The following is a 288,358-nucleotide window of genomic DNA, read 5'->3' as shown; positions in this document are numbered from 1 at the left end:
TAACATCTTGCTGCCCCCCACCCCCACCCAAGTAACGGGAAGAGTGTCCTCTCCCGGGTGATTGCCGTTTCTCCACTGTTCATTCAAAGCCCCACTGACTCTGCGGGGCTTTGAATGTTTGTTTACTCACATCGAACCAATCAGAGCCGTCCTATGATGTGTAGCTTTGAATAAGCCTTTTCAAGACCGTGAGCGAAGGATGTGGCATGAATGGATGTCATCTAGTCAAGCCCAACTAACAAAAGGAGGAAATCTCAAACCTGACATAGAGTTAATAGCAAAGTGGGTTCGAGATGCATGGGAAGACATTCCAGAAGACATGGTGTGACGTGCCTTCCAGAAATGTAGTATTAGTAATGCTATGGATGGCAGTGAAGACTGCGCTTTGTATGAAAATGACAGCAGCGATCTCAGTGAGGACAGCGTCTGTGATGACTTCACACCAGCTGAAGCTCTGCATTGGGATACGGATGATGAGAAGGAATCCAGTTTTGAAGGATTTTAACTCTTTACATTTTCGCTTGGTTGCTGATTGAGCTCAGGGAATAGTACTCTTAAGATATCATTGTTGATACCTTATTGTTTTTGTTGAACCTATTTTACACTTACTGTGCTGGTTTACTAATGTTAAATGATTTGTTGTCCTTTATTTATGGTTTTATTTAAAATAAATATTTAAATACATTACCCCACTGATGTCTCAATTTTTAGCAATTTTATTTTCATTTGTTTTGATTATTGAAACTCACCAATAGCTTCTGCATTTTCCACCCTAGGCTTATACTTGAGTCAATCAGTTTTTCTGGTTTCCCAGGTAATAATTAGGTACCTCGGCTTATACACGGGTCGGCTTATATTCGAGTGTATACGGTACTTCCTCATAAGAAATAATTGAAGACTTAATCATTGGTTCTGAGTCCCCAAAGTTACACTTGAAAGTTAACTGATCAGGCTTTTTGCCTCGACTATCACTGTCTTACATATGCTATCGCCATCCAGTTGTTTCTGATTGATTAAAATTAACCAACCTCTCCGATGGTGTGGGTTATTTATTTTGTGGTTAACAATGTCACACCATTTGCTTTAATCATATTTTTTTAATTGATAATATTAGCTATGTTGTAGTCAGCTACCAAGTCAATTGGTTATGTGATTCAAATTTCAAAGTGATTTTGTTTACTTTTGCTTTCTTTCTTTTTTAAAAAAATCATCCTATTGGGAGCACTTATCAATATCATAACATTCCATAGTTTAATCACATCAAGCAGTATTGTACAAATGCTACTATAATCAGTTTCCAAACATTTTCTTTTTCTTGAATTCCTTGATATCAGCTCTAGTTATCTATAAATTTGGACCATCAATTTTACATCTGTGAACTTATTCTGAAGATACAGGCATAGGTTTTAGCAAAGGTTAATTGTCAACCTACTCATAGCGCTGTGAATTATAACAAGGAACGTTTGAAGAAAACCATAAATGTCCTAGGACAGGACACTGATGAAATTTATTTTAGTACATTTTTACAATAGAATGAGTCATGACAGTGTTGCAGAAAAAGCCTTAATTATATGAGGATAGTCTTATAATATGTGGCTAAAGATAAGGTTATATATCCACAAGTCCAATATAATACCAATTTTGTAAAATCAAAAAGGTTTGTACATGTGCCTCTGGGAGGATATATGGTAGCACATTAGCAGTGGTCATTGCCAGTTGGAACTGTGGAGATGATGGATGGTTTTTATCTTCCTTTTATGCTTATCCATTTTTCTAAAAGTTTTAAAATAAATATACATATGTCCATAACGAGATAAAAAGTATGGGTTTTATTTTTAGTATAATGCATGACTTTCCTTATGACTTTTCCAATAATTGATAAAGCCTGTTTGTCTTGTCCCGAACTAAGCATCTGTTTGATTCTGTTCATCAGAACAGAGAAAAAAATAATAGAACCAAAGCAGCTTATTAAGGAAGCAAGCAAGTTTAGTGGAGAAGGCAGGCAGAAGAAACCTAGCAAGAGGAGAACCAAACACTAGAGCTATCAACCATGTCCATTTCCTGTGTATATATTGGAATCATCTCATGTATAAGTCATTATTGTTAAATTAATTGAATATATTAAATGACATTTGTACTGAATGAAATTGAGCTACATCTTGGAAATACAGTTTATCCAAAATGATTAAGAGGTGGGTCATGTAACTTGTGGTGTGATCAGAGTTTCGTGCCCTATTATACATCACTGTTATGTTTTGAGGAACCAAGCAGGTCCAGACACTTGATTAATGTCGCCTGATCCACACACCTCCATGTCTGAGTCCAGGGCTAGTAGTTATCAGAGCTGATAGTAATTATCAGAGCTTTTTGCAGTCTATGATAGTTTCAATATTTTTGTCTCGCGCAGTTCTGGAGATTCAGAATCTGAATCCAAGGGCTAGATTGTGTTGCTTCATTCTGAGGGCTCTATGCCTTAGAGTCTTCCTTGGCTTGTAGCATTATCACTCCAATCCACCTCTATCTTCACATGGCTGTCTTCACATGGCTCTCTTCTCTTTTATAAGGGCATCACTCATTGGGTTACAAAACCAAAAATATAACCTCACTGCCATTGAGTCAAGGGCAACTCATAGAAACTCTATAGGGCAGGGTAGAACTGCCTCTGTGAATTTCCAACACTAACTTTTTTTTTTACAGGAGGAAAAAGCTTAGTCTTTCTCCCACACAGCATCTGAGGGTTTCACACTGTTGACCTTGCAGTTATCAGCCCAATAATTAACAACCATCCTAATCCGCTGTGACCTCTTGTGAATTGATAATTTTATAATGAACCAAATTTCTGAACAGGGTCACATTCATATTTATCAAGCATTTGGACTTCAACATTTCTTTCTTTCTTTTCTTTAAATCCATTTTATTGGAGCTAATACGGATAACATACATTCCATAGTTCAATTACATCAAGCAGTATTGTACAATTGATATCACAATCAGTTTCAAAACATTTCTTTCTTCTTGAACGCCTTGATCAACATATCTTTTTGAGGATACAATCTATAACAGAATTTTCAAGAGATAGTATATCTCTTCCTTCTCCAAAAAAAAGTGCAGGCAATTCCTGAGGACTACTGAGGAATATTCCAGAGCCTCGAATGGGCTCAGTCTGGCAGTTGCGGTAGAATTCCTCATAACGAATTGAGGCTCTGCTTTTGCTTGAACATGCTGACAGAATCTTTGCCATTTATCCATACACTCTCATTCCCAACTTCAATTTTACCATCACTTTTCATCTTTTGTATAATTGGCATAAAAGAGGCAAAAGACTTGAATTAGTTAGTTTATTGTGCCAACCTAGCCGATAAGCACATGTGGGGCTAATTAAAGGGTGGAGGGATAAATGGCTCTGTGAGCCTCACCTTTCTAGTTCTCGGGTCTCTTGCTGTCTGATAGTCGGACCAGGGTGCAGCTGCCTTAGCCAGGTCCCTGCTTCAGCTGGAAAGGCTCACTTCCTGCAAGACATCTCTTAGGAGAAGCCACATGGGCCTACCCCGATGCAGCCCTGGGTGCTGGAGTAGCCGTGTGGAGATCCCTGCCAGCGCTGAGATGCTTACATGTTCACTTTTTCAGCTTTCTTCCTGCAGTCGGTGTCATAGTGTGTGTTTTGCGAGATGGAGGAGGACTTTGTGGATTGGTGTAGGACATATGGGTTAATGGTGGACTTGTGGGTTTGGGCAGCACTGGGTTGGGATGTTTTCTTGATGTGCACTTACCCTTTATATAAAACTCTCTCTTATACATGAGTTTCTGTGGATTTGTTTCTCTAACACAGACTGGACTTCCTCGTATTTTTAGTGCACAGAATTAACATCTTAACATGCTAAACAAAAGTGTCTATAGATCCCGAACCACTAAGGCCATTGTGAACTCCATCTAATGCTTTTAAATTTGTTTGCTGTGCTAAGTGGTTTACCAGTCTGTTAAAACAATTACAACTGCGCCCACTTATCTGCTACACAGACTAAGCGATCAGTGTCGAGCTGTCTGTATAGTCTATATGCCCCAGAATAACACTGAATGGTGGTCACTCCCTAGAGAGGTATACAGCAGACACCTAGAGGTTATCCCAAATGTTTTGCTAAATAACTAAAATCTCTGTAGAGAGACTGTATGATTCCGAGGAAAAGGCAGAGAACAAAAGGAGACCAAATACCTTCCAAATGGGACCTTGAGACACTTCGCTTCTAGATTCAGCAAAAGAAGACATCACAGTAAAGAGAGAAAAGACTGAAGTTGTCAAGGCTCTTGTTTTACTTGGATCCACTACCCATGCCATACAAGCAGCAGTCAAGGACTCGACCACATATTGCATTGGGGAAATCTGCTACAAAAAGGCCTCTTTAAAGTGTTCAAAAGCAAAGATGTCACCTTGAGGATTCAGGCACACCTGGCCCAGACTATGGCAAATTCAGTCATCTCGCATGCCTTTGAAAGCTGGGCGATGAATAAGGAAGACTGCATAAGACTTGATGACGTTGGATTGTGGGGTTAGTGCACAAACCCAATGGTAGAGAGAATGGCCAGGGAGGGAAGGGAGGAACCATGCTGGACATGTGCTACATTTGGTGATGAATGTAGACATAAGTAAAAAATGCATCAAGCACTCTATAAATCACCTCATTAAAATTTGTTTGAGTTCTGCCTGGGAACAGCTAAAAACCCATTGTCAATTCCCATTCATGGTGATCCCGTGAATGACAGAGTAGAACTGCTCCCTATAGTTGTCTTTTTTCCCCATAGTTTTCTTGGATAAGAAAGAAAGAAAGAAAGAACCTCACCCACCAGGTCGTTCTTTTGTGCCTCAGCACAAAGGGTTTGGACCACTAACCTTTACGTTCAGAGACCAGTTCTGACTGTTGTGCCCAGGGATCTGTTATATGTAGTCATCTCCTGCAGAAAATTGGGTGAAGCAATGAAATATTCTCAAGCAATAGTGTATAGACTAATAAATTAATAAAGAATTAATAAAATGAATGCTGTTTTGAGCTCATTCGATCCCTTGAAGCATGTATATAATTGCTAAATCTACACCACATAGATCATCCATGAAACCATGCCTAAGGATTCATTGGCAGTAGTTAAAGCTGAAGGGCCAAGAGAGTGTAACACCTTATATGCTAAATCATTTCAAACACCTGGGCACTGGGCGGGCACTGGGCGAGCACTGTCTCCCTGTCGAATACCAGGGACGTGAAACTTGAACAAAGAGAGTACTTGTGATTCCCTTGTGAACCTGGAGCCGCGGCTGCTCACATCAAAAGGAGAGAAAATCGCCATCAGCATCAGCTCCAGGCTGATGCCTATGAGGGGGAGGTCAGGCATACCTCCACCTTCTAAACTTTTTACCAATTCTGACACCAACCCTTCGTCCCACCACATTCTCTACTTTTCCGCTGGGATTGATAATTTGTTGCGATGGCGACACAGAATTCACAGAACCCACAGGTATCCCCAATCTAAATGCTGCTTCAAAGTTAGTATGTTCTCTCAATTCAAGGATCTCCTCTTTTAGGGAATCTACCAGAGAATTCAATCTTTTTACTTGGAACGAGCTGATTATTTCCTCACTAGTGTGACTTCTAAGATACCTGGTGGTGATTCAGATTAAATGCTGGGCTTCTAACTGCAAATTCAGGTGGTTCAACCCCACAGAAAGATGAGGTTGTCCCTTTAGGGAGAACCCCGGGCTCGGTGGGTGAGCACTGAAAAGGAACCCAGCATCACCAGACATGTAGGACCTTGAGGCCCACCTTGCAGTGGCACGACAGGTTCTGATCCGTTGAGCAGGAATCGCACTTGGAAGACTTGATCCAGGAACGTCTCCCTGACGTCAATCCCCATACTTCAGATCAATAATCCCAATCGAATGGGAGATGGAACTGTGGAGGGCAAGAACTCCTGGGCTCTGACTCAAGGTGGAACTGGACTCACATAGACTCCGCCTACCGACAATGGCTGGAGAGCTGGGTCATCGGGAAAATCGGTGATGGTCATAGTGCAATGGGCTTCTACCCCACGGCGTGCTGGACGACGCAGTACTTCTGTGCTGCTGTGCGGTTTTTGCCTTCCTGCTTGTGGCTTCCCCTTTTTTTTTCGTTGTGTGTGGGGTGGGGGGGGTTCTGTTTATTTGGCTGCTGGTTGGTTTGTGGCTGCTATTGATGCAGTTGTTCTCATAGGGCTTTCATGACTCATGACTAATAAAATAGTAAGAATGACCTGAGTCTGCGCAGACTCATAGTGACCCGGATGTGTCAGAGAAGCACTGTATTCCGTAGGGTGGTCAGTGACTGACTTCTCGGACTACCCACTGGGTCTTTTTTCCAAGAATAGACTCAAATATCGCATCTTTCAGTTAGCAACCGAGTGTGTGAACAGTTTCTACCGCTCAAGGACGCCGTGGTTGGAAAACTGTGTATGCCGGAGCCCTGGCTATCCACAGTTACTCACCCCAGGAGTCCCTCGGTGGTGTAAACAGGTAACACTCTCAGCTGCTAACCCAAAGATGGGACATTCGAGTCTACCCAGTGGCGCCTTGGAAGCAAGACCTGCTGATGATCTTCTTCCAAAAAATCAGTCACTGAAAACCATACTGAGCCCAGTTCTATTCTGAGGTCAGAACTCTTCTCAAAACCAAACTCACTGCCATCAGTTGATGGCAAGTCATACCGACCCTATAGGACAGGGTAAAATGGTCCCTGAGTTTCTGAGACTGTATCTTGTTCCAGGAGTAGAAAGCCTGGTCTTTCTCCCACATCAGTCGTAAGACATGAAAAAAATAATAATTTATAAATTATCAAGGGTTCATGAGGGACGGAGGGGGAAATGAGAAGCTGATACCAAGGGCTCAAGTAAAAAGAAAATGTTTTTTAAATGATGATGGCAACAAATGTACAAATGTGTTTGACACATGGATGGATGGATGGATGGATGGATGGATGGATGGATGGATGGATGGATGGATGGATGGACGGATGGACAGACTGTGATGAGAGTTGTACGAGCCCCTCAATAAAATTATTATTTTTTCAAAAAGAAGAAGAAGCCTGGGGAAGAATACTGAAAGTGCCACGGACTCTCAAAGGGACAAACACATCTATCTTGGAAGAAGTACAACCAGACCGGTCCTTAGAGGAAAGGATGGACAGATTTTGCCTGACATACTTTGGACATGTTGTCAGGAGAGACCAGTCCCTGGCTCATACAACTCTTATCACAATCCATTGTATCAAACATATTTGTACATTTGTTGCCATCATCATCATTCAACATTTGAATGATATCATGTTATATAGGGTAGAGGGACAGCGGAAAAAAGGGAGGGGCTTCAAGGAGACGGATTGACATAGTGGCTAATAAAGGGCCAAGCACAGGAACAATTATGAAGATGGCACAGGACCAGGCAGTGTTTCCTTCTGTGCATAAGGTCCCTATGGATCAGAACTGGCCCGATGGCAACTAACAATAACATGAATTACAAAGCTATGTGGATTACAAATGATGAATCCCAAACAGATCGTGGGGATGTACAGAATTTCATTCCATTGTGCATGAAGTCACCATGAGCTGGAAGCCTACTAATCAGCAGCTAACAATAACATCGGGGTGCTATAGGTTGGAACCAAGCCAATGTCAACTATCAACAACAAGGAGCCTCGGTGATGCAGCGGGCTGCTAGTCCATAGGTCAGCGGTTTGAACCGGCCAGCCGCTCTGTGATAGAAAGAAGCTGTCTTGTCTACTCCTGCAAAGATTTACAAGCTCAGAAACCCTATGAAACCTTCCGACTCGGCCCTAGAGAGGGTCGCCACGAGTCAGAATTGACTCCATGACGGTGGACTTTTTAAAATAACCTAGCCAAGTTGGCACACAAAATTAGCCATCGCAATAGCAATGTCTGTTTTCCTTATAATTAGTAACTGCCTTCATTATTTGGGTCATTTAATCACAATCAGACATCGCCAGTTTTGTCTAAGCTGTAGTCTTTGTTCCCAGCCCTCCTAAAATCATAAAGAAACTATCATTTAAGTTTAATTTACCTTGATAGTATTTATTCATGGTTAAACACTACTTATAGAGTAAATAATTTAATATGTAACAGCTCTCCCACTAGGAAAAACCCTTAGTGGTTTGTGGATAGTGTTTTAAAAACATTTATTTATAGTCAAGGGTTGCCCGAAATAACAGCAAAATTAATAATTCAATAGAAAGCTCTTATTGCAAAAAGAGCAAGGCTAAAATAAATAAGAACGCTCTGAAAATTTTCAATATACAAATTCATAGAGCTTTTATTTAACTGAACAGTTATTACAATCATAACTAACAAACTGACACCTTTCAAGTCTCCCGGAGTGCTTGGCCTCTGAAAACGTAAAGCTGAAAGCCCTAACTTAGCCCTTCCGCCTGTGTGGGAGGAAGGGAAAGGAGGAAGTTGTCAACGGAGATACACAGGAGCAGATGAGAAATGCTCTATTCTTTTGCATTTTTACATCATGGAGAATGGATTCTCTCAGTCATCAACTCAACTGTGCAAACATGAGCTTTATTTTTTTGTAACTGGTGGTCCAACAGTTAGGCTTTGGGCCACTAAATGAAAATAAATGGTTTGAAACCACCTAGAAGCTCCACAGGAGAAAAGCCTGCCAATCTCTTTCCATGAAGATTTGGAAAGTCACTGCCATTGAGTCATTTTTGACTGAGAATGTAGGGTTTCTGAGGCTGTCAACCTCTGTGGGAGTAGACAACTTCATCTAGACTGATGTGTGAGTTTGATCCGCTGACCTTGTGGTTAGCAGTCCAAGGAGTGCTGCCTCGGAAACTATGTCGGGTAGTTCTACTTTGTCACATGAGAGAACTATGAGTTGGAATTGATGCATTGTAACTGAATTAATTTCTGTCCCAAATTTCCATTTCTGCTAGTGTAACCTAATAAATTCAGCTCAATCAGGGATTTCTCAATCATTCCATGTGTGAATTCCATCGATACAAGACTGTTTGCCCAGTAAGGTCCTGGGAATCCTTCTTCCGCTTGTATGTGGAACCATCGGCGACTCCATTTCAGTGGGTTAGGTTGCTGGTTGCTTTTCACCGTCCTCCACAGAGACAGAACACACCTGGCTGGGTCTCCAGGAGAAGCAGCTCTTCCAGCTGTGGGTTCCCGTTCAAAAGTTCATGAAGCGCATGCACACTGCTCTTCGGAACCTTAATTAAAACGCTTTTTCTGGTGCATGAGCCTTCTCCAGGCCGATCCTGTGCCTTCGTCGAAGACATGGGAAACTCTTATGTTCTCCTACACTCCCCAAGGGACACAGATGACTTGGGGGCAGCCTCAGGAACTCTCCGCCCATTCATCTTCCCTGGGCACTTGCCCCTGCTGCCCCATACCTAAACGAAATGAGACTTCTCTGTAAAACTTGGATCTCCCCCTAGATCCTGGTTGAGAATTAAGGTTCTCACACACACAATGTACCTGGAATATAATATCATGGCACACATATGAATGGGCAGACACACAGAGCCCAGAATTGGGGAGCTTGGCAGAACACAGGGACCCTTTTCTGCAGGGGCTAAGTCTACTCTCTGCTTTCACTAAAAACATTTTTTTTTCTTTCCTACTAACTCATCCTTTTGAATGGAAGAGTATTACATGCTCAGATATTTGTCTCTTGGTATCTCAAGCTTTCTTTTTTAATCTTTCTGAAAACTCTAAAATTAAATTTTTGTTACTTTTATAATTTTTTCCATCGCAACACTTCTTCTCCCAAAGAATGACTGCTGGTTTCAAACAGCTGACTGTGGGGTTAGCAGCCCAGTGTGTAACCACTAGGCCACCAGGGCTCCCTACCCCACTTCTAAAAAGTAACAAAATCTCACTACCACAGTGAGTGAAGAATCTGTGGGGAAAATATGGAATATTTGAGATAAGGTTGATTCAGCCTTGCATACCGATGTAGTTATAATATGGTAACAGAGAAACTGTTGTGTTGGCAGTGGTCCAAGGACGTCTCGTGTGTAAGTTCCTGACAGGTTTAGATGAAGATGGGAGCCCCATTCCATTGTGCTCTCCCTACTTGCTTTGGGATGAGCTACTTGTCCCTCATGGTTGTTTCATGGGATTCTGGTAAGAGTCACATGGAATTATCCCTGTGATCCCCAGGAAGGCTGGTTTTCTAATCCAAGTAGGCCAAATGTAAAGGTCTTAGTTGGCACAATTCTAATCCAAGTAGGCCAAATTTAAATGTCTTAGTTGGCACAATCTAAACCTAAACTACTACATAAAAACCAAGTCTCTTTGTAAAATCAATAGTGGTAAAACAATAAACTCTCAAATATCTTTCCAACAATGTTTTAATATTCAGCTTTCCATGCCTGAATGACTCCTTTGCCAGTAAACTTCACGGAAGGTGGCTGACCATTTCTGACCTCCTCTGGCTCTCCTGGTGCCACAGGCGGGCCTCAGGCACACCTTAGCCCTCCATCCTTCTTCACCCTAGTCTGACACCAGCCATTCTTCCCACACCACTCGACATCTATGTTTGTTCAGTAATATGTGACAATGGTCCTACAGAAATCAGACAATACTCACAGTTAAGGGGGTTACTAGGGAAGTTACCACAAATCAGAGCCAGCAAACAGTAAGGATACAGCCACATCTCTCTCGGGTTCTGCTCTCACCCCGGTGGCCCCTTCACCTCCATGGGCTGGGAAGCTAGCCTGCCGATTGCTCCAGCTCCACAGTTCCATAGTCTCGGGGGCTGCTCCTCTGAGCCTCCAGGCCACCGTCTCTGAGGCGTCTGGTCTCAGCAGCCCTCTCCCATCTTGTATATGTTCTTCCAATGGTCATCTGGTCTTTATGTCCCAGACAGCTTTAAGGCATGGGGGAATGGCTTGGAGGGAGGGGTGGTTATCTTTTAAATAATGAAGGAGGATATGCTAAATCATACCCTCTAGTAATCTTAAAAATCACACACACACCCACTGGGGAACCGTCCAATAGTGATCAGGATGCAGAAATTATTAAACAATGCCATTAATATCACACGGAAGTAACATTTTGCTAAAGATAATTCGGCAATAGTTTCAGTAACGCATCAACAGGCACCTGCCAGGAATTCAAGCCAGACTCAGATGAGGACACAGAGCAAGGGACCTCACTGCTGATGTCGGGAGGATCCTGGCTGAAAACAGAGGAATCAGATAGATGCTTACTTGTGTTTTATTAACTCTGCAAAGGCATTGGACTGTGTGGACCACATAAAAACTATGGATCACACTGAGAAGAATGGGAATTCCAGAACACTAAACTCTGCAGAGGGGTATGCTGCACCTTGACCGAGAACTCACCCTATGAACTGAACAGAGGGATAGATACCCCACAGTTTAAAATCCGAAAAAGTGTGCGCCGGGCTTGTATCCTTTCACTATGCTTACCCAATCTACATGCTGGCAAATAATTCCAGGAGCCGGGCTAGATGAAGAGAACAGCTTCGGGGTGGAGGAAGGTTCGTGGATAATTTCTGATGACACCACCCTGCTGCTTGGAAATAAAAAGGCCTGGAGAGACTTTCTGGTGAAAAGAGCAGGTTACAGATCACACCGCAACATAAAGAAAACAAAGCTCCTCACAATGGAATCCAGAGACATAATGATAAATGGAGAGAATACTGAAATTGCCAAGGATTTCGTGTTAGTTGGCTCCACTAGCAATGGCCATAGAAGCAACAGCTAAGGAATTGAATGGCATGTTGCATTGGGCAGATCTACTGTGAAAGACCTCTTTAAAGTGTTAAACGCAAGAATGTCACTTTGTGAACTAAGGTGCATCTAACCCAAACCGTGGGAGCCCTGTGGCATAGTGAATTATGCTGTGGGCTGCTAACCATAAGGTCAACAGTTCAAAACCACCAGTCACTCCAAGGGAGAAAGATGAATCTTTCTTAGTGATGAGTTCCAGTCTTAAGGCAGTTTGACCCTATCCTACAGGGTTACTATGAGTCAGAATTGCCACATTGGGAGTGAGTGGGTGAGAACCGAAACCATGGAATTTTCATATGCATGGAAAAGTTGGAAAATAAACAAGGAAGACCAAAAAGAGAATTGATGCCTTTGATTTATGGCCTTGGTGGAAGACAATAACATTCCATGGACTGGCAGAAACAAACGTGTCTTGGAGCAAGGACCATCAGACTGCTCCTTAGAAGCAAGGACAGTGAAACTTCATCTCATGCATTTCGGGCTTGTTATGAAGACCACTCCCTAAAGAAAGACATCAGACTTAGTTAGATGACAAAAAAAGAGGACAATGCTCGTCAAGATCAATTGGCACAGTTGATACAACAATGCGCCCCAACATTGTTTGGTTTGGTTTGGTTGTATCCCCAACACTGTCTGGACACAGATTGGATCTCAAAAGGTATTTTTGAATGAGTGACTAAGTGACGAAGCAACAAAATCTAGATTGATGTCCATTACATCCATAGCCTTTGTCTTCATCCAAGATTAGGGCTTTGTCTATAGCATAGTGTTATTGGGAGGGGTAAAATCAAATTAGATGTGTGTGTTAGTCCAGGTTGACGAGAGAAACAAATTCATAGACACTCATATGTGTATAAGAAAGAGCTTTATATAAAGAGTAATTGTATATTAAGAAAACATCCTAGCCCAGTCCAGATCAAGTCTGTAAGTCAGACATTAGTCCATATGTCCAATACCAGTCTGTAAATTCCTCTTCAGACTCACCTAGCATATGCAGTGATGCTGAGTGAGGGAAGGTCACAAGTCAGTGGGTGGGAAGTCTTGTGGATCCGGTAGTGGTGGAGTCATTGTAGCGCTGGTGTGGGTCTCCACATGGCTCCTCCAGCTCCAAGACTCTCACTGCCGTGGCTTGTCTACAGAAAGGTCTCGCAGAGAGCTCATGCAGAGAGAGAGTGTATCTGACCTCCAGTGAGCTTTTTATCTCCTTCCCACCTCCAGATGAGGTCATCAAACTGCGACCTGATTGACAGGCTAGACTCCGCCTCTTCGCAAGTTGACAGGAGATATGTAACTGCTGCAATGTGTTCCGTGACTATTGCAGTAAATACTTTATAACTTCAAACTTCCTCGTACTTCCTCTTACTCTCTGAGTTCTGCTTAGAACCCTTCAACTCACTAGATAATGCAACTGAGCTAGTACCATAATTTTCCATCTATAAAATATGTATGAATGATCCTTGAAGGCCTATTCAACTTGATCAGTCTCTGATTCAATATAAAAACACTATAATTTATCCCTGGGGGGATCATAATACATTCTGGTTGCTGGAATCAGATGTGCCACTTAGAAGGAAAACATTGGAAGTAACACAGAAACATTAATAAAAGAGAATATCATTTTCAACATTCCTTTTGGGGGCATAGAGGGAAATCAGCTGTCAGAATGTATGCATTTCACATAAGGGATCATCATTAAGCTCAGATAACTCATCAACAGTAAGTAGGAGTTTATATTTTAATTGCATGAAAGCTGTCCTTGTAAATACACTTGACCTCCTTCATTCTCCTTGGAGTGTGGCTTGTGTCATGCCGTGCACTGTGGCATTTGTTCCCGGAACCTGTGTCCTTCCCAAGAGATGTTTTTTCCACCCCAACAAAAATAACAATATGAATCACTGATTCTATGAATATTTCTCTCTTGTTTTGTTCCCAAAATGAATGACGGATTTCGGTGTGTTTCTTTCTTTCATACGCAAAAATTGCCTTTAATCCGAAATGGTCAAAAATGCAAATATAACTGCTGGTTTTTAAATTCCATCCGAGGCAATGATGCAGTTCTAATTAAAGGCCCATGATTCTCCGAAGGAAAGATAATCCTCCATGAGTAACGATGAAAAATTGTAAATGTTTCACACACAAAAATGGAAAGTCTACTGATGTTTAAACATTTTTTAGAGATACACTTGTTATGTGTCTGGAAAAATAAAATAAAACTATTTCTCTAGCATTTATTTCCTTTGTGTCTATGAGCAAAGAGCTCAAAGAATTTCATGAACCTCTCCAGATGACTTAACACAGACACACAATGCTGCTTTCCCCGTATTTTCTCTGTTAAAGGATTGTTTTCCTATAAACATTTATGTGCAATGTACTGTAACATGCAAGTGTTCATTGTGAAGCTGCTATGGATTTGTGTGTGTGTGCGTGTGCCTGTGTGATATTTATCTCTATTGCTACAGCCTCTTACAGAATGTGACATTTCTCCAATTAGATCACTGACCACATGTTCTGGTTTGTCTTGGCTTTCTTTTCTTTTCTTTTTTGGCCTAAAAGCATAGAAATTTATTTTCTCACAGCTCCAGAGGCTAAAAGTCAAGATCAGAATCTGGGCGGTGTTGCCAGCCCCAGACATTCCCTGGTTTTTTGGCATTTCTCTACTAGAAGAGCCTCACGTGGCCCCTGGGTGGTCCAGTTCATCCACTCACCAGAAAGATGCCTTTGCCTCATAAAGGTAGAGCTCATGACTGACCTCAATGAATAAGTCAATTACTGAAGAGAAAGAATAAGCAATCAGCTAGTCCTAAGTGAACATATACAATTGACCTCACTAGCAAAACATATCATGTCCCCAGGAAGAAAAATGTATCTAATTCCTTAGTCTGGGATTGATGACCCAAGTTTTTGAAAGTGCTTTTAAATGTAGGAAATTAAAAGGTCAGTGGCTTCTAAAGCCTATCAAAGATAAAATACTAAGATAATATCATAATAGGCACTGCCATTATTGCTTTAAAACAGCGGTTCTCAACCTGTGGGTCTCGACCCCCTTTGGGGTCAAACAACCCTTTCACGGGGTTCGCCTAATTCATAACAGTAGCAAAATGACTGTGATGAAGTAACAACGAAAATAATTTTGTGGTTGGGGGTCACCACAACATGAGGGACTGTATTCAAGGGTCCCAGCATCAGGAAGGTTGAGAACCACTGAGCTAAAGCATCCAAGGTCCCTTCTGTGCTGGAATTCCAGCAGCGAGATCACTTCAAGACATCTTCCATTCGGTACTGACACAAAATCAAGTGGCCTTTATGGTCTCCTGCCCGTTTTTTGTTCATTTTGCAACCGCTGACAATGTTATAATTACAGATTGCTGCCTCGGAAGGGAGATCCGGAAGTCTCCGGTCCATACTTCTTACAGAGTGCACGGAACAAGAACCCACCAAGGAGGTGCCTCGCCTGGGATCCGCAGGCACTCCGGAGGCACGCGGGTGGTGGTGGGATGTCAACGTCTCCACTTCTTTAGTCAACGCTCAAGAGATCTGTTTTCGGTAAATCTCAATCACTGAGTGAAAAACTCACGTGGAAATCCCTTTTACTTCTATCACAATAAATTCTGGTGTTTATCTTTACAATAGTTGGTTAATGTAACGATTCAGCAAACGCTTCACAGAAAATTCGGTTCCCAGAGACATCTCTTACAAGGACCACTACTGCTTGGATCAATCTCCTTGTTCCTGAGAGCGACCTCAGCGCTAAGAGTTCTTTGCAGAATCTTTCTGAGCCCTGGACCCGCGGCGGGTGGCCGGCGTTGTAGGCATTGGCGGTGCAGCATCGCCACCTAGTGACCATAATGAAGGACTCCTTTGTCATTTTTTTTCTCTGCCCACACTGTCCGCTTGGGTCTCACCACTCACTGCCATGAAGTCAATGCTGACTCACAGCGACCCCCATGGGTTTCCCAGGCCGGAACTGTTTACGGGAGCAGAAAGTGCAGTCTGTCTCCCGATCCACTGGGGTAGGGTCCTAGTGATTCTGAAGGATATATGATATGTATTCTAATAGAGAGACATGGATATTCTATAGATTTAGTTACATAGATATCCATATAGAGAGAGATTATAAAAGACATATAATAGATGTCTTTCAGAATCTACTAGATATCATTGGGGCTATAGTTATGATTAGCATGGTTGGCCGCTAAGAGACAGATTGGAGGTTTGAAGCCACCTGAGACCTGCAGGTACAAAACCCTGAGGAGGTAGCTCCCCCCGGACACACAAGGCGTCACCAGGAAGTAGACAGATTCGGCTCATCGACAGCCACTGGTGTGGTTTGGTTTGATGGATTTTGTACCAACTTTGGTATCTTGAGCCGAAGAAGCACTTGATGATTTCCGGATCTATCTGGTTGGAGAGCAGCCCCGGTGGGGCAGCGGGGTAAGTGCTGGCCGGCTAACTGAGCCGCCAATTAGCAGCACCAGAAGCAAGATGTGGCCATTTGCAACTGTAAACCCACAGCCCTGGGAGCCCTAATGGTCACCGTCAGTTAGAATCCACTCAAAAGCAGTGCATTTGGGGCACGTGTGGTGTGTGTGTTTTAATGCAGTTAGAAGACGAAGAAAAAATCAAGTATTATTTCCGTACGTGCCTATTGATGGAAAGCTAACCTTGAATCTTGACAGCATTTGTTCTTGAGCTGCGTGTTTAGTTGGCTCGGGCTCTGGTCTTTTAAGCAAAATGAAATTCTATGCATAGGAATTCCCTCCGCCTCAAGGATGAGTTGTTGAGGGCGCAAACCTGAAGGAGTCTTCCTTGGGTGGTAAAGGTCAAGCCTAGAGTCCAATCTCTTTGCCTGACAAGCTTTGCCTTCTCCACAGCTGTGCTACCTCACACGGACAAGTTGTTCATTCTATTAAGACAGTGGTTCTCAACCGTCCTCAACCGTCCTCTCAACCGCGATCATTGAATCCAGTCGCTCATGTTGTGGTGAGCCCCAACCAGAACATTATTTTCATTGCTACTTCATCACTGTCGTTTTGCTACTGTTATGAATCAATGTAAATATCTGACAGGCAGGATGTATTGTCATTGTTACAATTTGAACATAATTAAAGTATAGTGAGTAATCACAAAAATAATATTTAGTTATATATTGTGAAACATATTCCTAATTACAAATAAATGATATTTTGTCGTGAAGCATGGTGTAGCATGGGTAACAGTCCTCACGCTGGGTACTGGTAGGTGCAAGACCATCAGAAATATGTGCCTCAGAAGATCTTAGGCGACCTCTGTGAAAGGGTCGTTCGACACCCCCACCCCCACCCCAAGGGGTCACGACCCACAAGTTGAGAACCACTGCGCTAAGAGGTAGTTTTCTACTGAGAAAAACCATAAACGTGACTCGTAACATTGGGGGTTTGAGTTTACATGGGTGAATTTGGTCACTTCAGAATAAAACACAACAGAAGCTTCTTGAGTTAATCCTTTTGGGGCAACCAGGAGCCGATTACACGATAAACGAGGTAAGCATAGGTTGACTAGTGCTGATTTACTGATCTGAGGCAAGCATTTCTGCATGGGTTTCACTACTCTTTGTTACAGATTAGTAAACACAAGTACACGGGTGCTTACCTTGCTTACTGAGTGTGCCACCCTTGTCAGGGATTACAAGTTTGAAAGGAGGCTTTAATCCTGTCTAGGGGGCAGTGGAGGTGGGAGAGGCAGTTGCCATTCATACCTAGAAGGAAAATCTTTGATGTGGTGGCAAAAATGTGAGACTGTTCACTACAGATTCGTAGTTAAGCACCCCCAAAAAGCCAGGGTCCCTTTCCTTGCTGGGTAATCTGTGGAGAATTCATGAATAAGAAAGAAGGCCAACTGGGGTTGTGTGTGGGTTTAAAAGGCAAGAGGTCCTGGGTTCAAGGACAACTGAGGCGATCTTTGAGGTTTGCTACCTTCCACTTGAACGTGATACCATTGCAAGCCTTGATTTGAGTAGGTCAGGATGCCTCCTGTGGAATGTCACCGTAAGTTTTCAGAACACTGTCAGATCATGAAAATGGGTCTGAGGTCTAGGAGAGGACGGGGCCTGAGAAACCCCCTTGTGCAACTGGAGCGAATGTTTTCTTTCTTCGCTTCCAAAAAGAGTGGATTGCTTATGTCTTTCTTTCAGAATACAAAGCATGCCTGAATTGTGAAGTTCTGTTTAGGGTCAGCCAAGAAAAGGAAGGGATCTATAACTTAGTAAAAGGTTTCTGACAAAAGTGTAAACCAGATTCCGGAACAATTTCTGTTGTTACAAAGGAGCTTTTAAAAGAAGAAAGAATGGGGAAACGACTATCCAAAACATAGGTAGAACAGCTTTTTTTTTTTTCTTGGTCATTAATTCAAGTGAGTAGGCAGCTCCTCCTTGGTGAGAATTAATTCGTGTTCTATCTGCACAGGAGAGGAAGACCATGCTTTGCTCTCCACTTTCAATTGAGATGTTTGTTAGTTTCCTGCAGGAGAAAAGGCCAAGGGCATTTCGTACCTAAATGGAATTTAGAACACAATCCTCTCTTGAAAATTCCCCCAAGCCAGTTTCTGGAGGGGGAAAAAGAAGAAGAAACAGAAGCACTTTCTCGTATGGAAGAAAACGCTAAATTTAGAAAAATTAGAAAGTGGCCTCTGTGAGTTCTCAAATGTGCCCATTTTAGGGACAGGACGGTCCATTTTCACCCGATCCTTCTTTTTTCAGCACCAACAATTTGTCAAGATGCGCACTTGCTTTCGACGGGGGTGCCATGTGACTACTTTCATCCTGAATTTTAAAGGGGCTCCATGAGCATTTTCATTTGCCCTTAATTTCCCCGGCTGCCACAATGAAATGGCAGATTTCCCTTCACCGGGCAGCCCTGCTACGGGAATCTGGTGCAAGATAAGCCAGAAGCAAGCAAGCACCATGCACGGAGCTGAAAGCGCTTTCCTGTTTGCGTTCAAAAGCAGGAGCCTGTGTGTGTTGGCTGTCAGTCTCGCCATCTGTGTGCTTATTATCGCTGGGAAGGAAAATCCAACCCAGTGTCAAGCAGCTGACTCTTCAGATGCTGGAAGAATGGGGCGGAGATGCTGGAAGAATGGGGGGGGGGGGGTGTCTTCTTTTATAGAGCAAGCCTTGGTCTTGGTTGCTAAGGATACCTTTTGAAAACAAGTATGAAAAGCAGGGAGAACCTGACAGAAGGTCAAAAGGTTAGGGGCTCTGAATAGAATTTCACAGTGAGGCTGCTGATGCTTCTTTTTCTTACACCTGGGTGGTGTTTTGGGGTTTTTTTTTGTTTTGTTTTGTTGTTTTTTTTTTGGTTGTTTGGCTGGTTGGTTAATAGTGTAGCACTCTTAAATGGTGCAAGGAGCTCCGATTGTTAAATTATTCCAGAAAGCGCTATAAAAAGCAAACTCTACAGCCTCACCTGAAACGCTGGAATGCAAAGAGTTGGTGATAGAATTTGTACACAGTTAGAAGTGAAGCAGACATCGGGACTAAATTAACCAGACTGAAATAGCTCAAGTTCACTAAATGTCAGCGAACTTTCCATTTTATGCCGCATAATCATTGCCCAGGAGATGATAATTCCACATTAAATGAAAGAAAAGAGAGACAGGGATGGGGAGATCATGTCAGATCTCTTTATATCTATTATACAGACTCTATTTCTTGGGCCAGAATTTTAAAAATTAATCTCTGGAACATCTAAATGCCAAAACAAAAGAACACTAAGCTCCAACGAGTCCCAAATAGGCAGGCGATTGACTGCTCTGACGTCGCCTCCGTGCGGGATGATGGCGATGGGAGAGTTTCATGAGAAATGAAGTCGCCCGTCTATTTTATGCTCTAAGTAAAAGATGGATCAAGAAACACACTGAGCACCATGTCGTTGGTACAAAATAGAACACAAAAAGAATAATGATTTCAAGTGCAAGGATTGGGAGGGAGGGGCTCTAAAGAAATGATATCTCTTCCTCTCCCATATAAACGGGAGCTGGGGCTCCACATTGAAGAGACCTGCCCAAGACGGCAAAGCAGGTCAGAAACAGAACACAGCCCGGCTTTCTTTGAACATGAATATTCAGTCACTGGTGGGTTGAAAGAAGCGTCCTTTGAGCCAAACCACACTTCGTGTAAAAATCGAGTCAGCAATGAAAATCAGCTGCATGGATAACATAATCCCGGCTTCCTGTTTTTATTAGCAGTGAGAGGCCCTGCCCACAGAAAGCAGCAGTCTCACAGAGCGCTGGCTACTGAGAACGAGAAAAACAAAGTTTCCAAACATTTTCAGACAAGTGACGTCTCGTGTTCCTTCGGAAAGCATCCACATACAATTAACTGATATGTTGAGGTAAGACCTACTCAAATTATGTTTAATCTTCCCAGAAATGAATCCTCTATGATGTGTTTTTAAGGTGAAATGTCAGTAGACAACTGCTTTTTCAACGAGCGCAGTTAGGCAAGATGGTTCTATCATAGTGCCCAACATTGAGCACATGTTCCTTTCTTTTAAAGTTTATTGACGAATTTGATATTTCCTAAAAGCCAGCAGTTCAGGACTTTACTTCGAGCTTGATATATTATTTACAGTTAGTTTCGTATGTCTTGATATTTATAAGACTAGAATATGAAACAATTTGATTTTTGTAGGTATTTCTGGACTGATTTAACATTGGAGCTCATTGCACCATTCATAAGTGCTATACCATCATTTAATTCCATTATGACTTCAGGTTTCCCACAAAAACCATCTAGATGTTTCCAGTTTCTAAGTTCTTCGTGACACTAGCTCATTTGCTTTTTTATTGAGAAACCGTCTTTATGACCATGGTTCTCACTTACAGTTAATTCATGGCACCAGTTCATTTCCTCAGTCGGCAAACGCTTCCCGAGATTTCTTTTAAACTGCTCTTTCAACCAAATACAAAGTGTTTCCTTCTGAACCAACCATCCTGATGAGCACTCTGGGGAGACATAAGAAGCAGGCACTGGGCTCAAGCTCTCTCTAAAAGGGATGATGCTCTAAGTTATGAAAATGAAGGTGTTCTCGCTTAGCACAGGATGAATAGGCCTGCCTCACCCTTACCACCACTGTCTTAACAATGTTAAACCGCACCTGGAAAAATAATATCCATTAAGTTAATAAATGAGAAAAATGAATCACAAAAAACATGGACCCAATGCATAATTTATGGTAGTACAAATAAATTAAACAGAACCACACCTCGAATACCCCAAATATTCAACAAATCAATCAATGAATCCTATTATGTTCAACCCAGGTTCATTTTTGAAGTAAAATCATGGAGCCACCATCGATGGATTTTGCCTGAAGGAAAACTGAAATTACTTTTCCCATGAACTATTCTGTGCATGGTGATGGGACTTCTCGCTTCTAGTTATCATTAAAATTCATTTATTTGCTTTTTTATAAGGTAACTCGGACATCTAATTGAAAGGTGGGGAAAAACCTTAAAGAGATGAAGACATACTCCGTTGAAAAGTTATTCTTTGGTTTATTTAGCAAAACCAGTTGCCATTGAGTCAATCCGGGATGGTGGGGTTTTTCAGTGGCTGATCTGCGGGGAGTAGATTGCCAGGCCTTCCTTACAAGGTGCCTCTGGATGGATACGAACTTCAAGTTTTTCAGTGAGTGACCAAGTGCATCAACTGTGTGTACCACCCAGGGATTCTGTGTAATTCACAGGACAGTCAAATGTCTGACACCGGCTGTGTCAGATGCTGCCACCAGCAGTTACTGACCTAAAAAGAAATCTGCTTTCTTGGATTTATACATCAAACCAGCAAGTGAGTCGTCCTCGGGGGACTCATATGGTGACCAGTTAAAATAGTCTTGGGGTTTTAGGACACAAAGGAGTCAGAAGGGACAAAGCCCAGGGCTGGAGGATGGATGGGGAAGCTTTTCCAGGGAAATTTCCATCGTGGAGCGCCTGCTATCCTCAAAGGATACACAGGTGCATTATTGTAATGGCAAAAAAAATTCCTCAAGGCAACCTTCCTGGTTTTTCTTCCAGATTCCGTTTTAAATTTTCCTAAACCTCCATGATCATCCTGTGTCCTTTAAGAAAAACTATGATGAAAAACTATCCCTTGGGAGTTCCCCCAAAACATAGTCACCATAATCTATTTGAGCCCATTGTTGCAGCCACTGTGTCAGTTCATCCTGTCAAGGTCTTCCTCTCTTGCTGGCCCGATTACTTTACCAAGCATGATGTCCTTCTCCAGAGACTGGTCTCTCCTGACAACATGTCCAAAGCATGTGAGATGAAATCTCGCCAGCCTTACCTCCAAGGAGCACGCGGACTGTATTTCTTCCAGAGCGATTTGTTTGTCCTTTTGGCAATCCGTGGTACGGTCATTACTCATTGCTAGTATCACAAAGCAAATCCATAGTTTCTTCTTTGGTCTTTCTTATTTGCTGTCCAATTTTCAAATGCATATGAGGCCACTGAAGATGCCATGGCTAGGGTCAGGTTCACCTTAGTCCTCAAAGTAACATTCTTAATTTCAACACTCTGAAGAGGTCTTTACCTAATTTTTTTTTTCGCCAGATTTACCTAATGCAACTCATTTTTGGTCTCTTGGCTGGTGCTTCCATGAGCATTGTTGTGGATCCAAGCAAGACAAAGTCTTTGACAACTTCAACCTTTCTCCATTTCGCATGATGTTACTTATTGGTCCAGTGGTGAGCATTTCAGTCTTCTTTACCTTGAACTGTACTTGATGCTGAAGGCTGCAGCAATGCTTTAAATCCTCCTCACTTCCAGCAAGCAAGTTTGTGTCATCTACATACTACAGGTTGTCAAAAAGCCTCCCTCTAATCCTGATGCCACATCCTTCTTCATATAATTTATTCAATTATTTGTTTAGCATGCAGATTGAATAAGTATGGTGAGAGGATACAACCCTGATACATCCTTTTTCTGATTTGGAGCCATACAATATTGACTTGTTCTCTTTCCACAGCTGCCTCTTGATCCATGTACAAGTTTCTCGTTGGCGCAATGGAGTGATGTGGAATTCCCATTCTTCTTAAGGCTGTTCATAGATTGTTATGATTCACACAGTCAAATGCCTTGGCATAGTCAATCAAATGCAAGCAGACATCTTTCTGGGCTTCTCTGCCTTCAGCCAGGATCCGTCTGACATCAGCACTGACATCCCTTGTTCCATGTGTCCTCTTCAGAATCCAGCCGGAAGCTCTCAAAGTTCCCTGCCAATGTACGGCTGCAACTGTTGTAAAATCTTCAGCAAAATGTTGCTTGCATGTGAGGTCAGTGATATTGTTCTGTAATTTGAGCATTCTGTTGGGCCTCTTTCCTGTGCGTTGAGTACAAATATGGTTCTCTTCCAGTCAATTGTCCAATTAGTTGTCTTCCAAATTTCCTAGTTTAAGTAAATGCTTCCACTACTTCATCAGCTTGTTGAAATGTTCCCATCGATATTTCATCAATTCCTGGAGCCTGGTTTTTGGCTAATGCTTTCATGCAGCTTGAGCTTATTCTTTCGGCACCATCAGTTCTTGTTCATATGCTGGTTCTTTTTTGTGTAGTGACTTTGTGTGGTGGATTCTTCCCATCTTCCTTTGATGTTTCCTGCATCATTCAATATTTTATCCATTGACTCTTTCAGTATTGCAGCTTGAGGCTTGGATTGTTCTTGAGTTCTTTCAGATTAAGATGTGCTGAACGTGTTTTATCCTTTTGATTTGCTAATTCTAGATCTTAGCACATTTCGTATGTGGCTTTGTCTCCTTGAGCTGCCCTTGGAAATTTCCAATTCAGCTCTTTGACTTTTTCATTTCTTCCGTTTGCTTTAGCTGGTCTATAATTAAAAGCAAGTTTCAGAGTTTCTTCTGACATCCACTTTGTTCTTTTCTTTCTTCCCTGTCTTTTTTTTAAGATCATTTTATTGGGGACTCTTACAGCTCTTATAACAATCCATACATCAATCGTATGAAGCATATTTGTACATGCGTTGCCAGCATTATTTTCTAAACATTTACATTCTATTTGAGCCCTTGGTCTCGCTCCTCTTTTCACCTTCCCACCACTTCCCTGTCTTTGTAACGACCTTTTGCTTTCTCCGTGAAGGATGTTCTTGATATCCTCCCACGGCTCATCAGAAGTGTCCCCAGTGTTCAGTGAGTCAAACCTGTTCTTGAGATGTTCTCATCATCCAGGTGGAATAGACTCAAGTTCCTGGTGGACTTGTTTTCATTTTCTTCAGCGTTATCCTAAACATACATATGAGCAATTGAGGATCTATAAACATACAGTTTACATATTGAAAAAATTGCTTGCTTTAAGTGTACATACAATTCCGTGACTTTTTTGTAAACTTGCTGGTATCCAGCCATCAGTTTCAGAACATTTTCCTTCTCCCAAAAAAGACTCCTCCTACGCCCCAGTCATCATGCTTGGTAGAGTGGCGTCAAACAAAGAGGAAGGAGATGGATTCACGGAGTGAGTACAACAGTGAGTCCAAATGCCACAGTTGTGGGATGGATGGTGCAGGGCCATGTTTGGTTCTGTTATCTGCGGGGCAACTATGAGCTGGAACCAATTCAGCAGCAGCAGCAGCAGCAACTTCCGACCCCAGGCAAGGACTGATGTACTTTCTGTCTCTACAGATTTGCTTTTAAGAACATTTCATCTATTTGGAATCATACATTATGTGGTATCTGGCTTCTTTTTTTTCTTAATCGTTTTATAGGGGCTCATACAACTCTTATCACAATCCATACATACATCCATTGTGTAAAGCACATTTGTACATTTATTGCCATCATCATTCTCAAAACATTTGCTCTCCACTTAAGCCCTTGGCATCAGCCCCTCTTTTTACCCCCTCCCTCCTCGCTCCCCCCTCCCTCAGAACCCTTGATAATTTATAAATTATTATTTTGTTATATCTTGCCCTGTCTCATGTCTCCCTTCACCCACTTTTCTGTCACATGTAGATCCATGTAATTGGTTCCCCCTTTCCAACCCACCCTCCCTCTACATTCCCAGTATCGTCACTCACACCACTGGTCCTGAAGGGATCATCCACCCTGGATTCCCTGTGTTTCTGGTTTCTATATGTACCAGTGTACATCCTCTGGTCTAGCCAGACTTGCGAGGTAGAATTGGGATCATGATAGTGGGTGGGGGGAGGGAGGGGAGGAAGCATTTAGAAACTAGAGGAAAGTTGTCTCCTCGAGACCCCTGGTCTACAAATGGGCTTTGGGTTCCCATTCCTAACTCCCCGCCTCATTCACTATGGTAAGATTTTTTGTTCTGATGATGCCCAATACCTGATCCCTTCAACACCTCGTGATCGCACAGGCTGGTGTGCTTCTTCCATGTGGGCTTTGTTGCTTCTGAGCTAGATGGCCGTTTGTTTACCTTCAAGCCCCTAAGATCCCAGATGCTATATCTTTTGATAGTCGGGCACCATCAGCTTTCTTCAGCACATTTGTTTATGCACCCGTTTGTCTTCAGCGATCATATCATGGAGGTGAGCACACATGATATGATTTTTTGTTCTTTGATGCCTGGAAATGGATCCCTCAGCACCTCGTGATCACACAGGCTGGTGTGCTTCTTCCATGTGGACTTATCTGGTTTCTTTCATGTAGCATGATGAGTTTTTTTTATGTTTACCCACATACAACATGTAACAGTCGTTGGATCCTTCTCCTGTCTAATCATGATAGCCACGTTTTGCTTACCTCTTCACTAGTTCATGAACATTCGGCACAGTCTCCAGTTTGAGGCCGTTGTAAATGATGTTACTCTAAACATTCATATTCAAGTCCTCGTGTGGGTATATGTTTTCTGCTCGATAGACACGGAGAAAAGTTCATGGCTGCTAAGCAAAATGTTAGAGGTTCAAATCCATCCAGAAGCAACTCATCATGATCTGTTTTCCAAAAGTCAGACATGAAAAAACTCTGCCCTGGCACATATGAGGTCTCCATGATGTGGAGTTGACTCTACACAACGGGTTCGGTACAAAGGAGTAGAGTTGCTGGATCACATGTCAATATGTTAAGGCACTCCCAGCTGTTTTGCGGCATGGCTGTACCAGTTTGCACGAGTGTCAGCAATGAATATCCTTAAGGTTTCTGTACATGGTTCCCTAACACGTGTTATCGTCCATCTTTTGATTAGAGACATCCAGTGAGTGTGAAGTAGTATCTCACTGTGATTTTAATTGCATTTCCCTAAATGACTAAAGATGGTGATCATATTTTTCTGTAATTAACCATTTTTGTGTAGTCTTTTTTTATCATTTTATTGGGGGCTCATAAAACTCTTATCTTTATGCATGTTTATCCTAATCTTTTGCCCATTTTTAAATTAGGTTGTCTTCATATTTTTGAGTTGTAAATGTTCTTCATATACTCTAATTCCAAGTCTTTTCTCTAATATGAAGGGGTTCCCCTTAAAATGGGATTTTTTTCAAAGCTATGTATTAATTTTTTTTCAAAACAACCTTATCACCTTCAAAGAACACTGCATTATACATGATACGTTTGTCAAATCTGAAATTCCATCCTTGGAAACATTTTCAAACTCGTCTCTTTTTATTCTTCACCTCTTCTATGTCATCCAATCACTGTCCTTTCACGTCCCTCTTCATTTCTGGAAACAAAAAGTGGTCACACGGAGTGAGGTCAGGTGAGTAAGGTACATGGGGCAAGAGAGGCATGCTGACCTTTGCCAAAAAGAGTTGCACTGAGATGGATGCATGAGCAGATGCCTTGCCATGGTGGCAAAACCAGTCCCCGTCTGCCACAAATCAGACCTTCTTTGTCACACACTGTTACACAGTCTTTTCAGAACCTCTAAATAGAAAGATTGTTTGACAGTCTGACCTGGTGAAACAAACTCCAAATGCACTACATTGATGACATTTTCCTCCATTCTGGAAGTTGGCAGATGTCCAGAATAAGGTTTGTCATCTATCAACATTTCACCTTTTTATGAAACAAGAAAACCACTGGTACACTTGACTTTTTCCTATAACACTCTCCTTATCAGTTGTGCTCAACATCACAAAGTTTCTGCCACGTTTTTCCTGAGCAGGAAACAAAATTTCACAGCCACATGCTGTTCTCTTAAATCAGCCATCACCAAAAAAATGAAGTTCAAGTGAAACTGCTTTTACAAAAAAAATTCACTGTGACCAGAGAGAACCTAGTGCCACTGGGTGCACTAATTCAGAGCGGGTTGCTGGATGCTCACCTAGCGAGGAAAGCACCACTCTTCCCAGCGCAATTTCAGATTTTGGGGGGAGTTCAAAATAAATAAAATATTATTTGAAATTATTTCCTCCCAGTATGTGTGTTATTTTCAGTATGAGGTTTTGAATTACAAAAACTTATTAAAGTTTTTCTATTACACATCAAGCTGTTGGTGTCAAATCTAAACACTATTTGACAATCAAGGTCATGAAAATTTGCTTCTATATTTTCTTCTAAAAATTTAATCATTTTATCTCTCACTTTTCAGTTCTCTAATCCCTTTTAAATTAGTTTTTTGTGTGTGGTAGAAGGTACAGGTCTGAAGTTATCTGTCTGCATGTGAACAGCCTATGGTCTCATCCCAGCATCATCACTAAAAATGATGATAATTTTCCCCATTGAATTACTTTGGCCTACATCTGTATTTTAATGAGCCATTTTAAAATAGTTTCTAGACATTATAACATTTTCCCCCTAAAGACTTCAGTAGCTATCTTACAAAATAAATAAATCTGGGTGTGGTCTTATAAAACCAAAATGCCATTATCATGAGCTAACAAGATTAACAATAACTCTCGTATATCAGTATCTAGTCTGCATTCAGATTTCACCAATCATCCCACAAAGAAATCATGAGAGCAATCATTGTTGTGTTCTTAAATGTCTTTTCACATTAGTAGATCCCACAAGCAGCCTTTTTTCAATGAAACTGAGCCCCTCCAGCTTCCAAGGTTGACTGCCACAAGACAGAGGTAAGTCCTGCATCCACGTACCCTCCATCCCATTTTAATCATCTGCTCTGACACCAACTATCCCTCCCATGACACTTTCCTTTTGTTGCTGGTTGTGATAATTCATTTCAATGGCCAGACACGATTCACAGATGATGCTCAAGCTTGTAGGGGTTATTAGGGAAGTGAACAGGTTGAAATTCAGGTATGAAATGCTCAGGATACAGTTTTTCAGTCAGAAATAGTTCTCTCTGGTCCTCAGGCACTTGGCCAGACCGCTCCCCTGCTTCCGTAATATCACAAAGCTCATATTTAGGGCTACCAATAAATGTCATTCCTCTATAAGCCTCACCTGAAGGCACTCTGCTCCAGCCCCAAGGGTCAGCAAAACTAGCTCCCCCAATTAAGTAACCAGAGACGCCCCACTCCATAAGCCAGCCTTATCCCCAAAGGCAGTCAGCTTTCATTGTTCCAAGGGCTGGACAGTCCATCACTGTGTCTTACGCTCTGGCTCCTAGTTTTACTGTTGCTGCTCCTCTGCTGGTCATCTGGTGTCACAGCTGTCTCCTGGATCAAGGACAGTCAATAAACAGGGATCTCAGGCTCCAAAACATGCATTCCACTCCTGGTTGCTCTCCCTTGCTATTCGCAAAATCCACCTGCCTGCTTCTCAGATGACTGCTTTTATACCCAGCAAGATGGCACACACAATTTCGCCTATTTACAGCTGCCCACAGCTGAATTTTGTAATCCAATCATCCTCACCCCCTTTTTAGGTAGACCCATCAGGAAAAATGTTGTTTGGTGGAAGTAACAAAAGCTATGTGGTTTGTTTGTTTTTTAATCCATATCAGGGAAGCAAGTCCAACGAGAAAGCAATGGGACTGAAGGTTCTGGAGGGATTTAGGGGAGGAGGAAGTGGGGTAAGGGATTGGTGAGCAAATAATGCTATAGACAGGAGAACAACTAGGGAAATAAAATCAACAACAAGGAGGGCATAGAGATCCTGTGGGTTCCACTTAATCTAACTGAGAGGAATAACAAAGAGGCAGAAGAAGGGGTGTGTGATGGTGAGACAGGAGGAAGGCACAAGGAAACAGAGGAAAGATCTAGGAAGCAGAGCTATGAATAGAGGTATAAACATAGGTGTGTACATATATAAATATATTAATTCATATAAATAGAGGTACTGGCATAGGTACATATATTTATATGGTAATACTTGGAGGAATTGGATGGACTTTGGGCCTCTGCTCAAGCCCTCTCTCAATGCAAGAACACTTTGTTCTAACAATCTGGCATTCAGTGATGCTCACCCTCCCAGGATGATCACTGAAGACAAAATGGGTGCACAAGCAAATGTGCTGAAGAAAGCTGATGGTGCCTAGCTATCAAAAGATGTAGCAGCTGGGGTCTTAAAAGCTTGAAGTTAAACAAGCGGCTATCTAGCAGAGAAGCAACAAGTCCACATGGAAGAAGCACACTGGCCTATGCAATTATGAGGTGTCGACAGGATCAGGTAACAGGCGTCAGAAGACCCAAAACAAATGAACAAACAGAAGAACATATTGTTGAGATGAGGGGGGTCATAGCAGAGACCCAAAACCCATCTGTAAACAATGGGACATCCCCTCACAGAAGGGTAACAAGGAAGGAATGAGTCAACCAACATGAAGTATAGCACTGATGAAACACACAATATTCCTCTGGTTCCTTGAGGCTGCCTCACCCCACCCCACCCCCACTCCCATGACCTCAATCCTGCCTTTCACTGTGGCCTAGACCAGACCATGTACAGAGGTACAGATAAGAGATTGCTCAGGATACATGGAATCCACATCAGATAAGCCCCTCAAGATCAAAAATGGGAGTAGTGATACCAGGAGGATAGAGGGAAGGTGAGAGAGGAGGAGGGAAGAAACCGGTGGAATGGAGACAGCAGTTGGAGTAAGATATGAAATTAATAATAATTTATCAAGGGGTTATAGGGTGTGAGGGTAAAACGAGGAGCTGATACCAAGGGCTCAAATAGAATGTAAATGTTTAGAAAATAATGATGGCAATATATGTACAAAAATGCCTAATACAATTGATGTATGGATTATTATAAGAGCTGTAAGAGCCCCCAATAAAATGATCTCTTTTTTTAATCCATATTAGTTAATCACCGCACTGCAGAAACTTAATTTTGTTAAAATTATACATGGCCAAATGTATACCATTTCAAAATTTTCCACATGTACATTGCTTATATTCTTTAATCCTTATTACCAGTTTTACAGTCGTTTTCCAAATTATTCCATCACACTATCTTAAACTCACTGCACCCTTCAGCTTCCCATCCAATCATTCAACTTGCATTGTTAATTTGATCTCACATAAATACCTCTTTTAAAAGGCACAGTGCTTCAAGCCAACATGCTGTACTAAGTAAGATAAGAATTGGGAGGATAATTTTGGTTTAAGGTTTAAAGATTACCTCAGGGGAAAAAATAGTTTTATCCCAGGAAAAATAGTTTTAGTGTTTCATCCCTCATCAATAGCTCCATATATCTGGATTCCATTGAAAATTGTTTCACATTTTCCCCCTTTTGATCACAATTCTTTTATAGATTTTTTTATTTTAAAAAATTTTAATTTAATGTAGTAATGGTAGCCAGGCACTGTCTAGTGCCTCTGGTCTCATGGCAAAGGAAGCAGTTATTCATAAAGGAATTGTGACAGGAAGCCGATTTCCTCCTTTTATTATGGACTCCTTCTCATGCTGTTGCTTTAGGTGAACAAAGAGCAATTATTGTACCTTGACTGTACCTTTTAAGATCCCGGTCACTAGGCAATAAAGTAGGAGGTTGAACAGAAGTACTGAGAAAAAATATCAGACCTACTGATTAAGATGTCTCTCAAACCATAACCCCAAGCCTCCAAGTCAAGAATGCAAATCTGTGAGGAGTTTGCTTGTACATCAATAGCCTCAATAGCTGTGTGTGTATCCACAAATACACACATGTCCATCTGTGATAGGTAGGTTTATTGTGCCAAGCTGGCCAATAGGAACATGTGGGATGAATCAGGTCGCAGTCTGATTGGAGGGCAAAGAGATAAATGGCTCTGCAAGGCCCACCCCCATCTCTCTTGCTCTGTGGTGATTGGACCAGCATGCTACTGCTTTAGCTCCTTCTCTGCCTCAAGCTGTGTGCTACACCACCTGTGGGACAGTCAACCCTTGGATCATGGATCATGTTCCTAGAGCTTTGAGGCTCCTTCAAGACCTGCTTTGACCCACCCTGCTGTTTGCTGCCTTCAGACAGATTCTCCCAGCCTTGCCCAAGGGAGGACACTGCTGTCTGCTTCCTTGACCTTGGACCAGCAGCCCTTGTGAGTCAAAGGACTTCCAGTATATTAACTTCCACAAAAGGGAGTTGAACTGAGCCCTCTGTACTGCTGTGTGGACTAATTAGCTGTTATATTTCTTCTTGCTGTATAAACCTATCCATCTATATAGATATTGTACTGAGTGTCCTAGTTTTGTTTCTCTAGAGAACTCTGCCTAACACAACATCACAAAAGAGCCTGGTGGTGTGGTGGATTATGCATTGGGTTGCTAACCTCAAGGTCAGCCCTTCAAAACCACCAGCCACTCCACTGGAGGAAGATAAGACTTTCTGCTCCGGTCAAGATTTCCTGCCTCCAAAGCCCACAGAAGCAGTTCTGCTCTGCCCTACAGAGTCACTATGAGTCAGAAAGGACTCAATGCCCATGGGTTTGATTGCTTGGAAAAAAATGACCCAACACCTGCCAACTCGACATTTTCAAGTGTACCACTTAGTGATATCAATTACATGACTCAGTTGTGCAACATCATCCGTAATTGATGCCAAATTTACCATCATCATAAACAAAACCCACTGCTTCCCACACAGCAGCTCCCCTTCTGCCTTACCCCACCCGCACCCCCACTCCTGGCAACGCCTAATAAAGTTTGGTCTCTAGAGATTTGCTTAGAATTTTTTTAAAGAGTTGGCCAAATTCACAATCTCCCAAGTTCTAGAGCTGATGATTTCTCGGTGTTGTAACATTCTGGGGGAAGCGATCATGCTGTATACATCCTACTGGATGCTCAGGAGGCACCGAGTGCTTGGTTGTCCTACAGTCGGTAATTGTAAAATCCGATCCCTGTGTGAGAGCCGTAAAAGCTTCTTCTCTCGCTTTAAGGAGAGTTTCCCTCCCTCACAGCAAACGCTCCACCGAGCGGTGCGTGCACAGACACGGACACACGCGCACCGTGCTAGAGCTTAGAAAATCTTAAAGTGATGATCGAAAACTTGCCAAGATCAAACCGCAACATGGCAGTTCAAGTTCCAGATGTAACGCCGTGAAGAAGAGTGTGTTTCATTGGCATCTGGAACCAATTAAGCAGCGCAATGGAGTACTCCGTTGGGCTTAACCACTCTAATAACCAAGAGAATTCTTTTTTAAAGAATGCTTAGTCTTTACTTCCACATGAAATGAGGCGCACTAATTCTTCCACGAAAGTGACCTGGACTCCGGCAGAAATTTCTCACACGGGTGATCATACAAATACGTGGAATATTCTCAGGGGCATGAGAGCACAGCTATCTAGGTCGTCTTAACCAGGAACCAGATTCCCATCTCCGAAAGAGGTCCTCTGCCTTCACCAAACACCCAGTGTTGCAGTGAGTACAGGACACGCTCACGCCTGCAAGATCAGTTAGTTACAGCAGCCTGAGAAAACCACGAAATGACAGAATCCACAGGCAGGCGAGGCTTCTGACTGCTCTGCAGTGACAGCTTTTGCAGAACAAGCTTCACCAAGAGTTCTTTCAATGGATTCTTCTTATGGCTCATTTATAAACATCAAGAACACACCATTTTATAATAATAATTTATAAATTATCAAGGGTTCATGAGTGAGGGGGGAGCGGGGAGGGAGGGGGGAAATGAGGAGCTGATGCCAAGGGCTCAAGTAGAAAGCAAATGTTTTGAGAATGATGAGGGCAACAAATGTACAAATTGACACAATGGATGGATGGATGGATTGTGATAAGAGTTGTATGAGCCCCCAATAAAATGGTTTTTTTTAAAAAAGAACACACCATCTTGTTATAGAGAATATTGAGGAAATGAGAATTGTAGTCACCCACTCTTATCTACAAGGGAAATAGAGGAAAGAGCTAGGAGGCAAAGGGCATTTATAGAGGTCTAGACAAAGACATGTACATGCAAATATATATATGAGGATGGGGAAATAGATCTATGTGTCTATATTTATAGGTTTAGTATTAAGGTGGCGGAAGGACCTTGGGCCTCTACTCAAGCACTCCCTCAATGCACGAATACATTCTTCTATTAAATTGGCATTCTATGATGCTCACCCTCCCAACACAACTGCTGAAGCCAAAGCGGGTGAACAAGTAAATGTGGTGAAGAAAACTGATGGTGCCTGGCTATCAAAAGAGATAGTGTCTAGGGTCTTAAAGGCTTGAAGATAAACAAGCGGCTATCTAACTCAGAAGCAACAAAGCCCACATGGAAGAACACACCAGCCTGTGTGATCACGTGGTCCCAAAGGGATCGGTTATCAGGCATCAAAGAACAAAAAATCATATCATTGGCTGCACACCTCCATGATACAATCGCCAAGGACAAACAGGTACATAAGCAAATGTGGCGAAGAAAGCTGATGGTGCCTGGCAATCAAAAGAGATAGTGTCTGGGGTCTTAAAGGTTTAGAGGTGAACAAGTGGCCATCTAGCTCAGAAGCAACAAAGCCCACATGGAAGAAACACACCAGCCTGTGCGATCACGAGGTACCAAAGGGATCAGGGATAAGGCATCATAAAAAAAAAAATCTTACCATAGTGAATGAGGGGGGAAGTGCAGAGTGGAGACCCAAAGGCCATTTGTCGACCACTGGAGATTCCCTCACAGAGGGGTTTAGGGGAGGAGATGAGTCATTCAGGGTGCAATGTAGCACCGATGAAGAATACAGCTTTCCCCCAGATCCTGGATGTTTCCTCCCCTCCAACTACCATGATCCGAATTCTACCTTACAAATCTGGATAGAGCAGAGGTTGTACACTGGTGCATATAGGAGCTGGAGGCACAGGGAATCCAGGGTGCATGATACCTTCAGAACCAGGGGGTGAGGTGCGATACTGGGAGAGTAGAGGGTGTGTGGGTTGGAAAGGGGGAACCGATTACAAGTATCTACATGTGACCTCCTCCCTGGGGGATGGACAACAGAGAAGGGGGTGCAGGGAGACGCCGGATAGGGCAAGATATGACCAAATAATTATCTATAAATTATCAAGGGCTCAGGAGGGAGGGGGTGTGGGGAGGGAGGGGGAAAAAGGAGGACCTGATGCAAAGGGCTTAAGTGGAGAGCAAATGCTTTGACAATGATTGGGGCAGGGAATGTGCAGATGTGCTTTATACAATTGATGTATGTATATGTATGGATTGTGATAAGAGTTGTATGAGCCCCTAATAAAATGTTTTGTTTTTTTTTTAAAAAGAGGACCTGATGCAAAGGGCTTAAGTGGAGAGCAAATGCTTTGAAAATGATTAGGGCATAGAATGTACAGATGTGCTTTATACAATTGAGGTATGTATATGTATGGATTGTGATAAGAGTTGTATGAGCCCCTAATAAAATGTTTTTTTTTTTTAAAAAGAGGACCTGATGCAAAGGGCTTAAGTGGAGAGCAAATGCTTTGAAAATGATTAGGGCATAGAATGTACAGATGTGCTTTATACAATTGATGTATGTATATGTATGGATTGTGATAAGAGTTGTATGAGCCCCTAATAAAATGTTTTAAAAAAAGAACACACCATTTTGTTATAGAGAATATTGAGGAAATGAGAATTGCAGTCATCCCCTCTTATCTACAGGGGATTCATACCAAGACCCCCAGTGGATACCTGAAACAAAGATTAGTATGTATCATATATTCCCTATACATGCATACAATAGGTACCCAAGGTGCTCCAGGTGGAAAACATTAACCCATTGGATGCTGGGTACGCCGGGTGGGATGCATTAACCCATTGGATGCTGGCAGGGCACAATGCAGAACAGGCTACTCCCCAAGCAGAGGAGACGGATGGAGTGGGCAGACCAAGATTTCAACACACTACTCATTGACTACACATGCTCAGGTCAGTGAAGCATCAGAAAGCAGCACCCTTAGATAAGGGAGCTTGCAATACACACACAACTTACAGTACAATAGATACATGTGTGTGATTCATACATGCATGGATTTATTCACAACAAAATATGTTTACACGTGTCTTTGATCTGCGGGTGGCTAAAGACAAATTCTCAAATAATAATAATGTTTTTTAGGACAAGTTCTCTCAGTAATACACTTGTCTTCGTATCACTAGGATGACTTTTTTTAAGGACATTTTCGTGCTATAGAAAAACACAATTTCATGTTTTTTAACAAAACTCAAGTGAATCACTTGACAAATCATTGCGTCTTTGCAACAAACTTGCAGAAATGCTGCCTGACACAGAGCACCAGTTTTCAGATGGATCAAGTGGGAAGCCATTGAACATGAACTAAGAGAAAGGAGACTATCAACCTTGAAGGAGTAAGAGCTGTGGCAGCAGTCCAGAAGTTGGTGGAAGAGGATCAGAGAACTACCATTGATGTGGTAGCTACGAAAGTTGGACTCTCGCATGGTTAGGCATTTTCTGTGTTAAGCAAACAGCTTGTCCTCAGCAAGCCTTGGGTTCGATGGGTATCAAAAGCATTGTGTGAGATCAGCTAGTATTTTAATCAAAAAAAGAGAAGCTAAGGGAGATGCTTTTATGAAGCAAACTGTAGCCAGGGACATGTCTTGGATTTGCCAGTACAGTCCAGAGAGCAAGGGCCCGATCCAAACAGCAGCTTCCACAAAGACCTACAGAGCCAGTGGCAGTCAAGGCAGAGAAGGTGATGGTGCCTGTATTCCAGGACCCCACAGGAGTCATCTGGATAGATCTTCTCAAACACAGGATAATCACAAGAGCTTAGTATAAGAAGCCTTAAGAAAATTGAAAAATGCATTGGTGATTTAAAAAAATGGTTAGGAAATTTGTGTTAAGCTTTTGAATCATCACAATGCACCTGCTCATTCTTCAAGGGTAACAAAGGCCAGCCTAGGTGAACTTCTCTGGGAAACTTTCCCCATTTACCCGACAGTCCTCATCTAGCCCCAATTTACAAATTGTATATTAAATAAACTTCAATCAATTACTATTATTGGCTTTCTTGTTTACACCCGATAACAGTGTCCTGGATAGTGGAAACACACACTCTGGAAAAGTAAAATCAAAGCAGTGTATTGAAAATCCAGATAAAGATCCAGACCAAGACATGCCCAGAATCACAGAGGGGGGATAATGCCCCAGAACTAGAAACAAATAACAATTCTTATATGAAAGGACTTTAAAAAGTTTGTGGAAAATTCAAATGTAAAGGTAATGGAATTTTGCCACGAACTTTTCACAAAGCGGCTCTCTGAGAGAAGATATGAGGCGTGAGCTGAAGGGAGAGTCGCGGATAACATACACCTGGGACTAAGCGCACATACTAGCCAGCAATCATGCTTTTCAGAATGGTGCCTGGCCGGGAGCAATTGAACTTTCTTTCTCGGGGATGCCTTTTCTTGGGTGTCTGTTGTAAAGATCTGTCTATCATGGTGGACCCCAAGACCCTCCGGCCATAGGCCATCGCATCTTGCACCTGCCTGACCACAAAGAAAGACTATTTTCTTTAGGATCTATGGTTAAACCCACACAGAAGGTAAAGGGTTAAGGAGGGGTTAGATTCTGTGACAAAGGCAACTTTAAAATTCATTTTGGTCTTAGGAGGGGTCCAGGCTCCACCTCCAGGCCTCTGGTTTTAGCCTCTGGGGGACATGAAAGTGTCCCAGGCTTCTGCCACTGCGTGTTTGGACAGCTCCTTGATACACACACGTGGAAATTTTTTTTAAATGAGCTTTTCAGGGTTTTAGCTTTTGTGACGTGGGTCAGGACCCCGCCGATGTATCCTATCACTCAGGGGGGCGAGTGGTGTGAGATGAGACAGCAGTATACCCTGGCGGCAGGTCGTGAGCACCCAAGGAGCCGTGTAAAGAAGGATGATTTTACTCCACTTGCCATAGATACCATTGGAAGACTTTTACATGTTAAGGATCGTGATTATTTTCCAGTATGAGCCCCTCGTGCAGCTACCTTGATGCCTTTCCATCATCGGTCAGTATTTTGGAAGTTTACTGTGCACCAGTCACCTTTGGGGACTTGGAAATAGACTGGTGAGTTGAACAGACAAGGTCATGTCCACGTGAATAAAACCTCGTGGTTCTGCTGGAGAAAGGGATAGCTCCCCTCTCTCCGGGGCACGACCCGTATGAACATTCATGATGACCCGGACATTCATGATGACCCGGACGCACGGCCTGACTTCCAGGGGCTTATGGTTTCGTGGGAGAAGAGCAATGAAATCCAAGGAGCAAAGAAGACGCTGAAAGAGGCTTCTGTGGTCAAGGAAAACTGAATAGAGATCACAGTCTACAGATGGAATGCCCATGAAAGTTCTCTGAGGATGACAACGAAGCAAAGCACAAGAAGGATACGTCATGGTAAGAACCTTCGGGAAAACAAAAGCGCACACATGGAAAAGGGGAGGGTGTGGCCGAAGCGCATGAGGGAGCCCATGCGCAGTAAGGGTAGACCTGGAGCTTGGGAAGGTCCTCACCCCCATGGGAGGTGACTTCTTTCTGTTCCCCAAACTCAAGGAACATGATGGGAGCCCCTCAAGAACACCACGCCGGCCGGGTCGAGGGGGTGTAAACCCTGGGGCGCGGGCTGCTTCCAGGAGTGGGGGGGGCGGGAACCAGCCAGCTTCCCAGGTGGACAGACCTTGAGAGAGGGCATGTTGATAAACAATAGCTACACACTCTGATTCTTAAGCTCGTTTTATTGGCATATCCTTCACGTATCATATAATTCCATCGTTCCATCGGCCTAAGGAGATTTGTGCAATCAGCACCAATCCATTGCAGAGTATGTCTTCCCGTTGTTGGCCACTGTGATGTTCTGGGTTAGTGCAGGTTTCTGTCATTTTACAGCGGTGCCTTTTTCCTTATTCTCACCTGTCTGCTCTTTTGTCGTCGTTGTACTTGACAGTGGCCTTCGCTGACAACACCCTCTGGAATGCATAACCCACTGCCAGGAAACTCATAACCCATGGCAGCATTTGTTCCAAGGTCCTCTGTGAATCATCTACCTGACTCCCCATCTTACCAATCAGCTATTTTATGAATCCTTTAGAGGCCACGATGGCTCATGGTTGAGTGACTGACTCCATCTCTGCTGTCCTGTGGGGCTGCTCCACAGGTCAGTTTTCAAACTCCGGGGCAAGCAAGTGAGATGGGCCCCAGTCTGGAGACGGAGTGATTTTCAAGGTGACAGTTTCAGTGAGGACAATCGAATTGAAGTAAACTGACTCTGAGTAGGGTCGGGCTGTGTCCTTGGCATCCTCTCCTGGAGGCTGAGCAGCCCATAAATTATTGACGTGTGTTGATGAGTTACTCCGGTTGTCATGATGAGATGCTGGCAGCTGTGCCATGACCAGCTCGCCCCAATTTATTCCAACATGAGGACACCCTCACCCTGGGTAGGCAGGAGGTGGGAGTGACGTCTGACTTCACAAGGAGGAAGGAGGATCCAATTCATCAGCCCAAGGTTGATTCCTAGGAGGCAGAGGTCAGACACGCCTCCTCCAGCAACCTCCTTGCCAATTCTGGGGTCTGCCAGCCCCCCCACGTCACTCTCAGCTTCTCCGACCGGTTCACTAGCTTGTTGCAATGGCCACATGCGACTCACAGACAGCACTCACAATGACGGGATTTAGCAGAGAACTGAACAGCTTCTAACTGAGGATCAGAAACATGCGAGATACCATTTTGTTTTGATTTTCATTGGGCCCACCTCTTCTCTACTGTCACCACAGTTAGACTTCTCTCTGGCCCTTGAGCCCTTGACCTAGCCTCCGACTTTTGCAGGCAGTGTTACAAAGCTCTTTCAGCGCTGCTGATAAATGCCCAAAGAGCAGGCCACTCCACCATATGACTCAGCCCAGAGCTTCTTGGTTCTAGTTCTATGGGTCAGCAAACCTACGAAGCACCTAGCACCACCACCCGTCCCTCCCTCCCAGCCAGCCAGCAATGAGCCCCCTGCCCACAGCCACGCCCTTTACCATGCGGTGGGCCAGGACACCCAGCACACTGGGCCCTGCTCTTGGCTCTGTGCTGCCTCGGCCACTTTACTGTTGTCCCTGGGTCTAGGGGCGGTCATGTGCAGGGATCACAGGTCCAATCACACGCCCTGCCCCTGGCTCTTCCTTCTGAATGGTAGTAAAAGCCTGCTTCTGAGATGGCTCATTTTATACTCACCACGATTACAAAAAATGATCAAACCCCATGATGGAGTGCAGGGTTTTCACAATCACAATAAAGCCTGCTAAGAAAAATACCCAAAGGACTGGGAGCATCCTGTTAGCATCTTCCCCAGGCCCAGGAGGAAAAAAGCCCTTGGCGGAAAATTACAAAGGTTGGGCTGCGATCTACAGGGACTGCAGTTGGAAGCCACCAGTTACCGTCTCAGAAACTCAGGAGGACACAGTCCTACACTGCCCTATGCCATGGCAGTGAGTTTGGGTTTGTTTGTTTGTCTGTTTGTTTGTTTTCAGGCAAAAAATAAACATTTTATGAGATCAGCTCAAAAACCAGACTTATACAAAAACAGCAACAAAAAGCAAGTAGAAAACTTAGTCTGTTAACAAAACTCCAGCAATTCTTTGGTTAAGATAAAATCAATTAAATGGAAAAACATGCTCTAGATAAAATTAATTAATTTATCAAAGCCTCAGATTGCAGGATCATCGACCTTTTGATAAGCCCAAATATCAATGGAAAATTCCTCAAGGAGGGAGAAAAATAGGAATTTACTGTCTCAAAGTAGAAGGGGAAAAAATAACATATGGAAATTGATGTTTCCTAAAGTGACTGATATTTCAAATTACTCATAGTATATTCAGCTTACAGTGTTTTTAAACACAAACTATATATATATATATATATATATATATATATATATATGCCAGACTCTCTTCTCAGATTTTTACTTGATGCTGGGAAACGAAAATTTTAACTATTGTTACTATTCTTTTTATTATTATTATTATTGTTACTATTCTTAATAAATGAGCCTAAATTTATCTTTTCCTCTATTGGGATTATGGTTAAGAGTTTGTGTTGGTTTGTTTTTGCATGGCTAGAAGAGCCACATCAAATAATTCAAAGCACCGTGGCCTAGACCGGCCCTTCCTGCGTCTCCCTCCGCGTCAGTGTTGCGGATCCCACCGGCTGCACTATCCTCTTCGACCACAAGGTGGCCCCTCAACCCTCCAAAAGCACTTCACCGCTCACCTGCGAGCCGAGCGAGGGATGGTCCAGCCCACTCACCTTACAAAGGAGAGCAGGGAGACCCACGGCAGGTAGTCAGCCCCTTGGCTCAGACCACACATGTTAGACAAAGGCCTAAGTGCATGCCTCTTCAATGTCCAACCCAGTTTCATGCCACTAAACTGCAACGGCTTTCTAACTAAAAAGAAAACAAAGTAACAAACACCTTTTTTCTAACAATCTTTTTCAAGGAAACTATATTTCCACCTCCCTCTTCCCTTCCTCGCCCCCCGCCCTCTCCTCCCCCCTCCCCCCACCCCCACCCCCTATCCCCCGGCGCCGCCACCTTGCCCAGGTCTCAGAACTCCCTGTTTGAGTTCATGCTGACTCACAGCGACTCACTGTGGAGCTCTGAGCCTGTCTGCGGGAGTAGACAGCCCAGTCTTCCTCCCGAGCACCTCCTCGTGGTTTCAAACTGCCGGCCATGCGGACCGCAGCCCAACGCATGGCCACCAGGCTCCCACACCCCATGCCCAGGCAAATGAAAATTCATTTCTCTGAATGAGGCATTTCGGAAGAACCACCAAATTTCTCTGTAGACGAGTTGTAAAACTATTGGTGTCGGGGAATAAGATGAATTCAGAGCTCTAAGCATATTGTTTTCATTTTCCCTTTGTGGTCATCCCTGTCCCCTCTGCTGCACTCCCCCCCCACCCCCCGCCCCTCGCAGCCTCCTCCCCTCCTGGGGACGGACACTCAGCCTGACACTCTCCCAAGCCTCCCAGCCGTTGGTGTGGATTATGACTCACTGCGAAGAGAGCAACTCCTCCCTGGGAGCAAGAGGAAGCAGCATTTTAAACAAAGAGGAGGTTGGAGTTGTCCAGGATTTCTCTTGCTTGATCTGCCACCGACGCTCCTGGAAGTGACCGTGAGGAGATCAAATGGCACGCAGCCTTAGGTCACTCTGCTGCCCAAGACTTCTTTAGAATATTGAAAAGCAAGCCTGTTCCTGTAAGGTCTCTCTCTACGGGCTAGATTCCAACCTCGGTCCTTGGCTCCACACGAGAAAGAATTCACGCCGATCCAAGTGAATTTAATGAGAGTTAAAAGAAGCTTCAGGTTTTACGCGGCACCCATAGGATTCCTTTGACCATGCGGCCTGGCAGAGACTGCTCAGGGTCACACAAAGATCTCTCTCCCAAGTTTCCCTCCAAAACCAGAAAACCAGACAAGACAAGACAAGTCCCTCTCCCTCTGGTTCCTCCCTCTCAAGGATTCCCAGGGGGAGGTGTGGTGAAAGACCCCAGGTCACTCCCATTGGCTGAATTGCAATCACCTGGCCCAGGTGGGCTGCTCCAGGTGTAACGCCCATCCATACCCACCGGCGGGAAAATCCAGCTTTGTCCTATGCTGACTCCCCTGGGCATGCGTCAATGGACTTCCCAATCCCTAGGCTAAACGACCTAACATTCCTTTGAGGACTAAGTTGCCCCTGACCCAAGCCATGGTATTTTCAACGGCTTCTACACATTGGAGAGCTGATCATTGACTATGGAAGACTGAAGAAGAATCTAGGCATTTAAATTAGGATGCTGGCGAAGTATATTGAAAGTCCGATGCACAGCTAAAAGGACAAACAGATCTGTGCAGGAAGAAGGACAGCCAGAGTGCTCCCTAGAGACGAGGGTGGTGAGGCTTCTTCAGACATAGTTGGGACATGTATGGAGAAGGATGTCATGCTTGGTAACACAGAAGGCCAGCAAAAAGAGGCAGGCCCTCATCAAGATGAAGTGACACGGTGTCTGCAATGGTGGGCCCAAGCAGAGGCCTCCTTGTGAGAATGGTGCAGGACCAAGCAGCATTTTGGTCTGTGGCCAAAGCACTGAGAAGTCTCCCAGTTGCTGTCAGGTTGATTCTGATTCACGGAGATGCACTCGCGCGTGCGTGCGTGCATGCATGTGTGCATGCGTGCATGTGTATGTGTGTCCCGGAGCCGAGTTGTGCTCCATACAGGGGTCTGTGGCTGGTTTGCTAGACATGATTCACAAGGCCTTTCTTCTAAAGAACCTCTGACTGAACTCCAGCCTCCAGCCTTCCTGCTGGCAACTGTCTGTTAGCTGTGCCCCGGGGCTGCTAAAACCCAGCCCAGCCATAGGGCTCAGCCGCTAACCAAAAGGTGGGAAGTCTGAGTCCACTCACTGGCCTCTTTGAAGAAGGACCTGATGCTCTACTCTGGACAAAATAGCCCTTGGGGCTCTGTAGGGAAAGACCAGCCCCCCACAATTAATCTCGGGTTCAGTAACACAATTGTACAGTTATGATATATAAAGATTATAATAAAACCATAGAGAATATGAGAGAGATGAGAGAATAAAATAAAGAAGTCAGACACATTTTGTGGTAGCACGCTCACCTCCTGGATGGTCATGATCTCCACAGCCAGGTCTGCGCACAGTACAGGCCAAGCGGGCAGGAAAGGGACAATGAGAGAGATTTGTGGCTAACCAAGGCTTATATATCTTTTGGGGATGTACAAGCCCCCTAATTACAGGTAAAGACATACGTCACAAGAAAGAGTTGTATTATAGGTAATACAGTAATGAGAGGGGAACAATCTAGGGGTACACACACTATAAGAAGAGGAAGGACCAGGGATGTACATGTGACAAGATGGACAGATTCTAGATTCATGATGGCAACCTAACCTTGATTGCCCTTGAGCTAGAGACTTGATTTCGCCTATACTTTCAGGGGAAGTAACTCATTGTCCTTAACAGCAGGGAGTGAACCCCCACCTGCGGTGGGACCAGACAGTAGTCTGATGGCTGAATGCCTTCAGGGAGGATGTCTCTAAGCATCCGACCTCCTGCCATGTGCTGCAAACAGCCTCTAATGTTTGGCCCATCTTTGGGGAAGACAAAGCTGGGGGAAAGTCTTTTTACATCCCACAGGAGTCCTGGGGAAAAACAGTTCTGTTCAGAAGCCTAGGGTGTCACCAAGAGTCAAAATGGAATCACTGACAACTGATGTGCTGTGGTAATCTCCCAGTGTACGGGATCCAACCTGGGCCAACGTTAGATGCCTAAACGGCAGTCACAGATCACTGGAACTCACTCAGACCCCTGCCCGTCTATCCCAGGCCTGGCCTCTGCTTCTTCCTGTAAATGAATTCTGCAAGGAAAATGCCACCGGAACTAACTAGTCGGTTTGCTACAGATGAACGGCTCCTGGAGTAGCCAGTGATGGACGCTACTCAACAGCCAGCTCGAAATCATTCTTTTGTCCTGTCCCCAGAAGTGGCCCCCGGCTCTCAAGCCACTCCTTGGTTCTGTCAGTTAATACACAGCTGAGAGCACGCTGTCTGTCAGGTTCTGCTCTAAGAACATTATCTGTGCTCATTCACTTTCAACTGTGCAACAGCACAGAGCCCCGTGGAGCTGTTAGGTTAGCATCAGACTGTGAAGCACAGAGTTCAAAACCACCAGTCGCTCCAAATGAGAAACATGAGGCTCTCTGTTCCTCCTAAAGATCTAGAAACCGGGAAACCCTGTATAGGATCGCGAGGCATCTGAATTGATGGGGCGTGTTTAGGGTTGGGTTTATAGGATAGAAAACAGCACCAAAAGAAAGAAAAGGTTTTGAAAATGATGACGGCAACCAGTGTACAAATGTGCTTAACACAATGGATGGATGGATGGATGGATGGATGGATGGATGGATGGATGGATGGATGGACGGATGGACGGACTGTGGTAAGAGTTGTATGAGCCCCCAATAAAATGATTTTTTTTAAAGAAAAGAAAACAGTGCAAAAGATCCTCAACTTATAGACAGGAACTAAGAGAGAGCTCTGAGCTAGGTAACAGAGCACTGCAATGTGAACCTGGGAAATGCTTGGCTCCAAAGGAAGACCACCCTGCCCAAACCACTCCTGGGTTTACGTCGAAGGCAGCCCTGTGTGCTGTATGGAGATATGTGTTCTCCCGGCAAACCTGTCACGGCCATTCTGTTTTGTTTGTTCGCATTAGGGTGTATCTCAGAGGTGTTATTGGGGGTCACCCTCTTGAAATCGTGTTACATGCTTTTCTGCTTTTAGGGAAATGAAACTCAGGAATGATGAACCTATAGGGACAGCAAGTAGAATAAGGGTTTGGGAGGAGGGGGATGTACAGTGGTGATGGGTGTAAAAAGGAGACTGTCAAGGAGTGCAAGAAGAGAAGGATGATTGGAAACTGTGGTAGCAATTGTATAATTCTGCTGGACGTGATTCAACTATAGTATGTTATGGTGTGTGTGTATCATAATATATAATTATGTTATATATTTATTAATTAATTTTTAAGGAAGAGAGAAAAACCAAACAAAATAACTGAAAGCAGAGGCTCAAAGAGATATGTGTGCACTGACATCCACTGCAACAGCAATCGTAATACAATGGAAACAATCAAACTGTCCACCAACAAATGAATCATCAAAATATGATATGTAAATGTTATTCACCCCAAAATTATTATTCACCCTGAAAGAGGAGTAAAGTTCTGATATATGTCGTTGAAAACAGTATGCTACGTGAATAATCCAGACAAAATAATTCAAATTTTGTATGATTCCACTTATATGAAATATTTAGAAAAAAGAAATATTTAGATTATGCAAATGAATAGATGGAAAGTAGAAACTCAATCAGAACAGAAACTGTAATATAACTGCATTTCAGCATTTCTTGCTGAAAACTTTGGATTAAAAGTTCTATCACTCTCCCAAAGGGATCAGTTATCAGGCATCAAAGAACAAAAAATCATATCATTGGCTGCACACCTCCATGATAGGATCGCTGAAGACAAATGGGTGCATAAGCAAATGTGGCGAAGAAAGCTGATGGTGCCCGGCTATCAAAAGAGATAGTGTCTGAGGTCTTAAAGGCTTGAAGATAAACAAGCGGCCATCTAGCTCAGAAGCAAAAAAGCCCACATGGAAGAAGCACACCAGCATGTGCGATCACGAGGTGCCAAAGGGACCAGGCATAAGGCGCCATGCAAAAAAAAAAAAAAGAATATGTGTGTGTGTGTGTATATATATATATATATATATATATATATATATATATATATATATATATATATATATATACCATATTGAATGAAGGGGGAAGTGCAGAGTGGAGACCCAAGGCCCAAGTGTCGACCACTGGAGATCCCCTCATAGAGGGGTTTAGGAGAGGAGATGGGTCAGTCAGGGTGCGAGGTAGTACCTATGAAGAGCACAGCTTTCCCCCAGATCCTGGATGCTTCCTCCCCTCAACTACCATGATCCGAATTCTACCTTGCAGGGCTGGATAGGGCAGAGGTTGTACACTGGTACATATGAGGGCTGGAGGCACAGGGAATCCAGGGTGGATGATACCTTTAGGACCAAGGGTGTGAGGGGCGATGCTGGGAGGGTGGAGGGTGAGTGGGTTGGAAAGGGGGAACTGATTACAGGGATCCACATGTGACCTCCTCCCTGGGAGAGAGACGGCAGAGAAGGGGGGGGAGGGAGACTCCGGATAGAGCAAGATATGACAAAATAACGATGTATAAATTACAAAGGGCACATGAGGGAGGGGGGAGCGGGGAGGAAGGGGAAAAAAAAGAGGACCTGATGCAAAGGGCTTAAGTGGAGAGCAAATGCTTTGAGAATGATTGGGGCAGGGAATGTATGGATGTGCTTTATACAATTGATGTATGTATATGTATGGATTGTGATAAGAGTTGTATGAGTCCCTAATAAAATGTGAAAAAAGAAAAGGGAAAAAAAGAAAGAAAGAAAAGAAAATGATTAGGGCAAAGAATGTACAGATGTGCTTTATACAATTGATGTATGTATATGTATGGACTGTGATAAGAGTTGTATGAGCCCCTAATAAAACGTTTAAAATAAAATAAATAAATAAAAGTTTTATCACTCACACACTGCCACCAAGTCGATCCTGACTCACAGCAACCCTGCAGGACAAGGAAGAACTGCCCCTGGGGGTTCTCACACTGTAACTCTTTACAGGAGTGGGAAGGAAGAACTGCCCCTGGGGGTTTTCCCACTGTAACTCTTTACAGGAGTGGGAAGGAACTACTGCCCCTGGGGGTTCTCCCACTGTAACTCTTTACAGGAGTGGGAAGCCTCACTTTTGTCCCATGGAGGGGCCGGGGGCTTCAGAGTGCTGGCGTTGCGGGTAGTCGCCCAAAGCATAACCCACTGTGGCACCGGGACTCCTCTGCAGCGATGCTTTATTCTGCGTGGAATGCCACCTTCTTGTCCAGAAACTGCCACGTGCAACATAGTTCCCACAATGATGGAAGTGGAATGTCCAGTTTCTTCATCCCTGCGTAGAAGCAGAAGCAACGCGTGCCCCAAACGCCCACGGTCTTCTCTCCGTGTCCTCCAGGCTCCTTGAAGACAGCCAGCTAGCTGGCGACTCGTTCTCAGCAGTAAAAAGTAGCAAATTGAACTATGGAATGTTATATCTGGAAGAGCTAGCTAGCTATATATATATAATTAGTGTGCTTACTAAAGGTCTCTCTGTCCCTGCCTTGTGACCTAGGGGAAGTTGCACCTGTGACAAACAGTGGAATTGCACCCTAGGGAGGTCACCCAGCGGCTCTCGGGAACAATCTCCAAATTCACTCACTCCCACCGTCACTTTCAAGATAACTACTGTGAGTCAGCAGTGAAGCCGCCCCAACCTCCATTCCCACCTCCAACCCTCCCGACTTGGACTTGCACCCAGGGATAGGTGTCCCCTTCCGCTAACACACACACACACACACACACACACACCCCACTTCATATACTGGGCGTAAGGAATGTTGAGCTGCATTGAATTAATAGAAACTGTTCAGTGGTGCATTCCTTCAAGCCCTGGGCTTGGCTTGAGACTTGGGTGAGAAGGTTATGCAGGTGTATGCCTCGGGAGATAGGTGAGACAGACGGAGAGAAGCTGAGTCTTGACAGCACTGCTCATAGACAAACAAGAATAACGTACTGACTTTCCGTGAGTGAGAAATAAACGTGTTTTGTTTTGTTTTGTTTTGTTTTGTTAAGTCAGCGTAGTTTGGGGTTTTATTACCACAGCATACTAAAACAAACAAACTCACTGCCAACGAGGCGATTCGGACTCACAGGGACCCTATAAGACAGGGTAGAACTGTCCCTGTAGGTTTCTGAGACAACCTCTCCACAGGAGTACAAAACCTTGTCTTTCTCCCGAGGGCCAGTTGGTGGTTTCGAACTGCTGACCTTGAGGTTAGCAGGCCAATGTGTAACCACTTCCCGACCAGGGCTCCGTTACCATAACTAAGCCTACAAAAGATCATGTGGGAATCAACATTTGCTTCCCTACTCCTCGGAAGATTCCAGTTATACCGGTAACTAAAATATGACGGAGCACAAGAGGGCGCCATTGAGTTGTGCAAATCAGCCTGCGTTGAAGGCGCCAGGTGCGGATCTTGAGACGGCACGCAACGATGAAGCAGGAAAAGTAGCGAAAATCATTAGCCTGCTTCAGCAATCTACTAGCTGCATCTTGCCGTTCTCAACACTGGTTTAAGTACAAAACTAATTAAAGAACACACGTCCACACAAAGCATATTCTTTACAAATATGGAGAGTGACAACAGAATATAAAAGAAACCTGTTGTTAGGATATATTCGCTTCTCTTTCGCTATTCTTGTGTACAAGCAACGGCTGCTAAGCCAGGGACGCCATATGTATTTTAGCCTGGTCGCTTGGGAAAGCTGAAGTTGGGAAGGTCTCACTCGCTATTCTAGGAGGTGACCAGATGTTCCAACCATCAAGCTGTGACAGGAAGCTCCCCACCCACTCCAAATGTCATGCTGAGTTCTGAACAGACTTCCCCTTCCCGTTTCCTTTTCCCCTCTAATTTGTTTTCTTCAAAGTCTATTCAAAGACTGCTGCCAAAATGCTCTTCCTCTATTGTTGTCTGATGACATCATCCCCCTCATGCACGCCCCCCTTGTTGGTCTCCTGGTCAAAGCTGCCCTTCGTGTCCTTGGGCTGCCTACCCGCCTGCCTCTGTCTCAGTTCCCACTTGCTCTCACCAATGACAACACAGGATAGCCATGTTTTGTGCGCAGTGTTGAGCTATCGATCCCTCTTGATTTCCAACAAGAAGGCCTTCTCCCTCTCTCCCGGACTGTTTGGATCTCTTCCTAATTCATTTCACATGTACATTCATTGCTCGATACTGTAGGGTGGGGTGTAGAAGACTTAATCCTTAAACTCAAAATGTCTAGGAAGCCACTCAAATGGGACCTTTTGGAAATCAGCTAGAATATACAGGAGGATGAACTAACAGGAGAAATTTATGCAATGATACAAAATAACCACCTAAGAAAGGCAGATGGATGGACATCGAGCCTCTAGTTAAGTCCTCCCTCGGCGCAGGAACATTTTATTCTAACAACCTGGCATTCTGTGATCCTCACCTTTCTGACATGATGGCTGAAGACTAAATAGGTGCATAGGCAAATGTGGTGAAGAAAGTTGATGGTGCCCAGCTATTACAAGATATAGCATCAGGGGGTTTAAAGGGTTTGAAGTTAAAGGGTTTGAAGTTAAATAAGCGGCCATCTAGCAGGGAAGCAACAAAGCCCACATGGAAGAAGAACAGCAACCTGTGTGGTCAAGGGGTGTCTTCGGGATCAGGTATCCGGCATGAGAAGACCCAAAACAAACAGTAATATCAATGCAAACGAGGGGTGCAGAGTGGATACCCAAAGCCCATGTGTAGACAATTGGACATCCCCTCACAGAAGTGTCACAAGGAAGGGTGCCCACCTAAGAAACACACAAAATTCCTCTAGTTGAGGGGTGTCAAAATGTAATGAAGGAATTGTGTGTACGGTATTGCCTTGATTTCCCCTAAGCGCTATTTTCTTCATAACAATTTTTCTCTATTTTCATTTTATTTCACAGCATCGTGGGCCACAAAAATTATCTCGGGGCTGCATGTGACCCATGGGCTGCCAGTTTGACACCCCTGCGCTAGTTCTTTAATGCTTCCTCCCTCCCACTATCATGACCCCAATTCTATCTTACAAATCTCGCTAGACCAGAGCATGTACCCTGGTATAGAAAAGAGCTCTAGACACTCAGAATCCAGGATAGATACACCCCTCAGGACCAATAATGAGAGTAGCAATACCATGAGGGTAGAGGGAAGGTGGGGAGAAGGGGGAGAAAGAGGGAACCCATCTCAATGATCGACGTACAACACCCGTCCCAAGAGGGACAGACAACACAAATGTGAAGGAAGGGAGACAGCGGATGTTGTAAAATATGAAAATTAAATAATTTATAAATTATCAAGGGTTAATGAGGGTGGGAGTGTGGGGGGAAAAAGGGGGGAAAGAGGAGCTGATACCAAAGGCTCAGTAGAAATAAAATGTTTGGGAAATGATGATGGCAACATATGTACAAATGTGCTTGATACAATTTATGTATGGATTGTTATAAGAAATGTAAGAGCCCCTAATAAAATGACTTATTTAAAAAATTTTTAAAGGCAGATGTGGGGCAATTACTTGATCATCTTGTTAAGATTTTAGTTCATTTTTTTACAAGACGTGAAGGTTACGTTGATGTGTTCACTGAATCATGAAAATTGTTCTCATTTCCACTACGTGCCATGTGCCAATGTTTTATGAGCTTAAGATAATAGGGTAAAAACTTTCCTCTCCAGAGGAAAATGTTACACAGAAAAGGCAATGTGCCAAACTCAAAATATTAGAAAGCCTGTCACCTGAAAGCTATAGCACAACTTAAAACTCAGGGTGGTCATGTTGCTTCTCCCACGTAGAGACCCTCCCTACAGGGCAGAACAGAACCGTCCCTGTGGGTCTCCCAGGCTGCACATCTTCAGGTTTCCCCCACAGAGAGGGGGGTGGGTTTAGACCCCCACACTGGAGTTAGCAGTCCACGTTTACCCAACACTGCCACCAGACCTCCTTAGATGTGGTCCATTTTGTATTCCTATTGATAGGAAATTTGGAGATTTTTACATGTAATAAATACTGCTTAATAGTCATGTGTATCAAAGAGAAACTACTAGTTTATTTCTTTTAATTAAAAGATCATTTTATTGGAGGCTCTTACACCTCCTATAACAACCCATACATCTATTGTATCAAGCATATTTGTACATATGTTGCCATCATTAATTTCTAAATATGTACTTTCTATTGGGCCCTTGGTATCAGCTCTTCTCTCCCATGCCCCGCCACCTCATGACCCCTCGATAAATTATAAATTATTATTTTCATATCTTACACCTACCGCTCTCTTCCTTTCCCCATGGTTTTTGTTGTTCTCCCCCCTGGTGGGGGTGGGGATGAGGGTGGGGGTGTATGTGGTATGTGTCCATCATTGTGATCGTTCCCCCCACTTCCTCCCCTCCTGTCCCCACTTTTCTCCTACCCTCCTGGTATCGCTACTCCCATTCCTGTTCCTGGATTTTGTGTGTTGTGAGCTTTTATTTCTTTTTGTCAATCATTTTATTAGGGGCTCATACAGCTCTTCTCATAATCCATACATATATCAATTATGTAAAGCACGTTTGTACTTTAATTGCCCTCAACATTGGCTCTCCACTTAAGCCTCTGGCATCAGCTCCTCATTTTCTCCTCCCTCTCCGATCCCCCCTCCCTCATGTGAACCCTAGATAATTTATAAATTATTATTTTGTTATATCTTGCACTGTCCAATGTCTCCCTTCATCCACTTTTCTGTTGTCTGTAGCCCAGGGAGGAGGTTATATGTATATCCTTGTAATTGGTTCCCCCTTTCCACCCCACCCTCCCTCTACCCTCCTGGTATTGCCGCTCTCACCACTGGTCCTGAAGGGATCATCTGCCCTGGATTCCCTGTGTTTCCAGTTCTTATCTGTACCAGTGTACATCCTCTGGTCTAGCCAAATTTGTAAGGTAGAATTGGGATTATGATAGTTGGGTGGGAGGGAAGCATTTAGGAGCTAGAGGAAAGTTGTATTTTTCATCATTGCTACACTGCACCCTGACTGGCTTGTCTCCTCCCTGTTACCCTTCCTTAAGGGGATGTCCAGTTGCCCACAGATGGGCTTTGAGTCCCCACTTTGCACTCCCCCTCATTCACTATGATATGATTTTTTTTTTGTTCTGATGATGCCAGATACCTGATCCCTTTGACACCTCATGATCGCACAGGATGGTGTGCTTCATCCATGTGAGCTTGTTTACCTTCAAGCCTAGATGGCCACTTATTTACCTTCAAGCCTTTAAGACCCCAGACGCTGGATCAATTTTGATAGCTGGACACCATCAACTTTCTTTGCCACTTGTGCTTGTGCACCGCTGGAAAAGTACTTCTTTTTTTAAAAAAATTTTTAAATCTTTTTATTGGGGCTCATACAACTCTTATCACAATCCATACATACATCAATTGAGTAAAGCACCCTTATACATTCGTTGCCCTCATCATTCTCAAAATTCACCTTCCACTTGGGTTCCTGTAATCAGCTCATTTTCCTTTTTTTTCCCTCCCCTTCCCTCCCTGCTCCCCCCTCCCCCCTCCCCCCTGCACCCTTAATGGTTTATAAATAATTATTTTATCTTATCTTACTCTGCCCGGCGTCTCCCCTCACCCACTTTCCCATTGCCCATCTCCCAGAGAGGAGGTTATATAGAGCCCCAAGATCGGTTCTCCCTTTCTATACCCCCTTCCCTCCCGGTGTCACCACTCCCACAGCTGGTCCTGAGAGATTCATCCGTCCTAGATTCCCTGTGTTTCCAGATCCCTGCTGCACCGCTGTGCATCCTCTGGTCTAACCAGGTCCACGAGGTAGAATTGAGATCATGATAATTAGGAGGGAAGGAAGCATTCAAGAACTAGAGGAAGGTTTTGAGTTTCATTGTTGCTACACTGAACGCTGAGTAACTCATCTCCCCACTACCCCTCTGCAAGGGATGTCTAGCTGTCTACAGATGGGCATTGGGTCCCCATCATGCACTCCCCCTCATTCACGATGATGTGATTTCCCCCCATTCCCTGCCTTTGTTGTTTGAGACCTGGTCCCCTCTGCCCTTCACAATCACACATGTTGGTGTGCTGCTTCCATGTGGGCTTTGTTGCTTCTGGGCTAGATGGCCGCTTGTTTACGGAAAGTACTTCTTAACTGGACACCCTTTTGTTTTTCTTTTCCATGAGGACTTTGGAATGTGTTCATGGACTTTGGTGTAGGAGAAAGCAAACTAAGAACTAACTAAGAGAAAGAAAGAAAGAAAGAAAGAAAGAAAGAAAGAAAGAAAGAAAGAAAGAAAGAAAGAAAGAAAGAAAGAAAACTAGAGAGTTTCTAGCTCACTCAAGAAATTGATACATGGTGGTTTACGTACGCGTTTACATTGCCCAGATAGTGAAATCTATCTGCCCACCCTTCAAGCTTGTAAGAATCAAGCACAAAGGACATATGAAAATAATTTCAAAACTATGAAGTATTATTTCATGTAAGACATAGGGCTTACTCATTGGCCTGCGATTGGCAAGTTCAGCAGTTCGAAACCACTAGCTCCCGGGGAGAAAGATGAGACTTTCTAATCCCCTAAAGAGTTACAGTCTCGCCCTGGGCAGTGAAGGATTCCAAGATGGCGGGGCAGGAACTGTCTCAAAGCCATCGACTGGATATCCTTGTGGGAGCAAGGCTTTGCCAACTCACTGAAGTCCTGGAACGAGGCCCTCACCTTCAGATGGACTGTTCTCCCCGAGACACCTCCCGGTACCGACTGGGCTTACTACAAAGCCCAGTTGGCCAAGGCCGGCTAAGTAGACAACTTCAAGATGAAGTTTCAGGGCCTGAACATCCCTGTGCATTGCCCTCGTGGAGGCTGAAGAAAAAGAAGACGTCGAGACTTGGGCCGAGTTTGCGTCTCTTTCAAAGACCAGGATTGGAGAGCTGGAGGAGCAGCTGGAGAAGATGAGGAACATCATTGCACTTGACCGGACGACCCTGGACGACTGGAATGAGGTCTTCCCTGAAGCCAAGTTAGACATGACCGAGCGTCCCTAATGGCCTCATCACTCAACTGAAAACTTACAAAGCTGAGTCTGCGAGTACGCGCTGGCCATCCCATGGAGACTCTGAACAGTAAAAAGAAGAATGGTTAAGAAAGAGTTACACTCTCGAAAGCCCACAGGGGCAGTTCTACCCTGTCCTATAGGGTTGGTTGCCAGGTGTCAGAATCAACTCGATAGCAGCGAGCTCGGCTTTGGGTATTTACTATTATCTTTATGCCACTGGGACTTAAAGATGTGTGATGCAAATGGACTTTGTTCTTGATTGGGTCATCATCGACTGGGTCACCTAACCATTCATGGCAACTATTTTAGCCGTAAGAGCTTATAAGGTCGCATAAGTAATAAATGTTAAGGAAATGAAAGAATTTGATTCCTGTTCTATAACTTTACCAAATGTCTCATTTCAAATTAAATTAACATGTGTACATTATTAAAATTGGCTATCAAAATAAAATCGACCGTCTTTAAAAGCTGTGTATTTTTAGAGTTATGGGATTCAAACATCTTAAATTATGTATTTATTTAACACAACAATGTAGATGGGTAGGTGGACAGATAGAAGCTAGAAATGTAAATAATGCACTCTGCTTTGGCTTCCAGTATTTCACTTGAGTTTGAAAATTAAAAAAGCATTTTAAAGAATAAATAATACAAAAGAACACTTAAGCAAAATGTATATAAATTGTTGAATGTAAAACTTGTGACCTTCTTTGTAAATCTTCACCCAATGTACACTACTTATATCACTCTACAATGCTAACATGATCCCCAATATTCACAATAACTGAAGGGTGGAAGAAACCTAAAAGACCCATCAGCGGATGAGTAGATAAGCAAAATGTGGTAATACATAAAGTGTAATACTACTCAGTAAACCAAGGAGCCAAGCTCCCTGCCATCGAGTTGATGCCAACTCACAGGGACTCTATGGAGCAGGGTAGAACTGCTGCTGTGGGATTGGGAGACTGAAGCTCTTGTCGCCCTGAGAAAGCCTTCTCTCGCTCGGGCTGAGCAGCGGGTGGATTGAATCTGCTGGCTTGGAAGTGAGCAGCCCAATGGGTAACCACTCTTTCACCAGCTCCTAAGGCTACTCAGTAGTAAAAACAACAGAAGGTCTTGCACCAACATACACGAACCTTGAAAACGTGCATTCTAATGAGGGAACGAGGTGAGTGACCAAAGGACAAATATTGCATGTTTCCCAGTTACAGGAAACAGGCAAATACGAGGGGGTTCTCCAAACCCTGAATTTTTTTCAAGCCTACATATTTAAATGTTTTTACAAAACAACCTGATCACCTTCAAAGTACTCTCCATTATACTTAATACATCTGTCAAATCTGCGATTCCATTCTTGGAAACATTTTTCAAACTCATCTGTTTGGATGGCGGACAGCACCTCCCTCGTTTTTTTTTATCTTCACCTCTTCTGTCATCAAATCGCAGTATTTTCATGTCCCTCTTCATTCACGGAAAGAAAAAGAAGTTGCACAGAGTGAGGTCAGGTGAGTAAGGTGTGTGGGGCAAGAGAGGCATGTTGTTTTATGCCAAAACCTGGCACACAGAGATGGTTGCATGAGCAGGTGCGTTGTCATGGTGGCAAAGCCTGTACCTAGTCTGCCACAAATCAGACCTTTTTTGTCACACACTGTTACACAATCTTTTCAGAACCTCTAAGTAGAAATTCTGATTAATATTATGACTTGGTGGAACAAACTCCAAATACACTACAAGTTGACATTTTCTTCCATTAAGGAAGTTGACTGATGTCCAGAAGGAGGTTTGTCATCAATCAACATTTCACTTTTTTTTGAAAGGAGAAAACCACTCACACACTTTAGTTTTTCCCATAGATCTGTCCTTGTAAGCGGTGTTCAGCATCACAACAGTTTCTGTCGCATGTTTCTCAAGCAAGAACCAAAATTTACAGCGGCACGCTGTTCCCTTAAATCAGCCATCACAAAAAAATGAAGTTCAAGCAAAAGTGCTTTCATGAAAAATTCACTGTGAGCAGAGATAACCTTCCCGGGTGACACCACCATTGGGTGCACTAACTCAGAGCGAGTTGCTAAATGCTCACTTAGTGGGGAAAATGTGTAGGAAAGCTCTGCTCTGCCCAGCATGATTCCAGGTTTTGGGGGTACTCCCTAGTATACCCCAAACCAGACTCATAGAGACACTGCAGGCAGAGTAACACTGCCCCATAGTTTCCACAGCTGTAAACCTTTACAGAAGCCAATTTCCTCATCTCTCTTCCTATGGTACAGGTAGTGGGTTAGAATTTCTAACATTTAGGTTTGCAGCAGAGCGCTTTAACCACTGCACCACCAGAACTCCCAGGCAAATGGAAGGAGACCGAAGTTTATCAGTGGTGACCAGGGTGAGAGGGAGGGAAGAAACGGGAGTCATTGCTGGGAGGGCAATGAGTTTCTCCTAACAGCGGTGAAATCGTTTGAGAAAGGATCATGATGGCGATTGGGCCACGTCAAGGTACTGAATTGCACATGCAAAAATTATCGAATGGACAAATGTTCCGACATACACACAAGCACACGGCGTCCTGGTAGCACAATGGTAAATACTCGGCTGCTATCCCAAAGATAGCAATTTGAACCCTCCTTGGCCTTTCCAGGGCAACATGGCAGTGTGTTTCCCTAAAGATAATGGATGGAGAACCGCAGGGGGGCAGTTGTACTCCGGCAGGTCACTATGAGCCCCAAACTGGCTCAACATTGCACACACACACACACACACACGAATACTATGTGACAGAATCAGAAACGTCATGGTGGTGTGCCACACCCATGATATTTACTAGGGCACGCCTCAAGGAAGCATTGCTGCTAGGGGCCCAGTCCATCATGCATGAACTTATTCCCAATGAAATGTGCTTGAACGCGTCTCTGCCACCGTAAGTGGCTGCAGACCCGCTCTCTCAGTAACACACTTGCCTGCGTTCTTGGACGGGTGCCTTCAAAGGAAGGTCCAAGCAAAACGGTGGCTTCAGAAAAGGCCAGTTAAACTCAAGAAACCGGAGTGACCCCAAAAGACTGTAGTGACTGTCTTGTGTGTGGGGTGGGGGAGGAGATAGTTCTGCTTCTGTGTAGGAACGCAGGTTAGGATGTGTGTCCCTAAGACGGGACACGCTAGAGAAGTGAGCTATCTCCCAAGCCCTGCTGTTAAACTCCCCTGTATAGACGGGAAAGACTCCAGTGGAAATACTCTCCATTTGTCCCCCAGGTAGGGCAAAGTGGCGATGGGAAGTAAAACAATGGGACAGTTTAGGAAGGGTGTTTGGGACTGAGCTGAGGTGAGAGTCCGGTGCTCTCGGGGAAGGCGTTAGGATGAGCAGGAGTTTGGCTGTCTTCCCAAGGACAAGAAAGCTCTCCAACTTTCCTGATTTGAGACATGGGAAGGTGAGAGGAGAGAGTTTCTTAGAGTAAAGTGGCGGGTACACAGCAGATGTGGGAGTAAGACAGACCTGCATTTGAACCCTGGATCTGCTTAACCCACTTTGTGAACCTGGGCAAAGGATGCAATCATCCTGAACCTCGGTTCCTCACTCTCTCCCCTCCCTCCTTTCCCCTTCCCCCCCCCTTCCTTTCTCTGATCCCTCCCTTTCTTCCTCCCTTCCCCCCAGCCTCCCTGTAACCCTCACAGTCTGCTTCTCTAAGTGTGAACACTATCTTCCATTGAAAAGACCCACTAGGGCTATCATACAGTGTTTGTCTTGTGGAGAGTGACTAACTTTGCCTAGAGAATGTCTTCCAAATCCGTCCGTGAGATGGGGAGTGTGATGGCTTCCTCTTGGGTTTTCAATGCACAGTAGATGCGCCAGAATTTACTCATCCATTCCTCTACCCATGGGCTTGCTGGTTGAGTCTGTCTTCTTGCTGCTATGGCGAGCACTGTGATAGACATAGGTGTGCCTCTGTCTGTTCGTGTCTTGTTCTTCTTTTCATGTGTGTGTGTTCGCATGTGTGTTTAGCTTAGTTTTTTCCAAACCATTTTATTAGGAGTTAATCCAGCCATCCTATGAGTCTATCGTTCAATCACATCAAGCAAAATTGTACAATTGCTACTAAAATCAGTTTCAAAACATTTTCTTCCTTCTTGAACTCCTGGATATCAGCTCCCCACCCCCACTCCCTTTGTTTTTTATTTCTTTGGGGTATAGGCCAAGTAGAGAGATTGCTACATCATATGGTATTTCTTGTCCCATTTGTTTAAACAGTCACCATACAGCTTTCTGTAGAAGCTGCCCACTTCTGCAGTCCCACCAGCAGGGCACGAGGGGTCCAGTGACTCCACGTCCTCTCCAGCATCACAACCTTCTGTTGACAATGTCACTGTAACAATAAGGAGGCTACTCAACATCACTGAGATTCAACATCCAACTTTCAGGATACATAACTAAAAGCACCTTCTTAGTTAAGGGCTCGAACCTATAATCAATAATTACATTCTAACTCTTGGGAAATGTGGAAGCCGTATGCCACTTGCAGCTGAAATGCATTGCTGTGTGGCTTCGATGAGCAAGACCAGGAGGCAGCTCTCCCGTTGGTGGTAGCAGGTGCTTGAAATAGTGCTGACCCCATATGTAACCACACAAGCACTTGGTGTTCTGAGTCTCAGTTGGCTCCTCTTAAAAACCAGTATGCCAAATGTGTTAGTCTGGGTACTTTAGAGAAACAAATCCCCAGAAACTTATGTATAAGAGAGAGTTTTATATTAAAGTTAAGTGCTTATCAAGAAAACATCCCAACCCAGTGCTGCCCAAGTCCAAAAGTCCAACATTAACCCATATGTCCAACACCAATCCACAAAGTCTTCCTCCCTCTCACAAAACAACACAATGATGCCAACTGCAGGAGGAAAGCCAAGTCAGTGAACATGTAAGCACCTCAGCGCTGGCAGGGGTCTCCACACGGCTGGTCCCGTACCCAGGGCTACATCGGGGTAGGTCCATGTGGTTTCTCCTCAGGGATGTCTTGCAGGAATGAGCCTTGCCAGCTGAAGCAGGGAACTGGCTACGGCAGCTGCACCCTGGTCCGACTATCAGAAAGCAAGAGACGCAAGAACTTGAAAGGCGAGGCTCACGGAGTCATTTATCTCTCTGCCCTTCAATTAACCCCACATGTGTTTATTGGCCAGGTTGGCACCATAAACTACCTCACCAAAATTCTATTCTGTCTCTTTTTGGTTGGTATAAATTAAGAAGGCAGAGCTACCTGGATAGTTATCACAAACCAGTTATGTCTCACTCCTAGGAGATTTTGATTGAATTGAATTTTTAATTTTATTCATGCCTACTCTTATATAAGTGTTGTAAAGGATTAAATTCATTAAATGCATTATGCCAAGTTGGACATTGACGAAGGAAGACTGGAGAAGAATCGATGCATTTGTATTGTGGTGCTGGAGACAGCTAGTGCAAGTACCATGGACAGCCGAAAGGACAACCCATCTGTACTGGCAAAAGTACGGCAGAGTGCTCCTCAGCTTAGAAGCGAGGATAGAGACACTTTGTCTTACATCCTTTGGACACATTGTCAGGAGAGACCCGTCCCTGGAGAAGGACATTGTGCTTGGTAACGTGGAGGGGCAGCCAAAAAGAAGGCCCTCCAGGAGATGATTGACACCGTGGCTGCAACATACAAGCCTGGCTGCAACAACAGGCCCGGGATTGAGTGTCAGGGCGGTCCTGGACCGTACGGTATTCAATCTGCCATGCGTAGGGTCGCTATGGGTCGGAACCAACTTGATGGCCCCTAACCAACTAGTAATTTGCTCGAGACTTAAGCGCCCCCAAACAATGCCAGGTCTTGTCTCCTACAGAACAATTAGCGGGTTGTATCCATCAACCTTTGGTGGTTTAAGTTGATTTCGCCACACTGTGATTCCATAAGACAAAGTAAAACTGTCCCCTCGGTCTTCGGAACCTGCAGATCTTGGCAGGAGCAAACAACTCCATCTTTCTCCCAAGGAGCAATTGATGGTTGAAACGGCTGGCCTTGTGGTGAGCAACCCACTGCTCTACTCCATAACCCACCAGGAGTGTCTGCTGGCACTGAGAAATCCTGGCATCCAGGGTAGCTGCCTTGGAGAATAAATGCCCCAAAGCTTGGACCAGTTTGTGGCTTGTTGTTTTGTACTGTGGAGCCCATTCTAAATCCTAGAAACCTGTGAGAGGGAATACAACTGCCTCGGAGGGTTTCCTAGGTTGTCCTCTTTACAAGCAAAGTTTACCAAGTCTTTGACCAAAAAGGGACTGGTGGTGGTGGCGTTCGGTGCCCTCCAGTTGGTTTTACAACATAGCAACCCTATGCACAACAGAAAGAAACACTAGCCAGCTGGGCACCACCTTACATTTGTGGCGATGTTGGCGCTCATTGTTGCAGCCACTATGTCAATCCGACTCTTCACAGGTCTGCCTCTTGTGCACAGCCCTGACCCATTACCAACCACGCTCTCGTTCTCTGCGCACGGGTCTCTCCTGATAACAAAAGTGTCACCAGCCTCAGCTCGAAGGAGCATTCTAGCTGTACTTCGTCCAAGACAGATGATTACTTATTTATGTCCGCAGCCCACGGGACGTTCACTACTCCTGGGCAGCACCATAATTCAAAAGCATCAACTATTCAATTTTCCTTACTCAAGGTCCAACTTCTCCACGCACATGGGACGATTGAAAAGACCATGGCTGGGGTCGGATGCACCTAGGTCAAGCCATTAGGTAGCCTTGAACCACCAAATGGTTGGTTAGCAGCTGAGTGCTTAACTCATGGGGCCACCAGGACTCTTTTTCATAAGGATCAAGTGCTTGGCAGTGAGCCCAAAGTTCAGAGGTTCGAACCCACTAGCTGCTCTGCAGGAAAAAACACCTGGTCAGGTGTCCATGTAAATATTTCAAGCTAGGAACCCCAACAGGGTAGTCCTACTCTGTCCTACGGGGTCACTGTGAGTAGAAATCAATGTAAAAGCACAGAAAAGAGTCACACTAAATGATTTGCCCTGGTTGTGCATGATTCCTCCTTGGCAAAAATCTGTTAAATGTGGAGACATTTACCAATCGTTTTCTATCAAGTAGGGTTCATACCGCATCCAAGAGCCTTTCTTTCCATCACACTCTGTAAGCATTATCGTCTCAACACTGCTTCCAGGGTAAAACAATCATTTAAAAAAAGAAACACGCCAACTCATCCAGGGATCTGCTTTTCTTTTTTAAGTTCCTTGACTATGCAAAATTCTATCCAAATAGCTACATTGTTCCTGGAATATTAGGCATTAGTCAAAAAAGAAAACCCACGGCCGTGAGTTGATTCTGACTCTTAGTGACCCTACATAGGGTTGGGGGGAGGGGGCTGTGCATCTTTACAAGAGCAAATAGCCTCAACTTTCCTCCATGGATTGGCTGGTGGGTTAGAACTACCAACCTTGTGATTAGGTGTCTGGTGCTTATCTGCCAGCACCACCAGGGTTCCTTTCAGTATTGGGTCCAAAGAAAAACCCCAGACTCATTGCCATCAAATCATTCCTGCTCACAGTCCTCTGGCAGGGCAGGGTAGAGCTGCCCATGTGCGTTTTCAAGACTATAACTCCATGGGAAGTAGAAAGTCTCATCTTTCTCCTGTGGATCGGCTGGTGGTTTCAAACTACTGACCTTGCAGTTCACAACCCAGCACATAGCCAATCACTCTGCCACCAGGGCGCCGCTTGGCATTAGCAGCAATATTTAAATATAACAATGTGTGGTGTAAGATTAAAAAGGAAATGTGTGCAACGTTTGCATGGGATTGTTCATTTTCTTAAAAATTAAGATTTGAGTTGACACAAAGTTCTCTGTGAACAAAAAAAGTTAAACAGAATCATCTAATTGTTCAATTATTCATCTAGTTGCTCAGTCTAATTGTTCCCTAATACAGGCAGTATCCAAGTTCTAATGAATGTGTCCCTAAATGTGCTTGAACTTGTCGGGGAATCAGAAAAGTTCTTATTCAGCCATACAAGGAAGGCGCCATTCAAGGTGACCAGTGAAAGCCTCACTAACCCATGGGGGGCAGCTCTGCTCTGATGGAATTGACTACAAGGCAGTGAGCTTGCTTGCTTGCTTGGCTTGGTTTAGAAATCAGTAATAATTCAATGTCAGTGAGTTTGGTTTGGGGTCTTGTAGCACAGAGGCGCCTTGATGGTGTAGTTGGGCTGCTAAACACAAGGCCAGCAGTTCAAGTCCACCAGCTGCTCCCCAGGAGATTTCTTCCCCCATGGGGAAATCTTTTCCCCTAAAGATCTACAGTTGCAGAAATCCACAGAGGCAGTTCTGCTCTGATCACAGGGTCACTGAAGTTGAAATGGACTGATGGCAGTGCAAGGAGAAGGAGAAAGGTGAGGCTGTTTTGACCATACAGTGACAACCTTGGAAACCTATCTGGAGTTGCTATGAAGCATAATCAACTCCTCAAGAGCACTTGGTTTGGTTTGGTTTGGTTTGGTTTGGTTTGGTTTGGATTGGTTTGGTTTGGATTGGTTTGGTTTGGTTTGGATTGGTTTGGTTTGGATTGGTTTGGTTTGGGTAGTGCCAAAAAAAAAAAAAAAAACCCTCTCAATGAGTTCAAAGATGTGAGGAGGGTTGGTTGTGATAAGAAGCCCTGCTGGCCTAGTTGATTCCACATCGGATTGCTACCACAGTGTCAACAGTTCAAACCCACCAGCTGCTCAGAAAGATGAGGCTTTCTGTTCCCATTAAGAACAAAGTTCACTGCCATCCGTGGATTTCCATTCACTGTGACTCTAGACGGACTGGAGCCCTGGTGGCAGAGTGGTTATGCACTGGGCTGTGATCCAGATGGATGGCAAGGTCCAAACTGATATAACCTACCCTCCTGGTTTTATGGATGTCATCAGCATGCTCAAGCCTGGAGAGAATTCCCGTCTGCTCTGTGACACCAAGGGTTGCTTTGTTGTTTGTACCTGAGGAGGCAAGTACAAGTTGTGCAGAGTAAGATCTCAGTGGGCTCAAAAGGCCTCCCTCACCAGGGGACTCGGCCGCTCTCCTGATCCCCTCATCACGGTGAATGACACCGGTTAGATTGATTTGGACACTGCCCAGGTTATTGATTGCATCAGATTCAACGGTGGGAGCGTGCATGGTGACTGGAGCTGCAGACCAGGAAAGAATCAGTGTTATCAATTAAGAGAGAGAAAGAGACATCCTGCTCTTTTGATGTGGTGCACGGGAAATGCCCATGGCAACAGCTTTGTCACCCCACTTTCCAACGTTTCCCTAATTGCCAAAGCCAACAGACCATAGCGTTCACCCCCCAAGGGGAAGGCACCCGCCTTCCCGATGCTGAAGAGAAGAGCTAAGTGCGGTTGCCAAATAGAGCAGTGATTAGAAGGACAGATCTTTCAGATCATAAGTACAGCACAATTAATGGCCAAGAAGAAAACAAACTGGTTTCCTGCAAGGCATCTTTAAGTCAAGTGACAGTTAAGCTTAATTAATAGAGAATGTTGTCCTGGAGTGTTCGTTGCGTGCTTTTAAAGAATTATCTGAGTGCAGGTTTGAAAACAGAACCTGCAAAGGTCAGACCGGAAGCTCTGTGTTCGAGTACATGAGGAATTGAATGGCTCTTCCAGAAAATGCTGCACGTCCACAAGTTGCTCTGTGGGCACTGCGCTGATCCTGTTTCCCTGGCAGTGGTTAAATGCCAATGATTGGTGGTGTTCCTGGCCACCGGGTCAGTCCGGCTCTTAGCGACTCAGCCCTGTACCACCCTCACAATTGAATCCATCCTTGCAGTCTCTGTGTCAATCCATCTCCTTGAGCATCTTCCTCTTTTTCACCGACTCTCCACTTTGCCGCATGTCATGTCCTTTTCCAGGGCCTGGTCTCTCCTGCGGAGCCCCAGTGGCCGGGTGGATTTAGCCTCTGGCTGCTCGCCGCCAGGGCAGCAGTGAGCAAGCCCCAGTGGCTCCGTAGGAGAGAGTTTAAGCTTTCTACTCCCATTAAGAGTGACAGACTCAGAAACCCACAGGGGCAGTTCTACACTGGCCGTTAGGGTCACTATGAGTCAGAATCAACTCATTGGCAGTGAGTTTGGTTTTATGGTTTTTAGTTGGTGTTTTGGTCTCTCCTAAGAACATGCTCAAAGAATGTGAGGCAAGGCAATTCTAAGAAGCCTTCTGGCCGCACGTCTTCCAAGACAGATTTGTTTGTTCCTTTGGCAGTCCGTAGTAGTATCAATCATCTTTGTCAACACTGTTCTGATGAGTAGGTGGAATAGAAAACTCTGTATGTCATCTTTCTTCTTAGGCCTCTACTGAGAAATGTCCCAATTTGGAAATCAAGTATCAAATAAACTTCAGTCGGTTTCCAGTACAGGCTTAATGTTATTTTTTCCTTTAACGGTACTAAATGCAGGGGGTGGACGAGTGTTTGGGCATTTGGGTGAAGGGGAAGGCAATCTACAATAAAAATATGGAGGCAGGGGAAGACAAGGGGAGGGTTGCCGGAGGTAAAGGCAACAAAGACAAATACTGTTACATATGCACACCTACGACAGTGATGACAGGAGCGAATGCTTGGCTACACATGCAGGCTGAACAAGCATGGGAGAGGGGGTGGGGAGTATGCCTATGAATATAGATAGGATTGACAGAGGAGATTATATATAATATATATATGTATCTCGACTTTTGTTGCAAAGATATCCATGATTGCGGAGCGCATCCAGAGGGTGAAGCTCCGAACATTTCTTGGACATACCAGACACCTTGAGAGAATGAGTCACTGGACCAGTGGATCCGATCCATAGCCTCAAGGGATAGCAAGGTCAACTGACATTGACAAACACAATGGTTGACGCTTTACTTTGGTGAGAAACAAGTGTGGTCTGAAAAGCTTGTGGGTGAGGGGGACAGACAACAGAAGGGTGGGTGAAGAGAGACAATGGACCAGGTAAGATGAAATTACAATAACGAGATATAATTGATCAAGGATTCACATGGGGGGGGGTAGGAGAGGGAGGAGAGGACAAAAGGAGCTGATTCCAAGGGCTCAAGAAGAAATAAATTGTTGCGTAAATATTGATGGCAACATATGTACATGTATGTACATATTGTTATAAGATTTGTAAGACACCCCCCCCAATAAACTGATTAATTAAAAAAAAGAATTTCAGTCTCAGAAACTCACAGGGGCATTTCTTTTCTGTCCTACAGAGTTGTCATTAGTTAGAATCTACTCTAAGGCATTAAGGTTTGGGAGGATTTTTTCTGTGTTATGATGTAATATATATAATAATGTATATATATTATTGTTTCAAGGCATAGATGAAGGAAAGATTGGATTGCAGGAAGTCAGAATGGATAGAAGTCAAACCATTAGAACAGAAATGATGAGAATGATGAAACAACGTGAAGAATGAAATCAATGTCACCCATCTTTTTGTCTAAAAACAGAATGAGAGTGGAATTTCCTATATATTCCACCAAAATAAGTGAACTATTAAAAGAAAAGCTAGTGTGTGGATGATGACTGCACAACTCTTTTTAATCTATGTAAACCACTGAATTGTATGATACATGAATCATATGACAATAAAACCTTTTATAAGCTTGTGTTTGGCCATCGAAGGTGGCACTGCTGGTCTCTCTTTGTCTGATGGAAGAAGATGAAACTCAGAAGACAGATGGAAACAAGCCAATAGACTAATGGAGCATGGAAGCGCTAGTCTCTACCATCTGAGGCCAGAAGAACTAGATCATTCACTCACTGATATAGAGTCGATTCAGGCTCAGAGACCTTATAGGATGGGGTAGAACCGGCACTTGAAATCTTCAAGGGAGTCGACAGCCTCACCTTTCTCCCTCAGAGAGGCTAGTGGATTCGAACCACTGACCTCGTGGTTAGCTGTTCATTGTGTAACCCACTATGCCATCAAGGTCCAGAGAACTAGATGGTGCCTTGACTGTCACTGGCAACTGCCCTGAAAGGGATCATATTAGAGGGTCCTGGCTGGAGTAGGAGGAAAATGTGGAATGAAGCTCAACTACTTATTGATTTTACTACAGACTGTGGGGCCCCAAGCCTATGGCCCTTAGTCACCCTTTAGGTTTGGGACAGAACTATTTTGGATATGATGCTAATTATAATTATACAATTAATTATATAATCAGTATAACCACCACTATCATTTAATTTCTGAATATTTCCTTGACCCTCAAAAGAAACCCCATACCCATTAGCAGTGGGTAAAATGAAAATTTTTATCTTATTTTAACACTAAAGATTTTTTTCACTTTCATAGCCTTATATGGATATTTAAACTGATTATTTTTAGGAAGCAGGGCTTAATAAGTGATTATTTGATCTAAATGGTTGGATTCAACAAATAATTGTTAAGAGTTTACACAATTCTTGTGCTGACAAGCACCTCAAGGTTTTTTATACCTTTTCATATTCTTAGTTTCTTGTTTTTCAAATATCTCCTAGATTCTTGAAGGTCTATGACAAATGCTTAGCAATGAATGCTGTGAACTTTAAGAACTTTAAACAGACAGGAAGTGTGCTGTTCATAGCACATCATTGCTTTGTTCCTAGCACATCAATGCAAAGGAAATGAAACTAGAAGTTTTTACAGAAAATATGTGAGAAACTAGAGAAAATCTTTAAAAGTTGCTTATTCTGGAAACTTTCATAAAAGAGGAATTTAAAAATATATATTTCAAGATTTTCAAATAAAACACACAAATAGTAACAGGTCTTTACAAATTTTCAGAAAACCAATTATTTTTCTGAACAGGGGTTCAAATAAATTTTGAACGTCTCTCACAATAACATAAGCCAAACTTTCCAATCTGTGGTCTGCCAAACGTCTTTTATTTGGTCTCTATTTTTGCTTGCATTTTAATTTACTATAATTAGTTTCACATAAAAGTTTCATAAGTGCAGAGTTTTTATACTATGCCAAAGGGATCATCTTTTAAAAAAAATAATTTTATTGGAGGCTTGTACAGCTCTTATCACAATCCATCCATCCATCCATCCAGCCATCCAGCCAGCCATCCATTGTGTCAAGCACATTTTTACATACGTTGCCATCATCATTTTCAAACATTTTCTTTCTACTTGAGCCCTTGGCATCAGCTTATTTCCCCCTCCCCCTATCCCTCTCTCATGAACCCTTGATAATTTATAAATTATTTTTTCATGTCTTACACCATCCACTGTCTCCCTTCACCCATTTTTCTGTCATCCACCCCCCTAGGAGGGAGTTATATGTGAATCACTGTGATTGGTTCTCCCTTTCTCCCCCCACCTTCCCCTTCCCCTCCTGGTATTGCTAATCTCATTATTGGTCCTGAGGGGGGGCTTATATTTTCTGGATTCCCTGTGTTTCCAGCTCTTATCTGTACCTGTGTACATGCTCTGGCCTAGTCGGATTTGTAAGGTAGAATTAGGTTCGAGATAGTGTGTGTGGTGGGGGAGGAAGCATTAAAGAACTAGAAGAAAGCTGTATGTTTTGTCAGTGCTGTGCTTCACCCTGACTGGCTCATCTCTTCCTTGTGATCCTTCTGTGAGGGAATGTCCAATTGTCCACAGATGGGCTTTGGGTCTCCACTCCACACTTCCCCTCATTCACAATATGATTTTTTGTTCGTTGAGGCCTGATACCTGATCCTATCAACACCTCATGATCACACAGGCTGGTGTGCTTCTTCCATGTGGGCTTTGTTGCTTCTCATCTAGATGACCGCTTGTTTATCTTCAAGCCTTTATGACCCCAGGTGTTAAGTCTTTTGATAGCCGGGCACCATTAGCTTTCTTCATCACATTTGCTTATGCACCCATTTTGTCTTCAGCGATGGTGTCAGGGAAGGTGAGCATTATGGAATGCCAGGTTATTAGAACAAAGTTCTCTTGTGTTGAGGGAGTACTTGAGTAGAAGCCCAATGTCTATCCACTACCTTGATACTTAACATATAAAAATATGTGCATAGATCTATTTCCCTATCATTATATATAAATATGTTTACATACCTGTATTTAGACCTCTATCAATATCCTTTGCCTCCTACTTCTTTCCTTTATTTCCTTTACTTTCTTCTTGTCCCACTATCATGTTCGGCCTTCATTCAGGTTTCAGTAATTATTCTCGGCTACATCATTGCCCTTGATCAAGCCCCATCAGACATCCTATGCCCTCCTCACCATTGATTTTAGATCACTTGTTGTTCCTTTGTCCCTGGTTGGTTGACACATTCCTTCCTTTCCTCCTGCCTCCCCCTCTCCCGTGTCTCCCCGGAACTGTCAATCATGTTTTTACTTCTGGATTGTTTATTCTCCCCATCTTATCTATATAGACCTGCAGAGACAATAATAAGTACAAAAACAAGACAGAAAAACAAAGCAAACAACAACAGAAACCAACGACTAAAAAAGAAACGCATATAGTTTGTTGATCTTTAGGAGTGTTTTCCACTCCAGTCTGATGAGGTGCCATGCCCTGGCCCCAAAGTCTATTTTAGGTATTCCCTGGGGACTTCATTGCTTGGATCCTCTTGGTGCTCGATTGTATACCCTTCGTGTTTCACCCTGCTGTGGTGGGATCAGATCGGGCACAATGCCTGCACTGTTTCCAGTGTTGTCCCACGTAGCACTATGGGTCAGTGAGGGACGTCATGTCTAGTGGTGGGGCTGGCCCTGTGGTCCTCTCTGTGCATTGGCTGCTCTGAACAGGAATATCATCTTCCAGGCTTGGTGGGCCAAGAAGTGCTACACTCTATCTCTTCCAATGATCAAGTCTTTAAAAGACAAACTCTACTTTAAAATTATTCACAGTTGGAATATTTAAAAGGTACCCTCAAAGTTTGAAAGTCATTGTATATTCCTTGATTTTTCAGTGCAAAGTTGTTGATTCTTTAGTAAACATGGTTTCAGCTATCTATTCGATATATGTCCATGCCAATTAGTGATCAAGAACTCAGTGCTCAAATAATGTGTAAGGGTTGTAGATTAGTCAACTACAAGGGAAAAAATGGTGATAATTATATATAAACTGTAAAAAGTAATTTTATTAGTCTAAAGAAAATTCAAGCCCTAGTGGCAATGTGGGCTAGACATCTGACTGGTAACATCAAGATTGACAGTTGAAATTCACCAGTCATTCAGTAGGAGAAAGATCAGGTTGCCCGCTCCCTTAAAGATTTACACTCTCCATCCCCCCTCACCCCAGCCCCAGGGGAATGAATAACAGAAACCATGGGGGAAGGGAGACAGCAGTCGGTGTAAGATATGAAATAATAATAATATATCACTTATCAAGGGGTCATGAATATGGGAGGGGGGAAGGAGGAGAAAAAGAGGTGCTGCTACCAGGGATTCAAATAGAAAGTAAATGTTTAGAAAATAATGATGGCGTAGAGGGAGGGTGGGGTGGAAAGGGGGAACCAGTTACAAGGATCTACATATAACCTTCTACCAGGGGGATGGACAACAGAAAAGTGGGTGAAGGGAGACATCAGCCAGTGTAAGATATGACAAAATAATAATAATTTATAAATTATCAAGGGTTCATGAGAGAGGGAGGAAGGGAGCGAGGCAGAGAGAGGGAGGGGAAAAATGAGGAGCTGATACCAACAGCTCAAGTAGAAAGCAAATGCTTTGAGAATGGTGATGGCAACAATGTACAAATGTGCTTGACACAATGGATGGATGGATGGATGGGTTGTAATAAAAGTTGTACAAGCCCCCAATAAAATGATTAATTTTTTTTAAAAAGAAAGAAAATGATGATGGTAACATATATACAAATGTCCTTGACACAATGGATGTATGTATGGATTTTGATAAAAGCTGTAAGTGCCCCCAATAAAAGTATTAAATAAAAAGAAAAGAATGATGGCAACATGTGTACAAATATGTTTGATACAATTGATGTATGGAGTGTTATAAGACCTGTAAGAACCCCAGTAAAACAATCTTAAAAAAAAAAAAAGATTTACAGACTCAGAATTCCTATGGCACAGTCACTACGAGTCAGCATCGACTCCATGGCAGTGGGTTTGGTCTGTTGGTTTTGTATGAAAATCTAGAAAACAAAAACACACTAGTTGATTACAACTTTATAAGATAACCATGCCTTTTATTCCAAGAAAGAAATCCCAGTAAAATTTTTGAAAATTTATTAATATGTATGCCCCCTTTAATTTCATACACAGCATCCTGCCATTTCGCTCCAGTTTCTCCAAGTTAATAAAGGCATAAGATTCCATTTAATATAAGCTAAAATATACAGATTTATTAGGAGCAATCCTATATAAAGGCTTTCTAAATGATATCAATAGACTAATTAGCTAATGTTAAAGCTGTTAAACAATCTTACCTGGTGTGGGGCTGCTATTGTCTTTCTCTGTGGCCATGAAACACATAACTAGACTTATCTACCTTTGACAGATTTTAATGTAAACCTTAACACTTTAACCTAGATATTTTACATTTGTGAAAGCAAGTATTTAAGCTGGACATACAAAATTGTTTCTTGGCTATTTAGTTCTACATTTAAAGACAATGGTTCTGGAGGGGTACTGATGGAAGTTTACATCATAGGTGCAAAGCACCAATCTCTAGAAAGTTACTCTTATTATGTGTACATGCTGTTATCCTGAATTGAATTCATTCCTCTTAGACTAGTCTCACGTGTCATAGTGTTTGATGTGTCTCAAATGTTACCATGTGTAATCATCTTATATGATTTCAATATAAAGAAAGAACTTCCTCTGAATTTGTAGAACTTCACATTTCTCAGTAATACACCCCTAATTATAAAGGCAAAGCCCTAGTGACACCATCAGGTAAGCATTGGACTACTAGCTACAAGGTGGCTAGTTCAAACCTTCCAGCTGCTCCTCAGGAGACAAAGGAGGCTATCAGTTCCCACAAAAGTTTACAGTCTCAGAAACCCTGTACGAGGTCAAGCTGAGTTGAAAATAACTCGATGACTATGATTTTGGTTAATTATAAAGAAAATGTATCGATTTTCATTTGTAAGTAGAAATCAATATATATTTTTTTCAATATTGTTTCACGGTCAGTGAAATAACATTAAAAACATTTCCCTCCCTAGCAGTCATGATGACTTCTAGTAGACTAGGTTCTGGACTGCCTCTTATTAGTTGTGTGTTACTAAACCTGAGGGATCCAGTCTGTAAATCGGCAGAGTATTACCCACCTCAAGGGTTACTAGGAGGGCACAATGAAAGATCACTGTAGCTATTAGCGGGAGCCCTGGTGTCACAGAGGTTAATGAGTTGGCTGCTAACCTCATGGTCTTGACACCAGTGTGGACGAATGACAAGACTTACTCCCATGAGGAGTTAGTCTCCCAAACTTTGGTGGACTGCACCATGATGATGGTGGAAACTGACCTGGCAGGCAGCGGGGTACATCGCAGGGGCTACACCAGAAGGAGTTAACATAGAGGCCCCGCTGAATGAACTGAACCCTACCTCGAAACGAAGTTGCCTGCACCCTTGGACTGAGGGTTGGGGTCCTTGGATAGGAGAGAAAGCAGAGAGTGTGAAGAAGTGGTGGTTGGCCCTTCGGGGAAACCCCGGCTTGGGGGTGTCTGGTGGAAGGGGACCCAGGGTCACCATACATGTAGTGCCTCAGTGCCCACCCTGCAGTGACATGACAGGTTGGGATCCATTGAACAGGGACCCACACTTGGGAAAGTTGGCCCAGGAAGGCCCCCACTGGTATCAACCCCCATGCTTAGGCTCAACAGAGCCCAAACCAACAGAGATCAAACTGTGTGAGACAAACATCCATGCGTTGTCACTCAAAGTGAAACTTCTCACACAAACTCCTCATACCGATGAGTTTGGAATGCTGGGTCATTGCGAAAACTGTTGGTGATCATTGTGCAATCGACATATAATACCCCGGGGGGAGGGATAGGGGGTGGGAAGGGGCGGGTGATTGACAATGCTGTACTTCTTTGTTTATATGGAGTTTTTCTTTCCTGCTTGTAGCTGTGCGTGTGTGTGTGATTTTGGTTTTGTATTTGCTTTCTTTCTTTCTTTTTGGGTGAGTGTATGTGTTCTGTTTGTTAGCCGATTGGCTTATGACTGCTATTGAGTCAGTTGATATTATATAATAGGGTTGTGATTTTGTCATGTTATGACCACCAAAGTAAACCTGAGATATGCAAACCCCATGGACAAGCAGATGGAGTCTGGGCTCCTACTTAACTGTAGCCCCAATTCAAGGACAGTTAGGTCTGATAACAAGTCCCTGCTCAATACACACCTGTATGAAAGGATCACTGAAGCTAAGGCTGCTACAGCAAAGTGTGGTGAAGAAAGCAGATGGTGCCTGGCTATCAATCAGAATAGTGTCTGGGGTCTTAAAGGCTTGTATTCAAACAAGCAGCCATCTAAGCGAGGAGTCAATTAAGTCCACACAGAAGAAGCACACCAGCTCGTGTGATTCAAAGATGACAATTTAAAAATTCAAATATGGAGAAGGGAAAAGTATTAGAGCTAAAACTGCACTCAATTTGTAGAAGACTATTGAAGACAGTGGGAGCCCAAAACCCATCTGCAGAGTATCTGGTCAGACGGAACCACTGGCAGATCCCCTTTAGCCACAGGCAAGAGTCTCCAACAGCCTTACCATCAGGTAGAAACCCTTGTAATCTTGATTATGCCAGATCAAACTGATACTTGGCCAATTGACTTCCCTATAGATGGGACCTGAATTTGTTCTGGGTTCAAGAATTTCTTACTGGTTCCACAACAGAAATTTCTTCCCTGGCTCTTTGGATGTTGTTGGGGGTCTTTTCTTACCCATTATTTGATTTTGGTGTTTATATTATCATTTTATCCTTACCACCTTATTTCAATTTTAGTTTTTATTGTTTCTGTTGAGTTTCCTAGTTTGTGGCTCACAGGAGAGGATGCATAGCGACAATAACTGATAGAGGGGTTGATAGGGAACTCAGGAGTGGGGAATGGGTGATAGAGAGAGAAGGGGGATTTCAGGAGTGGGAAATGAAGGCGGGAGGGAGCACTAGATCTGACTGTAATTGCATAACTCATTTTTTAAAAGTAACTGACCTTTTAAAAATTATTCTATTTTTATTGGAGACTCTTACAGCTCTTATCACAATCCATGCATATATATCCATTTTGTCAAACACATCTTTACATATGTTATCATCTTTTTCAAAACATTTTTGACTTGAGCCTCTGGCATCAACTCCATATTTTCCCTGCCCCCACACCATCCCTCCCTCCCCCATGTCCCCTTTACAATTTATTTTTTTTGCCCTATTCATTTTCTTTTATCTTTTTCTCCTCTTTTTTTTTACATTTTATTAGAGACTCATACAACTCTTATCACAATCCACACATATACATACATCAATTGTATAAAGCACAACCATACATTCCCTGCCCCAATCATTCTCAAAGCATTTGCTCTCCACTTAAGCCCTTTGCATCAGGTCCTCTTTTTTTCCCCCTCCCTCCCCGCTCCCCCCTCCCTCATGTGCCCTTGGTAATTTATACATGGTTATTTTGTTATATCTTGCCCTATCCGGAGTCTCCCTTCCCCCTCTTCTCTGCCGTCCCTCTCCCAGGGAGGAGGTCACATGTGGATCCTTGTAATCAGTTCCCCCTTTCCAACCTACTCACCCTCCACTCTCCCAGCATCGTCCCTCACACCCTTGGTCCTGAAGGTATCATCCACCCTGGATTCCCTGTGCCTCCAGCCCCCATATGCACCAGTGTACAACCTCTGCCCTATCCAGCCCTGAAAGGTAGAATTCGGATCATGGTAGTTGGGGAGAGGAAGCATCCAGGATCTGGGGGAAAGCTGTGTTCTTCATCGGTACTACCTCGCACCCTGATTGACCCATCCCCTTTATAATTTTACACATTCTTTTTTTTCATGTTTTATATTGACTGCTATCTCATTTCACCCACTTTTCTACTGTTCGTCCCCCTGGGATAGGGGCCATACATTGATCATTGTGTTTGTTTTTTTTAAACATTTTATTAGGGGCTCATACAACTCTTATCACAATCCATACATATACATACATCAATTGTATAAAGCACATCTGTACATTTTTTGCCCTAATCATTTTCAAAGCATTTGCTCTCCACTTAAGCCCTTTGCATCAGGTCCTCTTTTTTTCCCCCTCCCTCCCCGCTCCCCCGTCTCTCATGAGCCCTTGATAATTTATAGATTATTATTTTTTCATGTTTTGTCCTATCTGGCGTCTCCCTTCACCCCCCCCCTTCTCTGTTGTCCATCCCCCAGGGAGGAGGTCACATGTAGATCCTTGTAATCGGTCCCTCCTTTCCAACCCACTCACCCTCTACTCTCCCAGTATCGCCCCTCACACCCCTGGTCCTGAAGGTATCATCCACCCTGGATTCCCTGTGCCTCCAGCTCCTATATGCACCAGTGTACAACCTCTGCTCTATCCAGTCTTGCAACGTAGAATTCGGATCATGGTAATTGGTGGGGAGGAAGCATCCAAAATCTGGGGGAAAGCTGTATTCTTCATCGGTGCTACATTGCACCCTGAATGACTCATCTCCTCCCCTAGACCCCTCTGTGAGGGGATCTCCAGTGGTCGACAAATGGCCTTTGGGTCTCCACTCTGCACTTCTTCCCCTTCAATCACTATGGTAAGATTTTTTTTTTTTATGATGCCTTATACCTGATCCCTTTGGCACCTTGTGATCACACAGGCTGGTGTGCTTCTTCCATGTGGGCATTGTTGCTTCTGAGCTAGATGGCCGGTTGTTCACCTTCAAGCCTTTAAGACCCCAGACACTATCTTTTTTGATAGCCGGGCACCATCAGCTTTCTTCGCCACATTTGCTTATGCACCTGTTTGTCCTCGGTGATCGTATCATGGAGGTGTGCATCCAATGATATGATTTTTTGTTCTTTGATGCCTGATAACTGATCTCTTCGGGACCACGTGATGACACAGGCTGGTGTGTTCTTCCATGTGGGCTTTGTTGCTTCTGAGCTAGATGGCTGCTTGTTCACCTTCAAGCCTTAAAGATCCCAGACACTATCTCTTTTGATAGCTGGGCCCCATCAGCTTTCTTCACCACATTTACTTGTTCACCCGCTTTGACTTCAGCAGTTGTGTCGGGAGGGTGAGCATCATAGAATGCCAATTTAATAGAAGAAAGTATTCATGCATTGAGGGAGTGCTTGAGTAGAGGCTCAAGGTCCTTCCGCCACCTTAATACTAAACCTATAAAAATAGACACATAGTTTTATTTCCACATCCTCATATATATATTTGCATGTACATGTCTTTGTCTAGACGTCTATAAATGCCCTTTGCCTCCTAGCTCTTTCCTCTATTTCCCTTGACTTTCCTCCTGCCCCACTATCATGCTCCGTCCCCACCTGGGTTACAGCTATACCTCTTCTTTACATAACCTTACCCTTGATCATTCCCTATCAGGCCTGCCACTCCCCCCTCACCACCAATTTGGGTCCCATGTTGTTCCCTTGTCCCTGGGTTTGTTAACACCACTTCCTTACCCACCCCACCTCCCCCTATCCCAAGTCCCCCTGGAACTGTCGGTCCCGCTGTTTTTCTTCCAGATAGTTCATACAGCCTGTCTTATTTAGACAGACCTGTGGAGATAATAACATGCACAAAAACAAGACAGAGGAAAACAAAGCAACAGTATGCAACCAGACAACAAAACAACAACAACAATCCACTGACAAAGAACAAAACAAAACACATCAAGAAAGAAAAGCTTTTAGTTAGTTCAAGGATCATTTGTTGGCCTTTAGGAGTGCAACATTGATCATTGTTATCGGTTCCCCCCTTACTCCCTACCCTGCTAGTACCCTTACCCTCCTAGTATTGCTGCTCCCCTTCTTGATCCTTGGTCCTGAGGGGTTTGTCTATTCTGGATTCGCTGTGTTGTGAACTCTTAGGTTGCACAACTCATTTTAAAGAAGATTTAATCACAAATGGGGGATGTTCAAAAGTTGATATGGTAATGATTATACAATAATTAAAAAAATTGTTTTAAGAGTGCAGTCCCAGAAACTGAAGAGCAGTTCTACCTTGTCCTATGGGGGTCACTATGAGTAAGAATCGACTTGATGGCAGAGGGTTTGACTGGTGTAACAGTTTTATCAAATAGTGTCTACTGTCAATCTGGTAAATTCATTCACTCATATGACCCAAAACATTTTGTCAAAGCATGAATCTTATTATATTATGTCCTATCTATGTTATTCCTTTAGAAAGAGGAAAAAGTATGCTTTAAGTAATGGAAAACTTTATTCACATACAAGTCAGAAAACTAAACATACTTTACTAAAACTTCAATGTCTCATGGCTCATATCATAATAAAGTCTGATAAATCAGATATTATTCAGATAAAAATATGAGAAATAATTATCTAACAGGCTACAATACAAAAAATAACAGAAAAGGTTTAGTTTTAAAAAGGGAGATTGAAATAGGATTTTTTTCAAAAGCGTGGGCTTATTCTCAACACATTTTAATGTGTAATGTCAACTTTCAAAATAGTGAATAATAAAAGTTCCTTAATATCCACCCTTTATGTTTCATGCTGTCAGCTAACTTTAAAGATAAGAATATGTTTGATCAATAGTTCTTTTCTAAACCTTTGATGTAGGTAAACATTAACTTTTATAACCTATTCATAAAGGTTTCCAGGAAGTAGCAATCTGGTAGCAGTTTTAGTTGTATCTAAATTCAATGTCAGAGACACTGACATAGTATGACTACTTTACCAGCTTAATGTATCAGACAAGTAAAGGCCAAACTTTAAGTGTTGGCTACAGGAATTGTGAATATAGATTTGGGGCAGAAATTACAAGGCAGGGGAAGTATATAGTCCTAAATACCTTTCTAGTTCCTAATATCCATTGTATTAGCTACATAGAAACTCAGACAAAATCCATGATTATTATTAAGGAAGTTGACACATTGTAATTCCAGTGAGAAATGCTTAGGGTAGCTGTTTACCAGGAAATATTACAAAGTTGCAAGACTGCTAATAAATGCCCAAAGAGGCACCCCACTCTGCCACAAGCCTTAACCCAGAAACAGTCAGCTCAAGCTCCACCAGCCAGCAAGTCCAGCTTCACCAATTAAGTGCCCAGAGGCGCCCCACTCCAAAAGCCAGCCTTCTGCACAAAAGTACTCAGCTTAGCTTGTTCTGTGGTTTGGGAAGTGCATTACTCTGTTCCATGCTCCGGCTCCAGTTTCTGCTGCTGCTCCCCTGATGGTATAGCTATCATTGGTATCCAGCAGGTTGACTATGCAGGGCTCTGGGGTCCGGAGGACATGCTCCACTCCTGTCTCTTGCTGGTAATAGAGCTCTTTCGTCCTGCTTCTCCGAGGATTCATTTTATACGCAGCAGAACACACTCCAAGGAAGCCGGTTCACAATTACTCACAGGTGAATCCTATCACTATCATTGCCCCATCTTCTTACTTAGGCAGGGGAAGGTCCTTTGGTGGGAATTAGAGACTTTGGTGAGAAGAGCCACTTTTAATAATTCACTGCCTTTAAAGTTAGCAAATGGGTTTCAACACATTCTAATGCTGTTTGGGGTTGTTGTGTTTTTGGGGTTTGTTTTTGCCCGATTCATTGTGCGGAGAAGGATTTTTGAGGCTAAAGTTAGTGTCCTGGGAAAGCGTCCAACATGCCAGGATCTAAAAGCAATGACTACCACAGGTAGGCAGGAGGGACGGACTTGCCAGCTGTTCTGTTTGGGGTTTTCCACGCGGGTTAAGGTAACTGGTACTGGGGTCCCTACTGCTTGCTGTGCATCTGTTCCATCCTTCTGTCTCTTAAAACTGTGTATGTGGCAGAAGACGTTGCCCTCATAGCACCATAGCTTACTGCCAGATGTTTAAGAGGCTAAGCAGAGGCGGGTTATTTGCAAGGAACAGAAGCTGTCTGTCTGTACGTCATGTAAACACAGAGAATGTATTGGAGGAAATCCACAGAGTCAACAGGAAGATTACTGGACTCAACTCAGGCAGGGACCAAGGGAGGCAAAGGATGAAAGACAAGGACGGTCTGTTCAGGATGCAGGTATCATCAGCAATGGACACTTGTGGTCTGCAGTTACTGGACTCTCCCACCCCTGGACACTCACCACCTGCTACTCTCAATCTCATCACAACTGCCACAAATAATTTGAGTCAATTTTGTGTTCCTCTCTCAAAATTCCAAATTCCAGACTGGAGCCTTACTTAGATAGTCCATCTACACTCTATTTCGAGAGGGTCTCTTCTTGGAGAAGAGAAATGTGAGCTGAGAGGATGCCTTCTAAAAGTGTCCACAGCACATGGTATTCGACTAGGGGAAGCCATGGGGGGAGATGCTACATGTCCATCCAGCTGAGAAACCTCTGTCACAGGAAAAAAAGAAATGAGACATGCTAAGAGCTTGAAAGTTTAAAGTTGTGGGCAAGGTTATTTAGGAATAGGCAGAGCGGGTATGAGGAGGAGCTAGAGTCCCATGTAGGGACTTTCCATCCTTAGGCCAAACTGTGAAAGAGAACTAGAAAGAACAAACTGAAGCCAGAGAACTAAACTGAACTGAACTCAAAGTATAGTCTCACTGCAAAGACGAATCTGCCAGATAATAGGTCTGGCGCTGAGAGATATGCCAAGCCCCAGTGAAATTCTAAAATTGCAGCTGAGAGCTTCCCCCACTTCTACCCCCCAACAAAAATTAAGGGAGCAAAAAGGGTAAGCAAGGAGATGGGTAGGTTTGCTGAATCTCAGGCAAGATTGCCACTTGTGACATCTATTCTTCGATGGCCACGTCAGGTCAGCACTGGCCTCCTAAGCATGAGGTTGGCGATCTGAAACCATCAGCCACCCTGTGGGAGAAAACTGAGGCTAGCTATTCCTGTAAACATGTACAACCTCAGAATCCCTATCGCTATGAGTCGGAATCTAACTTGATGGGCATGTTCAATGAATTGGTTCTCCTAGGCAGACATTCCCAGCTGAGGGGAGGCAAACATGTTTTCCAATCCTAAGGCAATGAAGACATGAAGGAGCATTGAGAAATGGATGGGCTACTATCCCGCTCCACTGATGTTGGCACCCTGAACCCACAGGAAAGGAGAAATACATTCATTTTGCAGGATCCTTGAATTCTTTGCTAGCCTTAAAGGATCCTCACCGTCTTCCAAATTGGGCTCTCAAGAGCAGTTTTGGTCAGATGGAGGAGGCAACACACTCAGGGGGGACAGATCGCTTCAGGCACACAGTGGGCCTGAGGAGACCAGGTTTCCCAGTGGTTAGCACAAATCCAGTAGAAGGTGTTTGTAGATAGTATTGGGGGATGGTAGTGGAGAAGGAGCCTTGGTGGTGCAGTGGTAGGGAGTTGGTCTGCCATCCAAAGGGTAGACAGTTGAAAACCACCAGCAGCTCCACGAGAGAAAAACCGGGCTCTCTACTCCTGTAAATAGTTAGAGTCTCAGTGCTATAGTTAATTGTGCCAGCCTGGCCGATAAAAATAAGTAGGATTAACTGAAGGGCAGAGGGATAAATGGCTGGGTGAGCCTCACCTTACTTGTTCTGTGCCTCAATTTAAAGGGGTACACTACCTGTGGAATGCCTAGCCTGTGAACTGTGTCACTGTAAGTTGAGGTCCCTTTAAACCCACATGATTGGAATGTTCATCTCTGGAGCTGGGGACCGACAGTTGATGACAGTTGGGGAACTGCCTTGCTGTTTGCTGCCTGGACATATATAGCCCAGCTCTCTCTATAGAGGGGGACTGGCAACTGGCAGCTCTCAAGCCTTAAAGGACTGCTAGTGTCTCACTGCTTTATAATTTAACTGTTAATTTCTTGTATTATCTATCTGTATATAATTTAACGGTTCATTTCTTGTATTGTATATCTATCTTGATAAATATATTTATATATAATTACTAGCAGTCTGGTTTGTCTCTCTAGAGAACCCTGTCCAACACACTCGGTAACCCACAGGGGGTCACTATGAGTCAACATTGACTCGATGGCAGTGAGTTTGGAGTTTTGGAGTAGTGGGCATGACAGAAAGCAGAGTCCAATGTAAGCAGTCTGTGTATGGCTGAAGGTTTTCTATCCGTAATAAACAAACAGCTCATTCACTGCCATCAAGTCAATTCCTATTCACAGGGATCCTATAGGACAGGGTAGAATTGCCCCTGTGAGTTTCTGAGACTGTGAACTCCGTACAGGAGTAGAAAATCCAGTCTTTCTCCAGCAAAGATGCTGGTGGTTTTAAACCACTCCCTTTATGGTTAATATCTCAACTCATAACCACTAAGCCTACAGGGCTCCTCTTCTACCCTTAATAGGAAGAGAAAACTCATCCGCAGTGTCAGTGACTAGAGAAGCCACCTTCCACTGTAGCAGGTCGGTCTACCCCAATGGAAGATACTTCCCGGCAGAATAACATGTTCCAGAGTACCGGTGAGCAGGACCAAGTAAACACCAGATCTTTGCGACTACCATTGTGTCCAACAACTTAATGAAAACCTTTCATCCTAGAAATTTTGCCCAAGAGTTTCAAGACTGAGGTCCTATAGCACACTTTACCACATACGTATACAGGGGGCTTCAATCATAAGATGTAGTCAATTAATATAGTCCTTCTAGCCAGAATTCCTTGTGTGATGTATTATGCTAAACTCTGTGGCCACAGCTATATTCCCATTTTGGAGGGTATGTATTCTTGGCTATACTGATGGACAGGGTTCTGAACTCAAAACCAAACGCACTGCCATCTGGTTCATGCTGATTCATGGTGATGGACAGGCCAAGGTAGAAGTGCCTCTGTAGGTTTCTGAGACTTTTACTCTTTAAATTTTGACTGTGGTAGAGGAGGTGATCAAGTTTTCACCTCATTAACAACCCTATAGAATTACCCCTGTGGGTTTCTGAGACTGTAAACCATCTTTTTCCCATGGAGCCACTGGCAGTTTTGAACTGCTGGCCTTGTGATTAGTAACCCGACATCTAACCACTATGCCACCAGGGCTCCTTCACTCCTCTAATAATCCCCTAGTTGTGAGTATTGTGAGTTCCCAGTGGCCATGACAATGAATTATTGAAGCCGGCAAGGATGTTGAGTGGCGTGGGCGGTGCAGTTGGTGTAGGATAAATATTGGAAGCATGTCTGACGCCTGCTTTATGGCAAGCAGGCCCTGCAACAGGGAAGCCGGAGGTATTCAAGCCATTTTACACAAAAAATTCATAGAAAATATCTTATCCTTCAATTCCAGGTTGACAGAAACATTTGAACTCCTGTGGGAGTTTTTATCTTGTGCAGGAGAGAAACATAGGGGCGAGTTTCTTACTATGTGCATTTTACCAGTCAAAGGTTTCCAGTTGAAGTCAATTTCTATTACATCAAACTCAGTGAGTGCTCAGATTCTCTCTCCCAATGCTTTAAATAGGTATTACTGGAAATACATGGGCACTGACAGTAAGATAGACAATCCACTGGGTTATTTACAGACTGGAGGTTTGAACTACATGATGAATATTCCAAAAAAAGAAAATGGAGAATGAGGCACTAAAAAAAGGAATCAAAGTAAATTACACAATGTATAAACTCAAGGATAAATCAATCCTTAAGACCTAGTAAGAGATTTTGACATTTTCTCCCCACCTTCAAAATCCCATAGAGAACCTGAGAGACCTACCCCTTAAACTGTGTAAACTAGTTATTTGAGATGAGTTTTGTTTTCTGAGGTTAAGAGTTTAGGAATAGTGAAGAAAGCTGATGGTGCCCGGCTATCAAAAGAGATAGTGACTGGGGTCTTAAAGGCTTGAAGATAAACAAGCGGCCATCTAGCTCAGAAGCAACAAAGTCCACATGGAAGAACACACCAACCTGTGTGATCGAGTGGTCCCAAAGGGATCAGTTACCAGGCATCAAAGAACAAAAAATCATATCATTGACTGCACACCTCCATGATAGGATCGCTGAAGACAAATGGGTGCATAAGCAAATGTGGTGAAGAAAGCTGATGGTGCCTGGCTATCAAAAGAGATAGTGTCTGGGGTCTTAAAGGCTTGAAGGTGAACAAGCGGCCATCTAGCTCAGAAGCAAATAAGCCCACATGGAAGAAGCACACCGGCCAGTGCGATCACGAGATGCCCAAGGGACCAGGTATAAGACAACATGCAAAAAAAAAAAAGATATGTGTGTGTATGTATATCTATGTGTATATGTATATATGTATGTGTATATATGTATATATATATCATATTAAATGAAGGGGGAAGTGCAGAGTGGAGACCCAAGGCCCAAGTGTCGACCAATGGAGATCCCCTCATAGAGGGGTTTAGGAGAGGAGATGGGTTAATTAGGGTGTGAGGTAGTATCGATGAAGAACACAGCTTTCCCCCAGATCCTGGATGCTTCCTCCCCCCAACTACCATGATCCGAATTCTACCTTGCAGGGCTGGATAGGACAGAGGCTGTACACTGGTGCATATGGGGGCTGGAGGCACAGGGAATCCAGGGTGGATGATACCTTCAGGACCAAGGGTGTGAGGGACGATGCTGGGAGAGTGGAGGGTGAGTGGGTTGGAAAGGGGGAACTGATTACAAGGATCCACATGTGACTTCTTCCCTGGGAGAGGGGCAGCAGAGAAGGGGGGAAGGGAGACTCCGGATAGGGCAAGATATGACAAAACAACGATGTATAAATTACCAAGGGCATATGAGGGAGGGGGGAATGGGGAGGGAGGGGGAAAAAAAAAAGAGGACCTGATGCAAGGGGCTTAAGTGGAGAGCAAATGCCTTGAGAACGATTTGGGCAGGGAATGTATGGATGTGCTTTATACAATTGATGTATGTGTATGGATTGTGGTAAGAGTTGTATGAGTCCCTAATAAAATGTAAAAGAAGAAAAGAGAAAAAAAATGATTAGGGCAAAGAATGTACAGATGTGCTTTATACAATTGATGTATGTATATGTATGAACTGTGAAAAGAATTGTATGAGCCCCAATAAATTGTTAAAATAAAAAATTAAAAAAAGAGTTTAGGAATACAAACACAAGAAAGAGTATGTATTGTTTGTCATAGAGTACCTTGATTTAATTTAGAAGTTTAGAGAAGCAACAGCTCAAAGCTTATTTCCTAGTTTAGGGAAAAAACTAAATATAAATTTACACGAAAGAAAAAAAAATTCATACCGAAAAAATGCTCAAGATAGTTAATGACAATTGAATTTTTAGCAGCTAAATAAAGCACCATTCCAAGTCACTGTGCCTTTTTGGTAATGTGAATGTCTATGCCTCCCTTTGGCTTATTTGATGAGCTGGGGGGGGGGGGGAAGTTAAGCCCTTATATACCTTTCCTAAATTCCTAGAATACCAGAATTATGGAAAGTATGAGCGTGTTGTTTCGTGGGCATTTGCGGAAGACGATTTTTAATTTAAACACACACAAAGGAAACCGACAATCCCACATTAACCATCAGGAAATACAAAGAGGAAGTCAATCAAAGAGTCTGTTCGGGCAGTAAGAGCCCGTCCCGACCCTGACTCACCCTCATCTTTATCCCAGTTCCTTTTGGATACGGCACCCCACCCCCCACCCTTCTACGTGTCCTTCAGTGACTGACTACAGGCGAATATACCAAAGGTGATTAGACTCCATGAATCCCATTCTAGTGGCGGCTGTTCTACTTTCGAGGTCGCAGTCTGTCCCCACAGCTGTCAAACAGGGTAATCAGACCTGCGCCCTGCTCTCTCACTGGGTGGTGGCTGGGATCAAATGGGGAAAGCCACCATTACTAGGTGGGGGTCGCCCACAGAACTCAGCTTCAGCCCCCTCTCCAGGCACGCCTGGTCGACCTAATCAACAGGAAGCTCTCCGGCAGGGACAGTCTCCCAGCCTTGGCTGGAGGCCTGGCGCGAACGTTTTTGGAAGGCGAACAGGATGGAGAGGACGGTGTGAGTAACGCCCTCCTGGCTCCCGCATTAGCGCTGGGATTTCTCAGTCCACGACAAAGGGGGCGGAAGCATGGCAATGAGAAACAAACAACCGATCCCCGACCCTCAACCCTGCCTCCCGCACGCAACCCAGCAACACGCCGAAGCCCTCCAAACTAGGGATCGGGGCAACCTAAGCACTAGAGAAGGGCAGACGGGGCTGAGTTGGCGCCCATTCCATCTCCCGAGGTAGCCGCGGCAGCCGGCCCGAGGGTCCGTGGGCGTGCGCGTAGGGAGGGGGCGCTGGGGCCTGCTCTTCGGGGTACAGAAGCACCTCCTCCTCACGCCCCCTCAGCCTGCTCCGCCTCGGGAATCAGCCCCGGACCCCGCCGCCATGTTGGGTCGGGATAAGTGACTGGGATTCGCCGTCGACGGGAGCCCCGGAGGGCGCGGGGCGCGCGCCGGCGCCGGAAGGAGGGGCGCCCAGCCCGGCCGCGGGCGCGAGTTCCGGTGAGCCGGCCGGGCCGCGCCGCGCGCAGGTAGCCGCAGGCTCCGCCCCGCCCCGCCAAGGAGAGTGGGGCGGAGCTTGGAGCAAGGGGGCGGGCCCGGGACCGAGGGGCGGAGCCTAGACCGAGGGGGCGGAGCCGGGAGCAAGCGAGGGAGGGCGGGCCGGCGGAGAGCCGAGAGGAGGTGGAGGGCGAGGCCGAGGGGTGGGGAGCCGGGGAATCCCCTCCTCCAGAAGTAACGAGTCCGGCTCCGGCTCCGGCTCGGCCGTCGTCGCTGCCGCCTGGCGCCCCGGGACCTGGAGGTGGAGGGAGAGGGCCCGCGGGCCTGGTTGCCTGCAGCCCGCTGCCCGCTCCCCTCCGCCGGAGCCGCAGCTGCAGCAGCGGCGCCTGCGAGCGCGGCTCCAGAGCAGGTAAGGACCCGGCGGCTCCCGCGGCTCCGCGAGCGGGGCTGGCCGACCCCGGCCCGGACAGCGCTAGGCCCCGGCGTCCACTCGCGGCCGCCGCCGCCGCCGCCGCTCCCCGCCCCGCGGACTTCGAGTCGGGAAGTTGGGGAAAAACTTCTCCCCTCCCCCGGCCCGGCTCAGCCCGGCGCTCCGCCCGCCTCCCCGGCGGGCGTGTCTCCTTCCCGGCGCTACCTGCTGGCCCCCGGCGCCGTCTCCACCCTGGTCAGCCCTTCCCGGTGCCGCCCGGGTCCCCTGTACAAGTCCGCCCAGCTTTGGGACACCTCCTGCCGCCCCCACTTTCAGGTCGGGTCGCCCAGCCAGGTAGGGCAGATCGGAGCTCTTTTTTGCTCCCCCGACCCAGGTGGAGAAACGAGGTAAGCGGCGACCCCTTTCCGTTCCCAAGGTCGGGGACCTGGGTGCTGGCTGGCACCGGGGGCGACTGCTGGGAGGGGAGACGAGGGTGTGCAGGGCGATTGGGTGAGCCTCCGCTTCTCTTAGTTTGATTGAAAGCCGCAACATGTTAAAGTTTTCCTTTGTTTTGGGCTTGGGGTGGGGGAGGAAATACACCATTCAGGATTCACTTTTACCGTATTGTGCCCCTCGGCCTCCCTTTTGGTTCGCGTCTCTGAGCACACATCTTCCCGAAAATGTGTTGTAAAGTGTGCTTTTCATTTTTACTTGCTCCCAGCTTTTGCTTCATTGGGCACGAGGCAGAGTCGTTTAAAGACGCTCTTCGAAAATCTAGTCTGATATAGAGGATTGCTTTCTAGCTGGATTTTGTAGTGAATGGGACATAGCGTAGTGCGGATTTGATTTCTTGCATGCATAATTAATTGATTCTGGCACGGAGTAACCTACCCACTCACTGACATCCAGTCAATTGCCACTCAAAGCGACCCATGGAATAATTTACGGCCCAGTAATTTACAAATTATGAAAGTAAATGAGAAGTTAAGCCTCCGGTAGAACCACCACGTCATTTCATGTACATGCCATTTATTTTGTCTGTGGATTCTAGTGGTGTGCGCGTTCCCATCTATAATTACAGCACATCTGTGCATTGTAACTTCAGGATCGCAGTGCCAAAGATACTTTGATAATTCTGAGTGTTTTATTCGCCCTATTAAATGCCAATAGTTAAATTATGCATTAGGAACAAATATTACTAAATGTGCACGTGTGATCATAGAGATTGAAGGTGAAGTAAACGATGAATCTAATGTCTAAAGTCGCACGATATTTGGCACACAGGGCAGTAGGTATTTTGAATGGACAGGTAATGGAGAAGTGTCTTTGCATTAAAAGCCAAAGATCTTATACTTATCACTTGATTGTCATATACTGTACTGTAAGGAAGTTGTACTCATTTCACCAAACTGCGCATGTGTAACACATTTGTGAGACTCCTGCCATAGTTGACGTTTAAGAAAATCAATTTTTATTGTATTTTAATTTGGGAATATCAACCATACATTAATGGAGATTTTAAAATGCTGGCTGACAATTCAAAAGGTCCTACATTTTGAAGAAGGAAAAACTTGCCTTTAATCTGAATCTAAATACAAGACATTTCATATCTTTTTTTCCAAGATAAAAGAAAAATGAGATCTTAAAATATGTACTCCACGGTTACCGCCATACTGTCGTTATAGCTTTAATTTTGCAGTATGTTTTTGCTGACTTCATAAACCACAAAATTGACTCCAAAAGTGTAATTATAGCTCTGACTGTCTTACTGGGATAGGTGGAATTTGTCTTAACGGCTGAAGCATATTAACAGCAGGGTTGAAGGTTTTTGGTTTTTTTAATTCAGGAAACTCACCAGCTGAAATATCAGTGCCCGTGCTAATAGCGTTCATGATATGTTGTGTTAAAAGAATAAGTATGCTAAAAGAGTAACAATCGCCATTACACCTGAATTACTAGCAATCCGTGATGTCAGACCTATTTGGACAGAATTCCAATTTGAATCTTTTTAGGAAGTAGAGAATTCATTAAGATAGTTAATTTTTCTTTTCAAATATATTTAATTTTCAGTCTCAAGTCTGTTCAGTGTGGACATCATTCATTAGTTCCGTTAGTGTTATATTAACAAAGAAGCCTAATATCACATTTTTACAGCGCAATACTAATCCGTGCTGCTTAGAAATGCAAACTTGATAAAACTTAAAAAAAAACTTGCAAGGAAGTGATGTCTGTAAAGTAAAGGAAAATATGGGAGGCGGAAGGAGGTGGTGATTGGGACAAACATATGTAACCGTTTTCTGAAACGGGGGCAAAGTTCTCTTAACCTGGTGGCAGTTGAAAGGGTGTTGGCCTCAGTGTTAATTCAGTGGTTCTCAATCTTCCTAATCTGAGACCCTTTAATACAGTTCCTCATGTTGTGCTGCCCCCCCAACCATAACATTATTTTCATTGCTACTTCATAACTGTAATTTTGCTACTGTTATGAATTGGGGGACCCCTGTGAAATGGTCGTTTGATCCCCAATCCCATTGCAACCCACAGGTTGAGAACCGCTGGTGTAATTCATTAAGGCACATGTTTATTTGCTTCTCTGTATCTGTTTTACTTTTCATACCTTTTTTTTTAAGAACCCTATATGCAATATGCTATTTAAAGTGGTTGGTTTAAGGATTTACTGTTTGGTGAGTGCCTGAGCTGCCCTTTCCAAACAAGATTAGATTTATCAAAGCATATAAGCCTGTACCTACAACCACCCTGCAAATGTTCCGGGAGTCACTTCCCAGCATACAACTGAAGGGTTTTGGGGGATATATGGAATCATCATTACATTCACATTTTGTGGGAAGATCCCAGAGGTGACATTCAAATACTAAATCCCCTTCAGCTTTTGCTGTGATACCTGACAATTAGTAAGTGACGGAATGTTTTTTGAACTAATGGATACTGTTCTGTTATCAAGTATAAACTATATCCTACTTTTCAGAAGATTGTGTAACATGATGCTTGAAACAGAAGACTGATGTCAAGGTAGTCAGTCCACTAATCCACTTCCCATTTTGTACAACAGCAGTGTTATTTTGTACATCAGTCATTTCAGCCTTTGTTTTGATGTTCTTAAGGATGGTATGAAATTCCCAGCATAGAAGTTTTCATTGCTGTAAACTTGCGGGAGACGTGTTGTTGGGTGCCTGGCGAAAGGACACAGTGTTTCAAACAGAAAGCAAATGACAATCTGGGGTTGCAGTTTCGAAAAATGCTGAGCATCATTTGTTGTGCTGCTTCTCTGGCTTTGTATGAAAGGATTGCCGGTTTCACGGTTGATTTTGATGTTGTTTTGTTTTGCATGGTTGCAATGCAGTCTTGAAAAAGGTCTCATCCGTGCCAAACCCTTCTGTCACAGGAACTTTCAGTCATGTTATAAAGTGCTGTTTCCGACACTGGCTTTTTTCTGTGGCTGTTTCCAGGAAGTTTTTGTAAGATCTTGCATTGTTCGGATTTAGGTCATCTTCTGTCCACACTTAGGCAGGTTTATGATATAGATGCAAGTTCCTCTGATGAGTACAACTGCTTTCTGTCAAGAAAGGAATAGGTTCCTGTTACAGTCTTGCAGTATTGTATTGGTGGTTGTGGAGCAGCTTGTGTATGGTTGTGGTAGGGTACGTATTATCTCCTTTTCTCCTCTCAGCTGCTCCCGTGCCACAATTAGGCTGGGTATTGCTCAGCTGCAGCTGCTGGGTGATTATGAGCCACCAGCTCCTGTCTCAGCTCAGAGGCAGATTTAGCAAAAGGCGCTACAGTTAACAGCAGAGGGTGAAAGAAAATAGCTGGTGCTGCTGCCAGCATCATTTGAACATGTCTCTCCGCCATGCAGCAGCCCTCCCCTTGTGTTGGAGCCGGTGAACTGGACGGCGGCAGATCCTGGGCTGGATTGGGATTTACCTGGTGCTCTTAACATCTTCAAGCCCACTCCAAGAAAGAGAGAGTTTATGTTGCAGGGTAAGGATCATCGACTGATGACTTAGTTACTGTTCAACTGGATCCTGAGACTCCACTCCTGTTATTTCCTCACCGGATCCAGCAGTTTCCCTGGTTCCCAGTGTACGATAAAACTACAAGCCCACAGTTTCCCAGAAGCCTATCATTGTGCTGCTTCAGGATTTCTCAGAAATGCCACTGCTGGGTGCTGCTGCTTGAGGGGTGTGGAGAGCTGGTGTGCCCGCTCTTTGAACTCCCTACCTTTCTCCCATGAAGTGGAAGGCCGGCCTCCAAGAGGGACCATTTTAGAACCAGCTGCACATTGCGTACCCCATCGTGGGATCCCTAGGCTGTTTTCATCTTGTTCTCGCTTTGTTCCTGGGATATGAGATTAACAGACAATATCAGCTATATGTGGCAAGCTCCAGAATAGAAGATGCCATCGGCACACCTTGCTGCCTGTGAAGTGCCGCTCAGGGCATGCACTTGCCAAGCAAAGAGCAGCAGCGCTGCCCCCGTCATTTACCACTACGTCTGGGAAAATTCCTTTTGCTCGCCCTGGCTGGGTGGTCCAGAGTATGACTGATTTGGGATGGGGACTCAATAGTTGGGAAGTGCAGCGTTCAAATTCCCCTAACCAGAAGGAAGGGAAAGAGGTACAGGACGCTTGTGCGTCTGCATAGTAACAAGTACCCATTGCCAGTTGGCCCAAGCGTAGTGAGAGTCTGCGTGCTTCAGCAAAACCTGTACTCAATGTATCACGCTTGCATTGTAACTTTCTTTCCTTGACTGCCTGCTCTACTTGACCTAGTGCCTGCTGTGACAAAGAGCTGCTTTGGATTCATCCTTGAGAACAGCTCCCAGCATGATAAATGCTTAATACATTGTGAGTTATATGCAGGAGGGTGGTTTTGTGTATATCTAGATAACTTTCTAACTACAGATTTATTTTTTGCGCCTTCCCACCCCCCAGCCCTACCTCCTGGCCCCTCAGGTCAGCCACCTCCATACTTTTTTTTTTTGCATACACACAGTTTTTGATACTATCAAATTTTCGCAAGACTCGTAAAGTGTTAATAGATTACAGTTAAAATACATGCTTTAGATTTTTATCCTTAAGTTTTCTAGAAAATAGTTTTATAAAACAATCACTTCTATTAAAAATGTGTATTTAAAGTTCATTTTTTAGCATTAACTGAAAACTGTAGTTGAAGTTAAACTCATTGTTAGTAAGATTTATCATAAAATATTTTCTGCTATTTTATTGGCTATAGAAAACCTAAATTATGACACCCCTGCCCCTCCCGGAGGGACCAAGATTTTTTGAAAAAAGCACAAGTGACAGTATTAGAATATGACTGTGTTCATATCCTCTTAGGATGAAAGAGAAAATCCTGATTGCTTCGGTATAATGTGTGTAAAGTGATGTGTAGTAGTAGGCTGCGTCTGCTGAGTTACTGTTAGTGGGTGGCCGGGCATTGTCAGGAGCTTCAAGAAGACAAAAACTGACCACTGAAACTTAGAGATTGTCTGGTTTTCAGCCTTCCAAGCAACATATGGACTCTAGGAGCCCTGGTGGCTTAGTGGTTACATGTTGGCTGCTAACTGCGAGGTCAGCAGTTTGAAACCACCAAGCACTCGGAGAAGAAAAATGAGCTTTTCTATTCCCATGAAGAGTTACCATCTTGGAAATCCAAAAGGAGAATGACCCTGTCCTATGGAGTCACTACGAATCATGGTTGACTCGCTAACAGTAAGTTTGGTTTTCTGGTTGGAGGTTTTGTTCAGAGTGATTAATGAAGCCAGGCACGTCTCTAGTTTTGTAGTGTAGCTTCCCACTTCTTAGCATTAAGTCGCAACTGAGGGGGGGATGAAGTGCTGATGGTTTTTCCTCCTAATACTTATTGTTCCATAGCAAGTTAATTGATTTCTAGCATTTGTTCTGCCCGATACTGTGCTAGTTTTGATGTTACAAAGGAAGGGCAGCATGATTGCTGCCATCTAGGAATTCACAGTTGGGTAGAATTGGCTGTGTTTCTAACTAGCCCAAACCCCACACCCACAGCCACAAAAACACCCCAAGCCCAATGCAGTTGAGTTGATGGTGGCTCAACTCCAAAACAGTAAATCTTTCTGAGGGCACACTGCCTTATCCTTCTCCAGAGAAGCAGCGGGTAGCTTTGAACTGCTTGCCTTGTTGTTAGTAGCCCAAGGCCTAACCTAAATTTTGTAGATTGCTACGCCTTTTAGTTAATGACCCATTATAATACTTACCTGGGTTTTGAAGGCATTAAGTATATGATGCCGTTAAAGCTTTAGTAAATCCTTTAGCGCTATATAGATTTAGCCTCGAGTAAATCAATTCACATTTTTAGGCAAGTCCGTCTGCTTCCTTAGGCAAGAAGGCTTGATTTAATGTTTTTCAAGACATTAGTTCATTTCTAATGTTTGTGACTTAAATACCCAGCCCCACAATGTTTATCTAGAAATTGGTGGGGATAATAACTGGTTAAATTTTTGGTGAAGCCCCTGGACCCAAATCCCACACCTAACCCCTCTCCTTCATCCCCACATCCTGTTGGCCACTCTTAACTGGAGCTCAGTGGGTGTTTTTTGTTGTTTTTGTTATGTTTTGTTTTAGTGAGTAGAACTTCAGTCAGAAAAGCAGGAATTCACAGTAAATGTCAAGTAGAAGAGGGTCATGAGCCTCTTAGGATTTTCAGAATGACTGTCACTGCGAAGAAATACTGGATGACAGCATAGATGATTCTCAGAGATAAATCCACAGTCGTGGAATCTGAAACTTGAGGACGAGACGAAGTCACAGTTAGGAATCCGCCACCCCGGCAAGCTGCAGTAGTAGGTGACAGAACACGTAGCAGGCTTTCTTCTCCCTCCCTAATTTCTCTCACAAGCCGATGCTCCTTAGGTTAGAAAAGGCAGAACGGAAGAAAGCAAGAGTGCCCCGGCTTACATGATTTCAGGCCTCTAGGTCCAGAATAATTCTGTCTCAAGGTTCTGGCAGATATTTCTGCTATCCCCAGGGTTCTGTTAGTTTTTGAGAAATTATAGAAACAGATAACTCAGAAGAAGGAAGCATTATTAAATAAATGATGCCTTAAAGCAGCAGTTCTCAACCTGTGGGTCACGACCTCTTTGGGGATGAACGACCCTTTCACAGGGGTCGCCCGATTCATAGAGGTAGCAAAATTACAGTTAGGAAGTAGCAACGACACTAATTTTATGGGTGGAGGGGGTCACCACAACATGAGGAACTGTATTAAAGGTTTGTCTGTGGCATTAGGAAGGTTGAGAACCACTGCCTTAAAGGGAGAATTTAAGTAAACGCAAACACTAAAAGTGGTCTTTGATTCCTGAAAAAATTCTAGGATACTTTGTAAAGCAGCTATTTCGCTACCATTTAGAAGCAGTTGGACGATGTAAAGAGGTGATGTTAGCAGCTGGGCACACTTGACTGACCATCATTGAAGCACTGTCTTCTGGCTTTGAGTCGGTGCTGAATCCAGATCCTCTGTCTATCGGGGACACTGCTTCCTGTGTTGAGAGTGCTCGGACCTGATAAGCTTAGTTTATTTTTTCGCTTGTTTTATTTTCCCCTTTCCACAATTCTTCCGATGTCCTGATGACATAAGGAACCTTGGCGGCGGCCCTGTAGGTTAGGCGTTGAGCAGTTCAAACCCAGCAGCAGCTCTGCAGGAGAAAGATGAGGCTGGCTGCTCCCATAGAGATTTACAGTGTTGAAAACCTGGTAGAAAGTTGCAATGAGTGAGTTGGAATTGACTTGATGGCAGTAGATTTGGTGTTTTGGTGTTTAATGACATGATACCCACTGCCAGTGAGTCGATTCCGACTCCTAGTGACTCTATAGGACAGAGCAGAACTCTAGCTCAGTTTCTTTCAGAGACTATAAATCTTCACGGGAGCAAACCGCTTCATCTTTCTCCCATGGGTTTGAACTGCCAACATAATGTTATCCAAAAACCCACTGTCATGGAGTTGATTCCAACTCATAGTGACCCTGGATAGGGTGTCCAAGCTTGTAAATTTTTATGGACAAAGAGCCTCATCTTTATCTCTTGGAGTGACTGATGGGTTTGAACTGTGGACCTTATGTTTAGCTGTCCAACACTAACCCTACAAGAACCCCCAGGGATCCTTCACATTCAATAGTCAACCTACTATATTACCAGGGCTCCAGTAGCACAATCTTCCAAAACTTACTGCCATTGAGACAATTATGACTCACTGAAACTCTATGTAGTGTTTTTAAGACTGTAAAATATCATGGGAATAAAAAAATCTCATCTTTCTCCCAGAGAGCAGCTGGTGGGTTTGAACTACTAACCTTGTGGTTCATAGCCCACCGCTCACCCCACAGTGTTGCCAGGGCTCCTTAATGATATGATAGGCATTGCTTTATCTTTTTGGTGGTATTCAGAGCCAGGGATCTTAATAGGTTTAAAGCTGTTTTGTATAATTTTAGGTTTTCATCATTCTTTTTTGCTCCACACAGCCTAATAGTTGCACCAGTTTGGCTGTTCTTATGCATTTGCTTTTCCATATGAACTGAATTGTGATTTTTTAAGTTGGTAATAGTATTTAGATTTAGGAAGAATAGACTCTTTATAATAATGAACCTTACCATCCACAAATTCTTTATTCTATTATTTATACATTGGAGTGCTAACTACAGGGTCAGCAGATGAAACTCATCAGCTACTCCCAGGGAGTCTGCCCCGGCAGGATCATAGAGCCTCAGAAAACCCTGTCGCAGAATTCTACTCTGCCCGATGGAGTCACTATGAGTAAGAATTGACTTGGTGGTAGTGGGTTTGGGTTTGAATCCTATATCTCCCACAGTGTTCCTTTTTCTTTTCAGTTCACTGAATAGTGTGTGTGTGTGTGTGTGTGTGTGTGTGTGTGTGTGTGTTGATTTGGGTGAAAGCAAATTGGTTTTCCCTGCAACAGTTAGTGCACATTTTGTATTGCGGCCCTTGATTAGAATCCCACAGTATCTACCACTGCTTTTCCTGCTGTTTTCTGTGTTTACAGCTTTCGTTGGTCCTCCTCTCCTGTCACTTCCTGCCTTCTGTGCTTTATTGCTGGCCCCATGCTGTCCTTTTGATCTCATAGGTTGATTGTTTTAAGGAGTACATTCTTCTCTGGTTTGTTGGTTCCCTTTGTAGGCCTGTTTTCATGAGTTAGTTTAGTTCCAGGCTTGAAGAGTGTCTAAGGGCCCTTGTCTCAGGGATTCTACCAGTCTCTCTCAGACCATTAAGCCTGGCCTTTTAAAAATATTTTGAGTTTGTTTCTTCCTTTTCTCTTCCGTTCTACCTAGAATTTCCTATCGTAATCCCTTTCAGAATGGTCCATAGGAGTAGCTGGGCACCATCTAGTTCTTCTGATCATAGGGTTGTGGAGGCTGGGTTCATGTGGTCCATCTATTAGCCCTTTGCACTAATTATTTCCATACGTCTTTGATTTTTTTTTTTTAAAGGATCCCTGGTAGTGCTGTGGAATAATTCATTGGGCTGCTGGCAGCAAGGCTGGTGGTTCAAATGCACCGGCTCCTCTGCAATAGGAAGATGAGTGTCTCTGCTCCCATAAAGATTTATAGTCTCCATGAGTAGGAATGGGTTCCCTGGCAATGGTGGAAGAGCCAAAGTTGACTAAAGGCAGTGGGTATTCGTGGGTTGATTTTCTTCCCTCTTTGCTCTGGACAGAGGACACTACTGTGAATGGCTGTTCAGTCCCAAGAGTTTAAGACCCGGTCACTACTCCCTAAAGTAGGACGTAGACCATAGTCTTGGTGGGCTCTGTTAGGTCAGTTGAACTTTCTGTCCCTGAGAGTAGGGTCCTGAGTCCCCCGGCCCAGCAATGTTTTTCTTAATATGGACTCTGAGCACTTTTTGCTTAAGCTTATTCATAGGTATCGCTTTGTGTGTGGTTAAAAAAACCAAAAAACGACTTGTTACTTAAAAACAATTAGAGTTTCCAGACTAGAAAAAGAACTCTTAGAGAAAGATTTACCAATGGACATATCTGATCAGAGCACACGGGAGCAGATGAAGGGGCAGGAGGAGAGAGTGGAACACAGCCTGGCCCACCAGGCCATGATGATGATGTTCCTGAGTAGAGCAGCCAGTCCACAGAGAGAACAACATGGCTGGCCCTACTATGAGACATGATGCCCCTCAGTGACTAAGGGCGATACAGGGGACTGCACCGGAGACACAGTGTGGGAATTGCACCTGACCTGATCCCACCACACCGAGGCAAATCACTGGGGGAGTGCAGTGGAACAGCAAGGGAATGGAGTGGCAAGGTCCCCAGGGAATGCTGAAAGTGGACTTTGGGGCCAGGGTGTGGTGCCCCAACAGACTGGACTGGAAAACGCTCCTAAGGGCCAGCAAATGATCCTTGAATGAACTACAAAAAAAAAAAAAAAAAAGATTTACCAACTTTCCCTCCTCCCCCCCCCCCACTGTGCAGCCCACTTCAGTGCCTGAAGCCCGTGGGGTAAAGCCAGGCAATGGTTCGGGGTTACAATTTGCATTGGCATGGGACACTATGAGCGGCCCAGGGGATTGAACCTGCCATAAATCCAAACCCATGCAGAGATTTACCAACTTTTAAACACTGTGTCACACTTGTGTTATCATTTCTGTTTGTGAATAAGACATTGTGTTATACACAAAACACTTGTTTTGAATTCAGGGGTCTGGCAGAAGACACGGTTACTTGTTGGGCTCCTAACCTCAAGTCAGGTGCTGGAACCCCCTCCCCCACCCCCCAGCTGCTCCAGGAGAGAAAGAGGAGGCTGTTTAAGCTTCCATAACAATTTACACCCTTGGGAATATGTACTTTGATTTCTTGTTTGCTTCCTCCATGAGCATTGATTTAGATCCAAGCAAGACAAAATCCTTGACAATTTCAACCTTTTCTCCATTTATTTTGATCAAGTTGTAAGGATTTTTATCTTCTTTACATTGAGTTGTAATCCATATTGAAGGCTGTAATTCTCCCCCCCCCAATCTTTTTCTTTTTTAAAATCACTTTTTTGGGAGCTCTTAAAGATATTATAATAGTCCAAAATTCAATTAAATCAAGCATAATTGCTACGACTATCAGTCTCAAAACATTTTGTTTCTTCTTGATCTCTTCGATATTAGCTCCCCTTTATCCTTTCCCATCTCTACCCTACCCCCTAGGAACCCGTATATATTATTATTGTTTATATATATTATTTATTTATTTGCCATATCTTACACCAGTCAATGTAATAGTTCACCTGCAATTCTGTTATTCGTCCCCCTCGAGTGGGGTTATTCAGTCATTGTTGCTATCAGCTCTGCCCCTTTCCCCCACTTCCCTTCGGAATCATTACTCCTGTTACTGTTTCTGAAGGGTTATCTATCTTGGCTTTCATGCATCGAACGATCTTAAATATACAAATGAACATATGCAGGTCTAACAAATTTTTATGAGGTAAAACAAAAGCCATAAAAGTAAAGGGAGGAAATATTAAAGAACTAGAGGATATTTATGTGTTTCATCAGTGCTATACTGTACCCTGGATATGTAATCCCTTCCATGTGGCCCTTCTGCGATGGACTGTCCAATTATTTTACAGGTGGGTTTGGGGTCTCCACTTTGTCCACACTTCTTCACATCAATTTGATTGCTTGTGTTTGAACTTTGATACCAATTCCCATTGACACATCATGATCCTACAGGCTAGTGTGCTTCTTTCATGTGGGCTTTTACTATATCTTTTAATAGCCGAGCACCATCAGCTTTCTTCACCACATTGACTTATGCACCCATTTTGGCTTCAGCGATCATGCTGGGGAGGTGAATATCATACAGTGCAAAATTATTAGAACAAACCGTTCTTGTACTGAGGTAAGATTTAAGTAGAGGCCCAAAGTCCATCTGCTTTTTTGTTGTATTTACATGTATATACATACACAGACAATTGCATCTGTCTTTATATATTTATATCTTCAACAAGTGGTTCAAATCCTCCTCACTTTCACCAAGCAAGTTTTGTCATCTGTGTATCACAGCTTGTTTAAGTCTTCCTTAATCATGATACCACAATCTTCTTCACATAAGTCACCTTCTACGATGATTTTCTCAGCATACAGATTGAGTTAAGTGGGGTGGGAGGCTGCAACCCTGAGGCACACCTTTCCCCATGAGCACAGTGAAGTGTACTGGATTTCCCATTCTTCTCAAGGTTATGCAGAGTTTATTTTGATCCACACAGTCAAATGCCTTCACATAGTCAATAAATCACAAGCAGACATCTTTCTGGTGTTCTCTGCTTTGAGTCCAGAGCTACCTGACATCAGCGGTGATCACCCTTGTTCTACACCCTCTTCTGAATCTGGCCGGGACCTCTGGTAGTTCCCGGTTGATGTGCTGCTGCAACTGCTGTTGGATGCTCTTCAGCAGAGCTTCACCTGCATGTGCTACCAGTGATACTGTTCTACAGTGAGAGCATTCTGGCAGGTCCCCTTTCTTTGGAGCGAATCCAAACCTGGCTCTCTTCCAGTCAGTCGGTCGAGTAGCTGTATTAGGGATCTTTAGTGCAGTGGCTTCCTCCAGAAAAGCTCTCTGGTTAGTGACGGATCAGTGCAGGGATATGCTGTTTGTGGTTGTCCCGGGAGAGAATTCCTGAGGGTCGGAAGAGAGATCTACATGACACAGAACCTCTGCACTAATTATTTCAGCTTTTTTCTCTCGTTTTCTTGTCTCCTTAGGGACTCCAAACTATCTTTGTCAGGACTTAACTGACTTATTTTAACATACTTTTTGTTAGCAAAAAATAAGAAAGAAACCTTTTCTTGGAATGAATTAAAGAGCAGTCAAAAGAAAAAAAGCATCAACAAGAATGTTAGGGTGGGCTTTCCCAGGCGACTGCCGAAGATGGCGGAGGGGCAGGTCCTGGTGCTGCCATCTCCTGGGCCGGCTGGCGGCCATTGTGGCCAAGCAAGTGCTGCTGGGCCGCAAGGTGGTGGTGGTGCGCTGTGAGGGCATCAACATTTCAGGAAACTTCTACAGAAACAAGTTGAAGTACCTGGCTTTCCTCAGGAAGCGCATGAACACCAACCCCTCCCACGGCCCCTACCACTTCCGGGCCCCAAGCCGCATCTTCTGGAGAACCGTGCGAGGCATGCTGCCCCTCAAGACCAAGCGGGGCCAGGCTGCCCTAGACTGGCTCAAAGTGTTTGATGGGATCCCACCCCCCTATGACAAGAAAAAGCGGATGGTGGTCCCTGCTGCCCTCAAGGTGGTGCGACTGAAGCCCACACGCAAGTTTGCTTACCTGGGCAGACTAGCCCATGAGGTGGGCTGGAAGTACCAGGCGGTGACAGCAACCCTGGAGGAGAAGAGGAAGGAGAAGGCCAAGATCCATGACAGGAAGAAGAAGCAGCTCATGAGGCTGCAGAAACAGGCCGAGAAGAACTTGGAGACAAAGATCAACAAGTACACAGAGGTTCTAAAGACCCATGGACTCCTGGTCTGAGCCCAATAAAGACTTAGTCCTTCACTGGCCTACCGTGCCCTTCCTCCATGGCCATCCTGGGACATGGGGACCCCCTCAGTCACAGCGGGCTCAGGTGGCACAGAAAGTGCCTAGATGAAGCTCAGGCCCACAGCACCCATCTGTGAGGTCTTTCCGTGAAGTCTGCAGCTATTGGCTGGTTAGCTTTGGCAGCCAGCATCTGCCGGGAACTGAGCTAGAAGACAGGGAGAGAACAAACACGCGTGTTGGGCATTGGCTGTAAAGACTGGTTCAGCACTGCACTCTGCAGCCAGTGAAACAGGCCTGGAGCTTGTGCTGTGCCAGGTGCTCCTGGGGTAGAGAGGCGTGGGATTTGCATGTGCAGGGCTGCAGCACCGCCCTCACTGCTTTCCTGGTCTGTAACTTAAAACTAATAAATGCCTGTGAACCACAGGAAAAAAAAAAGAATGTTAGGGTGGATTGATTCTGACGCGTGGCGATCCATGTGGGTCGAAGAGAACTGTGATCCACGGAGTTGTCCGTGGTTTCAAACTGCTGGCCACGCGGATCGCAGCCCAATACGTAACCCCTACATTACAGGCTGACTCATTCTTGAAAGTTTTAGATAATTTGCTATGGAAATACATACTTGTACTTTTTGGGTGGAGTTTTGGACAAAGTTTAAATGATCTTATTGATTTTAAAAAAAACAACAAAGTTAATCTTAGCAGTTTGTATCTGCCTGGAAAGTCCATCCCATTTCATTGTTAAACCTTTATTAGCAGAGATAAACGTAGTCCCCAGATTATTTTAAAATCTTGTATGGTTGTAGTACATTTTTCCAGTATACTTATTTATGAGAAAAATACTTAAGGATTTACTTGAGAAAAATTACAAACAAGAGAAAAAGAAAATCTAGTATAATTTTCAAGCACTAGTAAAATTCTTGGGTGTTTTGCCCCCCTATGTTCTTAATACATCTTTTTTTTTTTCTTTTCTAGTATGAGGTGTGTAAGCACGTGACTTTTGGTGTGAATACATCCTTTTCTGTAGCTCACTGGTTTGCTAGAAAGTTACTACTCTTGCTATTTGATAATTGAATTTTTAATTACTCTGACATAATGGCATTGAGTCACGGAACACTGTCATCTCATTTCTTTGTAGTTTATAGCATCAGCTCTGTTGTTAATACTAAACAGACGTAAATAATATGAATAGAGGAAGTGCGAGGGCTGCTGCTGCACAGCTAGCAGAGCCGCGGTCCGGACAGCAGCGCGTGCCCCGAGCTCTCCGCCTTCCCCCCGCCCGCCCGAGGCAGCCAAGCTCAGCCCGCGGCCCCAGCAGAAGCTCCGAGAAGCTGCCCCAGTAGCAACGCCATGGCCGGGTGGAGCGCCTACATCGACAACCTCATGGCGGACCGGACCTGTCAGGACGCGGCCATCGTGGGCTGTAAGGACTCGCCCTCTGTCTGGGCCGCTGTCCCCGGGAAAACCTTCGTCAACATCACGCCAGCCGAGGTTGGAGCTCTTGTTGGCAAAGACCGGTCAAGTTTTTTCGTGAATGGGCTGACACTTGGGGGCCAGAAATGTTCTGTGATCCGGTAGTCACTGCTGACAGACGGGGAATACACCATGGATCTTCGCACCAAGAGGACTGGCGGAGCCCCCACCTTCAACCTCACTGTCACCATGACTGCCAAGACGCTAGTCCTGCTGATGGGCAAAGAAGGGGTCCACGGTGGTTTGATCAACAAGAAATGTTATGAAATGGCTTCTCACCTGCGGCGTTCCCAGTACTGACCTCGTCTGCCCCTTCCCCCCCCACCACTTCCCACTGCTTTTGCAACCCCCCCATACACACACACCATTTTTATTTTTTGGGGCCATTACCCCATACCCCTTATTGCTGCCAAAACCATATGGGGTGGGGGGTGGGGGCTGGATGGACAGGCACCTCCTCCTACCCATCCCTCCTGTGTGTGGTTGGAAAACTTTGATTTTGTTTTTTTTCTGAATAAAAAAAGATTCTGCTAAAAAAATATGAATAAAAAAGTTTTCCAGCCAGAAGTAGTTTATGAATATATGAGTATGTGGCTTGGTTTATGGTGTTTTAAATATTCATTCTTAACACAAGTGATGTAATAACCCATGAGCCAAAATAACATGACAAATTTTTATCTGATTTGTCCAACAAACTTTATGTGCTTGAGCTTTATATACTTTGAGCAAGCCAACACTGTTAAAACAGGTGTTACAATGGCGGATAAGAGCACAAGCTAGAGTCAGGATTATAAAAATGCTTAATTTATGGAGCCTGAATATAATTTTACACTGAGTACTTATGACTTTCTGGATGGAACCCTTTACTCCTTTATGTAGTGCACTTTGAAACAAAATATGTTTAAAATGTGTTCTTGTCTGTCTTAAATGTTGGCTTATACTTATCATTATTTTGTACTCATTTAAAAATTTTATTACAGGGTTGAAATAGTATAGAAATAAAGAGCCTTCCACGTATTGTACAAAAGCTCTGGCTCTAATTCTTAGGCCGTTCCAAGGAACTGGAGAGAGGATGTAAATTGTCATTTGTGGCCCATGGTCAAGGCTTTTCCTGTGTCATGAAAGGTAGAAAGGCAGAAAACATCGAGCCTTCTTTGATACCAAGTTCATGGCTCCTTTTAATGTGACAATCTCATCTAACTGAAATAAAATCATTCATATAGGTTTTAAGTAAGAATTAATGACTTAATATTGTGTTGTTTTAATAAAAATAAATATAACTAATATTGTGATTTATAAATAAAAATAATAATTGACAATATTGTGACTTCAGTGAAGATGTACCTAACAGTTTAGGTGCCCCTTGATCTGTTTAATCATATCCACATTAAATTTTTACTCTAATATTTAGCGAAAACCAAAGCAGGCAAAATCATATTTAGCGATTTAAAATGTAGAAGAAATGAACTCTTTTAAAACATATGAAGGGACTTCACAAAGGTCAAGGGAAATTCTGTTTTCCTGTTCCGTTTTCCTTGACTTTTTGAAGCATCCATGTATCAGACTCAGAAACACACAAGGGCAGTTGTACCCTGGCCTCCTAAATAATAAATGATGGAAACAGTTGTTACTGTCAGTTGTTCTTGACGCCCTGAACTGATAGAGCAATGTCAAGAGTGGATGGAGATGCTCAGTGCATTTTGCTTTCCGCATACAGCTGCCGTTGTCTTGTTGCCCACTTTGTATTGACTGGCGCTTTGTTGTGAAAGCAATGAAGCCATACGACATGATAAGATGTTCACACCCTAAAAGGAGATGCAGATCTCTGGTAAATTAACCTGAATCTGCCATATTTCAATCTACTATGGAATGAGTTTGTCTTTACCTATAGTAAAATTTCCAGGGTGTTGCCGTCTTTTAATCCCCTCGCCTGTCAATTAAAGATCCCACCTTTAAATATTAAGCTGTTGAGCTGTGTTTCTCTCTTGGGTCTAGGTCTGAATGTTGACGGTTAAAAGAATCTGCAGTTCGATTCTGCAAATTAAAAAAAAATTATGTCTATACTATGCAGAGTGCTAGAAAAGAACTTTGTCCTCTCCCAATTACCAATGTAGTATAGTACTTCTTCCTTCTTCAGATAACCTGAAAGAAATGGTAAAAAGGGCATGGAAGGCAGGCATCTGAACTCCTCATCTGACGTGAAGGGGAGCAGCTTCAGCACCAGGCCAAGACTGGTTCCTGTTTGGCTGATGCTAGATGGGCCTCTGCCCTCTCTCACTCATTACCTGTTCTTATTCTGACCAGGCTGGCTGTGGTAACTCATTGCAGTGGCCACAGAGAACCCACATATTCACAGTGGTGTGGGCTTTCTTAGGGAAGTTAACAATTAAAAATGCTCAACACACACAGGTCTTTAGTCAGGACTACTCTCCCACACCATGTTCCCAGGCAGGCAGGCCAGGCTGCTGGCGTCTTTCTTCTTTGGAATCTCAGCTACTAGATACCTTGGCTTTTGCCTTGCTCCTGCAAGGTTGCAAAACTCTTTTAGTGCCCCCATAAATTGTGAAACGGTAAGCCACCCCAGTACCTTTTGGGCATGTATTGGTAGACTTAGCCCCAATGCACTCAGCTCTTGTTCCTGGACCAGTAAACTTAGCCCAATTGCCTAGACACATCTTACTCAATAAAGACATCTCCTGCCCAAAGGCACATAGCTTTCCTGTGATGACTCATTTTATACCCAGCTCATTTACTATCTTCAAATGGATTCTAATTCCATATAGATCAGGATCGAATTACCCCTGTGGGTTCCTGAGACTTTAACTCTTTAAGGGCGAAGAAAGATTTGTCATTCTTCCACAGAGTGGCTGGTGGTTTTGAACTAGGGAGCTAGCAAATAGCAGCTCAAGTAACCACTACTTCACCAGGGCAGGGCATATTTTATACCCAGTGTGTTAGTCTGGGTAGACTAGAGAGAAAAATTCATGGACACTCATGTGTATAAGAAAGAGTTTTATATCTAAGAGTAATTGAATATTGAGAAAACATCCTAGCCCAGTCCAGATCAAATTCCTAAGTCAGATATTAGCCCATATGTTTGATACCAGTCTATAAATTCCTCTTCAGACTCCTGCAACATATGCAATGACACCAAATGCAGGAAGATCACAGGCCAGTGGGTGGAAAGTCTTGTGGATCCAGTGGCAGAAGAAGCATCTCAGTGCTGGCAGGGGCTTCTTCAACTCTAGGGCTCTAGCGTAGCTCCATGTGTCTTCTCAACAGGAATGTCTCGCAGGGAGTGAGTATGTGCCCCACCTCCAGTGAGCTATTTATCTCCTTAGTGCCTCCAAATGAGGTCATCAAACTGACCTGATTGACAGGCTAAACTCCACCCCATTCACTCTTAAGTCTCAAATTGACAACAGATTATGTAACTATCACACCCAGTAAGATGGCAAAACTGACCAGTCCCCATGTTAGAGTCCTAAGTTTTTAAAATCACGTTTAACCGTGTTAACAATCACTCACAACAGAATCATAATTTCCTATCAACATTTTCTCTTGCTCTATCTCACCCAGACCCATCCGGATAAGAGGAAACATACTTCATCTGCAAGGTCCTACCCAGTTGTTAGTTGGGAGTCATAAAAACTATGGCTCTTGTTATTGTTGTTCAGTGTTGTCAAGGGCAACTCGGAGCAACCTTTGTACAACAACCCTGCAGGGTCTTGAGCCATGCTGGTGGTAGTTGTGTTGGAGTCCATTGTTGAAACCAGTGTCAAGCCCTCTCGTCAACAGTCTTCTACTTGTCGCCGCCCTTTTACTTTACCAAGCATGATGTCCTTTACCAGGTCCTAGTCTCTCTTGATTACATGTCCTAGTTAAGTGAGATAAAGTCTCAGCATCTTCACTTCAAAGGGATATTTTGGCTGTATTTCTTTCAGCACAAAATGATTTGTTCATCTGGCAGTCCGTGGCACTTCAGTACTCTTCACCAGCACTGTAGTTCAAATGCATCCATTCTTCTTCAGTCTTTCACATGCACCTAAAGTGATGAAAACATCACGGCTTGTGTCAGGCACACTTTAGTCCTCAAAGAGACATCCTTGCTCTTCAGCATAAGGTCTTTTACGGTAGATTTGCCCCGTGCAACATGTCCTTTCAGTTCGTGACTGCTGCTTCCATGAGCATTGCTTGTGTGTCCTAGCAAGATGAAATGCTTACCAGCTTCAATCTTTTTTCCATTGATCATGATGTTACTTGTTGGTCCAGTTTATAAAGATTTTCGTGTTCTTTACTTCAAGTTATAATCCAGACTGAAAACTGCAGTCCTTGATGTTCATCAGCAAGTACTTCAGCTTCCTTGCTTTCAAGAAGGAAAGCTGTGTCATCTGGATATCGAAGATTGTTAAGGCACCTTCTTCCAATTCTTACACCATCTTCTTCTTCATATAGTCTGACTTTTTGTTGTTGTTATTGTTTTTAATCGTTTTATTAGGGGCTCAAACAACTCTTATCACAATCCATACATATATCAATTGTGTACAGCACATCCGTACATTCATTGCCCTCATCATTCTCAAAACATATGCTCCCCACTTAAGCCCCTGGCAACAGCTCCTCATTTTTTACCCTCCCTCTCTGCTCCCCAGTCCCTCATGAGCCCTTGATAATTTATAAATTATTATTTTGTCATATCTTGCCCTGTCTGACAGCTCCCTTCACCCACTTTTCTGCTGTCCATCCCCCAGGGAGGAGGTCACATGTAGATCCTTGAAATCAGTTCCCCCTTTCCAACCCACTCTCCCTCTACCCTCCCAGTATTGCCACGCACACCCCTGGTCCTGAAGGGATCATCCGCCCTGGATTCCCTGTGCCTCCAGCTCCTATCTGCACCAGTGTACATCCTCTGGTCTAGCCAGATAGTCTGACTTCTAGGATTATTTGCCCAGTTTACAGATAGAGGAAGTATAGTTAGTGAAAGGATATAGCCCTAATACATACCTTCCCTGATTTTTAAGAAATCATTTTATTGGGGGCTCGTACAGTTCTTATCACAATCCATCCATCCATCCATACATACATACATACATACATTATGTTAAAAAGTATGTACATTTGTTGCCATTATCATTCTCAAAACATTTGCCTTCTACTTGAGCCCTTAATATCTGTTGCTCATTTTCCACCTCCCTCCCCACTCCCCCCCACCTCGTGAACCCTTCATCATTCATATATTATTATTATTTTGTCATATCTTACACTGTATGACGTCTCCCCCTGCCCTCTTCTCTGCTGTCCCTCCCCCAGGGATGAGGCTATGTGTAGATTCCTGTAATCAGTTCCCCCCTTTCTACCCCACATTCTCTCCACCCTCCATGCATCGCCGCTCTCATCACTGGTTCTGGAGGAGTCATCTGTCCTGGATTCCCTGTGTTTCCAGTTGCTATCTGTGCCAATGTACATCCTCTGGTCTAGCCAGATTTGCAAGGTAGTATTGGGATCATGATAGTGGGGGAGGAAGTATTTAAGAACTAGAGGAAAGTTCTATGTTTCATCGTTGCTACCCTGCACCCTGCCTGGTTCATCTCCTCCCCACAGCCCCTCAGTAAGGGGTGTCCGGTTGGCTACCTTTGGGCTTTGAGTCTCCACTCTGTACTCACCCACCTTTTCAATGATGTGATTTTATATTCCTTGATGCTTAATACCTGATCCCTTCAATAGCTCGTGGTCACACAAGTTGGTGTTTCTTCCATGTGGGCTTTGTTGCTTCTGAGCTATATGGCCACTTGTTTATCTTTGAGCCTTTAAGACTCCAGACGCTATATCTTTTGATAGCACCATCTGCTTTCTTCACCACTTTTGCTTATGCACACGTTTGGCTTCATTGAGCATATAAGGCCTTCCCTGATTTTAAGCCAGACCTTATTCTCCTGTTCTATTTGAACAATGCCCTCCTGTACATGTTCGGCATGAGCACAATGAAGTACTCTGGAATGTCCATTCAGAAAAAGAAGTTCATCTCAAGATCTATCTTGAAATACGGTGCTGCTTGCGATAGGACAATGTCTATATGCATACAAGGAAATATGGTTTATTATGCTGGATGCGTAAATGGCACAGGGGCCCTCTCTGACCTCCTCTGGCTTCCGTGTAGGGTCGCTGTGAGCTGGGATCAACTTGATGACAGTGGGTGAGTTTCTGTTTTTCTTATTGCCACAAGGCAGACATCAGACATAACTCCACCCTCCATCTTTCTTTTATCCATTTTGACACCGACTGTTCTGCTCACAGCGCTCTCCTTCTGTGCTGAGTTTGATCGTGTACTGCAGTGGTCAAACAGAACTCACAGACTGTACTCAGATTAAGGGGGGTTTATTAGGAAAGTTAACAAGTTACCACAATCCAGGATCAGAAAACTTCAAGACTACAGTGTGTGGTCCACAGCAACATCTCTCCTCAGTCTGCAGCCCACTGGCTCTGTAGCCCTTAGCCACTTGCTTGGTCCATTGGCCTTTGTTTCCCTGGGCCAGGAAGCCAGCCCACTACCTTGCCTCCCAGTCACCCAGTCTCAGCTTTGCCCTGTAGTCTCAGAGCCACAGCCTCTGGTTCCTTGAGCTTCCACCCCTTCAGGCAGATTTCTTCCAGTGGTCCTGGGACTTCTATTTCTGAGAAGACTTTTATACAGGGGAATGGCCTTGATAGAGGTGTGGTTTTTGTCTTTGGGCATACAATATCCCCCAAGAAACAAAGGGTGGTGGGTTTGTTTATGCCCTCTTGTGAAGTAGAGACTTATAATGCATTCCATCTTAATCTTGTAACAGAAAACTGCCTCCCAAATGGGATTATACAATAAACCAAACAAAAAAGATTCTGGCTAAAAGGGTCACATTAAATAATTGACAACATCTCACCAGTAATGACAGATTCCAGAGGAAATCATTCATCGTAAGTGATACATGTTTATAAAAATGAATGCCACCAGCTACTCTACTGAAATTGTTCACAGTATTAATTTTTGTTTTAATAATATCTAAGCACATTGGGGGGGTGTTTCAAAACTGAGATTTTTCCATGAACTTTTTGAAGTGCTCTTGTATTTGGATCAAAATAATACAGTGTAACAATTCAGTTTAATTCAGAATGCATCTTAATTCACTTAAAAATGAAAAAAATTGGTATAAAAATTGTCGGTGTTTTAGCTAACTTAAAAAGATAGAATGTTTAAATAGAGCAAAATTTACTTTAAAAATATTTTAAAACAGCTGCATAGACATTTTTCTTCACAAAATCCATTATTAGAACTTTAATGGTGCCATAATTTTTTTAAAGCGTTAACTCTTGGCCCAGGTGTAAGAGTCTTTTATATAAAAATATTTTTGTATATGGATTTATTAATTACTATTTTTTCAATAGTAATAAATGTTGCAGAACAGGAGCCTGTGGTGTGGTGGTTACTTGTTGGGTTACTTGCTAACTGTAAGATCAGCAGTTCAGAACCCCCCAGCAGCTCCAAGGGCTTTTTACTCCCACCGAGAGTTACAGCCTTGGAAACTCACAAGGGCAGTTCGACCATGCCCTCTGGGGCCCCTGTACATCTGTATGGAGTCGATGGCAATTAGTTAGATTTTGGAACTGTTGCTGAAGGTTAACCATAGTTTCGAGCCAGTTCATTCTAGTCCAACCCCTTGCTACAAATGTGCATTTCCACTCCAGATAGAGTTCCCAGCCCTCTGACTAACTGTAACAATAGACAGTTTTACCCCAGGTTTCCTTATTCTTCATGCATTACTTAAATTAAGCACTTATCAAATACTCCTTCCCTTCCCTCCAGTGGGAAAAAGGGGACATGCTTCCATGGGTGGTGGTGTGACAAAGAAAGAAAGAAATCACCCACTCACTCCCCATCTCCTGCCATTGAGTCCTGCTGTTCGTGGTTGTGCGCAGCCCGGCCCAGCTTCTGCCGAATTCTCATTCATATTCAGGGACATTTGAAGAGTTTGGTTTCCGAGTGTCCTCTGACTAGGCTGGACCCAATACAGTGCCAGCCACAGCCCGCTACCAGGACTCAGCCCTTTGACCGCATTTCTCTCCCCTTGTAGCCAGGTGAAAGTCCGTGCTCTCTGAAGATGAGCACTTCAGAAGGTTGGTCAGGAAGGAGAAGCCAGTAACTCCTAGTAGTTTATGTCTTTATCTGAGACCTAGTTAGAATGAGTATTGTTCAACCCATTGATTCAATTACTTGGAGAGAAATTAGAACATTCTCTTAGCTCAGCAGTGTTACAGTATAGAATTAGCTTTAAATTGTGATAAATTTTGAACCAATTCACTGAACCCTAACAGATCAGTATAACTTTCATTAGCGTATTTTGGTTGCAAGGAAGAGCACAGTGGTAGTGTTGGCCATCAGTTGATTTAAAATTATCGTGTACAATCCTGGAAGGCACCAGTGTAGTCACTGAGCGTCTTAAAAAGTGGACATGAGAGGCAGAAACGTTAGAATCGAAGCAAGATCAGAGAGTTGCTGGCTTTAAAGATGGAATAATGTTACAAGCCCACAGATGCTCTCTTAGAAAAGGCAGCATTAGAAAAATGAATATACAAGGGGTTACTCCCCCCCCCCCCCAAATGAGGAAAAAAAACTGCTGGGTGGAGCTTTTGTAGTACACATTCTTCCCCCTAGGTGAGCAAGCATGGAGCAACTCCCTCTGAGTTAGTGCACCCAGTGGTATCACCTGGGAAGGTTCCTTCTGGTCACAGTGAACTTTGTTGTCAAAGCAGTTTCCCTCAAACCTTTTTTTTTGTGATGGCCAATTTAAGAGAACAGTGTGTGGCTGTGAAATTTTGTTTCCTGCTCAGAAAAATGTTGTGACGTTGAACACAGCTTCCAAGGACAGCGCTATGGGGAAAATCTCAGGTACATGCGTGGTTTTATCGTTTCAAAAAAGGTGAAATGTCGATTTGTAGACAAACCTTGTTCTGGACATCCATCAACTTCCTGAATGGAAGAAATTGTCCATTCTTAGTGGATTTTGAGTTTGTTCCACCAGGTCAGACTGTTAATCAAGCTTTCTATTTAGAGGTTCTGAAAAGATTGGGTAACAGTGTGTGCCAAAAAAGGTCCAATTTGTGACAGACAGGGGACTGGTTTTGCTACCACAACAATGCACCTGTTCATGCAGCCATCTCAGTGTGCCTGTGTTTGGCAAAAATCAGCATACCTCTCTTGCCCCACGCACTTTACTCACCTGACCTCGCTCCTTGGGACTTCTTTTTGTTTCCTCGAGTGAAGAGGGATACAGAAGGACAGTGAATTGACGACGAGAAGAGGTAAAGGAAAAAAACAGGGAGGTGCTGTCAGCCACCCAGATGAGTTTGAAAGATGTTTCCAAGAATGGAATAGCAGATTTGACAAATGTACTAAGTGTGATGGGGAGAGTACTTTGAAGGTGATTAGGTTGTTTTATAAAAATATTTAAATACATAGCTTGGAGAGGGCGATTCCGGTTCTTTTTGAGGGGTGCCCCCTCATAGCTTTTCCCATAGGGATGTTCTTTAGGGTCTCAATGAGTCAGAATCAACTGGATGGCAGTGAACTTTTTAGTTTGGTAGCAGCCCGAGGTGATCTACAAAAATGATTTACTGCTCCCTTGACCCAGAAAGCCCACAAAATCCTACACATCAATAGGTGCAAATCTTCTAGTCCACTTTAAGGCCATCTGTGAAACTGCCCAGGCCATCAAGTGTATGCATGTCCAGAAAGCCACCAAGTATCTGTAAGATGTCGCTCGCTTTATAGAAGTAGTAATGTATGCCCTTTTGATGTTACAGTGGTCAAGTTGGTGGTGTACCTAGGCCACACAGTGGGGCTGTACCCAGGGTTTGTGGCACAACTAGAGTGCGGAATTTTGGTTGCACATGCTTAAAAATGCAGAAGGTAACACAGAACCTTACGGGTTTAGATGTGGATTCTCTGGTCCTTGAGCACATCCAGGGGAGCTGATCCCCCCCACACTGAGATGATGCTTGCTGAAAAGGAACAGATTGTTCCTAAACCAGACGAGGAACTTGTGTAGAGGAAAAAGACCAGGGGTGCGGGGTGGGAGATGGGAGGGTGAGGGGATTTGGGGACCAAACAATGAATGTGGGAGGGGGAGGGAGCCCTAGAACAGATAGTGATTACACAACTCATTTTAAAAGCGATTTAACCATGGACATATAGGGTAAATGAATACTATATCAAGACACCCCCTCCCCCAAAAAAAACAAACTTGACCAATGATTACCATAGGTGAAGGGGAAAGGGCTGTCTCCTCGGGGCCATTGAGTTTATGTCGATGGTGGTGGAGTAATCTGGAAGACACTATCAGTAGTGCTGAGCAGCACAGACAGTATAATCAGCGGCACTGGATTATACACCTCAGAGCATGGCAGGCGAGGTCTGGGGGAACTAGAGCACTAACAACGAGTAAGAAGAAACGTTCTGAAATTGATTGTGGTGAGGATTGCACAACTCTTCTGAATATGACTGAACTTTTACTCTTGATAAGATTAATTTTTAATCTTAATAAGCATAAATTGTATTATATGCAAAGTATATCCCAATAGAACTATTTTTAAAACAGAAAGGGAGAGAAAATGCAAAATATCTCATCTCGTTTATTTTGATTACGTGTAAAAGTGAGAATATTTTGACTATGTTATGTTAAATGAATCATATTATGAAAATATTTTTTACCTGTTTAAAAAAGAGAAGACCAGATGAAACTGAAGAATCAAAAGCTTATATCTCAGGAGTAGTGTAAGCTTTAAATCAAAGCTATTACGAGTTTAAAACAAAAACCACATCGGTATTGAGACCGCATCTCAGCGCCTGACTCTGTCACTTAGTTTTGCAACCACAGGCAAGTGATACAGTGTCTTAGCCCCCAAGTCTCATACTATTACATATCTTCAATGATTAGTCAATAAATTTGTATGGCCCAAGCATTTTTACTTTATATATATATTTTCTATCTTTATTGCTTCAATATTAGTATGATAACACATGAAACCTATAATTAAAAATGAAAATGGGTCATTTTATAAAGAGCAATAACTTTTACAATTAGTTGCATATTATGGAAAATTAATATATGGTAAAAAAAATCAACCAGCTCACTAATTTCTCATTGTTTTACCTTGGTTTCCCCATTTCATGCAGTTGGATTTCTGGACTCAATTTTAATATATGGGGAAAAGTCAAAAAGCATTGCTTCTAGGATTTCAGTTCATACTTGCATAAGCTTTGTGGGAACAAAATGAAATGCATGACATGGGTTGGCATCTGACCACCTTTGACTTCACAAAACCAAGCCAAAACAAACTCCTGTGGTCAAGTCCATGCCTCGTAGTGAGCCTACAGTACAGGGTAGAACTGCCCCTTTGAGTTGCTGAGACTGTAACTTTTGTAGTAGAAAGCCTTGTCTTTCTTCAGAGGAAAGGCTGGTGGTTTCAAACTTTTGACCTTGAGGTTAGCGACCCTATGTGTAAACACCATACCCCACTAGGGCTCCTCTTGGCTTCACAAAGCTGACGGGTTATCAATGTCAGCATCAATTATCAGGTTACAGATGTCCAGGATGCAGTTATTCAGACAGGACAGCCACTTCTGACCACTGCCTGCTGGCAGGTCCCTCTCTGACTGACCCTCGGCCTCTTGGCCTATCTTCTGCCCTGTACCAGGCAATGTGGCAAAGATCTTTTACAAGTGCCAATAAATGCCCGAAGGGCATGACACTCCTCCATAAGCCTCAACGCAGTCTCTCAGAGGCTCCTCAAGCCAGCCTCTGGGCCAGACGCAGCACTTGGTTATACTTGCTCTCTGGGCGGGGAAGACCATCTATCCATGGGTCTCTTGCTGTGGCTCCTGGTTCTGCGCTTGCTGCTCCTCCTATCAAAGCTGTTTTCTGCATCAAAGGGGCTTAGTGTGCAGGGATTTTTGAGTCCAAAGTACATCTTTCACTCATGAGTCGGTGACCAAACGTCCTGCTTTTGGCGGGACAGTCCCGATTTTTAACAATTTTTCCTGCGTCCCACAGCATTTTTTAAAAGTCCCAATTTTGGGAAAGAATACACGACAAGCTAGGTAAGGTATATGGTTTTCGGCTGCCCTGCGGCTATTTTGCCAGGATCTGAGTTTTATCAGTGGTGTCCTGCTTTACCAATGTTAAAATCTGGCTACCTTACTCTTGACTCTTAACTCTTTCTAGTATGAAAGTTCCCCCTCTTCCTTCTAAGAAGGCTAGTTTTACACCCAGCAGGATGGCAGTCACACACAGCTGAATCTTATAATCCAGTCCAATCAGCATCCTCTCCTCCAGCCCCTTCTCACCCAGACCCATCAGTGAAAGAAAGGCCACGTGGTGGGAGTAGCAGGCCATGGCTAAAAGAGCCATGTTAAGTAATTCACTGCAGTGCAGGTTTTTTCCAAGTGTGTGTAATGAGTCTCTGCCATCAGTTCTCATTAGGGCGTTAGGCTCGAGGGTGTGTTCCAAAAATTCCAACCCAAACTGCCTTTGTAAGGGATCTATTGGGCCCTTAAATTCAAGGCAGGGAATTCATTTAGAAGGAGTAATCTTGATCGATTGCATTGTAGGGCAAATTAAGATATCAGGGGCTACTTATGAAAAAGTTTTAAGAAAGTTGAAAAACCTGCATTGGTGGGAGGAGGCCAGAAAAGCTGTGTGGAGGAACTGTTTGTGCCGCAAGGCACCTGGTCATTTTTTACGAGCCTAACGAGAGCAGCACAGGAGAAGATTGTTTGGAAACCTTGCCCTGTCCACCCTACAATGCCGATCTTGCCCCTTCTTACTGTTCTCCAAACTCAAAGAACATTTACAAGGAGTAGGATTTGAATTCTTGAGTGTTTGAGCCCCTCGGGAGTGCCAAGCCTGCCCTTTTGACGTGCTACCCGCCTTCAGGAGGCTCAGGGGTAGAAGCACTGCCCCTGGAAGTGGATAGGCCCAAATGGCCAGGATGGGTGACGCAGCAATAGCTTCACAAGTTGATATTTATGTTTAATAGATTGATGGGAATTTGTAGCCATGCCTTGTGGCTTAACCTTGTAGCAGCTGCACCACTATCGATTGCTAACAAACTGTAAAAATGTGATGACTTTCCCCATGTTTTTTCCACATTGTCTTAAGATTTTATTCTGTTCACTTTTTAAAAGGGGCCTGGGGGGTTTTTCTGAGGAATTTTTCCAACTTTCTGTTAAGCTCTGTAAGTACACTGTGTACGTTAAAAACACTTTCTTAAACTCTCCCTTAATCTAGTCTTTAATTAAAAATATCTTTCTGGTAGTCTGTTTTTGATGGTACCTATTTCCATTCAGATTCAATTTAAGATCACAGAAGTATAACTTTAAACTTCTAGGTAGTTAATGGTACATTCTTACTGCTGCTAGTTCACTTAAATGAAATCTCTTAAAATAGTACTGACGAGTGGAGCTTTTGCGTAATAAATAGAGTAGTGGACCTTAGGAGTGCCTCTACAAAGCACTTACTGTCCAGGGCCTTTCTCTACCATCTGTGTGGCTAAAGTGGGGCCTGCCGTGCTCGGGTAGTGAGCTCAGTCTCTGTTGGAGGTGGCTGACCCAGAAGCAGGCATCTGGCCCAAGCTAGCCAGAGTCCCTTAGGAGTTTGGAACTGGTACTTACAAGTCCCTTGAGGAGTGTTTTAAACGGTGATTATAACTCCGGAACTGCTGGCAAGTGAGTTCTGCCATGTGCAGCAACGCGCAGAAGAAGCAGTTCTGCTACAGGAGTGAAGGGTGAAGCTGATGAGCAGGGCCGTAGAAGTGAAAGATGAAGAAAGACCGAGACGCCAGCTGACCAGCAGCCATCCAAGGCACAGCACTTGGTCTCTGTTCACTTGGAATAACAGACAAAAGAGAATCAGGACTAGGAGGAGGACTTGGGATGTGTGGCTAATTGCTTTCATGAGCAGGGTCTCCTCTGTCAGGAGACCCAAAGCACTGGAGAGGGCCCGGGCTACTGTTCTTGAACATTTTGATCAAAGATTGTGTAGAAGAGTCACTAGTCAAAAGGGGGAAGGACTATAGAATCTCAGATTCTTTCATGGACTCCAGAGTTTCTGGAACTATGAAGGTTGGATGAACCCCTGAATCTATTCCCCATAGATAATCTTTAAACTTTTAACCAAGAATATCTCCTTGAAGTAGTCTTAAAACCAAACAGATTGCTGCTCAACAATGGTCTCTGTTGAAAGATGGAAGTCTGTGTTCATACTCTGGACTTTCCATGTTCCACTTAGTAATGGAGGTTTGTACCTGTTGAATTTTGCCCCATCAGCAAACAGAGCTTCAGAAAGTTTGCTCCAATCACATCATTAAGGTCAACTCTGCTTTGAGGAGGCTGTCTGCTCTTCCCTAGTCAATATTTTGAGTGCCTTCCTATTCTCATTTTCAGCACTAGTATTAGACTGTGTTCCACTACTAGTCCTTAGGTTTTCAGTGGCTAATTTCTCAGGACATGGCCTCCTCTTCCTTCTTCCTAGTCTGTTCTTAAAGCTCCACTGAAACCTGCTCACCATGGTGACCCTGCTGGTATTTGAAAGATTGGTACCCTAGATTCCAGCATCACTGTGACACACAAGCCAACACATACCACAAACTGATGATTGGGGAAACCATACAATAGGTTAGCTTAACTAGTAAAAATGCCTGCGAGCATTAGGCTCTTGTAAGATCTATCTATGTTGTCTCAAATTGCCAACAGCAATTAGAAAGATTAGATTGTAACCTTAGGGGAAAGTAAATTTAATTAATAGTGTGATCGTTACATAATTTCACGTCAACTTGAAGATACAGAGAAGTGTAGAGGTGGAGTGTAACCTGTCAATCGGGTCATGGCCTAATGTGACTCCTTCCGGGCATGGTCTTCTCATAAGGAAGGCCCTGTGAACCTCTCCCCTCTCTCTCTGCCTTCACCTTTCTGCTGGGTTACCTTGGTTGCTGCCACAGCCCACCATTGGGTCCACAAAACTGCACCCATCTTCCTGTGATACACTTGTATTCTGCATCATTACATGTGGCTTTGTGAGTCTGAAGAGGGACTTAGGGACTAGTAGCAGACTTACAGGCTTGAGTTGGACCAACTGGGATGTGTTTATATAATTACTTCTTGATAGAAAGCTCTTTCATACACTTATATGAGTGTCAGTGGATTTGTTTCTGTCGTCACCCTAAGCTAACACGAACAGGGAGACACAAGTCTGAAAAAGAAGGTGAGAATGTTGCGCAATCTGAAGAACGCCGTCATTGCTAGTGAACGGTACATGTAGAACTGTTGAATTGGTAGACGGATTGCTGTGTATAGTCTAACAACAAAATAAACAAAATTTTATGAGTGTATATATAAAAAGCAAACAGAAGTTTAATTTAAGTAGCACAAGAGCCTTCCTTAAGTTTTAAGGAACTCTGGTGATGTAGAAGGAGCCCTGGTGGCAAAGTGGTTACACTTGGGGCTGCAATCCGTTAACAGTCAGCAGTTCAAAACCCCCAGCAGCTCCTTGGGAGAAAGATGGGACTTTGAACCCCCATAAAAAGTTAAGCGCACCGGGGCAGTTCCATGCTGTCCCGTAGGGTCATTATGCGTTGACATGGACTGAGTGGCAGTACGTGAGTAGTGAAATAGTGGGCTCCCACTGAGGGGCATCCCTTTAAACTTACCAGTTGCTCCATGGGAGAAAGATGAGGCTGTCTGCTCCCTTGGAGATTTAAAGTCTCTGAAGCTTAAAGGACAGTTCTTCTCTGACCTACAGATAGGGCCCCTCTGAGTCTAATGTACTCAGTGTCAGAGATAAGGTGGTCAGGAGAGAAGGGACGGGGGCGGGTTGGGCAGAGAGAGAGGTACACCTTACCCATTATGGCTTTTTATTCTGTATGAGATCAAAATGACAACAGCAACTTGAAATATCACTATGGAGCCTGAAACTCACTGCTTGTTGAGTCAATTCTAACTCATAGAGACCCTGTGGGACAGGGTACAACTGCCCTTTGTGAGTTTCCAAGACTGTAACTCTTTACAGGACTTTAAAGCTTCATCTTTCTCACACACGGAGGTTGGTGATTTCGAACTGCTGACCTTACAGTTAGCAGCCCAGAGTGTAACCACTACACCACCTAGGCTTCCCCAGGATCCTTAAGAGGAAGAAAAACAAAACCAAAAAGTCCCTTCAACTCATTGCCATGGAGCCATGCTGACAGTGGGTAGAACTGTTCCGTGAGTTCCTGAGACTAGCTGTTTGCGGGGTAGAGAGCCCCAGTGATGGAGTGGAACAAATCATGAAAGGCGAGAGCTTGGGTGCACAAGTGGAAGAATATCATCAGTGTCAGTAAACAATACGTGCAGAGCTCGTTTGAGTTGCCTGTTTTCCTGTCTATATTCTCAACAACAAAATTAAAATCTTCTTATAATGCTGTGAGCATCTGCATTGAAAAAGAGACTGAGGCAAATGGTGGGAAAGGAACCATGACAGAGAAAATGAACAACTAACTTTACAGGCTCCAAAGTACGTGGGCTCTGGGTTCTAGTTTCCTCTCATGACTTGAACTCCACAGATACTCTCATAACTTGTATTAAAAATCAAAACAAAACAAAAACCCACCCTTTTGTTTTTACTATCTTTAGTCAAGAGTGCTGGTGGTGTAGTGGTTATACGTTGGGCTGCATCTGCTGCGTGATCGGCAGTTCGAAACCACCATCAGCTCTCTGGGAGAAAGACTGGGCTTTCTACTCCTGTAAACAGTGACATCTCAGAAACTCACAGGAGGTCACTATGAGTCAGCATTGACTTGATGGCAATGAGTTTTTGAGTCAGATTCTAATGAGCCTCAGTGGCATAGTAGATTAAGAAGTGGATTGCTAACTGTGAAGTCTGTCGTTCAAAGCCACCAGCCACTTTATGAGAGAAAAATGAGGCTGTCTGCTCTGTAAAGATTTACAATCTCAGAAACCCAAAGGGGGGCAGTCCTGTACCATTTGGGGTCTCCATGAGTCAAAATTGACCCTCTGGCAGTGAGGTTTTTTTTGGGGGGTTCTTTTAAAAAGTCAGATCCTGTCCTTGAAGCTAGAAAGGTTTAACCAAAATAAACACTTGTTTTTGTTAAGGCATGTGTGTTCTGTTTTACAACTGATAGCAGCAAAGGAGATGGGGGAAAAGAGAGGGGGGGAAGCTTGAGAAAGTTAGGCTTTCGAAAAGCTTAAGTGATTTTATCAAGAATCACAGTAAGGGACCGATGAAGGATTGAGATAAAGATCTCACTCCAAAGTTGGTTCTTATTCATTCTTATTTTAAGCATTTATTAGGTACCAGGCATTTGGTCTGCTGCACAAGACCCCTTTAAAGTATTGAGACACTTCTAGGCTGCACCTGACCCCAAGCCATGGTATTTTCGATTTTCATATGCATGTGACAGTTGGACGTTAAATAAGAAAGACCAGAGAAGAATCGGTGCTTTTAAATTGTGGACTAACAAAGACTAGTGAAGGTACTAGGGGACTGCCAAAAGAGCAGACAAGTCTGTCCTGGAAGAAGTGCGGCCAGAGTGCTAACGGAGGCCAGGATGGCGAGACTAGTCTCATGCACATTGGATGTGCTATCAGGAGAGAGAGTCCCTGCAGAAGGACATCACGTGGTAAAGAAGAGGGGCAGGGCAAAGGAGCGAGGCGAGGCCTCTGGGAGATGGAGCGACAGTGGCTGCACCAATGGGTTTGGGCATAGGCACAATTGTGAGGCTGTCCGAGGCAGGGGGAACCACACCCTTCTAGGGGCGGGGTGGAGAATACTGAAAAGGACATAGGGGCATTAGTGGTGGGTTAGCAGTGACTGGTTTCTGGCTATAGCCTGTACTGTACGGCGGGCGTTCACTGAGCTAGAGGAGACGGAGAACAGAGTGGGTTTGAATGAGGGAGCTGATAGGTCTGTCTCGTGTCCGATGTGGTAAGTTTGAGGTTTCCTGCAAGAAGACAGCCCACTGGAGGCTCAGTAGGCAGTTGACCATCTAAAAGAGGGTCCCCTCTATTTTGACAGTTACAGGTTGCAAAAGAAACCTCAGAGCTCACATATCATTTCAGGAGAACATTTACTAAGTCTTACACAGAGCAAAGACAAGACACACACACTCAAAAGACAGACAAAGGTGTCATCTGGACGAGCTCACGGGGCATCCAAGGCTTTGCTGAGATTCCGACGTAAAAGAGCACGTGAGGGCCAAGGAGACGGTCTTGAAAGTATGATCAGTACCTCACAGATGGGGGCTCCAGAAGCGGGAGCAAGGCCGTCAGGGGTGGGTGACTCATGGCTGTGTGGCCTCAGTATGGCTTCTCCATCAGTAACACCCCTGGCAAGCCCCTTAGGAGATCACCGCTCCCCGAAGGCTGCCCAGAGAAGCCCTCGTGGCGTGGTGGTTACACAGTGGACTGCCAACTGAAGGTCAGCTGCTCGGTGGGCAGAAGATGAGATTTCCATGCCCATGAAGAGTTAACAGTCTCCAAAACCCATAGGGCCGCCCTACCCCGACCCCTAGGCTGGCTAGAGTCAGAATCAACTGCTGGCAGTGATGTTCCGAATCGAAGCTGTAATTCGTGACAACACACAGACTAATCCTACATCTCGGCCTTTCGATCTCAGAAGAGGACGCCTGTAACCCCCCTTACAAGTTCTGATGTTTCAGAAGATCCGACTTTCCCTTTCCCCATTAATTTAAAAGGTCATGTTCTTCTCCAACAAATTGCTAGAAAATCATTGCTTATCCACTATAATTACAACTATTCTGTAGAGTGTTATTTTTAGAAGAGAAAACAAGTTATTTAAAAAGGAAAATTGGTACTTTACATACGGTATCCTCTTACTAGTAGATACCTGTGGAATTATGTTGGCATTGATTTGAATGGAGGAAATGGTAAGGAAATTGAAACTAAGCATTTATGAGTCAGAATGGATTTGATGGTAGTGACTTTGGTTTTGATTTTAGTGTATGTCGAGACATAGAATATACAGAGGAAAATATATATCAGTTCAGGAGTTTCTACGGAACTAACTCAGCGGCACTGATTATATTTTTAGAATTGTGCATCTAGTCTCACCCTCCTTTTGGGGCGATTCCTCCGGCATTGATGTGAACCACCTCCTAAAGTCCCCGTCGCATCTTTGAGTTGCTCTTGCCAGTGTGACGTCATCGAGGTCACTCCTGGAGGAGCATACTCCCAAGGCAGACATTTCTTTGCTAGTTAAGCTAGACTAGTGTTTGGTAACAGTCAAGGAGGTGATTTTCGTTGAAGGTTTAAAGATTATCTTAGTGCATCATCTCAGGGGTTCGGCGACCCGAGAAAGTGGTTTTAAATGATTACATAATATGCACAAGTTACAATGAAATCGTTGGATACTATCTGAGCTTTGCTGCTACAACAGGAAATGACCTTATCAAGCACAGGTGGATTACTTTAACAAGTGCAAATTATTCTTTCACAGTTGAGGAGGCCAGAAGTCTGAATTCAGGGTGTAAGGCTGTAGTTCTGTTTGTTCAGGGAAGAGGGTGAGCTCCTTGCCCCCTTTCAACACCTCTGGGCTTGCATTCCTTGGAGATTTCTCTGTGTCTTGGCATCACTTTTCCCTGGGAACATGTCAGCACAATGAGCTCGGGTGCAAAGGACACTCTCTACTTAGGGCCTTTCCCCCCTTTTTGTTGGTAGCCAGTCCCCTCTGACCTCTACTTGCTTGCTTACTGTCTTTTTCATCTCAATTGAGATTGATTCATGATACAACCTAGTTTGATAGCTCATATCCTACCTTGTTAACATTGCCGCTCACCCTGCCTCATTAATATCATAGAGGTTAGAATTTACAATTTAGATCCCCAAATGGAAGGTAGCTACGTAATACTGAAAACCATAGCCAAATTTATACATCGTTGATGGATACATTTCAATCCATAACAGGTAGCCATTAAAATGTTATTTGTTAAGGATCTCTTTCTTATCCCTATTTCTAGGAAAAATTTATTAGAGAAGGCCTATAAGGTCAGGGAAATCCCTACTTTCTGAAAACAGAGACAGAGAGTAATCTGATTGACACTTTCAATCAGCCATGTTCACCAGCCACGCTCACCACCATGGATTTAATTCGATTTCTAAAATACACCTGGCTGTTTTCTTACTTGTTACTCCTGTTGTCTAATCTTGCCCCCAGGTGTGCTGTTTTAATTCATGGTTCCAGTTGTTTACATTTGATTACTAAATTAACCAAACCTTATTAAGTCTTCTCGAGTACATAAAAATTCAAGAATTTGCAATAACTGTGAACAACAAATGAGTGCACGGTGTGTGTGTGTGTGTGTGTGTGTGTGTGTGTAAGCAGACAGATAGTACACGCTTCAGTATATACAGGTAGAAATGGTCTTATGTATGATATGCACAGATACCAGGTTGGTATTTTTGCATCCTAGTGAAGTGGTGAGTAGGGTCTAGTGCCCTAAAGCTTAGGAGCAGCCACCTAAGTTCAACTATTGGTTTTTACTCGTGAGATGCAAAAGAACACAAGCCATGCGCTCATCTATCCTGAGACTAGAAGAACTTACTGGTGCCCAGCTGCCACTACGGACTGTTCGGACCAGGGTTGTAAATGTCGGTCCCTGATAAAATGAAGAACAATATAGAACAAAACCCAGATTCTTAAAAAAAGACCGGTGTACTGGACCAGCTGACCAGAGGAATCTTGAGACGGTTGCCCTGAAACACTCTTTAAACTGTAAACTGACACTCCTCTGAGATCGCTGTTTAGTGGAATCATAGAGTGACACACAATAAAGAATGGCAGGAAGGTTTCGTTTGAAGTGAGTCCAAAAGGTCCGCATTTACTCAAAAGCTAACACGAGAAGGTAGGGGAGCAGAGAAACTAAAGTTCTGGAAATGAAACAACCAGAACACAACTGAAGAGGTACTGATGTGTTTTGGAAAATGTAACAATTATTACTAACAATTTACATAGAAGTTGTTAAGTGGGAACATAATTTGCTGTGTAACCATTGACCAGAAAATGGCAGAAGTCACCTAAGGGAACCCTGGTGGTGGAGTGAGTTATATATTAGACTCCTAACTGGAAGGGTCAGCAGTTCGAAACCAGGAGATGCTCCCCGGGAGAAAGATGAGACTTTATACTCCTGTAAAGTCTTACAGTGGCCAGCTCTGGTCTGCCCTCTCTAGGTTTGCTGTAAGTTGAAATCTACTTGATGGCAGTGATTTGGGTTTTTTTTAGTCACCTGAGATTTGCAATAAGATATAACTCATTTGGGCTTGGGATGAAAAAAATAGGAAGTTTCTTTAAGAAGTATAAAGTAAGAGTTTGTAAGTTTGAGGGGGGGGGGGAAAGACACCTTTATAAGAAAAGAAGATTTCCCACTCTCCAAAAAACAAACCACCATACTATTCTTACAAGAAGATTGTAGTAGAGATAAGTAAATATCTACAGATTGGAGAAAAAAGGGCCTCAGGCCAATTTTTACAGTTTCTAAAAAAATCCTGTACACCTAATTTTCTCGTGTTCTTTAGTCTTACAAAAGAAATAGAAAAGCAGAAAAGATGGTGGATGTATACCTCATAGAATAATTGCATTGTAAGTTTCGGGGGGAGGGCATGTTTAATTTATAAAACACTTGAAAGTAAAATCTGATTTTTCACGGTAATTTCCTGGTCAAAATTTTAACCAGGGGCTTGCAAAGGTTCTAAAAAAGTATAAAATATTAGTTTGGTAGTTTGAAACATGGTCTCATAACAAATACAATAGCTACCGTAGCTCTCTTTGTTTTATTTTTTTTAATATCTTTCTAAGAAAACAGGAATACCCGTCTCACCCACCTACCCAACCCTCCAAATAACAAAAAGCCCAAAAATTACAGAAGGTGAGATAGTTAAGTTTATTTTGCCAACCTGGCCGATAAACACATATGAGGTTATTTGAAGGGTGGAGAGATAAATGGCTCTGTGAACCTTTTCTCTCTAGTTCTCAGGTCTCTTACTCTCTGATAGTCGGACCAGGGTACAGCCGCCTTAGCCAGTTCCCTGCTTCAGGTGGCAAGACTCACTTCCTGCAAGACATCACTGAGGAGAAGCCACATGGACCTACTCTGATGCAGTTCTGCGTGCTTGAGCAGTCATGGGGAGACCCCTGTCAGTGCTGAGATGCTTACATGTTCACTGACTTGGCTTTCCTCCTGCAGGCGCCATCATTGCATGTATTTTGTGAGATGGAGGAGGACTTTGTGGATTGGTGTTGGACATATGGGCTAATGTTGGACTTAAGGGCTTGGACAGCACTGGGTTAGGATGCTTTCTTAATGTACACTTAACCTTTATAGAAAACTCTCTTATACATTTGAGTTTCTCTGGATTTGTTTCTCTAATGTACCCAGACTGACGCATAAGGTCAGTTTGAGATCTAAAAGGATAAAAATCCTTAAGTTAGGTATAAAATCAGCTATTTTTTCAGAAGTGGACTGAACTTGTAGAGGGAATGATAATTACCAAATATTTATAGGGTTTTTCTACCAACAAGCTATTTGACTAATGACCCAACTTGGCCAAAGGTGCTTCATCTTCACCGGAGATTTTCAGACTTCATATCTGGCCTGTGTTGCACTTAATAAAACTTTGTAAGTTTTGAGGTTTCGTGTTAATTTGTATGTTACTTTATTACGATCTGCAAGACAAATACATAAAACTTTCCAGGATTCTTTGCAGTTCTTCCATTATCCCTCTCTTTTATCATGTCCCTGGAATAGACATATCTACTACACCAGTGTTCATTTAAAAAAAACAACTTGTATCAGGAATTCTGAGGACTTTTAAGGTCAAAGGTTTGTATATTTAAAGTGGAAAAAAAAAAGATGGTAGAAAACTACCGTTACCAGGGAGGGCTGCAGGCTCAATTTCCATTGCTCACATTTCCTATTCTTCTCTGACTCTTGGAAAGTTAAGTTCTTTGTTTGCTTTTACAAGACCAAGTACGCGCCCTTTACTAGTCCTCTGCTTCCTCCTCTGCCGAGGGGCTCTCTATTCCTTCTGGATCCTTCCAATCTTCTGTGCTCGATGCTAATGGGAGTAGATTAAAAATGAAAGAGGAAGGTAGATGGCCCGCAGATCGATGTGGCCTATTTATATCATATGTTATGAAAATCAGACTATATCTTTAGGGTTTCCTAGAGATTTAAAAACCCAGGGTTGTAAATTAGAGCCATGAAGGCAAAATGTTTCTAGGTCTGCTCGGGTAGTAGTGAGCTTTGTGTTGGGCTACTAACTGCAAGGTCAGCAACTCTAAGCTTCTAGCAGCGACAAAGGAGAAAGATGAGGCTTTCTACTCTTTATGGGAGTAGAGGCTGTCAACCCACAGGAACACTTCTCCACCCTGTCGCATTGCTGTGAGTCAGCGTGGGCTCCATGCAGTGATGCTGTGTGTGTGTGTGTGTGTGTGTGTGAGAGAGAGAGAGAGAGAGAGAGAGAGAGAGAGAGAGAGAGAGAGAGAGAGAGAGAGAAGGGGGAGTGTAAAATGTAGGAGCCTGGTAGAGCTGTCAGGTAAGCGTTAGCATTGCTGATCACAAGGTTGGAAGTTCAAGTTCAAACCCACTAGCTGCTCTGAGGGAGAAAGATGAGGCTGGTCTCCTGTAGTAACGACTTACAAAGTCTTGGGCATCCTATTTAGGGGTATTGCTGTAATTCTGAATCCACTCTATAGCAGTAGGTTTGGGTTGTCTTTAGGCAAAATGATTAAGGATCCCCTTCCTATCATTTGAGTGTACTGTGTTAAATCATAATTGGCTTGTTTTCATGACTTAATTTATAGGAATGTACATTTAAATGTTTTTGCTTCAAGGTTAAGAGTATATTAAACCATTTGAGGGTTTTTTCTCCTCCACTATTACACTGAAGTGATGTGAGTTGCTATTTTCAAAGTTAGTAGATTTGTGTCCTAAATCTACCAATGAAGCTGACATCCAGAAATGTTATGTCTCAATATTTTCAAAAGGACCATTATTCGATTAACTCGCCAGTTTTTACATAAAAGACTTTATCGTGGAAAAATGCAGGTACCAGCCAAACACCAAATCTATTGCTATTGGGTCCATTCCAACTCATGGGGACCAGACAGGATAGTATAGAACTGCCCCTTGGATTTCCAAGGCTATAATCTTACAGCAGGACCTTGCCACGTTTTCTCCACAGTGTGGGTAGTGAGTCTGGGCACTCTGAATGCAGGCGAGACTTCAGGAAACCAGGCCCTGAGTTGCAGTCTATGTTAGCCTTGCCCTTTTGAGCAAGTTAGGTAACCTTCCTAGACTCAGATTCTTTAGAAGAAGCAGAATTAATACCTGTCCATCTCCTGGTAGTGTATTAGGATTACTGGGCTATCAAGGAATTAGCAATAGTAAAGTACTTTCGAAGCATACCATAAAACATTACCAAAGTATAAAATATTATACTTTTATAAGATTATAAGTTATATTGTTATATAAAATATTAAAGCCAAATAGTTTATCACAGTATAATATCTGCTAATGATTGGGTTAGATACATTGTTTTATTTTATTTTAAAAAATCATTTTATTGGGGCTCATGTAAGGTTTATTGGGGCGCAAAACAGACCCAAAGATCCAATTGGCAAAGTTTTAGAAGCAGGCTTTATTGAGAAGCTTGGGGGGCGGGTTCAGCAACTCAAGGTATTGAACTATTGAAGCCCCGCAGTGGGGAGTTCTGGCTGCGGTTTTATACCCCCTGCTGGCAGGCACAGCTGGGGAGGATCTGGGCACACAGGTGCTTCAGAAGGGAGAAGGTTGTTAATCTTATCTATATGTCAGGGAAGAGTGGAGTGACCATTTCTTCAAAGAACGTCCTGGCTCTGGGGATGTTTGGTTCTCAGAACTTGCGGTTTTTAGTGAGGGGTGTGTTCTGAGAGCTAAGGTGGAGGCGCCGAACTCAAAATGGAGTCCCTTGTGCCAAGACCAGGCATACTAGACTTTGCCTGATAATGAAAAGGGGCGGAGTTGGTTTCTTCTGTAGTTGCTTCCTGCCGGTAATGAACGAAGACCAAGGGGAGGGGCTTTTCAGGCAGAGTACTGGGAGTTCCGGCTTGGCACAGGGTAGACAGGTTGGTATTGCTGTAGCATCATCTGGTGAACTGCTATACGGGTGATTTTGCGGAGTGAACTTTGCAGGAGCTGGATGAGACAAGGAGCAATTAAGAGCAAAATTATAACTAAAATTATGGGTCCTAGTATGGGGACTAGGAAGGAGTACAGAGAAGAGTTCCACCAGGAAGAGGATCCATCTGTTCTGAATCTGGTGTTTTGCAGCTTACAGTTTAGCTTGTTGAGGGTCTGGACTCTAGTTTCCACAGCTCCTACAACTCTTATCACAATCCATCCATCCTTCCATTGTGTCAAGCACATTTGTACATTTGTTATCATCATCATTCTCAAAACATTTGCTTTCTACTTGAGCCCTTGCTATCAGCTCCTCATTTCCCCCTCCCTCCCCATGCCCCACTCCCTCATGAACCCTTGATAATTTATAAATTATTATTATTTTGTCATATCTTATACTGTCTGACATCTCCCTTCACCCACTTTTCTGCTGTCCGTCCCCCAGGGAGGAGGTCACATGTAGATCCTTGTAATCGGTTCCCCCTTTTTCTCACCCACCCTCCCATTACTGTCCCAGTATAGCCACTCACCCCACTGGTCCTGAAGGGATCATCCGCCCTGGATTCCCTGTGTTTCCAGTTCCATTTCTTTTTTAACATTATTTTTGTTTCATTTCTCCACCTCCTTTTAAATTGTCTACAGTGCATTGCCAGTAGCATCATTGTGGGGTGGGAATCAGACTTAGAAGCAAAGTACAAGATGCAAAAATGGATTAAGGGGATAATCTCCCCAGAAGTACATTAGAAGTTTTAAAGAAAAATAGTTTTGATCGATATGTAACACACTCACACACACCCAAGGGGGACAAACAACAGAAACACGTGTGAACTGAGAGAGCGGACAGTGTAAGATATGAAAATAATAATAATTTATAATTTACCAAGGGCTCACAAGGGTGGGAAGGTGGGGGAATGAGGGTAAAACGAGGAGCTGATACCAAGGGCTCCAGTAGAAAGATAATGTTTAGAAAATGATGGTGACAACAGGTACAAATGTGCTTGATACAGTTGATGCACAGGTTGTTATAAGAGCTGTAAGCGCCCCCAATAACTGACTAATGAAAAAGAAAGAAAAGTAGTTTTACAGATTGCAGGGAAGGCCTGAATGGGAAAATGACCCTTGTGAAGAGCGTCTGCGCATTTATTGTTGAGCATGTTGGAGATGTTTCAGTACGTGTGGTCGTGCTTTCGTGGTGCTGGTGATGCGTGGAAAAGCGCACTGCATGCTATTTTAGCTGGGGGAGATGGGGGGGAGAGTACTAGGGAAGCTCAGAACAATGAATGTACTTGAAGAACAGGACTCTTTTTTCCTTTTTGAGAGTGTGTGAGAAAGATGGGCTGTGGCCAGACTTTGGAAGGCCTTGAATGCTCTGGTGAGATTGGTGCTTAGTTTAGCAAACACTTCGGGCGTGTCTGTTGATACTATTAGCTGTACTGGAGTTGACCCGACCAGGGAACAAAACCCTGCCTGGCCCTGTGCCGTCTTCTTGTACTGCTGTGATCACAACACTAGCTAATATTCATTTTCATTAGCTAATTTTTCACAATGAAATTGCCAGGCCTTTTTTCCTAGTCCATCTTGGGGTAGCCATGCTAAGCCCTGTTCAGCATCATAACAGTGTGCTGCTTTCCACTGTTGGATGGATGACAGTTATACATGGAATGATCTAGCCAGGAATCCAAGCCGGTCTTACCCACAAGAAAAGCGAGAATTAAGCTACTGAACTGCCCCTGTCTCCAGGCCTCTCAGTAGGAAAACTAATCACTATCCTGAAAGGTAGCTGCCAGCCATGTGTATTTATCAAGCACTTAAAAGGTTGCTGACTCAATTGAGATGTGTTTATAAGTAAAACTCACATTAAAGGGGGGTGGAGGGAATGTAACATCACGTTATCAATGTTTATACTGATTATATGTTCAAATGGTTAGATAAGAGTACATTAAAAAAAGAGTACATTTAAAAAGTAGGAGCCGCGGTGGTGTAGCGGACACAAGTTTGGCTGCAGTCCACAAGGTCAGCAGTTCGAAACTACTAGCTGCTCCTCAGGAAAAAGATGAGACGTCCTACTCTTTATTCCATCCTGTCAGAAACCCACAGGGGCAGTTCTACCCTGTTTTATATGGTCGCATTGCCCCGATGGCAATAGTTTGGTTTTCTACAGAAATAAAATGTATTATTACAAAGCCGTTGAAACTTTTACTAAGCAGAAATACCAAATTGTGGAGCCATTTACCTTTTGACATCTCCTCCATCTAGGTGTAAATACTGGTGAAGTCCATGTTTTTATCTCTTAACTCTCCCTCAAAGACTCCCACAGTCTTCCCTTCTACACCATGTCAGAACACCATCCTTGAAGGACCCTAACTAGGTGTCTTTTCCGGATTCTCTGAGTTTAGGGAACCCAAAGAACTTGGAACGGGCAAGGCCAGGGCTGTAGGATGTGGGTGGGACGAGGTTTCCAAACTAGGCTCCTCTAGAACAGTTCTGTCTTTCTACTGTCGAAGAGTGAACACGTCTCGAGGGGAAAACGGCTCTGTGCAACTTTCCTAACCTTTTTTTCACCCATGTAGTTTTTTATTTAAAAAAAAAATCTTCGTAATAAATACCTGTGATCATCTTAGGTCCTTCTAGAAAATCTATCAAAATTAGCTCTTTGGAATCCTCAAAACCAGTCACCATAGTTCTGAGCTGACTTTGTTGTGTTGAATGTAACGGACCCAGAAGATCCCCTCAGAATCCACTGTTTTTATTGGACTTGCGCTCGCACAGTCCCCTAATGAGCACTTGCCTGCAGCCGCCTGCTGACAGCAGACACATGTGTAACATGCTTTGTTTGGAAGGAATCTGTGCATGCGTGAAGTAGTCGTAGCAAGACCTTGGGACTGACCCTCGTATACTCAGATGCAGAACCGTTTTCTGGCCAGAATGTGTTCCTGGGGCAGACCACCTTGAGCCACACTTCTAGCACTGTTACATCGCTGCCTTCTGGTCTCTCAGCTGGATGATTGTGTTGGTAAATACCATCTCTATCTAACTTCAGGGTTGTTTACAAAAAAATGTCAAAATTTTTCTGGTCAAGAATGGTCTTTTTTGACATCTACATATGCAAATATATGTATATATGAGGATGGGGAAAATAGACCTATGTGCATACATTTATAGGTTTAATATTAAGGTAGCAGAAGGACATTGGGCCTCCACTCAAGTACTCCCTCAATGCAAGAATATTTTCTTATATTAAATTACCATTTTATGATACTCATCTTCCCGACACAACCACTGACTACAAAGTGGGTAAATGAGCAAATGTGGTGAAGGAAGCTGATGATGCCCAGCTATTAAAAGATATAGCGTCTGGGGTCCTAAAGGCTTGAAGGTAAAAAAGCGGCCATCTAGCTCAGAAACAACAAAGCCCACATGGAAGAAACACACCAGCCTGTGCGATCACTTGGTGTTGAAGGGATCAGGTACTGGGCATCATCAGAACAAAAAAAATCTTACCATAGTGAATGAGGAGGGGACTGCAGAGTGGAGACCCAAAGCCCATTTGTCGGCCACTGGATATCCCATTACAGAAGGGTCTCAGGGAGGAGATGAGCCAGTCAGTGCAATGTAGCAACGATGAAAGATACAACTTTCCTTTAGTTCCTAAATGCTTCCTGTCCCCACTCCCATCATGATCCCAATTCTACTTTGCAAGTCTGTCTAGACTAGAGGATGTACACTAGTACAGATAGGAACTGGAAACACAGGGAATCTAGGGAGAATGATCCTGTCAGGACCAGTGGTGACAGTGGCAATACTGGGAGGGTAAAGGGAGAATGGGTTGGAAAGGGGGAACTGATTACAAGGCTCTACATGTGACCTCCTCCCTGGGGGACGGACAACAGAAAAGTGGGTGAAGGGAGATGTCGGCTAGGGCAAGATATGACAAGATAATAATTTATAAATTATCAAGGGTCCATGAGGGAGAGGGGAACGGGGAGGGAGGGTGAAAAATGAGGAGCTGATGTTAAGTGGAGAGCAAATGTTTTGAGAATGTACAAATGTGCTTGACACAACAGATGTATGTACGGATAAGAGTTGTATGAGCCCCTAAAAAATGATTTTTTTAAAATGGTCTTTTTCTTAAAATACATGAAAATAAACTAATTTGACAAATCTCATGCTTTAATTAATGTAGAGGAGAGCTTTTTAATTTGAGAGATGGCATTATAAAAATCATTGTTTCGTTCATTGTAAACCATGAATGAACAGTTCAGTGCTAATTTTTAAAAAGTGAAAATAGAGTATATTACAAAAGGGATAAAAAAGGGAGCGGCTTCATTTTAAGCAATCTAGATTCTTTGATTTGCTTATATTTTATTATTTTAACTTTATATTGTGGACTAGGTGAAAGTCTGTAGAGTAATTGTGAGTTTTACATTCAACAATTCATACCTATCCATTGCCGTTCCCTCAGTGACCCATCACTTGTCCCACGTTGTCCTGTGTGTCCTGTTTCCTAACCCTCTGCACTCTGTCCTTGAGTGAAGGCTGCCCTGTTGATCTTGAATGGCTGATTGTTTTAATATGGGGGTACGTTCAGTTCTAGATCTGAAAAGTGACTAAAGTCCATAGACTTGGGGGTTCCTAATTTTTTGTTGTGCCCGTAAACCTGAGTCTCATTATTTTGAGTTTTATCCCGTATTATTTTGTTTGTGAATGATACTTTTTGTGGAGAAAATGTATTTGTCGGCTTTTGACTTGAAATTTTGTGTCCTATATATTGACTGTTTCTCAAAAAAATATTTGCCTTTGTAGATCTGATAATGGGCTGCATTAAGAGTAAAGAGAACAAAAGTCCATCCATTAAATACAGAACCGAAAGCGTTCCCGAGCCCATTAGTACAAGCACCAGCCAGTATGGAGCAGAGCACACTTCAGTGACACCTTCGTCTTCAACAAAGGGGACATCTGTTAATTTTAACAATATTTCCATGACACCTTTTGGAGGATCCTCAGGGGTGACACCTTTTGGAGGAACATCTTCCTCGTTTTCAGTGGTGCAAAGTTCCTATCCTACTGGCTTAACAGGTGAGATTTCAGTGAACCATCCTGGTGTAAATTTGAGAACGTGAACTTGGGCAATATAAATGTGAGGTTTATCTGTGGTAGGAAAAATAACTTACTGGGGGGCTTTTAAAATAATTACCTGTATACTCGAGTACAAGCCGACCCGAACATCAGCCGAGGCACCTAATTTTACACCGCATTAGAAATGTGCTGAAAAGTACTCAGATATAGTCAAGTATATATGGTATATGTTAAAATTGCTGTCTCTACCATGGGAATTAAGGCTTTATTGGTTATATAGCTGGGAAATTTTGTACTAATTGTATATTATATCTTGGGTTATATCATTATTTCACTAATTCATTATTCAAATATTTATTGACTATTTGTCATATGGCAAGCACTGGGGATATAAAAATTGGCATCAAGTATCCCTCCCTCAAAAATCTTAAAGCTTCTCAGTGTTGGAAAATGCTGTGTACTATTAAAATAATAATTTTTAAAATCCCGAGACTTAGATAGTTTAAGTGAATTTTTTTCTCAGTCATAGATAATAGATAAGGAGAGCCCAGATTTAATATCCTAATTTAATAAAACTCCATTTATTTTATAAATTCTATATATTTTCAGAGAATAGGATAAAAAGATGGTCCTGCATGGAGACAAATACTGTATTTTTTTAAAAAGTAAACTCAGAATTTTTAGAAAATTTTTAAAAAGAGCAAAAGAGCCACATTTTTTTGTAGAGTCCCTTTGCAGAAGGCAGGATGCTTTTTCCTTGCAAGAAACAAAACAGGTAGCTTAAACAGTAATGGAGACTCTTGACACAGTAGCTCCAGGTTGCCCGCAGCAGAGAGAGACGAGGGCTTCATCCTGTTTTCTCCTGCAGCCCCGGAGTGTCCGCTTCTTCCTTTGACTTGGCATAACAGGTGCCACCATCAAACTGAGCACCACCGGTCCTATGAACAGCCCGTGGGGTGAAAGGGAAAGCGCTTCTCAAAGCTTTACCCACGGACCAATCCCATTTTCTCATGAGCTGGCAGTTGGAACCTACTAGCCGCTTCCCAGGAGAAAGCTGCAGCCATCTGCTCTCATGAAAATCATAGCCTTGGAAACCTCGTGCAAAGTTAGTGCCAGGTAGAGAGAGACGCGCAAGACAAGCAAGGCTTCTGCCGGCATGGCAGCATTTAATAAGTAATGGGGGTTTTTTGTCTTAGTAATGGTTTTTAAGTGCTAAGAAGGAACTAGCCAGCATTATTGGTGGCAGATGCCTTTTAGGGGAAAAGGGCACCTTAAGAAGACATCCTTTGAAGTGAGGTTTGATGGATAGTGGCCTAACCAGGTGGCTGGCCAGAAAAAGCATTCGAGGAAGAGGAAGTAACACAGACAGTTCAGGAAGTCTTGGTGGACGTGTTACTTCTGAGGACTAGCGGGCCGACCACCGCGAAACCAGGTGGAGGGTGGGGTGCTGCGGAATGGAAGGGCTCAGCAGAAGCCCAGGATTACGTAACTCTGGAAGACGTTTAGGCTTTATGCAGAGCCAGAAAGAAACTATTGAAGAGTTTTAATCACAGGATGTCCATCACTGAATTTCCTTTTATAAAAACTCTGGTGCTGTGTGGAGATTGAATGTTAGGGGTTAGAAGGCTACTGCTTTCAGTTCTCCCAGTGAGAAATGACAAGGACTTTGAATTAAAGTGGCAGCGTGCAAATGGAGAGAAGCCGATAAATAGATACTTTAGAAGCAGAACTGTTGCTTAGGCAACGGACTGAATAGTGGTGCCCTTTGTTTAGGTAGGGAGACTGAGGTAAATACAAATTGGAAGAGGAAAACCATGCAAGCGCCTGGTTTGGTAACAAGTTTTGAATGCTTATTTGACTTTCAAGTAGAGATATCAAATAGGCAGTAGATATATGGCCGTGGAATTTAGAGGGGGGATCAAATAAATGAGGTAATAATATAGTCGATTATATTTTTCCTTGGGTTTTGTATAATTTTGAATTTTAAGACAGGTCTTATATTATCGCCTATATTTTACAGTATTTTTACTTATTAGTCTTTCCATACTTTTACTATCTGCCTTTTATTCTGAGAATTTTTGAAAACTAAAAATTGATCTGGCAACTCTGGAATTATGATGTACAGTATGTACATATTCAGATTAAGAATGGTAATACAATTATGGGACTTTAACCTGGGTTGAGTAATTTGTAACACTGAAATCCCATACATATTATAAAAGGCTATTCTCTTATTTTTTGGAGGGAATTAATAGTTTGGCTGTTCAGTATGCTCATTTCTGAAGCATATGCATACAATGCTAAATATAATACTGTTATATTTAGAATATATACACTGTAATTTATATCATATCCCACCTTGCCATTTGATTTCTAAGGAAGCTAGTCATTTTTATCTTTATATAATAAACATTCTTACTAAAACCCAATTATGACTGTTAATGATTAATTGGTTTTATGAACAAACATTTCATGTGTTGATAAGAAACTGGGGTGACCCGTGCTGCAGCGGTGTCTGTTACTTTGCAGTGCTTTTTCTGCCAAGGAGTTGATTTACAATGTTAGTCGCCCTCAAGCTGGGGTGTTGTTGCCATGCATCGGGATTAAACTGGTTTCCACGTGCCTGTAAGATGTTAGCATTTTACAAACAATCTCATGGAATGTCTTAAAAGAATACTCCATAAACTTGAAAAATTTAGTGCCCAAATCTTCAGCTTCTATAAAACAGATTTTTTGAGATTAGGAAGAAAACTGTCCTTAAGAGTTTTGTTGATATTGTTTGATGACAGTGGTACTGCATTTCTATTTCATTAATGTATATATAAAATTTACATGGTTGTTTTTTTCCTTTAATAGGTGGTGTTACTATATTTGTGGCCTTATACGATTATGAAGCTAGAACTACAGAAGATCTCTCATTTAAGAAGGGTGAAAGATTTCAAATAATTAATAATACGTAAGTGTTCTGAGCATTTTGTGAGGGAGAAATACTAGTGGAAATGTGGTTGTTTACAGCTAAGCCACTGGGCTTGCTGATGGTTTCTGCTGCCTGGGTTGGACGGTGCATTTGGCGTCGCCAGGTGTGCGGCAGGCAGACTGTACTGCTATCCTGCAGCCAGCAGGGACTCCTTCTGTACATTGGAGTGATGTGGTTCTGCCACAAGCAATCGAGATTTAGGAATCGTGGTTCTTTAAGCCTTGCATGCAAGTACACATGCAAGTAAGTACATTACTTTAAACAACCAAACATGAATTTTAGTTCTATGGGTGATTAAAGATCTTCAGTGAGGCGCTCCTGTACGCCAATAGCATTTTTCTTACATAATTCTTAGACTTTTGTCATTCAGTGACCCACCCTAGAAAATTTGTTATGGAAAATAGAGTACATAATTTTTCTGGTAGGCATTAAGAATCCCTTTATAACTTCTGAAGTCATGCATCTATGATCTCTTTGTTTCCTGTCATTGTTTCTTCCCATCTGCTACTAGTTGTTTTTCTAGCACATAAATTAGAATCATATATTTGTCTATTTTCAATTTCTTTTGGAGCCAGCAGTTGTCTTTGAGCTAAAAGGAGACTACAGCAGTAATGACCACCATGCCCCTCGGACCCCACTCCTCAGCCCTACGGATTTGCCTCCAGGGCAAGTCTATGTTCGCATCATCTAGGTTCCTCCACACATGCGGTTTCCTGTTTGAGGAGTGTGACTTCGTGTCTCACTCCATTTTTTTAATCGGAGTAACCTTGCTCCTCCTCCAGGATCCTTCTTCGAGGAATCATTTCCCGTTACTCTTCCTGTCTGTCAGGCCCATCCCCACCCCTTGCGTGGAGAGTTGCTTCTCTTTGGTGTTGATGTAGCGGCATCCGGTGCAAACCTCGACCATAGCTCTCATCACACTTCTGAGTTGTCATTTGTCCCTTGTCCTTCTGTTAGACCAGGAATTCTCAACCAGAGGCTGAATCATGCAGCACACATTGGCACTGACTGCTAATGGTTTTGATTGCCATAACCCAGAGGCTGCTACCGCCCCCCAGTGGGTAGAGGCCAGGGATGCTGCTAGAAAACCCTCTGGTGTATGGGGGACCCCCCACAGCGAAGAGCCAACAGCCCAACCTGCCAGTCATGCCAACGCTGGCAAATCCCTGCTCTCAGACAGTACTTGCAGGGCAGCACCAAGTTCTTATCTCTCTGGCCAGCACTCCTTGGTACAAAGCTTGTCATTTAATAGATACTTAAGAAGTATTTGGATAAATCAATAACTGGCTGTTGTGTGTCATCAAATTGATTGTGGCCCTTGATGCCAGAGAGAGAACTCTGCCCCTTAAGATTTCCTAGCTGTAATTTCTACAGGAAGGCAGCCTGGTGGCACTGTCATTGTGACCGCTCACCACAGTGTTGGCAGTTCAAAGCCCCAGCTGTTCCCGCTAAAGGAAGTTGAGGCGTAAGCTTCAGTAAAGACTTAGGAGCCCTGTAGAGGGCTGCAATGAGTCAGAATTGACTCGGTGGCGGTGGGTCTGGTTCGGTTTTGGAAATCTTCGTGGTAGCAGAACACCAGGACTTTGTCGGCTGAGTAACTGTAGATTCACACTGTTGACCTCTTTCACCAGGAGCCCAGCACCTAACCATTTTGGATCCTCTACATTGATAAGCAAAGTTTTCATTTGTGTGTCTGAAAGCGCTTAAAGATACTAGCAGACAACAAAACACCTATTCCAATTGCCTTAGTATTTTCGTTCCGTTTTTTTAGGGGTTAAGTTCACCCCACGCATCTGTGCAAGGAGCACGCGGCGGCTGCGGACCGGATCCGTGGCTGTGTGCACCCACTAGCCGCTCCTGTTCCAATGTAGATAGTCTGTTTTGAATGCTTAACTTCTGGTGAAGCAAACAATGCACGTAATCTTTAGAGGCTGATTCTAAATTTATCTTCCTCATTAAAGATTGATAATATTTGCTCTCAGTTTTGGGAAAGTTAGGACGCGTGTGTTATAAATCACACAGTTCTCACATCTGGACGTGAAGTTTAATTCCGCTCCTCTGTGGATACTTGTGGGCATTTTGGTAAATATGCACTGTTCCAGGAAGTCGCTGTCTTCAGCATTACCACCGTTATCCCTATCTGGGCAACATGAGCACCGGCACCAGCGCACCTTGCTTTTTTCCTAAAAAGAATACTAAAATTTGATGTATTGTTAAGAAGGAAAGCATTTGTCGGTAAAACAGAAGTCCCGAAACATGCTGCAACATAGATGAGCCTTGAGAAACTCTATCATTGAAAAAGGCAGTCACGGAAGACCACATCTTGAATGATTTCATGTATGTGAAATGCCCAGAATCGGCGACTCCATAAGGAAGAAAGTTGAGTCGAGGCTGCCAGGTTTTGAAAGGTGGGGAGGAACAGAAAGTGGCTGCTAAGGGCCACCAGGTTTTTCTTGGGGACGATAGGAATATTCTAAAATTGTTTGGGGGCATGGTTACACAACTCTGTGAGTCGACTAAAAACCTTAATTGTATACCTTAAATGGGTGAATTTTATGGCATGTAAATGACATTGATAAAACTTTAAAAAATGAAGCAGTTGATAAAAGCTGAGTAATTGGAAAGATTTCCCTCTCAAATTGCTTTATTGGTATGAATAAAAAAATTTTATAAAAAAGAAATTGTAATTAAAGCGTGTGTGAGGGATTTTCTATTGTTTGGTAGAGAAATATACAATTATGTTTTCCTTACTCTTACCCTCTTAATTCATGTAACCTCTTTTTGATCGTCCTTTGAGTGTAATTCTTAAATAAATTTCCAGCCACTCTTGGCTGAGAAAAGATGCACTAAATAAATTAGTGCCTAAATAAAAAAGTGAACATCGTTTCTCTTCCCTACATCAGACAGAAGACAACATTGCAATGTATCTTATCTTGATAAATATCTTATGGTAATTGCTGTTTTATGTTTTGCAGGGAAGGAGACTGGTGGGAAGCAAGATCAATTGCTACAGGAAAGAATGGTTATATCCCTAGCAATTATGTAGCGCCTGCAGATTCCATTCAGGCAGAAGAGTATGATATTACTTCATATTTTATTTATTCTTTTGTTTTTTTAAAATATCTTAATGCAGACTGTACTTAGCCACACTTTATACACACAAAATTACACACTGATCTTAATACAGCTAATGTATCATATTAACAGGAGATATTCTTTAAAAATTAATAATTCATGCATATGCATAGTAGTATTTGCTTAAGTGGAATCATAACAAATCTGCATTAATAATGGCAGACATTATGCCTGGTTTCTATCTTTTATTATTACTCAACTTGTTTTTAAAAATTATAATAACCACTTTTAAAAATTTATTTTTGGGATAATTTTATTGGGGCTTCGTATAACTCTTGTTATAATCCAGACATCAGTTGTAGCCGACATATCTGTACATATATTCCATTGCTCTTTTCTGGACATTTACTTTGCATTGAGCTCTTGGGATCAGCCTTTTTTTCCTACCTTCTTTTCCCCTCCCCCAACCCTTGAGATTATAGATTGTTACTTAGTTTCCAATCTCACAGGGTCTCCCTTCCCTCTGGCTTCTGTTGTTCTTCCCCCTGGATGGGGTGTGGTTATGAGCCATTCATTGCAGTCGGTGCCCACTTCCTCCCCTCCTCTTTCCCACTTTCCCCTACCTTTTTGGTATCTCTATTCCTGTTCCTGGGTTCCATGTGTTGTGAGTTTTATCTCTTGCCTATACAGGATCTCGTCTAGTCCAGAGTGGGAAGTGGCACTGGGGTCATGGTAGTTGGGGGGGGTGGTGGTTGAGGAGGCCTCAAGGGATCAGAGGTATATTGCGTGATCCATTAGTGCTCTACTGCACCCTGATTGACTCAACCCCTCCCTGCGACCTCTCTGTGGGGGGATGTTCCATTGTCCACAGATGGGCTTTGGGTCTCCACTCTAACCCCCCTCCATTCTCACCAATGCATTTTTATTCATTTGTTTACTGTTTGTTGTGAGTCTTCTGATGCCCATTGCCCGGTCTTGATGATACCTCACAATTGCACTGGCTGGTGTGCTTCTTCCATGTGGGTTTGTTGCTTCACTGCTAGATGCCCACTTTACTTCAGTCATTTAAGACCCCAGACACTATATCATTTAATAGCAGGGCACCATCCTCTTGTCTTCACCACATCTGCTTATGCATTTTGTCTTTAGGGATCATGGGGTGGGTGAGCACCACAGAATGCCAATTTGTTAGAACAAAGTGTTCTTGTATTGAGGGAAGAATAACCCTTTTTTTGTTTTGTAGATTTTCTCACTTCAAAAATTTACTTTTGTTAATTAGTATTGTGTCAACATTGACTTGGGTGGTTTTACTGTCATTCTACGGGAGAGTGCCCTTGCCCTAGACACACACACCACAACACACAACACACACCACAATCACATCACTTACTGCCATTGAGGCAATTCTGACTCATCGTGCCCCTACAGGACAGAGTGGAAGTGGCCCTCTGGGTTTCCGGGACTCTTTACTGGCGTATAAAGCCTCCTCTTTCTCCCTCGAGGAACCTGGGTGAAGAGTAGATGGGGTCTGGGCTATGTATGCTTCTCACATCTTTTCTGAAACTTATAATTTTTTTTTAAATTAAAAGCCCCCCATAAGTGACAGAACTTAGTTTTAGGTCAAACCAAGTTTATCTGGATCCACAGACGCCACTTCATTTTTATGGCACAGCACCTTACGCATGGCGAGCTCATTTCATAGCAGACGCCTTGTCGGTCTTTGTTCTCTTTCCTAATCCTGCATCACTTTCTCCCCATCACTCCGTTCTACTAGGCACCTGGCTTCTCTTGTGCCCGTTTGGATTCTCTTCTCTCCTGTGCGGTTCTCCAAAGCAGAGACTCATTTTTGTTCACAAAACTAGACTACATCAAACCCACACTAGTGTTTACTCCTAATGATTTGGTTATGATACACATGGGGTCACCATGAGTCAGAAGGGAGTCAACGGCATGGGTGTGTTTAGCTTTCCGTTCTTTTTCATGCTGTCATCCTACTGGCTATGGACGGCCACATAGTTGCTGGTACACTGTGCCCTTCCTGTATGGCTGTCTTTGCTGTCTGTCCTCCGCTTACTGAGAGGTGTCGCTCAAGAAACGTCCAGTAGTCAACACCTGGAAATGCGGTGACAGAGTAGATCCCGACTTTCAGCTTTTTAATGTTCCTATTTAATAAATAAAAGTCTGTGGTTCCATTTTAAACCGTTTCCTGACAGCTGAAAACTTGTGCCAGCGCTCTTTGCCTGTTCTTTGCCCTGCCCCACTCCATTCTTTGAGACGTCTATATAATCTTCCTGACCTTTACCCCTTGCCTACTGAAAACACCATTCGTTTTTTTCCCAGGTGGTATTTTGGCAAAATGGGTAGAAAAGATGCTGAAAGATTACTTCTGAATCCTGGGAACCAACGGGGCATTTTCCTAGTAAGGGAGAGCGAAACTACTAAAGGTATGGATATTGTTACAGTACTGTGAACATCACATTTTTCTTGGGCAGAATTGTGAGAAAGATGCAGTTTAAAATATCCCTTCTTGCTCATAGGTGCTTACTCCCTCTCGATTCGTGATTGGGATGAGACCAGGGGTGACAATGTGAAGCACTACAAAATCAGAAAACTTGACAATGGTGGATACTATATCACAACCAGAGCACAATTTGAGACTCTGCAGAAATTGGTGAAACACTATACAGGTAGGTGAATGCTTCAGAGATAAAGATGGCTTCTTGTGTTCTGTTTTGTGAGGACAGAATCCCTGTCTTCATGTCCGGCACAGTACTTACACATACTTCACGCTCAGTAATTCCCATGTCTGAGGAACGGAAGGGAAATAATACCTGCCTTACTACCAGATTTGCATTCTTGGATGCTCTATTTAAATCTTTTGAGTCTTGTGTCTTACTGGCAGAGTGTTTACATTAGAGTTGCCATTCATAATAGATGAATTCCAAGATTGTGAGACTATATTTTAGGCAGTAAAGGCTAGTATTGTATTTCTGGACCCTTACTAAGACTATAAGACTAAAACATTTACATAAAAAGCAAAATCACATAATCAGTTTGGGGTTCTTCCCTGGGTTGACGGGAGCACATAAGAATTCCTAAAGTAGAAACGGAGTAAAATTGGATCTGGAGATGCATTTTTTCCTGATCAATTAATGTGTAGTAACGAGAAACACTCTTTAGCCTTTCAAACAGCATTGGTGTTACGTAGTATTGGTGCCTCTGTCTCAAAAGTTTTCATTGACAGTGAATGCATCTGAAAGTCACGGATTGGTAGTGGCAGAAGGGGCTTCTCCCGAGCCATTTCTGCTTCTGTGATAGCCTAGTGCAGACAGCCTGCCAAGACACCCGGGCTGGACTCTGGTCAGAAGTGTTCCCGAGCACGGCATCAGGTGGCATACCCTTGTCCGAATGGGAATGCTTGTGGCGGGCAGCAACGAGGAAGTCATAGCAGGGTTGGCCCGTCAAGCCTTAGCAATCTGGGCTTCCTTGCCTTGGCGTCTCCTATATTTAGAAATTAACCTGCTGGCTGAAGATGTCTCTTGACATCAGTAGTTAGAAATACAGGACAGCCCAGTGGTCCGAAACCTAACTTTGGAAGCAGACAGACCTGCAAAATCAGTTCTGCTGCTTGCATGCTGTGGCGACCTTGGCAGAGTTGCTTTTCTGTGAGATTTGCATGAGATATTTGTAAAGGGCTGAATTCTCATACTGCGACATTCCGTTACTGTTCAGTAACTTGATCCTTTTGTGCGTATGTTCCTAGAGCAGTGGTTCTCAACCTTCCTCATGCCGCGACCCTTTAATCCAGTTCCTCGTGTTGGGGTGACCTCCACCAACCATAAAATTCTTTTCGTTGATACTTCATAACTGTCATTTTGCTACTGTTATGAATCGGGTGACCTCTGTGAAAGGGTCATTCGACCCCCAAAGGGGTCATGACCCACAGGTTGAGAACTGCTGTGCTAGAGTAACACTGATAAAGCAGGTGATGTTTCGGCTTTATTTGCTGTAATTTAAACTTGGTGAAACATGGAGATATAGGTCTTCATTTCTGTGAGTAGTTAATTGTAAAATGTAGCTTCTTCGTTTATCTAGAGCACGCTGACGGTTTATGCCATAAGTTAACCACTGTGTGTCCAACTGTGAAACCCCAGACTCAAGGTCTAGCGAAGGATGCTTGGGAAATCCCCCGAGAATCCCTGCGGCTGGAGGTTAAATTAGGCCAAGGCTGTTTTGGAGAAGTCTGGATGGGTAAGAAGCCTGCACTGCTTTTTGTTGCCATTACTCTGCTGTAGAGCCTCGTGTCACATTTTTGATAAAGTAAATTCAGATCTTTAAGGTAATTGCTCTCGGTGGGAGTGAAGGCGTCAGAAAACCCTCCACTGTAGAGGATGCCTTAAGATGTGTTGTTTCTCCAGGGACCTGGAATGGAACCACAAAAGTAGCCATCAAAACACTAAAGCCTGGGACAATGATGCCTGAAGCTTTTCTTCAAGAGGCTCAGATCATGAAAAAATTAAGACACGACAAACTTGTGCCGCTCTATGCTGTTGTTTCGGAAGAGCCAATTTACATTGTCACTGAATTTATGTCCAAAGGTATGTGTGCATTCTTGAACTCTGAGGGTATTTATGTTGGTAAATTTTTAAGTCTTTATTTCTCTGTGTAGTGATTTCTAATATAAGATTTTTTATATAAACATTGGAAAAGAGAAATAATGAGCTAGTCGTAATAGTTCCATTTATTTAGAGAATAGTAGAAAATTAAAAAGGAAAATTAGGGTTGCAGAAGTTATTTTCCATGTAGATTTGAATAAAGGAAATGGATATGTGGTGTTGGTGAAGATACTGAAACTGTCATGGGTTTCCAGAGAAACAAATACCTGTTTGCGTGGACAAAGTGCAGACTAGAATGCTCCTTAGAAGCGAGGATGGTAAGACTTCACCTCATGCACTGTGCATGTTTATTAGGAGGGACTAGTCCCCGGAAATGTTCACATCGTGCTTCGTAGCGAAGAGGGTCAGAACAGACGAGGATGCCCTCAAAAAGATGATTGCCACAGTGGCTGCGGCAATAGGGTCACACATCCTCACCTGAGTCAGCAATTGTGAGGATGGGGCAGGACCAGGCAAGGTGTTGTTCTTTTGTACTTAGGGGCTCTCTGAGTTGGAACTGACTTGATTGAATCTATCAACAGCAATAAAAGGGAAAGAGTATTGGTACAAATTGAATTAAAATACTGCAGTGTAAAAGAAATCTGTATTTTTAGTCCTAAACCAATCAGATATAACTAACCTTTAAGCTCAGAGCTCTAGGAAATGCTCTTTTCACCACTATCAGTTGATATCTGTGGTTAATGCTGAATGACTTGGAGTGACTAATGCTTTAATTTTGAGTTCCTAGCTGAACACTTAGAAGCTTCGTTAAAAGCCAAGTTCATTCACGGCTCATGTGCTTTCATAGAGCAGACAGTCGATGAGTGCTCAGGGTGTATATTCTCTCCTGTACGAGATGTTGGGGAAGAAAGTAAGGCCCCTTCTTACTTTGAAGAGATTTATCTTTCCATTGCCCTCAGAACCACCAGCAAATAAGACTCCCTCAGGAGGGAGGCCACGGGAGTCTCTGTCCAGTGATTTCAAACAGAGATACGCAATATGTGCCTCTTACTCTGAACACCTCAGTTTTGTCAGTCACTTGTATTACTAAAATTAACATATATACCTACCAGAATGCTTTTACCCATCTTGTATCACTTTTTTGTAAATTGTGGTGAAAGTAGACATAAAAAGACATTGCTTAATTCAACAGTTCTGTTTGTGTATTTCAGTGACGTTGATTACATGTGTCATGTCCATTGCTTTCAAAACTAAAACTCCCCTTCTCACACCTACTGATAATCATTGATAATCTTACACATTGTCTTTTTTGTGACTGACACAGAATACTGTGTCCAAGGTTCCCCGTGCTGTGGCATGCACTGGGGTGCCATTTCATTAGGGCGGACTGCTTAACAATCCATTGGAAGTGTGTACCTTCAGTGCACTCATCTGGTGATGTTTCCATCGCTTACCCCTTTTAGCCATTTTAGAGAGACTCCTGGTGGTGTCGTGGTTACGCATTGGGCTGCGATCCACATGGTCAGCAGTTTGAAGCCACCAGCAGCTCCGTGGGAGAAAGACTGGGCTTTCTACTCCCGTAGACAGTTACAGTCTTGCAAACTCACAGGGGGTTCACTGGGAGTCAGCACTGACTCAATGGCAACAGTGCCTCAGGGAACACTGACACAAACATTTCTGTTTGGGTTCCTCCCTTGACTTCGGGTGTATATTTAGGATTGGGATTGTTGACTCATCTGATAGTTCTTTGTTCTGTCTTCAAATTTATCTTGATCATCTTCCAAATAAGTTAGTTTTTTTAAAATTATTTTATTGGGGGCCCGTACAATTCTTATCACAATCCATACATCTATCCATTGTGTCAAGAACATATGTACATTGGTTGCCATCCTCATTCTCAAAACATTTGCCTTCTACTTGAGCCCTTAATATCTGCTGCTCATTTCCCCCCTCCTTCCCCACTCCCCCCACCTCGTGAACCCTTCAGCATTCATATATTATTATTATTATTTTGTCATATGTTACACTGTCTGACGTCTCCCCCTGCCCTCTTCTGTGCTGTCCCTCCCCCAGGGAGGAGGCAATACGTAGATTCCTGTAATCAGTTTCCCCCTTTCTACCCCACATTCTCTCCACCCTCCAGGCATTGCTGCTCTCATCACCGGTTCTGGAGGAGTCATCTGTCCTGGATTCCCTGTGTTTCCAGTTGCTATCTGTATTTTGTTTTTCAAACCACTGATAAATGTCACTTTCTTCTGTAGACCATCTTGGTTTATTGGTGTGGTTCCATCTAGTGGTGACAGGGGTAACTACAAGCTACCCATGTGCTTTAAAATCGAAGCACACTCATGCCATCGAGTCCTTTCCAACTCAGAGCTACCCTGTAGGATGGAGCAGACCTGTCCCCCCCACCCCCCGAGAGTTTCTGAGGCTTTAAGTCGTTATGGGAGCAGAGAGCCTCGTCTTTCTCTCGGGGACTGATGAGTTCAAATGACTGACCATGCAAATAGCAGCCCAGCGCTTAACCCACGAGGCCACCATACAAAATGATTTTCTCCCCCGAAATGGGTGGAGACCCAAAGTGAAGAATGTATATAAGTTATTAATTGATAGCCAAAATACACATAGAGCACGGAACACTTTATTTTTTTATTTATTATTAGTTGGGATTTAATACATAGATCATTCCAAATTTCAATCATATCAATTAGAATGTATAATTGCCACCACAATCAGTTTCCAAACATTGCCTTTCTGTATGGAGAGGGACATCACCTCCCGTTGACCCCACCTCCACCGCTGGACCTCCCAAACCCCTAAGGGCACTTTAAAAAGGATTTTCAACTGACGGTGTGAACTCGAGGAAGGAGAGAGAAAAGGGACAACAGGTTCATTCCATGAAGATATTAGTAGCAAAAGAAATACATGTGTAATGAGGCTAAGGCCAGTCATTCATCTTTGCCTTTTGATTTCAGCGATTATTTGATGAGGGAATGTGTGTTGTCAGATTACTAGCTAGGATTATTTCCTGGTGGGAGGCTAATCCCACTTTTCTGGACACATAGGTCATCTTCTTGCTGGGTTCCCACAATCTAGTTCGTGTTATTGCCTTCATGCGTACTTGGGTTTTCCTGTTTCTTAACCGGCCGACCCACTACCCTTCCTCAGATTCTCTTTAAGTCACCCATTGAAAGGTCCCCAGTAAGATCCTAGTCTACTGTGAGCATTATGCAAACCTCCTGAAATCTTTATAATCAGGCTCTTAGAGAAGCTACCAGCAGCCAGAATATGTCGAATGCTTTTCACGTACGAGCACCCTACCAGGTATACATTGTCAAAGAAATAAAGCCACCCAAATATTTTACATTGAATTTGGATTAAAAAGACCTAATCTTGTGAAGAGTTAAAAGTAAACAACAGTTCACTATAAAACACCCCCTACACACACACACACACACACACACACACACACAAAACAAAGAAGCTGCAGGCTAGAGCTTTAACTACCGCGTGTTTGATACATTCAGTGGATATAATAAAAATCGGGGAAGAAACCAGACATACTGGAATATGTTGAGAAAGATTGCTGGCAATGGCACATAACCTTTAAGGTTACGAAGGCTATGTGAAAGGAAGGGTCATGGTATTTCCTCAACAGGAGGAGAACAGGAGGAGAGGTAGACAAAGCCATGGATGGTAGAAAGCATACTAAAACCTGCTGAGACAGGCTTGTTTGGGAAGAGTGGTTAGTATGGAAAGGTAAGTAATTGACAGCAAGGCTAGAGAGGCTGTGGGATCACTTTCAGGGTGGCTTTAAATTGATGTCACTGTGGTCTTTTGAGTACTTACTTTCTACTTGACTTTCAGAGGACCCGTGAACTTCTGAAGTTACGTGTAAATTTTTACATGTTGATGTGTTTTAGTGAAACTAGTTGAGTATAGAGGTAATCCCAGACTCAAAGGAGATCTGTTCTTAAGTGTGTCTTTAAATTAGATTTGAAGATACATTGGGAAAGGTGCACATCATTCTTGTTTAGCCTTAACTGTACTGCAAGAAAAAGCCTTTATTGTGTACGTGTCTGGCTGCTAAATGCAGTCAGCAATTCGAAACCACCAGCTGCTCCTCAGGAGCTCAAGGGACAGTTCTACAGTGTCCCCAGGGTTTGCTGTGAGCTGGCATCAACTCAAGGGGAGTGAGTTAGTGCCTGTGAAAGTTGGTTCATTTCTTTCAAAGTGATAGAAAATTCACGTACTATTAAAAGACAAGTTCACATCGTCCAAAATCAGACTGGATTTACTATATACCTAAAAGTGGAATTAAGCGGTCAAATGAAATAAAAACATTTGTTTTTCTGACAGTATTGGCCGGGTATTTTCCAGTGTAGACATTACTAATTAGTCCTTGTGGTAGCATATTTGAAAATTCCTATTGTTCTACTTCTGTGTCATACTTGATATTGCTAGATCTTTTAAGCTTTGGCAATTTGTTGGTACAGTCTCCCATTTAATTGGTTTTGTATTTTCCTAATGAATGATTGAGCATCTTTTCAGATTTGTCAACTGTTCTAAGCTTCTTGTGCATTGTTTACCTGCGTCTTTTAATCGGTTTAGGTTGCTGCTAGTCATTTAGGAGTTCTTTATCTTGTTTGCTTTTAATCAGTTCATGGCATATTTTGTCAACTAGTTGCACAATTTCCTAAACACAAACCCATCATTACTGAGTGGACCGGACTCTGAGTGGTGAATAGGCTGGGTCTGATGTCCAGAAAAGTTTCCAAGGTTGTAAATCTCCATGCAAATGACCGCCACATTCCGCTCCCCAGAGCAGCTGCTGGGCTCGATCCACCTACCTTTTGGTTGGCAGCTGAGTGCTTTAACCACGGTGCCACCAGAACTCCTTAGTTGCTAAAATAGATCATTTTCATTTCTTCATCAAACATTTTTTGTCTTCCGTTTCATCTAAGGATGTGTATCCTAGAATGTTCACCAAGAACATGGCTACACAGTATTTTGTTAAAAGTACGTTTTAGCTTGTAGCTGTAATAACCACAACAGAAAGCTCATCAACTTAGAGAAAGGATGAAAGGAAAGGACACTGTCTCTCTGTCGGAATTCTGCATGCAGGAAACAAGCCAGTGCATCTGCTGGCATCCACTCCAAGAGAAGGACCGCCATTTCTGCAGCAGCGTAGAGAAAGCAGCACTGTTGGAAGGAGCGTGAGAAGCCGGGCAGTCTCCGTTTCAGAGGATGGGCCGCAGCCTCCTCGTGGTCAAAGACTCAACGCTTAGAACTTTTAAAGAGAATAGCGCAGTTGTCTGATGAGTGGACTTCAAAAAATCATGGAAAAAAATGAAATTAAAAGAAAATTGAATTGTTCCATGAACATCTTGAAGCCCTATTTTAAAATGTATTTTATTTCAGGTTTGTCTATTGCTTTCTCTTGATTAAATTCAAGCAGATAGTAAGCTTTTAACCAATATTAGAAGAGCAGCAGCCAAACTTTGCCTTTGTATTATTTCCTCTACTTGTTCAGTGTGTTACTATTTTAGTGTATCTGAAATTGAGAGAAGGTTGAGCCAACACTGTCACGGCAACTCATTTAGCAACCTAGATTTAATTTTATTTGCCCCAAATAATCCCAGTTGTCTAAACTCTTGATTCAGATTGACTTTAAAATATATAATTCTCTAGTACTACTTTTTGGATCAAAATTGGGACCACTGATTATGAAAAAAAAAAAAAAAAAAGGAAGAATGCCTCTAATTTGGTGACTGTGTTGGTCTGGGTAGACTAGAGAAACAAATTCAGACACTTGTGTATAAGAAAGAGCTTTATATACAAGAGCAACTGAATATTGAGAAAACATCCCAGTCCAGATCAAGTCCATAAGTCAGATATTAGCCCATATGTCCAATACCAACCTATAAATTCCTCTTCAGACTCACGCAACAAATGCAATGATGCAGAATGCAGGAAGATCACAGGCCAGTGGGTGGAAAGTCTTGTGGATCCAGCGGCAGTGGAAGCATCTCGGTGCTGGCAGGGGTCTCCATGTGGCTCCTTCAGTTCCAGGGCTCTAGCGTTGCTCCATGTGTCTTCTCAACAGGAATGTCTCGCGGGGAGTGTGCATGTGTCCCGCCTCCAGCAAGCGATTTATCTCCTTAGTATCTCCAAATGAGCTCATTAAGCTGTGACCTGATTGACAGGCTAAACTCCACTCCTTCACTCTTAAGTCTCAAATTGACAACAGATTATGTAACTACCACAGTGATGTTACTGCATTTTTACTTTTAAAAAATATGTATTGCATGTGAAGGTATAAATTTTTAAAGAACATCTTTTAGAATATTAAAAGATAATTATTAAGAAATTCCAAGCTGCAGAACATAAAAATGAAAGCCAAAGCATTATGGTTTGGTGATCTGTGGGTGGGGGTGGGGAGTAGGGAGAATATTTGTTTCAATACTGATTTTAAGATTTTTTTTAAAGATTTGCCTACTCTCTTTTGCAGGGAGCTTACTAGATTTCCTTAAGGAGGGAGATGGAAAGTTTCTGAAACTCCCACAACTGGTTGATATGGCTGCACAGGTACTTGTATTTATCTATACTTGAATTAAGGTATACGTTAAAAATGTAGACTAATCTTAGCAGAGTAGTATAATTTATATGTGGGTAGTTCTGAGGTTATGAACAAGGACCATCCCTGTATGTACCTGTAAGTAGGAACAGGTTCACCTCATTCTTACCTGGCTTGCTTTCCTTTCATTTAACAGCTGTATGTGCAACAAGTGAAAGGGATCCAGTGGATAACTCTTGGAGTAGGGGGTAGGTTCATTCATTGTAAAACGAGGGCCAATGTACATTTTATTAAGGGGCAATTAAGTATTGTGTGATATTGATCATTCCATTTCCTCATGTTAGCACAGAATGCAGCATTGGAAAACAGGTTTCCAAAGACGAATGATAAGTCAGCAGTGAAAAAAGCAATATTAGAGCTAGACACTTCATTCCCAGTTGTTTGTTGCCCTTTTAGAAAACAAAGACATCATATTAAATGCATATGTATTTATATGAGGGGACTTTAAATAGCTTGTGGAAAATGGAATTAAAAGATTAAAAATGGAAACTACTCAGCATAAGCTTCATCACGGTCAAGACACTTTTGTAAGATTTGATCCTAAACCATCCTAACTAACAGAGAGTCCTGGGAATTAACCATATTTTATGCAGTCAGTTTTCCATTATTAACTGAAGAAGAATATGTGCCCTATAAAGAGTTATTTATTTTTTGACTTAAAAAAAATCATTTTATAGGGGGCTCGTACAATTCTTATCACAATCCATACATCCATCCACTAGGTCAAGCACATATGTACATTTGTTGCCATCATCATTCTCAAAATTGGCTTTTTTTAAGATGAGGAAACAAAGTCAGAAGGACTATAAGATGGATATCTACCGATTTCCCATCAAAGCTTTCAAAATGGGCCTTGTTTGATGAGAGGACCAAGTAGGAGCATATCCCTCATGGACAACAGGGAGTGGCTCACAATAAGCAGATATTATCAGGCTTTGCCCCCCCAGAAAAATCAACATGCAAAATGCCCCGGGGCTTTCCCAAGAACTGCTACCATGACCTTGGCTCTTGACCAGTCCGTTTTTGCTTTGATTGGACCACTTCCACCTCTTAGTAGTCATTGCTTCGATTTGCTTGGTCTTTGCTATAGGTTTGTCTCCTGTTATACGGTTGATCTAAGGAATGCTCCAGGAACTTGATCCCACTTGTTGAAAATCCCCATTGACAGCTCTGCTCCTGTCTGCAGCTCAGACGAGCGAGTGCAACAATTCTGGCACCCACCAAGTGGGAAGTTTGTTCAACTTAATTTTCCAGCTGAATCTATTAAGATGTAGATGTAGATGGTAATGGGCTGTTGCTTCCTGTTCTTGGCAGTCTTCTTAAGTTAGGGCATGAGCAAGATGAATTTTTTTCTTCATCAGCTGAGGTGGATGGTCTGCTCCTGAACAGTCTTCATGAGGGTGGCGTGATCCATCCGTCTGTTAATACGGTCCATCTGTTTGTACACTGAGTTCTTCGTGAGCAGGATCCTCATACATTTCCCACAAGGCACCAGTCAGCGCACCCAAGCTTCACCATAAAATTGATGTTCTTGCTTACATTTTGGCAGAGTTCTTTTTGTTATTGTCACACTGATGTCTTACCCTTACTAGTGTTCAAATTAGATCTCGTCCAGACAAGTTAGTATGAACTTATTTTGGTGTCTTAAAGATTTAGAAATCTATGCAAGGATTTTCATACTATACATTTTCCATAAGCTTTTTAAAGATCTCTCATATTTCAACAGATAATGTAAGAAAATGAATTTTTGCTTTTGTAAAGAAAATGCTGGGAATCTAAACCTGCATGTCAATTTTTAATTTGAATATCCAAAATAAGAATTGAGGTGTTTATATACTATTAAAATTGATGAGTGAGATATATTTGCTTTTCTGAAATTTTATTTTTAAAATTAAAGTCAATATTTTAAGTTTCGATTCTGTGGTAGGCACTTGAGCATCATTTTACTGGCTCTCACTAACATTTCAGTTTTATGGGGCCAAGCAAAAAAATACTGCTATTGAGGTTCCAGTTCATACATGCATGGATGTACTGCAAACCCGGTAAGTTTAAACATGCGTCTGCACCCAGCAGATGCTTGCAGATCCATCCTCTCCATCATAGACTTGTTTTAGTCTCAGTAGGATCCCTTCCCTAAAAGTGATACGTTTGTGGCATCAGGATAAAACAGTTCTGAGGTCAGGGCTAACGGTAAAGTTTTTAACAAAACCCAAGAGGACATCTTTTCAAATCCCTGAAGCTTTCCAACAAAGTTATGAAAGTGTTGCGCCCCATAAAACAGAACCAAGCATTTTCATGAAGGTCACAAAGACCTAAAAGATGAGCCACAAGAGGGAAGATCATTAACTTTGATGAATGAAGAAACTGGTTTTGAAGTCCAGAAACTGGGGGGAGAAGACTGTAGAATTACCCTTGATTGGATAACGGTTGAAGTCAGGATCTTCCACGTTCCGGCCTTTTCAGTTTTATGTCAGCATCCTGACTTCAACGAGCTTTCAGCTTGATGGTGCCAAAAGGACTGCTCAGAAATCAGCTAGCTCGGATCGCTGATATTTCCATCTGTGTTTTAAGATTAACGACAATAAGGATTTAATGCCGTAAATTGTAACCAGGAATGTGTCTTGAACTTCCTAGTGTGATCCAGAGAAGAGAATGGGAGGCCGACAATTGCGAGATGGAGCTGAATCCCAGCCGCATTCTCTAGACTAAAAATCATCCCTACAGTATCCCTCCAGAATAGTGCTACTTCTAAGATGCTTCTTACAAGCATATGGCTGCGTACTCAGTGCCCAGAGGCTATCTGTCATTACGAGCAACCCAGCTCTATTGGCCACCCCATCTCCCTCCTGATTCTGATCATAGATTATTCCCCCTGCAGAGAGCTCAGGGGCATCCAAGGTCAATCCTCCATCTCAACTCTAGTACCTGTCCATCCTGCTAAGTGTTTGCTGTTAATACTGCCCACCTTGTTACACATGTGCTTACCAGGGCCTGGTAGCCCCAAGGTCATACAAGCCTATTTGCTCTCTCTCGATGCAGACACCGGGAACGGTGAGCACCTGCCTGCTCTGTGACTCTCGTTGTTTCCCCTCAGCTGCACCGCCGCTCCTCAGGACCCTCTCCGGCCGTCCTACAACAATTGTGTTGGGAAAACCTTAGTCCACCCACCCTACCGCCCTGGTCTTGCCACTTTCCGCTTCTTCTTGTTCCCCAAACTCAAAGGACATTAAACAGGAACCCCCTTTTGAGCTGTTCTAGTAGAAAAGTGGAGGATTCTTTTGGAAAACGACATAGCTAGAAGCGCCGCCTTTAAAAGTGTATGTACCTAAAGGAAGGAAATGCGAGACACTAGCTTCACACTTTGATGTTTTTGTTTAATAAAAGTGTCTCTGAATTTGCCAATACTTTGTGACTTATTCTCATTGGTGCCTTATCTCTCAGTGGGTGTCCAGGGACCCACAGAATCAGGCAGTTTAGAGAAACCTTATCCTGAGAAGCTATTACATGTGAGATTTTAGCATTTACCAGGCCTGGCCCCTGCTCCTGAATTCAAGACTCTTCAGACATTCTGTGGTTGGGATTGGCACACCCCTTTTGTACATGGTCAGGTAAATTGACCTCTAAGGCTCTGTGGTCACAAATAGTTTCTGTTACTTATTATTATTGTTTGTTGTGGTTATTCATTTTTGTTAGGAAGTCTTCCATCCATTCTTGTTTCTTGAATATCTTCTTCCCATTCTCACCTTCTCTGTTTTCTTTCTTTAAAAATGTAAAAACAACTTGTAGATCCCATGCCATTCAAAAACAACTCAAATTGGTCGTATACTGGCCCCCCCCCCCCACTCTGGGGTAAGATCTTTGTCACTTGGGAGGCTCAGATGAGTGTCTGATTTGGACGGGATGGTATTGAGCTCATCAATAATTTCTCTGTCCTCATTGACCTCTGACTCTCCTCTTAACTCATCACAAAGGAAAACACACGTTCATGATGCCTCAGATGGTGACCGAATCTGCTGAGTAGGTGAAAATCATGACTTCTCAGTTTTTGAAATCTAAACTTATCCTTATTGCCTGTTCTTCTCAAGTACAGTGTTTAATATTATCTTTCCATTAACTCAGAGAGACTGTGTCCTGGTATCAGCAGTTCCTTTCAAGATACTGGGTTTTTCTTCCCAGTAATCTGGTATAACATTAAGCAAGATTGTCTTCTTGCTGTTACCTTTCGTATCACTGTTTTTGTTTTTTGTCTCTCCCCTCCCCCCCCAAGATTGCTGAGGGGATGGCTTATATTGAAAGAATGAACTACATTCACCGAGACCTTCGGGCTGCTAATATTCTTGTAGGAGAAAATCTTGTGTGTAAAATAGCAGATTTTGGTTTAGCAAGGTTGATTGAAGATGATGAATACACGGCAAGACAAGGTAAAATTGCCTTTTAGTAAATGCTTATAACTTCATGATCTATGGGTCTTCTTAGTTTGCATGCTTTTGAACATACAGCATTTTATAAACCAAGACTAGTTCTAGGTTACCACGTAAGAGTCATAAAGCATTGTTTTTATTCATAAAATGATATATAATCAATAATACTATGACTGGGTATGCTTTGCTTTCTAGGTGTAGCCAGTAGTGTGCTCTCCCGGACTGCATTTTAGCAGGCCAACAAATCAACATTTTTAATACTTCTTAAAACACATAGTATGAACCACCCAGATTTTACTACACTACAGACCAGAAAAGGTGTCATTGGAGCTAAAGTATTAAGAAATGGCCTAGAGCATCCAGTTGGTATAAAGCTATGGGTGACAGTGAAATCCTAAAATCCAATGGCCAGACTCCTCACATAGAGTAATCCTTCCATGACCCCATCTGACCGTTGACCAAGGATGTACAGAGCCTTGCTATCGGACAGAGTACATTGGGAAGCAGACAAATGGAGATGTAATTCGGTTAAAGTCTAACACCTTTATCATGGGTTCTTCTTTGAACCCATTTTAAATTTGTTTTAGTTTTTATTATTTTCAACTGAGGGTTTTTTTGTGTTTTATTTTGTTATTGTTCCTGGGGATGTTTGTTTTTGTGTGTTTTTCTTTATGTGAAATCCAAGGTAGAAAAATCTATAGAGACAGAAACTCTATTAAGTTTCTTAGGGTTATGACAGAGGGTTGGGGGAAACAGGGAGCTAATAATCACTACAAGACAAAAGAAAAGAAAATTGATTGCGGTAATAATACCACAGCTCTTTTTAATATGCTTATACACTATTGAATTATATGATGTCTGAATTATATGCCAATAAAACTTTAGAATTATAAAAGAGCTTCACAATATCCTAAGACCATTTAGTCGACCTGTACCTCCCAACTCATTCCCCCAAATCAGCTATCCTCTTATGACATCATTTCATATAAGGAAAATAATATTTTAACATCACATAAACAAGTTGAATATAATCCCCGAAAAAGGGGGTGTACTAATATTTACCTCTGAATTGATATTTGATCCTTTTTTTTATAGTAGTCTCATGCCTATCAATGATGACATTGGTACATAAAGCACTTTCTCAACTGGGAACAGTATTGCCCCCAATGAGACCTAGAGCCATGTCTGAAGACGGTTTTTGGTTGTTACTGCTTGAAAGGTGCTGGAGGCATCTCGTGGGTAGAGGGCAGGATCACTGGGAAACATTCAGGGTTACCCCCCAAACATAGTGCCAACATAGAGGAAACCCTGCCTGCCTTTCGCCCTCCACACCTCTGTGCAATTCTCTCCAGCTGCAATGTCTGCTTATCTCCCCGCCTTGACCTGTGAAACCTCTAGCCACTCTTTGCGGCCTCAGTCAGCTGCCCAGCTTTATTAAGTAAAACGTTTTGTGATTGTGGGACTGAAAGCGGACCTTCTAGCTGTGTAAACATCCAGTGTTCTGTAATTGAAAACACGTGCATACTCAGAAGTTATTTATGTGTGTATATAAGATACAGTGTATTTCCACTGTACATCTAAACTTCTTGAAGGTATTGTTTTTGTATTACCCATAACAATTAGGATAATGCCCTGTACACAGAAGGTATTACACACACACCCACACACACTCACACTCACACACACACACACTCACACACACATACACGAGTAAAGTAGCATAGTATATTATGTATTTAAGCGTGATGTGATAAAGTTTTCCAGAAAGAAAATGGAAATTGTGATAAAAAAAGAAATCCACAGGCATTATAACCCAATAGAATATACCTTCATGTATCAACAGTTAGCTAGCACAATGGCTCAGTGTCAGACAGTATAGATCTACACTCTGGGGCGCTGCTTCCAATAGCCTCTACTTCTCTGTGCTAGAACGATTTCTTTCTTCCCACTACCAACTCTTGTTTATTCTAATATGGATGATCTCGTCAAGAAGAAAAGTAAAGACTTTCCCCCCCATCTAGCTTATACTTTTGAAGAATTTGACACCAACACCCAATAAGGATATTGACAGAAGACCAGCCTGGCTTATTGCCATATTTACACAAGTAGATCTTTAAGGGTTTGGGGTGATTTGTTTTGTTTTTAAATTATTTATACATGATTTTTAATATTGTTTTAGGTGCAAAGTTTCCCATCAAATGGACAGCTCCCGAGGCTGCACTGTATGGTCGATTTACAATAAAATCTGATGTGTGGTCGTTTGGAATTCTCCAGACAGAACTAGTAACAAAGGGCAGAGTGCCGTATCCCGGTAAGCTTGCATGCCATTGGGTCTTGCTTATATTACCCTTCATCTTCAGTGGGCATATTAGGAGCCGGGATACAGGGAGTGGGGCTTTATTGCTGTTCTCTTTGTTTTTAAATGATTTGACCTTAGAGTAAGACAGCCAGTGACAGCCGCAGTCCTTGAGCTAGGACATTCACATGAAACAAATGCCTAGTCCCCTTAGCGTTTTGCCCTTTGGCAAAAATTTTGCTTAAAAATTACCCGGAGGTCTTTGAGGAACTCCTGTGGCTGCCCGTGCACAGGGTGAGACCCTGGGGGTTCTGACTAAGAACAGCCACTAGGAGGCTAGGGAGTGGGACAGAGTTCACCGGAGCAGAGCTCCAGCCCTCCTAGCGGATCTTGGAGACCCAAGAAAGATCATGCTGTAGGAAAAGGGGGGCAACTGAAATAGGCTTGCATAACAAAACCAAAAACCAAGCTTTGGCAAGATCGCCTTGTACTCTCCATTTAAGTACCTATAAGAATAAGACATAACATCCCGTACAGAAAAATAACACCATCCCAATAATTTATTTATAATGTCTAGCATAAACTTTAAAATTACTAGACCCGTGAATTAGATGAAGTTAGTAAAAACAATTAGTTCAGTGCATTTGTTTCCTCTTCAAAGGGCCCAATTCTGATGATAGTGTCCTTTTCCGTCATCTGCTAAACTTTTCTGTGTAAGCGTCACAGTGTTTTGAAGTCCTGGCCTGCTAAGCTGATGGTCTTAATCACTCGTGTCCGATCCTCTTGACGTTTTGAATCGTGTGTGCTAGGCATGGTGAACCGTGAAGTGCTGGAGCAGGTGGAACGGGGCTATCGGATGCCTTGCCCTCAGGGCTGCCCGGAATCCCTACATGAATTGATGAATCTCTGCTGGAAGAAGGACCCCGAGGAAAGGCCAACGTTTGAGTATATCCAGTCCTTCTTGGAAGACTACTTTACTGCTACAGAGCCGCAGTACCAACCAGGAGAAAACCTCTAAGTCAAGTAGCCTCTTTCTGATGCCCAAATCTGCCAAGATGGAAAGGACTGGTGTCGCATTCCTCACGCGCTTATGTACAGGAGTCAGAAGAAGAACATCTTCTTTACTCTGCATGGTTTCTTATGGTAAACTGGAATCACAGACATGGTTGCACAAAACCAACCCCCGCTCCACCACCACCCCAGAGTTAAACTGTAAAGTACCAATGATGAATTCTGCAAAACATTTCAGGGTCCAGAGAAAGCAGAGTTAAAATGCTGATGACCGTGCGAGTGGTCGCAATGACAATGAAGAGCCACAGGCTACCGTTTCCTCCCCAAATGCAGGATTGTTTAGGGAAATTGTCCTCGACAGAGATAAAAAATTATGCCATAATTTCATGGGACCAAGGAATTCCATTCCAGATTTTTAAAAATTTCTTGCACTCTCATTTTTTTCTAAGTTGAACTGAAGTTAATATTACAGTTTTAATATATGCCTCCTTTTACATGGAAGTGGGCCAAGTTTTATGGATGCATCTATAGCTTGATTAAATGTCAGACCTCAACAGTCGAATTTGAAAGTATAATGCATTATGGTAATTCTCATATTCATGGAGCTGGAACGTAGCATAAATTTTTTTTTCATTTGTAATTATTTTCTGAATAGTTCAATTTAGAATAATGAAGGTAACTAGAAAATGAGTTGATTTTTTTTAAAATGAGGTTGCATTGATTAAAACAAAAGCCAATATAATTGAAATTATACTATATAATCCAAGAGGGGGGCGGAACTTTTAATCTCTAGATAGCATGAAAAATAAAGACCCAGCATTTAAGTAGTCCTTAAAATAAATGAAAGACTTGGTGCTGTGTGTTTCCAGGATGTACTAATGGTGACTGGTGCCACGGGGGCAAAGTAACACTAAATCAGGGACTTGAATGCACTTTTGCTGTTACTGAATATAGACTAAAGGAGAAGTGGGCGTATTTAAAAGAAAATGTGAAGGTTTACAGGTAGAGGGGTGGAATGTGTGATATTGATGTCAGATAGTGACATAATGGCTTTGCTGACACTCAGCTCCTCCTTGGTGTGGTCTAAAACTCTTAAGAGCTGCAAGGTATACATAGAAAATGGATTTTTCCTAATAGTGAAGCTGTCACACATACTACGGTGACACAGCTTCTTCTCAGAGCGTTTTGGGAACTCCAGATTTAAAATTCCTATTTGAATCAACATTCAGTTTTTAAATATGTTTACTGATGACCATTTCCCCCCCTTTAGAATACTGTTGATTGGGGAGGAGAACTTAATTCAAAGTAATGACAGTGGTGAAAAGGGGTATTTTTTGCCCATGTAAAGCACAGCAGTGAAACATAAAAGACTTTATATACTAACTCAGAGAGAAGGATTCCAAAGCATCCCTTCTTTAAGTGGCTAGCAAAGTCAAACTGGCTCTGATAGATTAAAATCTTTGATCTTTATGTTTTTAAACTCTTTTATGGTCACACATTAAATAAAGCAATAATACCTGGTCCCCATAGTTTAGGAATATACTTTTCACCTGTCACTTATCACAAGGAGCCCTGGAAACGCTGTTGGGTGAGGGTTGGACTGCTAACAGAAGGGTGGTGGTTCAAACCCACCAGCCCCCCTGTGAGGAAAAGACGAGGCTGTCTCCTGTACCAATCGTCAGCCTCAGTCTTAATTCGAACCCCTGTAGAAGGCGGCGCTGAGTCGGAATCAACTCAGTGGCAGAGCACTTGGTTTTTGGATCACTTCTCACGGATTTAATCATAAGATTGACACGTGTGCCATGGTCTCTGTGTCAAAACTCAAACCACTGGTAAATGTGACAGATGAATTCCGTGCTAGTCAGCACCGGTGCTGGTACTAAAAATTGTGATTGTTTCATGTTTACGTACCTGCTTCGCATTGAACCCCTTGAACAAGCGGATCTTCTGAGGAGAGTGTCATCCTTACTCCCCCTTCCCGTCTGCACCCTGTGACAGCAGGTTTCTGTGAAGGGCTGGATGTGAACTAATGTCACTTTCCTAAGCGTTGTACAAAAGGGTGACAAACTCATGTTTCTGAACTAATGCTGTCAAGAAAAACAAGCCATGAGAAGTCGATGGCACCTAATAGGTTTTAAATTAATGGCGCGGCTCCTTGTCATAACACCTGTGTAATAAGGAGATAAACACTAACTTCATGTTTGTTGAGTTTAAATGGTTATGTATTTTTTAAATTGTCAAGAAAATAAACTTTGTACATTTGAAATTTTTTTTAACAGCTGTTTGTCTTCAGTATCTGAATGTGGAACTTAACCCTTTTACCAAAAAGGGAAGTTGGCAAAAGAACCTTGCAGGACAAACACTTTTTTAAATGAATAATGGTCACCTAAAACTTAATATTTTTATAAAGTACTGTTTTGTGGTTAATTGAAATAAAAATGCTCATTGAATGCACCTTTTAGTTGCTATTCGTACAAGTGCCTTAAAAATTTATTCAGTGTTTTAAACCAAAGCATGTTCTGAATGCGTATTTTTCTGTTGCTAAAATGTTCAGTTACTTACAACTCATGAGCAGAGTTAAATCAGTTCTTTATTAAGTTGAGGACATTATTGAACTCATTCAACATGATTAATTTTCCACATCTGGTGAGTGATGGGTTTGAGTTTCGTTTTTTTATACGGGCAACTACAATTAATGTATCATATAGTAAAACCTAAGTGATTTGAGATAAGTTATTCATAAGAAGAATCTTAAATGAAGCATACAAGACAAATAGCTATGAATGGAAATAATTTTTGAAAATATATATGGGCCCTAATTCTGTGTGTGTGTGTTACACTTCTATTACTGTAACAATAAATGACCAATCAGAATAATTTGCAGTTTTCAATGAAATAATGGTTAATGCCATCAAGTCAGCTTCAACCCATAGCGACCCTGTACAGAACAGAACCAAACAGTGCAGTCTGGCCCCGTCCTCAGTGGTTCTCAGCCGGAGCCCTTTTAATGCAGCCAGTGTGTCAGTCCATCTCGTTGAAAGCCTTCCTCCTTTTTGCTGCCCTCCTTCGCCAGGGACTGGTCTCTCGACAAGTCCAAAGTGTGTAAAGATGCAGCGTCTTGGCCAGCCCTGCCTCTTACGGAGCACGCTGGCCCTGCTTCTCCCACTGCATCAATTCTCCTATGGTCTTCCGTATTCATTGGCCAACTTTACAGTATGGGATGCAATCAAGAGTACTGTGGCTTGGTTGAGGCGCACCATAGTCCTCAGAGTAACACGCCTGCTCTTCAGTACTCTAGAGAGGTCATGTGCACCATGTGCAGTCTTCTCTCTTGACTGCTGCTTCCCTGAGAACTGCTCGTGGATGCAAGTAAGACAAAACCCGTGACAACTTCAACCTTTGCTGCATTTGTCATGTGCCACCTATTGGTCCAGTTGTGAGGGTTTCTTCTTCCTGTGTTGAGTTGTAATCCTGAAGGCTGTCGTCTGTGATCTTCATCAGCAGAGCCTTTGATTCCTCCTCCCTTTCAGCAAGCATGGCTATGTCATCTGTATACCACCGGTTAAGAAGCCTTCCTCTAACCCCATGCCAAGTTCTCCATATAATCCAGCTTCGCTGATGATTTGCTCAGATTGAACAAGCCACAACCCTTATGCACACCTTTCCGGATTTTTAACTGCAGTAGTCCCTTCAGTTTGCACAACTGCCTCTTGATCCTTGTACAAGTTCTGACTGAGCTCAGTGGAATGTTCTGGATTCCCATTCTTCCCAAGGTTACAGTTTATTGTGGTTCACACAGTTCAATGCCTTTGCATAGCCAATGAAACACAAGTAAACATCTCTGGTATTGCCTGCTTTTAGCCAAGATCCATCTGACATTGGCAATAAGATCCCTCGATCCACGACCTCTTCTGAATCTGACCCAAATGTACCTGCATGCAATGTCAAGATGACGCTATAGAGCATTCTCTTGGGTCACCTTTCTTTGGATTGAGCACAAAGATGGATCTCTTTACTCAGCTGCCCATGGAGTTGTCTTCCACATTCCCTGGCAGACACGAGTGAGTGGTTCTGGTGCTTCTGCAGCTTTCTGAAACATTTCAGTGGGCATTCCGTCAATTCCTGGAACCCATTTTTGGCGAATGCGTTCAGTGTCGTTTGAACTTCCTTCAGCACCATTGGTTCTTGCTCATATGCTATCTAATGAAATGGTGGCATATTGACTATATCTTTTTGGTACAATGACTATATTCTTTGCAGCTTTAAAAATATATTTTATTGGGGGCTCTTAAAGCTCTTCTAAGAATCCATACATTAATTGTATAAAACATAATTGCACGTAAGTTGCCATCATCATTTTCTAAACATTTACGATAGTTTCTATTTGAGCCCTTGGTATCAACTCCTCTTTTTTCCTTCCATCCCCCGCTTCCCACCCTGGTGACCCCATGATAAATTATTAATTTCTTATCCTACACCGACAGCTGTCTCCCTTCACCCCTGTGTGTCCCCCTGGAGAGGTTATGCAGCAATCACTGTGATCGTTCTTTGCATCTTTTGATGCTTCCTGCATCATTCAATATTTTGCCTATAAATTATTTCAAGATTGCGACAGGCTTGGGTTTTTCCTTGAGTTCTTTCGGGTTCAGATATGTTCTGCTCATGGTTTTCTAATTCGAGGTCATGGCACATTTCATTATTAATATTTGACTTTGTCTTCTCACACTGCCCTTTGAGATGTTCTCTTCAGTTCCTGACTTCATCCTTACATCCATTTGCTTTGGCTACTCTACAGTTGACAGCAAATTTCAGAATCTCTGCTGACATCCACGTTTATCATTTTTCTTTCCTGTCTTTTAAATGACCTTTTGCTTTCTTCATGAATAATAGTCTTGTGGCCTCCCACAGCTCATCAGGTATCCTCTCAGTGTTTAATGTGCCAACTGTGTTTTTCAGGTAGTCTCAAAATTCAGGTGGGATAGACTGAAGGTCATATTTTGACTTGTGGATTTATTTTAATTTTCTTCAGCTGTATCCTGTACTTACATAGGAGCAATAGATGGTCTGTTTGTCTGTCAGCTCCTGTCCTGGTTTCAGTTAGTTGCTGATATTGAGCTTCTCAATCATCTCTTCCCAAAGATATCGTCAATTTTCTTTCTGGGTATGCCATCTGGAGAAGTCCATGGGTATAGTTGCCTCTTGTGTTGTAAAAAAGTATCAAAATGATACACTCACCAGCTCTTCCTTTCTGTCACCCAAGTCTGTATTTTCCAACTACCATTCTTTCTCTTCCAAGCCCCAGTTATCAATGCATCGTGGTTGCAAGTGTGATCAATTTCTGACAAGTCCTTGGTAAAATTACTCAATGTCTTCATCACTCGCTTTTGCGGTTGATGCATGAATTCGAGTAATAGTTATATTGGTTGGATATCCTTGAAGGCCGATAGACACAGTTCTGTCATAAGATACAGTTCTGTCATAGCATGGTATTTCTAGATTGATTTTGCAGTGTTCTTTTTGACAGTGAATGCAACGCCATTCCTCTTGATTGTGTTATTCTTGGCATAGTAAATATTTTGATTTTCTGATTCAAAGTGAATTTCAGTTTACTCGTACCTAGGATGTTGATCTTTACACTTTCCATTTCATTGTTTACCTTCTCAACTTTCCTAAATTCATATTTTGCACATCACAAGTTCCAGTCTTCAGATTTTTCAGCTGTTTGGTTTTTTTAATCAGAAAATTTACCCATTTTATTGGTGCATTGCGATTATTCGACATTTTACCATGTTATGTAGAAAATACAGGCTCCTTTGTAAAACTAAAGACAAACTCAGCTGTTTGTTCTTACCTGGAGTCGTGTCCCATCAGCAAATGAAGAGGCTCCACTCCCACACGCTTTACTCTGTAGCTCTTATATTTCAGTCTGTTACATTTTAGACAGTTTTTTTGGGGGGTAAAGTTAAGGTTCAAAAGTTGTTGTTTAGCTTGTTTTGTTTTTCATATGCATGTACATTTCCATTGTTAAAAGACTATCTTATTGAATTTCCTAGTCATATATTTTTAAATAAATTGATACATACTTGGGTTTGTCATACATAAACTCATTTTGTTTATTGCAAGGTAGTTAGGGCAAGGTGCACACATAAGTTCTCCAGTCATCCACTTAGAACTGAAAAATCACAATTAGCAAATATAATAACAATTGAGTGATTAGAGTGCGACTCCTCACTTCAGTCATTCACCAGTGACACGTGGTCTTGGGAAAGTGTGATTGTGGTTTGAACTCACAGAGGTCCTTCATAGCAAGAGTCGGAGGTTCAGCAGGCTCTCAGTCTTGGTAAGAGACTTGTCTAGACAAGAGTTCTCAGCCCTGTCTCCATAGGTGAACAGATGTATCTGCTTTTCTTACTGGTGGCTTCACATGGTAAGGATCAGTATGAATTCAAAAATTATTAAATTTTCTTCCAAGGTTAGAAATTAGCCAAAGATTACATGTGAGCCCGTTGTTGTAGCCACTATGTCTGTCTATCAAGGAACTTTCTCTTTCTCACTGCCCCTCTGCTTTACCATCATGATGTCCTCCAGGGACTGATCTCTCCTAACATGTCCAAAAAATATGAAAAGATTCTGTTTTCAACCAAGATCCATCTGACATCAGCAATTACATCTGTTCCATGTCCTCTTTTTTTCCCTTTAAAAAATTTCAGTCATATCAAGAGGAGTTGTACAGTGGTCACCATCTTCAATTCTAGAACATTTCTTCCTTATACTCACGGTTATTCATATAATTATTTTTTCTGATTGTGTCAGAAATATACACAACAAAACATCTCCAATTCTCCAGTTTCTGCTTGAGTGCCATTGATTAGACTATTTGTGTTGTACAACTATTATTGACATTCTTTTCCAAATTACTCCACCACCATTGACATAAGCTCAATGGCCCCTGGTCAACAATTCTTTCCCTTTTACCCATGGTAACCAGTGCCCAAGTTTAGTTTCTTTTTCTTTTAGTAGTTTTCTTGATAGAGCATTCAAATATCATACACTTCCATAATTAACTCACTTTTAAAATTAGTTCTGTATACATAATCACAATCCGTTCTAGTGCTCCCTCCCCCCTCCTGCATTCATTGTTTGCTCCCCATATCCCCTCACCCTTCCCCATCTCCCACCTCCCACCTCCTCAATAAACTACTGCATCAGTTTTTATCTCTATATATTGACTTTTGTGCTGCACAAACTGGAAAACCCAATAGAAACAAAAAACCCCAAATGGCAAGAATAACAATATAAAGAGTAAGAAAGAAAAGACCAGGCCATGAATGTTTGAAAAGCCAGGGAAGACTTTTCTCACGGAGAAAGGAAGAAATACTTCAGCCCAGCGCAAATTCAGGTTGGGTAAAGATGGAGGGAGGTCAGCTGACCAAGTGTCAAATGATACTAGGTTCCACATCCTCTTCTGGCTCAGGTCTGAACCTCTGGCAGCTGCTCCCTGTCAATCTCTTGCTGCAATCGTTGTTGGATTACCCTCAGCAAAATTTGGCATGTGATGTCACTGATACAGTTCTATAATTTGGCATTCTGTTGGGTCACCTTTTAGAATAGGTGCAAATATGGATCTTTTCCGGTCAGTTTGCCCAGTAGATATATTGAAGATATTGAGGGTGTTCACACAGCATGCCCACAGGAAGTCCCTCCGTTCAGAAGGAGCCCAGCAAAGACAGAGGCTGGTACTGGGCAGGAGCACCAGAGTGCTGGAGCAGCACGCTTCCATCCCCATTCAGATGCCTGTTACCTGATTTTGTCAACACATCAGGCTCACACAGGATGGTGTGCTTCTTCCATGTGGGCTTTGTTGCTACTCTGCTAGATGGCTGCTTGTTTAACTTCAAGCCTTTAAGCCCCCCAGACACTCTATCTTTTGATAGCTGGGTACCATCAGCTTTATTCACATTTGCTTGTGCACTCATTTATTTTGTCTTTGATCTTGCTGGGAGGGTGAGCATCACAGAATGCCAGATTGCTAGAACAAAGTATTCTTACGTTGAGGGAGGGCTTGAGCAGAGACCCAAAGTCCATCTACTTCCTCAATGTATTGCCATATAAATATATGCTCCTATGCCAATACCTCTATTTTTATGAATTTATATATTTACAAAGTGCATACCTATGTTTGTACCTCTGTCCATAGCTTTGCTTCCTAGATCTTTCCTGTTTCCTGTTACATTCCTCCTTTCCCACCATCATGCACGCCCATCTGCCCCTTAGTAATTCCTCTCAGCTAAATTCCTGTTTCTCCAATACCCCAGGATCCCTACATTTTCCTCGTTGATTTTAATTCCCTAGTTGTTCCCATCTATGGTGTTGTTTGCTGACCGCTCTCTTCGCCCATCTCCTCCTCTCCACAAGTCCCTCTGGAACTGTTGGTCCTGTTGCTTTTTCCTCGGGCTTGCTTCCCATGCCTACCTTACATAGGTAGGCAAACCAACAATAATGGAGACAAACAGAAGAAAAAAGTAACTAGCAAAAAATAATACATACTTCCAGGTCTATCTGGTAACTTTTATGACTATCTTCCCCACTGGTCCTAGAGGGTTCCGGGAACTGCCCCTCCTAGCCTGAAGTCTCTTTTGGGGGCTCCTCAGAGGCTTTGTGGCTTGGCTTTGCTACCATTGCTGACCTGTTATATTCCATTGTTGGTTCACCCCACTGTGGGATTTTCAGACTGGATCCCCTCCCTGCCATGTGTCCCCAGCATTGTCCTCTGTCACAGTATGTTCCAGCGAGGGGACATCATGTCTAGAGCTGTTGTCAGGCCTACCATCCTCTCTTCCTTCGCAGCTCCCTGCAGGGACATAGTCCTCGGGGCTTGATGTGCCCATATGGGGTCTAGGCACTCACTCTCTCCGTTCTGGTTTGCTTCTGTGTGGGCGTGGCCGGCTGGCTGCTGGTGGTTTTGAACTGCTGATCACCTGTTCAACGTGGAACCATTATATCACCAGGGCTCCTGACACACGGACCTAGCCAGATATAATACACAGCAATAAATGGACTACATCTGTGGGTAAAGAGAATGGAGGATTACAATATCAGCATCCAAAAGGAGGCGAGAGGCTGATCAGTAACATCAGTTGCTCACACGTAATATCAGGTTGAACTCAAAGAAAATCAAAACAAGTCCACAAGAGTCCAAATAAAACCTGGAGTATATCTTCTGAATTTCAAGAACACATTAGAATAGACTTGATACACTGAACACTAACACAGAATGTGGTTGGAAAGGGTGCCGGCCTCCCACCACTAATCACGGGTTCAATAGGCACAATTGTACGGTTGAGATATATAAATATTATAGCAAAGTCATAGCATGAGAGATAGAAGAGAGATTGAAATAATGGAGTCAGACACATTTCAGAGTAGCAATGCTTACCTCAACCCCGCTTCGCTTCGTGGACCATGTGGAGAGAAGGGTAAGGGAAGGAAGACAAGGGGAAAGGGAACGGGATGGGAGAGGAAAGGGGGAGCTGATGAGAGGTCAAGGGAGAAGCTGAGAGAGAGATCTTTATTGCTAACCCAGGTCTATATATCTTTGGGGGCGTGCAAGCCCACTAATTACAGGTAAAGACATAAGTCACAGGAAGGGGTTGCACTATAGGTTATACATCAATGAGGGGGACAATCTAGGGACATGCATGCAATAGGAAGAGGAGGGATTGGGGGTATACATGTGACAAGAAGGGCGGATCCTAGATTCAGGATGGCAGCTTAACTTTGAATGTCATGACCAAACCGGTTTGACCTGTCCCCTGGCACCATTATCAGGGTGTGAACTCCACCTATAGGAACCAAATCAATGACTGTAAACCCTTAGAGAGAAGTAGCCCTTTGTCCTTAACAGCAAGGTGCGGGTCTACCATAGTCTGGTGACTGACTGCCTCCAGGGAGGATCTCTCTATGCATCTGACCTCCCCCCATATGCTAGCAAAAAGCCCCAAATGTTTGGCGTGTCTTTGGGGGAGACAAAGCTGGGGGAAAGTCTCTTTATAATCCCACAACGGAAGACCTGAGGAGCTGTGGGATGACATCAAGTAGTTTCTATATAAAGAAAGCAAGAGGTCAGTAAAAAGACAAGAAAGAAAAGATCCATGTGGATGTCGGAAGAACCCAACTTCATACATTAAGAATCCTTGCAATCCAGAGGAGAGTGCCCAAGTTTTGCACTCAGGACACTGTGTCACTTAACTATCTGTGTGGCCCTGTCAGGTCACCAAATGAATTCCCATTTAGTCACTAATAAAATGCAAAAGCCCTGATCTTGCAGGTGTAGGGTAAGAAGAGATCATGTACTGGGGCATCTGTGTTAATGCGGGTGTAATAAATGGTGACCGGCTCAAACGTATTAGGTGGTAAACGTAGCAGGTTGTGAGCGATAAAAAGAACCTAGCATTTCCTAGACCGCTCCTGCACTGGGCTAGCGCCAGCCTATCCTCGCCAGAGCGCAGCTGCAACGCGGGAGTGCAGCCAGGAGCCCCGGCTACGCCCATCACCCCGGGCGCGCCAAAATCCAGCGTGCGGCCACGCCCCCCGGAGCTTGCGGCCACGCCCCCAGAGCTTGCGGCCAATGAACGCCGCGGTCGGGAGGGCAGCCTCCCCCCGCGCTCCGCGCGCCCCGCAGTCCGGAGAGCAGCTGACCGCGGCGGCACAGCGCAACTCTGCTAGCGGGCGGCATGGTGCGTGGCCGCATTTCGCGGCTCTCGGTCCGGGACGTGCGCTTCCCCACGTCGCTTGCGGGCCACGGCTCGGACGCCATGGTAAGCGTGACGCCGGCGACGCTGCGGGGCTCCCTGCGACGCCCGAAGCCCGCGGAGGCGCGCGTCCCGGGCAGCTCCGCAACTTTGGAACCATTGCTTTTGAAAAGTGGGAGGCGGGGTTGGGGGAAAGCAAACACTTTCCCAACCGTTGGTAACAAAGTATACAGAAACTCCCCACCCTCCTGGGTTTTCTCTTTCTCTCTCTCTCTTTTTTTGGGGGGCTAAGGTTTGGAATTTCCTGCTTCCCATTTACACGTTGAGAAACCTGGGTGCTTTTCACCTCAAGGTCAGCAGTTCGAAACCACCAGCAGTGAGTTTGTTTGCGTATAACGTTAAGTGCTGTCAGTAAGCTTTGTACTGCTTTTAAACACAAGGTCGGTAGTTCAAACCCACCAGCCGCTTCACAGGAAAAAGGGAGACTTTTCACTTCTGTAAAGATTTTCAGCTTCGGAAACCCAACGGAGGGTCCTATGTATCCGTATTGACTCCATGGGAGTGGGTTTGGTTTTCGGTTATTCCCGTGTTGTGGAAACATACAGCTTAATGAGATGGTTTTGTTGAGTCCCCCTCCCAAGAGCACAGAACCGGCTTCTAATGTAACGGAAACCAGATGAGGTTTGAGGTGAGAACATAGGAAGCTTGGAGTCAGAATTTGGGTTTCATCCAGCCTTTGCTTGGTGACCAGGGGAAAATTAACCTCCTTCGACGCCTCAGGTTCATCAGTGAAAAGGAATCACAGTTGAGCTGAGAAACCAGATAAGTCCCTAAGAACTCTGGGTCACACAGAGAAGGCCTTAGGCTGGGGCTAGAGAAATTAGCTGAAAACTTGGTTATGGAAGGATGGATCCAGTAGAGAATCAGGTGCATGTCATTTAGGCCGAGCAGAAGCAATACAGCGAGGACAAGGGCTTTTACCTGGGTAAGCTTTGGACTGCTGACCTCCAAAGTCACAGGTTCAAATGGTGGCAAGAGATTCGTCAAGGCTGATGACAGAGAAGGTCTGCAATAGGCTAGCGATCATTGTCATTTACATGTGAGGCAGCTGTGCAGAAGGGATTCTGATTTGAACTTTCCTGTACTTTGAATTGGTTGTAGAAGAATTTAAGCCATGGAATTTGGCCCTGAGGGTTTTATGACCCCTGGGTAAGGAGAGATTACTTACTAACGGTGTTACAAGCTCACCCATAAGTATGAGCTTAAGTGTTTGTCACTGGAGATACCGTAGGTGTAGAATTCTGCCTTTCCAAGTATCACAGTTGAAGGCTTGTGTGGACTTCCCGGTGGTGCTGCCTGAAGTAAATGGCAATGGAGAGCCCTTTCTGACCTCCTCTGGCTTCCCGATTGCCATTAGGCAGGGGTCAGACAAGCCTCCATGGGCCACTCGTCTCCGTCTACTCTGAAACCAACCATTCCGCCCATGCCACTCCACATCTGTGCTGACCTCCGAAGTCATTGCAGTGGCCACCTACAACTCATAGACAATACTCACAATTAAGGAGATTTATTAGGGAAGTTAATAGGTTACCACAAATCAGCATCAGCAAACACTAAGGATATAGTAATGGGTCTCCTTAGCCAGCAGTGAAATCTCTCTTCAGTTCTAAGCCTCTCAGCCATGTGGTAGCCAAATCTCTACAAACATTGTAGAATGCAATATGGCACTACCCAAAAGAACTGAGAATGGAAATACTATAGGACCCAGCAATACCTCTGCTAGGCATTTACCCCAAAGAAATGGAGCATGGACAGAAGTTTCCTCTCATATTCTGCAGCCCAGGTCACAATAGCAAGAGGCTGGAAACAGCCCAAACGCCCTTCAGTAGAAGAGTAGATCAAGAAACTGGTACTTGCACCCAGTAGAATACTATCCATCCCTAAAGTGCTGATGGCTTCATGACATGAACGGACCTGCAAACCATTGGGCTGAGGGAAATTAGTCATTCACAAGAGGGCAAATATTGTATGAATCTGCTACTAGGAGGATAAATCCCAAGACAAAGGCAGCAGACTTCTGCTCTCAGATCATGTAATCTTCTAATCCAGTCTCCCTAGCAACGAGGTAGTAAACCTGCCTAGTGCCCATGCCACTTTTATTTAGTCATCTGAAAAACAACTTTGACAGGAGGCCTCGCCTCAGCTGGGGGCAGTTTCTCAAGCAGAGAGATCTTGCTCAAGATCTGGTGCTGCCATACATCATTGTTCTAAGGTCACCTCAAGTCAACAAACACTCCTTCAAGAGTAATTAGCAAACCTTACTGGAAATTCAAGTCAATACATGATGGTTGGAGGGTAGTGATTATACTTCTCTTAGTAAACGGAGCAGGGCAAACTCCCATAAAAAAATATACTTAACAGTTACATGGAGCCCGAGGGGAGAACACATGGGCATTGTGCTCCTGATTGGACACGATATGGATCTATATTCTACCCAGCCTTCGGTGGTCCAGACTGCCTCCCACTTGGACTTTCGACTCTGTTCTTTCTAGGCACACGGCATCCTTTATAAGCCACACCAGAAGGGGCTGATGTAGATTCCTAACTAAGACAACTAGCTTGATCTTAAACTCACCTGTAGCAGATTTAAGGGACGTGCATACTCGCTTGGACTTCAGGCTGAAACCGCCTAGGCCCTAGGGTGAGAAGAACCAGGTGAATGCTATCCCAAGGCTGTGCAGTTGGTGGTTGGACTTTGGTTCCAATCTCTTGCTTTGAGGGTGCCCAGTGAGTCGTGACCAGGATGTCCATGTATTTACTATTTTCATGTTCTCTTTTGCTTTTTATAAGTTGTGCACTGTCCCCAAGCCTCATGATCCATAGAAATAGTGCCCAGTGACTCAATCTGCATGAATCAGCAATTCATGAATTACAGTATGAAAAGACAGCTTATGTATTTATTATTTTAAAATAGCTTTATTGGCTTAACATATCATATACTTTAATTGTTTAATATTAAGAAGGGATGTGTAATCATCACTGCAATAAATTTCAGAACATTTTCTTTTTGTGCCCATTGTTAGCTCCCTACTCCCCACCATTTCCCCCTGCCATGCCCCTAGGCCAGCGGTTCTCAATCTGTGGGTCCCGACCCCTTTGGGGGCATCGCACGATTCATAACAGTATCAAAATTAGAGTTATGAATCGCAATGAAAATAATTTTATGCTTAGGGGGGGTCACCACAACATGAGGAACTGTATTAAAGGGTCACGGCATCAGGAAGGTTGAGAACCACTGCCGTAGGTTATTATTAATCCAGTTACTGGCTTGATAGATTTACCTATTCTGGGTTTCACACGCAGACTCACATAAGATAGAAAGCAAACAACAATGACTAAACCAAACACAGAAAAACCTCAATCAAAAAGCAGAAATATTTAAAAACGACTTGCAAGTGGGTCCACAGGGAGGTCAAATGATTAGGGGTTATATTCGAACCTAACTACATCTGCCATAATTGTCTTCACAACAGTCTCTGTCTGATGTGGATTAAGCTCGCATGGATCGCCTCTGAACACACTCCAGAGAATGGCTTTGCTACCAGATAGACAAAGAGGCTTATATTTTAATTGGATTGACATTCAGATAAATTATTAAAAGAGACCATTTCCTGGAAAATAATTGGTGTTCAATAATAGTGATTAAAGAAAGGTCTCAATGAGAAACTGACTTCTGAGTAGGGAAGTCTTACACGTTTCTAATGTATAATTAACTTTTCTTTTTTTTAGTGGGTGAAGGGAGATGCGGGACAGTGTAAGACATGACAAAATAATAATTTATAAATTATCAAGGGTTCATGAGGGAGGGGGAGCGGGGAGGAAGGGGGAAAATGAGTTGAAGAGAGAAAATGTTTTGAGAATGATGAGGGTAACAAATGTACAAATGTGCTTTATACAATTGATATATATATATATATGGATAGTGATATGAGTTTTATGAGCCCCAATAAAATGATTACAAAATAAATTAGAAAAACACAAAACAATTTTCCTTTTTTAAAAAAAAATTCCTTTATTTTTAAAAAAATTTTCCTTTTCTTAACAGTGTTTGAAATTCTATGCTGTTGGCTGAATTAATGACACTATCAGTGGAACTACCTTGTGCCCCATGGAGATGATCTACAATGTTCTCTATCATAAAATGTTATCTCTAAAGCAAACCAGAGACATATGAATATGGCTCATGCATATGAACCATAGCTATATTAATGGATTTGGGGCTCACACTTAATCATAGCCCTAATTTAAGAACAATTATTGAACTATGGAATGTTTTGATATCTGTAAGAACTTCCAATAAAATGATTTCAAAAATAAAACAATTAGTTCTTATGACATAGCCCTACTTGATACTCCCCCTAATGAAGATATCACTGAAGATATAGGTGCTATAGCAAAGTCAGGTGAAGAAATCAGGTGGTACTTGGCTATCAGAAAGCTTTCTCTTAAAACAAGCAGTTGTTTCAGAGAGGTGTCAGTAAAATCCACGTGGAAAAAGCACACAGCCTATGTGATTCAAGGATTGTAAATTATAAAATCTAAATCCAGAGGAAGGACTGGTTAGTAGTAGTAGTAGTATGGCCATTGGCAGTAGTCACTGCCATTGAGTGGATTCCAACTCATACGGACCCTATAGGACAGGGTAGAACTGTCTGTGGGTTTCTAAGAGGAAGCTTCATCTTTCTCCTGAGGAGCGGCTTGGTGGTTTTGAACGGCTGACTTTGAAGTTAGCAGCCTACCTAAACCACTCTGCCAGGGAACTAACTGTTCTAGAGCTTGTAGTCCAAACACCTGGTTTGCAGAAGCTGTAAGTGTCGGTGGAAGCCGGAATTCATTTGCAGGGACCCTCCATGCATTAAGCCCCCAGTGAATCCCTCTGACCATCTAACCAGGCATGTGAAGAGCCTTGCTGTTGGCCACATCTTATCACTGGATCTCCCTTTTGACCCATTTCAAAATTATTTTCGTTTTTAATATTTTCTGCTTTCTTTTCTATTGAGATTTTTATGTTTTGCCTTGTTGTTGGGTTGTTTGGGGTTTCTTTTTTTTGGAGGGGGGCAGTGTATGTGTGTTTTCAAATGATTCTCTCCAGAAGAAATCTAGGACAGGTAAAGCAATAGCGATTGAATGAACAGTTACCTAAGGATATGGCAAGGGAGGTTGGGGAAACTGGGGAGCGAACCACAATGCGGATGAGAAAGAAGAAAATGGTCTTTAATTGTGGTCTCTAATTTGATTGCACAGTTCTTAATCTGAACTCTTAAATTGATATGTGAATTTTATGTCAATAAAACGATTTTAAAAGTGTTTAGCTCTAGACTGTGTGTAGCCCTGGTGTTATCGTGGTTACTCATGGGGCTGCCATCTGCCTGGTCAACAGGTTCAAACCACCAGCAGCTCCTTGGAAGAAAGGCCAGCCTTGCACTCCCATAAACAGTGACAGTCTAGGAAATCCATAAGGGGGGTGGGGGTGGGGGGCTCTCTATGAGTCAGTTTTGACTCGGCTCAATAGCAGTGATTTTGTTTGGGTTTTGTAGCTCTAGATTGAAGGTATTTCCAGAAACACTAGCTTCACATTTTGATATTTTTGTTTAATAAAAACTATGATTTGTAACCATATTTCCTGGCTTACCCTGGTATAATAATAATCGTTTTCATAACTGCTTTCTGCACTAACTTCTTCAAGGGCAGACATTTGTTATTTCCTCAGAGACCTGCACCGTTTCTCACTTCACCCTATCCCCTCCACTGGGGGTCAGTATCAGATTCCGGAGGTCACGCTGTGCAAACATCTGGTTCCCCAAAGAGAGGGATCTAAACTCTGCTTCCAGAACTTACAAGTCATGTTATCTTGCACAAGTTATTAGACCTCTTAATACTCAGTTTCCCCATCGGTAAGCTAGGGATCGCTACCTAATATTTAACACCGATGTGAGAATAGCTCTTGGAAGAGTGCCCAGTACTATAAAGATTGTGTACTAATAATAGTTGTACGTTGCCACACTCCTGTGCAGTGCTCCTTAGCATTGCACCCTACATGCAGATTTTTACCCCCTGACAGTCTCCATGATCTGCCCCACGTGCTCATCAGCCCTCACCTTTGTTTCAGGCCAGTGACCAGGGCGGGGGCTTTTGTCTCTCTCTCTCTCACAAAGATCTCTGGGGCTTTGTGTGTTTGCTCTAGCCCGATGCCCGCCTCGCTTCTTGTCCCAGCCCATCCCAATGGTCCTTGTCCCCTCCGGAACCCCTCAGGTTCTGCCCTGCCTTGTTCTTCTCTGAGAGGCCTTCCGCAGCCACGACTCAGCATGTAGCCTTCCGCAGCCTTGGCTGCTTCTTACCTGGTTCATGTGTATTGGCTCCTTCTCCCCACTCTATGATTAACTTTCTAGAGACAGGTGTATTATTTTACTTCTGCATCTGCCATCTCTCAGGCGATGCAGAGTTGCTGTTTGGTAATAAAAGTTCCAACAAGACACACACACAACCCACCCCCAAGAAAAGGGGCGGGTGGTTTATTTATGATGAAACATTAATCCTTCGTTTTCTCCCCGTCATCTCCTCTGAACCGGCAGCATCATGTGTAAGTTATCTTACAAGCTGGGACAATGAGGAGGTCTTAATCTCATTGAAACATTTTCGGAAACCTTGCTTTGTTTACTTTTAAACTGCTTGTGAATGTTACCTCCCATCAGAGAGCCAAGATAACCACTCTGGGTTTTAAATTGAGCTGAAAACCAACAGAGATGGAATTGCTATCTGGCATTAAAACTGTGTATATTTTACTTGTTACAATAATTTTACTCATTCAGGAGAACATTCTTTTTTAAAAAAATCATTTTATTGGAAGGAATTTATAACATCCCAAGCATCAATTGTATCCAGCACATTTGTACATATGTTGCCATCCTTATTTCCAAAACCTTTTCTTTCTACTTGAGCCCTTGGTATAAACTCCTCTTTTTCCCCCTGCTTCCCCCACCCTCCCACCCTCTTGGTTTTTTAAAAATCATTTCATTAAGCTCTCATACAACTCTTTTTTTAAATCATTTTATTGGCTCATACAACTCTTATCATAATTTTATACATCAATTTTGTAAAGCATATTTGTACATTCATTGCCCTCACCATTCTCAAAATATTTGCTCTCCACCTAAGCCCCTGGCATCAGCTCCTCATTTTCCCCCCTCTCTCCCTAGTCCCCCCTCCCTCATGGACCCTTGATAGTTTATAAATTATTATTTTATCATATCTTGCACTGTCCCACATCTTCCTTCACCCACTTTTCTGTTGTCCGTCCCCCAGGGAGGAGGTCACATGTAGATCCTTGTAATCGGTTCACCCTTTCCAACCAACCCTCCCGGTATTGCCACTGGTCCTAAAGGGATCATCCGTCCTGGATTCCCTGTGTTTCCAGTTCCTATCTGGACCAGTGTACATCATCTGGTCTAGCTGAATTTGTAAGGTAGAATTGGGATCATGATAGTGGGGGCAGGGGGGGAGGGGAAGAGGAAGCATTTAGGAACTAGAGGAAAGTTGTATGTTTCATCGTTGCTACACTGCACCCTGACTAGCCGCCTCCCTGCGGCCCTTCTGTAAGGGGATCTTCCATTACCTACAGATGGGCTTTGGGTCTCCTCTCCACACTCCCCCCCATTCACAGTGATATGATTTTTTGTTCTGATGATGCCTGATACCTGATCCCTTCGACACCTCGTTATCGCACAGGCTGGTTTGCTTTTTTCATGTGGGTTTTGTTGCTTCTGAGCTAGATGGCCACTTGTTTACCTTCAAGCCTTTAAGACCCCAGATGCTGTATCTTTTGGTAGCCGCCCTCTTTTTTTTTTTCAATCATTTTATTGGGAACTCTTACAGCTCTTCTCACAATCCATCCATCCATTGTGTCAAAGACATTTGTACATATGTTGCCATCATTCTTTTCAAAACATTTTCTTCCTACTTGGACCCTTGGTATCAGCTTATTTTCCCCTCCCTCCTCTACACTCCCACTCTCATGAATTCTTGCTAAAGTAGAATTTATTATTTTCATTCCTTACTCCGTCACCCTGGGGGTGAGGTGGAGTGTGTGTTCTACGTCGATCATTGCAATCGGTTCCCTTTCTCCCCCTACTCTCATAGAATCCCTACTCCCATTATTGTTCCTGAGGACTTTAACTGTCCTAGGTCAGGAGAGCATTCTTGTCCATTCAGAGCTCTTATCATTTATTTGGGGTGTATCAGTGGTTTCATTAGATGTGAGCTTTTCAGATATCTTCTGTTACATTGGCTCATGTGTGTGGATTTCTCGTGCTTGCATTAGATGAACAGAGGACATTTTTCCCCCCAGCACACAGACCCTGACTACTCGGCTGCCTATGTCATAATAGAGACTGATGCCCAAGATGGACTCCAGGGATGTGGAATTACCTTTACTCTGGGGAAAGGCACTGAAGTCGGTGAGTTGAACACTCCCTTAAAGTTACTTAAAGAATACTTCCTTGCTGTTGGAGTTAAATTCTGTCTGGATTTGTGTTCATACTGCTTCAAGTAAGTAAAATCATTTCTTGTTGCATGTTTCATTTGGAAAAATTAAAAAGTAGCAAAATTGGATGCCTTGTCTTACAAAATAAATTTATGAACTATGGACAAATCTCTGTTACGCTGACTACAAGCATGCTCTTCACTGGTTTTTCGCTGTTGTCTCCTTGGGGGCTGTGCAGGCCTGAACCCAGCGAGTGGCCCAGGGAGGTAAGAGCTGCTCACAGAGCAAGGCTTGGTGTGATGTGTGTAGCAAAGTTGCTTGCTTTTCACAATATTTCACACCAAGTTGGTTTCTAATTAACTTCCTGGTGATGAGAAGAGGGTGGGTGCTGGGGATGTTGGCCCTCCCTAATTTCAGAGGTCTCATCTGAGAAAGCAGATTCTTTGGATGTAAACACTTAAGTCCCTCTTCTTAGAACTGGACAAATTCTTTTTTGTTTTCCTTTGTTCTAGTTAAGATTTTTCCCTTCTTTTTAATTTGAACATTTTATTGGGGGCTCGTACAGCTCTTATCACAATCCATCCATCCATCCATCGTGTCAAGCACATTTGTACATTTGTTGCCATCGTCATTCTCAAAACATTTGCTTTCTACTTGAGCCTTTGATATCAGCTCCTCATTTTTACCCCTCCCTCCCTACTCCCCCTCCCTCATGAACCCTTAATAATTTATAAATTTTTATCATTTTGTCATATCTTATACTGTCCGTCTGATGTCTCCCTTCACCCTCTTTTCTGTTGTCCATCCTTCAGGGAGGAAGTTATATGTAGATCCTTGTAATCGGTTCCCCCTTTCCACCCCATCCTCCCCTCCACCCTCCCGGTGTCGCCACTCTCACCACTGGTCCTGAGGAGATCATCTGTGCTGGATTCCCTGTGTTTCCAGTTCCTATCTGTACCAGTGTACATTCTCTGGTCCAGCCAGCTTTTTAAGGTTGAATTGGGATCATGATAGTGGGGGGGGGGGAGGAAGCATTTAAGAACTAGAGGAAAATTGTATGTTTCATCGTTGCTACCCTGCACCCTGACTGGCTCATCTCCTCCCCATGACCCTTCTGTAAGAGGGTGTCCAGTTGTCTACAGATGGGCTTGGGTCTCCACTCTGCACTCGCCCTCATTTACAATGATATGACTTTTTGTTCTTTGATGCCTGATACCTGATCCCTTCGACACCTCGTGGTCACACAGGCTGGTGTGCTTCTTCCAAGTGGGCTTTGTTGCTTCTCAGCTAGATGGCCGCTTGTTTATCTTCAAGTCTTCAAGACCCTAGATGCAATATCTTTTGATAGCTGGGCTCCATCAACTTTCTTCACCACATTTGGTTATGCTTTGTCTTCAGCGATTGTGTTGGGAAGATGAGCACCATGGAATGCCAGTTTAATAGAACAAAGCATTCTTGCATTGAGAGAGTACTTGAGTGGAGGCCCACTGTCGATCTGCTACCTTAATACTAAACCTACAAATATATGCTCATAGATGTTTCCCCATCATCCTATATAATATATTTACATATATTTACATAGGTACATGTCTGTATTTAGACCTCTAGAAATGCCCTTTGCCTCCTAGTTTCTTTCCTCTATTTCCTTTGACTTTCCTCTTGTCCCACTGTCATGCTTAGTCTTCATTTGGGTTTCAGTAATTCTTTTCAGTTACATTACCCTTGATCACTCCCTACCAGGCCTCCTACATCCTCCACACCTACCAAGCCTCCTACACCCTCCACACTTGTCCCTGGGTTTGTTAACCCCACTTCCTTTCCCCTACCTCCCCTTCTCCCATGTCCCCCTGGAACCTTCGTTCCATTATTTTCTCCTCCAGATTGTTCATCGAGCCTGTCTTATTTAGACAGGCCCGTGGATATAATAACATGCACAAGAACAAGACAGAGCAAAACAAAGCAACAAAAGAAAACAAAACAACAACAAAAGCCAATGACAAAACAATAATAACAACAAAAACAAAGAAAAGCCTGTAGTTAGTTCAAGAACTGTTTGTTGGCCTTTAGGAGTGTTTTCTGATCAGTCTGATGGGGTGCCATGCCCTTGCCCCAAAGTCTATTTTTGGTATTCTTGGGGACTTCTGTGCTCTGTTCCCCTTGCTGTCCTGCTGCACACCCTTAGTGTTTTGCCTCAGGGTGGTGGGATCATATCGGGTGCAATTCCCACACTGTGTCTCCAGTGTGGTCCCCTGTAGGGCTATGGGTCAGTGAGGGATGCCGTGTCTCATAGTGGGGCCGGCCATATGGTCCTCTCTGTGGACTGGCTGCTCTGAGTGGGAATATCATCCTCAAGGATTGGTGGACCAGGATGTGCTCCACTCTCTCTTCCTCCCATGTGCTCTGATCAGACATGTCCCTCTCCTGGAGCTGCAGATTCAGTGCTGTCCTCTGAAATTCTTCTGGGGGCAGGGCAGGTGTCCATGTAGTTGGGATTGGGGCTGGCCCCTCAGAACTGGACGAAATCTTAACAATGTTCTTGAGCCCCTCTAGTGCAGTGGTTCCCAACCTTCCTCATGCCGCGACCCTTTAGTACAGTTCCTCATGTTGTGTTGACTCCCAACCATAAAATGATTTTCGGTGCTACTTCATCACTGTGATTTTGCTACTGTTATGAATTGGGTGACTCCTATGAAAGGGTCGTTTGACCCCCAAAGGGGTCAGGACTCACAGGTTGAGAAGCACTGCTCTATAGACTCAGAGCTACTCATCCGGGCATGGCAGAGATCAGCCTGCCCACCTGCCGGAATGGCTTGTTCGGTGTTCAGTGCCGTTGAGCGGGGTTCCAACCCCTAGCCACCCTGTGACAGCCGAATCAAACACTGCCCAGGCAGGTCTGCTCACCCTCACGATTGTTCTTATAGTCGATCCCATTGTTGCAGCCGCTGTGTGTTTAATATGTTAATGTGTGTGTGTGTTTAACATGTGATAGAAAAACCAAGAACCAGAACAGGGAACACTTTGTCAAGTCAGTTTCAGTGCATGGTGAGGAGCTGATGTTGCATTGCGTTACGATGAAGAAAGGGGGGTCCAGGAAGAGCGGAAACGGATTCTGTGACTTCCCTGGGGTGCGATCGCTCACAGGGGCAGTTCTACTGTCACCCCTTTCTAACCCTCCTAAAGATTGTGCACAAACATCGTTGAGCAGATAAAGGGGGGGTGTGCGTAGGGGAGAGAGGGGGCTGAGGGGTGGATGGGGAAGTTATACTGTCACCCCTTTCTAACCCTCCTAAAGATTGTGCACAAACATCGTTGAGCAGATAAAGGGGGTGTGTGTGCGTAGGGGAGAGCTAGGGGGTGGGGGTGGATGGACAGACAAGAGGACCCTTCATGAATTTTACATTGAGAACAGCAAGGTGGCCAGTTGTAGCTGTTCACCCACCTTGCGAGCAGTCATCAGTCATTCTAGAGACTTGTCTTGAGGGAGGCTATGTATTAGGAACTCAGACAGTGGAGAAATAATTCTGAGAGAGAGAGAGAGATGCCCCTGTATTAATTATCTTAAAAACTTATCTGGGAGACAAACACAAAATCAATGTTCACAGTGTGAGAATTATTCTTTCTAAACTCTGCGAGATACACAGAGCTGGTGCACTCAGCCCAGGAGGGCCGGAGGAGGTTTCGGAGCAGAGCGGATGCTTTGAACGCACCTTACAGGGAAAGTAGGACTTTCCAGGCGAAGGAGGTGAGACTGGGCAGCGATTCAGGGCTGCCCTTGTCCCCCAGGAAGTCAGTGATTTACAGCTAGAGTTTTCCCTAGATAATGATTGTCGACCGTGATAGGCTTGTGAACTATGTTTCAGCTTCTGTGACTTTAACTGTCCCTGGGCAGACACTTCGTGAAGCAGTAGTGTTCCTCCTTACTGCAAACTGTACACCCCAGCCCCTAAAGGCTGCGTACAACTAACCACGCTTACAAAATGGCACCGCAGCCCCTTCATTTAGGACGCCGTTGGGACCACCCTGTTCACGCCCAAGACGGAGCTGTGAGTTTCACAGCTTTGCTGCCTCGGGCTAAGGGACTCTCAGCTCTCCTTCCCTGACGCCAGTGCCTTCCGCCCTTCACCCCCACTTCCAGGCCCACCCACTTGCCCTGGTGTACCTCTCGGGTTGAGGTACATCCCTTCCAGGCTCTATGATGTTAATAAATGATTATGTTGCGGTTACTTTGTTGGCTTCCGCCTTTTTCAGACCTCAACATGACAGAATCCATTTAGCCCTGCCGCATCATATTTCAGTGACTCATTGCTGTCTCACTAAACGTGTTACTCAGCGCTGACTTGAAAGACTTCCATGAGCTCATTCTGTTTTTCCGAAGCTTTTTATCAGCTCAGTTACCTAAGCTTTCTTTATTGTCCACAGAAGCAGGGACAAAAGAATGCCTTCTTCACTAATGTGAAGAAAGGGTATGTGTGTGTGTGTGTGTGTGTGTGTGTGTGTCAGAGAGAGAGAGAGAGAGAGAGAGAGAGAGAGACAGAGAGAAGGGGAAGAGAGGGTAGGTTTACTTTGTTTTTTAATGTGTAGACTAGACCACTGTAGCTTTTCAAAGGTAGGAAAAGAAAGAGTGAAGAAGACGTGGACATGAAGCATTTTAGAGAGACAAAGTGGCCTCAGAGGTTGGCACCGCTGCCAGCACTCAGGCGCCCACCATTCTCGCAGGGTGCACTCGGCCATCCCTCAGTGCTAGGGGTCCCCGAGGTGGCATGCCAGGAGAGAATCCTCGGGTTTAGGCAGCAACAAGCTGCTGCCACCAAGCGCCCCTGTTTCCCAAATGAGCTTCCCACCCTTTCCTTCCAACAGGCAAGCCCGAAGTAGACCCGGGGACAAGTCATTATGACAAGGACAGGAGGCTGTAGAGACCGCCCTGCAGTGATTCCATGTCACCAAGGAAAATCCAAGTTCTCTGCACGCCCTGGTGGCGCTATGGGCTAAGTGCTGGACGACTAACCCCGCGGACTAGCGGTCAAACCCCCGCCCCCCACGAGAACGTTGAGCCCCTCCAAAGACAGTCAGCCGTGAGAACCCACCGAGTCATTGAGTCCGCATTGACTCTCTGGCAGGGGGTTGCTTTAAGTTTCCATGGTGATTTGGGTGAAGGTTTATAGGGCAGACCACCAGTCTTGCAGTGAACAGCTCGTCTTTTGCAATCCCCTCCATGTAAATCACTTCTTCCAGTGTTCCTCTACTAACCCTCTGTCTTCGTCTTTGGGCAGATATGCCCTTCTGATCTTGAACTTGGCTATTCTAAGTGTGAGCTTGGGTTCGGCTTCAGACCTGGGTAACTAAGGGCCATCATCTTGGGGGTCCCACCAGTCACTCTTCAACCAATAAGCCTGGTCTCTTTTATGATCTTGGGTTTGGTTCCACATTTTTCTAACTTTTCACAGCAGAGTTGTAACTGGGCACAAGATAGTTCTTTGGGTCTCGGGACACGAGTCGCTTTTGACAAACACACTGGCTATTGTGATGCGAAGTAGTGCTATGCTTCAGGTCACAATTCATAGCAACAATAACGTCAACAACACTGAGGTTTGCTTTAGATTATCATAGATCTTACTGTGAACATTTCAAACTCATCGGCTACTCCTCGGGAGAAAGATGAGCTGTGTATGTGCAGTCCTGGAAACACTAGGTGGGAGCATTATGAGTCCGAGTCAACTTAATGGCAGTGGGTTTGGTTTTGGTAGAAGCAGTTCACGTTCCACATTTTCATGAATTCAAGAAGTAAGAGACAGTCTGCCTTGCAGTTCCAGTGCATGGATATATGAAGTGGAATGAGATTGATTCCAGGATCACAGCCCTCGAGAACCCAGAATGGGTGGCCCAGCCTCACTTGGCCACATACTAAGCCAGTGCACAATCATGTGATTTGTTTCCCATGACGAGCAAGCATGTCCTAAGAGCATGGGCTGGTACTTCAGAACTCCTTCCTCCTAGTATCTGCTTGACATTGAGCTGGTACTCTGCTGCCCTGCTAGTAAGTGATCTGAGGGTGTGGTATTAAGGCCATGGCGATACCAAGTGACCAGCTTGTTAAGCATCTTTATAACCAGTTAATTGCCCTGGGGTGGAGTTGATGACTTGGTCTCATTCCTTTGGTCAGTTGTGGTGGTTAAGCTGCTGTCAGGCTGCCTGTGGCGCCTGGTCCCCCATGTCCAGTGGGATCAGACGATGATGTTTGGAGGTAGATCTTCAGGGCTTTCTTTTCAGGCTCTCTTACTGTGAAAGTTCCGCAGAAACTGGTTCAGCATCAAAGCAACACACAAGACTTATAGTGACACATGGCTGATGCCTCTGCTTGAGGTGCCTTGACTAGGAATCAAACCAGGGTCTCCCCAATGGGAGGCAAAAACCCTACCACTGCGCCATCACTGCCCCTTTGGCAACTTACTCACACAGAGTCTAGTGAGCAAAGGATAGACAAGCTTTCCCCCAGAGTTCGCGACTTGATTCTATACCTTAACACTTTTAAGTAAAACACAAAAATATATCATTGATGGCAATGCTGACCCAATTTAACTTCGAACTACTTGTGGAAAATATAGTGTATTATAAGCCAGTCAGTAGTCAGCAATTTGATGTTTAGAAAAACTATTTCAGCTTTTCAGTCAATCAAACAATGTGTTTGCTCTTCAGAAACTAAGTTTAGTATATTGACTAACAATGTGCTGATGGTGTGTTATATTAGTTATGACAAGCACCGAAGATGTATTCTGAGCAACTGTTAAAGCACGTACTTTTAATTTAATTCAAAAAATGGCCGCATTACTTCGTGGTGTTTTTATGTCTTAATACAGCGACTTCATACCGAGGTCTAACCAAGAATTACTTTCTTAAATAGTTGTCTGTGCTGTAAAGGCCCTTGCCCACCATGTGCTGAACAAGGACCTCGGGGACATCGTCGGTGACTTCAGGGGCTTCTACAGACAGATCACCAGTGACGGGCAGCTCCGATGGGTAAGAGGCCTCTTCCAGAAGATGCTTTATCTGTCACAGTGGAAGGTCGTCTTCGGGCTGGTACAGTTTAGCGGGCACTAAAGGGGCCTGACGACTAAGTGGAATCTGTGGTCGGGGGTTGGATCTTGTTCTGGGTAAAATAAAGTACACTATTGGGCCAGTTGTTGAAATTTGAAGCAGGGCCGTCTTAGGATTTTATCCATGTTGCACTCCCCGAGTGTAATCTCTGTTGTGGTTGTATAGGAAAATGTCCGTGCTTCTAGTGTGGAGGGGTAAAGGGATGCTGTCTTCAGCCTACTCTCAGATGGTCCCAAGGGCGGAAGGAGTGTGTGTGCTTAAAGCTTCAAGGGAGTTTTTCATTGCTGCCCTTTCATTCTTGAAGTGCATCCCACGAGGAAGCCTCCACGGCTTGCTCATTTCTCAGTGGCTCTGGTGTGCTTTGTTCTTAACTAGATCGGTCCAGAGAAAGGCGCTGTGCATCTGGCTACCGCGGCCGTGCTGAATGCCCTGTGGGACCTGTGGGCCAAGCAGGAGGGCAAGGTAACTAATCTAATAAGCATGTCTCTGTCCCTGGGGGACAGTACGTGTGACAAAGGGACACCCCATTCCCTTTTGAGCAGACCTGTAAAGACCAGCAGGCCCCCAAAAGGAAAAAGAGAGGATTGTGTGGGTCTGTTCCCCCCCCAGAGTTGATGGCAGTGTACAGGAATTCAGTTAGAAATGGTCCAGAAAGAGAGGGGGGGCAGCAGGGGTGGCTGGGCACATAAGGGACACCTTAAGGTATAGACAGCATTAGAGATGGGGAGCGGGTGGATGTGGGGGGTTGTTTGGGGCCTTCCGATAGAAGGACTTTGCTGCTGGTGCATTTACTGCAAAGGGGATATAAATGGCCTTTGACGCATATGTCTTACATATCTTTTTTTTTCCCTTCAAGCCTCTATGGAAGTTACTTGTTGACATGGTATGTAAATTCTTTAACATCACAATTGTTTCTGTAAATGAAATGCATTTCTCACCTCCTGACGGTCAGTGACTGCATTCACGACGATGCTGATGACTCGAGCCCTGGTGGTGTGCTGGTTATGAGTTGGGCTTCGACCCACAAGGTCAGCAGTTCAAAACCACCAGCTGCTCTGCAGGAGGAAGAAGGAGCGGTCTACTCCCACAAACAGTTAGTCTTTTGGAACCCACAGGGAGTCAACTCCAGGTCCAGGGAGACCCCAGTCTGAGTCTGGGCTTCACTACTTCCAGGCAGAGCGCCGCAGGCAGCTGACTGAGCCCTGTGAGCTTCATCTTTCTCATGCTGGCCCCTGCGATGCAGCAGTCTGGCGGCCAGCGATTGAGGTTCTTGTTAGCACTTCCTCGGCTTCGAGGCTAAGGAAACGCAAAGAACACAGGCCCTCAAAGACTGCTGGGCCCAGCGGAGGCATCAGCCCTTCTCTGGAGGGAGGAAAGCCAGGACGCGGTTGAGGGTGACAAGCTCTGAAGTCAAGGTCGGGGTCTCTTGGTAGCCTCCCCGCAGGCTGAGATTAGCCTTTCCTGGAGTTTAGAAAGCCACCAGGAAACAGTGATTTGAAGGCCCCTCAGAAGTCCACCTGTGGACTTGTCCTTTTGCTTTAGGCCCTGTGCCCTGTGCCAGCATCAAGACTCTTAAAAATCGTAGACTCTCGGGGTCCAGAGAGCTTTGATGACTTTTATATGGTTATAGTCAGGTATTCCGAGTCTCATCAAGACCTTTGTGGGAATGGAGCCACAGGTTGCTTTTCAAACCCATAGTTTGGGTGCAGATAGGTACTAGCAGTGAGGGGCCCTGAGCAGGGAGCGAGGGGCGGGAGAGGGGGGGCACAGAATGAGCGCAGCTGGGGGTTCCCCGTGGGTGTGTCCGCAAGTGCTCTCCAACCCTCGGTGGGCACTCTCCTGCTCAGTGGCCCACTCATCCTGCCGGCTCTGTGACCCTCTCCGCTCTGCAAGGTTGCGCTGCTGAGAAGTGGGAGGCATGGGGTCGAACTCACAGCGACTCAGACCAGCCTTTTTACTTCTTAGTCTCGTGGCTCCCACAGACTGCCCTGCGTGTGGGCAAGGCTGCACGGCTGATCCGATGTCTGCCTACTTGTCTTGAGGGATTGCCTCATGCCAGGTCGTCCGTCGTGCCGGTGAAGGATAGTAGTGGAACAGTAGGGCTGAGGTTCTCCGGGTGAGAGGACGTCGTCAGGAGGTGCCAGTGAATGATAGAATGTGACATGTGTCGCATTGACACATCCCCTTTGTCGCTTAAGCAGAGTCTTTGAAACCGACTCCACTCTGAGGCCTCTCTCTCTGTGTCTCTCTCTGCAGGACCCTAAGGTGCTGGTGTCCTGCATGGATTTCAGGTACATCTCCGACGCCCTGACTGAGCAGGAGGCCTATGGTGAGTCAAACTTACTCAGTGAAATCAGAGGCCTGTGGGGACCTGCCACGGTAGCCCCATACCTGAGGGTCTCGGAGAGTGAACGTGGTCTTTCTTTGTTCCAGAAATGCTACAGAAAGGCCGCGTTGGTAGCAGAGAGAGAGGTAGGCTATGAGACCGTTTCCGTCACCGTGTCGTGCTTTTGAGCGTGCACAGCACCCTCCCGAGGCCAGGCCTCCAGGGAGATGTCTGAGGGTGGATGAAAGCCGCCTGCATTGCCCAGCCGCGCTTCTCACAAGCCGAGTCTGCCCCCAGGAAAGGGCTTGGCTTCAGGGTCGCACAGTGGCCCTCAGGAGGGCCATGGCAAGTGGGGCAGCCCAGGCTGGTGTCCCCACCCTCCTGCTTGACATCCTAGATGGTTTCATGACCAGGAGGCCAGACTAGGGGCCGGAGGTGTGTGAGGCCATCTCCTTGTGAAGGAGGGCCATGGGGACCACAGGGGCTTCTTCAAGAGCAGCTGGACTGCAGGCAGGACTGGTTCTGACCAGTCCTCGAGCTGCTCCCCCGTGAGGCAGAGCCGCACTGCTCCCCCAGGGTCTCCCGGGAAGTAGATCGCTAGGGCTTCTTCCTCAGGCACCTGTGTGGCGGCTGCTGAAGCGTTTGTCCGGCTCAGGGATCCCTCAGGTTGTGGAGGCCCCGGACAAGGCCAGGCGTGACCAGCATTGTGTTCTCACAGAGGCGCAGATGCTGGCCCAGGGCTATCCTGCCTACACCACGTCGTGCGCCTGGCTGGGGTATGCGGACGACGCCTTGAAGCAGGTTGGCATCTGGACCGGTTTTGTTGAAAAGGCTTTATAGGCCCGGGTTTCTGGAAGAGATGAAGCATTTTTTTTTTGGTTAGCCTTCAGATCATTTGGGGTCCAAGCCCTCGTTATGGAAGGTCCTTATGCACAAGCCGAAATGAAGCCGTTCGCACTGTGGGCACCGGGCCTCCAGGACCCTAGGCCCCCACTTGGCCTCTGGGAGGGGACAGTGTGCGGTTGGGCCCCAGGCAGAGCCGCGGGGCCTGGCCAGTCGCTGACACGAGAGCCTCCATTCCTCCCAGAGGGGTTTGTGGACTGAGAGTAGTACTGGAAGTGGTGAGGCGCGGGGAGCACTGGGTAGGCACGTAGGGTGCACTCAGTCCGGGGTTCATGACTGACGCACTGAGCCAAGGTGGAGCAAGCAGACTGGTTTCTGCTCGATGCTCCCACAGCCTCAGTTCTGTGGATGGCTCGAAACGCCCACCTTTAAGACAGAGGGCTAGTAGAGCCACGCTGCTCTTTCGGGAATGGTGCGACGGTTAAAGAGGTGGTTCCCATAGAGATGAGCAAAGAAAATTACCCTCTAAATGTAAGGCGCGATGAAGCTGTGGTAGTCAAGCTGTGTTGGCTAAGCTGTGTCTGCTCTTTGTGTCAACACCACCTGCTTGTTCTGGCTCATGCCGCAGCCCCCGTCCTTGACAACTACAGAGCAGAATCGCGGGGTCCCCTTGGTGTATAGTGTCTCAGTGAGCGCTGATGGACGCATTCCTTCCCCACAGCTCTGCTCCAGGGCCCTGCAGGATGGCTGGACGAGGTAACTGACTGTGGGGTGATGGATGCCACTCTTTCCTGGTCAGCGATTAGAAAGCACCAGCCCCACCCCTCTGCCCTCACTGGTACTTGCACAGGCAGCCTGGACGGTGGGGGCGGAGGAGGGAGGTTTCCAAACCAGGCCTCTTTCTGAAATGAGCGCTCCAGTCGAATCTACAATCCCAGAGTCGAATGAGATCTTAGAGCCCCAACCTAGAACACCAAGACCAATCTTCCTGCTCTCGAGTCAATTCATCCCAACTCAGAGAGCCTGCAGACAGCTTCTCGTTCTCCGTGGAGCTGGTGGTGCATTTGAAACACCAGCCTTGTGGGGAGCAGCCGAGTGCTTCCGTTGCGCCACCCGAGCGTCTCCTGGTCTAAAGTAGACATCCGTTGTTTATCATTCAGACCTCAGTCCAGCTTTTGCTTGAATACCCCAAAGACAGCAAGTTTAATTTCTCAAGATACTTTTTCGTTGCTTGATAATGCTAGCTACAAGGTCAGCAGTTCAAAACCGCCAGCCGCTACGAGGAAGAAAGACGAGGCTTTCTGCTCCTGTAGAGATGTACAGTCTCAGAAATCCCCAGGGGCCAGCAGTTCTATGAGCATGAGTCAGCTCAGTGACAGTGAGTTTGGTTTGGGTTTGGAGGACTAGGTCTTAGTACAGATGGACACTGCCAACCAACTGTATTTTGTAGGTTCAAAGTCAAGGTGGGGGCTGATCTCCAGGATGACATCCGCAGATGCCGCCTCATCCGAGACATGATCGGACCCGAGAAAACGCTGGTGAGGAGACTGTCAGCTGCTGGCGAACAGGCAGCCTCCGGGAAGCCGTTGTCCATGGCCCAAGCCATTCCTTTCTAGCAGGGGTTAAAGAGCACAGGGGAGCTAAAAAGTATGGCTCTTTTGTTAAAACAAAACCAAACAAAAGACATGGAGGGGGTGGGTCATTTTAGTTTATTATTAGATTTTTATTCTGCAGAAGTAGTTAAATGAGCTCTCGCTTAGGGGGCGTTCTTGCTAACAAGGATGCATGTAAGCTAATAGGCCTTCCGCTGGCCTCTGAGTGCCTCCTTGAATCCCCCTTCTGCATGATGCCTGCCCGTGGCGGGGGCTGGATAGGTGGGCTGTGGGGCCACCACCGAAGAAAGCCTGCCTGGGAACATGGGTTGAGGCAACTGTAAGGCTCAGTCCTTTGTGACAGTGTATTTTTTAAAAACTATTCTTATGAAGCATAAAGTTGGTTTTTCTAAAATCATTTTATTGGGGGCTCTTACAACTCCTAGAACAATCCATCCATCCATTGTGTCAATCACATTTATATATATGTTGCCATCATCCTTTTCAAACCATTTTTTTTTTACCCGAGCCCTTGGTATCAGCTTATTCCCCGCCCCCCACCTTCCCACCCTCGTAAGCTCTTGATCTTATAAATTATTATTTTTATGTGAAGTATTTTTATAAAGGCACATCATAGGTTTATTTATTTTTAATGAAGAGATTTGCTTCATAATTTAAATGAGCAGTTTGGAGTTCTTGACATAGGATTGATTAGAAGTCCTGCGATGCACTAGCAAAGCTATTTTGGTTTGGTGAGGTCATTCTTGTGCAAATAATTGATGATCAAAATGGATCTGGAGCATCCTTTGCTCCGTGCTCATAGCATGCCATGAGGGGGGCTCTCCACCTAACCACACTCTGCTCCCCAGAGCGGCTTCCGTGTCTGTCCTCCCAGGGCTCCTGCCAGCAAGGTGAGCAGAGTGCAGAGAGCCGGGACCTGCACCGCAAAGAGGTCTGGGCTGAACCCACAATTTTTGTGACTTGTTCTTGAGCAAGTATGGGACCTTCTCAGCATGTCCGTTTTCTTATTTGCACCATGAACTACCTTGTGGGGATATTATGCATATTAAATGAGGTGAAATCCTAACGTGCTTAGCATAGTGGGTGTCTAATTCACGGTAACATATGGGTTCAGTGTTACTGTTAGACACCTAGTAGCACTCACTCACTATTGAGCTGAGCTCACTTTTGACGACTGTGCATCATGATTTAGAATGTGATCACAATCACATTCCCTCCAAACAGTTAACCCTGTGAGACAAATGTACTTTGGTGGCATCTGAGTTGAACTGAAGATGGGGCCAGTGAGCATCTCGTAGGGGCTGAGCAGGGCATTGTGGGTGATTGCTATTGTCCAGTGCCACCACCAGTAGCTTCTCCGAAGGCATGTCGAGTTTCAAGCCACTGTGGCTCCCTTGGGGCCCCTCTGGAGGTTTCACGAGGCCTGCCTGGGCCCTGTTTTGACCGTGCAGGGAGGATGCCAGGGTGGCACTGAGTGACGGCATCTTCTCCTTGGGGGGCCACAGCCCTGCAGTGTGCTCAGTCAGCGCCCTGAGCAGACCTATCACTGAGGGGCTCTCTCCCCTGGCAGATGGTGGATGCCAACCAACGCTGGGACGTGCCCGAAGCTGTGGAGTGGATGGTCAAGCTGGCCGAGTTCAAGCCATTGTGGATTGAGGAGCCAACCTCCCCGGATGACATCCTGGGCCATGCCACCATTTCTAAGGTAGGACAGCACCGCCGCCGCGGCTCTTCTTCATTCGACGTTCCAGAGTGGTCAAGACAGATTCCACAGCCCCGCTGCTTGTTCTCGAACGTTTCCTGGCTGCGACCAGGGTTGCAGGCCTGCCTCCTGTTATGCACTCCGCCTTACTCGCTGCCCTTATTTCCATGTACGGCACGGAGCGGGAATTACCAAAAGGCCATCCCCTCCCAAGGCATTCAATAGGCATGGTTCCCATTCGTTGTAAATATAGAAATACGACAGATAATAGGAACATTTTGTTCGCCGGAAGTCAGGATCCCTGTGGCTGGCTCCAAGGAGAGGCTGGCGCAGCTCATGTCAGAGTGGAGCCCTCCCAGGAGAAGGCCGTGTCCAAGAACCCCCTCCCTGCGTGGGGGCTGGCTCTTCCCTTCCAGGCTCAGGAAGCATGTCTGAGAAAGACCCTCTCTCTCAGGGAGCGCCCCACTTCCCACGTTTGCACTGCGCTACAAAGCTATAGGAACGGGACTATTGGAACACCCAGTGTCTGTACTCTCGCGTGATGGGAAGCAGCCTTAAAGCCCAGGCTGGGTGGAGAGTGCGCCATCATCAGGCAGCCCTGAGTGCTGTGTGCACGGCATACGCAGCAGACCAGGCGCAGATCTTCCCCCCAGCCTCCTGCTGTCTTGTCTTTAACTTCACACAACAGGGAGGGTGCCTTCTGCGGCTTCTAGAGCTAGACGTGGCAACTCTGAAACCTCATCTCCCTCCTCTGCCCAGAGATTCCAACAGACCCCTCTGGCTCCCCTTGCTGTTTCCTCTGGCGAGTCCCTCCCCCACTGTGCCAGGGGCTTGGCACCCTCGTCTGGTGCCTAGTCAGGCCTGGCCTGCTGTACTATAGAATTGTCCCTTTCACCCTGAGGTGATTTTTTTCATAGCTGTACTCTTCTCCATTACGTGAAGATTTCAAAACTTTACCCCTGGACACCATCTCAGGTCCGCTTTCTAGAAGAGACACTTCACTGTGTCCTACATGAACCGGCAAGTACGCTGAGAGGGGCCCGGGGCCCAAGGGCCTCGCCTTCTCTGTTCCTCAGTCAATCATCTTCCCACCTACCAGATGTCCGACACTCCACACAATCAAGACTTGTGTGCCCGTCTCCCCTGAGCTGCTTGTCTGTAGAGGAAACACAGAGATGAGAAGCCGGCCTACTGCAGGCGGGGCTGGCATGGGCTGGGGCCAATGGAGGGCCTCCTGGAGGTGGGAACAATGTTGACTGAGAGGGAGGTAAGCTGCAGGGGAGAGAAAAGGAGCCCTGGTGAGGTAGTGGTTACCAGTTGGGCTGACCCACCAGGTCCCAAGTTCAAAACCACCAGCCACTCCACGGTAGAAAGATGGGTTCTCTGCTCTCAGAAACTCACAGGAGGCAGTTCTACCCTGTACTATAGGGTCACTGAGTAAGCATCGACTTGATGGCAGTAAGTTGGGCTTGGATTTGGACAGGGAGGAAATGGCTGGCAGGAACCACAGAATGACTCCCGCCCGCCCTCCTCCCCTAAGCAGGGAGTTCCGAAATGAGGATCGGATGAGCAGTCATGGCTTATCAGGGCCTTTCCCCACCTTCCTTGGAGCTCCCGGGTGATGGAGGGGGCTGGCTGCCATCCTGAAGGCACCTGACCCTATTGAAGACCAGCTTGCCCGGGCCAGGCGCTGGGTCCCACCTGGAGAGCCTCCTGCTGGCATTTTTTTTACTGAGGGAGACCAACCCCCCAGGAAGTGTCTGATGTGGGGAGCCAGCGAACTAAGTGCCAGGAAGCTGCAGAGAGCAGGTGTGGCAGGGCCCTCACTGCCCTGGGGACTCTGGGGGTTGGAGGTGGGGTGGTCTGCAAGACAGCAGGTAGCAGGCTAGAGCCCTCTGCTCCCAGGTGCAGCCATTGATACTGCCCTTGCCTGAGCGCTCTGGGCTCTTGAGGGAGAGGCACCGGGCAGGCTGTGGGGAGGTGGTGGGCTAGCAGCGTCGTATCCAGTGGAGTGGGCCCTGCACATTCAGAGTGAGGAACCGGCACAAAGGGACGGGAGGCAGTGAGGTGGCTTTTCCAGCCACCTAGGTGTGGTGGGGGTGGGGTGGGTAAGAAAGGGGTGGTTAGAATAGAGCAAATTCAGGACACGTTCAAAGTGGGATCTAGAATTTGGTTGCTGGGCAGTCTTCTGTGGCAGGCTGGAGTGAGTTACATCAAGATAGGTGGCTCCATTTCCCCCACTGTCCCTTTTGAGACAGTGAAGCAAGAATACTCCACAGGGAGACAGCAGAGGCTTCTTCTGCTCCAGCTCTGCTCTGCTGTAGACAAGCTCGGGTTCCCGGTGGTGGGCGACTGGCCCAGGTCCACCCCCCTTGCCAGGCTGGGCAAGGATGGGCTTGGATATGGGACTTCTAAACTAGGGGTTTTTTTGCTGGGAAGTTGGTTTTGTTTATCCACTCAGTTCATTCCCCTACACGCACGCACGCGCTCTCTCTCTCTCTCTCTCTCTCCTTTCTCTCTCTCATCTGCCTAGAGTTCAAGCCCCAGCTGGGCCCCTTCATAGCTCTGTGATTGGGGGACCCAGCTAAACTAACCCTGCCAGCCAGTGATAAGGGGGTAGCGATGCCCTCTGCCCTCCCATTGAGTTGTGGATGAGGACAATTTCAGTAATCTGGCATGCCTGCCAGAATCCTGAACATGGGAAAGAGCATCTGACGGAATAGCTGCGGAATTGGATCCCAGAGAAGGGCCGAAGGGGCAGACAGTGCCCAGGGAAGGGGGGACGCAGGTAGGTGGCTTTAGAACAGTGGTTCTCAACCTTCCTAATGCCGTGATCCTTTCACACAGCTCCTCATGTTGTGGTGACCACCCCCCCCCCAAAAAAAACTATTTTCATTGCTACTTCATCACTGTAATTTTGCTACTGTTATGAATCAGGCGACTCCTGTGAAAGGGTTGTTTGCCCCCCCCCAAGGGGTCACGACCCACAGGTTGAGAACTGCTGCTTTAGAGGGAGGCTGGGCAGGGAAGCGGAAGAACAGCAGGCTGTGCTGGGTAGATTCCCACCGGCGAGAAGTGTGTGATCCATGGCCTTCAGCGGAGCCTGTACGATCAATCTCTGAGCATGAAATGAAAGAATGTTGGGATGGCCCCAGATAAGATACTAGGACACAGGTGAGGCAGTGAGGAGAGAAAAAAGGCGTGATCAATGGAAGGAATTAAGCAGGCCTCTCACTATGAGCTTGTACTGAGTAACCGTCTACTCCTGGGGCCACACTTCTGCCCAGGCCCAGAGAGGGGTAGACAGGCCGCTGCAGAGGGCAGTCCACAGAGCCAGCGGCAGGAGACCAGCACGTTTGCTTTCTTTCTCCTGTACACACACCCCCTCCTTGCACACAGCCCCTGCATGCCCACACCCTCTGTGCACACACACTCCCCTTGCCATCCTTCAGCTGTGCTTTAAACTTCGAGCAGCTTGACAGCAGGCATGTTTCCACCTTCAGCTACAAATATTTTTAAACATTAGGCGTTTCAGTGTAAAAATGTAGGAAGTCACTCAGGGCTGCCTTCTGTCTTACAGGCGCTGGCCCCATTAGGAATTGGTGTTGCCACAGGAGAACAGGTATGTGACATCGACTGGTCAGAACACACCGACACCCACTGAGAGCACAGGCCATCTGGAAGCTCTCCCACCCCTTGTCCTGGGAGCTGGGGGGCTTCCTGCCTCAGTAAGGGCAGCACTGCACACCAATTAAAGTCTGGAGGCTGATCCAGTGAGACGGCGGTGGATTTTTCCACAATTCAGATGACTGAGGTCAGTTAGACAAGGCTTTCGACCCCTAGAGGTGGCAGGCATAGTGGCTGAGCATTAAGCTGCCAGGTCAGCAGTTTGAAATCACTGGCTGCTTCACATTAGAAAGATACAGCTTTTTGCTCCCGGAAAGTTACACAAGGAAACCTTATCCTGTATAGTCACTATGAGTCAGAATAGACTCAGTGAGAGTGTGACTTGGCTATGAGTTGACATCAACTCCAAGGTGAGTCAGCTTTTTCAGAAAAGCCTCATCAAGGTGCGCAAGGCAGCAGCTTGAAGTTGCTACCGGGGAATACAATGTGCTGTGTGCTCAAGACAGCCAGCTCTTCACAATGGCACCCATAGTACCATGTGACTCTCGGCTTACAAACCGCTCCAGAGCCTGCAGCTCGGAGCCAGGAGGGCGAGCTTGGAGCAGGCTTGGCTTGCCCAGCTACGGGAGCCGCGCTCTTCTGTGGTGCAGTCCTCGCCACCTGCTCCATGCTCCCAGTCTTTGGGGCTGGTGCTTCTGCATTGCCCACGTGCCAGCCGGTTTGCCTTAGCCGTCCTCCCTGAGCGGGGGGGGGGGGGGGGGGGGGGGGGCGCGCGTGAGGGTAGCTTCTCACTATCCCACTAGATGTGTAAAAGACCTCCTTTGATGCCAAGAAGAGTCCATGGAGTCCTGGCTCCCGAGAAGCTATGGGCTTGGAATGGTCGTGCCCAGTGCCCTGAAGTCCCAGGCTGACCCTCCGGTTTGTGGTTTGATTCTCGGCAGTGCCACAATAGAGTGATGTTTAAGCAGCTCCTCCAGGCCAAGGCCCTGCAGTTTCTCCAGATTGACAGCTGCAGGCTGGGGAGTGTCAATGAGAGCCTCTCCGTGTTACTCATGGCCCACAAGTTTGGAAGTAAGCTGCTGCAGTCTCAGTGTCTTTTCAGCTCCCCCAAATCTGCCGTTGGTCACTTCATTTCCCCCCCCCCCCCCCCCGCTCTTAGTTGGGAAATCTAACAATTCCCCCCTGGAATTCCATTCAAATGGTGATGGATGATTCAGTCATGAGCAAAACCCTAAAAACACCACCTGTCTTGTCACCTTTCCTGTCACCACCCCCTCCTCTCTGGCTCCTTGAAATTGTGCTAAAAATGAGAAATCCTGCTTGTGGAAATCAGAATATACTTGTGGTGGTTTAATCTGCACACGGGCATTGTAGTAGCCTCCCGTTTCTCTGCCAGACTAGTGGCACTAAACAGAAGCCTGTCTTCCCTTTAGTTCCTGTTTGCCCCCATGCTGGCGGCCTTGGCCTCTGTGAGTTGGTGCAGCACCTGATTATATTTGATTACATAGCTGTCTCCGCGAGCCTTGAAAACAGGTAAGTGATGCTGGGGTGGGGGGCGGGGGGACAGACGAGGATTCCCTAGAGCTCTGCAGCCCAGGAAACCCACACAGGCAGTGGTTAATGTGACAGGGACCAACACTTGTGAGGGTGGGACAAGACCAGGGTTTCATTTGTTTGCATATAAGGTCACCATGAGCTGGCCCTGACTCAATAGAAACCCAGGAAAGCAACAAATGTGACATTAGCCAAGAATCCAGCCAGAACGTTCCCAGAGTCGTGACCCGACACCAAGAAAGAACTCTCCATGCACAGGCTGAGTGGGCTTTGCTTCCGTTTCTCCACCAGGGGTGGAGGCCTACCAGCAAGTGGTCATCCTTCCATGAAGGGGGTGAAGTCTTGGTAGCTGTTCATTTTGCTTTGGGAGGCAGGGCTTTGCTGCCAGAACTTTCAAACCAGCTCTGGCCTCTGGCTTTCTACAGCCCGGTTTTCATTCACTCCTTGCTCGCGGACGTTGACTCTGCACTGGCCTCAGGCGTGGTGTGGCCACCCCTGTGTGCTGCCATCTCTTCTGTATGGACCAGATGAACTTTCTCTTTAAATCTGGACAAGCTCTTTCTTGTCAGCTGACACACACAGCTTTGCTTATTGGGCTTCTCTTTCCTCCTGAAATTGAATGTGGCATTGTCGAAAGTACACAGCAAAAGCATAGAGACACGTATGGGAAAGGATTGAGAAACAGGATGCGTTTAAGGGTGTGCAGGGGGTACGATGGCAATCATCGTGGTTTATTTCTTAAGCTGGTGCCAGTAGTCAGGTGTTGCTCTGTGAGGGTGGAATCGTGTCAAGGCAGAGCCGTGGTGAGCCGGTGCTAGGGACACACGGGCGTGCATTGGACACATGCTAAGTCATCGCCTCTGCAGGGTGCGCTACTCTTCTCTACAACAGTGTAAGGATGTCGGGACCAGAAGCTGCCACAGCTGAGGTTTCACAAACACGAACCTGTTGGTTAAGCCGACAGGTAAGTGTGAGACTAGACTTTTTTTTTCTTTTTCCAGTAGTCTCTGATTCTATCGTGAAAAGAAAAAAAAACCCATGTGATCCTGCTTTTGCCCCGTCTCACTTCAGTTCCCTCTCTTAGGACTGAGGGCCAGTCTCCCTGAAAGGATGCAGTGCCTCATGGCGCTGGGCCTGTGCAGACGTGGGAGCAACAGGTGTGTGCCGCCACACCAAGCCTGTGGGGAACGCCAGCCTCCTTACTTTCACAGCCTGGCTGTAGAGGTGATGACTTAGTATCTGTGTCCAATGCACGCACGCCAATGCGCATATGTGACTGGGCACAGTACACTCACCACGGCTCTGCCTTTACACACGATTCAAGTCCGGCAGGAAAGCTAGCTCACTGGGCCAGGGGCCCACAACTAGGATGTGGCTGGTACAGAATTCGTGCAGAGATCAGGCTACTTCTAAAACCTCTCCTTTTGATCTTTGAAATCAGCAGCGCATTTTGTTTTTCAATCTATTCATCTAACTTCTGGTAGCCAGCCCCTGCTACTTGTGGGGCCTGGGTCGATGCCTTTGGGGACCATTAAGAATGCAGGGTTGAAAGAGGGACTTCATGGCTCATCAAAGCTTCCCCAGGCCGCTTTAGAACCTGTGGCACAGATGTTACTGAGATGGACACTCGGCCTCCCAGCAGAGGCTGAGCAGTGGGCCTATCACACCTTCACAGTGCCCCCCCCCCCCCCGCCTGCTTTCACCCATCACTTGATCTGAGGGTCTTACTGCCCCGTCACTCTTTCCTTAGGATGTGTGAATATGTTGACCACCTGCACGAACATTTCAAGTACCCTGTGCTGATCCAGAAAGCATCTTACATGCCTCCTAAGGTAGGACCAGCTCTCAGGCATGTTCAGTCCCACAAACTAGTAAGTTAGAGGTTCGCAGTATTGGAATTGGATTCCTGCAGTCCGAGGACCAGGGCTGGAGGCTGAACGGCCCCAGTAGCGCTTCTCTAATGCATCTTTCTTACTTGGCGAAGGCTTAAAACCCACTGCCCGCATGCAGAACCAAACAACCTGGTGCCCACTAGCTAGTTAGTGAGCTCTAAGCAGCACTGACAGTGATTTTCTGCGCCATTGATCCTGAAGATTTGCATGACTTATTTCCATCAGCAGAGGCTGAGCAATCAGAGAAAGCCTATACATTTCCTGTGTAGCCAATAAAACACCCTCCCTCAATTTTAAAACCGTTTGAAAATGTATTTTTACAAAAACCAGCGCCATGCCCTGTAGCTAAGTTCTGAAGCATTTCTAGGCACAGCAGAAATGCACACAGTAAGAGTTTCATGCCAGGTGGTTAATGGTGCTGCTCCATGTTGTCATCTTTTTAGGATGCTGGCTACTCAACAGAAATGAAAGAATCGTCTGTGAAGGAACACCAGTTTCCAGATGGGGCTGTTTGGAAGAAACTCCTTGCTGGCCAAGAAAATTAAGCATTCAGTCCTAGCGCCGGTTTCCAAGTGAAAGGGCCCACCAGTTCTTGGGTATGACTTTACAAAAGTAGGAAAAAATCGTATACCACCAATCAAGATGAGTTCAATTGCATTTATCTCAGGATAATAGTTGATTCTTTTAGAAAATAAATAGATCCTCATATTTAATCAAGTAAACTTATATTAAACCAATCCAGAATCCAAGGAGATGACCTTACAAAATTTCTATCAAGTGCTGTTGTCTAAACATTAATCTGCACTTTGAGAATAAACATGTTGCATAACTTGTTTGCTGGGGTAACTTCTATTGAATACTTGTTATAAATTAGCAAAGTAAAAATAGTTCTCTAACACCACGGGGTGTCTGGTATGTAACCGAGGTACAAAGATTTCACTGATTAGCTTATAAGTGGTTTAGCATCTCTCCGTGTAAGCATATTATTAAAAGAATTCACACCATATTGAAACTAGCAAGGGCGAAGAAGTGCTATTTCTAAAGTACATTTTCATATTACCATTAAAAAGAATAATCTTAAATGGTCATTAAAAATAGACCACATATACTTGACTATAACCAAGTTTTTCAGCACATTAAAAAATTTTTTATTGGGGGCTTGTACAACTCACAATGCAGCGTGTCAAGCACATTTGTTGCCATCATTCTCAAAACATTTGCTTTCTACTTGAGCCCTTAATATCAGCTCATTTTAATGCGGATATTCTGGTCGGCTTATGCTCGAGTATGTGGTAATGAAAATGTCTAACAATTTATGCCAGGCTGACCATTTAATAAGTGTGCAATTAAGATTTCACTCACTGCACTGTTGTGCCATCACCCCTACACTCACACTAAATTGTAGCTAGAATTAGATGAATCAAAGAGCAACAGCAAAATTGAGGCAGCATTTCTACAATAGCGACTTATTTTTAATTCCATAAGCATCATCCAAACCAGAATAGCAAATGTTTGTTTAGGAGTGCTTATTAGCGAAGTGCAATTAATTTAGGCAGGACCTGGGCAGATAAATGGCAAGAAAAGACTTTAAAAAGCAAAAAAAAAGCAGCACAGGGACAAATACAGAAGAGGGGTCTTTTAGCAATATATAAAAAAACTTCAAATGTTCACAACCGCACCATACATCATACATTATGATTGACGGGTGTCACGCCACTCACTCAAGTTTAGGGGAATAGTTTAGGAGAATTTCTGAAATTCACTGACCTTCACAAAGATGTGGGTTTGAAATACGCATATATTTAAGAGCACATCGATTTTCACTCAACACTAGTCACAAGCTCAGCACTTTCACACATCCTGAGTTAACCAAGCTCAAGACCTTCTACCACAGAAAGAACTGACACTCATGTATTTGTTACTGACAACATGCTTCAGAGAAGCCATTGTGAGTGAGTAGTAACTCGTGGGTTTGACCTAAGAGTTCCTTTTTCCTTTAAAGCAAAGGACGCTTTCACCTGGGCCTCCAATCGATTCCCCTTATGGCCGGTTCTCCTCAGGCACTCTAGACAGCCATCTCCATTTTAATAGTTGGATGAGGGTTGTATCCTTCAATCTGGAAGTCTTCAGCTTTGAAATCATCAATGGTCTCCACTTTCCGCAGAATATTGAGCTTGGGAAAAGGTCTTGGTTCTCGCTGGAGCTAAAAACAACAAAATAAGGCTGAGGACCGTTAGGGCTACCACAGCTGTACTGCTCCGACCCCGCGCCCCTGCGTCTGTGTGAAACAAGTATACCGTGTGTACCAACCATCCTGTTATACAGGCGTGAAGCTGTAAATATCACGCCCCCAATGAAGCAGTGTCCACACATCACCCTAAAATCCCCAAGGTCACCCTAAACAACGAAGCAACCAAATTCCCTGGCAGAAGTGATTTTCAAAAACCAGATCATCTGGTGGTCAGCAGCAGAGCACGTGGGTCCCTGTGCCACGAGGACCCCTGTGGGGTGTAAGCTGGAAGAGGCTACAAGGTTTGGCGGTACACAGGCTGCTAGCTGAAAACATAGCAGTTGCAGTTGTCCCAGAGGTGCTTCAGAAGAGAAGCCTGGCAATCTCTTTCTGGGGGAAAGGAAAGAAAAAGGGGCGCTTGGTGCCGCCGGGAGCTGGTACTGCCTTAACAGCAATGGTTTGGGTTTTAATCAAGCACACTTGCAACTTACTTGCATTGTTGCTGCCATTAAGTTAGAGATTTGCATCCGCAGGTGTCTGAAAGTTCAGCTCTACTAAACAGAAAGCGTTTGTGGGGAAATTCCATTTTCCCACACTTTATTACGCCTCCTGATGCAGGTAGCCCTGCTTTTTGAAGGTGTGCTCTCTTGCCATCTTGCTCTCACGAAGGACCTACCTCAGTGGAGAAATGGGAGAGGGCCTCACTCACGCAACCACCAGAGGGAAACCGGTGCCACATTGGTTCCCTGGGGAGCCACAGGCGGCAGCACGTCTCCAGGCTCCTTCCTTGGGCACTACCCTGCACATCTATCACTTCTGTTTTCTGTGTTTACCCCAATTCTTGCTTTGACCACATGCTCGCATTCCTTTAGGTTTTATGTGTAACTTGTTATGACTTGGCAGGTTATTTTGGGGGGGGTGAATGTTCAAAAGTCCCCCCTCTTCACCAAGGGCCAGTGGTGCTTGGGATAACGCATCTGACTACGGATCAGAGAGTTTCCCGCTAAAGGAATGGTTAGTCGTGTCTTTGCCTTCTGCACGGCCATTTCTGCTTTCCAAAGGTCTCATGGGGTCGCTCTATTTTCAGGGAACAGGTCAAACGGGTACTGCAATTGGCACACAATTAAGGGAAGATATTTACATTTAAATTCTCCAAGTAAAAATACAAACTGCAATTTCCCCTCTGCGAAGGATCCCCTGGTCAGAACGTGGCACTTCCTCGCTGGTTCTCCCACTTTGGGCCTTACAGCACCTGTTACAATTTTACAATCGACCGGTACCTGCATATGGTGGTTAAAGTGCATGTCTGCTCGTGCCTGCCCACCCATGGAACAGCCGTCCCTGCAGTGCAGCCCCCAAAACAGGCACATCATCCTCACCCAGCAGAACCCCTCGCTCACCAGAATTCTACCCACGAACCTTTCTTTAGTCAGAAGGTTCCAAATCCTCTCAAACCCGAACTTTAAAGTGTAAGATTTAATCCTTACCTGAACTTTCAGGGGTTCAACATGATTCAGGTAAATATGTGCATCTCCCAACGTATGTACAAAGTCACCTGGCTAAATTCCACGGGAGAAAGCAAAATAGAGGTTTTAGTTTCGGTTCCTTGAGAACACCAGTAAAAACACATGCTACAAGTAAGCAAAACCCCCCAAGACTTTTCCAAAAGAGCCAAACACGGAGGCTTTTGAGAGAAGTGAATCATTCTAAGTTATCTTGGGTGAAGTCCGATGCTTGTTGGTTTATACAGGGAACAAGGACATAAATAAACCGTTCATTACAAGGGTACATAGGGAGTCTGGATTTTTTTTTTGTATACACGAATCAAGGTGTATTGTTCACAGCACACGAGGTCTAGAGTCGTCATGAACACTGCATTCGTGAAAAACCAAGCCACGGCTCCTAGAGGCAATGCACGGTTGGATTCTGGTGAGCCTCTGGCCACAAGTTCCATCAATTAAACAGTAACAAGAACTTGCTTTCGAGTTTCCGTTCAAAAATAGCTTATTTAGTGCAGCTGATCCTTTGCTCGCGAGCTCACAACAGCCGCAGCGCCTCATGAAGTTTATCTCATACTCATGTTCTCCCTCAGCTAGGTCACAGCTCTCTTGCACTCATCCACAATAGGTGGTACTTTACTCGAAGTTCACTTAAATGGAGCACTAACAAGACCCTAAGACATACACTAGCTTCTATGAGCTTCTACAAGAGGGCGGACTGTCCTCTGGTTCAACCTCATCTGAAAGCATGAGCAGTGGACACACGTGTCCTCTGTGAGCACTGACCGGGGCCTTGCAAATGAAGTTCAGCAAACAGGTGAGTTTGCAAACACAGACGGAATAATGAGAAGTGACCATCACTTTTGAAACCATAGGGAATTCCTTGCAATTAAGTTTTCTGGATTAAAGCATCTAAGTGCACGGCACTGGCAACTGGTTTTAAAACAGGGGGCAGCCCACCTTCAGGCCTGTGATGTGTGCGATCATGTAGGTGAGCAAGGCGTAGCTGGCGATGTTGAAAGGCACCCCCAGGCCCATGTCACCCGACCTCTGGTACAGCTGGCAGGACAGCTCACCGTTCACCACATAGAATTGGCAGAGGGCATGGCAAGGAGGCAGCGCCATCTGTGGAAGGTCTGTGAACCCAACACAAAGAAACGAGGAGGGATGGGAGGTTTTAAAAGTCATTGCAAAAATGGGCAACATCAAACAGAACCAAAGCAGATCATGGTGCAGATCGTGGGAAAGAGCCATGGCTACAGCAATCCCCTTGGACCACACCTCCCCCTCAGGCCAAAAGCAGATCACTTAGACTCTAGCAGCGGCACGCAGCCCATGGAAACCTGTCACGCGAGCTTGCTTTCTGTGGACACGCTTGCCTCGAGGACGGACCTGTTAGGAGTAGCCGCCCTCAGCTTTCTCCCCTGGAGTGGCTGGCGAGGTCACACCAGTGACCTTGTGGGTAGCAGCTCCGCAGTACGTGCTGCTGTACTCAAAAATATCTTACTGGTATAGGTGCGAATGTTCTCGGCTGGTATTTATGAGCCGCTATGGAAATGTTAATTTTACCATTTAAAAATGTAAACGATGTTGCCCAGCTGTCGCTACCATCTGTTGTGATCGGAGTCACACCAGATAGAGTCTGAAAGATGGAAACCGTGGGAACAGAACTCCTATTCTGACTTCGAAAGGCCAGTTGAGACTACTGGTCTCCCTGAGATAATCTTTAAACAGGGGACCCCAACTACCCAAATCACCTTTTATGTGCTTGATAGAACTGATGTATGGAATGTTATAAGAGCTATAAGAACCCCCAATAAAATGACTAAAAAAAAAATCACCTTTTACATGAAATAAAGACATTGGTACACAAAATAAAGGAAATTACCAGTGAGCGCAGTTCTCCGTTAAAAAAAAAACATCTCTTTGCCCTGATGGCATAGATGGTTATCCAGTGGGCTGTTAACCACGAGGCCAGCAGTTCAAACCCACCCGCCACCCCAAGGGAGAAATACGAGGCTATCTGCTCAGTAAAGATTTAGCTTCAGAAACCCTATCTAGGGGTGGCTATGACCAGGAATTTACTCGATGCAGTGGGTTTGGTTTTGGTAATGAAACCCAAAGGTGAACAATTAAGGAAAACCGAGAAGCCAGGGAAACTAACGCATCGGATAGGGAGCAACAAGAACATCGATACGTGGTGAGAAATGCACAGAAGGCAGCGAACAGCCTGCGTAGGCACTGCCCAATGAGAATCTACATGTGTTGTAGACTAGATAGGATCGCTGAAGACAAATGGGTGCATAAGCAAATGTGGCGAAGAAAGCTGATGGTGCCCGGCTATCAAAAGAGATAGTGTCTGGGGTCTTAAAGGCTTGAAGGTGAACAAGCGGCCATCAAGCTCAGAAGCAAAAAAGCCCACATGGAAGAAGCACACCGGCCAGTGCGATCACGAGGTGCCAAGGGACCAGGTATAAGGCATCATGCAAAAAAAACCCAAAACAACGATATAAGTGTGTGTATGTATGTGTATATATGTGTATATGTATATATATCATATTAAATGAAGGGGGAAGTGCAGAGTGGAGACCCAAGGTCCAAGTGTCGGCCAATGGAGATCCCCTCATAGAGGCGTTTAGGAGAGGAGATGGGTTAATTAGGGTGCAAGGTAGTACCGATGAAGAACACAGCTTTCCCCCAGATCCTGGATGCTTCCTCCCCCCAACTACCATGATCCGAATTCTACCTTGCAGGCCTGGATAGGACAGAGGCTGTACACTGGTACATATGAGGGCTGGAGGTACAGGGAATCCAGGGTGGATACCTTCAGGACCAAGGGTGTGAGGGACGATGCTGGGAGAGTGGAGGGTGAGTGGGTTGGAAAGGGGGAACTGATTACAAGGATCCACATGTGACCTCTTCCTTGGGAGAGGGACAGCAGAGAAGGGGGGAAGGGAGACTCCGGATAGGGCAAGATATGACAAAATAACGAGGTATAAATTACCAAGGGTACATGAGGGAAGGGGGAAAGGGGAGGGAGGGGAAAAAAAAAGAGGACCTGATGCAAGGGGCTTAAGTGGAGAGCAAATGCCTTGAGAATGATTGGGGCAGGGAATGTATGGATGTGCTTTATACAATTGATGTATGTATATGTATGGATGGTGATAAGAGTTGTATGAGTCCCTAATAAAATGTAAAAAAAGAAAAGAGGAGAAAAAAATGATTAAGGCAAAGACTGTACAGATGTGCTTTATACAATTGATGTATGTATATGTATGAACTGTGATAAGAATTTTATGAGCCCCAATAAATTGTTAAAATTAAAAAAAAAAAAGTATTAACAAACCAGTTTTTAAACTACTGTGAGCTACCTCACAGCAGTTGTGAGGTAGAGGTGATCTGAAATGTCTGCCACAATTTAAAATGCCAAACACCTTAAGTGCCTTGTTAGAGGCAACCAAAGCCCTTTATGGAGTAAGAATGAGCACAACTAGCCAAACTACAATGGCCTGGGGCCAACCCCACCACCTGAAGGTGTAAACACCCAAGGTCATGCAGCCAACGACCTGGCTGCAGGCGGAGCCTGGAGACTATGTCGTTTGCCAAGTGCATTAGCACGGTGCCCTATTGCTTCTTCCTTCCACCAGCACAACTGGCCCAGGGGCATGCCCGGGCGGCTTCCCACCTCGTGGATTCCAAGCACACATGATGATTCTTCTGTCATCAGGGTTGGTTTTGATTGTGTCAATAACCTTTTGCAGCTGGTCTACTCCTTGACCTGAGTAATCTGGAGAATTGTCAGAAAGAACAGATACAAAATATCAAGCAGTGTCTCATGAGATGGGCGTTAGCAGTGGTCTATTACACTCCCTTGACCCAAGATCACAAGTTACCACAGATCCCATGGGTGAAGTTAACAGCGCTTCAAGTCCCTGTCTAAGCAGCGTAGGCACGTCTTCTGGAACCATTAAAAAAACCTTTCTTTTCTACACAAGCCCATTAAATATCTGGTCTGCTGGAGTATCACCTCCCAATATTGCTGACCTTCGATCCAATTTCTCCCAGGGTCCCCTAGGACTTGACCTCCATGTCCATCAACCGTTCTTGTCACATTTCACCGGACATAGTCTATGTTAACCAGGTGCCACGGGAATCACAGGACTACAGTATTGCACATACCCCAACCAACAGCATCCTGTGATCTAGATACTATCCCTTCCAACACTTCCCCTAAAATTACAACTCAGCAGCTCAACAGTATTGGAAACATCAGGAAACCTCTGAAAGGTGCCCAGCTTGTACTTGTACTCTCTGGTCTCCCGCCTGCCTACTGTAATGGAACTTGAGGCCGAGAATACAGAGCTCAGGATTTCCCGTGGTTAAGCTTCCACTCGTTCAGGTCAGACCGTGTCCTAATCCAGTAGTCCTTAACCTTTCTGGAGAATAAGTTCTCTCATGACCAAAAGAGGTAACACCAGAGATTTAAAAAATTTAAAAAAAGATCAACCGTGATGAACTGGTTCTCCATCTGGATTACGGTGGTGGCCACATGAATTTACACAGGTGATCAATGACAGGCACACTGGAGAAACCCGGTAAGCTCTCCGGATCACATCCCTGCTGATTCATGGAAGATGGGATGCAGGATGAAAACTGATCACGGGTACAGGGATCTCTCGGTATGTTTGCTGGCAACTTCCCTTGAATGTGTCATTATTTCAAAGTAAAGATTTAAACAAAAACTTCCTAAGACCCAACAGCTCTGTATTTGTCCACTTCTAAACTCAGAACACAGTATTATTATGGCTGCTTAAGCAACACTGTATGCAGGGGCATCAAAACACTTGGAGGGGAAAATGGAGCTGAGAGACAATGGAGTTTTCCCATGGCCCTTTGGAGGCCCCTCCTGTACTGAACACTAGCAGGGTTTAGGGCACCAATAAACCAGGGCAGGGGCCGCCTGCGCCACGAGGGACATGCTAGGATAGAGGGCCGCCTGGGAGCAACCGACAGGCCTCTCCCTGCAATGGTTTGGTCCGCCTCAGTTCTGAACTCCTCAGAGAGTTGCTCCCAAGCCCCCAAGTATAAAAGAAAAAACAAAATCCTTGATTGCATACTTTATTGAATAATTCCATCCACACTCTACTCAAATTCCTTGAGCTGGAGGAGATGTTACAGTCCCCTTTAACTGGAACTCAAACTTGCCAGTTTGCTGGTCGCTACCCAGCCAATACAATATTTACTTCTGGCCTCCCTCCTCCCACAGAGGCAGGCATTCGCTTTAGCATGCCCTGCTTGCCTGGAGGCAGAACTGTGATCCTCCAGCCAGCAGTGCCCCAGGAAGGAGGATGTCAGGAGTGGGATGCTTCATTCTTCCCCTCTCCCGTCCTCAGCTTCCTATCAGCACCCTGGCTGGGTCAGCTTGAACTCACAAACCAGGCAGCCACAAGGCAATCTTGAGAGTCCTTCTCCCCTGACCCTCAGCCTGACGACCAACTACATTGCTCTGCCATGCAAGAATGTGGTCCAACCTGCACGAGGCTTAGCCCTCCGCCGCTGTGCCCGAGGAACGCATCAACTCTCAGGACACTGAGTTATTATCTCCCTGACGTTACTGACTTCAGCCAAGGGAGCAAATCCACACTATGAAGAGTGCTCAGGGGATTGAGGTGTCCCAATCTCCTTACCTGAATTCATATCTTTATATTCTGCCCCAAAATGTCTCCACTGAAAGCCATAGACTGGGCCTAAATCTCCTTCTTCTCGGGTAGAGAACCCCAGGCCATCCAAGAAGTCTCGGGAGCCGTTGGCATCCCAGATCTTCACTCCCTTGGAGGAGAGTTCTTTAGCATTGGTGGATCCCTGGAAGAAACGGGAGGGCAGTAAGCAAGCACAAGCCAGTCCTGAGTCAGGCTGGCTTTTTGTAGAGAAACCAAACAGTGACATTCATATATGTATAAGAAAGGACTTTATATCAAGAAAGAATTTCCTATTTCAGAAGCAGAGCCGGTCAGGGCAGCTGAAGTCCATGGGTTCATTGCCGTAGCCCTCGGTGGACAAGTAGGCAGGGGATGGGAAGCGGGGCTCACAGGCACCACTTGGGTACAGAGTTGCATGCTCTGACCTCTACAGGAACCTGGTCGGGCACGACGGCTCCCAGGGTCAGCAAGTGGACTGCCAAGCCTAGAGGTAGACTTGGAATCCAGGCAAACCAGAAGCAAAAGGGGCAAGAGAGAGAAATTCCTGTGGCTTCCCCCTTATACAAAGGCTACTCCTTAAGGAGGCATCATCAGGCTGTGACCTGACGCATAGGTTGGACTCCAGCCCTGATCTCCACGCAGGGACCATGAAGTTGACATGGGATTGAACCATAACAGCAGCCACCCATGTTGGTATCTACATGACAATACTCACCCCCACCCCGCAGCACCTGGGCTAGAAACGCTGAGCGAGGCACCCAGCACCTTCCCGCTGTAAGCACTCTGGTTTCAGCTCAGCTCACTCAGGAGGCCTACAAGGCAGTGCCATCCTCCTTTGAGACCACCCCTCAACATACTGTTCCAGGTCCAAGTCTTTAATTAGCCTCCCCTCCAACTGACAGTTGTTTCTTCATAAAACATATCTGGAGTTTGTTCTATCTCTGTGCAGGACACCCCCAGATGAAGCTAATGCTGCAAGAGCAACTTTTCCAGTGTACATTATACCCGCCACAAGAAATGTCCACTCTCAGTCTAGTCAGTGTTAGTGCTTCTGGCAAATACACCACTCACACGGAACCAAATTGGGACCTTAGTTTATCTTATCCTAGATATCCCACCATAAAGGTACGCTTACCCCCCAGCCTATACTGATAGTTAGGGGATTTTTGTTCTGGCAAATACAAAGCCTATGTTTACTTATGTTTCTCACTTGGCCCATTACAGCCCAAACTGCTCCTGGGGGGTGCATCCTCTCGCCACCAGCCAAGTCAAGGGCAGACTTTGCACAATATGCCATTCAGGTCACAAGCAAGGCTTTGGTGCCACATACATTTACGCTCAGTGCAAGGCCCTTTCACCTCCCTTCTCTTGCAATAGCTCCCCACCCCCTATGCTCCCTACCCTCATCTAGAATAGAGGCCCTTAGTAGTACTTTCCACCTGATCATTCTAAGCGTTAGATAATACTGGTGCTCAGTAAGTATTAGTTCTCCTTCGAGAGTCCTTTGGCCGGCCTGCACCGGATTTTCCCAGCCTCTATTTCTCCACCTTGCCTGCAGATCCCTTGAGGAAGTGCGACTATATTTTTGACTCCTATGCTGTATTTGGACACAATGAAATAACCCCGATCAGAGGCTAGTCCTAGAGGCTACTGGGCAGGACTCTGCAGCATCTACATCCAACCTGTCCATGACAAGTGACTGTCATTAGTTCTGAGCATCTTGCTTCCTCCCCATTTTACTGCTGAGCCTGGCCCAATTTTTTTCACTTCGATCAACTCACAGCTGTTGTTCCACATATTACTTCTAATGACTCCCCTACCCATCCACACAGGTGCTTTCTCATTTACAAATGACCCCGAGAACACAGAACTAGGGAAGACTAGATCCTTTCCAAAACAGGATGTTGGTCAAGACTGTAGCAGGCATTTTTGCAGAAGTGAATTGCCAGGAGCCCCCCAACTTCACAAGGGGAGGAGAGTCACTGTCAGTCCCAGGCTGGGTCCTGTGAGGCGAGGTCCGACCATCTTCAACTCTCCAAGCTTCTTACTTAGCTACTCTGATACCAACCATCCCTCCCAGGGACTCCCGACGCCTCTGCTGGGTTTTGACAATTTGTTCCAACGGCCACACAGAACCCACTCCCCAAACTGAGAACCAGAAGCATCTTGGAGGCTAAAGGCACAGACGTAGGCCGGGACCCACCAGTCACTCAGGGCAGTTTTGCACCAAAGCAGTGCTCAGCAAGCCTGGGCTGGCCGTGGTCCTTGGTGGTTTCTCAAGCAGGCTTGGATTCTTGGTGGAGCGGACTCTCTCAGATTGGCCTTCCCTGTATGCCCTCTGACCTTGGGCAAGTATCACAGCTCCTGAGTCTCAAGTCCCCAGAGGGAATCCATTCCACCAGCAAGCCTCCACACCACCTATCAGAGGCGCCCAACCTCTTTCACTAAGCTGCTGCCTAGCCCACCAGTGCTGCCTCCTTCATGGGTCAGGAAGCCCACTGTGGCCATTGTGTGCCAGTGTCGCGGTTCCTGCTCTGGTGCCATTGCCGCCACACTGTCCCTCACCTTCATGCCCATCTGGCACGGTCTCCAGTGTGAACAGATCTTTTTGTTCTTGTGCACAGGAGGTTTAGAGTGCAGGGACCCTGGGTCTGAACGATGTGCTCCGCTGCCAGCGATTCTTGATGGTAGCCAGGTGGTCCCTCAGCTTCTGGGATCAGTTTTTTTTTTAATCGTTTTATTAGGGGCTCATACAACTCTTATTACAATCCATACATACATCAATTGTGTAAAGCAAATGTGTACATTCACTGCCCTCATCATTCTCAAAACATTTGCTCTCCACTTAAGCCCTTGGCATCAGCTCATTTTTCCCCTCCCTCCCCGCTCTCCCTTCCTCATGAGCCCTTGATAATTTATAAATTATTATTTTGTCATATCTTGCCCTGTCTGACGTCTCCCTTCACCCACTCTTCTGTTGTCCGTCCCCCAGGGAACAGGTCACATGTAGATCTAGGATCACTTCTATTATGAGCCCCTCCGACCCCCACTCCAGCAAGACCACACAGAAATGAAAACAACAGTATCCCACTATACCTTCCAGATACGTGGGGCTGTTCTTGACACAAATATCTTTTACACATACAAGTGTCACAGGCTTTGTTTCTCGAGAGAACCCAGCCTACCACGCTAACGAAACGGGGGCCATTGACGGTTTGAGGTGGAAGCGTGACATGACTGAGTCTGTGCAGTTGTGCTGAGCACCGACTTGCAGCAGAAGCCAAGCCCTACCTTGATAAACCACAGCAGCTCCTCCAGAACACCCTTCCAGAACACACGCTTGGTTGTCAGCAGAGGGAATTCATCTGGAAAACACAGTGGGGTAGAGAACATGAACATGGGAAATAGGATACACCGGCCAACTTTCCGTGTGCAAGAAAATCGCCCGGAGCCACCTCGGGAGTGTCTGATGGACTCCAACAGCCCCAGCCCAGGCAGACACCACAGGTCACGGTTAGGGGCCAGGACTGCAGCCGGATGTTAGGGGCATAACTCAGACCTAAAGAGTCCCCTGGAGCCCTGCAACAGTGGACTCAAAAGTCTCACAAAACAAAAAGGGGAGATGGGAGGGATGGCCCCGTGAAGAAAGGTAAGGAGCTCCCATCAACCACTTCGTCAGCACAAACCGGGGACAGGCGTGCAGCCAGGGCAGAGCAGAAGGCTTTCAGTTCCAACTCCATGTTTATCCTGCCCCAGAAAACATGCTAAGGACTAAAGGATAGTAAGCAATACCAGACGACCACATTTTAAAAGTGAAAAATGTGTTTGTATAGTAAATTAAATCAGTTACCAATCAAGTTGGTTCTAACTCAAGGCAGTCCCTGTGTTGAAATAGACCCGCTGTGTTAGTCGGGGTAGACTAGAGAAATAAATCCACAAAAACTCATATGTATAAGAGAGTTTTATGTAAAGGGTAGATGTACATTAAGAAAGCATCCCAACCCAGTGCTGTTCAAGCCCATATGTCTGACACTGATCTACAAGTCCTCTCAATCCCACAAAACACGCGCAATGATGTCAACTGCAGGGGAAAGCCGAATCAGCTAGTATGTAAGCATCTTAGCGCTGGCAGGGGTCTCCATCGGGGCTGCCATCGGGGTAGGTCCATGTGGCGTCTCCTCAGGTATGTCTGGCAGGAAGTGAGCCTTGTCAGCTGAAGCAAGGAACTGGCTAATGCAGCTGCACCCTGGTCTGGCCATCAGCGAAGAGACCCGAGAACTAGAAAGGCGAGGTTCACCAAACCATTTCTCTCTCCACCCTTCAATCTATCCCACATGTGTTTCTTGGCCAGGATGGCACAATAAACCTTAACTATCTCACCTGTGCTCCACAGGGTTTACAATAGGTGTATCTTTCAGAAACAGAGTGCCAGGCCTTTCTTTTGAGGCACCTCTAAATAGATTAGAACTGCCAACCTTTCAATTAGTAGCTAAACACTTAACCATAACCATTTGCACCACCCAGGGACTCAAGGCGACCCAATCTCCTATTTTTAATGTATTGAAAACAGTCAACACACTTCATAGGCATGATCCTATTTAATCCACCAAACAGCGAAGTACTGTTCTGATCTGCATTTTACAAGCACTACAAGCAAGCAGAGGAGCCCTGGAGCGGTAGTAGATGTGTTGGGCTGCTAACAAGGTTGGCAGTTTGAAACCAACAGCAACACCTTGGGACTTTCTACTCCCTAGTCCTGGAAACTCAGAGGCAGTTTTGACCTGTCCTAAAGGGTTGCTATGAGTCGGCATCAACTTGATGGCAGTGGGGAGTTTTATTTTTGTGGGGAGTGGGTGGTGGTGGGATAGGTCATGAAATTGTAGCCCTGGTGATGTAGTTAGTGGGTTACATTGTGCTAACCTCCATGTCAGCATTTGAACCCACCAGCCACTTCTCAGAAGAAAGATGAGGCTTTCTACTCCCATAAAGATCAATAGTTTTGGAAACCCACAGAGGCAGTTCTACTCTGTCCTATAAAGTTGCTACGAACCAGAATGGACTTGATGGCAGTGAGGCTTTTGAGTGTTACAGCCAATCCAGGAGCCCTGGTGGCACTGCCAGGTCAGCACTAGACTGTTAATTCCCAAGTGTGGTCGCTTAGCCCCCAGCTGCTCCACAGGTAAAAGACAAGGCTGTCTGTTCCCATAGAGACGTAAAGCCTCAGAAACCCTAGGCTTACTATTAGTTGGAATCAACTTCACGGCGGTGAATTTTGTCCTGATTATCAAGAAACATGCCGTAGACAGAAGTATGAAAGCATCACAAGAGGAAAAATATGTGAAAGCTTATCTTATAAACACAGTACATACACACCTGCATTATCAATTGTACCGTTGACATTTCCCATAGCAGTGATATCTATTTCAAACACCCACTTTTATCAGTATTGCCTACTGAGGCTTAAGTCCTCCATGTTGAACCAGAGGGGAAGTCGCAAACCCAGTGAGGTAACTAAGGAGAGCTCCTTAGTAACCTCACTGGGTTTGCGATTAAACAGATTAAAGAGCAGATCCCTGCCAGGGGCCACCACACTTGGAGCTGCAGAAAGGTGGCTCCCCCCCTCAGGCTCATCAACCACAGCTGTCCTCGATTTTTCAATCTCTAGTACAAGGTCAGCAGTTCAAACCCACCAGCCTATCTGCAGGAGAAAATTGAGGCTGGCTGCTCCCATAAAGATGTACAGCTTCAGAAACTCTATACAGGGTGGCTGAGTCAGAATCAAGAGGTGGTAGTGGATTTTGAACAAGAGCCTTGGTGGCGCAGTAGGTTAAGTGTGGGCTGCCAACTGCGTGGTTTTGGAGAAAGCTGAAAACTGGTTTGTGAAACTTGATGGGGAACTGCTGGGAATTTACCGCGCCAGTGCCCGCCCTTCCCTCTGTCTCTGCGTCGTCCCGCCAATAGATTCTTTGTGTCCTGACAAAGTCTGAGTGGCTGGCGAAGGTCAAGGGAGGGAAGGGTGCACCCCAGAGCCTTTAATCAGCCCCTTGGCCAAGCCCGGGCTGACAGCACCAGATCATGCATCTTTTGGGGAGACAACATTAGGAGGTCTGGGCGGCGCTGTCACTCCCAAATGAACCACCCCATGCTAACCAAGGATCCAATTCGCGCCTCAGCTACAGCATCGGGACAAGGATACTTCCCCACCTTTCGGGGTGGCGTTTAGGCCTAACGGCAGGGAAAGGCACACGACTCCAGCTCCCACGTCTCCCGCGCCCCTCCCGGGCCCACCCCACCGGGGCGTGCACAGACGAGGCACCTCTCAAGCTGTAGCGCGCCTGCATGCCAAACACGGACAGGGTGCCGGTGCCCGTGCGGTCCTCCTTCCTGACGCCACAGCGGAGGATGTGCTCGATCTGGCCCAGGTACTGCCGCTCGCCGGCCGGCGGCACTGGCGACTCGGAGCCGGCGGCGGGCATGGCTCGGGGAGGCGAGCGCCGGCGGGAAAAGACGCGGGGTCCTTCCGGACTCCTTTCCCGCCGCGGCTTCAACACCCCGCCTCTTCCTGCGCGCCGGCGCCCGAGCTTCCGGCCCGCCCCTCCCCGCGCGGACATGCGCACTCCGCCCCTCCCCGCGCGGACATGCGCACTCCGCCCCTCCCCGCGCGGACATGCGCACTCCGCCCCTCCCCGCGCGGACATGCGCACTCCGCCCCGCCCCGCGCGGACATGCGCACTCCGCTCCGCCCCGCGCGGACATGCGCACTCCGCCTCGCCGGCGGCGCCTTTAGCTTGGCACGTGATCCCGAGTCCTGAGGCAGGAGAGTCTGGAAATTCAGGATTCTCCAGCAAGAGAACCCTGGAGCAGTTCGCCCATGCCCGTGAAATCCGATTAACAAACCTTGTGGTTTGAAATATGCTTCCTACATCCACGGGGAGTATTGCTAACGAGGGCTTTCCATCCATGTTCTCCCCTCCTCCCTGAAGACTGCCGCTGGAGCAAGGGAAATCATGGCGCTTTCTTGTTCGGTTACAGACAGCGAGGCGTCTTTTCAGTTCTTAATTCTGCGTTTTCCCCTTTGAGTGAAACGTGTGTAATACGCACTGGTGGATAGGCATTATTCGGGGATGCGTGAAAAAAAGTTCGGTTTCTCTGGTGAGGAATACCTGGGTCCTTGGCTTCTTGGGAGAAAGAATTCACTCAAGAGTATCCCTAGGAGGCCTCTTCCTGGGATGTCCATTCCCGGCAGAGAAAACGATCTTTCTAGCTGGCACCTTATTTTTCCAGACCCTTGTTCCCAAATGAGAATGCCGGACACGCAGAGAGCAATGGGCCACTCTGTGCTGGACACTCATCAGATGCCAGTCACACCAACAAAAGACCCGCGCCTAGGACTTGAGAGCCACCTTGCAGACCTGCGTCTTCCTGTGCTTCTTTGGCTGACCAAAGAAGCTCGTTCTCTGTAGCCAATCTGAGCAGGACCTGGGAGACCACACATGTAACAAGCAAATATTTGCCCAATATTTGTTGTGATCTCCAGTAATAATAAGACTTGGCCTCTAAAACTTTATTTTTAATCATTTTATTGGGGGCTCGCGCAACTCTTTTCACAATCTATACATCCATCCATCCATTCCTTCAAACACATTTGTTGCCATCATTTTCAAAACATTTTCTTTCTACCTGAGCCCTTGTTATCAGCTTTTATTTTTCCCCTCCCTCCCCCACTCTCCATCCTTCATGAGCCCTTAATAATTTATTAATGATTATTTTTTCATGTTTTACGCTGACCGAGGTCTCTCTTCACCCACTTTTCTGTTGTCCATCCTCCTGAGAGGGGGGGTTATATGTAGATCATTGTGATTGGTTCTCCCTTTAGCCCCAACCTTCCCCTTCACCTCCTGGTAGTGCTACTCTCAATATTGGTCATGAGGAGTTTATCTGTCCTGGATTCCCTGTGTTTCCAGGTCTTATCTGTACCAGTGTACATCCTCTGGTCTAGCCGGATTTGTAAGGTAGAACTGGGATCATGATAGTCAGGGCGGGTGGGGGAGGGGGGGAGAGGAAGCATTAAAGAACTAGAGGAAAGTTGTATGTTTCATTGGTGCTATTGTGCAGCCTGGCTGGCTGGTCTCCTCCCTGTGACCTTTGTATAAGGGGATGTCCAATTGCCTACCAATGGGCTTTGGGTCACCACTCTGAACTCCCCCTCATTCACAATGAAACGATTTTTTGTTCTGGGTCTTTGATGCCCAATACCTGATCCTATTGACACCTCATGATCACACAGACTGGTGGGCTTCTTCCATGTGGGCTTTGTTTCTTCTCAGTTAGATGACTGCTTGTTTATCTTCAAGCCTTTAAGACTCCAGATGCTATATCTTTATATATCTGGGAACCATCAGCTTTCTTAATCTCTTTGTCCTCAGTGATGGTGTTGGGAAGGTGAGCATTATGGAATGCCAGGTTAATAGAACAAAGTGTTCTTGAATTGAGGAAGTACTTAAATAGAGGCCCAATGTCTATCTGCTACCTTAATACTAAACCTATAAATATGTACACAAAGATGTATTTTCCCATCATACATAAATATATTTACATACACATGTTAATGCAGTTTTTGTGGAAAAATTAGGTTCCTTGGATGATATTTGGGTTGGCTTATATTCGAGTATGTACGGTATGTTCATGCCTGTATTTAGACCTCTATAAATGCCCTTTGCCTTCTAGTTCTTTCCTCTATTTCTTTGTACTTCCCTCTCGTCTCACTATCATGTTCAGCCTTCATTTGGGTTCCAGTAATTCTGCTTGGTTACATTGCCCTTGAACAAGCCCTACTAGGCCTCCTACACCCTCCTCCCCATGATTTTAGATCACTTGTTGTTTCCTTGTCCCTGGGTTAGTTGATATTCCCCTTCCTTTCCCTTGCCTCCCTCTCGCCCATTTCCCCCTGGAGCTGCTGGTACCATTGTTTTCTCCTCTGGATTGTTAATCCCATCTATCTTATCTAGATAGACATGCAGAGACAATAATAAGCACAAAAACAAGATGGAGCAAAACAAAACAAAAACGACAAAAAAAGAAAAGCCTATAAATTGTTTGTTGACCTTTAGGAGTGTTTTTTGGTCAAGTCTGATGGTCTATCATGCCCTGGTCCCACAGTTTATTTTTGGTATTCCTCCGGGATTTCCTTCTTCTGCTCCCCTTGTTGTTCTGTTGCACGCCCTTAGTGTTTCGCCTCAGTGTGGTGGGGTCAGATTGGGCACAGTTGCCGCATTGTGTCTCCAGTGCAGCATATGTTTTCCCCTGTAGCATTCTGGGTCAGTGAGGGATGTTGTGTCTCTTGGGGGGCTAGCCCTATGGTCTAAAACTTACTAAACATTTCTTTTCCAGTCAATAACAGTGGCAGGATTCTTTTTCTTTTCTGATTATCTCAAATTATTCTCTGCAACATGCTAGAATCCTTCTGCTAAAGAACACTTCATAAGTACAAGATTAAATTTTTTGTTAATAAGAAAACAGACTCTGGAAAGATGTAAAACACATTTATCTGCAGCCCTGCCTACTCCAGCCAGCGCAAACAATGTCAGATGCCTTTATGTAATACAAGATCTTTATAAAATAAGTCAGATCCCAAAGACAATTTACCCAATGAGTTGTTCACTTAGGTTAGTTGGAGGAAAGAAAAATGAATTTTAAAACTAGGAAAGATTCAGGGAACATCTTACAGGTCCTCTGTAAGTCTTCAGGTCCCTGGGTGGCCTGAAACAGTTTGCTCTTAGTTTGGCAGTTCAAACCTACCCAGTGCCCTGCAAAAGAAAAGCCTGGCCATTTGTTTTAGAAAATATTATAGCCAAAAATATAAATAAATAAATAAATAGATTATAGCCAAGAAGATCCTATGGAGCTCAGTCTGACGGAATGTCAGAAACTGGCTTTTCGGGTGAGAAATGTATCAGTCCTTGGCTTTGCATGATAAAGAATTCATGCTGAAGCCTAGTTTGTGATCCAATTGGGTTTTTATAAAGGATGGAAGCAGCTTCAGGCATTGCAGTAAACAACACAAGCCAGAGAGAGACCCCAACCCAGCCTGATTCTCTGCAGCAACCTCCCTTAAGGGGGCGCCTTGGCATGGACCGGGACAACCCCTGGTTTCTGCCTCTAGCTACCTGACAAAACCATTTGAGGGAGGGGAAGGGAGACTCCGGATAGGGCAAGATATGACAAAATAACGGTGTATAAATTACCAAGGGCACATGAGGGAGGGGGGAGCGGGGAAGGAGGGGCAAAAAAAAAAAAAGAGGACCTGATGCAAAGGGCTTAAGTGGAGAGCAAATGCTTTGAGAATGATTGAGGCAGGGAATGTATGGATGTGCTTTATACAATTGATGTATGTATATGTATGGAATGTGATAAGAGTTGTATGAGCCCCTAATAAAGCGTTTTTAAAAAAACCCATTTGAGGGGACTGGGTTTTGTGCGGGCATGTGTGTGTATATGTGTGTGTACATGTGTGTGTTTAAAGCATTTGCAAAACAAACCCAACTAGAAAGCCCCATCTTTCACCTGTGAATGGCTAGTGGTTTTGAACTGCCGACCTTGTGGTTTGCAGCCCGATACATAACCCTCTAGTCACCAGGACTCCTTCAATGTTCACAAAAATGATAGATTCGGTTCCAGGGGAACAGATGATTTAAGTCACTTAATCCACAGAACGACACTGGCCTGTCTTAGATCAACCTTGTTTCTTTCCCTCGTCCAGCCCCTCCTGGCCTCTTCCTCCATGAGTGAAATTTTGTAAATGCTGTTTGTATTTCTTTGCGGAATGATGACTCCCCTCCCCACCTGGCTTTCTTCTATTGCTTAGATAGCATGGACAGGGTGGGCTGCTTCCAGAAAGAAGGGCTCATCTTTATGATGGTGGTTTGGGAAGAGCCAGGTGCCCAATCAGAAAACCGAAGCCCAGAAAGCAGGCCTTGGACAGGAAAGGCCACCCAAGCTCTCTGGCCACCCCTTCTGTGGAGAGGCCTACGTGGAGTCATCCACATGGGAGTGCAGTACTGTGTGGCTCTGGAAGTGAAGGTTTCGGAAAAGGAGCCGGTTCTTCCTTGGACCGCACTGTGCTGCAGGGCTTTTAGCCTGTCTGCCAAAAAGTCAATTAAAAATGCAGGTTCTCCCCTCCTGCTCCCCATGTCCCACGCCAAGCCAAAACTGTTCCCACACATGGCCCAACTGGGAACAGACCAGGTTTATTCCTGGCTTAACCAGTTTCTGGAATTCTCTATAAGGAGCCCTGGTTGCGCAATGGTTAAAAGCGCTGCTGCAAACGTAAAGTCTGGACGTTCAAACCCACCGGTGGCTTTGCGGAGAACGACGTGGCGGTCTCCATTGTGCAGCTTATGCCCCTGGACACCTAGGGGAAGTGGACTCAAGGGCAACAGGACTTGTTTGTAGTTTTGTTTTTCCTGTACTCTCTTTATTTTCCATTTGCTCTTCTGAAGGAGCTTTGGGGTCATGGTGATTAAGCGCTGCTGCTAACTGAAAGACAGGTGCTTCAAACCCACTGGGAGATCCACTGCAGACATAGGAGGCTCTCTGCCCCGTGAGGATTTATAGACTCAGACACCCTAATGGCCAGTTCTACCCCGTCCTTTAGGGCCACAATGAAATGCACTTTACTGACCCACGTGGTCATGCGGATCACCCCAGGATGAAATCCTGACTGACATACACTAGCAGAGAGCTTTTCCATTATGGTTTCCACCACCGTTCAAGTTGTTAGGTTAGGTAGCTGTCTAACCAAAGCATCTTGTTTTTTGAAAAGATATATACGGTTCTGTTAAAAGAGACGAGATATGTTGATTCAAAGAAGAAATTATGCAGAAACGATGTTTTTATTAAATAAATAAACTACAAAATTTTTAAATGTCATTATATATTATAAATTCAAAAGCAAATTGAAGGAAGAGTACTTTGATATTTAGAAAATGGTATATTAGTAGTAGAGGTGATAAAACAGACAAGTAGATAATTTAATGTTTATTTAATATGCAAAGTATTAATAAAATACAGTGCATTCGATTTTTTAAAAATAAATTTTAAGTCAATTTTAACACTTAATAAATTTCCATTTGCAGTAAGTAAACAAACAATATTTCATAATATATAACTACTCCAGTTTCCTAAAACTACATTTACTGCATTATCATTGTGTATTTCAGAATGACCAGGTTTCAGTGACAGGTAATTCTGCTTGTGAATATAAGATGTATTCGCCTTCTTACCTTAAAAAAAGCAGCAATAATTAACAATTAAAATATTAATAAGTTTTATCTATAGACTTGGTGTGTTTTTAAAATAAAATCTATAATTGGCAATAGAATAAAAAAGTAATGTATGTTTAGCAAAATAATAGAAAACCCTTATGTACTGAGACTTTTAATATCACTAGTTGTAAAACTCTTCACTGTGTATTTGGTTTGTTAAACCTTTTTTTAACGTTTTATTAGGGGTTCATACAGCTCTTATCACAATCCATACGTACATCAATTGTGTAAAGCACATCTGTACATTCATTGCTCTCATCATTTTCAAAGCGTTTGCTCTCCAGTTAAGCCCTTTGCATCAGGTCCTCTTTTTTCCCCTCCCTCCCCACTCACTCCTCCCTCATGAGCCCTTGATAATTCATAAATTATTATTTTGTCATATCTTGCCCTGTCCCACGTCTCCCTTCATCCACTTTTCTGTTGCCCGTCCTCCAAGGAAGAGGTCACATGTAGATCCTTGTAATCGGTTCCCTCTTTCCAATCCCCTCTCCCTCTACCCTCCCAGTATCACCACTCACACCCCTGGTCCTGAAGATATCATCTGCCCTAGATTCCCTGTGCTTCCAACTCCTACCTGCACGAGTGTAAATCCTCTGCTCTATCCAGACTTGCAAGGTTGAATTCAGATCATGATAGTGGGGGTGGAGAGGTGGGGGGGGGGGTGCAGGAAGCATTTAGGAACTAGAGGAAAGCTGTATTCTTCATCGGTGCTACATCCCACCCTGACTGACTTATCTCCTCCCCTAGATCCCTCTGCAAGAGGACCTCCAGTGGCTGACAAATGGGCTTTGGGTCTCCACTCTGCACTTGCCCCTTCATTCACTATGGTAAGATTTTTTGTTCTGATGATGCCTTATACCTGATCCCTTCGACACCTCATGATCATACAGGCTGTTGTGCTTCTTCCATGGGGGCTTTGTTGCTTCTGAGCTACATGGCCGCTTGTTTACCTTCAAGCCTTTAAGATCCCAGACACTACATCCTTCGATAGCCAAGCATCATCTGCTTTCTTCGCCACATTTGCTTATGCACCCATTTGTCTTCAGTGATTGTACCATGGAGGGGAGCACAAAATGATATGCTTTTCCTTTAGGCATCATCAGAACAAAAAATTTTACCATAGTGAATGAGGGGTGGGGAGTGCAGAGTGGAGACCCAAAGCCCATTTAGGCCACTGGAGATCCCCTGGCAGAAGGGTCTTGGGGAGGAGACAAGTCAGTCAGGGTGTGATATAGCAACGATGAAAAATACAACTTTCCTCTAGTTCCTAAATGCTTCCTCCCACCCCCCACCCCACCCCACACACTATCACGATCTAAATTCTCCCTTGCAAGGCTGGCTAGACCAGAGGATGTACACTGGTACAGATAGGAACTGGAAACACAGGGAATCCAGGGTGGATGATCCCTTCAGGACCAGTGGTATGAGTGGTGATGGTGGGAACGTGGAGGGAGGGTGGGTTGGAAAAGGTGAACCAATTGCAAGGATCTGCATGTGACCTCCTCCTTGTGGGGCGGACAATGGAGAGGTGGGTGAAGGGAGACTTTAGACAGGGAAAGATGTGACAGGATAGTAATTTGTGGATTGTCAGGGGTTCATGGGGTGGGGAGAGTGGGGAGGGAGGGGAAAAATGAGGACCTGATGCCAGGGGCTTAAGTGGAGAGCAGATGTTTGGGGAATGATGAGGGCAATGAATGTACAGATGTGCTTTGCACAGTTGATGTATGTGTAGATTATGATAAAAGTTGTATGAGCCCCGAATAAAACGATTAAAAAAAGAAAAAAACCAATTTGCTTTGCACATTGGTGCAAACCTCAATAAAAAGTTTTTAAAAAAGAAATAAAAAAAGCTATGACAAATGTTAGGTAAACTGAGGCATGAAACGAGAAGAGACGGACCAAACTCACCCAGTACTGATTAAAAAACAGGTTTTATTGGGGACTAGTGGATGGGTTCAACAGCCTACAGTAAAGTGAAGCTGTGGAAGCCATGCCACGGGAGCGCTTGAGGGTTTTTTATACCACCCCACCCTCCCCACCCGTTGAAGCTTCTGGAGAGTTGATGTAAGATGTGGTTTTGCTCAATGGGGCGTATGTGGGCGTACGTGACTGTTACCTCGTTGTACAAGGTCAGTCTGTTCTGGTTCTAGGAACAATGAAATGGGTGGTCTGTGCTTTTAAAGGGTGCAGCTGATCGCAGAACTAGCCCACTTCTGGGCAACTCAGTTGGGGGGAAGGGTGTCCATGCTTTTACCAGACATCCCTGACTCTGTCTGATAGGGAAAGGGGACAAGGACGATGTCGTCCATGATTACTTCCTGCTGTATGGGGCGTAGTGGGGAAGTTCAGGGACTCAGACAGAATGCAGGGACTCCGGGCTTGGCACGGGCGGCAGACATTGATATTGCTGATTCGTTGATGTAATAACAGCATTCTTCTTGCAGGTAAAGGCAAGTGTCTCCTTTTTCAGCGGTAATGAGGTCTAAGGCTTGTCGGTTCTGTAAGGCAACTTGGGCAGCAGAGCTTATTTGTCTTTGCAATGAAGCTAGGGATTCGGCGGAGGCATCTATGGCCAGTTGGAATTGCATGGCTAGCTTGTCCGTGGTTAGTACTGAATGTGCCAGGGCCTCTCCGCTAAGTCCCAAGGCTACTGCGGAGGAGGCCAGTGATAGTCCTGTGACCAACGGAAGAAAAACGGCTCTTTTTGTTCTTCCTGTTGGGGGAAGGTGGGTTTGGGTGTATATTCCTTGGAATTCTTCTGGTGTGTAAATAGTGAGTTGTGGAATTAGGGTGACCAGAAGGCAAAGATGGTGAGTTGTCATGTTGGGGTACAATACTTTGGACAAAGTGTGGTTGCACCAAAAAAAAGTATCCCTTTGGGGCAGCTTGAGTTTGCGTGAGGGGACTGGTGGGGTTGCACAGCTGGGTAGAAGCATTCCAATAGCACAGAGGAAACTGCGTGAGTCCTGATAGAATTGCTCTAAGCACAAACAACTCCTTGGGACTAATCTTATCTTAACTAGGGCAGCTGTGTTCTCAGTGTACTCATTGCGGCTCTGAACTTGGGAAAACACAAAGACACAGTGTCTTAAGAGAGTCACCAGTACACTTCAGTTAAAACTCAGTGATTCTCTATAATCCCCCCTTTTTATTTTATAGCTAACATTGAAGAGTTAAAAGGCAGCTATCTGCTGAAGCTGTGGTTTCTTCAAAAAGCTGCAGGGTACAGAAGTGGAACTGTTGGTTAAGCTGGACTTTATGCAAGGTTGGGATCATCACACCTTCTTCTATTCTTATTGCAAACCTAGAAAAGTTTCACCCAGAACAATCACAACTTTCTTACCACCTAGAACAATTTCAATTTGTTTATCACTCAGAACAATTTCAACTTCCTTATCACCTTCTCCATCACATCACGTCCTCATTACATCCTTATCACATTCCTTATCTTTCTTAGAACAATTTCAACTTCTTTATTACCTTCTCCATCACATCATCACATTTTTCTCAACATCTTTGCCACATCCTCATCTCAGGAGGACAAACTGGAGTTTAGGGTCATAGGATGTCACTGAAGAAGTGACCATTTGAAATGAGATTTGTTGATGAGTAAGGATGGCAGGTAGTCTCTTGGGGCCATAAATCAAGACAATACTCTCTCATATACAGCCCAAGGCGGACAGTGAGATTTCACTCCAGAAGTCAAACATCTTAATCAGAGTGACCCGAGGACAGACGAAAGCAGCTGCAGCTGTTTCACCGTAATAGCCATTCCCTCCAAGCAGCTGCCCATCCGTCCATTCCTGATGCCCTGGATGCTGACCGATCTTGGTCCCTGCCCTACCCCAGCCATGCCTTTGGAGATTTCCCACTGATGTTGTGAGTCAACTATATCCTTCCATTTACCTTTTAGCTGGATTGGTTTTGGCTGTTTGCACCTAAAAGCATAATCCTAATTCAGATAGACTGGAGATTCCTAGGTAGAACGAATAGGAAGCTCCCTAAGACATTACACTATTTCTTGTCTGTTTGCTCACACGTCTCTCCCCCTTTCTTTTAGCATCGTCTCTGTATTTTCTCCCATAGTGTGATACAGGTTAGCATGCAGTGGTTCCCAAAATGTGCAGTGCCATCCCCTAGAGTGTGCTAGAGTGATTCAGGTGAGCTGCAAAAGCAGAAACGAACATTTTAACCCTGGACCATGGGGTGTAGTACACAAGTTTTTTATAGCCAGGGAAGTGCTGAGAATTTTTTTCTTTTTCTTTTTTTTCCAGGAAGGCAATAGAGTGTGTAGGAGGAAGGGATAGAGAAGATGAAATGAAAAGACAAAAGCAGCAGCAGGAGAGGTGAAAAAGAAAATGCGAACACAGTGAAGAAAGCTGATGGTGCCCGACTATCAAAAGATAAGCCTCTGGGGTCTTAAAGGCTTGCAGGTAAACAAGCAGTCATATAGCTCAGAAGCATCAAAGCCCACATGGAAGAAGCACATCAACCTGTGTGACCACAAGGTATAGAAGGAACCAGGTATCAGACATCGAAGAACAAAAACTAATATCAGTGGGTGCCTACCTTCCCAACACGATTGCTGAAGACAAATGTGTGCATAAGCAAATGTGGTGAAGAAAGCTGCTGGTACCCGGCTATCAAAAGATATAGTGTCTGGAGTTTTAAAGGCTTGAAGATAAACAAGCAGCAATCTAGCTCCAAAGCAACAAAGCCCACATGGAAGAAGTACACCAGCCAGTGTGACCACGAGGTGTCCACGGGATCGGGTATCAGGCATCAAAGAACAAAATATCTTATCTTATCATTATAAATGAGGGTAAGTGCAGAGTGGAAACCCAAAGCTCATCTGTAGGCAACTGGACACCCCCTTACTGAAGGGCCGAGGGGAGGAGATGAGTCAGTCAGGTTGCAGGGTAACAATGATGAAACATACAACTTTCCTCTAATTCTTAAATGCTTCTTCCTCCCACTATCATGATCCCAATTCTACCTTACAAATCTGGCTACACCAGAGGATGTACACTGGCACAGATAGGAACTGGAAACACAGGGAATCCAGCACAGATGACCCCTTCAGGACCAGTGGTGACAGTGGCAATACCGGGAGGGTGGAGGGTAGGTGGGGTAGAAAGGGGGAACCGATTTCAAGGACCTACATATAACCTCCTCTCTGGGGGATGGACACCAGAAAAGTAGGTAAAGGGAAATGTTGGACAGTGTAAGATATGACCAAATAATAATAATTCATAAATTATCAAGGGTTCATGAGGGAGGGGGAAGCAGGGAGGGAGGGGAAATATGAGGAGCTGATATTAAGGGCTCAAGTAGAAAGCAAATGTTTTGAGAATGATGATGGCAACAAATGTACAACTGTGCTTGACACAATGGATGTATGGATTGTGATAAGAATTTTATGAGCCCCCAATAAAATGATTTTAAAACAAAAAAAGAAAAGGTGAAAGCAGGCCCAGTTGAGATGCTCCTTCTGCCACCTGGGCAAGGAACACGCTCCTGACACTCACAAATCCTCCTGCATCACAGCAAGGTGTGTGCCCGATGAGCACTTCGAGTCTTAAAGAGGTTGAGCGTATTTCCCAGGCATTTTAAAACTCCTTTGGGTGTTTCCTGTCACAGATTATTGATCCCTGAGAACAAAGCATTCATAGTTAGACATTTTGCTTACCAAGTTTTAAAATGTTCCTTAAGATGCTGTAGAACTTTCGCCACCACGTGGCCAAAAGAGCTAGAAGTCTCAGCACTCTCTTCGATCTTGAGCGTGAAATCAGGGGAAGGCAGAATGCTTAAATCTATCATTGTTTTATCATATCTTAACGTTTTTTCTTCATGAACACTTGGCGCTACCTAGAGAAGAAGAGTTACAATAAAAAAAAATTAAGTCCCAAGCACACATTTAAGATTCACTTTAAAGCTCATTAGTCATGGCAGGCTAGGTTGTGCCGAGGTTACAATGAGCCCAATATGCCAGGAGCTTCATATGACAGACATTTATTTCTCACTCACGCAACACACTTATTACAAGGCCTCTGTACCACATTGACGAGATGGTCAGGGCTAACCTCACAGAGGGTCTTGCTGTGGTGGCTGTGCCACTGGCATTTTGAACGCGAGCAGGTTCACCCACAGGCTGCAACAGAGCTTCTACATGAAGACAGACTAGAAAGAAAGGCCTACTGGATTAATTCCCCAAACCAGCCACGGAAAACCTTATAGATCCCAGCAGACATTTGAAATGTCAGCAGGGGGATTAATCACTCTGGGAAGATGTACTGTTTGGTGAAGCAGAAGACCCGTGAGGATGAAGACCCTTGGTGAGATGAATTAGCACAGTGGCCACAACGCTGAGCTCCAGCAAGCTGTTGGCATGAGGATGATACAGGACAAAGCCCTGATTTACTCTGTTATACCAGGAGTTGTAGAAAACTAGACAGCAATCATCTATCTAGACCTGTACATCTATCTATCTATCTATCTATCTATCTATCTATCTATCTATCTATCTAGTCTACCATCTACTTCTCTGCACCACACAGGCACCCAAGAATCTGACTGACGCAGGTGCTGCCATCTCCTGGCTCATCATAATGGGACGCACAGCTTTCTTTGTGCTCTCAGCAGACATAGAATGGATGGGCTTTTCACCATCCCAGTCTACAAATCACCCTCGTCATTTCTCCTCCTACTTTACTGGCCAGAACTTGCTGAATGGCACCACCTCAAGGAGAAGCTGAGGGGCGGATGGTCTGTGAACTAAGTATGACGGGCCAAGTTTCTTACTGAGTTTTCTTTTTATGGGGGTGTCTGTATGATATTTATCCAGAGCTAGTCAACTGAAATGCACGTTAGTTATTCTTTAAATGAATTCCCAAGTGCATATATTTGCTTTTTAATAATTTAAATGTAAATGTATTGGCATGCAACCTGAGGCAGTCTTAAGAGAATTATTAAAAAACATCTTCAAATAAATTCCTGTATCAAAAACAAAAGCCAGAGAGAGGTCTGCTGTGGGCATGGCTGAAAAGAGGCTGTCTCCATTAAAGAACTGTATCCTGAATAATTTCAGATCCTGAATTATAAACTGATACTTTCCTATTAGATCCCCAACTATATGTGTGTGCATGCATATATATATATAAGAGAGAGAGAGCAAAACATTAAGTGGTTGAACAGAAACTGGTAACTTGTTAATTCTGATTTATGAAAGAGTATTTAACATAATGTTTTCCCACAATGCAGTCAGCATAATTTTTTCACCTGCTAAATTTGTGTATTCCTTATACAAGGTTCCCCTTCAGTCCCTGCTACTTTGTGGCTTTGCATGATGAAACACGAGCTGCATTAGGAAAAATAATTTGCAGGCAATTTAACAATGCGGCTAAATTCACTAATTCTGGAGAAATGCTGCTTGAGTTTGAACGCCAGCTCTACCTGTGGGATCTCAGGTAACTTACTTAACCGTTTTATGTCGTTGAAAACGGGAAAATAGTAATACTTACCTTCTAGGGTGATGGATGGGAGGTCTTGGGTCACGGCCTGACCGGCAGCTTATAAAGATGGAGACTTGAAAACTACAACCTTATTTTATATGGTTTTTAAAAAATAAATCATTTTATTGGGGCTCATACAACTCTTACCACAATCCATACAAACACCAATTGTTTATATGGGTTTTATTGTATTTTTAAAATGAGGCTTTTGATACGGAAATGCATTTGTTATAACTAGATAAATCTGCTAGTGTCGCTTAGAGACACTAGAATGCAAGCAAATTGAAGCATAGAATGGAATGAAACAGGAATGATGGCAGCTAGCTATTGGCAATGACTTTCTAACTGTTAAGGGTACTGCTAAAGGGGAGACCTTGGGAGGGCAGCAAGAGTTAAAGGCAACAGAAGTAAATCTTCTTATATGCACAGTCCCGCAATGACGGTGAGCTTGCAAGCGATGCTTGGAGAGATATGCAGGCTGAATGAGATGGAAGGTAGGCCCACATATATATGCAGGTTTGATGGAGGATATTTTTATGTTTGTATTTACCTTTGCCACAAGGCTTCTGTGAATGTGATGGAGCATATGAGGGCAAGGTTTGAACACTTAATAGACATAACCAGACACCTTGAGGGCATGTGTAGTTGGGCTTGGGGACCAAGGACAACACTTTAGGGGAACACCAAGGTTAGTTGGCATAATATAGTCCACAAAAAATAGTGTTCTACATTCTTCTTTGGAAGTAGCAACTGGACTCTTTCAAAGTTTGTGAGTAGCCATCTACGGTGCAACTATTGATCTCGCCCTGTCCAGAGGAAAGAAACGAAAACTGAAGACCCATGGAAACAATTAATCCAACGGATGAATGGACTGGAAGGAAATCAGTCTCCACACCTTGAGACCAGAAGAGCTAGATGGTGCCCAGCTCCCACTACTAGCAACTGCTCTGAACGGTATTACATGGTCCTAGATAGAGAGGGGCAGAAATGAGGAACAAAACTCAAAATCACAAATGACCAGTCTTACTGATCTCATGCTAACTGATGAACCCCCGGGTCTATGGCTCTTGGCCAACCTTCAGGTCTGGAATTGAACTCACCTCTATGGCTTAATTTTTGGCTGAACCATAGAGAGGTCTATAAGGGGAACAATGACGCTAGTGGAGAACACAAGCCTGAGAATGACCAACCAGAGGAGATTGAAAGGCAGCATTTTCTCCAGGACAAAATTCAGAAAGGTTAGGAAAGAAGGAAGGCAAAATGGGGAGTAATTGGAGAAAGTTATGTTTTGTTGTGGGGATAGCAGTGAATGAGATGAAAAACAAGGGTACCCATTTATTGAATGTGAAGTCAATTTGGTCTTCGGTCATCTAATTCACAATAAAAAGGTGTTGTTTTTAAGTACTGCTAAAATGTTTGTAAAATTTTATTGTCCAATATGAGAACATTTCCTTTAAAAATAAGGTCCTATATGTGTGAGAATGATCAAATGTATTGAATTATTTTATCCTAGGGTATTATCTAATGGGACAATAAAATTATTGTGTGAATAGGGGATTGGAGCAGGGGCTTTCAAGGTATTTTAACTGTAATCAGTATTAACAAATGGCACTCCCCATGATTTATGTGTGCAGGAGACACACACAACCACACTGACCACCACACATTGGAAACAAGGTCCACGACATGTGCACATGACTTACCATGCACAACGCACTTCACTATTTTCTCTTTTAGTCTTCTTATTCGGCTTTATTTAACTTACATATTTTAATGCATGGCTCTGACTCTCTAAAATTATTTCTCAAACCACACTGGGTCAAAACTTTGCAGTTTGAAAAAGAGTGAAACACGGGATTCTGGAACGTCAGCTTCCATAGAAGCATCGCCTGACATTCTGACACAAGTGACTTTTAAAGAGGCACTGTAGCCCCTGGCAACCAGGAGTTCACAGTTTAAGCTCTGATACCACGTTCTCCTTAGGACGTGGATGATGTGATTTACAATCCTTGGATCACACAGGCTGGCGTGCTTCTTCCATGTGGATTTAGTGATGCCTCACTTAGACGACAACCCTTTAGGGATGAAAGGGGAAGCCCCACATCCATTTACAGATCTACACACACACACACACACACACACACACACACACACACACCCTGTGGTGAGCTCCCTCTGACCATAACCTAGGGATGCCAATAGCCTGGTTATCTGACAGAAAGAGTGATAGAGACGATTGCAGTAGATTAAAAGGTAACATTTGATTTAAGTGGTTCAAATGTAACATTCTGATTTGATCCCCTTTTGACTCATTTAAAAGTTCTAGCAGTTCCCCCTCCGGGAAGAGTATGCCACAGAGGACACCACTGAACTAAGAGGGAAACAGAGAGAGAGAGAGAGAGGGAGAGGGAGAGGGAGAGGGAGAGGGAGAGGGAGAGGGAGAGGGAGAGGGAGAGGGAGAGGGAGAGGGAGAGGGAGAGGGAGAGGGAGAGGGAGAGGGAGAGGGAGAGGGAGAGGGAGAGGGAGAGGGAGAGGGAGAGGGAGAGGGAGAGGGAGAGGGAGAGGGAGAGGGAGAGGGAGAGGGAGAGGGAGAGGGAGAGGGAGAGGGAGAGGGAGAGGGAGAGGGAGAGGGAGAGGGAGAGGGAGAGGGAGAGGGAGAGAGAGAGAGAGAGAGAGAGAGAGAGAGAGAGAGAGAGAGAGAGAGAGAGACCGGTCCCACCATGAGACACATGTCCCCTCACCGACCCACAGCTCTATGGGGCACAGCACTAGACACACAGTACAGGAATTGTGCCTGGTCTGTGTACCCCTCCCATTCCCTCCCCCACCCCACCCCCACATACACACAAGGAGAAAAGCAAAGGAGTGCAACAGAGCAGCAAGGGGAGCCAAACAAAGAAGCCCAGAGAAATCCTGAAATCCAACTTGGGGGAGCAGAGGTTGACACCTCATCAGACCCATCGGAAAACATTTCTAAGGTTTCAACAGGCAGACCTGGAACTATTTAAAAGCTCCCCCTCCACCCCCAGCCCCCCATGTCTAGCTTTACAATCCTAAGGAGAAAACAAGGGAACCAACAGGGGAGGAGGGGCACGGGAGAGGAGGAAGTGGTGGAAAGGGAAGGGGGAGCTACCAAACTCAGGGACAAGGGAACAAACAAGAGATCTAAAATCAATGGTGAGGAGTGCGTAGGATGCCTGGTGGGGCTTGATCAAGTGCAAGCCCAGAGGAATTCCTGAGAGCTGAATGAAGGTCCAACATGACAGTGGGACAGGAGGAAAAGTAAAAGGGATGTGAATAGGCAGGCTAGATTAAAATCTAACAGCTTATGATTTGTTCTCTCTTTTGGCCCATTTTAAAGTTGCTCTAGTTTTTAATGTTTTGTTTCCTTTTCAACTGGGGCTTTCTCTATTTTATTTTGTTATTGTTGTTAGGTTTTTTTGACTCTTTGTTTTGTGTTTCTTTTATGGTTTTTAGCATATGAAACCAGGTATGGGTGAATCTACAGAGACAGTACCTGGATTACTGATCCCTTGGTGGGTAGAGCAGGGGAGGACGGGGAGCAGTGGACAGCTAATAGCAAGGAGGACAGGGTTAAAGACAATGCTCTAACATCGATTGTAGCAATGACTGCACAACTCTTCTTGAGATGATGGAACTATTGAATTGTATAATATTTGTGATAATGATTATTGACTTGCATGCTATTGATAATGATTACTGAATTGTATATTATGTCCCAATAAAACTTTATAATACATGCACATTCACAATGAGGCAGTGTATTCTCATATGAAACTTTTATGGAGAACAAGAAGACAGGGTCGAAAAGGGGAAAGTTTAGCAAAGATGCCTTATCATGTGACCTCTCCCCTCAGTTTGATTCTGCAGGGAGCCCTGAGCATATTTAACTCCAAGAGCAAAACCTTTGGAGACGGTGTGTGTGTGTGTGTGTGTGTGTGTGTGTGTGTGTGTGTGTGTGTGTATGTGAAGGAGTCAGCAGTAGCAACGGCTGAGACTGGTACAAGGGATCCCTGGGTTGGAGACCAAATTATATGCTAATCAGGAGACCATGGTTCAGTTGCTCCCCACAGTGTATATTATATACAGATAATTTTACAAATCTGATAATACCATTTGCATATTAATATCATGTGTATGTGTCTGTTGGGGAAAGAAATTCACTTACTAGCAAATGCACTTGGGGTTTATGTTACATAAAAGAGTTCTCGATTGAATATAGGAGACCTGGCAGAGATGCAATTTAGTATGGCAACATGTTCTTTATGTCAATATTAACATGTAAGCCCAAACCTGTATCTATTAAGTCAATTCTGATTTGTAGTGACCCTCTAAGATCAAGAAGAACTGCCTCATAGTGTTTCCTAGGCTGTAATCTTCATGGAAGCAAGACTGCCACATCTATTTCTCCTGCGTAGCATTTGGTGGGTTTGAGCCTTTAACCTTTAGGTTAGCAGCCCAGCACTTAATCATTGGGTCGTCAGAATTCCGGATTAGTATAAAAAACTCCAAACCCACTGCTGCTGCAACATTTCTGATCCTTAGCAATCCTGCACACAGAGCAGAATTGTTCCACGCTGTTGCCATAACTAAATTGTTACCAAACAGACAGCCACGTCTTTCTCCGCAAGACTGATACATAGATACGTTTAGTTTTCAAGGTAAATCAGCAGTCCATTATGTCAAAAATTAGGGAGTGTTATCATTTACAGACCTCTTGTTCTGTCGACAAAACTTATACTAACTGCTTTCCGTACATACATGTTAAGGCAGGTATCATTATTCCCAATCAATAGGCAGTGAAATGGACGTCTACAGAAGTTCACAAACTTTCCCTAGATTAAGAGTTGGTAAACTTCCAAGTCAGGCTTTGAACTCAAGTTGCTTTTCCTGGACATCTTCCCTTGTGAAAACAGCAATTCTTTCCAAGTTCTCGCTCTGTGTTATTACACTGCAAATACAAGTAGAAGTAGCTATCTCTGGGTTAGAGTCTCGTGTGTCCTGAATTGGTTTTCTTTATAAAACTCCTTGTTATCTAAAGACCACGCACTGTTTTGAAATCAACTTGTCAGGGAAGTATGAATATCATCCCACAGCCTGATTTTTGATGTTCAGATGCAATTAGTAAGCAAATTAAGAGAGAAAAAAATCCAAGTATGCTCTTGGGTCTTGCTGTTACCTTTATTGGACTGAAGGTATTCTCAGTTGCCAGAGTCTGGTTTGCCAGTTCAGATACCCAGCCAAACTGCTCTCTCGTCTTCTCCATCAGGTATGCGGTGTCTTCCAAGTGATCCTGGGTCATCTGGAGGACCTGCGCGTATTGCTGACTGGCTATGTTGACCAGTTTCGCAGCCTCATTGAGTTCGATGTGCAGTGCAGGTACACTGGGACAGTCTAGTAGAAACAAAAGTAACCTGGTTCAAGAAAATGTGCACGAAGTTTGGAATTGGGCAGAAGAGGGTTAAAATCCCAGTCTTTATACTTTCTAGCCTTTTGACTTGGGTGCCAACAGGGAAGGTAGTCATTGGACTCCCCCAGAGGCTTGGTGACTTGCTGAAAATAGGCCACAGCCTTGGAAACCCAATGGCACAGTTCGACTCCTCACACCTGGGCACTGCCACCCACTCGATGGCAACTCCCGAGTCTCTGGACCCCGTGCATTTTCAGCGAGGCCAAGTGGGAATGAGTGAAATAAATAAATAAATCGCCCCGCGGCTCAATGGTGGCGGTTCAGTTAATAGCACTTTCTTTTGTCTCCCTTTCCCTCCTTACTTCACTCTTTCCGAAGGTCATTAGCAGCATAGGGTGGGACATTCTGCGTCTTCTCCTTCAGGGGTTATGTGTGGGACTGCTGTTCTCCACCGCCTTGAAGGAGAGCGTGTCACCTTGCAATTGACGTGTCCCACTGCTGGAGGCCTGCAATGCACCCTGTCTCTGACGGTGGAAACGGCGACACTGGGCTCAGCCGGAGCACCGTCATCCTGAGCGAGGAGTGTGGACCAGAGCCCGACTCAGACGTCAGTTGTCTTGTATGAGTGGGAAGAAAGCTTTATGGCAAAACCCACTAAGATTCTGTAGTAGTTTTCTCTTACTGCACAATAACCTTCTGAATTGCAGCCAACAAACAAACAAACATGAAAACAGAACCCTTGAGTTGGTCTCCTAGCTGCCCTAGAGGGCAGGCAGAACTGCCCCTTGGGGGTTCTTAGACTGTATATCTTTAGAGAAGCAGCCCGCCACATCTTTCTCCTGTGGAGCTGCTGCTGGGGGTTCTAACTCTTGACCTTCCGGTTGGTAGTTAACTGTTTGAACCACTGTACCATGAAATGGGGAAGAGATGGTTTCTACAACAAACGGGGCTGGCAAAACTGGATTCTGCTCACAGAAGATTGAAACAGACCCACACCTCAGTCCACACACAAAATTGAGCTCAAGACAAATGGAAGACTTCAACGTTAACCCAGAACTGTAAAGATCACTAGAGAAAAAAATCAGAATCAACTTAGGGGCTTTCATACATGGCATAAACACACCATCAAAATCATTAAAAAAAATACACACACAGCAGAAGATAAAATCGATGACTGGGGACTCCCCAAGACCCTTAGGTGCATCCAAATTTACACCAAAAGAGTCCAAAGAGAAGCCACATACTGGGAAAAAATTTTAGCAATGACCTACTGGACAAAGGACTAATCTCTAAAATCATAGAAAGTTCAGCATCTCCACAAGAAGTAGACAAATAATCTAATTTAACAATGGGCAGAGGACATAGTGAGTTCACCAAAGAAGACTTTCAGGTGGCTAACACGCATACGGAGAAATGCTCATGGTCCAGCGAGGGATAAATCAAAACCAGGATGAGATGCCGCTGGGTGAGTGGCTTGCTCTTGTTCACGTTCCTGTTCCTTGCTCTTCCCTTTCTCCTTCTTTTCCCGCCCACCTTCCATTCACAGCTCCCTCTCCTTTCCCTGCCCCACCTGCCCCCGGCCCTGGCCTTGTCACAGTCTTCAAAGCCTTTTCTTTTGGCGTTAAAACCATTTTTTCCCTTTATAGTAACGGTGTCATAACTTTGCTGAGCATCATTCCCTCCCATTTTGTGCATGCCATGAGGGGGTCGACAGGCTCACCACTGTTTTTAAGGATACATTATATTCCAGTGTACATATATATCAGAGTTTATTTACCCATTCCTCCGCGAATGATATTTTTTTATTATTCCTATCTTTTTGTTATTATAGAAATTTGTCATAAAGATGGATGTACATATATCGGTTCATGTTTTGTTCTCCACTTTTTATAAAAAAAAACCAGTTTTGTTGACATTTCATCCACATAGCCTATAATGCAAAAGTCTTTATTTCTTTATGGTATTTACCAAGGAGAGAGGTTTCAGGATCAAAGGTAGTTCCGTTTGCATGTGCTTGAAGAAATGCCATTTTGTTTTCAAAGAGGCTGTAAAGATCTGCAGCCTCAACAGCAATGGAACCAAGGGTTCCATCCTCTCCACTTCCTCTGAGATAGTTAAGGTTTATTGTGCCAACTTGGCCAATAAACACATGTGGGGTTAATTGAAAGGCGGAGAGATCAATGGCTCAGTGAGCCTCGCTTCACTAGTTCTCAGGTCTCTTGCTTTGTGATGGTCGGAACACGGTGCAGCTGCCTCAGCCAGTTCCCTGCTTCACCTGGCAAGGCTCACTTCCTGCAAGACATCACTGAGGGAGAAGCCACATGGACCTACCCCGATGCAGCCCTGGGTGCTGGAGCAGCTGTGTGGAGACCCCTGCCAGCACTGAGATGATTACACGTTCACTGACTCGGCTTTCCTCCTGCCGTCAGCATCATTGTGTGTGTTTTGTGAGATAGAAGAGGACTTTGTGGATTGGTGTTGGACATAAGGGTTAATAGTGGACTTGTGGGCTTGGTCAGCACTGGGCTGGTTTGTTTTCTTGATGTGCCCTTACCCTTTATAGAAAACTCTCTCTCATACATATGGGTTTCTGTGGATTTGTTTCTCTACAGTACCCAGACTAACATCCTCTCTAGAATTTATGATTTTCTGGCAGCTTTTTTTTGGCTAGGAGTATCTGTGTGAGGTGGTATCTCATTGTTGCTTTAATTTTATTTCTCTTGGGGCTATCAAACCTGAGGATCTCTTCATGTGATGTTTGGCCACCTGGCTGCCAACGTCAGTAAGTTGTCATTGGTGGTTTTGTTTTTCACTCTTCACAATAAAGAGGAATTCATGGCCCATATTTACTTATCGTTTTTCTCTTCTGTGCACGTCAGTGCTTGTTTGGTCTTTGACCCTGAGAGGGAGAGAGACAGAGAACTTCACAAGGACAATGAGGGGATTAATTAATGTAAAAATGGCGAGTTGACACATTTTGAAATACTAAGAGGTTTCAGGCCTAATGTGAGTCCTCCAGATGGGAAAGTGTATACTTGAAAAAAGCAGATAAATGCCAAATGCTTTTGTTTGGTTATTATGATTATTTTTAACCTCTGACCAGAATACCATGGAAACCTAAGAAAATAACAATTACTTACCTCCCCACAAGTAATCTCGACATTTTTGACATCTTTCTTGAAATTGGAAACACTCTGACACATTCTGGTCCAGGTGTCCGCCCAGCCCTCCGCCGGGCACCGGAACCCTGCTGGACGTCAGGCCTCCAGGTTGGGGCTCTGCAGCAACACGGCATTTTCATGTTATGTTATTAAAATTTCACTTTAAAGAAGTGGATATAATGTCATTTATTTTTCTTATCACTTCCTTCAAAAGCGCCCCCCCACCCCCAGTTCTCAGTATAGGAACGCATATTTGTGCAATCATTAGCTTGGAAATGTGATTACCTAATATAGTTGCATATACTCTAAAATCAAGCATGCTCATCACTGGAAGTTTACTATAGCACACACCCCCATCTAAATGCATACTTTCGCTGTCTAGAAGGAATCATGAAAATTGTTTATTTCACCTTTGAATTTTGTTGCCGCTGCGGAGAACATGCATGGCAGAACTGAGAGCAATCCAACCCCTGCCACACTGAGCTACAGCGACCACATGCTCCACGGGTACAACCTTTCTCAGCTTCCTTTGCTCAGTTGTTCTTCCAGGCACCCCCCCTCCCCCATTAACGTAAACTCACTGCCCCCTCAGGTGGCGATGATTTGAAAATCAAATCTCTTAATCTGCTTTGGTCTATTTTATTCCACCCACATAGTTCTTAGAAGAAGGTAACACTCAAAGCACACCTATTTTTACTGTAAACAAAAACTGATGTTCGCTTTTTAAGAAGATTTCAGGGATATTTTTGGCTGAAGGTTTAATGATTATCTCTGGACAATAGTTCCTTTCAAGGGTCAATTTACCCTCCGTGGCTCCATACAGTCTAGAGCCCACGGGAATTTGAAATTGTGCTCTCTGCCTTTTCCTCTTTGTTCAAGTGTATTCTGTGGAATCTTTGGTTCAGCTGTTCAGCCGTGATAGGCACTATTCCGTTGTGGTCTCATGGCAAAGGAGGCCATCAGTTCATAGAGGCAGTTAGTCACACATTCGATATCCTCTTTTCATGACTCTCTTCTCTCATTGCTACAGATGCATAGAAACCAATGGTGCCTTGGATGAAACCAGTGAGGAGGTAGAAGCACCAAACAAATTACTTAGCCAATTAACAGATGTCTTATTAAACTATGACCCTAGATTCAAAATCAAGGAAACCAAGCTCATGAAATGTACAGCTGGACATAAGCAGCCTCAACTATTACTCATTTATTTATTGAAAATATATCTATAGGAGCCCTGGTGGAACAGTGGTTATGTGTTGTGCTGCTAGCCACAAGGTTAGCAGTTCAAAACTACCAGCCACTGGGGAAAGACAAGACAGTCTACTTCAGTAAAAATAGTCTCAGAAACCCACAGGGGCAGTTCTACCCTGCCCTACAAGGTTACTATGCGTTGGAATTGACTTGTTGGGAGTGAGGAACATATCTATCACAAATATTTTGCTATTTCAACTTTTTATAGGAGAACAACTTATTGACAGAAATTACAATAATTGGGCTACGTAACCCTACATGTAAACAGTTCAATTTTCCACCATCTTTAACCCACTTTCCCCTTTCTTTCCCCCCACTGGTTACCACAAATAAACTTTGGTTGCTCTACTTTTGCCTTTTTTATATAAGTGAGGTCAATACAACATTTGTTTTTTTGTAGTCGACTTATTTCGCTCTGCATAACGTCTTCAATTTCCACTTGCATCACAGTATGTATCAAGACTTTCATTTCTCCCGCTGGCTGAGTAGTCCCTTGTGGTTGCGAACCACATTTCATTTATTCATTCATCTATTGATGGGGGTTTAGCTTTCCATCTCTTGGTTATTGTGAATTGTGCAGCATCAAATGTTGGGGGACAAGTCTCTCTATCAGACTCTGCTTTCAAGTCTTTGTAGCACAAGTAATGTAGGAGTGGAATTGCTGGGTCATAAGCAAGTTGTCTTCACTAGAGGAATTGTTACCATATTTCAGACAATGAATTCCACTTTGCACTCCCACTAGCAATGTACGAGGGGGTAGCCCCCACAAAAAGGAATTTTTTTCCCACAGCTATGCATTTAAATTTTTTTTACAAAACAACCTTAACATCTTCAAAGTACTCTCCATTACACTTAATATATTTGTCAAATCTGGAATTTTGTTCTTGGAAACATTTTAAAAACTCATCTGTTTGGATGACTGACAGCACCTCCTTTGTTTTTTTCTTCACCTTTTCTATGTCATCAAATTGCTGTCCTTTCATGTCCTTCTTCATTTGCAGAAAAAAAAGTCCCATGGAGTGAAGTCAGGTGAATAAGATGCATAAGGAAAGAGAGGAATGCTGTTTTTTGCCAAAAACTGGTGCACTGAGATGGCTGCGTGAGAAATTGCATTAGCATGGTGGCAAAACCAGTTCCCCGTCTGCCACAAGTCAGGCCTTTTTAGGTCGCACACTGTTATGCAATCTTTTCAAAACCTCTAAATAGAAAGCCTGATGAACAGTCTGACTTGGTGGAACGAACTCCAAATGCACTACAAGTTGACATTTCCGCCAGCTCAGGAAGCTGATGGATGTCCAGAATGAGATTTGTCATAAATCAACATTTTCACCTTTTTTGAAACGAGAAAACCAGTTGTACACTTGAGTTTTTCCCATAGCACTGTCCTTGTGAGTTCTGTTCAATATCACAACAGTTGCTGTGGCATTTTCCCCAAGCAGGAAACAAAATTTCACAGCCACATGCTGTTCTCTTAAATTGGCATCACAAAAAACAAGGTTTGAGTGAAACTGCTTTTATGAAAAAATTCACTGTGACCAGAGAGAACCTTCCCAGATGATGCCACTGGGTGCTCTAACTCAGAGCAAGTTGCTCAATACTCACCTTTGGGGGTGGGGAGAGTATACTATGAAAACTCCACCCAGCAGAGCTTTTTTCCATTTTTTGAGGGGGTACCCCCTTGTATAAGAGTTGCAATTTCCTCACATCCCCACCAACATTTGTTATTTTCTGTTCCTTTAAAGTTTATCTTGTAAAATATTTACCATCCTAAATGGAAGTAAATGTTATTTCACTGTAGATTTTATGTGCATTTTGCTCAGAGCTAGTAATGTTGAACATTTTCCCAGAAACTCCCTGAAGCCCCCTGTTACGCTCATATACTACAGTTCATCTGTCAGTTGTAGCACACGGGAGGCCGGCAAGTTGGGGTAAGGCTGGAAGCCATGCCACAGGTATTCCAGATGCCGACAGTGCCACGCATGGCAGGACATGTTTCATCAGAACCTCTGGCCCAGTGGTTCTCAACCCGTGGCTCGAGACCCCTGTGGGGACCGACCCTTTCACAGGGGTCGTCCGATTCATAACAGTAGCAAAATGACAGTTATGAAGTAGCAACGAAAATAATTTTATGGTTGGGGGGTCACCACAACATGAGGAACTGTATGAAAGGGTCTCGGCATTAGGAAGGTTGAGGACCACTGCTCCAGGCTAAGATCTATTAGGAAGAAAGGTCTCGTGATCCACTTCTGAAAATTAGTCAGTAAAAATTCCAGGAATCACAGAATATTGCCCAAGACTTCTACTTGCTTGCTTGGGGCACGCCCTCAGGAGAGTGACACCATGTTCGGTGGTAAAGTGCAGGGCTGGCAAAGGCAAGCGGACACAGTGAGGTGGATGATAGAGTGGCTGCAACAATGGAGTCAAAGAGGTCATTGATCATGAACGTGGCATTGAATGGACACAATAAGAACTAACAACAGCAAATGGTCTTGTCCACTGACCTGCCTGCTTTCCTTTCTCTGAACTGAGCTCCCGGAAGTCAGGGCTGTATCATAATCACTGTTTTATTCTCAGCACCTAGATGAGCTGAGCACCTGTTTGTAGAACTGGGATGACACATTCTAGACCAATAGGACACCAGCTCCTTAACTGACCCCAGGGAGGTAACACATCACAGCATTTCAATCACATCAAGACAGCACCTCAGAACTCTCCTAGGCAGCTACTTCCGGTGCCATCACTGATATATGTATGTCATCCAGTCTCCCTATCTAAGGGAGGCCTGTTGGGGCAGTGGTTATGCATTGAGCTTTTAACTGAAAGGTTAGCAGTTCAAAACCATTAAGCACTCTTTGGGAGAAAGACTGGGCTTTCTACTCCTGTAAAGAATTACAGTCTTGGAACCCACTGGTGCAGTTCTACATTGTCCTCTAGGGTGACTCTGAATCGGCATCAACTCAATGGCAGCGGGCTCCCTCTCTGCTCTGCTTTTCCCCTCGTAGGGAAATTCAGCTCACAAACAGTCTATGTAGAATTAGAACCCAGATCTTTTGGCACCCACTACCCACAAAACACAATCTCATCTATTCTTTCCAGGGATTTCTGAATCAAGTGATGCCGATTTCAAGAGCCATTGTAGTCTCTTTTGACAGAATCAGGAATTGGAGTGTAGGAAGGCCACAAGAGAAAAGAAGTTATTCCATAAGAAGACTAACATGAAACCACATTCAGTAAAATAAAAAAAAATATTAAATACCAATATATTTTAGATGTTTGTTTTGCCTTCCTTTCATGGTGGTCATTACTCACTTTTTGCTGTTTTTCTACATTGGGCTCAGGAAATCATGACAAAGAAGTCTGCCTGGCATACAGCGTGCACGCAGTAGATGAGGACAAGAGGGATATATTAGTCGGGAACCGATTACAGGGATCTACATATCACCTCCTCCCTGAGGGGCGGACAAAAGAAAAGTGGGTGAAGGGAGACATCGGACAGGGCAAGATATGACAAAACAATAATTTATAAATTATCAAGGGTTCATGAGGGAGTGGGGAAGGAGGGGGTAAATGAGGAGCTAATGCCAGGGGTTTACGTGGAGACCAAATGTTTTGAGAATGATGAGGGCAATGAATGTACAAATGTGCTTTACACAATTAATGTATGTGTGGATTGTGATAAGAGTTGTATGAGCCCCTAATAAAATAATTTTAAAAAGAGGGATGTATTAGTTTCCTATTGCTGCTGTAACACAGACTTGGCCGCATATCTAGTGGCCAAAAGTCTGGAAGGGGTGTTACTGACATAAATTGGAGGTGCTGGTAGGACTGGCTCATTCTGAAGACGTTAAGGCAGTGGTTCTCAGCCCTCCTAATGCCATGACCCTTTAATGAAGTTCCCCTTAAAATTTCTAGAGGCACCCGCCTTCCTCGACAATTCATTCCTGTGCTGCCATCTCGGTTGGTTCTTTTCTGGCTTCCTCATCTACTTTTAATGCCACTTGGGATTACCTTGGGCCCACTTGCATAATGCAGACTAATCTCCCTATTTATTACATCCTAATTAGCGACCGTAATTTCCCCGTGCCCTGTGACTAACCTCGGCAGGGACTTGGAGGATTTGGACATAGATGTTTTTTCAGAGCCATTATTCTTCATCAACAAGAAGCGAAGGCCCCCAAATGTCAACTGATTAGGTCGTATTTCAAGGGACAATGGTTTCTCTCTCACAGGCCACCTGCCCAGATAAGTCATGAAAGTCCCATGCAAATATCCTGGCCCCAAAGTCTATTTTTGGTATTCTCAGGGCCTTCATTGCTTTGCTCCCCTTGCTGCTCTGTTGCACACTCTTAGGGTTTCGCCCCCATGTGGTAGGGTCAGATCCAGCACAATTCCCACACTGTGCCTCCAGTGTTGTCCCTAGTCCCACAATGGATCAGTGAGGAAAGTCGTTTCTCGTGGTGGGGGCCCCTATGGTCTTCTCTGTGCATTAGCTGCTCTGAGCAGGTTTTGTGGACCAGGATGTGTTCTACTCTCTCTCCTTCCCTCTTTGTTTGCTCCTGTGTGCTCTGATCAGACATGCCAATAGCTTCCATGCTGTCCTCTGAAGTGCATGCTTTGGGTTTCTGAGACAAGAAACGGGAGCAGCTAGCCTCTTCTTTCTGCCACAGAGAAGCTGGTGGACTTGAAATGCAAACCTCATGGGTAGCAGCCTAACATATATCCTACCGTTCTGCCAAGGCTCCTTAGCTACTTCAAGGAAATTGGCTACACAATTTTAAGCTTCTTCACAAACTGGGAACTGACAATCCTGCCTCATTTTAAAGAAATTACTCAGTGGTCAAGTAGAACAGAGCTGAGATCCTACACGTCAGCTAAAATAAAGAAAGAAGGCAAGTGCTTTTTTTTTTTTTTTTCATTTTCTTACTCTATTCTATTGGCATCTCTGCTTTTCAGCTTTGAAATTTTGCTCTTAAGAGAGGAAGCCGTTTTACAGGGTTTCCAGCAACAATGGAAGAGAGAACGTGTTTGGCAGAAGTCAAGGCTTCTTTTAAGAGGTTTTAACTTCAGTGAACCATAAATGGTCACTCCGAGAAATACAGTACACTGCCTCAGACATATCGACCATTTCCTCAAATGTGACATCACGATGCACAGAGAAATAAAGCCACCTTTTAACACTTGCCTCTGTCTGGTTTTCTTAAGCACTCTGCAGCATTCAGCATCCCAGCCACTGTGTCACGGACAGTTTCATAAACCGAGAGACTGAAATTACTAAACAGTTGGAAGAAGTTGGGAATGTCCCAAGTCGGTGGAAGATTTTCCTCCTTTGGCTCTTTGGCTAAAGCTGGAACAAAGTAAGGTTCGATTAAGTCTGTATCGGACAAGAAGTATGACTGAAAAGCCTTGTCAAAGCCTTGCTGCATCTGCTTGAAGACATGGCAACTTCTGTTGAAGAGAGAGGCCATGTCCACAGTCAACTGGCTGAACACACCCTCAATCTGGACCACGTCTTCTCCTTCCTCGATTTGCTTTTCAAGTGTGGGAGCATCGCTTTCATGATCATCATGGAAAGGAAACAAAAACCGATGGATCATTGTGATAAACTGCTCAATCTGTGGGGTGGGGTGGGGGAAAGAAATGGAAGAAGAGATTAAGTTTTTCCTTTGGGCCATTTTTTAGGGTTACTCATTTTATTAGAGCTCATACAGCTCTTATCACAATCCATACATACATCAATTGTGTAAAACACATTTGTACATTCATTGCCCTCATCATTCTCAAAACATTTGCTCTCTACCTAAGCCCCTGGCATCAGCTCCTCATTTCCCCCTCCTCCCTCCCCAAAACCCCTCCCTCATGAACCCTTGATAATTTATAAATTATTATCTTGTCATATCTTACCCTGTCCAACGTCTCCCTTCACTCACTTTTCTGTTGTCCGTCACCCAGGGAGGAAGTCACATGTAGATCCTTGTAATTGGTTCCCCCTTTCCAACCCACCTTCCCTCCACCCTCTCAGTATCGCCACTCTCACCACTGGTCCTGAAGGGATCATCTGTCCTGGATTCCCTGTGTTTCCAGTTCCTATCTGTACCAGTGTACATCCTCTGATCTAGCCTTTGGGCCTTTTTTTTTTTTTAAATCACCAACTTTAAAGTTAATGTATAGTAATCATTCTAAATGAAGAACAATTCTGGGCGAGGATGAGGTGATTAACTTAAAATAATCCACTCATACTTTTCCCGGTGTTTTTATAACAGACTTGGGTTGTGATTTTGGAAGTAGGATCTGAGGTTCGTCTGGTTTCAGTTTGTCAGTGATGCCCACAAAGGACATCTGTCAGTATTGCTGAAGAACCACAGCCTAATGCGCCAGTGGCAGCTGGCATGTCATGGTCTTCGGGCGCCATGGAGATTGTCCCAAAACCGTGGTGAAGGCTCTTGTTTTTCATTCACCTCTTTCTCTGTTCCTTTTTGTCTTCCGTCGAATGTTAGTGGCTTTATACTGTCCTCTTTCTCTCTTCATAAATTGATCTCAGTAAAGGAAAGATCAATCAATTTACACCGCCGCACAGCTGTCTGATGCAGCTCAACGGGTAACTCTGTTTAGGAATGGTATGCATAAGAGGGGTTACAGTTCTCTTGGGCTATCGGCAAAAGAATGTAGTTTTAATTATGGGATTTCAGGGACCACTTTGGGAGAGATTTTCTGGCAGTTGCCCAGGCTCCAGTTCATCTGTGTGCCCCCGAGTCCCGGCAAGAACAGGGTTGCCCTTATACATTAGTGATGCTTGATGTCTTGTTGAATGTTCTTGAACATGATCAACTCTCTAACATCTGTGCTGGGACATCCCAGTGCCATTCAGAGGATTCTTCAGGAAGTTTTGAAGACTGTGCCTTTCTCCATTCTGTGACACTCACTTTCCCGACGTGATCACTGAAGACAAAATGGGTGCATAACCTATCAAAAGATATAGCATCTGGGGTCTTAAAGGCTTGAAGATAAACAAGTGGCTATCTAGCTGAGAAGCAACAAAGCCCACATGGAAGAAGCACACCAGCCTGTGTGATCATGAGGTGTCAATGGGATCAGGTATCAGGCATCTAAGACCCAGAACAAAATACCCAATGTGAATGGGGAGGAGGGCATGGAGTAGAGACCCAATGCCCATCTGTAGACAATTGGACATCCCCTCACAGCGGAGTCACAGGGAAGAGATAAGCCAGTCAGGGTGCAGTATAGCACTGATGAAACACACAACTTTCCTCTAGTTCTTTGATGCCTCCTTCACCCCATTATCATGACCTCGATTCTACCTTACAAATCAGATTAGACTAGAGCATGCACACTGCTACAGATAAGAGCCCACAACACAGGGAATCCAGGATAGATAAACCTCCTGAGAGTAGAGATACCAGGAGGATTAGGAGAGGGTGGGGGGAGAAAGGGGAAATCAATCATAAGGATCAACTTATAACCCCCTCCCAGGGGGACGAATAATGGAAAGGTGGTGAGGGGCGATGGATGATGTAAGATATGGAAATAATAATCTATAACTTATCAAGGGTTCATGAGGGAGGGCGGGGGGAGAGAGGGGGAAGAAATGGGGAGCCGATATCAGGGGCTCAAGTAGGAAGAGAATGCTTTGAAAATGATGGTGGCAGCATATGTGCAAATGTGCTTGACACACTGGATAAATGTATGGATCTTGACAAGAGATGTAAGAGCCCCCAATAAAAGTATTTTAAAAAATATATGGTGTGATTAAACTTATGGAAAATTATACACCTTTCTTTAGACACTACCAAGTATATTTCTAGACATACATAGGCTCACATATTGTATATGGACGTGTATATGGTTGTCTGTGTTTATGTATGTTTCTGTATATATAAAACTATAATTATATGATCTATCTTTTGTGCATGGGGAACTATTTAACAGAACACCTATCATAGGTAACTTCAAGTGAAGAAATTGTACTTAAAAACTTCTCTTTCTTTACAATAGGTTGTACATGGAAAACTCAGAAAACACATGACCTGATCCCCTCTCAGGAAGGAGTTTATAGAAAAATAAAATGTCTTTGAGTCAAAGTAAAGCAGATAATTTCATTAAAATGTAACATTAAATGACCATGATATTAACATTAAAAAAAGACTGCCTTTCTCAAAAAAAAAAAACAAAAAACCAACTATCTGGCTCTGCCTTTCCCTCCACCACCTTCTGTTTACTTGACCCCATCCACAAAACAAAACTTTAAAACCCAAAGAAATGTTCATGCAGTCACACAATTGTCACAGCTAGGAATGACCCTCACATCTGACTTCCAGCCAGCGCTGTTCCACTATCTTCCGGTCTACTGTAGAGAGACAGAGACTATAAAAATAGAGCAGATGAAATTACCAGTGGAGGCAAATTAAGTTGGCATATTCATTATCTGATGGGTTGCTTCCTTTGTAATTGGGCATTGTGTATATTATAATATGTGTATGTTATAATATGGAGAGTGAAATATGAAATTTCACTCATTTCACAGTTGGCTCACTTTTTGACAAGGAAGGGAAAGCCAGGCCAATAGAACTGCACCCTGTTATGGAACATAGCTTAGGCAGCGCAGGTCACCTCCCTCTGTGATTCCTTATGCCAGAAATAGCCAGAGACCATGCACAGGACTAGAGGCATGTACCACACACAAGAGGTCAAGTGCACTGCAGAGGAAATAGAGGAGACAGAGAATGCCTTTGAAAATGTTTGGCCTCCAGGGGGAAAAGTTAAAGAAGTCGAAATCAGAGACTATAATTCTATTTTTCAGAATATAATTAAGCAAATATTTATCGAATACCTTCAATGCTCAAAGACAAATTAGAGGTGGTTCCTGCTCTTACAGAGCTTACAATCTAGGGGGGATGTGCTTACGAATGGCAAACACAAGGTCAAAAAGGGGACTTCTTGGAAAGGTACATGCAGAATTGTTATAGGGAAATGGATATTCTAAGTTGTACACTGTGCATTCCCAAGGGATGGCATGAATATTACATTTTCAGTTGCAAAAGCCCAATATCGACTCAGGCTGCTTTGTTCTAAATACCAGTAGACATTACTAAAGAAATCGATACACTTGCGTGAGGCCCTCGCCTTACGAAATCTGAAATCTGGAGCGCTGGTTTTCTCTTACCGTGTTTTGAACAGAGACCCAGCCAGACTGGCAGGTCGTATAGTGGCTTAAGCAGCTGCTTTCCAGACAAGTCTTGCATTCCTCCCAGGAATCCGCCAAAGACACCTGGCAGAGCCGCTCTTCCTCGTCCAGATGTTCTTGAACTTCATTCATAAGTTTCAGGATCTCCTAATTAAGTAGAAACAAACACTGTTTTATTTTGCAATTCCATGTGTACCTTCGCTGATTTCCCTTTGTGAACAGGTGCATGTTGGAAATGCTCGCTTCAGCCTCTCTCCTTCAGCTTTCTGTTTGACTATTAGCTCTGTTTCTGGCCGAAGGTTAAGCAAACCTATTCCATGTGCTCATTTATTCACTCAACAAGCATTCATGGAGCAAGACACTGCGTTTGACTTGCGGGAATCCTCAGTGAAGAGCCACTTCCTATTCTGGGGGAACCTTCGCCTGTCATTTGTCTGATCACTTGTATGTCTTTAGATCCATTCTAGGGGAGGGGAAGGGGGATGTGGGAGGCAGGTGCCAAGGCTTTAAAAGCTCACTTATTCTAATTGGTTCGTTTGCTGTCTTCAATTTGCGCATGCTCTTAAACATTGCAAGAAAGCACAATCATTGATACAATGGATGGATGGAATGTGATAAGAGCTGTAAGAGCCCACAATAAATGATTTTTTTAAAAAGAAAGAAAGCATAATCATTGTGCATCAGATGAAATATTCCCACCCAGTTCCATGCTAATTGCAGACGCTGTCTCTTTAGCATCTTGGTTGTTTCCCGTGGGGCTCCCGGCACACCCTGTGTGGCCTCTAGCTTGCTTTCTGACCAGTGCTCTGTGCAGTCTGACCCAATAGCCTGCAACCCACCCACCCGCGCCCCCATCCCGGCCCCCGCAAACCCCAATAGAGGCCCAATAGACGTCTTTTTCCGCACCTGCCAGAACGAAATGGGAGTTTCTCCCTGCCTGAGGCTGAAAACAAACGAAACTCACTGCCACGCAGCGGATTCCAACTTTTAGTGACCGGCTGGAAGATTTGAACCGCCAACCTTTCAATTAGCCATGGCGATGCTTACTGGAGAGCACCACTTAATTAGGAGACACCAGTGGCCTAGGTGCTTCCACCTGACGGCGACTCCATGTGTGTCGCAGGAGAATGGCCTGTGATGGCATATTTGGAAGTAGACCACCAGTTCTTTCTTCCGTGGAGCCACTTGTGGTTAGCATCCAAGTGTGTTAAAGGCTCGCACTACGAGAAAGCATCCCCAGTCGCCGGGGAACTCCGGGACTAATGAGCTCTGCCACCCGATGGCTGCAGCCTCAGGGCCAAATATGAGCCACTTAGAAGAAAACCGCATTAGGAAGAAAAGTCCCTTTTATTTAAAACCAGCTGAGTGTGCAATTTAACCTAATAGGACAGAGAGGAAACCACTGTTTCTTCACATATTAAGCCCAAAGAATCACCCGGCACTGACAATCTTCCGAGCCTGCTGGGAGTTTTCAGTTGACCTCATTGTACCGTAGGCTAAATAAATAAATTGGCAGGGCACCAGCCTGCCCCAGACACCCTATGATCCACACAGAGTTTTCTTGCAGAGTAGTTTTGGAATCGTCTCCGGAAAGGTTGCCTCACCAATACGTGCGGGTTTGATCTAATAGTTCCAATTGGGAACATTCTGCTTATTGTCGTCATAAACAAGAAATTTCAAATTTTCTAACTCTGAACTGCACTAAGGATGTGCCCTTGGGCAAACTATGTAATGCCTTTAAGCCTCAGCCTTCTGATTAGCAAGCAGCGACAGCAATAGGATCGACCGCTTACATGAGATAAGCAAGGCGCCTAGCTTATGACTGTTATCTTTCTTGTCCCCCAAAGCAGGACGAAAAATGACTTGTCCCAAATTTAAGTGCTGACATTTCGTCATGGATGGAGTAGATAACCTCTGCTTTCATTTGGAATGTCCAAACTAGTCCTTCCGCATTCCCTCAAAAGGTCCCCGGTACATCAGATTTCATAGTTAGGACGTTATTCCTGTTCAGAGCTTAGCAAAAATCTCAACACGATACCACGTAAACCTGCCGTGGGGTAAATCACCCTGGGCAGCTCCAGGCTTCCCGTTCTGTGCAGAGTGAGCTGGGGCGGCTGTCCCTGAGCGTTAATGGGAGCAGGTGAGGACAGCGGCTGTGAGGGTGCAGGGCCATGTTCAGGACTCGGAGACGGGGGCATTTACTCCATCTTGGTCAATTCGTGATTTGTTCACTGTAACTTTAAGGAAGGCAATTCAGGATTAAGTAAGTGTCTTTAAAAAAAAAAGAACTTTTAACTTGAGTGCTGGAATCAAGCCGTGTTTAATTCAATGAATTTTTAATCGGTCAGTGCTTTTTAAAGCACGTGTGAAAATACTCCCTGTTCCTGGATGCTGCTGCGTCAGACGTGAAGCCTGCGCAAGTTTACTTGACTCCTGCCTCCTTCCATCGTGCAGGGACCTTGGCCCGCCAGGAGGGCCCTGTATCATGTCTGCCTGTGCACTCTCTCTCCTTTCATGCATCCCAGTGCTGGGGTAACAGGTTAATTAGCACCTCAGACCTCAGTTTCCTTAGCTGTAAGATGAAAGCAGTGGTTCTTCCAGATGCTGGAAGGACTGGGTGTGATAATGCGTTTTGTTGGGGCTATAAAAGATGTCTGGCAGCATTCCGCCCAGATGGTGAACCTCACAAGTCTACTAGGGACAACCTAGCTCCGGGGCCTTTCCCATTTTCCTGATGAGGAGCTATTTTTGATTTCCTTACAATGTTTTGATTGCTGCCAAAAGGAGGAGGAGGAGGAGGTCCTGCAGCGGCTGGTCAGGCACTCTCCTTCCCTTGCCCGGAAGGCTGCCTGACTGTAGGTGTGGCAGCGATGTCAGCCAGTCTGGTGACAGGCCAGAGCACAGCTCTGCGGGGTCAGGTTATCAGACAGCCCAGAGGAAAGTGCCTAATCGGCTCCCAAAGACCACAATGCTCGGAAGGGAGGAGAAACCAAGCTGCTTTCTAGAACTCCGTGGCCTCTCACTGTGGTGCACGCGCTGGGTGAGAGGAAAGAAATATTAAAACTTCCCTTCAGGCTTTTTTCAAAAAATTAAATAGATTGAGTTATGGTATTAATTGAGGAACCCTGGCAGTGTGGTGGTTACACACTGGGCTGTGATGTGCATGGTCAGCAGTTCGAAAACACCAGCCGCTCACTGGAGAAAGACAGGGCTTTCTACTCCCTGAAAGAGTTAGTCTCAGAATCTCACAGGGCAAGTTCTACCCTGTCCTAGAGGGTGTCTGTGAGTTGGCATTGACTCGATGGTAGTGAGTGAGTGAGTGCGTGAATGTATTATTTAGTATGCCAAAGTTCTCTTGAGGTGTTTATGCTAGACAACTTCCCCTCCACTCCCCATCATTGCAGAAACATTGGCAGTCTTCTGCTTGCCAACCAATTGCAATACATGGTAGTTTGGGGAAGATTCCAGTGTATTGAAGTTTATTATCTAGCTTTCACAGACCATTGTTGCTGTTAGCTGCCCTGACTCATGGCAACTCATTTGTGTCAGAACAAAACTGGGCTCCATCGGGTGGGTGTCCAGTGGCTTGGTTTTTGGAAGTAGATTGCCAGACCTTTCTTCCTACTCCACCTGAAAGCTCTGCTGAAACTTCTGCTGCATCCTAGCAAGACATCAGCATCCACTCACAGCCAATTTGTGATTGTGCATGAGGTGGATCGGCCAGACCTCACGTCTGGGTTTTCCCTCTGGAAGGTAAGACCTCTCCCATGGACCCACCAATGCCCTCCTTCACTAAGCTGACCCCCAGAACCCTTGTAAGAGAGGAGGCTTAAAAAGCTTCTTGCGCAAAAACCCTGTCAGCTGGGAAAATAGGACCAACGTGAGCTCAAGTGGACAAGAAGCAAGCAGCCTTGCTGATGCAGGGCACAATGAGCTTTGGATTGGCCACATGACAAGGCACAAAACATGGTGATCTAATCCGATCAGGCACGGGGCTAAAGGTACAAAACACGGCGATCTAATCAGGCACGGGGCTAAACATTTTGAGTTATTTAGAAGATTATTTGAAAGTTGGACTTCAATCCACTCTAGTTGGAAGAGATGGTGTTAGCAGTTCATATGTTTGACTGGTGAATAAATTAATACACCTATATGTCGAACTGAGCGCTGACAAATTCTTTAGTAACGCAGATGTAACATCGGAAACTCTTGATGGTCACTGGTCTATCTCAAGTCTCCTCCATACTTTTCTGCAATACCCTAATGCAGAGGAAGTTAAGTATCATGAAGCATTTTGAAAAACCAGAACTTCACATGGAGAAATCCCCCCAATTGCTGGATCTGGAGTCTACTCCGGACTTTACAAAGGCCTATTCCACAAGGAAGATGTTCTTTAAGGAAACCTGAAGTTTCCTGCCAACTTTTTCTCCCATAAAGGTTGGTGTCCAGAAAAACTATTATCAAGGACAAGAAGTGATTCATCGATTGCACTAACAAGTCCAGTATACTTGGTCCAGACGCGTTCAGGAACAGGGACGCTTTGCCGTAAGGGTACCTGCTTTTGCGCTCTGCATTTCCGCAGGGTTTTCATTAGACCGGCGTGTTCTTCCCCTCTTCTTCCCATCGTGGTTTTCATCTGCTTAATCCCAATCAACGCCTTCTTCACCTCTTCATTGGCCTCCATCTCCTCAGACTCAGAAAGACCTAAAAGACATGTTGCGGTTTTGCCCTTGGCATTTAATCAGATTACGAAACCAAGGGTTCGCCAATGTTGCACATCCCCCAAAAGAGGCTGAGTTGCCCCCCTAGAGGATCATGAATTGTCTCCGGGGTCCAGCTGCCCCCAGGAGGGAGCCTGTGCTCTTCAGTTCTGAGAGCCCAAATAAGACGGGTTTTACCTTCCCTCATCCTTGTCATTTTCTGGAGGGCTCATTTTTTAAAACAGCCTTATGGACATCAAATTCACATTGCATGCAATTTAATAGTTCATTCATATGAAAAAGAGTTATACAATCGTCAGTACAATTAATTTTAGAACATTTTTTAGTTAGAGTCAATTAATATGGTCTTTCTGTCCATCATCCCTTAAATTATATATTATCATTCTGAACTTTATATGTATGTGGATATGTTAGGCAGATAGGCAGGGATGGGATGTCCATTGACACATGCCCAGAGAGCCAAGCACGAGAACAAATGGCGGCGCACTGCACATGCACAGAGGCCTAGGTTTCCCGCGGTGGCCATGGGTGGGCAGTAAACCTGAATCGGCCCACCTGGGCCAGGTGAATGCAATTCAGCCAATGGGGTCAATCTGGGGTCGTCCACCACACCTCCCCCTGGAATCCTTGAAAAGGCAGGAACCCAGAGGGAGAGACAGGACTTTTGGAGGAGAACTTGGGAAAGAGATCTTTGCGTGACGCCGAGCAGTCTCTGCCAGGCTGCATGGTCACGAGGAATCCTATGGGTGTCGTGTAAACCTGGAACATCTTCTAACTCTCATTAAACTCACTTGGATCACGAGACAGGCTTTGGCGTGAATTCTTTCTCGTGCGGAGCCAAGGACCGAGGTGTGACTCTATCCCCAGAGAGATCTAATAGATATAGTCCCATTTTGTATTTGTTTTTGGTTTTTTTATAGCCCCATTTTGGAGGGCATTTTCTATGAACCAATCGGAATCTAAAAACCCCTTGGCACCCAGTGGATGCTGACTCACAGTGACCCTATAGGACAGGGTAGAACTTGCCCCTGTGAGTTTCTGAGACTGTAATGCTTCACAAGAGAAAGTCAGTCTCTTTCATTTCTTCTTTTTATTTAGCTCAGTCTTTTTCCTGTGGCGCTACCTTGCAATTAGCAGCTCAATTCATAACCGATACTCCATCAGGGCTCCTAATAAAACAGGTAGAGTATGGGATTAACACCTGACCTTAGTAGAGGGTGGCAGCCCTGGTCTTGTAGTAGTTATATATTAGGGTGACCAGATGGCCCGCTTTTTGCGGGGCAGCCCCATTTTTAACAATTTTTCCCACATCTCGCAGCGTTTTTTTTAAAAAAGTCCTGATTTTTGGAAAGAATGCACAGACAAGCTAGAGTATAAAGTTTTCGGCTGCCGTGTGGCTAATTTGCCAGGATATGAGTTTTATCAATGGTGTCTCGCTGGTGTCCCGCTTTACCAATGTTAAAATTGGGTCACCTTATAATATATATCGAGCTATGATTCACATGGTTGGCAGTTCAAAACCACCAGTGGGAGAAAGACTGGCCTTTCTACTTCCAGTTGCAGTCTCCGGGAGTCACTGGGAGTCAGCAGTGACTCGATGGCAGTGCGTTTGGTTTTTAGTAGGAGGTATGAATCAGGCCACGGTCCTGTTTCCTGTATCAAACTGGGAACAGATGAAAAGCGGTTAGCGTCTAGCTTAACTATATCTGTAACAATATAAACAGGAATGCTTTCCAATGTACTCCCTTTGTTAGTAAGGCTCTTCCCATCCCTGATCTATGATCAGAGGGCCTTGGCCAGCGGCTTAATCCATGGGGGGACTGTGCAAATGAATTTGGGGTTTCACTGTCATCCATAGCCTTCTGAAAACCAGGTGCTCAGAATTTAAATGCTAATACGATTCCTTCCTCTGGTGGTAAGTTTTATTTTTTATAATACTTGGATTACACAGGCTGGTGTGCTTCTCCTGAGTGGCCTTAGCTGACACCTTACTTAAATGGTCACTTGTTTTAAGATGGCAGACACTCTTCTTTCTAATAGCTGGACCCCATCACCACACTTTGCTATAGCACTTAGGACTTGCTTTCATTTATCACCCGTCCCACACCTTCTTTCACTTAAGAGTCAGGACTCTAAATGAAGACTATATACTAGAGATCATTTAGAATTTCCTAGAATCTACCCAGCACGGTAAAGCTTTTGTCTGATTTCAGCTTTAATGACCTTTGAAAGTGGCACGAAATTCAGAAAGCATCTCAGCTAATACTGGACAGCCTATGAGATGTTGCAGACATACCCCTCTGGAAGTCTTGAAGCCAGTTGCTCTGCTGCAGACCCTGCCTGGTGGCTGTCCCAGGTGGACCAGGACAGGCCTGTGTGCTGTAGGGCTTTCAGTGGTGGAGTTTTCAGAAGTAAATTCCCAGGCCCTTCTTCTGAGGAGCCCCTAGGTGAACGCCCACCTCCCACCTCTTGATGAGCGGCTGAGTGAATCAACCCTTCGCACCACCCCAGACCTTCACAAAACATTTATTGCTACTGCTGTTAGCGGCCTTTGAGTCTATCATCATGACTCACAGCAAGCCCATGTGCGCAGCATAGAACTGCTTCATAGGATCTTCAAGGCTGTGATTTTTAGCATCAGATCGCCAGGCCTTTTTTCTGCGGTACCTCTGGACAGTTGGAATTGCCAGCCTTTCAACCAGTAGCCGAGTGACAAACCATTTTCACCATCTAGGATGTCCAATAAGCAAAAACACTTCAACAATGATACCCACCAAGCCCCCTGGCACCGAGGAGTCAATTGTGATACACAACGCCCCTGTATAGGGTTTCTCCCGCTGTTAATCCTTACAGGATCAGACCACCTCCTCTTCTCTCGTGGGGATGAGCTGCCACTGCTGGGGTGAGCAGTGTAGTGCTTAGAGATGGCGCCATGCTGTTGGCCTGCAATTCTTCATCACCTTCTTCTCACAATCACTAAGGTGGCTTTCTCAGGAGCTTCTTCTTGACTCTAAGTTGAATTATAGAGGAGGCCTTCACCACTTGTCTATTAGTTTGCCACACTGTGGTGGCTTGTGTGCTGCTGGAAGCCATGTCCCTGCTATTCAAAATGCCAGCATGGTCACCCACCGTGAACAGGTTCCGGTAGAGCTTCCAGACTATGAACAGACTTAACAAAAGGAGTGGGTTACCTATTTCTCAGAAATTCACCGGTGAAAAGTCTTATGAAAAGAAGCAGGATAGTGATATACATATAACCCCCTCCCATGGGGACGAACAAAAGAAAAATGGGTGGAGGGAGATAGTGGTCAGTGTAAGACATGAAAAAAAATTTATAAAGGGTTCATGAGGGAGGGGGGAAGGGTGGAGGGAAATAAGCTGATACCAAGGGCTCAAGTAGAAAGAAAATGTTTTGAGAATGATGATGGCAACATATGTACAAATGTGCTTGACTCAATGTATGCATGGATGAATTGTGATAAGAGCTGTAAGAGCCCCCAATATAGTGATTGAGAAAGAAGAAAAGAGAAACAGCAGGCCATTGTCAGATATAGTGCCACAGAGGCGCCTTCAAGGTTGGAAGGCACTGGAAGCACAATGGAGGACAAGCTGCCTTCTCAAAGTAGAGTTCACCATAAGGGTATAGATAGAGCTTTCAGGGCCTTCATGTGGGTCCGTGATGGGACACAACTCAAAATGAGAAGAAAGAGCTGCAAACATCCATTAATGATCAGAATGTGGGATGTATGAAGTATGACTCTAGGAGAATTGGAAGTCATCAGAGGTGAAGTGGAACGCATACAGATTGATATCTTAGGCAATAGTGAGTAGAAATGGACTGGCATCGGCCATTTAAAAATAGACAACTATTGGTTTCTATGTGTGAATGACAAATTCATGAGAAAGGGCCTCACCCTTATCATCATCAGAAACTTGCAAGATCTATCCTGAAGCACAATACTGTCTGTATGGGAAAATATCTAGACACCTGCAAGGAGATCCAGTTAATATAACTCTTATGCAAATTTATGCACTAAAGCGAATGATGAGAAAACATCAAAGAATTCTACCAACTTCTTTGGTCTGAAATTGACCAAACATGCAATCACGATGCATTGGTAATTATTGATGATTGGAATGCAAAAGTTGGAAACCAAGAGGAAAGAACAGGAGTTGGAAAATATGGTCTTTGTGATAGAAACACGACTGGAGATTGCATGATAGAATTTTGCAAGGCCAATGACTTAATTGAAAATACTTTTCTCCAAGAACATAAGTAGAGACTGTACACATGGACCTCACCAGATGAGCTACACAAAAATAAAATGGACTACATCTATGGGGCGAGAAGATGGAGAAGTTCAACCTCAGCAGCCAGAGGAGCCAGAGGAGCTTGGCAGGGGAACAAGTCCACAAGAGCCAAAATACCGCCTTGAGCAGTATCGCTCTTAAATTTTGAGAACGGCTCAAGAATACATTCAGCACATTGAACACTAATGACAGAAGACCTGACAAGCTGTTGGATGACATCAACTATTAATAAAGCAAGAGGCTGCAAAAAGGCCAGATAGAAAGGATCAAAGCGATGTCAGAAGAGACGCTGAAACTTCTCCTGAACATAGAGCAGCTAAAGCTCATGGAAGCAAATGAAGTAAAAGAACTAAGAAGAAAATTTCAGAGGGCAGCTCGAGAAGACAAAATAAAATATTATAATGAAATGTGCAAAGACTTGGAGTTAGAAAGCCAAAAGGAAAGAATATGTTCCCATATCTCAAAGAATTGAAAGAAAAATTCAAGCCCTGAGTTGTAATATTAAAAAATTCTCTGGGAAAAATGTTGGATGATACAGGAGTTATCAAAAGAAGATGGAAGGAATACACAGTCATTGTTCTCAAAAGAACTGGTCAACATCCCACCATTTCAAGAGGTAGCATAAGATCAAGAACCAACTAATGATACTGAAGGAAGGAGTCCAAGCTACAGTGAGGGCATTAGTGAAAACAAGGGTCTAGAAATTGATGGAACACCAATTGAAATGTTGCAACAAGCTGATGAAGCATTGGAAGCACTCATTCATCGATGCCAAGACATTTGGAAGATGGCCGCCTGGCCAACAGACTGGAAGAGATCCATTATTTGTACCGCTCCATAGAAACGTGACCCAACAGAATGCACAAATTCTTGCACAATATCACTGATTTCGCATGCAAGTAAAATGTCACTGGAGATCATTCAGCACTGACTGAAGCAGTACATCAACAAGGAGTTGCCAGAAATTCAAGCTGGAATCAGGGGAGGATGTGGTACAATGGATATTGTTGCTGACATCAGGTGGATCGTGGCTGAAAGCAGAGAATACCCCCAAAAAAGATGTTAGTTTGCATTTTATTGATTATGCAAAGGAATTCAGCTGTGTGGATCATAACAAACTATGAATCACATAAAGAAGCATGGGATTCTAGAATACTTCGTTGTGTCCATGAGGATTCTGCACGTGGACAAGGAGGTAATTGTTTGAACAGAAAAAGGGAACATTGCGTGTTTTCAAGTAAAGTGTACATCAAGGTCGTGAACTCTCATCCTACTTATTCAATGTGTGTGCTGAACAATTCATCTGACGTATATGAAGCTGGACGACCTGAAGAAGAAGGCAGCGTCAGGGCTGGAGCAAGGCTTATCCACAACCTGTGATGTGCACATGACATAGACTCGAAGCACTTGCTGATGAAGCTCAAGGCCTGCAGTCTTCCGTGTGCAACTCAATGTAAAGAAACCCGAATCCTCACAATTGGCCCAATCGACAAAATCATGATAAGCAAAGAAAAGACTGAAGTTGGCAAGGATTTAATTTTGCTTGGATCCACAATCAATGCTCAAGGAAGCAGCAACCGAGGACTCAAACGGCATTTTGCATTGGGCAAATCTGCTACAGAAGGCCTCTTTAATGTGCTTAAGAGCGAGGGTATCACTTTGAAGTTACTAAGGCGTGCCGGACCCGAACCATGGCTTTGGCAATTGCCTCACATGTGTGTGGAAGCGGGGCAATGACCAAAGAAGACTGCGGGAGAATTGAGCCACTCGAATTACGACGCTGGCCAAGAATATTGAAAGTACCGCCGACTGGCCGAGGATCCAATAAACTGTCTTGAAGGAAGCACAGCCAGAGTGTTTAGTGAAAGAGAGAATGGGAAGACTTTGTCTCATGTACTTTGGACATGTTATCAGGAGCGACCAGTCCCCTGGAAAGAAACACCATACTTGGAAAGTAGAAGCTCAGTGAAAAAAATGGGAGATCTCGAAGTAGATGGATTGACCCAGTGGCCGCAAACATGGGCTTCAGCCTGGGCTGGGGTAGGACCAGGCAGCGTTTTGCTCTGTGACTTGAAGGCACTGAGCTACAACAAAGTAGCCCGGTGGTATAGAAGTTAAGTGTTGGGCCAGGTCAGCAGTTCAAGACCACCCATTCAAAAGGACCTGCCTCTCCCTGAGAGAAAGGTGAGGCAGTCAGCCCCCAGAATGATTTACATCCTCAGAAACCCTATGGAGTACTTCCACTGCCCCATCTGCTTGTTATAGGTCAGAATTGATGGTATGGTGGCTCTCAAGGTTCAGCATTCAGCTGAAAACCTAAAGGTTGGACATCTGAATCCCCCCAGCGGCACCAGGGCAGTCTGTTTCCATAAAGAGGACAGGTACGGCAACCATGCTCAACAGATGGAGCATGAAACCCCCTTGGTCACATGAGGTCTCTATGAAGTGGAATCAACTAGATGGTGCCTAGCAACGAGAGCTGTCAACTGTCAGGAGTCACTGCGTGGCCAAGCACTTGGCTGCTCACCAGAAGGCTGGCAGTTCACATTCACCTAAAAGAGCTGCAGAAGACAGGCCTGGTGATCTGTTTCCCTAAGTATGGAAAACCCTGTGCCACCATTCTACGCTGCACACACGTGGTTCCACTTTCTCACATGACTCGCCATGAGATGCAATGGACTTAACGGTAAACGACAATCAGTTACATTTTAGCTTACTTAATTTTAAATGTTTAGTACCAAAGCATATGCCATTCGGCAAAAGCTGCTGGCTAATTACCACAGGGCAAACAAAGTCAATGTAATCAGAATCCATTCTTTCACGGTTTAAGAATAATTGCACAGATTATTGTATTTGTTGGAATTTTTTAAATGCTAGAAAAGTATTTCGCTGTTCATTAAAAGAGTGTTGAGATGAAACCAAACATCTGGATGATACACACACAAGCAGTCAAAAAGTTGGCAAGTTTTATCTGCATGATAGCAAACATCTGGATATGTGCACATTCTCAGATAGTTGGTTGGAATTTTCTATTTTTAGCCAGATGTTTGGCGTCGCATATACTTTGTTTAAGTGCCCGGAGATCATTTTGCCGTGAAACTCAAGAGTTGTCAGGACACCTCTTATCTCTCCACCATAAATCACGGTAAATGCCAACGGCATGCAAACAGGACACAGCCCAGATAAAGGAAGCAAACATACTCTTCTGGTTTCCACCAACTGCAGTTTTGTCCTTCCAAGTGGGTGCACAGTGACAGTCTCTCAAGCACAGCAGACACACCATAACTATCCAGAGTGGCGGCTTCATGTTCCCGAGGCTACTGCAAAGGAAAAATAAACCTCATCACATGCCTTCTAGCGTGTGTTTTCTACAGCCACCAATGGAAAACACATGGAGTTCCCAAACATTTAATAACTATTTTTCTTTATGACTTGAGACACTTTATGTTAATAAACCTGCGACACAAGGATGCTTGAAATGTCAGGGTTTAAAAAAATTGTTTTTTTTTAATACCAAGTCCCTGATAGTTAAATAAGATCATCATTTCAAGTACTCTTGTGGTCTCCAAGATTCACAAGTGAAGACAATGAATGCTATGTCTTGCAGACACGTAGAGGCCAAACTTTGTTTTATTTGCACGTCAGCTGTAAACAGCCCTAAATTTGGAATCAGTTAAAATCGTGTCAGAGGGGTTCTTTTTTTTACTTGGACTCGGAGTTCTGCGTCTCCAAGTGGACTTTTATTAGGTGGTTCACTACTTACTTCTTTCTGAAGGCCAACACAGCCTCACACATTTTTCTCAGACTTCTTAGAAAACCCGTCGGCTACATGAATAATGCACATAGTGAAGTTTTCTTTGTTCTCAAATACTGAATTTCCGTTTACATTTGATTTGATTTACATAAGATATACGGGTTTCAAATGGAAAATGTTTAAACATTACTAAAAAATTAGATAAGTGAAAACAACAATGATTTGGCAAAATTAAATCTCTCAAATAGCCCCAGAGAAGTTATTTATCTACTTTATGTATAGCTGCTGATTTAAACAGACAAAAATAAAAATGAAGCTATTATTTAGCTAACATTTAGACTGTTATAATAAGCACATAAAATAGCACCTTACATACAAGACCATCTGTACTAGTGATAACAAAGTTTTCATATTTTACATATGTCGTGTAAATAAACTCTTCTCTATTAGGAAGACACCAGACACAATTTTATTTTAGTATATGTGCTGCCGAAGCAAGCACATCCAGACACAATTTTAAACGTAATATATTTACCGCTAACTTTGCAAGATTTCCCCAGTGACGCTGCCAACGGCTCCTGGAAGGGCCTTCGCTTTTCTCTGATCTGATTTTCATCGGTGTCAAGGATTTAACCTTGTTCTAATAATTTGATGACATGGTTCTTAATCCTATTAACCTAACATTTTGAGATTAAGAATATGATTCAAAACCTGGTAAGGCTTGGAAATCAACACTAGAGGGCAGTCTGTGCACGTGATCGAGAACAATGGCTTTGAGCTGCTTGATTCCATGCGGTATGTTCTGATACCAAAGCCCCAAACAAGCTCAAAGCCATCAAGTTGATCACTGCTCATCACGGCCCTACATTGAGTTTGGGAGGCTGTCAACCTTTGTGGGAGCCGTCTCCTCTTTTAATATACTCTCTATGACATGTATATTCTTATGGAGCTGAATTTTCTCATAGATTGAAAATAAAAGTTATGTATGAAATTGAGTAAGTAAAACTTTCAGGTGAACATTTTGAAAACAATATGTAATCGTTTGGCTGTTTTCCAAGGAATTCAAGAAGGAAGAAAAGGTTTTGAAACTGGTTCAGTAGTGACAGCACTGCTCTGTATGATTAACTATGGATTGGTGTGATGTCTAGATTAACTCCTCATAAAATGGTTTGGCAAAAAAATTGGTCGTTTTGACTTGATATACATTTTCATTAGATGAAATGATAAAATCTAGCATGCAGATGACGTCATAGATAAGGATCTCAGACCCATTGTACAGTTCAAACAGTAATTGCTCAATGGCTAGGCCAAAGGTTGAGAGACAGGGCTGACAATAGACTTCTGAACCATCAGCCCTCGAAACGCTATGGAGCATAATTCCCTTCTAAGGCACGTGGCACGTCCATGAATTGGAATAGACCCTATGGCATCTTACATTTTGCTAAGAACTTGATCACTCAAGAACAATGTGACGAGCCCCCAATAAAATGATTAAAAAATAAATAAAAGACTAATAATAATGATGATAAAAGAACAATCTGAAGAGCGATTAGTCCCGATAGCCAGATCTGGAACATTTATCAAGTTCTCTTAGTGGTTTTAATCTCAAACTCTTCTGATGACCCCTGTGGAAAGTTTTGGGAGACTAATTAATCAATGCTTATTATGCGCTCAGTGCCTTTTTCTAAGGCTGTAGACCTAGACATTCTGCAAAAGTCTCTTGCCACCTGGGGACCCTTCGAAGCTGCTCCTTGGCTTTGTGCAGCGTGTGCCCCAAGCACAACTCAATCCTACTTGGGAATTGAGGATGGACTCAGGATACACCCCCGCAGCCCAGGCCACACCTCATTTCAGCTGCCTTGATTACTCATGACTGATCCGTTTTCGTTGGCAACCTTTTAGCTTTTTACGCATTCTGGTTTTACTTTTGAGCAGTCAGAACCGTGCGTCGCCTGTGAACAGATCCGGGAATGTAGTTTGCCAGTGGAGAAAGCCGCACTTTGACCATTTTTCTTGGGTTCTGGAAAAGTCAGAAATTCAAGCCAGAATTAGAAGAGGATGTTGAACGAAGGATATCATTATTGATGTCAGATGGCTCTTGGCTGAAAACAGAGGACACCAGAAAGATGTCTACTTGTGTTCTCTAGCCTGTGCAGAGGTGTTTGACTGCATGTTTCACAACAAAATACGGATACATTGCAAAGAATGGGAATTTCAGAACGATTATACAGAATACGGCCCAGACAGTTGGTGGAAAAGAACACGGGGACACTGCGTGGTTTAAAATCAGAAGAGGTGTGTGTCAGGGTTGCATCCTTTCACCAGACTTGTCCATCCTATATGCCAGCAAGTAAGCTGAGAAGTTGAACTCTAGGACGAAGAACTCAGCATCAGGCGTGGGGGAGAACCACCGATCAGCAGATAACACAAGTCTGCTTGCTGACAGGGAAGAGGACATGAACCACTGAGGAAGATCAAAGACCGCAGCTGTCAGTACAGATTATATTTCAACCTAATGAGAACCAAAGTCCTCCCAGCTGCGTCGCTAGGTGACACGATGAATTCAGGAAAAGATTGAAGCTGCTAAGGATTGGATTTTCATTGCAACCACAATCAAGGTCCATGGAAGCAGCAGCTAAGAAATCAAATGATGCATTGCACTGGGCAGCTCCGCTGCACAAGACCTCTTTAAAGTGTTGATGAATAAGATGGCACTTTGAAGAGTAACGTGCATTTGATCCCAGCCATCTTCAATTTCATAGCCATGGGACAATGGAGAGTGAAAGAGATTAGATGCCTTTGAACTATGGTGTTGGTTTAGGATAGTAAGCCTACCAAGTTGCCAGGAGTTTGGACAAATCTATCTTGGTAGAAGTGTAGCCAGCATGCTCCTTAGACGGGAGAACAGAGAGGCTACTTCTCTGGACTATTATCAGAAAGTGGAGAAGGACATAATGCTGGATAGAGAAATGGGAGAAGACCCTCGGGGAGATGGCTTTACATAGTGGCTGCAGCAATGGGCTCAAACAGGAATGATTGTGAGGTTGGTTGAACGTTTCATCCTGTTGGGTGCTGGGTTAGGACCCACCTACCAGCGCCCAACAGTAACATAATCCCGAAGCATCATTTCATTGAAAAAGAAGACCACTTTAGTGGCAGATTTATTTCTTAGTCCTTAGTCCCTCTTTCAGCGCAATTTCTGGGAATAGAACATCCTTGCTAACTAGTTCTAATTACTCTGAAAATATCTGGATGCTTTCAGAAACTTTCTTCCTCTAATGACTTCATCCATTTTCACAGCTGCCATGTTAGTCTCAAAATTAAGCAAAAGTTCATGACAACCCTGGCACTTTTATAGTTATGACATCATTATGTTCAAAAGTTGGGTCGATTCTCAAATATTGCAAATAGCTGCTTGGTAAGCACATAGGATTAGAAGCCAAGGCATCTTAGTTAAGAGAGACAGAAAGAAGAAGCTGTAGGACCAGCTGAGAACAACCGTTTGGAAGCTGGTCTTCACAATATTAGTTTTACTGTTGTTGAGCTCTGGCTTGGGTACGGGGGCTAACATGTGTGGCTCTAGTATGTCAACTCTGAGCTGGATTTGCCTACACTGCCACTGGCAGCAGACCACCCCCAGACTCGCAGCTGGCCCCCTTTACTAGGCAGAGAGCAGACCGGGGGGCATGAATATGAACCCAATTCCAATGAACAATGTCAGTGATGTCCTGTGGGGTAGACAGCTCTGTAGCTCGGAATGCATTCTGTGGACAACCTAGAATCATCTTGAAACAATACATTTGGAAAGGGAAAGATAGTTGGAGAATTGCTACGAAGTTCTCCAGAATTGGGGTCATGAACGCATGCATTCACTCGTGAGCTTCGTAGCTTTGTAGGGTGAGCGAGAGGCCAGGACCGTTACCCTGGTGTCAGCCCCTCCACACAGTAAGAGGCCACCGGAAAGTCAGTACCACACGCTCTTCTCATCACCCCTCCATCAGAAAGAAGGAGGCAGCGGAGGAGGAGGTGGGAATGTACAAGAGATATGACTTAACATATTTAAATTATGCCAATTATAATCATAGGGATTAATTTCACGAATTTCCTTCTTTCTGCCTCCTTTCCCGCATTTTCTTCCTTTCCTTTCTTCATGCCTCCTTTGGTTCCTGTCCTCATGCATTCACTCATTTGTTTAATAAACGGAAAGGACAGGACTCCACTAAAAAGCAAAATTCTATATAAGTGGAACACAAGAATTCATTTTTTAAAAAAACATTGGCTGACTCCTTCCAGGGGAAGGAACAGCGGTGTAGCACAGACTACGGCTTCGTGAGCTCGGGTTCCAGGCAGAGCCCTGCCACCCTGCAGCCTCGGGGTGTTGGGCCCGCTACCGCCGGGCTTCATCTACAATGATCACACGGGAACAATAAGCTCAAATGCTACTCCTTGCTCGCAAGTTCCGCGATGACTATTCACTTATTCTCAGCCAGTTTACACAAAGGGTAAGATGTGTTGAATCAATGCATAAAAATGAAGAACTGTGGTTTTTCAAGCAATTGTAGTAGTACTTTACCCACATGTCATATAGTTCAATAATTCAATCATACCAAGAAGAGTTGTACAATTGTCATGACATCCAATTCCATAACATTTTCTTCTTCTTTGTAGTCATTATTATTCATGTAATTATTATTATTTCTAATTGTGGCCAAAATATACATAACAGAACATTCTCCAATTCTACAACTCTATTTTCAATTCTACGGCATCTACCTGTAAATTCAGTGTCATTGATTATCCTCTTCATGTTGTTCAGCCACTGTTGATAGCCACCTCCAGATTATTCCACCACCATTGCCATAAAGTCAATGCCCCTATGCAGCAATTCTTTCCCCTTCACCTGTGGCAACCATTGCTTGTTTGCTTTCTTTTCTTTCTTCCCATGGTTTTCTGGATGCAGTGTTCACGTATCTTATACTCCCATGGCTAAATCACTTTTAAAATGAATCAGGCAAGCACAGTCGGTTCTAGCGCTCCCTGAATTCAATGTTTGCTCCCCAAATCTTCGCACCCCCCTCTCTCCCCCACCCCTACATCCACTATAAACCCTTGCATTGGTTATTATCTCTATGCATCTATTCCTCTGTGCTTCACAAACTGGAAACCCAACAAAAACAATAAAAAACAAACAAAAATGAGATGGTAAGTATAAAATAGTAATAATATAAAGATACAAACACAAATAATGAGTAAAAATGAAAAGACTGCCATCAGTATTTTAAAAGTCAGGGAAGAAAGTTTTGTCACGGAACAAGTAGGAAATACTTGAGCCTAGAATGAATTCAAGTTGGGTCAAGAGGGAGGTCAACCAAGCATCAAATTCGATTCAACATAATCAAGATTACAATGATCTTTATCTGACAGTAAAGCTGTTTGAGACGCCTGCCTTTGGCTAGATGGGATCTGACTAGCTACTCTGTCCATGGGTTTTGGGCTCCCACTGTCCTCCATAGCCTTCTACAAATTGGGTTTTCACAATTTGAGTGCTGATACCTTTCCCTTCATCATATTTGGACTTTGTTGTTGTTGTCTTTGGATCACGCAAGCTGGTGTGCTTCTTCCATGTTGACTCCTCACTTAGTTGGCTGCTTGTTTGACTATAAGCCTTTAAGACCCCAGAGACTATTTCAATTGATGTTCAGGCATCATCTGCTTTCTTCACCACACTTTGGTGCAGCACCCTTATCTTCAGTGATCCTTTCATACAAGTGAGTATTGAGGTGGGCAATGTTAACAGAACTAACTGTTCTTGGATTGGAGCTAGAATTAAACTTGGGTCCAGAATCCATCTGCTTGTCAATGGGATATGGGCACCTTGGGTTTATTTTGACAGTCATATTATGACAAAATCAAAACCCAGTAAGACCAACTACACCAACAACAGCAACAAACTAACCAGCAATTGAGCAAACAAAACAAAATTAAAACAAACAAACTAAAGGCAGGAGAAAAAACAGCAACATAGAAACAAAGAAGGAAAACATTTTACCCAGGGGTATAAGGCAATTGCACGGATAATATAATTCATGAAGTGTCATTTTACCTCCAATACTGCTGCTTTCAACATAGTAACTGCTTTTAACAGAGTAGCTGCTTTCAACACAGCACCTGCTCTCTACACAGTAGCTGCTCTCTACACATGTGTGACTGGTCTGCATAAGTACATTAGGGAACCAACGCTGTCACATACACCTGTATTTGTATGGGGGGTATGTGATGGGATTGGCACGATGATGTCATCACTCCAGGTACTCGTTTGTAGGCGTACCTGTATGTTTGCCTGGAGACGGATAGAGGAGCAGTGTCTCAGTTCCAAAGACCATTGGAAATATGTGTTTTCTGATGGTCTTAGGCAACCCCTGTGAAAGGGTCATTTGACCCCCAAAGGGGTCGCAACCCACAGGTTGATGACTGTATAACTCCACTCGAGGGGAATTGTAGGTGAAAATATGTATAAAATAATAGAATATTAATAATAATGTATAACAATAACAACAAGGGTTCCTGGAGGGAAGGGTGGGGGGAGAGAGAGGATAAAGGGAGCTGATATCAGAGTTCAAGGAGAAATAAAATATTTTGAAACTGATTATAGTAGCAATTATACAATTATGCTTGAATTATTAGAATTATGAAATGTTATGACATCTGTAATAGCTCCAAATAAAATGAGGAATTAAAATAAAAAATAAAACACACACATTTGGCACTGAAAAAAAGGAAATAAAACTTTGTGAAGTTGTCATAAAAAAGAAAACTGAGGATCTGGGAGGGAGTGTATACGGCCTAATCTCTATGCTTCTAACCACAGGGCTTGGAGGACCTGGCTCTATCAAGAGAAGCCTTCCACAATTCCCAGATAGAGAGAGAACCTAATACACATTCTCCAGTCTGGAAGATGTCCCTATAGTAGCCCTTCATAAAAAAAGGCTACTGTAAAGATGTCTCCTACAAGCACCTGGCTGCTCACTGTGTGGCTGGAGAAGACCTGTCATTAAAAGCCATCCGATTCTTTTGTCCTTCCTGCTCATGGAACAGCTACACCCATGGATGCCTTTTGATACTTATCACAGGGTGCTCCTTTGATGAGCTCAGGGACCATCCATGGTTAACATACTGCCCTTTCCATTGCCTGTGCCTGCTGGAGGCTTGCAAGCCTCCTGATGCTATCACTCCATTGGGAAGCACATCTGCTCTCTTTTGCCCTTGATTCCAACATCGGAGGAGGGGAGCTCCTGTTGCCCTGTGTCTGCAGTCTTTATTCCTTAATTACACATGCCACTCCTTTTTTTTAAAATTTAATTTTATTTATTTATTTTAAAAAATCTTTTTATTGGGGCTCATAAGGCTCTTATCACAATCTGTACATACATCAATTGAGCAAAGCACCCTTATACATTCGTTGCACTCGTCATTCTCATAATTCACCTTCCACTTGGGTTCCTGGAATCAGCTCGGTTTCCCTTTTTCCCCCCGTCCCCCTCCCTCCCCGATCCCACCCCTGGTCCCTTGATAGTTTATAAATAATTATTATATCTTATCTTACACTCCCCGGCGTCTCCCCTCACCCACCTCCCCATTGCCCATCTCCCAGAGAGGAGGTTACACATAGATCTCCGAGATCGGTTCTCCCTTTCTACACGCCCTTCCCTCCTGGTGTCGCCACTCCCATCGCTGGTGTTGAGGGGTTCGTCTGTCCTAGATTCCCTGTGCCTCCAGATCCCCACTGCACCGCTGTACATCCTCTGCCACTCCTTTTTAAAAAACATTTTATTAGGGGCTCATACAACTCTTATCACAATCCATACATACATCAATTGTGTAAAGCACATGTGTACATTCATTGCCCTCATCATTCTCAAAACATTTGCTCTCCACCTAAACCTCTGGCATCAGCTCCTCATTTCCCCCCTCCCTCTCCAGGCGCCCCTCCCTCTGTTTGGGCTGGACCTCACTTTCCAGGATCATACTGGTACATTCAAGATTTGTAACTGGTTATGATTTGTTCCATAAAATGATATTCAACATAAAGCATGCCATCGGCAATGGCGCTGACTTATACCCGTAGAAGTAGTTGAATTGGAGAATGTTTCATTGTGTATATTTTTACCAAAATTGAAAAAACAAAAACAAAAGCCTACATGAATAACAATGAGTATGGGGAGAAAGAAAATGTTCTACAATTAATTGTGGTAAACATCGTGTAACTCTTCCTGATGTGGTTGAACCATTGAATTTTATGCTATGTGGATGAAGTGCCCCCCAAAACCTGCTAAAAAATAAAACAATCTTCATGAGTTGTGCCTCAAAGGCTAATGGAAAGATTCTCTTTAAACCAGCTGAGACTTGTGCAATGCTTTGGCACCCACTGAGGAAAACGCTTGCTGAGTCCAAGAGGTCTACTTACGATGGAAAATGTGAAACCCCCAACCTCAGGAGTGTTTGCACCCATGATAATTCTAGGGTCTTTGCTCACAACTGTCTGAACTTTAGCCACAGTGTCTTCATTTGTTGAGGGTGACTGTCTTCCTTCTCACGGCTTATCTTTGAGATCTTCCTGGCCTTCCATAAAATACTCAACCCATCTAAAAACCGCTGTCTCATAGGGGATAACATTCCTGTAAACTAGTTACAAAGCTTCATTGATCTGGGATGATGTCCACTTGTTTTGGTTTTTAAAAAAAATTCATATCAGCCCTGATCTCAAAATCTTTTTTTTTTACGGCACAAAAAAGTATTCTTTTTTTTTTTTTTTTTGAGAAAATACCCTAACAAGACTCAGACGCGGGTATTACTGAGTGAACTGGTCTGCAGCCACCCACTGATCACCGAGACAGGCGTAAACAGGTTTTGTTGGAGCTAAACCCATGTATGTATAAACTGAAATCCTAGCAGCGATATTTAAAATGTTACCTTTCATATCGACTCCGTCCTAAGCCCTCCACAACGAATGCTGTGAGAGGCACCTGACTACTTATATCTTGTAGGTGCTCCACTCTCAAGAATGAGGGGCAGGCAAACAGGAGAGCTAAGTTTGTGTGGTGAGCCGAAAGCAGCGGTACTCTGGGAGGAGCAGAGCGAAAGGAGAGGTGAGGAAGACTAAGGGGAAGTGCAGGAAGGTGGAGTCAGCACTGACACGAAGGGGATGTGAAGCACCATCAAGACAGGGCACATGATCCTTTGCATTTCAGGGGAGGACTGAATGCCAGAGAGAATGGTCTGGGCCGATGAACGCTCCTGTCCCACTTCAGGCTACAGGAGCTGGGCTGCATGATCAGCGCTTTAGTCGTTTCTGCTGAGTGCCTACCATGTGCAGATGCAGGCACTTGACCAGAGGCTGCAGGTCTTTTTTATCTCTTTAGTGACTGCTCTTCCTCTGATCCATCCTTAGCTGTTTGTATTCTTCAGAGTTTGGCCCTTAGCGCGTTTGTCTAACCCCGAACCACAGATACACAGAGACAGCCTTCTGTTAGAGTGAGCCTGAGGCGAAGAAGCTAGCTAGACTTTTTATATAAAATGTGTCACTCTAGGTCCTGATGTGTTTGGAGTATTATGACCAGGGACTGATGTTTTGATTTCTCCTGACTGCAGGGCCAGAGTGGGGGTTGGTGCTATCCAGATTCTCAGGGGTGTTAGCCCTGGGATGCCAGAAAGAAATGTTATGAAGGAAGAACCACAATACCAGTGACATTTTGTTGAGATTCCTATAAAATCTCCCTTCTATAGATAAAGCTCTCAGGAACAGTAGTGGGAGTAGCACTATCATGAGGGTAAGAGGAGGGTGGGGACCTGGGTGGTGGGGGGACAGAAAAGGGGGAAGCCCTCACAAGAGCCTCGGGGGCACAAATAACAGAAATGTGGGTGAAGGGAGAGAACGGACAGTGTAAGACATGAAATAACAACATTAATATATAATTGATCAAGAATTCACGAGGGTGGGAGAGTAGGGGAGGGAGGGGCAAAGAGAGGAGCTGATACCAAGGGCTCAAGTAGAAAGAAAATGTTTTGGAAATGTTGATGGCAACATATGTACAAGTGTATTTAATACAATTGAATGATAGATGGTTATAAGATTTGTAAAAGCTGCCCAATAAAATGATTAATAAACAAACAATAAATAAATGTGATTTAACCATGGGGGGAAAAGCCCAAAAACCCACCACCACCAATAACCACAACCCTCTCCCTCCTAGTCAAGTGCTCAGAAGGTACTCTCAGAGAAGAGCAAGGCTGCCTTGTCCAAGCCTGGTTGCGGGGAGGTGGAAGTCAGCATGGACACTCTTGGAGCAGGGGAACGGGGACATCTGGCTTTCCTTCTTCCACCTCTAGGGCTGCCCAGTGGTGGCAGCATTACTTCAAAGGGGACACCATGGATCCCAGCAGTCCAGAAGCATTCCAGGGCAGCTATTCACAGTCAGAGGTGACGAACGACAACTGGAAAAGGTTTATTCTCCTTATCCTCCCCAGCGTGAGGACTTAAATTACAGCTCGTGCCAGACATATTGAAGCTATGAAGAACGTCACTTGCTATCATCTTTTATTTTATCTTTTGATTCGTGTTACCATTAGTAATAGGTACTATATAAAATGTTCAGCATGTAATTTCCTGATACTGTTATTCTCATACCAACGCCCAAAGACAAATGAAGATTGGATTTATAAAGACACTGGTAACAAAAGGCAATCATAATAATGGCAATTAAAAGAAGAAGGGGGTGGGGTGGGATTTGCTTAACTCAAGCCAGACTAATTACAGTGGACTTATCGGAAAGGAGTTCCACTGCAAAATGGAGACTCTGTATTCTTCTTCAACCATTAAAGAGAAAGTGTGATCCTGGAAAGCAAAAATAAGGGAAAATTAGGTTTATGTTTATTAAAAAGTAAATGAAGCGGAAGGAAAGGAAAAGAGGAAGATGAGGGGAATTGACAGACATTATCCTTTAAAACCAGTCTAATGTAGAAACATAAAGAAACTTACACATTTTTCTCATCATTTTTCTTCCTGACTCTTTGAATGACTGTGTAGAATGCGCTTTCTTCAAGAAAGATTATTTGGAAACTCTTTAGTGAACTCCATTGTTCACTGGCACCCCGGGTGGTGCCAAGGGTGGCTCTTTTCAGTCCGTGGGGTAGAGAAGAGGGGAGAGAGAGAGAGAGAGAGAGAGAGAGAGAGAGAGAGAGAGAGAGAGAGAGAGAGAGAGAGAGATATGATCAATCTAGGAGAGAGGGCGGCCTACTGAGCAGAGCTAGCACACATGTTTTCTCCCTATTGGATGTAAGATTCTTGAAGGTAGGGCCATTTCTTACTCATCTTTTTAGTTCTTGCTCCTAGCCCTGGACTTGGCCCAGAGTAAGCATCGGTAAAGCTTTGTAAATGTGAATTACAACATTAGGACACACAGTACCTTCAACTTTGTATTTGTGAGAAGGCAGCCCCATTTTCATACAGAATTGTTTTTATGTTTCTTGATGCTCTTTCTACCTGAGACAACACAAGCACAACCAGGATACAATCCTCAGCCAAAGTGTGGTTGGGTTGTCCGGCTTTGCTGCACTAATGACAGCAGCCCCAGAAGCAACAGGGACCTATGTCTGGGTTGATTTGTATCTCCTACCATATATGTGTTGCAAAGCCTAACTTCTATGTCTTCATTTATAATCCCATTTGGGAATGGGTTGTCTCTGTTATGTTAATTAGAGGGGATGAGATATATTTTTAAAAAATCAAACAATCAAGAGTAAGTAGAGGCAGGAAAGATAGCTCCCAGTCCTGTGGGTACATGGAGAGAATCAGGAAGCAAAACTGGACATACTATGCTCTTTTCTGACAGCCAACACCCATGGAGGGAGGAGGCTGTCCCCTAGAACCAGTGCCCTGAATTCAAACATGTAGCCTTCTAAACCATGAGAAATACCCATTTCTGTTGGTTAAGGTCACCCACGTGTGGTATTTCTTTGATGGCAGCAATAGATACCTACGACAGCCTGGTTAAAAAAAAGTATCCATGTAGGACTATGAACCCAAGACACAAAGCTTGAGAAACACAACTACAAGATGTGTCAATTCGTCATGCTTGCCCATCAATCACACAACTTCAGATCCAGATTCTTGTACCCACCTGGGCAATTAATAAAATCTGTTGACTATCTAGAGTCACAAAGAAAGGGAGTTTTTGAAGTATGACAGAATCCAGATCTCTTACCTAGTAATACAGATAAGATGAGATCCTGGTTTACCTGAAACTAACCTAGCTTTTAGGGAATTTTTAGAGGCTGTAACTGGTTAATGTGCTTGACTGCTAAAAGGCTGGCCATTTAAGTCAACCCAGAGTGTCTTGGAACAAAAGCCTGGCGATTTGCTTCTGAAAAACCAGCCACTGAAAACTCTACGGAGAAGATTCTGGAAAGATAGCAGCATGCAGAGACCATTATTCAGGCCCTCCTTCGCACAAATGCAGCACAAAACCAACACAGAAATGGTCCTCAACTTTCAGAGGCTCTGAGTCAGGAAGCGGAGGAAAGCAATGGGGAAAAGAAGAGAGGCAGAATCAATGAGTCACATCGTGGGAGAATTGCTCCTCTCACTGCTCCTGAGTGCTTCACCCCACTCCCCACCCTGACTATTTAGGCCACCAGCCGCTGTTAATTGGGAAGGTGGGCCTAGTAAAAGAGCCAGTTTCTCTTACCACCATATTACCAGCTTGTGCAAAGAGACAGACTACGAGATTCCCTTCTAAAATCAACCCGGAGGATCTCCCTGGGGTCTGTTTGAAATGTGCCAGCATTACCCCCATGTGGACCCTGTTGGCTTCAAGCCTACTGTGAATTGCTACCGAAGGCTCTTTCGATGGAGTCTGTTCTCATATGCAACCTGCTGCCTCCCTCCCAGCACACCCTGTGGTTCAGGTATCCGACACCAACAGGACATACCTCCCAGGGAGTTCGTTCGGTCTTTCTGTCTTTTTCAGTCCATCCTAAGGAGTGTGGACTGAGCTTGCTGTGTGCTAGAAAGCAGGAGTATTGCATGGAGGCCATCCCCATAGCCAACGCACTATAGATAGGGCTCTGATAGCAACAAGTCACACTTCCCTGTGGGTTCATTCAGCGTGACAGCCCCTCGCCTTCCCAGTCACTGTCACATTTGAGCTGGCTGTGACTTTCTACTGAAGGCCTCTGCATTGGAGTCTTCTCCCATTGTTAACCCTTTACCTACCTCCTGGTACTCGACTGTGGGGAACATCATAAACCTGGAGAAGGATGGGAGATCCAGAACACTTCCTATGCTCATGTAGAACATGTACATGTCCCAAGAGGCAGTTGTGTGAACAGAACACAGGAGGAACACTGCATGTTTTAAAGCCAGGAAAGGTGCATATCTTATCATACGTATTCAGTCTGGATGCGGAGCAAACAATCAAAGAAGCTGGCTTATATGAAGAAGAATGTGGCTTATGAACAACATGCGATATGCAGATGACACAATCTTGCTAGCTGAAAGCGAGGAAGACTTGAAGCACTTGCTGAAGATCCAGGATTGCAGCCTTCAGTAGGGTTTGCAACTCAATGTAAAGGAGACAAAAACTCTCACAATTGGATCAATAGGTAACAATATGACAAATGGAGAAAAGGTTGAAGGCGAACAGATTTTGTCTTGCTTGGATCCACAATCAGTGCTCATGGAAGCAGCAGTCAAGAGGTCAAACGATGCATTGCTTTAGGTAAACCTTGCCCCCCTTAGAGGATGGTCTTTTAAGGACTAAGGTGAGCCTGACCCAAGCCATGATATTTTCCATCACTTTATATGCCTGTGAAAGTTGGACATTGAATACGGAAGACCGAAGAATGGATGCCTTTGAAATGTGATGCTGGAGAAGACTATTGAAAGTACCATAGACTATACTATAAGGACAAACAGATCTGTCTTAAAAGAAGTGCAGCCAGAGTGCTCCTTAGAGGCAAAGATGGCAAGACTTCATCTTACATGCTTTGCCCATGTTGTCAGGAGAGGCCAGTCCCTGGAGAAGGACATGCTTGGTAAAGTGGAAAAGCAGCAAAAACAAGGATTGACACTGTAATTGCAATGGTGGGTTCAGGCAGAGGAACACTTGAAAGGGTGGTGCAGGATCCTGTAGTATTTGTGCTGGACTGCACAGGGTCACTATGGGTCAGAACCGACACAAGGACATCATCTCACACCAGCCACCTTAAGCTAGTCACCCAGTGCATAACAACTATGCGGCCAGAAGTCCCGGGGAGATAGGACGGAGGGTGAGAGTAGCTGCACGCTTTGAAGAATGTAATCGATGTCCCCGAATTGTCCCTGTGGTCAGCAGTTCAAAACCACCAGCCACTCCACAGGAGAAAGATGGGGCTTTCTGTTCCCTCGGAAACCCACAGAGGCAGTTCTACCCTGTTCTACAGGATCACTAGGAGGCGGCATCAACTGGATGGGAGTCCAGGATGTAGCACTAAAACCACTTGGCTTTAGAAACACTCAGTCCTAGGCAAACTGGAATGATTGATGGCTCTACCATTAGGATCAGGGAAAACAAAAAGTAGGTTTTTGAGACGCATTCTTCATGATATAGCTTCATTGTTGCAGTGTGCTATCTTTTATTCTCGTCGATTCTACCTCTTAGGGACCCCAGATGACAAAGTGGAACTACCCCACAGAACTGTTTTGGCTGTAATTTTGACAGGAGCATGTTGCCAGGTCTTCTTTGCTGCAGAGTGGCTGGTGGTGCCAACCACAGATCTTTGGGTATCAGCCTAATGCCTAACCAGTGCAACACTCTGGCTTCTTTATTGCTCTATTAAGAGATATTGTTCAAAGACAATTAATCTATTCTACTTCTTGGCAGTTATCTTGTTTTGTCAAATTTATTTAAGGAGGGTCTCATAATTGCACTGATTAACCAGTAGTCCTAAGAAACACCTTTCTTTGCCCATATTCTCTTAAACCCACTCCTTTAAAAACTGTGTTTGTACAGGTTGACTAGAGAAACAAATCCATGGACTCTCACATGTGTGTAACAAAGAACTTTATATCAAAGAGTAATTGTATATGAAGCAAACATCCCAGCCCAGTCCAGATCAAGTCCATAAATCTGATATTAGCCCATGTGCATGACACCAATCCATAAATTCTTCTTCAGGCTCACGCCAACACATGCAATAATGCCGAATCACAGGTCAATGGGTAGAAAGTCTTGTAGCTCCAGTGGCAGTGGAAGCATCTCAACGCTGGCAGGGATCTCCATGTGGCTCCTCCAGCTCCAGGGCTCAAGCTTAGCTCCATGTGTCTTGTCAGCAGGAAGTTCTCGCAGGGAGAATCTAGCAGAGTCTGTGTGAATCTGGCCTCCAGGGAGCTATTATCTCCATGGCACCTCCCAATGAGGTCCTCAAGCCGTGACCTGATTGACAGGCTAGACTCCACCCCTTCGCAAGTTGACACCAGATTATGGAACTACTACAACTACTTAATCTAAGGAATTCATCAGGAGTAAAATCAAAATGAACTCTACCATATTTATAGAAGTAAAAACTAATTTCCATTGGTTTCTTTGGTTCCCATCTTTTCAAACACGTTCCATGTCAGCCTTCTCTGTAAATAGCAAGATTTTGGTTTTTATAACCTACAACAGGAACATTATTTTAGCATGATCATTATGATGCTCGAGAAAATGACAGAGAATCATTTAAGACATTTTACAGCATAGCTTTATCTTCAAACTTTCAGTTAAACTAAACAGAGCCAATGGCCAATTTCGGTCCTGAGCCAGAGAAACTTTTACAGTTAGAGACCTCATATAGACACTGGTCGATGTGCCCGTTATGTAAGGAAAGATTTAGGCAGCATATAGTGTCTATAATGTGTGAGATTGTTTTAGGAAAAGTGGCCAGTGGTGGGTGAGGAGGGGGGCTGATATCCAGGAGTTAAGGAAGGAAGAGAACATTTTGAAACGGATTGTGGTAGCAATGGTACAGTACTGCCTGATATGCTTGAACAATGGAATGGTATGCTGTATGGATCAGCTCCTCATAAAACGATTTGAAAACAAAACAAAAGGTGACCAATGATCGTGACCTACTCAATTTAATAACCTAGGCTACTGAAGCAAATGAAAAGTTCAACTGCTTCACAGAAGGACAAATATTGTATGAGCCCACTTATGTGAAATAAGTAAATATATGGAAACCAAAGATTATTATTAGTGGTTACTCAGGTGGGAAGGAGGAGGAGAGGGGAAGCCATTGCTCAGGGGACACTGCCTCATTGCCATCGCATTGAGGCTAACGCACAGGGAGCCTGCAGGACAGGGTCTAACTGTCCCCTGAGGTTCCGGGACTATAATTGTTTAGGGGAGGAGAAAGTCCTGTCTTGCTCCTGCAGAGCAACTGGTGGTTTCGTACTGCTGACCTTTCAGATCGCAGCCCAGTGTGTCACCACCACCCACGGGGGCACTGAGTTCCTATTAATGGGGGTGGGATAATTTGGACAAGGGTAGTGATGATAATGACACAACATGATAAACATGGCCAATGTCACTAAGTTATAATATGAAACCTATTCAATTAGCAAACCTGTATCTATCTACATATTTACATACACACACATAACCATAGGTACATTCACAAATTCAACTCCTGGGCGCAGTAACAATATAGCCAGGCAAACAATAGCCAGCCTAGGAACTGTTTGCTAATAAGATGACTAGATCACTTAGTCACAAAAAATTAGTGTTTGCCTGGTACTGTAATATTTAGAAAAATTGCTTAAGAAATACCTATGATTTAAATTATTATTGATCTTATTATTTTACTACAAAAGCCTGGTGGTCACTGACATTTCTGGTGCTAACAAGAATTCATTTAATCATTTGAAACTATTTCTAAAGTTTAAAAAACCTCGCATAAACATTTTTAATTACCATCACCTGACAGAATTACCACTAATGGAACTACCTTTATTGAGTTCTGACACTATATCAGGTACCACATTAGGCATGTTACATATAATCTCATTTAATCCTCATAAGCCTATGATATGAGTATTATTAACCTCACTTAGAGGTGAATAAAATGAGAACAGACAATGAAATGACTTGCCCAATGTCACAAAATAATTAAGTTAGAGACCCAGAACTTGAACCAAGTTTGCTTTGCTTGCTCTTTCCGCTACATCACACAATTATCATAAAAACAAAAGTACTCAAAGACTTCATTGGATGTTTCTAATTCCGAGTGAATTAGGAAGCGACTTCCTGTAGCATCGTGTCACCTGTGAGGCCGTGGGTTTGTTTGCAAGATCGCTGTGCCATACCTTTGGTGCCTGCTGAATGGTACTTGCTAAAGGGCTCATTTTGCTAATTTTTCATATATCTTAAATTTCTGAAATCAATGCCACAATCTGTTAGAAGAGAACAGTGGGCATATTTTGTAAATTTTTAGTAAATCAAAACAACATGGGCACATGCTAAAGATTAATTTAGGATCATTTACATATACGGTATTCTGTAACAAAGGGGGTATCTTTTTTTCTTTTTTTTTTTTCCAAGGGCATAAAAGGAATGTAACCTATTTCTGGCAGGGGCATATGTGTGTGCATCTCGTCTGCTCACACATGGCTTTGTTTTCAAATTCTTGAAAGTGCAGAAATTCTTTTAATTTAAAGGTGAGCCCATGGAAAATGTGGAACAGCTGTAGGAAAGCAGATAGAAACCCAGCGCCACAGCCCCTATTTAGGTTGAGACCCCGGCCCAGGGTGATCTGACACTGCTCCCCACTGTTCCAAATTATCAAAGAGACTCCGCTGGCCCCACCGCCACAGAGGCCTCAGTGGAATGAGCCGTCTTATTAGCTGGTGTTGCTTTAAGGACCGTAGAGAGATCGCAGGCAGCGTCTTAGCAGAAGACAGCTCGCAGAGACTCCAGGTTGTTCAGTTCAGAGAGTCTCCATCCAGCTCACAAGATAGTAAAACTTGGGAAATGGCCTCATCTCAACATGCTTTTGAGCGACTTAGAAAAACATATCATATAACTTTCTTTAAGGTCATGTAAAGTTAAAGTGATTTTTACTATCCCGCATTCCAATGTGTCCTCTGCCATCGATTCCCTTCCCATGGTAGTTCATCATTCTATATCGATGGCATTTTTATTAGGTAACAGCATCTCTCCTCTTCTCAGTAATTGTGCTGCTGCATATTTTGGGAAACTCGTTTCCACCCAGCGCTGTCAGGGGGACTGCAGGAAGTTGAAAAGCCTGGCTTGTATAACCAACCCACTGACTGCTGAATTCCCCTGCTCCCAGCAACCTTACAGGACAGAGCAGACCGCTCTCCCAAGGTTCCAATGCTGTAGTTCTCTCTCTCTCTTAAAAAAAAAAATCATTTTATTGGGAGCTCGTACAACTCTTATCACAATCCATCCATCCATTCATCGTGTCAAGCACATTTGTGCATTTGTTGCCATCATCATTCTTAAAACATTTGCTTTCTACTTAAACCCTTGGTATCAGCTCCTCATTTTCCCCCTCCTTCCCCGCTCCCCTTTCCCTCATGAACCCCTGATAACTTATAATTATTATTTTGTCATGTCTTACACGGTCAGATATCTCCCTTCACCCACTTTTCTGTTGTCCGTCCCCCAGGGAGGAGGTTATATGTAGATCATTGTAATCAGTTCCCCCTTTCTACCCCACCTTCCCTCCACCCTCCCAGTATCAGCACTCTCAATACTGGTCCTGAAGGGATCATCTGTCCTACTATATCTGTACCAGTGTATATCCTGTGGTTTAGCCGGATTTGTAAGGTAGGATAGGGATGATGATAGTGTGAGAAAGGAAGCATTTAAGAACCAAAGGAAAGTTGTATGTTTCATGATTTCTACACTGCATCCTGACTGACTCATCTCCTCCCTGAGACTCTTCTGTAAGGGGATGTCCAGTTGCCTACAGATGGGCTTTGGGTCCCCACTCTGCACCCCACCTCATTCACAATGATATGATTTTTTGTTTTTTGATACCGGATCCCATCAACACCTTGCGATCACACAGGCTGGTGTGCTTTTTCCATGTAGGCTTTGCTGCTTCCGAGATAGATGGCCGCTTGTTTACCTTCAAGCCTTTAAGACCCGAGACGCTATATCTTTTGATAGCTGGGCACCATCAGCTTTCTTCACCACATTTGCATATGCACCCATTTTGTCTTCAGCGATCCTGTCAGGAAGGTGAGCATCGTGGAATGCCAGTTTAATAGAACAAGTGTTCTTGCATTGAGGGAGTACTTGAGTGGAGGCCCAATGTCCCTCTGCTACCTTAATATTAAACCTATAAATATATGCACATAGATCTATTTCCCCATCATCATATATAAACATATTGACATATGTACCTGCCTGTATTCAGCACTATCTTTATGGAGGCATGTATTTTGCGAGATGGCTGGGTTCCAACCGCTGACCTTTTCCTTTGCCATTGGCGCTTATCCACTGCACCACCAGGGATTGCTTTTTGTATTAGTAAGAACAGGTAAAACTGATTTTATTAAGAGTCTTTTCCCCAATACAATAGCTCCTCGCCCTGCTAAACGGTCATTGCATGATACCCACCTTCCCAACATGATCATTGAAGACAGATGTGTGTGTAAGCAAACGTGGTGAAGAAAGCTGATGGTGCCTGCCTACCAAAAAGATATAGCGTCTGGGGTTTTAAAGGCTTGAAGGCAAACAAGCAGCCATCTAGCTCAGAAGCAACAAAGCCCACAGAGAAGAAGCGCACGGCCTAAGCAAATACAAGTTGTTGAATTGACCATGTGGCAGACACCAAGGAACAAAAACAATCATTGTGTGATCACCTTCCTCACATAATCGCTGAAGACGAAAGTGTGCATAAGCAAGTGTGGTGAAGAAGGCTGATGGTGCCCGGCTATTGAGAGATATAGCATCTGGGGACTTAAAGGCTTGAAAGCAAACAAGCAGCCATCTAGCCCAGAAGCAACCAAGCCCACACGGAAGCAGCACACCAACATAGGTGATCGTGAAGGGCAGAGGAGACCAGGTCTCAAACAACAAAGGCGGGGTGGTGGTGAGAATCACATCACCATGAATGAGGGGGAGTGCGTGATGGGGATCCAATGCCCATCTGTAGACAGCTGGACATCCCTTCCAGAGGGGGAGGAGATGAGTCACTCAGGGTTCAGTGTAGCAACAATGAAACTCGAAACCTTCCTCTAGTTCTTGAACGCTTCCTCCCCTCCCAATTATCATGACCCCATTTCTTCCTTGAGGACCTGGTTATACCAGAGGATATACAGAGGTGCAGTAGGGATCTGCAAACACAGGGAATCTAGGACAGATGAACCCCTCAACACCCGCGGTAGGAGCGGCGACACCAGGATGGAAGGGGTTGTAGAAAGGGAGAACCGATCTTGGAGATCTATGTGTAACCTCCTCTCTGGGAGATGGGCAATGAAGAGGTGGGTGAGGGGAGACGCCGGGGAGTGTAAGATAAGATGTAATAATTATTTATAAACTATCAAGGGACCAGGGGTGGGATTGGGGAGGGAGGGGGATGGGGAAAAAAGAGAAACTGAGCTGATTCCAGGAACCCAAGTGGAAGGTGAATTTTGAGAATGACAAGTGCAACGAATGTATAAGGGTGCTTTGCTCAATTGATGTATGTATGGATTGTGATAAGAGTTGTATGAGCCCCAATAAAAAGATTTATTAATTTTTTTTGGTGGCCCTTACGGGGAGATTTATTAATTTTTAAAAAAAGAGGTTTTTTTCCCCTGAGTGCAGGGGAAAGTCTCAGAGAGAAACAGATAACAGCATCAAATTGTCTACCAGTAAGGCCTGTGAACTTAAAGTAGGCTAAGCTAGGCTAATTGGCTTATTCTTGCTATAAATAAGGTACACAAGCCAGCGTTTCCTTAGCATGGGTCAGTCAGGGTCCGCAGACACGAGGACTGAAATCAGTCAGCTTGTCTATGGTTACCTGAGTGCTGACTGTAGCAAGCTGCGCTCAGAATTTCACGATCCATACACGTCAATGGTGATTTTTTTTTTCTGCTGGGATTTTTGTCAATGGTCTTGGCACAGGGTGTCTCCCTTCTTACTTCCTCCTCCAGGCCATGTTGATACACAGACTTGGAATGGAGCCGCCCAGAGGTTGCCTGAGTTTTGCTGGGAACCTGGCAGACGCCAACAATATTATCACCTTCCCCAGCAAGGGCAATTGTGGCTATGCTCGGGAGAGGCATGTACCATAATGGTACATGCTCACCATAATGGGCATGAGAGACAATTGGAGAGTGGCTTTCTCTGACCCACAAGATAAACGAGCTGGAGAGGAGATGAGAGAACAATCTCTGTCCTAAAGAATGATGTGCCTCATCTGCTACTCAAATGCGCTCAACTGCACCCTCTGGAGGCATCTGTGCCCTTAGCTGGGTATCAGACCTGTTATTTTACCTAGTATCACCAGGCGTGGGATATTGAGCGTGCTTTCAGGGACCTGTGCAAACTCTGGTGGTGTAGTCGTTCTGCTTTGGGCTGCTCACTGGGAAGTTAGGAGTTCGAAACCAGGCGCTCTTGGGAGAAAGACATGGCTTTCTACTCCCATAAACAGTTTTAGTCTCAGGTTGAACTATGAAACGATATGTCCTATCACTGGCTTGCAAGTTACGGCAAATTTAAAAAGGAAACAACGAAAGAAATGGCGTAGATCCAGGAATGAGATTGGGGCTCCCAGTAAATCCTAGCTCCAACTTAAAAACAATTACCGCAGTTCTTACATCGTGGCCCTACTTCGTACTCACCTTCATTAAATGATCATTGAAGATAACGGTGCTACAGAAAAGTGTGTGAAGAAAGCAGATGGTGTCTAGCTACCAATCAAGATAGATAAGCAAATGTGATGAATAAAGCTGATGGTGCCTGGCTATCAAAAGATACAGCATCTGGGGTCTTAAAGGCTTAAAGGTAAACAGGCAGCCATCTAGCTCAGAAGCAACAAAGCCGACATGGCAGAAGCACACCAGCCCGAGTGATCACGAGGTGTTGAAGGGATCAGGTATCAGGCATCATCAGAACAAAAAAATCATATCATTGTGAATGACGGGGAGTATGGAGTAGAGACCCAAAGCCCATCTATATGCAATTGGACATCCCTTTATGGAAGGGTCATGGGGAGGAGACGAGCCAATCAGGGTGCAGTGTAGCAACGAATTAACATACTACTTTCCTCTAGTTCCTAAATGGTTCCTCCCTGCCCACTATCATGATCCCAATTCTACCTTACAAATTTGGCTAGACCAGAGGATGTATACTGGTACAGATAGGAACTGGAAACACAGGGAATCCAGGGCAGATAATCCCTTCAGGACCAGTGGTGAGAGTCACGATACTGGGAGGGTAGAGAGAAGATGAGGTGGAAAGGGGCAACCGATTACAAGGATCTACATATAACTTTCTCTCTGGGGGATGGATGATAGAAAAGTGGGTGAAGGGAAATGTCGGATATTGTAAGATATGACAAAATAATAATTTATAACTTAGCAAGGGCTCATGAGGGAGGGGGCAGTGAGGAGGGAGGGGGAAAATGAGGAACTGATGCCAGGGTCTTAAGTGGAGGGCAAATGTACAAATGCACTTTACATAATTGATGTATGTATGGATTGTGATAAGACTTGTATGTGCCCCTAATAAAATGATTTTTTTTAAAAGAAAGTGTCTGGAGTCTTAAAGGCTTGTATTTCAACAAGCAGCTGTCTAAGGGAGGAGTCAGCTAAGTCCACATGGAAGAAGCACACCAGCTTGTGTCATCCAAGGGTGACAATTAAGAATTCTAATTTGGGGGACAAAACAAATATCGGAGCAAAAATTATGAACACCCAATTTGTGGAGGGCTATGGGGGATGGTGGGAACCCAAAACCCATCTGTAGAGTTTCTGGTCAGACTGAACCTCTGGCAGATCCGCTCTAGCCACAGGCAAGAGTCCTGATCAGCCTTACTATCAAGCAGAGACCATTGTATTCTTGATTATGCAGGATCGAACTCAATACCTGGCCAGTTGACTACACTGTAGATGAGAATTGAATTTGTTCTGGGTGCAAGTATCTCTTAATGGTTCCATGACAGAAATTTCTTTCCTTGCTTTTTCGATGTTGTTTAGGGTCTTTTTCTTCTTATGTATTACTTATAGTTTGGCTGTATATGATTATGTTTTTATCCTTACCACGTTAGCATGATTTTGATTTTTATTGTTTTCTGTTGAGTCTCCCAGCTGTGAAGCATAGGAGAAGTGGATGCATGTGTTAGTCTGGGTACTTTAGAGAAACAACTCCACAGAAACTCATATGTATAAGAGAGAGTTTTATATAAAGGGTAAGTGCACATCAAGAAAACATTCCAACCCACTGCTGCCCAAGCCCACAAGTCCAACATTAACCCATAGGTCTGACACCAATCCACAAAGTCATCCTCCATCTCACAAAACACACACTATGACACAGACTGCAGGAAGAAAGCCGAATCAGTGAGTGCGTAAGCATCTCAGTACTGGCAGGGGTCTCCACGCGGCTGCTCCAACACCCAGATGAATTCTCCTCGGGGATGTCTTGCAGGAAGTGAGCCTTGCCAGCTGAAGCAGGGAACTGGCTAAGGCAGCTGCACCCTGGTCCCACCATCAGAAAGCAAGAGACCAGAGAACTAGAAAGGCGAGGTTCACTGAGCCATTTATCCCTCCACCCTTTGTGTGTGTTGGCCAGGTTGGCACAATAAACTAATTACCTCAATGCATAATGATAATAACTGACACAATGGGATATAGGGAAATCAGGGGTGGGGGATGAATGATAGTGAGGGGAAGGGGATTTGGGAATAAATAATGAAGAGGGGCAGGGAGAGGGAGCAGTAGAACAGATTGTGATTGCATAACTCATCTTAAAGGCGATTTAACCATGGTGGTGGTGGTGGTGGTGGTGGTAGCTTCTAAAATTGATACGGGGTTGATTGTACAATTCTCCTTGATATAATTGAATGATGGAACTATTGAATGATATGATATGTAAATTACTTGCTAATAAAACTGTTGAAATTCTGGGAAGATGGCCCACCAGGGGACCCGCATACTCTGAGAGCTCTTTCAAACAAAGAGAGTTTGGTGTCCTGGTAGCTGAGTGGTAGGAGTCTGGTGAGTGAAATATCCCCCTGGGACAGCACCCCAGACCCACCCCACACATTTGTCCTGAGCCAAGGCCTGGGTGATACAGGACCTGATTCGTGGGACATCTCCGGTCACTAGGCTGCTGCCATAGCCGGGCGACTAGCTTCAGTCCCACTCCATCCCCAGACCAGGACCCCGAGCCCAGAGTTGCTTGTCTACCCTGCCTAGACACACGCAGTGGGTCGCGTGATCCCCCTACACCAGCTGCCCACTCGCGGGACCCCACTAGGAGAGAAGCTTCCCTTTGCTGCGGTTCCCCTCTCCCCTCGTGGCACCGACCTGCCCTTGGGCCTGCGTCCCTCCCTCCATTCATCCAAGGCCTGGGTAACCGACCTGCGGGCTGCCTGGGGACCCCCACGGGAGACCATTCACCCACACCGCTGCCTGGGACCTCTCCACTAGCACTCCATTTGCCCGGCCGCCTACCCCCGGCAGCCTAGCGCCCGCTCCACTCCCGGGAACCTGCACTGAGCACTTCCCGCCAGAGTGAGCCACAGGCCGGCCCCGCACCAACCCTGACCCTGTGATTCCGCCGGAGACACTGTGGGCTGGCCTGGGAGACCTCTGGCCACCGCCCGGGGCGCTGAGTCTGTCTGCTGAGGAAGCCCCTCCCAGCGCGAAGCACAAGTGTGGGTGCCCCTGCCAACAGGGAGCACGAGTAATAGAGCTTTGCACTCCTGCAGGGCTGGCCTTGCGCCCCCCTCCCTGCCTCCCACCTCGGGAATTGCGGGGATCCCAGTGGTGGCTCCCAGCTATGGGCTTGTGTGGAGGACAAGCACTATTACCCGCAGTTTCCTGCCAGAGCCTCGGCTGGCTGATCCCGCTCGACCATGTTGCTGTGGAGCCTGCCTGCACCACTCACAGCCCCAGCAGATTAAGCAATAAACGTGGGGCCTGCTGGGGAGCCTGGGACACGGCATTGCAGCCCCTGCCAGAGCCATCTGTGTGATCCAGCCGGCTCTCACCACCGAGGGGCCCTGTGGGGTCCCCATTGCCAGCTCCTAAGCCTGCCGCAGCCCTCCCCAGCTGCCACAGGAGGCCGGCACTGTGGCCTGTGCCTCCTCTCAGCACCTGAAGTGACCCTAGGACTTACCAGCTGGTGCAGGAGGCCCACCCTTGGGGAGCTGCTCCTACCTATGTAGCCTTCACCGACAGCCTAAACTCTACAGGCCTGCAGGGACCTGGGAGGGCCTGCTGATCTGAAGAGCATTTCCCCCCGACCCCACATAGCCCTGCTCCAGAGCCCAGATCAGCACCACGCCCCATGACAGCGAGGCCTCCCCACCTCCATGTTCTATTAGGCATCACCAGAGCTTAGAGGGAAAAGAAGGGGGAAAGTTTAGATATATACATCGATACATCTTTTATCTAGCGCTGGTTTCTCTCTTTGTTTCTTTTACTTTCTGTGTTGTCTTTTCCCTCTTCTTTCTTCCTCCTTTATCATTATTGGTAGTACTTCTCTTCTGTACTTTTTCTATAGGTTTTCCTTCTATCTCTTTTTTCTTCTCCTTCCATCTCTACTATTATCACTGCTTTTCTCTCCTCTTTTATAGATTCTCCTCCTTCCTCTCCATTTTTTTCTTCATCTGCCCAAAATTTTGTTTAAAATTATTTTAAAAATTTTTAACCTTTTAAATTCTTTTTTATTACTAAACCAATAAAAGGGCTGCTAAGGGTACCCTGTCAAACCAGGTCAAAGCGACCTGAGGGCACTCACTGAGGCTACAGCCCTCACTCAAGCTGCTGAAACATCTCACCACTGCTGGGAACTCAGCCTACACAGCAGTCTGACCCAATCTTAGAGTAGGTCATAGGCAATCACCTGAAAGAATCCTTAACGGTTACACAGATAAGGTTATCCTGGCTTCCCAGAAGCATGGGGCCTATGAAAGGATCAAGGAAAAATCAACAGACCACATCACTCCCAACAACAAAAAAACCCAGAGAGACGAGACATAGTAGCAGGCTTAACGTCTCTCATAGAAGAAACAGTTACAGATCTGCCACAGAAGGAAATCTTCAGAACTCTGCTCACAGTAATACAGGAGCTAAGGGAAGCAACCCAGAATAAGGATGCAATAATGGAGGAGATGAAATGCACAATAGAGGGGATGAAGTCCATAATAGAGGGATGAAATCTACCCACCAAAGGTAACTGCAGAATCTAACAGAGGAGGTAGCAGAAGCCGCACAGAAGGCCACAGAAGCTACGATTAGGCTTGAGGAGGCAGAGAACTGTATCAGTGACCTCGAGGACACTCAAACAGACCTAAGCAAATGAGAAAGACAGTCAGATAGGAAAATTAAAGAAACAGAAGACAGCCTGAGCTCAATGACAGATGCTATGAAGAGGAATTAACATTCGAATAATCGGTCTACTGGAGCACAACACAACACACAAGTCAACAGCCAAGATAGCAAAGGAATTTCTGGAAGAAAATTTTACCATCCTAACAAGGGAGAACCAGACACTTGTACAGGAAGCAGAAAGGACGCCAGCTAAGCTAAATTCCAAGAAGAACTCGCCAATACATATAATAGTAAAAATATCCAACTTAGAGGAAAAAGAGAAAATTCACAAGCAGCAAGAGAAAGAAAGATGGTCACATACAAAGCAGCACAGGTAAGAATATGCTCAGACCTATCAGCAGATACTATGAAGAGGAGGAGAGACTGGAGCAACATCTTCCAAAAGCTGGAAGAAAAAAATGCCTCCCCCAGAATCCTGTACCCTGCCAAGTTATCCATTAAGTTAGATGGTAAGATAAGGGTCTTCCAGGACAAGGAAAGACTCAAAGAATATGCTGCAAGTCACCTGACCCTGTGGAAAATACTGGCTGACTCACTTTGGCCAGAGGATCAAGCTCCAACTAGAACCATCAGGAGACCACCATATAGCCCATCTCCATCTAGAAGCCAACATGCCAGCAACAATTACCAGGACAACAGGGTCTCAGATGGAAAAGAGGACAAGATAGAAACTCTCCACTCAAACACAGCACACTGATATCAAGTGCGATAGGTAAAGACCCAAAACAGGGTATGGCAACTATGAATCCAGAGATAGTAATAATTACTCTGAATTCCAATGGACTCAATTCGTACTTTAAAAGAAAGAGGCTGGAGGACTGGCTCAGAAAATATAATCAATCAATCTGTTGCCTGCAAGAGACACATCTTAAGTGCACAGACAAGAATATGCTAAGAATAAAGGGTTGGCAGAAAGTTTATCAATCAAATGGTAACTCCAAAAAGGCAGGAGTGGCTATCTTAATCTCCGACAAAATGGACGTCAAGATCCAAACTATAAAAAGAGACAAAGAGGGACACTACATAATGCTCAAAGGTTCAGTAAACCAGGAAGAAGTTAGCATATTGAATATTTATGCTCCTAATAATGGTGCGGCGAATTACATCAAACAAACTATTAAAAAGATGACAGAAGAAATCATGGAATCAACAATCGTAGTGGGTGACTTTAACACTCCACTATCAGAGAAAGACAGATTACTGGGAAAGAAGCTCCGCAAAGAGGCCAGAGAGCTAAACAATGTAATTAGGCCACAGCACCTGATAAACATCTATAGAGCTTTCCCTTCAAAAGCAAAGGATTTCACAGTCTTTTCAAATCGACATGGATCTTTTTCAAGAATAGACCACATGCTGGGACACAAGTCCAGTCTGAGTAAATTCAAACACATAGATATTATCCAGACATCTTCCTCAGATCACCACGCCATAAAGCTGGATATTAATAAGTGACCGTCCAGAAAAGCAAGGGCAACCAAATGGAGAATGAACAATGATCTCCTGTGATATGAATGGGTACAGGCCCAGATCAGAGAGGATATTAGGAAGTTTCTAGAAACTAACAAGAACGAGCATACAACGTATCAAAACTTATGGGACACTGCAAAGGCAGTTATCAGAGGTAGCTTGATATCATTAAATGCATACATGAAAAAAGAAGAAAGGCATATGACAGATACGTTAACACTAAACCTTCAACAACTAGAACAGAGTCATCAGAACAACCCCTCTAATAGCAAGAGAAAAGAAATAATAAAAACCAGGGCGGAGTTAAACCAGTGGGAAGACAAGAGAACAATGCAAAAGATAAACACAGCTAAAAGCTGTTTCTACGAAAGAATTAACAAAATTGACACTCCTCTAGCAAAGCTTAGCAAAGATAGAAAGGAGCAAACATCAATAGCCAGGATGAGATATGAATCAGGGGCAATAACAACAGACCCCAATGAGATAAAAAGGATAATTATGAAGTACTATGAAGGTTTGTATTCTAATGAATTCAGAAACCTGGAAGACATGGATAAATATTTGGAAAAACAGTCTCACCCTAGATTATCTCAGACAGAGATCAAGAACCTCAACAAACCCATAGCTAAGGAAGAAATAGAGAGGGTCATCAAAAACCTACCAAGAAAAAAGGCCCCAGGGCCAGATGGTTACACAGCAGAATTCTACCAAACATTCAGGGAAGAGTTGACACCGATCCTCCACAAAGTATTCCATAACATAGAAGAGGACGGCAAGCTCCCAAACTCATTTTATGAAGCCAGCATTATTTTGATACCCAAACAGGGAAAAGACCCCACAAGTATAGAGAATTATAGACCAATATCTCTAATGAACATAGATGCAAAAATCCTTAACAAAAGTTTGGCCAATAGAATACAAAAGTATATAAAACATATCATCCACCACGACCAGGTAGGATTCATCCCAGGGATGCAGGGATGGTTTAACATCCGAAAATCCATCAATATCATACATCATATCGAGGAGAAAAAGGATAAAAACTATATGATAATATCTATAGATGCAGAAAAAGCATTTGACAACATCAGCAACCATTCCTAATCAAGATACTCATGAAGATAGGATTGGAAGGTAAGTTCCTCAAGTTTATACAAGCTATCTATGAAAGACCAACGGCCAACATCATAGTCAATGGAGAAAAGACAAGAACATCCCACCGAAAAAGGGTACAAGACAAGGATGGCCCCTGTCTCTACTTCTATTCAATATCATTTTTGAGGTTCTGGCTAACAACATAGGACAGCGGAAGGACATAAAAGGGATCCAAATGGGAGAGGAGGAGGTGAAACTTTCACTATTTGCAGATGACATGTTCCTGTACATTGAAAACCCCAAAACTCCAGAGCTGGAGTAGCGATAGAGGAATATGGATGAATAGCAGGATACAAGATCAATAAACAGAAGTTGGTAGGTTTTCTATACACATCAGACAGGGGCATGGAAGAGGGGATTAAGAAGGAATTACCCTTCACAGTAGCTAAGAACAAACTGAAATACCTACAAATATATTTACAAAAAATACTAAAGATCTATATAAGGAAAACTATAAAACCCTATTACAGGAAACCAAAAGCAACCTCCACAATGGAAGAACCTTCCCTGCTCATGGATTGGAAGGCTCAACATACTAAAGATGACAGTCCTACCTAAAGCATTTTACAACTTCAATGCTATACCAATTCAAATACCATCAACCTTCTTCAAAGAATTGGAAAAACTGACCACCAATTTCATATGGAGAGGGAAGAAACCCAGAATTGGCAGAGAACTCCTCAAGAAAAAGGACACAGTTGGAGGACTCGCCCTACCCGATTTTAATGCCTATTACACAGCTACAGTGGTCAAAACAGCATAGTACTGGCACAACGACAGACACTCAGACCAGTGGAAAAGAATAGAAAGCCCAAGAGTAAAATCATCAGCATATAGACAACTGATCTTCGATAAGCGTCTCAAAACTATCAAGTGGAAAGCGGATGTCCTTTTTAACAAGTGGTGCTGGAAACAATGGATACCCACATGTAGAAAGATGAAACAAGATGTTTACCTCACCCTATGCACAAGAATAAACTCAAGGTGGATCACAGACCTAGAAGTTATGCCCCAAACCATCAGGACCATCAAGGAGGGAATTGGGACTAACCTCAGAGCACTGGCCCAGGGAGCTCATAGGCTCACTGCAATAGGGAAGGGTATACACACTGGTGAACTAGAAATCGACAAATGGGATCTAATAAGAATAAAGCACCTGTGCGCCTCGAAAGACTTCACCAAGAGGGCGACAAGACAAGCCACAGACTGGGAGAGGATATTTAGTAATGACACATCGGACAAAGGGCTCATTACTAAAATCCACAACACCATTGTGACCCGCAAAAAGAGGAAAACAGTTAACCCTCTAAGGCAGTGGGCAAAAGAACTTTCACTAGGGAGGAGACCAATAAGGCCAACAAGCATATGAGAAAGTGTTCGAAATCCCTAGTCATAAGAGAAATGCAAGTCAAAACAAACATGAGATACCACCTAACACCCCTGAGGCTAGCCCAGATCAGCAAATCAGAGAGCAACAAGTGTTGGAGGGGCTGTGGTGAAGTAGTAACCCTCCTCCACTGCTGCTGGTCATGTAGATTTGAACAGCCACTGTGGAAAGCAATCTGGAGATACTTAAAGAAAATGGAAATTGATCTACCTTATGACCCAGCCATCCCTCTACTGGGCATATACCCGGTGGAAGCAGCAAATAAAACACAACCAGTCATATGCGCTCCAATGTTTATTGCGGCACAATTCACAATCACAAAGACTTGGAAACAGCCTAAGTTTCCATCGATAGATGAGTGGATTAGTAAACTTTGGCACATACACACAATGGAGTACTATGCAGCAATGAAAAGCATGGACAAGCAAATGAAACACGTTATTTCTTGGGAAGAGCTGGAAGGAATTATGTTAAGTGAGGTAAGCCAGACTCAAAAGGACAGGTATAACATGAGTACCCTGAGGTAAGTACAATCAGCATGCCAGGAATAGAAGAATAAACATCTATCTTGCAATAAACGGGTGGAAGCATAGATAGTTGGAGGGAAGGCAGGCCACACCTAGGGAGGTACATGAGAGCCCACCATAAAGAAGGGGAGGTGGGGCAGGGGGAGCGAGAGCGGGGTGGGGAGAAACTGAGTGGATGGTATTGGGGAACAGGGCACTGACCCACCTGGGGGAGAGTATTGGTTGTGTCCCCACAGAACTGGAACATGCATATGGACCCCACCCTGACACACTAAACAAGTAGGGCAACGTAAAGTACAGAGGATTACACAAAGAGACTGAGCCATACACTGTGCCCATCCAGAATTAGCCCAACCCCCACATTTGAAAGGAGTACCACAAAAAAGGAAAATAGATCATCTGGTGTGGGAAAGGAACTGACCTACCACACCACACCCAGAAGGAAGCTGAAGCAAAGGAAGGAGGAAGAACGGAGCGGAGCACACCTGGGCCCACCAAGCTCAGAGGACGATAGCCTGGCTCAAAGGGCCCATTGTACAAAGAAGACCATACAGCTGGCCCCACAGCGAGACGCGCCATCCTGCATCCACCCATGGCCCTACACAGGACAGCACTTGAGACACAGTGGGGGATGTGCGACTGAGCTGACACCACCACACTGAGGCAAACACTGGGGGCGTGCAATGGAGCAGGGGGCGAAGCAGAGCAAGGAGATCCCGAGGGAGTATAAAGGATGGACTTTGGGGCCAGGACATGGCACCCCACCAGACTCATCTGGAAAACACTCCTAAAGGCCAACAAACAGACCTCCAACTAATAGACTTTTTTTGCTATCTTTTTGTTTTGTTTTTTCTCTTTTAAATTTTGTATATCAGTGACTGTTTTGTCTGTCAGCATGTCGGTGTTGCTGCTGTCAATGCCATGTTCTTATGTGCCACTTGGGTGCTGTCAAAGCCATCTGCATTTGTATGCACATATTATTATATCTGCAGGTCCACCTAGAAAAGATAAGCTGGACAAACAATGTGAGAAGAAAATAACGGGACCAACGGTCCCGGAGGGACATGAGAATGTGGGAGGTAGGGAAAGGGAGAAGGTGTTGGCCAACACAGGGACAAGGGAAAAATGAGTGGTTCAAAACCAGTGCCAGGGAGGGGATGGAAGGACTGGTAGGTAACTGAGAGGAATTACTGAAACCAGAATGAAGGCTGAACATGGTAGTGGGACAGGAGGAAAGTGTAAGGAAATAGAGGAAAGGAGTAGGAGGCAAAGGGCATACATAGAAGCCTAAATAAAACATGTACATATGTAAATATATTTATGATTATGGGGGAAATAGACCTATGTGCATCTATTTATAGGTTCTGTAGTAGGGTAGCAGGTGGACATTGGGCTTCCTTGTGCACACTCTCTCAATACAATAGCACCGTGCTCAGCTTAATGGTCATTCTATGATACCTACCTTCCCGACATGATCACTGAAGACAGACGTGTGCATAAGCAAATGTGGTGAAGAAAG

At 44.3% G+C, this 288,358-nt stretch overlaps 4 protein-coding genes, 1 non-coding gene and 2 pseudogenes across 7 annotated transcripts; 4 read left to right on the top strand and 3 right to left on the bottom strand.

Annotated features, from left to right (window-relative positions):
• The first annotated feature begins 83,913 nt into the window (after positions 1-83,913).
• On the top strand, positions 83,914-157,714 carry YES1 (YES proto-oncogene 1, Src family tyrosine kinase). Of its 3 annotated transcripts, none has more exons than XM_075533274.1 (12): positions 83,914-83,932; positions 129,376-129,648; positions 132,505-132,604; positions 135,601-135,699; positions 138,041-138,144; positions 138,238-138,387; positions 139,796-139,951; positions 140,119-140,298; positions 146,828-146,904; positions 151,221-151,374; positions 153,554-153,685; positions 154,480-157,714. In XM_075533274.1, exons 2-12 carry the CDS (start codon positions 129,384-129,386, stop codon positions 154,686-154,688), a joined length of 1,626 nt encoding a protein of 541 aa, XP_075389389.1. In that variant the 5' UTR covers positions 83,914-83,932; positions 129,376-129,383; the 3' UTR covers positions 154,689-157,714. The 3 variants fall into 3 exon arrangements, with proteins under 3 accessions (XP_075389389.1, XP_075389387.1, XP_075389388.1); XM_075533272.1 differs by lacking the exon at positions 83,914-83,932 and adding an exon at positions 84,080-84,309 and having other exon boundaries at positions 154,480-157,713; XM_075533273.1 differs by lacking the exon at positions 83,914-83,932 and adding an exon at positions 84,580-84,716.
• On the bottom strand, positions 94,788-94,921 carry LOC142428415 (small nucleolar RNA SNORA42/SNORA80 family). The gene has a single exon (XR_012780320.1). It is a non-coding gene; the product is annotated as a small nucleolar RNA SNORA42/SNORA80 family (small nucleolar RNA).
• LOC142427285 (large ribosomal subunit protein uL13-like) lies at positions 97,234-98,252 on the top strand (annotated as a pseudogene).
• LOC142427299 (profilin-1 pseudogene) lies at positions 99,165-99,813 on the top strand (annotated as a pseudogene).
• Positions 157,715-165,371: 7,657 nt separating the features above from the next.
• ENOSF1 (enolase superfamily member 1) lies at positions 165,372-195,455 on the top strand. Its single transcript, XM_075532551.1, has 16 exons — positions 165,372-165,498; positions 173,837-173,945; positions 180,870-180,985; positions 181,439-181,525; positions 181,920-181,946; positions 183,320-183,392; positions 183,497-183,535; positions 184,108-184,190; positions 184,954-184,988; positions 185,683-185,770; positions 187,416-187,550; positions 191,128-191,169; positions 192,116-192,245; positions 192,608-192,707; positions 194,479-194,560; positions 195,064-195,455. The coding sequence occupies exons 1-16, from the start codon at positions 165,415-165,417 to the stop codon at positions 195,163-195,165; spliced, it is 1,332 nt and encodes a 443-aa protein (XP_075388666.1). The 5' UTR covers positions 165,372-165,414; the 3' UTR covers positions 195,166-195,455.
• On the bottom strand, positions 195,298-210,614 carry TYMS (thymidylate synthetase). The gene is made up of 7 exons (XM_075532552.1): positions 210,365-210,614; positions 207,340-207,413; positions 204,037-204,211; positions 202,035-202,136; positions 199,310-199,485; positions 198,338-198,409; positions 195,298-196,823 (listed from the first exon to the last, which is right to left on the bottom strand). The coding sequence occupies exons 1-7, from the start codon at positions 210,522-210,524 to the stop codon at positions 196,686-196,688; spliced, it is 897 nt and encodes a 298-aa protein (XP_075388667.1). The 5' UTR covers positions 210,525-210,614; the 3' UTR covers positions 195,298-196,685.
• An 11,442-nt stretch (positions 210,615-222,056) lies between these two features.
• On the bottom strand, positions 222,057-255,263 carry CLUL1 (clusterin like 1). The gene is made up of 7 exons (XM_075533116.1): positions 255,158-255,263; positions 247,480-247,628; positions 242,904-243,071; positions 238,908-239,337; positions 232,454-232,591; positions 229,083-229,297; positions 222,057-222,239 (listed from the first exon to the last, which is right to left on the bottom strand). Exons 1-7 carry the CDS (start codon positions 255,261-255,263, stop codon positions 222,057-222,059), a joined length of 1,389 nt encoding a protein of 462 aa, XP_075389231.1.
• Between the last annotated feature and the right edge of the window lie 33,095 nt (positions 255,264-288,358).

Source organism: Tenrec ecaudatus, chromosome 15, assembly GCF_050624435.1.
Source record: "Tenrec ecaudatus isolate mTenEca1 chromosome 15, mTenEca1.hap1, whole genome shotgun sequence".
Classification (NCBI taxonomy): domain Eukaryota; kingdom Metazoa; phylum Chordata; class Mammalia; order Afrosoricida; family Tenrecidae; genus Tenrec; species Tenrec ecaudatus.
The sequence above is the reverse complement of the archived record's forward strand: the minus strand, read 5'-3'. Positions and strand labels throughout refer to the sequence as shown.

Coding starts and splice junctions, on each gene's coding strand:
- YES1 (XM_075533274.1), top strand. CDS start 129,384: ATGGGCTGCATTAAGAGTAAAGAGAACAAAAGTCCATCCATTAAATAC. Junction 132,605..135,600: donor TTTCAAATAATTAATAATAC/GTAAGTGTTCTG, acceptor TATGTTTTGCAG/GGAAGGAGACTGGTGGGAAG. Junction 135,700..138,040: donor GATTCCATTCAGGCAGAAGA/GTATGATATTAC, acceptor TTTTTTTCCCAG/GTGGTATTTTGGCAAAATGG.
- ENOSF1 (XM_075532551.1), top strand. CDS start 165,415: ATGGTGCGTGGCCGCATTTCGCGGCTCTCGGTCCGGGACGTGCGCTTC. Junction 180,986..181,438: donor GTGACGGGCAGCTCCGATGG/GTAAGAGGCCTC, acceptor GTTCTTAACTAG/ATCGGTCCAGAGAAAGGCGC. Junction 187,551..191,127: donor GCCATGCCACCATTTCTAAG/GTAGGACAGCAC, acceptor TCTGTCTTACAG/GCGCTGGCCCCATTAGGAAT.
- TYMS (XM_075532552.1), bottom strand. CDS start 210,524: ATGCCCGCCGCCGGCTCCGAGTCGCCAGTGCCGCCGGCCGGCGAGCGG. Junction 207,414..210,364: donor GGCGCGCTACAGCTTGAGAG/GTGCCTCGTCTG, acceptor TGTGTTTTCCAG/ATGAATTCCCTCTGCTGACA. Junction 196,824..198,337: donor TTGAACCCCTGAAAGTTCAG/GTAAGGATTAAA, acceptor TGTTGTTTTTAG/CTCCAGCGAGAACCAAGACC.
- CLUL1 (XM_075533116.1), bottom strand. CDS start 255,263: ATGAAGCCGCCACTCTGGATAGTTATGGTGTGTCTGCTGTGCTTGAGA. Junction 243,072..247,479: donor AATGCAGAGCGCAAAAGCAG/GTACCCTTACGG, acceptor CTACTTAATTAG/GAGATCCTGAAACTTATGAA. Junction 229,298..232,453: donor TCGAGATTACTTGTGGGGAG/GTAAGTAATTGT, acceptor TGTTTCTACTAG/ACTGTCCCAGTGTACCTGCA.